The sequence below is a fragment of the Spea bombifrons genome, chromosome 2 (assembly GCF_027358695.1).
Source record: "Spea bombifrons isolate aSpeBom1 chromosome 2, aSpeBom1.2.pri, whole genome shotgun sequence".
Classification (NCBI taxonomy): domain Eukaryota; kingdom Metazoa; phylum Chordata; class Amphibia; order Anura; family Pelobatidae; genus Spea; species Spea bombifrons.
This window is the reverse complement of record NC_071088.1, coordinates 27,784,716-28,065,958: the sequence shown is the minus strand read 5'-3', so window position 1 is coordinate 28,065,958 and position 281,243 is coordinate 27,784,716. Positions and strand designations below refer to the sequence as shown.

At 38.9% G+C, this 281,243-nt stretch overlaps 3 protein-coding genes and 1 long non-coding RNA gene across 5 annotated transcripts in view; 2 read left to right on the top strand and 2 right to left on the bottom strand.

Annotated features, from left to right (window-relative positions):
• The first annotated feature begins 89,780 nt into the window (after positions 1–89,780).
• Positions 89,781–242,058, top strand: LOC128474878 (uncharacterized). Its single transcript, XR_008346408.1, has 2 exons — positions 89,781–89,903; positions 241,707–242,058. It is a non-coding gene; the product is annotated as an uncharacterized LOC128474878 (long non-coding RNA).
• CNKSR2 (connector enhancer of kinase suppressor of Ras 2) lies at positions 125,011–241,535 on the top strand. Its single transcript, XM_053457286.1, has 24 exons — positions 125,011–125,328; positions 144,668–144,831; positions 146,148–146,350; positions 147,431–147,499; positions 150,899–150,986; positions 157,865–157,906; positions 160,050–160,169; positions 162,109–162,168; positions 162,916–162,984; positions 180,671–180,817; positions 181,296–181,340; positions 191,409–191,542; positions 192,163–192,374; positions 193,252–193,341; positions 194,463–194,680; positions 206,017–206,071; positions 207,661–207,833; positions 212,525–212,598; positions 212,917–212,988; positions 217,819–217,895; positions 220,023–220,123; positions 220,457–220,985; positions 238,376–238,569; positions 241,130–241,535. The coding sequence occupies exons 1-24, from the start codon at positions 125,265–125,267 to the stop codon at positions 241,343–241,345; spliced, it is 3,216 nt and encodes a 1,071-aa protein (XP_053313261.1). The 5' UTR covers positions 125,011–125,264; the 3' UTR covers positions 241,346–241,535.
• An 8,230-nt stretch (positions 242,059–250,288) lies between the features above and the next one.
• On the bottom strand, positions 250,289–252,337 carry KLHL34 (kelch like family member 34). The gene has a single exon (XM_053457307.1). It carries the CDS (start codon positions 252,077–252,079, stop codon positions 250,289–250,291), a length of 1,791 nt encoding a protein of 596 aa, XP_053313282.1. The 5' UTR covers positions 252,080–252,337.
• A 9,293-nt stretch (positions 252,338–261,630) lies between these two features.
• SMPX (small muscle protein X-linked) overlaps positions 261,631–281,243 on the bottom strand; it is a 24,954-nt gene continuing 5,341 nt past the window's right edge. For both annotated transcript variants that reach the window (XM_053457282.1, XM_053457283.1), the window contains exons 2-5: positions 272,352–272,412; positions 270,007–270,111; positions 264,501–264,654; positions 261,631–261,969 (exon numbers count right to left, since the gene is read on the bottom strand). In XM_053457282.1, the coding sequence (XP_053313257.1) occupies positions 264,514–264,654; positions 270,007–270,111; positions 272,352–272,390 (285 nt within the window). In that variant the 5' untranslated portion in view covers positions 272,391–272,412 and the 3' untranslated portion in view covers positions 261,631–261,969; positions 264,501–264,513. The remainder of the gene's footprint in view (positions 261,970–264,500; positions 264,655–270,006; positions 270,112–272,351; positions 272,413–281,243) is intronic.

Below are 281,243 nucleotides of genomic sequence, written 5' to 3'. Positions count from 1 at the left end.
ATGGATCTGCCTACGCTCCTGTTCTACCAGACCTGGATCCTGCAGGTACTGAATAGCTTAATTTATTTTTGTCTTTGAACTAAAAGCTTACTACTGTTTACCCCTCTGCATTCTGGACTCCTCTCAACAGCTCAGATCCCAACAGGTATGGCTAATACAATTATAGTTACTACTGGAAAAAAAGCTAGTCATTTTAGATTTTTGTATAAAATAGTATGTTTAATCACACACACCTCCGGCGCTAATATATGCAGGAGGGCACATTCACAACATAAAGGTTATGACAAACCAATTTACACATATTCGATCAATGTCCTGTTACAAATTACATCCTAGGAAAGCCAGATTATGTTATTGAATGTTTAATTTCTAATATATGTTATACCGCCAGTAGTTTCCTTTAATCGGTTATTTATGCATTTGTATTATATATATATATATATATATATATATAAGCATATATTTGTAAGCATTTCTTAAACTAAAACTAAACCTTAAACCTTGTGATTAATTCGCATGTAGCATTCCAGGTGTCTCTCTTTAGGAGAGTCAGCCACTCTTTGTAATCCAAACTCCACTGTCCTTTACTTGGCGCCCGGAATGTTAACTTTATTAACAACAGAAAATGTGTTTGTAAATTTAATTGTGTTAAAAAACATTACGCGTCTTCTAAATGCCTTACTCATTCATACAAGTAGTTTTCTGAAGTCACAAAAAAGTTTTGTTTAAGTCATTAAAAATGTGAATATTGTGAGGTGTGTAGACATCAATTAGTATAACAGAAACCCACAAAAAAGGTCTTCTCGCCTCCTACATGGAAAAATGTTAAAATGTATTTAATCAAAATTAATAAAGCGTTTACAGCAAATGGCAGGAGGTAAAAACTAGTGAGCAACCCTATGGATTTCAAGTGCGTATATATGCGTAGATACACATAAATTTACATGAACAAGCTGGAATCTCTAAGCAAATCCATTTATATCTGACTACCTGAATTAATATACATGTGATGGCTACTATAAATAGCACAGCATATTATATGTCTTTTAATTCAAGTTTCTGATTAGGAGGCATGTTTTCCATACTGATCTCTGTTTCACCTGATGTTATAAACAGCTTATCTATTCATATTTATGCCACGTTTGAAAAGTTTAAATATATTACCATTTTTGAGTCATTGAAGACTGATCGTAGTTCTTTTAGGCTTTGAAACCATGGAGACAAAGAACAATCCTGATTTACCTACAGAATGACCAAAAAATGCATCTATTTATGAGTCAAACTTACATTTTTTTAAAAGGGTAATTCCACAATAGTGTTTTTCATTTTATTTACAACTAGATTGTATTTAGACATTTCTGTACTGCCATAATTATATTTTATTTTTCTTGTTTCAGCTTAGAATTTCATTTACTTTTTTATATGACATACACTGGATATCTTAAAAACAGACAATAAAATAAAATGAACATACAGCTGTTTTCCTTTTGTTGATTAATGTAGTTTTGGGAAAGGCCCATTTGATAAAGTTGAAGTAGTTAGGGTAACCCTTTGGAGGCCTCCCATCCTGGTCCAGGTATGAGTGAAGCAGATAGCTGAGGTATGTTAAAATATACTAGCACTCCATTCCCAGCTTTCCCCTTCCTAAAAAAGGGCATGTGCTGTGGTAGCCAGGGAGCCTGATAACCAAGGCGCGAAGTGGGGTCACATAATGTCTCTAAAATGGTGGTAATTGAAGACAGAGCTCCACACAAAGTGGAAGATAGAAGGAGGAACGGAGAGGGCAAAGTTGTAGAGCTGTGTTGATAACAGGAAAGAGAGTAATTGTGTGTATGTATGGGTAAGTGGGTAGAGTGGGTGTGTTAGTGTATGATGTTAGTATAGGTGAGCGTATGGTGTTAGCATTTGTGTGTGAGTGTATGATGTTAGCATGTGTGAGTATATGTGTGTGTTAGTGCCGGAGCTGCCTCGTCATCGCCAGTCTGGCCCTGGTATTTAGCATGTGTGCGTTATTGTACTTTGTTAGTGTGAGTGTGTGTCAGTATATAATTTTAGAGTGTCAGGGGTAAACCCAGGGTCAGGGAAGGCGAAGGAGATAGTGTGTGTGTACATGTGTGAGTGTATGGTTGTTACAGCAAATTTGTGTGTTAGGATATATGTGTGTTTTAGTTATGGGGAAAGGCGGGCCAAAGAAATACTTCACCCAGGTGCCACTAATCCTAGGCTAACCCCTGGCCCTGGAAATTCAACTTGGCCTAGGCTTCCAAACTCTAAGGGCAGCCCTGGAAGTAGCAATAGTACTGATACAGTAATAGATGGCTTTGAGATAAGGATGTCACAGTGCAGAACCCACAAGTACTCAGATGGTCAAAACAAGGGCTTGACGTGTGAAATCAGCTTAAAGTGGACATGTCACTGGTTAAACACATTTAAAAATCATCCCACAATGCAGAATGCAGCATAGTGTTTCTTTTTCTAGAAAACAAGGAAATACTACATTTACCTGATGAATGCATCAAGAACTGGTGCCACATGACACGTCAATCCTCTCAGTGAACTGTCCCCGTTCATAGAGCTTGTGCTCTGAGCATGCAGAGGACTATCATCTGTTCAAGTCAACATCATCTGGAGACAACTTTAGTGTATGCCTGGTCTGTCAGCACTTCTGTCTGCAGCATAGCACCTGATACAGGATTGCTTTTTTGGACATTAGGTAGGCTTTTTAATTTATGTTGCATTAGCATTTGTGAAGATGGGGATATTGGCTACACATGTTTTCTCTTTCAATGTACTTAAAGTATTATAATGTACCGTATTTGCTCAATTATAAGACAACCCCAATTATAAGACGACCCCCCAAAATTGTAATATTAATTTAGAAAAAAAAGAAAGCCTGAATATAAGACTTCCCGATAAGAAAAAAAAGTTTTACCAGTAAATATTAATTGACGTGAACTATTTTTTCATATTTATTAAAAACTATGGTTGAGAAAAATCCTTTTTTGTTTTTATTTCCTTTTATTTGCCAACCTGCGCCCAGTTATGCACATCTGCCCCATGGCTTGCTACTCTGCCCCATGGCTTGCTACTCTGCCCCACTGATATGCCTTATACCCCCTATATGCCACTTTGCCTCCCCACTGAAATGCCTTATACCTCCTATATGTCACTCTGCCCCCCGATTTGTCTTATTCCCCTTGATTTGCCAATCTGTCCCCCTAATATGCCTTATACCCCCTACATGCCCCCCCAAACTTACCAATGCATCCACACACTTGTCCCCCATGCGCCAGACTCCATTGTGTCAAGTGGGGGCAGCCGGTGAACGTCTGCGCGATGCGCGTAGACAACCTCTGTTGTTACTCGGGACCTAGGGCAAAAGTGCCGGCAGCAGAGGAGGTTGGATCAACAGCAAGAAATAAACAGATATAGGAAAGGCTGAACTTGATGGACGCATGTCTTTTATCAGCCTATGTAACTATGTAACTATGTCCACCGGCTGCCAGAGAGGAGGATCCAGGTCCCCTGCAGTGCTGCGGTGGGATCTGGATCTTAGTCTGTAGTCAGACCTCTATTTGAGGTCTGATTAAAAGATGACCTCAACTATACGACCAGGGGTATTTTTCAGAGCATTTGCTCTGAAAAAAACCTTGTCTTATAATCGAGCAAATAGGGTATTTAACAATTATACAGGCTAAATTATTGCAATCATGTTTACCTATTAAAATAAGCAATGTACATGTAATAAAAACACATTTTATATGTTTGACAAGGAACTCGTAACATCTGGAGATTCCCACAGATTATTTTAAATTAAAATGTAAATTTTCTTTGTTTTTATTCTTGTTTATTTTTATACTGTTTATTTTTGTATCAACCACTGTGAACATTTTTTGTCAGATTAAAGATAAATGAATGAGTTCTGTCTTTGTGGTCTGATTTAGAATCATAACGACATAGAACGTTTTTCTAATTTTTCTAATTAGTTTTACCTTTTTTTTAAATTTTTTTTTACCAAATTTGGTTTTCATAGGCTTTGAGCAGTTCAGGGGGTTACCAAAGCCTTCTTAGGTATTTTTTCAGACCTTAAATAGAACTTGGTGTACATGTGGGGTTGTGAGGTAAACAGGTTTTAGGTTAAGGTGTAGTTGCTGTTGGACCTGCGGGGAGAGGCGAGTGAGCCTGCAGTCTGGGTTTTGTCATTAACCCTTTAATACCCACATTACTCCTTAACGTCATGGTGAGAGCCGGCAAGGCAGCAGGTAGTGGTTGCTGCTTCTGCCAGAGAGGAAACCCCTTAAATCAAGTACAAGCTATGACTAGCTTCAATACTATAAAGTTCTGAAAATGGCAGTTTCTCTTTAAAACAAATTTGTGACAGATAACATACAAGATCAAAAAAAGGGTTAAAAGATGCTATGTCACATCAGACCAAAGTAATGTTTCCAATAAAACGGTGACAAAAAAGACATCACGAAAAATTAGACATTGATTCATAACATACCATGTCAAAAAGATACATATTTGATTGAAAGAATCGGTTCACAGATCATTTATTTTGTCAACAGCAGTGTGTGCCAAGCCTTTTATTATAAAAAGTATGCCTCGGCAGACAATAGACGCAATGTCAATCAGTGGCGGATCCAGAGCCTGATCTCGGGAGGGGCACTCAAACTAATACGTATACTAACACTTAATGTACATACAAAGACACTCACACACACCCAGAAACTTACACTAACACATCCATTCACATTAAAACATCAGGACGCTCACACAAACACACACACACATACCCAGACACATGCACTGACGCACCCACTCACACTAACATAAACTAACAAACACACACTCAACCAGACACTCACACTAACACACATACCCAGTGTCAATAAGCCTAGGGGCCATGTAAGGGAATGTTACGTAACCCATCTCCTTCCTGAGGAACATAAAGTGGTAAATCCAGGACTCAAGATTTACCTCTTTATTCCAGGACTGTCCAGATTATTGGGGGAGGGCAATTGCCCTGTTTCCCCCGATCTCCCCATGATATCAATAAAAAGGTTTAGGACACTGCATACCAGTATTAGCCATCATTATGAGTATCATAATGACTATCATTAGCAAGTGTGTGACAAAGACAGTTAACATTGTAAGAAGCAGTATGGAGAAAATGCTAGTACTGGAATATTGAATAGTTTTTTCCTAACATGAAACAGCATGTCTACCTGACATTAAATACACAACCGTTAAGTTTTATACTGTTCCATATTGATGAACAGGATGACTCACATGGCTTGGGAAAAGCTTACTTTGTAGTTCTTTATACAAACTAAAGGGCAAGCACAAACCTTATGTTGAAGTGTGTCCAATGACTCACTTTTTCTGTAAATGAAAATTCTATGCCATAAAACAATATTTTATGTGATTTCATAGACTGCTTGCTTTTAATCTCTCATTTCTAGGTGACAGACCTACAGATAACATTTTTTTTAAATCCAGGGATAAAGTCCACATGAAAAGGTTGGTTTTTTAAAAAAAAAATAGTTTTCACAATGTGTCTAGACTTCCTGACAGTAACCTTTGATTAAAAAACGATTTTGTCTACCCTATAAAGAAATGTCAATCAATGACACAGCTTGGTATAACATGAGTCACTGTCATAAACATTAAGAGATTACATTTGGATAATGGTTTTATTTTCATTTTAAGTGTCTGTTTTGCACTAATTTTCAAGGATTCTTTCCACTCAAATTTCAGTTTCAGAACTATTGGTTTCTACGTTGTCATTGCAATGGCTCTCTTCTGTGCATTGTAGCAGGTATGGAACTGAAATACTTCAAGGCCAGAATGGAGAACCAGTAGGAAAAATGGAGGTTTATCCTACCACACACACTGCTGAGTATAGTTCTATGAAGTTGATGACTTCTTTTTTTTAGAAACAGGGTAGCAGTTGGAGAATGCCATTATCTGTGCTCTGCGCCTTGCTTATCAATGCATGGGATGACAGTAACTTCACGTACCCATACCTGCATGGTGCCAGTCTTTAGTGAAACCTAAATCCCTCTGTCCCTCTTTCCTTACAAATCATTCTTTTATGGGGGTTCGCACCGACTGCTCATACCTCTTAAACAAAATAATTTTTTTCACATTATTCTCTCTGCTCCCTGAAGTTCATAGCAAAATATATGCAACTAAATAAATAACGGAAGGATTGCATTTTGTGTTACAGGCACTTTAATCTAATCCATTCGCCACTCTATGGACATAGAGATACATCTGTAAAAGGTGAGGCAAGATGCCCCTTAGAACATACGGTACATGACATACAGGTATGTCCTAAGGGGCATCTTGCCTCATCAGGTATTCCGCAGCAGCGAGGACTCCTCACTGCCTCTATTGACAGCCTGGACTCCCCTCTGTGTTGGCTTTCTGCCAACAGATTGAGCGCAATGAGCACTGGTACAGTGTTATACAACTTTAAGTGTCTATACTGACACCCTCCAGAAGGTTACTTGAGAAGAAGAGAAAAAAATAATAATAATTATATATTATATATTAAAAAAACATTACTACCCCAAAAACCCTAAAGCTAGTAGTATTAAAAATAGTACACTATAGGCATGTAAGGGATGGATGTGGTCCTCTAAAAAACTATGCATGTGGGGTATTTCTGTAATCAGAAAGAGTAGATGCCCAGCATAAATTCGGTTACTGTTTAGCACTAGCACTGCCTAAAAGAAATCCTAAGCGTCTGTTTTAGTATAATTTACATATTAGCACTCATCATAATTATTATGTTTTAAGTATTCCTATGGTTTCAAAAGAAAGCCCTGTTTGTCCTCAAGAAAAAGGGATTTGTGTGGCTAAATCAAACACAAAAAAGGGAAAACTTGGTTAAACTAGCATATGGCATTGGTACTGAAGAGGTTAAATCACAAAACATGGTTCTAACTTTATTAGAAAAATTCTTAAATTGAATTAGTTGATATAATTCCCAGTGATACATATTTTCTGTCCATGTTTTTTTAAAAAACGTTTTTTTTAGCTATGCCTATTAAGATAAATTGTACTATTGCTACTAAGGTCAAGAAGTTTTATTTGTCTTGGAAAGAATTGGACATTTTTCTTCAGATCCTGACAAAGTTCTCATATAATGATTTTATTATTATAATTTTCTGCTGCTTGGTCTTAAGATGACTTCAATTTGGAAACATTTGGAATGCAGATAAATGTTGATCTAGATTAATTATTGTGACAAACAGAAGCTATGAAACACACAATCTATTTACAACATAATAGTCAAAGCCTTGCCTGCATAACAGATAAAACGTTAAACATGCTTTTTTTATCAATACCTATAGGTACTTGAAGTTTCTTGTTAAAATTCATACTTCTCTTCATTATTGTAATATTCAAGTCCATAAACAATCAATGGGTATCTATGGACCATAGAGGTTTGAGTAAAAAAAAACATTTTTCCCCGTGATCTAGAATTATTGAGAAAACAACGTAATATATATTTTTGTTAATTATAATCTCTAACCTGTTTTTCTGGGGGGTTTTTTGTTTATGGGGCCAAGAGGCAGTATGCTATTCATGTATTTCTTGTAGTCTCCCTTGACGTTGTTAAGGGTTAACTATATATTTTTCACTTTGTGGGAATATTTAAAACCTCCACATTCCACAACAAAAGTCTCAAATTTGTTTTTGTGGAAGTTGAGGTAGGATTAGTTTGTGGTAGTTACGTTGAGTTCATTAAATGCACCCTAAGGGAAGTATTTACTAACATAAGTATAATTGCTTTGTGGTTAACTGTCCCAGGGAGCAGGCTCTAACATTATCAATAACTTGTTCTTTTCTCAAGAATAGTCCAGACATGCGTGTCTTTACTAAAATGTCTCCTCCAATTTTGGAGAGGGGAGTTAAAGGAACAGAAAAAAAAATGTCAGACAAGAAACAAAGAAGTTTGATAATCTGTTGTATTTGATGGAGACCACAAATATCTAAAACTGGTTGGCAAGTTAATTTCTTTTATTTGTAGCTTCACATGTCCCCTGGGCCAGAAGGTGCCAGCTCTCCACTGAGTAGGGAGCTCTTGGGATATCTCTGGGATATGTAGCATGACACATTCTATTTAATAATTTTATTAGCAATATTACAATCTCAAATGTAAGATGTGTCTTCGCCAATGATACAAAGGTCTGCAACAGGGTAGATATTCCTGGTGGATTAAGCAAAATGGATTATGATTTAAATAAATGAGAAGAACGGCCAAGTGGCAACTGTAGTTCCGTTCAAAAATGGATATAAAATCCCTAAGGGAAATTATTGTAATTATTTTTAAAAATGTATGTTTATATAAAGTAATATAATGTGAAAAAGGTTGACAGAAAATGTAACAAAGCAGTCCAAAATGCAAACAGGCTGCTGGGTTACATAGCTTTAGGTATTAGGTATTATTGTATAGTTATGGAGACTGCCTCTGCTGAAGGATATATAAATATATGTATCTGGAGAGAGTTCACCAAAGGGATTTTTTAGAGGTGAATGCTTTGCAGGGTAAAAGTATCAGGAAAGTAATGATCTTAAAATGTATAAGGGCCGGGGGTAGAAAGATGGGATATGACTAAAATATCTAAATACATAACGCAATTCACAAAATGCAAGAGTGACATATTTCAAAGAAGGAGAAATATTCCAAAAAAAGGTCATAGCCTAAAACTAGAGGACCAGGGGCTTATATATAATGTAAGGACGTTTTACTGGTAGATAAGTGGAAAAACCTTAGAGGGAGGGCGGAAACGAGGAAATAGAAATTCCCATTGAAAAAAATATTTTTTTCCCAGAGAATAAAGCACGTGTAATGTAGGTTAGCATTGAGAAAATGCTGATTTTAGCTCTTTTTGTTCCAATAGACTTTTTTTTTTTGTTATCACAGATCTGGAGGCTGCCATTGTTGTCAGTTATGTCGTATTTGCGTCACTTTACCTGATCAATCACCACAGTGAGTTGATGTCAATGCTATTGAAGTGATTTCACTTTCCTGACAGTGATTGGCTGATTCATGCAAACAAAAGCGACATCAAAATTGCGGCTCTTTTTCTTCTCCTTCTTCTTCTTCTTCTTTTTTGACATCTAATGAATACATAGTACCACATAATACTCCGATATGTATTCTCCATTGGTGAGGTTGCACAGGGTCACGGGAGTGGCTCTTTAAGTATGAAAATTTGAAATGTCTCTGTCATGAAAGGTAAACCTGACAATAATCAACACAGCATAAAAACCACCTACATGTTGTTAATATTTAACAAACCATATGGCAGTTTGAAGAACCTTGTCATATTTGTCAGGAAATTATGTAAAACTTGTTCAAGTGAAACTAAGTTAGACCAACACACACACTGTTTTCTAATTTCTACTTATTAATGGCAAATTTATATTAGGTGACAGAGTAATTTTAAATATTAAATACCCGAAAATCATTAGCTGCAATAAATATCAAAGTCATTGCAAAGTGTCTTCTCCGCGGTAGTAGTATAGCATCTAGGTATATGAGAGCTTTTTATAGTATTTTGTTTTGGCCACTTTCTAGCTTTCCCGCCTAGCAGCCTCACTGTCCCGTTTTTGCAGGGGACAGTGGGGGAGACACTCTGATCGATGCATTTATAAACTAAGTTGTGCAGCTGCAATACATTATTCTTCTGTATTTATTTAAAATAGATGAAAAGTGAAGCCAGTACAGAAAAAGACATAGAGCTGCATACGCTTTCAGGACTTCGGAAGTCTTTTCAGATTGCATTTAAAAAACTGTTCTCTGAAGTACCAAAACCTTACATGATTACATTATTTCTTTGTTGGCCCAATCAAAAGGTATTCTAAGTGAAGCCTGTGCCTGCCAACCTTCTTGGGGTGCACACACTTGACAACTGTAGCCCTGACACTGTTAGCCGTTAATTAACTATTGATTAATAATTCTACTCCTGCATCGTAAATGTCTTAACAGACTATGGTGACTATTATATCAGTAATTCTACACAATACGACTTGGATATTAAACTAGGACTCTCCAACCCACACGTTCGTCTTTGCAAAATGCTTTAATTAATACTTTACATAAATTAAGTACAGAATAGCGTATTAAAGAAACCCTGGAGTGATTGGCGTAAGGGGAACAGGAAAGGGTTAACCCAGCAAGGGTCAGGACGAGGAAGGAAGTCATGGGGAACGTGACTGTAGGGGGAGTTGATTGTTTTGGTTAGAGGTTAGAGTTAATGCCCTCCCCGTGCAGGATTAAGCAAAAATTTAAGGTGGAGCTCCCCCTATCCAAACCCGCGGTCGTTTGGACGATTGCTGGTATCCGGCGTAAGGCGTAGTGTGCCATTGTCTGTGTTTAGGATGGGAACCCTCAGTTGATTGTACACAGATGTACAGAAGACTGTATAGTATTTTTAAAGTTATTATTAAAGTGTTTTAAAATAATTTATAAGATGTTAAATAAATGTCGAGACATTTGCTAAATAAATGTCTCGCCCTTTTCTAAATCCAATCCTGCTGGTGTCTGACTTTTATTTCGGGTTTGGGAAATGGGGAACCTCCTGGGTGTGGGCAGTGCAAGGGTCATGGCAGGTACTTCCCTTAGTTTTGCATTAGATTCAAACTGCATTTCTCAAAATATAAGCACAAGAGTTATAGATCACAGTCGTGTCTCCAACGTCTAGACTAGTAGTGGCTCCCTGTGTGCCTCTGACATGTGCCAGAATATGACACCCAGTAAGAGGAGGAGACCCTATTTAAGGAAGGTCCTAGGGTGTATGTCAATGGGTCAGGCTTGGGCAGGAACTCCCATAATCACACCACTGCTTGAATTATAGTGATTGTTTATTTAAGATCAAATATCTTTTACCCCTTTAAGATCAGGGCTATTTTACGCTACAGGACCAGAGCATATTTCATGTTTTTGCTGTATTTCTTCAACTGTTATTTATTATCTCTGTCTGATTTAGTGTATTTTTGGGGGAGGCAAGTAGGGCTTTTTGAGCCATGTTGATATATATGTAAGACATTTTTATAAATAAAATGTCAAAAAAGTATATAGATGATACACAGCTAGTATAAATGGGAAAAGGATAAAAAAATACTTATATCATTTTCATTTATTATGAAGTATAATATCAATAGTATCAAGTTATTACGTTTTCTTGGGACTCAGGAAATCACTGTTTCTACCTCTTTGTTGTCTCTCTCCAGGTCAGAATGAAAACGAGAAGGAGAGAGGCAGAGAACAGAGACAAAGGAAGTGCATTTGTCATCTGACTTTATCTGTATAAACAATCATATGCATGGAATCTTCTCCAGTCATGGAGTGGTCACCAACAGTGGTGACCCCAAGATCACTGCAATTGCGGTGAAGTGGGACTGTTTAGGGACATCTGTATCTGGCAGGCTAGAGCTGGCCCCATTGACCTGTTGCCCGCCCCCCTCAACATATGCACTGGCACACATGTACACACTCATGCTTACACACACAGACTAACTCATACTCACTAATACTCACACAATCAAGCTAACACATGCTTCCTCTCACACCACTCACACATTCATGCTCCCACACTTACACATCCATACTAACACACAAACACTTACACATAAACAACCAAGTTAACACACACACTTGGTCACATGTCATGGTCACACACAAATGCTTACACATATACATTCATTTACACATACATTTTAATTATTAGATACCTATATTCATACATATTCCCTCCTTTACCCTCTCACTCACCCCTCCTTACTCACTGGCAGCTTTCTCTCTGGCTACTCACACACTGTACAGTCTCACTTTCGCCACAGGGTCACATAACCCTAACGTTATGTGACTCTGCTGCGTTCCTGCCTTCCTGTGCTGGTCCAAAATTGTTCACCTTGGGCCAGTCCGACCAGCTCAGTACAAGTCAGACCAGTCCTTCTGAACAATTTAGGACCACTTTGTGGGCATGTGACCCCCGGACCAGCCTGTCCCTGGTATTAGGTAGGTCATTAGTCACAAAAAAGTTAAAATATAAACACTCTAGTGCTCTAATGTGACATTACATTATACTTCAATTAACTTTAAAATACCCTTCACCAGTGTTAGAGGCATCCTGGCATTACAACTTGACCCCAACAAATGTGTGGGGGAGTTTCCCACTAATTAAAAAAGTATTACAGCCTAGAAGAGAGTCTGCACCTGACCTTGTATTGCAAACATTAAATAAAGATGGATGGTTTTTATCTTTTAAGAGCCTTATCTTTTTAAGAGTTCACTCAACATGGAGAACTTGTCTACAGCTTCTTAATAATGCAAATGAAAAAAGAACCTTAGCTGCCACAGATGTCTGCTTGAAATATCCTCTGCGTTATCAGGACTCGATTATTAATAGGCTGTCTTTACTGCTGTTGAGTCATTCTCTTGCTAAGTAATGCCGAGGGAAAAGAAAAAAAAAACAACAAAAAAAAACAATGACTTACTTACTATAAAAATAGATAAATATACTTTAAGCTGTAGAGATGTCTTTGAAATATCCTCTATTTTTAAGACCTACTTATAATCATGGTTTATCTGGAAAAAGACAAGCCGTATTGCATGAGCATATTTATGTCCAATCAATGTGCATTATATCTCTGTTTGGAGAGCAATCTTATCACTCTTGTTCAGTGCTCTAAGAATATCTATTATGAAGCTCTTAACTTTCCATTTATGAATAAACTTGAACTTGAATTTGCTCTCACTGATCCTTTTATAAAGGTAAATTCGGAGATCTTTTAGAAAAGAAGTCAAGTAAAAACAGTGACTGGCAATTTTTTGCAGTCGCAAAGTATTTCTAAAATGCAAAATAGGTTAGGCATTGTACGGACCCATCACCCCTTGCCAACTGCTGCTGTTCGCTGTAATCACACAGTTATATTTAGATTCTTCAATGTTCTTATCATCCATTTGCAAATGGGTCATCTGAGGCACCAGAGGATAAAGTGATTTGCCAAAGATCGTAGCATCTGCAAAGTAACTCTGTAAAATAATTTAAGAGGAAAAAGAGATTTTGCATTCTGTTTAAAGTACGTCAGTGGTGTCAATTCCATTTAATTGCTGGTGTCAGTACTTCTCTCATTGTTCCTAGGATAAAATACTTCGTTTCCATGCCAACCCCGATGACTCATCCATGTTTACATGTGAGTTGAAATCTGTCACAATATTAATAGTTATTATAAAAAATTATTAATATTCATTATATATTAATAATGTCCAAATGTTTATTAGGCTGACATGGGCAAGGTTATGCAAATCTTATTGTGATGACTATCAATGTTTTTGCAGAAAACCTAAGACATTTTTTTTAATTTGCATGGCCAACCAATTTTAAGAATATGCGCAACCAAAGTAAACACTAAGTATTTAGAGAATAACAATCTATATAAATAAGTATTTATATATGTACTATAAGCAGAGTCAAAGGCAAATATATAAAATATGGTTTAATTGTAGCTTATGCTAATGACATTTACACAGATTTTGGGAACATTCCCAGAACAGTAGTGGCAGTGTGTGATTGCAATCTGTGCCTGGATTCTATACTGATTGTTCATTGAAATATTCCCCATGTGTTTTTATTACATCTAAGGTGAAGTAGTTCTATTTCAGTCCATAGCTGTGGTGTAGACTTGTGCACAAGATCCAAAATAATTTCCGACAATTTTGTGGAATGTGGAACAACCTCCCAGTAGAAGTAACTTGAGGTCACCAGAACCCCTTGGATCTTTTTTTTATTTTCCTCATATTTGCCCCTCTCCGATATCAGTTGTTTTTTGGTAGAGATTTTTAAAGATATTATTAAAAGTTTAGAGTGATCTGATATAGGATTTTTTCATTATAGATATATCTGGCATTGCAATGGTTAACTATAGCCTTTTTTTCTTTTGCTGTAAGTAACCTTTTGCACTTTGCCCTTGATTGCTTCCTGTGGAGTTTGCATATACTAATACTTTATAATACATTTATTGGGCTCTGAATGCTTAACACATGTACCCACTTTGAACCTTAATTACATTTTCTAGGAATGTTGCAAAAAATGCTAATCATAGCTTGTTTAAGCCTATAAGATCAAAGATACAGCAACATTTTGTAAGTACTGGCAACTGTCACAGAAGATGTGTTAGAGGGGGAGATAACTCATCTATAGCAGGCAAACAAATTAACAAATGTAACAAAATTTCAGTGGTTTTGCAATTCGTTTTCATTAGTTTTGTTGGGGAATCCTCCTTGTGTTTTGGAAATTTGTATGAATGTATGAGAAAGTACATTTTTGTTAAAAAAACAAAACAAAAAAAACAAGTTTGGAGAAATCCAAATGCACAAGTCTTATTCATTAACCAGTTCAGACTGGGTGTGATGGATCACAAGAGAGGTGATCAGTAGTATCCCTAAGTAGCTGCTTTATAAGTGTATGTGGCAACCATGCCCATGTTGAAATAATTTTTCACTGAATTGTCAGAATAGCATCCTTGGTAATGTGTGGGCAATAAAGAGTGGTCTTCAGCAAAATTCCTTCCCCTCTTCTATTCACAATACTGATACTAAGTGAACAACCAGTAGCTTTTATTTTGAAGAACCATACTACTTGTGTACATCTGGATCAAAGTTCTAGTGAACCAGAGTTTTCCAAAAGCTGCGCTGGTGGTAGAACCTTAATGATGAAGGGGATTTTCAGTACTACGGCTTAATAAACTCTACAAGTGAAAACGTAGTGGTTAATCAGTAAATTAAGTATGTACATGTTTACTAAATAAAAATAGTGCCCCACAAGCATAAAAAAACTCAGAGTATTCCTCTTCTACAGAATTCACTGAAGACCACCAAAAATCCATAACGATGAAGATGACAGGCACGGTATTTACAAGGCAGGATTGTAAGATTGCCTGGACATTTCAGTTATCAACTTACATAGAGACCCATGGAAGAGGCTCCAAGAATACAGTTCTGATAAAGTCGTCAAAGAAAGTACATATATTTTATATTATATTTTATATGTGTGTGCACATATTTTTAAAATGTTCATTGGTTTACAGTAATGGCAAAGAAAGCGTTTTCTTCCTTTATAAAATGATCTTTCATGTCATGGGGTCTTCTATTTAATATGAAGGTACGACAGAAAGATTTTAAGGAAATGTGTGTGTAGTATTGATGCAATTTATATTACAGAAGGAGGGGTAGGATTCTGGAACAGCATAATGAGAAAAAGACTTGAGGATGGCAGGAGGTGGAAAACGCTATGAACAGGACAGGAGGTGGGCAGATGTCTGGTGCTCAGTCACAAGAAGGAAACACCAGCCCACACACTCCACATACTCCATTACCGTTTGACATTTTATTTTGATCACCTAAGTGATGACACATAGATAGTAATGAGAGGAAATAACTAATTGGATCATCTAGTCTACCCCTTTTCAACCACTTTTACTTATTACCACTTTTGAAAAGTTTTATACACATCCCAATATTTCTTTACTGAAATGTTGAGAAACCAAGGCAAAAGAAATGGAGATTTTCACCAGTCTAGAACATACTGTGAGTTCTATAGACTAATACTGTATGGAGCCCAGAGAGGTTTCTCTCAGTAAGACAATTTTGTAATTTATAACACATTGGTGCCGATTATTATGTTTCTTGCCTTCATATATCTGCCCTGTGCATTCTACACCTTAATATACCAACTTTTGTTGTGTCACATTTAAATGCACAATTCAGGTAACTAAAGTGTTAATACTATTTTTTGACTCACCATATATGTATAAAAGGAAGTAGAATATTTAATTTGAGAGAACACTGAATGAAAAGCAATTTTGCAAATTACTGAGAATTAGATACAACGCTCAGATCTCCATTCCAAACATTTAATCAAACAGACTTCAGCTCTTTGACATTCAGCAATGAATCAACCTGGAAAAAATGACGTCAAAGGACAGAGAAAACCTTTCAGCCAAATAAAAATAGTAGTGGCTTTGCAGCCAGTTTCTCTGAAATTAAGCATGAAAAGCATGGCATTACACAAAGAAAAGAATAAGCATAACTAAAAGTCATTACCCAAAAGACACTCGCCTGTTTGTACTTTTATGAATGAATTTGTTGCTTTTTTGTTACTTGCTACACTGCATTTCCCTAGTCATTAATCCAGTGCAGGCTGATGACCAGATGCAAGGATGGATCACAGTGCAGACAAAGTAAGCATCGCACCCCTTGACAATTATATTTTACAACTCATCTTTCTTCCCCCTAACTGGACGACTATGACACCTCTACACCTTAACAGTCCTGCTTTGATCTCTTGATCATATACTTGTTAAAGATAATAGATTTGGAAAAAGTCAGACATTATTAGAGTAAATAAAAATTAGGTTTGATAAATGTACTACTGTTGAGTTAGGTATTTGAAAATATTGAGAAATTCTTTGACGTTCAGTGGTTTAAATGGACTTGTATGCTAGAGCAGAAAGTGTTAATGAGAACTGGGCTGCCACATCAGCTACTTAATACCTGCTGATTATAAACATCTAATACCATGGGGCTGAATAGGAAAAATATCTGCCCAGCAGAGTGTTTCATTCATAGGGGTCGGATTTATGGGAATTTGTTAATTAATTATAGAAGGTATCCTAGCTACATATTGTTGGGCAGAATGTTTCTCATGCCTGGCACACAGCATGTGCTGTTCATAAGTGGCTCAGATTAAATAGCCAAAGTGACATTCCTAATCATAATCTTGCAAATTAAATTGGAGTTTCTTAAGGTAAACTCTAAAAATTCACATTGCCAAGACACAATCTCATTAATCATAACTCTGACCCAGGTTTGCGGCTTATAAGAGATATATAATTTAACTCCTGCTTAAGTGTAAACACCTTATCTGAGGTCCGAAAAGTCATTTTTCTTTGGTATTAAAGCATATTCCTCTAGGGCAAAGAGGCTCAGGAACAGCAACTGTGATTTTATTCATAAAAGAAAACAAAGCAAATACCACCCCCAGACAACATACTGTACACTATATGGACAAAAGTATTGGGACACCTGACCATTACACCAACAGGGACTTTTATGACATTGCATTCTAAATACATAGACATTAATATGTTGTTGGTCCCCCCCCCTTTGCAGCTATAAACGCTTCCACTCTTCTGGGAAGCCTTTGCACAAGATGTTGGAGTGTTTCTGTGTTATTGTTTTGCCCAATCATCCGGTAGAGTATTTTTAAGATCAGGCACTGATGTTGTACAAGAAGGCCAGGCATGCAATCTCCGTTCCAGTTCATCCCAAAGGTGTTCGATGGGGTTGAGGTCAGGGCTCTGTGCGGCCGGTCAAGTTCCACCAAGCTCATCCAACCACATCTTTATGGACCTTGCTTTGTGCGCTGGGGCACAGTCATGCTGAAACACATTCACTGAGCTCTTCAGAATGACCCATTTTGGTCACAAATGTTTGTAAATGCAGACTGCATGGCTAGGATCTGATTGAAACACTTTAATTCAATAATTAAGAAGTGTGTCCCAATACTTTTGTACTTTTGTGTACATAAATCCAGGCAGATAATGGCTTACATGGCTCATGGATCTTCTCTTTAGAGCACTTCCTTGCCCTGGAAACACAAGGGAACTTCCTCTCCCCTCCATATGCTCCCAAGTGCTATGGTGTAAGGGACTTTAAATGTTCATCCTTTGCACATGTTGCATTCTTCATCTAGTCTTGGGCTGCACCTCCAACCTGGCATGGACTTCCACTCTGTTAAAAGTAATGGAGTATTGGCCTGGCCTGCCCTCTAACTGCTGAACCCAAGGGTCCTATATAGGGCCCCACTGATTCAGCTCTTCGGTAAGCAATATAGCCATGTAAAATTAGAAAGGACTCATCATAATAGGAGTACTTTGCAGTAGGGATGGGCTAAGCAATATATAGGTATATAGTGTGACAGAATAATTTCCATCAGGGGACTAGCTAGTTCCTGAATATCCAGCATTGTGAATCATCATAAGGTATGCATTTAGTGGGATATTTATGGTATTAATTAGATTTTTTATGCCTTTGAGTGTTTTAGACACTGGTGTTTGATAATTGTGACCTCTGTCTACTCTCTGTCTGGCTGCATTGTGTCTAGTTAAATTAGGTATCCCTTCAAGTGACATTTTCTGTGCACAGATTATCTTCTCCTTGTAAAAAGCTTATCCTACTACAGCATGGAACAGTTTCAAATGACTGAGCCAACGGGCATTGACAAGACCATTAAGGCATGACAGTATCCAAAAAAACCCTACAAATTCTGTTTTTTGCAAAGTGCTTCTAAAACCGTATCTATTAATTGAGCAGAATTTTAATAAAAACCGTATTTATTAACTTCTGTTCTAAGAGAGCAAGGCACTGGTGTATGTTGTTTGCTTGAGCTGAGGTAAATGGTGTCCACCAGTCCTCAAGGGCTGCATGTTTCCACAACGATAAATAACATATCAAAGTTAAAGGTTATGATTTCAACGCTGATCTCAATCTGTTGAAACATATAACCCAAAATGATGAATGTTTGAATTGTTTAGGAAGAACATGCAGAACTACGTATGGCGTAAAATGGGCACCACATACCAACATGAAAACATCATCCCAGTGGTGAAGTACAGTGGAGGGAGCATGATGACTTGGGGCTGCTTTGCTGGACAGCTTGCCATTGTCAAGGGGAAAATGAATTCCCACGCTTATCAAAGTACTTACAGTAGATGTAGATCACATCACATTTTATGAACAATGAATGCAGAAATCCAGGTAATTACAAAGGGTTCATTTACTTTTACTTGCCACTGTGCATCACAAAGTACAGTTTCAGTCTTGTTATTGTGCAGCCTCGATTACTGTAAAAGAGCACACACTTTTTCAACTATATGGGTGGAAATAGAGCTACAATTTACTGTGCTGAAAGCTGGTAATTCAGTGCTAGATAGCATGGTTTCTATTGTATGATGGTTTACTGATAAAGTTTACTCTGGTGCTGGCAATAGAAATTAGTCCATATTTAAGTACCAAGTATGGATATATTTATTCCACAGCAACTATGTTCCAACTAGAAATGCAAATCCCCAGTTTCCTAGAAATCCTGTCTACAAGATCCTCAGGTAAAATCAGTAAAACTGATGTAAAAAGCTGATCTGGCATTATGTTCAAGTTTTAAATTAACCAGTTGTTTATTTGGAATCCCTCTTCTTCATCTTCAAATGAAAGAGAAAGCAGACCAAAACAAGGATTTGGGTAAGTAGTAAGTTGGCAGGGTATTTTTGCAAATGAATCCAGAAAGGGACATGTTGATGGCTGAGTTATGGCAAAGCTGAAATCCCTGAAAGCCCGAAAATCATCTTCAATACAGAAAGCCTATTGGACAGTTAGAAAGTTTAACAATTTTTGAGTTATGGAATGAGGTAAAAACAAGTTGTAAGAGTGAGATTAGCATTATTGTTCACAGACGAGAACATGTGATTACTAGTGCCCCCCCTACTGTATACAAGTAGAAAATATCAAGCTGGTACTGGCATGTGTAAGTGCCCTATGTGCCCCATGATTAAACTATCCATGGATAAAATATAAAATACTAATGTAATAATTGTACTTTATGTCTAAAAAGCCCCCAACCCTGAAAAAGCCTAGCACAGAGTAATTTGGAATTACGAGGAGATTTAATATAATGTAAGATCATTTCATATATTTTTGGCAATCTATTCAATTTTGCAATAAAGCTTCTTAATGATATTGAAGCTCAAGGCCTATCTAGTAAATTGGACCCAGTGCTATCTTAAAAAAACAACATTAACAAGATGCATGAGCACTATGTGCAGTTTAACAGCCATGTGGGGGACGCCGCTGAGCCCCTGACGTGCACAGGCTGGTCCCTCATAGGACATTAGACATTTTCCACATCTGTGCCTTGGGTCACCTTTCAGAATTAAATATAAAGAAGGTTTCCCTTTCTTGCTTTTTTATGCTAAGTAGGCTCATCCTAATGAACTTCACACCATCTCAGCTCTTAAATAGGATTTTTCTTAAATATGAGGCTGGCACATTGATACAGAAGTGTTACTGTATAGATTGGTGGCAGAGTTCATTTGTTTGTGGGGACAGGAAGTGTGTGGATCGGCAACAGGAAGCAGCAACGTGTATGGCTAGCAGGTGACATTTAGGGTGGGTGCTGGACAGGAATAGGAGGGGAAAATGATTCTCAGAAAAATCAAATGCTGTCTTCCTGCCGCCTGTAGATTGTCCAACTGCAAAGGCAAGACCTGTCAAACCCTCCAAGAGATACCCAGAAATCACTCCAAGATAAACATCAAATAGCAACAAAATATAATAATTTTTATCTATAGCATTGAATATGGTCAGTGAATATGGTCAATCTCTAGAGGAGACGCAACTTATGTGAATGACTACAATGTGATAGGAGAACAGTCTGATGGACCAGCCATACCTTTGTCCTATAAAGTTCAGGTTCTATTAACCAGGGAAAACTTTGTAGGCTCATTGAAAAATTAAAATTAACACAAAGAACACACCAGTACCAGTGAAAATAAACATCAAAGTAATTTGTATATAATAATATACTGCACAATAAAATTCCCTAAAGCACAGCCGTGACTCAGAAGAAGCATTCTCCAATGCATTTTTTCTCCTGAAGAAGCCAATGTTAGGCGAAACCCATCAAGGACATTTAAGGACACTGTTTGCCGTTTTACACACTGTTTATTAATTTGCTAATGTACTTTATGGAAGTACCCTATCAAAATGTCTTGCAGTTTATTGTAGAACTTCAGAGTGGACTTTTACATGGTATTATTTGCACATATCATTCTTTTGAAATTACTTTTGCAAGTGTTTTGGATATTTATCTATAATGTATTTGTGAAGACATTTGACCATTGGTGTTCCATTCTATTTTTAGATATTTTGGAAGTAAATGCTTTTTACAGAAATTTTTTTTGCACAAGTCCATTTGAATGCATTACAGCACACATGCATTTTTTGACATTTCACATTCATGTTTTCTTCTTCTTTTTTCCATTTGCAACACCTCAATTTTTGTGAATAATAGGACATGTATGGTTTTCTATTTTAATTAATGGGATGGAGTTTTGGTAACAAATCTTTCAGTTTAGCCATAATTAAAAGTTTTTGCGTAAAAGTGTAAAATATAATTCAACAAAACTGAAAATGTATGTTTTATCCAAAGCAATCGCATATTGTCTGTAAGACAATATAACTGCTGAAATACTCCACCTTGGGCCAATGCCCATTGGGCTGGTGACAAAATATAACAGATAATTGGCAGTTCCCAATCTCAGATGCATACTTCCCATGCAGAGCTGGAAGAGAGCCATTCCTCATATCACAGAAGAGCTCAGCCACTTGCCTAGACCCTCAAAATGATCTTATAGGAGCTAGTTTACATGTACTGATCAATGATACCAATGGTAGCACAAAATAGGAGTCAGATTCTATTGCAGGAATGTTGGCAAGATCTTTTGTTGAGCTGACTCATGATAAATGGACTGTTAGATGACTTTTGTCTTCTAGAATATGAAGAAGACTCAGAACCGCGGCTGGATTAATACGCAGATGCTTGTTTTATTTGTGCACTCCTTGGCAGGGTTACATAAGCAAAATAAACAACTAAACAAAAAACAAATTGTACCTCTTCTCAGCACTAACTAAACACTGTAGTGTTGCTTACTAGCCTTGGGGAGTTTGTCTGCTTACCAATGTAAATAAATGCAATTGTCTATAAAGCCAGTCTGGCTGCATCTTCCCCTTGCTCTGTTCACAAATGACTCCTCCTGGCATTAGGCGTAGTCTCCTCTTTATAGCCCTTAATAGGCCAGGGTGGCCCCAATCAATTTACCAGGTACCAGGGTCACAGTCCTCTGTGTGAGATGGAGAACTGACACACCTTGCTCTTCTGGATACTCCACCCCAGGGACCCAAAATACACAGAAGAAAACATAGCAAATACTATATTCTCCCTGGAGCTGTACTTTCCCACTATACAGGGCTGGAACTGTAACACTATCACTTTGAGGACTTTGCTCAATGACTTTGAGGACTTTGGAGATTATTCAACTATAACAGTTGCAGAGGCAGTTGTTTTAGGCTACATTACAGTGGTGGGAATCATTTTTATACTTAGGTATGCTTTGAGGGCTTCATAAAGCTTGTTCTAGTTTTCCCGCTTAAGTCATATTGTGTGTTAATAGGACATTAGGAGTATAATTTGTTAGAGCAGTAGGAAAATGTGGGTTATAACTAGACTTATAGGGTGTGATGTACCCAACTACTCTCAGGTCTAGAACAGAATGTAAAACTCTCATTAACATTGTCATGTATTATTATTTATTGTATTACATATTGCCATCATATCCTGAGGAGGGCCCTGCTCAAACAAGCTTATAACCTAATGTATTTAAATTATTTAAAGTTTTTTAACCTAAACTCTTAAAACCTATCACTTTGTTTTTCATCCAACAAAATGAGTATTACCAGTATATTTCTGATATTTTATCGCCTTCATTATTATATATCACTAACAGGGTTTTGTTTGAAATTTTTCTACAGAGAATGGCATTGTCGGCTGCCTGCCAAGCAGCTGCAGAACAAAAAAACTGAAAATCCTGCCTCCCTGTAGACAATCTTGTCATAATTTGTCACCCGCAGTCATTAACTGCCATATAAAATTTCTTCTTTTTCCAAAAAAATAGTTTTGACACAACATTTAATGATTATTAAACTCACATAAGAAGGTTTTAAAACGTATTCCTCAAAAGTCAAATAACAGACTCGTAATGCAGATGAACAAAAACTGAAACATTATTATTTTTTGTTTCCTTTTTTCCATCAAATGGCATTTTCTTCGAAAATGAATTGTATTATAACAGACTGTTTAGCAGCTCCATGCCAAGAATATCATAACACAATTCTCCATTCCCCTGCTGTTGTACAAATGTATTTAGTGCAGTGAACATTTGTAACTGTGAAGCAGCTTGACTGCTATGATCTGGCGTGAGGATTAAGGAACTGATGTCCAAGAATCCCAAAGCACCAGAAATGTTTTGAAAAAGAAAAACATTTCTATGAAATACCAGTCACAACAAGAGTCACAAAGCTTCGTTTAAATCAACTATGAAAAAAAGTGGTAAATAACCCATAATCCAACAGAAAAAAAGAACTATATATATAAAAGAATAATATATGAATAGGACTTGTGAAGGTTCAGTCATTCCCTAACAGGGGTGATATAAAAGGCTTTATTAGATGTCCTGTGGATCAGCGCAAGAGGATGAACATGTTTATTTATATAAAAAAACATTGCTATTTCAGCATATTAAAGATAATGCTACACCCTACGCTGAATTTGGAAAGAGTACTTTGATGCAATTTGCCACAAGCATTCTTCACTATTACTTTTGTTAGAAAACCTATATCTCGCTTCTTCTACTCCTTTTGGCTGCCTCTACAGAAAGGGAGAGCACTTCATTTAAAGTCAGTGGGATGTGCCATTTAGGTAAACTTAATACTTTCAGAAGAGGCAGCCTGGAGCAGGAAAAGGAAAATTAGTAATTTTATAGGTTTCTGCCTTCAGATTTATACACATTTCAATGAGGTTTGCTTAAATTTATCAATTTGTACGAAAACAAGGAGTTCCAAATTTTCCTTTGCATTTTCAACCTCACTCACTTTCTCACACCCTCTCTTATTACTCACTCACTTGCTCTCACACATTCTCTGTCATTGTCTTCCTATATTTTAAGTGTCTCTGCTTCTCCTTCTCTTTGCTTTTTCTTCTCTGTTTCTTATTCCCTCTGTCTTCTTTGGTGGTTCTCTTGTCCTGGCACTGTCCTGGCACTAGTCCCACGACAAGGCATAGCCTTGCTAAACATCGTCTCTCCCAATTGCAGGAATGGGGGAATACACCAGACCAGAATAATGCAGACAGACCCACAGAAAAAGAGAAGCTTTTCCGCACTTCTCTTTGTCCGCAGATCTGTCTGCATGATTCTGGCCTTGTGTAATAGTTCCTCAACAGGACATCCCTCCCCTTTCCTTTAATCAGCGGAAGGTGTGTGTGCTGAGGCTCCGCCCTGTTGTGGAAGTACACAAAGGAGGAAAGGATAATGCAGGTGAGAGCTAGGAACAGCGTAGCCAGGAAAAGAAGACAGAGAAGAACAAAAAGCAGTAAAGAACAAAAAAAGAGGAGCTGCAGAGAAGAAGAGGAGATGCAGAGAAGGTGATGGAGAAGCAGAAACATGGAAGCAGTTATCAGAGAAAATAAATGGCATTGAGAGAGAGAAAGAGAGAGAGAGAGAGTAAAAAGTCAGTGAATGAGAGCGAGAGAGAGAGAGAACTTCCAAATTTCATCCAAACAGAATGGATCAAAAAAAAAAAAGAGTCTGAATCATTTTTGGTCCATTTGCACAAGTTTGTACTTTTCTAACTATACTAACGAAAAATACATGTATCTCTTTGTTTATCGTAAAACCCACTGGAGTTCATGCAAAATCTACAATATGTGTCAAAACATTAAAAATATACTGGCACTGGTTCTTTAAGCAATATCCAAAGCCACCCTTTGAAACCTCCTTACCAACACATATTGCGATGACGTACAGTCATGTAAATTTCTAAGCTGAATACACTAGTTTACGCTAGGGCACTAGTGTAAACATTTGTGATAATTTGTGACTCAAACCAAGCAAACTGTGAGATGTAAATCTCCATAGCATTTTCTCTTTTCTTCCTGGCTCGTGTCAATACTGTCATTGTGCTTTATAGCTTGCATTATTTAATTTTCATAGAAGTATAATTTTACATCCTGGCTACCATTCATCTTAAGTTCTCTTTAGGATTGTTCGCCTGTATGTCTTTATCTTTTGTCTGTGACAAAATTCGGAACACTTGTTAGTATTAGTAAGCAAAGTGTAATCTGTCAGCTGTTCACATCTATTACTTGATGTGGATGAAGTCATCCAATGCTTCGGGGAATTGCTCATCTAATAGGAAACATATTAACTGTGCTGTGTGGGCCCATGTCTTCTGCAAATCAGCACTTAGTCACCTCAATAAATATTTGATCAGTGAACAGGATGGAAGTTGAACACTTTCAATTATGTTCTCAATATACTAAAAATAAATAGTCGCCAGGCTGTGCTCCAGATAAGGATACATTAGACTAAACAATTAGTAAACATGGACTTTACTTGTAAAATCCTCAGGCTCTTTAATCTGTCTGTAGAATACTAATTTTAAGGCGCATGCAGAAAAGTAGATAGGAGGAACTATGCAGAAATAGGGTATTTATGGCCCAATCCGGGGAGATTAGTACATTTTTGAAAGTTGTTATATCTTTATTTTCAGCGTGAGCTCTTGATTCTAGATTTTTAGTGTCTCGGATACGTACTATTCATAAAACGCATTTACATCAAGAATTTATAAAAAAAATCCATGTTCATTAGATAATACATGCCATGTCCTCATGAGTGGGATCATTCTGAGATGCTGTGACTTTTTTCCCCCTCTGTAATTGCACATGTCAGCAAAAATAAATGTACACTATCCCCACATGGGAGTTTACCACAAGCTATTAGGCTTTGTAAATTTTCAGTCCAGGCTAATTTTAATTGGCATTTTTAAGGCTCTAGAGGCTGTTCTTAATAGTACAAAGTATTCCAGACATGAGGCCGCTAGCTTATTCGAGGAATTGGTCTGATAAATCCTTCTTCTGGCACAAATCTGCAAATATTTGAGATGATTCTGAGTGCACTCTTACTACAGGGCAGGTTATTAGTTAGCAGCTGCTGTCGGTGTACTCCTTACACAGACGGAAAAGTCACAGTCGCAGTTGGTTAATGTGGTTGTAATTGTGTGCCATAATCTTGTTTGTTTTTGTGAAAAACCCTTTGGTTATAAATTAATCTGTTCCAAACCTAAATGGTTACCCATTGTTTAATCATCCCCCTATTGTACTGGTGTTTACAAAAGACCTGGTTTGTCCCTAATAAAGGTGTGCCCGTTCCTATATATCTCCCTAGCGTGTTTTACTACGCGGTGCCAGCAATTCCCTGCTGGATTGCTACCTTGGACCTGAGCGACTACCCCTGTAGCTGGCAAACAGAGAGAGAAACCAATTGGGTCGCCTTGTTTCCGTTACAGTCGTTAATATTGAAGCTGTGATTGCATGATATCAAAATACTAGACTTGTGCATTTGCATTCAGGCAAACATGAAAACGAACACGAAGGGTGCAAACATGGCGGCGGCAAAACGTATACGAAGATGAAGACACACAACACGAAGAATCTCATTGCAGGGGTTAAAGGGCCGTGCAAGCGACTCTATTGCAGGGGCCTCCTCTGGCATCAACCAATTGACCCTTTAACTCCTGACGGCGAACCTATGGATTTCTGCTCCCGTTAACCCCTGCAATGCTGCATATCCAGTTGTGTGTCTTTGTCTTCACATACATTTTGCCGCCGCCATGTTCGTATGTTCGGTATTCGGGCGGAACAACCATAACGCACTCTTTGTGTTCGTTTTCATGTTCGCCCAAATACGAATGCACAAGTCTAGTATGTATATATATATCTATATTAACAATAATAAATAATACAATTTCAAATTAATGTGCCACATTTTTTGTAGCAGTTCTGACAAATAATTAGGGTGAGATTTACTTACCCCTACTCAAGCGGTGGCATCCTACAGTGATTCCTAAATGCAGAAATATAATGTTCTGCCTTTTTCATTCTTTGAAAATTCATATTTACAACAGCTAAGTTACATTTATGAATAAATGACACCGACTCATTTTAGCTATTGATAAAGAAATCCCTAATTAAGTTGACATCCCATCAATCATGTTAATAATTGTGCCATGCGGTTAAGAACACACTCACCATATAAACAGAATCAGAAAAAAATAATAGAGAAATAGCACAACTAGAGCAATACTAACTCTTGTCATAATGGTTGTATTTCAATGGCAGGATAAATTAGATTTGGTGCATATGTATAATTTAATGATTTATCTAATGAATGCGTGGGCAGCATAGTAGATTGCCTAGGGTATTACGTTGTCATAACCCATTCAAAACCATCCATGCGTATGACGTTTACAGCATGGGTCATAGAAGCCATGGCTATGCAGAAGAAAGAAGAATTGCAGGTCACCATGACTAATCATTTGAGATTCATCTCAGCAAAAAAGCGAAGCCCAGAAGCTGATACATTACTCACAGCATCCTGTAGGCACAGATAAGATGTGAAGTGCAACAATCATTCTTATCTAGCATATGTCATACTGTGCTTAGTCGATCTTAATTTAAAGCTTACCTAGCAACCAAAAGCCATCAGGCTTGCATGATCTGGCAATTAACTATTCCAAGAAAATCCTGTAAACAAATCTTCCAATAAATAAGGAGATGATTTCCTGTTGTGTATAATAAGGTATTGTGCTGAATTTGATTATAACGAGCTGTAATGTGAAAACTGATATTAAGACACAGTAATGCTTACAAGGAAACAGACTGTAAGGAAAACATATAAAATGTAACGTTTACCATCTATTTCCATTTTTTAAGCAATGACCGGCGTTGTATATCTAACTATATTTCATGTTTTGATGGCTAGCCAATTTGCATAGTTGCCAACATTTGAAAGGAAATTCCAGGGGCACTTTGCAGCATAACTATCAGTTATTTACTCTGCCAAACCCACATAGTTGGCATAATTTTGCTCCACCTGGTTATTACGGTGCAGATTATATCACCAAATTTACAAACGGATTTGGCATTGCACCCGTAGGACTTGCCACTGCGCCCCTAGGACTTGCCAATGCACAGGACAATTTAGTTTTAGGGGAGTAGCTAGCAAGTGTAGGTTCTAGGATTAAACCCTGCAGGCACTTGTACATGCTCAGCAGTCTAATGTGCCACAAAGATGAAGGTTCAGGCAAATAAAGACTCTTTTTAACCATAGCGCTATGTTACAATAACCAACTAAATAACTTAAAAGCCAGATCTAGAGTCAGATTTCTTGCTTTAACAACACATTATATAAATATACACACACCTAATACCTACAGTATCTCTCAAAAGTGGCAACCTGTGACGCTCTGGTGAACTCCATGCCCAAGAAGGTTAAGGCAGTGCTGGAAAATATTGGTGGCCACACAAAATAGTGACACTTTGGGCCCAATTTGGAAATTTCCACTTAGGGGTGTACTCACTTTTGTTGCCAATGTTTAGACAACACTGGCTGTGTGTTGAGTTATTTTTAAGGGAACAGCAAATTTACACTGTTATACAGGCTGTACGCTCACTTTACATTGTAGCAGAGCGTCATTTCTTCAGTGTTGTCACATGAAAAGATATAATAAAATAGTTACAAAAATGTCAGGAGTGTACTCACTTTTGTGAGATACTGAATATTAACAAATTGACAATAAATGAGTCATTTCAAATTAGTTGGCATGAAGGGCAGATCCAAATAATAACCTAGAATAACCTGGAAATGAATCAGGAGCATTACCAGAGCATTAAATCCCAGCATTTTACTAGTTAATATAATGCATTAAATAGTACAAAAAATTCAAAGCTAAATAGATCCCCCGGGTTAAATGGGTTACAGGGAATCGTTCTATATAAACTCCCAAGTCCCGGGAAAATGGGAACAGTTGGGGAGGAAACCACCTGTGTGAATCAAACATACTGAGAGTCAGTGAAGGTATAACAATTGTGTCAAGGAACTTGCGATGCTCTGATTGCTCTGGTCTTTGTTTAATTGCTTAAGTTTTTCCAAGTGCTCAAGCTTACTTCATATTCATTTGGCTGGGTTTAATTAGAAATGCTTCGGTGCTTCCCCAGGTCCTGACCATAGCTTAGCAGTTGTCTGTTATTGTTTTGTAAAATGTTTTTGAACCAAAGATAGCTTTTGCGCTTTTCCTATCTCAAATAGGGGAACGGGGAACATCATACCTAGGGGCATTTCATGTGCTCTATGTAGCAATGGCTAGTGTTAATGTGTTCCAGTAGTATAGTGGGGTGGTCCATTGGCATCTATGCCAAAGGGCAGCTTTCCTTTACTTCCCTGTCAGAAGTATCGTATGCCTAAGTGTACATCCAAAGCATCCATTAAAGAGATCGCCTCTACTGAAACAGAAAGTGTAAGTAGGAAGCATCCTCCACATGCTTTGTTGCACTCCTGCTCTAATTCGTAGGAGGAAAAGAGGAAAACTCTATGGTCCCAAACCTCTTTTCCTACGTCGAGCAATAACAGTCTTTTTATCACTAAAGACTTCATTCTCCTGGGCCAGTATTCTACATCCATTTTACTTTTGCACAAGACACACAAAAAGTTTACACGGTAGAATTGTTAATGAACCCTGTACATGTTGGTCAAAAATGAGAGCTTCTGTTGTTAAAGAGTTATGGAGCCAACATCTTGAGTCTCACCTTAAATGACCGTCAAAAAGCAGGTGATCAAAAATTCTCTGACAGTCCTGTTTGACTACTAGGGAGGGAGACCTTTGAGACCCCCACTCCCCATATTGTAAGGTATATGGGACAGCAAACAACAAAAGCTAAAGTATTTAGAGCATGAGGCCACCAGATCCAGCTGTAGCTCTATCTACCATATCTTGAGTAATCCATAGCTATATATATAGATATTTGCCTGTAGCATACAATTATATTAAGGTTAATTACACCGTCACTCCTCTTTATAACGGCTAATAGACAAATGATTTGTAAAATGCTACTCAATAAAGGAAAATGGAGGTACTTTTAACCTCGCTGACATTCTGAACACAATATCCTATTATGCCAGACACATGCAATGATTAATGCATGAAGGAGATTGGTTATTCTTACTGCAGCTTCTATGGTATCCTCAAGCAGTGAAGAAAGTGCATGACAGATTGAGATTAAAACATATTTTGTCAGCAATAGCCATATCTCAATTGGCGCCTAAGCCTGTGTAATGAAATGCTTTAGAAAAATGATTGCATATTTATTATGCGACAATCACTCACTGAATCATCCTTCTTTCCCACTGTTTGGTTCGGCTCTAATTTATACATACTTTTAAAAAGAAGGAGTTAAGTTTTCAAAATTAACAATGCTTGGCAACAAGGAACGCAACCCACTACAATGCAAATCTAGTCCCTAAATTCAATAGATTTATAGTCAGATATATATATATATATATATATATATATATATGTGAAACAATTTTAGGCAGGTGTGAAAAAATGCTGTAAAGTATGAATGCTTACAAAAATAGATATGTTAATAGTGTATTTGTATCATTTAACAAAATTCAAATCAGATCAAATCATCCAATCGAAAAAAACTTGGAGTGGGCAGGCATTTTATTTTAAAATCACAAACAATGTACCACCGATGCTTATAAAAAATAGGGTTTCCTTGAAAGTAACATATGTTGGTTCTTGGAAAATATATGTTTTTCTTTACATAAACCTCTCTCTTCTCTTTATTATTAAAATATGTAAGGTTCAATTTGCGGGAGATGTTTGATGGAAGAGTAATGCATAGCCTACATAAGCAAGAAAAGCAAAAAAAACTATTCTTCAAACATATAGCAAGACCCAAAATGGCTTAAGACCCAATTTTTCTTTTGCATTGTAAGGCTTAGCCAAGCCTTTTTATAAGTACTCATATTTCCCAGAAGGGAAAATATGAAAGTGATCCTTTGGCAGAATCCAAGCAAAATGGAATGCAGAATTATTTGGAAATATAAAAGACAAATTTGGAAAGTGAGCAGACTCTTTGACCAAGCTAATGTATTGTTGCAAGATTTCTTAGTTTGGACACCTATTATACCATAGGCTTGGATTTCTCAGAAAACGTTTGAAATACTGGACAGTTCACTTCAAAGCAATATTTAAAATGAATTCTGAATTCAAATTACGGTAAATTAGTTCTACAGGATACATAAGAACGGAACGAGAGTTACAAAGTGCAGTCTAAGATAAAAAAGAAGGCTTTTCAGAATGTTGTTACAATGAAGCCGAGCTAAATATGAGTACAGAATTTTATAAATATGCATACAGGGAAAGGAATTAAAAAACAATAGAAAAAAATTAGTTTCTCTATAATATTATATTTTAATGAATATTTTAGATTGGTATAATAAATTTTAAATAAACTTTGGGATATTTTTCAATTAAATGCAATTTTAAGCGGTATCATACTCAATAAAGTGTTTAGAGGAGTTACTAATATTATTATTATTTATTGTTTTATATAGCATAATTATATTCTATAGCACTGTACAATGGCTAGACAAGTAGTATATGCCTCCGTCTCCCCCTTTTTACTTTTGTTATATGTCTATGTTATATATGTTATGTCTCATCTACGAGATCCCAGTTCACAAACAACAAAATATTATCACTAACCACTGAAATGTACCTATACATTAAGCGAGTATGTCTCATAATCACAGCCTAGGGTGCACTGGAAGTTCAGCACCTAAATAATGTTAGGACAGCAGAAGCTTAATTACGATTTACGAATGGTGAATCCTGTAACTTTTATGTTTGCCGATGTTTGTTTTGATGTCAGTTTTTTCTTTCTTTGATTTTGAGCTAAAGATGTATATCAGCAGAGGACTTAGGGCAAATGTCTATATCACTTAATGGTAAGAATGAGAATTACATCCTATGGGACCTTAGAGAAAAAATAGTGGATAACGTGCTCTGTGTATTTTTGCTACCACTTGGTGAAAAAGCCCACGTTGGAAACAACATGAACAACTGTGAAAAAGAAGGGCATGGAATAGTGACAGCAGTGTGAAAAGACCGGAAAGCACCTTGTGAGATTGGTTACTGGATGCTCTGCTTTATGCTATCATAGAATGCGATTGTTACAGGCCTGACCAGCAAACCCTTGACCTTCAGTCTCTGAAAACTGCTCAACAGGATCAGCAACAACAGGATGGAGATGGGAAGGACATTTACCAGGGTTTTTGACCCCGGCAGCAAGAAACCTTGTATGCCCTGTCACAAATGATTTTCATCTTAACAGTATCTTCACAGGTTGCCACATTTAACATTTTTTTTAAACTAACCAGCACCTGTTGTGTCAAAAAACGTTCGTCTCTGGGCTCTCAGAATATGTATTCATCATTGATATTCTTCTGTCATAAAATAGTGAGGAGTAAATAAAACACTAATTTATGTTGCACAATTCATTGTGATCTCCTTGCCCATCTGTCAATTCTGCTTGCCAGGCTATCCTTATAAAGGGTAACACATCTGCAACAAACACTACCTGCTTTAACACCTCATGAGTAGAATAAATCAACTTCAAAATAAATGTTAAATAACAATATTTTATACATGTTAAATTTCCTCATTTGCGTTATTAGTTTTTCAATTAATAATTTACGGTTGTACTGTACATGCCCCATTTTAATGCTTAATGACTTGTGTATTGTGCATAACAGATGCGTTAACCTCTTTGTAAAATACTTTTTTGCAAACTGCAGGCCCCAGTTAGTAAAATTGTATTTACATTTTAAATGGTTGACTATAAAGTTAGTTTTCTAAGTGTCCAGATATCAGAATAGGGGTTACATGAAAGTGGAAGGATTCCAGACATGTCAACAATGTTTTCATTGAGAAATGTATTTATTTAGCAAATATGCCTGACTCTTCTCAGTTTGTTGCTAAACGGCAAAGCAGAGAAGACCTTTTTACCTTTCACTGTTAAAGCAAAAAACATACATAGCGTAAGAAAAAAGGAATACAGGTTAAAATTACGGTATGAGAAGGTAGTAGAAGTATTATTAAACACTCATCTACACACACCAGACAAGCCAGAAGGCTTGCTTTTCCCTCAGAAATCTCATGGTGCTTTCACAACCACAAGGGATTCTGGGTAGGCGCATGCAAAGAAGGTTAACAATTATCACCTTTGCCTCTATAAGCACATACTAAGACGCACGTAAATTCATATTCTGGGGGACCGCTGAAATATATGTACATACATCAAAGCAAGAAATCAGCGCGCACCCAAATACTATTTAACACCTTAACGACCAATTACTTGCCAGGACATGATGGCATCACGCAGTTGCTGCAGATCTGTCAGCTTTACATCCATGATGCGAATCTTCCGTTCCACCACATTCCAAAAGTACTCTATTGGATTGAGATCTGGTGACTGCGGAGACCATTGGCGTACAGTGAAGTCATTGTCATGTCCAAAAAAACCAGTTTGAGATGATGTGAGCTTTGTGACATGGTGCATTATCCTGCTGGACGTAGCCATCAGCAGACAGGTACACTGGGGTCATAAAGGGATGGACATGGTCAGCAACAATACTCAGGTAGACTGTCATGTTTAAACAATGCTCAATTGGTACTAAGGGGCCCAAAGTGTGCCAAGAAACTGTTTGAATCAATTCCATCAGTATCTGACCCTGACATATATCCTACTGACTACTGTCCTGGAGGACCAAATGCAATAAAACCATAGCTACAGCTCTATGAACCTATACATTCTTCCAGTGTCCAAGGGTCCTCTTTGAAATACAAAAACTGACTTCTAGCTCGATGCTCCTGAGTTAAAATAAGTCATAATGCATCTTCAGAAACATTGCTCCCACTGTGAAGTTTTCTTCACACCGATTTAAACTTTAATTCTTAACTAGGCACTTTCCCAACTCCTTCTACAGTGAGGCCACAAAGGTCTTTATATTTATTACTGTTTATTATTTGAAGCTTAACACGTACTTGCTTGAAGAAGCAATTAACTGTCTCTATGCATAACCTTTTGAACATTATGACAACTTTATATTCCATTTGTACTTTGTAAAGAAAACCCAGTGGGATCCCAGTGGTTAGATGAGCTGTATCACACAATACATTTTAAAAATAGGTATCTTTTACGAGAAACTAATGGTTGCTGGTGGATACCATAGAGACGTTACTCCAATCCCCATGGAAATCAGGAGTCATAAGTGGCTTCCCTACACGGATGCAGCTGCTTACTCTTACATTCTTCCCCATGCAAGATCAATATACTTAACAATATATAAGGATCAGTTTCACTTTATCTATAAAATAACCCAAAAAATAAAATACATCAATTAAGAGAATTCTGTTTCATCAGAAAAAAGAACAACATACAGTATTTTTTATGGTAATAATGCAGTTGCTCCTTAAACAAGGACCAAGCTGGCCAATTCCAACATTTAATGCGGTGAATAAACACCGTTGTATCAATAGAAATCAATACATAACAAAAACCTGGTTTTGAAACATAGAAATGTAGAATTTGAAGGCAGATAACATCCATTCTGTACATCTAGTCTGCCTGTTTTTCCTGATGTAAGGACCTCAATCAGTCCTTGGTCTTGTCGTAGATTTAGGATACCTTTCTGTTTAAGAGTAAGTATGCTACCATCTACTGGAAGATTTTTAGAATATGTTTTTTTTTAATATTTAGGTTTTTTTAAAGGCTTGCTACTCTTGTAGATAAATGTCCTAAAAATGGCACCCTGCATTCAAAATGCAAGCTGGTGAATTTGTTTTTCTTTTTAAATTAGTTTTATTTTTTCCACGTACACAGAAATAACTGAAAGAAAAAGGAAGGGACATCATTCTTATACTTTTGTTTTAAAGATCAGCATTTGACATTAATTTATGCTTACACTTAAAGATTTATTATATTTTGTTTGAACCTGGTAGTGCCCCTTTTAGTGTTATTTATTGGCTTTTAATATTTTTTATTTCCAGGGTTGAACTATAGACATACTGGTTAGTTGGTAGAACGAGCTTTTTCACCAACATTACCCATGTTGGGGAGCAAAATGATAAACCTAAAATGGTGACAACAGTCCCAAGATACCAATATTTCAATATATGAAGTAAGAGAACATACATCAATTAATATCAAGAGTAAAAAGGCAGATCAAAGCCAATTCAACGATGAGCTGGCGCTTAACACTATTACCAAAAGGAATAATATTATTCTATATTATATTGTATATAATATATAAAATTAATCCATATAAATATAAATTTGTTCGTAAAATATTTGGTCAGATGTGTAAGTAAAAAAATAATCAGAAGAAAAATAAATTGAATCATACAAATCTTATCTATTTATTTATTTATTTTTCCTCTGATTATTTTTTCTTGGAATTTTTATTTGATTTAATTTATTTTTCTTCTGAATATTTATTTATCTTTTTTTTTACTTGTTGATTTATGAATTTATTGAATTCACTATCTCCGTTCCAGTTCATCCCAAGGGTGTTCGATGGAGTTGAGGTCAGGGCTCTGTTCGGCCAGTCAAGTTCTTCTACACCAAACTCATCCAACCATTGCTTTACAGAACTTGTTTGTTCGCTGGGGCACAGTCATGCTGGAATAGAAAAAGGAATTCCCCAAACTGTCCCCACAAAGTTGGAAGCGTAGCATTGTCCAAAATGGGTCAGTATGCTAAAGTATTAACATTTAATTTCATTGAAAGTAAGGGCCCTAACCCAACCCCTAAAAAACAGCCCCATACCATTATCCCTCCTCCACCAAACAGGTTGGCACAGTGCAGTCAGGCAGGTAATGTTGTCCTGCCATCTGCCAAACCCAGACTCACCCCTCAGACTGCCAAACAGAGAAGTGTGATCCATAACTCCACAGAAAATGTTTTCGCTGCTCCAGAGTCCAGTGGTAGTCCGACGCTTGGTAATGCAAGGCTTGCATGCAGCTGCTCTGCCATGAAAACCCATTTAATGAAGCTCCCACCTTACAGTTTTTGTGCTGATATTAATGCCAGTGGAAGTTTGGATCTCTTCAGCTATGGAATCAGCAGAGCGTTGGCGACTTTTAAGTACCATGCTCCTCAGCTGTCGGTGACACCGCTCTGTGACCTTATGTGGTCTTCCATTTTGTGGCTGAGTTGCCGCTCTTCCTAAATGCTTCCACTTTTCTTATAAGTCCACTTACAGTAGAATATCTAGCAGGGATGAAGTTTCATGAACTGACTTATTGCAAAGGTGGCATCCATGCGTGAATTCACTGAGCTATATTTTAGTGTGCAACTCACCCACAAAAATATCTTAAAGCTTATGATTCCTTTATGACAGCAGGTCTTTTTTTTTCATTGTATTTTTTTAATCCTTGACCATAGATTTAAATTTGTTCACTCATGGGTCATTAAGAACAAAAGGCTTTCTGTATCATGCTGCACAATTCATTAGGTGATGGACAATGTTAACTACTTTCAGCAGAAAAATAATTGGTCTTGGCTAAAAAGCAGTAAAGTTTGAAGTTAAAGCAAGGCCCGAAAGAATATATTTATTGTTGGTTTTTATGGTTTATGTGTACTATGGAGTTGTCTGTAATCCCTTTGTTCATGTAGATTTGCACGCTAAAAATGGTAATATTCATAGATTTGTATGTTAAAAAATGTCTGCGATACTCCACTAGATGGAGACATTTGATCAACAAAATAATAAAGGTAAAATTAAAATATTTCCGGTACTCTACTTCATAACAGATTAAATGAAAATCAAAGAATCATGCAAAAACATTTATTCTGTAAAATATATTTATTAAGGACAAATGCCATGCATTTCCTGTATTAGCAAAGCATTGATGTGCCCCAATCCTGTACGAGGTTTAAATATAAGGATCTTTAAATCATTTTCTTATTACAACTACAAGCAAGTAACAGCTCAACATACTGATATGTATCTTGTGTTTAAATTAGTGATTTAAACATTTTAGTTATAATTAGAGACAATACTGCACTGCAGACTCTGCCTTGTGCCTTATTGTACCTTTAAATACCTCAGAATCGTTTACTCCTCTTCTCCAAGCTCACATCAGGTCTCTTCACTATTCCTCTGACGCTGCCATGTCATATAAATGAAATAATCATGTGTCAGATAAGTGTCCCGAGTAAGATTACCCCTAATCTGTCATCCATTTCCTTCCATATGTAATGGTCCAGGCTTTGCCTCCTCCTAAATGCGGTGTGATGATATATTTTCAATAGTTTCATTAGGAGGTCAAAATGTGCATTTACATTCACATTCTCTTTGCTTCACATGCACTTACCTTGTTACCTCTTCACAACTAATCCTCTAACACAACAGTCTGTGAAATCGTGCATCTGCATTTTACTGAACATATATATTTTTTTTTCACTTACTATCTGTACAAACTTCTTATTGTTTCAAATGCAAGATTTCTCTTTGGTTATACACATAGCTCTTAAACTATCATTTGGGCAGACTGGATGGACGAAAATAATATAACAGTCGCACACAGAAACTAAAATGCAAGTAGAGTGATAAATGAATGTGTAAAGACAGTAAAATACAAGGATATGGAAAGTAAAAAGAAACAACTATACACACGGGAAAAGAAACAGATCTGGAAACGTCATAGTTCCATGATTGTGTGGCACATGTTTGTGAGGTCCTAGCCCCATACATTTTTTTTATGCTTAGCACTCCTCAATAAGTATTAGACTTGGGCGCCCGCCAACTTTTCGTGTTGTCTTCGTGGGGGGAAAAAATCTTCGTATTCCGCGAATATTTGCCTTTCCTGTGTTTGGTTCGGGCGGATATTCGTGTATATTCTTCGAGTTCGTTTTTTTTTCTTCTTTTTTTGTAGAAGGGGTTAATACGGGGTTAACGCAGTACTGACTACGCAGCAGCTTTGGCGCCAGGATTTTAAATGTCCGTACGAGCAACTCTATTGGTCGCCTGCAGGGGCCTCCTCTGCCATCAACCAATGAAGTACACCTGTACTTCATTGGTTGATGGCAGACGAGCCCCCTGCTGGTGACCAATAGAGTCACTCGTACAGACTTTTAAAATCCTGGACCAGCAACTTGGCCGGCAGTGACCACTGGTCTCCCTGCTCCAACAGTTAAAGGTCCGTACAAGCGACTTTATTGGTCGTTCGTGCGGACTTTTAACTGTTGGTGCTGGGAGACCAGTGGTCACTGCCAGCCAAGTTGCATCAAGTTAACCCCTGACGGCGAACCTACAGATTTCTGCTCCCGTTATCTACGCAGCATCGCAGGGGTTAACGGGAGCAGAAATCCGTAGGTTCGCGGTCAGTAGTTAAAAAGGCTGTGTGAGTGAGCCTATTGGTCGCGTGCAGGGTCCTCCTCTGGCATTATCCAATTGGTTGATGCCAGACGAGCCCCTGCTGGAGTCATGCTTGGTTCCACACCCTTTTGACTTTAACTTTACTTCCAGGGCTGGACTGGGAGAGAAAAGCAGGCCTGGCCAGTGTCCACCAAATGTTGTTCATGAAGCTGCATATGCATGACTGCACTTTATGCCTGTCTTATTCAGGTGGCACTGCCGCATGCTGTTGCACCTGATCTGTTGCAGTAAATGTAAGTGTGTGACTTAATTGGCCACCAGCCCCCCAGGCATTTCCTGGTTTGCCAGTTGGCCAGTCAACACCTGCATACCTCCAGGGTAGTCCTCCAGTAAAACATACCTATTTAATTTCCTGTATATGATAAAAAGATAACTTCAGTGTTTATTTCTGGGGACAATTTCATCCTCTGGGAGCAAATCTTCTCCGCATACAATGACAATCAAATTAAACTGAAAATGTTGGATTTGGCCTTTAGTTGATCTGTTACTAAATATCGTGTACACAAAATGAATGTCTGAGAAAAATATTTAGTGATACTTTTAAGATAACAAAATTAGAAAGTTGTTATGTAATTGAGTCAATTGGGAAACCTGCACGGAAGTCTTAAGGTGTTTAATCACAAATAAGGAGAACGGGAAGACTTGATCATTATGTATAATTAAATACATTATTCCTGACAGCTGCACACATTTTGAAACCCACGGCAAGTATGATGAAAATAGAAACAGTTTCAAAGGCGACAGGAAGGTCCTTCTGTTTTGGCAGGTAAAAATGTACGATAATATTATAACATTTGGACTACAAAAAAACAAACTAATTCAATTGCATAATGGTTAAAAAATATATTTTATATCTACTTTTCGGGGAACAGCATTCCAGCCTACATTTTTACCGGATAAAGGAAGGACACTTTTGTTTTGGAGGCTGTTGTACGAGGTAGAGTTCACTTAAAGATTTTATGTAATCTATTTCTGTTTTTGTATTTAATAATATTATAAACATATTTTCCTGCTGTTGAGTTATCATGTCTTACACTGTGGTACACTGTGATACACTCGTACCCAGCAATCTTTATGATCTCCTGTAAATGAAGGACATCATGTAAGAAATGAAGGACAAATGGACTGCCCCTTCTAAAGATGGACACTTGGGACATATGTACACTGCTGACCCCTCCCCCAGCCCCTTCCACCTCCATAGCTGGCATCTCTGATACAATAAAGAGAGTTTTACACCTTTTAAGTGTATGAAGGTTGCGCTGAGCTGGCACATCTTCGATCTCCCCAACTGGGCAATTTACGCTGGAGTGGGGGACACCCCAGTTACCATGTACTTCAAGGAAGGCTAAATTACCCACATATAATGCATGAGTAAATTAAATTTTTTGGTTTAATGAATTCCTGGTACTAACTAACCATGGTATTGGGGTCCTTAACTTGGAAGTGTAGATGAACATATTACTTAAATGTCAAATACCAAAATGAATTGATTAATTGATAAAGCCTGCACCTTTAGGGCAGGCTGACATGGGGTTGTGGGGGCAAGTAGAGGTCAAGTTGTAAAGGGAAAAGATAGGCAGAGGGGTCATTGAGAGGTCAGCAGGTAGAGTTAAAAAAAATGTGTTGGTTATATAAATTGTTTTCATCTGCGCTTGCGCTAGCGCCTTGCTGCGCTTTTAGAGTGTCTCGCGCTGGGTTTTGGGTTTTATCAGGGTACGTTTGCTCTATATCATGGGGTGAACTTTAAGGTCTAAGTTATGCCTTCTGGCTTTTAGTCGGTATGCTCTGGGGCCTGGGCCAAGAGCTGGTATATATGGTTTAGTTATATATTTATTTGTTATGAATATTACTGTTGATGGTTATTGTCTGAATGGTAAACTAAATAAAGCACCACGGCCTGTTTCATCCAAATTATGTCTGGTGTTTTTATTTATTTAAGTATTTAGATGGTTATTTGGTTACATAGTTTTAAAAAAAAAGGTTGGTTATGTCCCTTACAACCTCATGTTGTACTGTGGTGTTTTTGCACGTCCTTCAATAGGTAGATCGCCTGATGTTAAGGTTACAACCAATACAATTTACCCTGTAACCTTCTAGAACTGACTAGCACCCCCACCACTGCTTTGAAATTCAAGTCTGTAAATAGATTTATCCAGGAAACAAACAGGATAAGAATAATAAATGCTACAACCTGTTGACAGTGTTTCCAAGGATACAGAAGTGAAAAACAGACAGATCCAATTAGATAATTAAAAGTATAAAATGCCACTTGCATTCTTATTAGCATAGGTAGGTATAATAATATAACTGAATGTTTCACTTTGAAAGCTGAACTATTTATATCATCTTAGGAAAACAACTTTTTTTCTTTTTTACTGATTAAGAGCTATATGTATCACATGTAGAATATGTCTTTCTGCTACATGAAATGCAATCATATAAAGAAACAGGTTGCTGCACAAGGTACCAGCTTGTTGGCTGACGCTGGCTATTTCACAGCTCAATAAGGCTGCTGGGAAACGGACCTCCCCAGGGACTAAGTGCTTAGTCCACTCAAATTGTCTCGACATCTTGGGCAGAGGCAGCTGAAGTTTCTGTGGGCCAGATTTGCAGAGAAGCAGTATCAGAATGTGCACAAATTTGTTAAACATTACAATTTAGAGGTTTCTATGACTAGGGATGCCAAGTTCAGCAGAAGAGTTTTGCTAGCAGTGGTTTGGGATACACCGACCTCCCCCCCTTTAACCCCTTAAGGACAATGGACGATCTCTAAACCCATTGAAAACAATGCATTTTGAGCCCGTACATGTACTGGCTTTGTCATTAAGGGGTTAAGCTTTGTTATATCTCCTCTACATATGCTATTGGGAATCATGGATATGTAAATTCTTTACTGAGAATTTCCTTTCCATGTCATTTCCTAGTAGCACTTTTTTTTTCCCTCCACCCTAATAATATTAGCACATATATGCTAATGGCAATGGGAATATGCTAAGGGATATTCAGCAGGGAAATGCAAGGTTTATAGCATTGCAGTGGTTGTACTTGGCAATCATTAATATTTATCCCTATAATTCATGTAGAGATTTATGTGTCCTAAGAATACATTAGACCTTACTAGACATTAGACCTTACTAGAAGTAGAGATCATAGGTAATGGAGGAAAATTGACATGAAATGCCCTGATTACACCTATTGTGGAAGCAGATATTATATTAAAGCCAGAAAAACACAAATATGACAATGTGTATATGTGTATATTGTAATAATATGGTCTTTAGTGCGAGCATCAGTTATGGTTTGATCGCAGATGTAACAGTCCTCCTTTATGTCTGTAGCTTGTGTGCATCTAAAAACTATCTAACGTTAACAAAATAAAGGACCCTATTAAGTTTTAAGACGCTCATATGAAGATTTTGGCTCTTAGCAATTTTGCTGATGTTATATACCTCATGTTATAAAACATAGGGGCAAAGATTGAGCTGTAGTCTACAGGGGAGTCTGATTGCCTTGGTAATGTAGATAGAGGAGTGTCACTGCCCGCAACTGCTGTCTAAGACCAAATCAATCATGTATTATCTGTCTCTGAATGTAAAGTTGAACTTTCTGAGTTGAGGGACAGTGTCACCGCTCACTGGCAACTGGAAGGGAACTCGGATGTTTTAGGGTACCCAGAGTTACTGCTTTTGCTAAACAGCATTGTTCGGTTTTCAGCAGGGGTAGGCATCAACATTACTCATGGTGGACATTTACTGGTGTCTGTGGTGGAGAATTTGATCATGTTCTATGGACCTTTACAGATCTTATCATGGACACTGGTGTCGTTGTACATCCCTGGTTTTCAGCTAGCTAAATTGGCTTACACTACAGTGACAACTTTAGAAGAGTTACCCAGATTGTCAACAAATTAACACAGAACAAAATGTTCTGTGTAAAAGCAAACACAGGTAAATTATGCACATTAACTCCAAAGCAGGACAACTGGCTCCAATGTTGATCAATTTTTAGGGATTTGGGGAGAAAAGCAGAACCCTTTATTCTTCTTACAATTTCACAAATAGCCTCTATCGCATGACTGTTAAGTATTTTAATTGGCACTATCATGACTATCCTTGAACTAAGTGAACAGATACTGCAATGGATAGATATCTATTATGGAATCAATTGGCTAGATTATGTCGCCTGCAGGATTACACTTTACTATGTTAATGCACCCCTTATCTCTGCTGTCTCGGTCAGCAACATTTTTTTCCTTAATGTAAATCCAACTTTTCCATGCGTCTGCAACTTCTGAAAGGGCTCCAAATATGAGTTAATGTTCCTATAAATATTGCTATAAAGTTTCAGCATTTCAGTTTCAGTTCTTAACATAAAGCAACATAGTTATGCATTTTTATGCATTTCATCTTAAAAGTTCTTCTAAAATGCATAGCTTTATGTTCGTTGCTATGTTACGCTTTATAAAACCTGGCTTAGACACAAAATTATACATATAAGTACTGCTAAAATGAAAACCTATCATTATTTAGTAAGAAACGATCTCATTATAATTATAAGATGCATCACTGAACTATCAGATTAACATTGCTATGTAATAATCAAGTTTTAAATATTGGTAGGTAAATATACTTGTCAGCGTATAACCTTGGAAATCGAACATACACTACATGGTGTGGAAGCATGTGGAAATGGACTGTTTCAATGGCATACAGTCTGCATATGATATTCCGTGTTGATGCCACCTCTGTGATGAGGCTATTATTTCAGAGGAACGCTGACACCTTCTGGCCTTGGGGGCATGTAAAGCCAAGCAGCCCCCTTCCTCTCATGACTAACATCATTTTCCTGCTCTAATTTCAGTAGAAACTCACATAAAATGCTGAAATTTACATTTACGCTTACCATGTTGCAAAATGTTTTATATTACAGTCAATCCAATAACCTAAATATGTAACCTCTGACTGTACTGCGTCCAGTGGGACTTTTCACCTAAATCCCACAATCTCCAAGAATTATTGAATGCTAAAGCTCTGCGCAAGTACGTAATTCATCATTCAGTACATGCAAGGGAGTTTTTTTTACAGCCCCCTGCATGGTTGGCTTGCAAAGCAATCTCCCCTTCCAAAACCATAAACTCTGCAAAGAGAAGAGGTTTATTCTGCGTAGTACCATCAAATTATCACAACTTCCACAGTTGTAAATAATGGCAACGCAGTTCGTTGGGCTGATTATACCAGGCCATGCAGAGGTTTGTTGTATGTCAGCCAACAAACATGGAATCATTGGAGTTTGCAGAGCACGTACCAATAGATTCATGTAATAGGAATCAAAGTTGATAGCTATTAATCTGGTTGCTGCAGTATGTACCTGCTGCAGGGAACAAAGTTATTAAGTCATCAATTGTGGGAAACTGCGGTAGTCAAGATAGGTTGTTGGTGGTTTCAACTCCATTACAAACATACTGAGAAAATACAAAAAGCATATACAGTATATTCAGATTTGGCGGTGCTGTTGAAATCACCAATAAGTACATACAGCAAAGCAGGGAATCAGCACAAATACTATTTAAAAGCACCTCCGTGGGTTAAAAGGCAGTTGATACGCAATACAGCAGCTTATGATTATACAGGACTTGGGGTACTTTCATGCAGTGGCGGACTAAGCAATATATGGCCATATAGTGTGACAAAATCTCCAATATTTATGCCTCAGATAGGTGCCTTGAAATAGTATTTGCAGGATGTGCACTGATTTCTTGCTTTGCTGTGTATATACCGTATTGGCTCGGATATAGGCCGCCCCCGTATATAGGCATAGATGTCTTCCGCCGGCCCTGCAAGACACCCGGGAGTCTGCTCTGGTAAGTCGGGGGGGGGATGTAAAATGCATCATGCGGACGTTCACCGGCAGCGGCGCATCGCCGCTGCCGGTGAACGTCCACGAGATGCGCTTAGACAACCTCCCGTGCCGGTACTCCCCCCGTGGGAAGTGCTGGCAGGGGAGGCTGTCTGAGCGTATCAGACAGTAGGATTCAGGTCCCCTGCACCGCTGCGGGGGATCTGTATCCTGACCCCGGTGCTAGACCCCGAATATAGGCCGCACCCCCACTTTAAAGACTTAAAGTGGGGTAAAAAAGTGCGGCCTATATTCGGGCCAATACGGTATATATATTTAGGAAAGCACAAGCACTCATGGGACTTTTATAAAAATAATTATTTTATTCCAATGATATATATATAATCCTGTCTTCCGTACTTTTCTCTCCATTATTTTAATCACCACTTTCAGATTATTATGCTGTTTCCTTCCAGAGAATGCCAGTTATTTTATTCCAATTTTCTTTTCCCAATAGTTTTTTTTGCCCTATCACCATTTTTACTCTCAAGAATACATAATCCTAAGGTACCTTTGCATTGGAACCTTTCTTTTCACAAGAAAAGACTTCATCTTCTATGTAGTGATAGAGCATGATATGCACACAGACCTTCTCTACAGTCCTAATTTTCGGCAGGTTTATGGCACTAAAATCCCACAGGGGGCATAATTGAGTATTCAGGACAGAAGACAGAACAAGCAGGAAAAGTTATTAGGTGCATAGGAAAGTGCTTCCATTGAAGTCAATCGGAGTGCTTTCTGTGCTTAGTTATTTACATTAGACTAGAAATCTCATGTGATGGTGGCGAATGGCAGCAGAAGAGCACTACTGCAAGCGAAATACCTGGGGGACGGGGAATGAGACCAAATACATGGAAATGCATTCTAAAGAACCATGCCATGAATTTACGGTGACGCTCAGTAAACATATGCATTAAATTGCATATGATGGTTGGAGGGTGACTTTAATTTAAAAAAGTTTGAACACCCACACATCTACTGCCTCATAAAGAAGCAACCTGTACTTACTGACGCCAGGGTGTGAATGAACCTACAAATGAATGTATATGGCCACTAGATGGCACACATGCACCCAGATGAAAAAATAATAGAAATCCAGATATAAGAATAGACTTTAATGTGGCCATTTTAGCTCATAAATTTATATGGAGACATCCACCAGTTCCTTTCTCTACTACACTCAAGGGCAAAACACAGGCCCCTGGCGCCCCTGGCGCCCCTGGCGCCCCTGGCATGTGTTTAACCTCTTTAGTGCTGGGTGCAAAACGTCTAAGGCTCATAAATTACTCTTTGGCAGTATCTATCCAACTTTTACTACATAACAGACTGCAATTTAGCAGCTGCTGTCAAAATAGTTGAAGCTCCCATGGCCTGGATCTACTTCTGATATATGTCTACTCTGAAAAGGGTAAGAGCGCATGTGTTCAGTTAAGAGTTATATGTGTGACTATGAGTGGTTGTCACAGTGCTTGGGTTTGGATCAACTTGACTGAGCACGTGCCTTTACATCAGTGAGGAAAAGCATGGTCAGTATTAGTGAGCATCATATTAACCTGTTTGGTTAGATGGGAGTTGATACTAACAGAAGCTTTTATGCTCCAAATAACTTGAAATGCTCCTCATACAGAAATAAAAGATGATGCTTTAATGTATCCTGGACCACATGAACATACCTGGGAACCAGGCTCCAGCTACCTGGAGCTCTCCCATTTTGGAATGTGGGTGGGTCTAATGACATCAGTTGGTGGTCCCGCTGATGTCAGTGGATGGTCCGCATGCTGAAGAATTTAAAGTGGTAGGAGGGAAGTGGGCAGGAAGTTGGGTGTTTTTCAACACCGCTCCCACAAACCGGAGGTTCTCTGACCTGGACAAGCAGTGTTTCACCTGGAGTCTCCACGCAAAACTTATAGAGCTCCCAGGAATGCACATGAAGAGAAATCTCATTTTTAGTTAAAACAAAAGCACTTTTTTAAACTTGTTTTTGCCACGCAAATCAATACTTGGCATTTAACATTTTTTTTATTGAAGTAAATAATCTTGCTGTGTGGGGCACCCCTAAACAAGTAATATACAAGATGGTGTTTCATGGCATAAAGCCTTAAGACAAGGGTTAAAGTTTTCTAAAGTAATATTCCGCTACACTTAAAGACAGAAAGGGTATTTCTAAGACTTTTTGGCTAGTGGTCAGCTAGAGCAGCTGAATGATTCCATTCTACAGTAGAGAGTTCCAGGACTCAGCCCATTAAGTGCCATGGAAACATACAATACATTGCAATTCTATTTATCAGCTCTACGACACTCATAAAGTCAAATAAATGATGCATGTTTCCAGTATATATGGCTCCCTTTGATGAATAGTTATGGCGATTAAGAATCTGAATATGAATTTGAACAACACATCATTCTCTCTAAAAACATAAAGGTTTTTCTCAAGGCACAAAAGGACACCCCAATGTAACATCAGTTTATCAGTTCTCATTATTTATATATACTGACTGTGTGTTATATTATTATTATTTATTATTTTATTCCATAGCGATGTAGAATGGGTTATATATTTACTATGTAATCCTTAATACTTTTATTTAAGTGAATTAAGCGATTTAGTGAGAATGCAGAGTGAATGAAAACTGGGCATTCTGTTTTATTTCTAACATTGGGTCTTAACAAACACTCTATGGATAGTTATTTTTCAGCTGTTGTAAACAAATGTACAAATCTTTTTGAGGTGGGGTTTGCTCAAGTTAGCTAAAATATCCATCGTTGACTGCATTCACTATATTTTGAAAGAATTACCTGAATCAACCCAAACCGCTTCACCTGGTAGTTGATAATATTTCAAGGTATGGATTTATTGGCCTAGATTCAATGTCCCTGTCTAGAGTTAGTAGTAAAACAAAAATTCTGTAGACAGGATATGAGTTCCTGACTAAAAGCTAGAATGAGCGCTCTCAGCTGAAATGCACGTAAACAACAGTATCGCCTATTAACAACACAACTTGTGCCCTCAAAACGGCAAGGCTACGTAAGCACTCAAAGGAGACACATGTTTCTAATTAAGGTTGGCTAAGTTCCAAGAATTCTGCCAATGGAGAGTTCTCCAGTATTCTGGTATCTCAATTAGAAATGTGTCTCATTTATGTCGATTGAAGTCTACTATTCAAATAACTTGAAACAGTTATGCGTTTTAATGTTGATTTAAAACATATTTATTCAGTTTAGTGATAAACAGTGCACTTATGGGGCAAACTGACTACAAATACTGAAAAATGGATACGTGGGGGTGTAACCAAACAGGAGGGGCTTAACCTGGAAGAGGTATGGTCCTGATGTGGTTAAGGGAGGTGCATAACCACTGGGGCCCAAGACTTTTTGTTGCCCAGGGCCCTGGATGGTCTCAGTCTGCCCCTGACTGTCTCCCACCTTCAAATAACACATTATACACCTTTGCGCTTATCAGATACACTGGATCAATTCTTCTTTTAACATATTACACCTTTCAAACATTTATTAGAACTGGGCTTGTAAGTCCAGGTTTAAGTAATGTGTAAGTAGTGCTGTAGTAGTGGTGTGGTTGAAAACTTATGGTACATAATGTGTCACCAATGAATGGGTTTAAATGCCTTTTTAAGGTTTATTTTTGCACAACCACCCATGTCCAGTGTGATTGATTGGTTCTTGTACCGTGTCTACATTTAGTTTAGTCAGGTATAGTAGATGTAAGACAAAGGAGTTCATGGCCTAAAATATACGGGCAAAACTTTATTCATTTTAGGTGGAAACTGTGCACCTCATTAAATCACCTTCAGGTTTTCTATGGTTGCAATGTAGCATTTTCTGTGTGGTTGTACCCTCAAATGAGGTTCATTTAAAGAGGTTTAATCAGGTCATTGAATTGCTAATGCTTACTGTGTCCCCCCCCCACACTATTGTTGCCACTTAAGGTTTAGTCAGGCCATTGAATTGGCCCCATTATATCCTGGCTCAATAGCTTTAAGCTAATAGACTCCCACTCTATTCAAAATGATAAGTGGAAATCTTTTTTACTGCTTAGATTCTTGGCACATAACACCCTTTACCTGGGGAGCAGGTAGGAAATTGGTATTTTATTTGATTATGATTCTATAAATCACTCAACCATCTACATCTCACAACAAAGGGAATAGAGGGTACAGGAGAATAATCAATGGGCTCCATTCCTTTCCAAAGGGTTGACTTTACTTACCCACCCATCCCACCGAGCACAATATACGGGACAAATTGGGAGGTATCTATGGGCCATGTGCCTCCCACAGGCTCTTCCTTGTTTAATAAGGACCATCATTTCAAATTTAAAATAGGCTTTATTGTATTACTTTTTTCTTAACATACATTTTGTGAGTTGCAGGCAAATACATAGACATTGCCATACAACTTGTGTAGCCTCACCTGCAATTTTAAAGCCACACATACTTGTGTCTACTTGCAAACAGCTCGACATTGAACAGCACTTTTGATTAGCAGCAGCTACTTAGCATCTTAATTCCTAAGGAAGCAGTAACTGTGTTTTTTACACATGGCTTCTCCATTTTGACTCTATTTTTGTTGAATAAATAATGACACAGTGTAATATGTCATGTATTGTTGTTCATCTGAGGTTCCCCTGTGGTCAAGACAATTTTCGTAGTTTTGCTATAGTTATAGATAGATAGTTTTAGATATGTGACTGCAGCCGTACAGCTTATGCTTTATCTATAGAAACATATATATGTTTTTTCAGTCAAGCTAGGAATTCATAGAACATATAACAGCTGAAAAAAAAACTCAAAACATAATTTTCCTATAAATCCCAAACCAAATAGTAAAAGTAGCAAAAAAATAATTTTCTTAAATGCTCATATTGCCCCTTGGTAAACGTATCCAATAAATGTAATTGTACATACATATGCATAAGCACACACATGCCACGTAGGTGACGTTACATAGTATAATGCAGGGTACGCACAAAAGTGAGCATATTCATCTTCTTTGAATTGTATTGCCAATGAATTCTGGCATAAATCTCCACTAGTGATTTGAAAATCACAGCCAGAGCAATGATTGGATATATGTTACAGAGACCCTAGAACCTTCATTTTATAATGAGCCCGTCACTTTGTATTTAACTTGCCACAGTCACAAAAGCATTCGAATGTAAACTCCCTTAGGCTGGGAATTACTGCATTGTGCTTGGATTGGTGTATATTTAGAACTCCAGAATAGTCGTGCATGATAGAAAGTAACTAGAAACCAAGACCTTCTAAGGCACTGAAAAATAAAGTTTGGAAATAAAATCATATTTAAGTTGGTATGACAGGTAACATTCATATTAAATAACCATCGATTTTAAATATGCTAACATGATTAAAACAGCATTTTAATATGTGCCTCGGAGTACAGGCTTGATGTGCATTGTGTCATTAGGATTTCATTCCTCTGTCTTGTCACACTCTTGTATTAGTTGATTTTTTTAATGAGCTCTGGGGGGATAATAAACCCAATGATCTTGTTGTGAAGCACAAAAAGAGATCAAGAGTATAGGAAGTAGGGTTGGATAAAAATTATGATTTTTTTAAATAATGTTAAATTTCAAAATTTTCCATATGAAGCATCCATTCCCCCTTTTATTACCTCCCCTCCTCCTTAACAATGATGCCATGGTTTCCTAATCATAGGTTTTGGATTTGATCCGTGACTGGGGAAGGTGACATTTGATGTAATGTAATGCTTCAACATTTATTGCTTCAACATATATTTTTAATTGCTAGGGTTTTAGTGACTGCAAATCAGTTTACAGTTTTCTTTTTTTTAATTGAAAAGCATTAATGCCTCGTTATCATACCTGAGAACTCTCTGGGTTTTACCTGGAGACTTGGGGTAAAGCATTGCTCCTCCAGGTCTTCGGGTCACTAAGGGGAAACTCCAGGTTGCGGGAACGCCGTTGCGCCATTCCCTGCCAACTTCCCTATTAAAAATTGTGTTCTGTGACTTCGCAAGGAAGTTCCCAAGTATGCTTATTATAGATACAAAACTCCTCTTGTACTAAATGGAAACACCTCTCCCAATGGTTTTTTAGAGTGCATGATGCTCATGACTATGGCATTAGTTTAGAATTCACCCCACTTACTAGTTTCAACTGATATCACAATATCTGCATTTTGCGCTGAAGCCTTTCCCACTGGCAGTTGGTATTTCCATGCATAGATACAAATAGGATAATAATAATGGAGCTTTGTGTTGTTGTGACCTTTCCCTTTATTTCAGCCTGCCACATTTATTATAAAGTAGAATTCTATTGTACATTAATTGCATACGTGTGTAAAATATATGTAAATGAGATTTACAAGTTATTATTATTTTTCATCATATTATTTGTTCTGCATTCTGAATGATAAAACAGTTCCAGGGTAAAAGGGTACACAATGAAACTCGGGTAAGATAACTAGCATCTTAAGTACTGTATCTCACATAGTCTCTCATAGCCTCTTATTCTTTGATGATAATCAAAGGATAAAAGGCAATGAGTCCACATCCATCCTAAACCCATCTGATCAGTGATTGCCCTTGGGTCCCAGAGATGCATTCTGGTCGTTTTGAGTAGTGTTGATTCCAGGGGTGGATCCAGAGCTTGACCTCGAGAGGGTCATGTACATTAACATACACCCAGACAGACACTTGTGCTAACACACACAAACACTCAAGGCTAACAATCACACCCAGACACTCACACTAACACAACTATACATTCAACATTAACACACACCCGGGCACTTATACTTACATACCCAGACACTCACACTAACACATCCAGACACATCCAGACACACTTACACTCATACACACAACACTATCACTTATGCACACAACACTATCACTCATGCACACACCCAGACATTCACACAAATATACCCAATCAAACTAACACAACCAGACATTCCATATGCCACTCCACATACCAAAAAAACACCTGTCTAAGTCATAAATATTGGTGATTCCATCACACTATATGGCCATATATTGCTTAGTCTGCCACACATTAATATACCCAAACAAAGACACTAACATATCCAGACATACACACATACTTACATACCCAAAGGCACTAAAACACACCCCAGAAAACCACAACAACATACCCAGACACACACACATACAAACACACACAATTGACCTACCCCGCAATCACCTCTTTAATGCAGGTTTCCCATGAGCATAGTCCCTTTACATTTTTGCAGAATCCCTCCAAATGCATTTGCCCCTTTCCTCACCCCCCCCTCCAGCTAATTCACCCCCCCCTGCATTCGGCTGAATCTCCCTGCACGTGATGTACTCCAGCCAACTCTAGTGCTGGCTCTGAACACTGCACTGTATCTGCACATGTGTAAAGCACACGCTTAAGCAGCCAATCAGTCACAATACATTTCAAATTCTATGTCAAGTGTTTTATTATTATTATTTTTCCTTTTGGAAGAATGCATATTAAAGTACATTAGATTATAATCAGACATTGCATGAAACACACAGTGGTGCCTTCTGGCCCAGGCCAACTAGGTTTGTGGTGGTTGGTGCAATGTTTTGGGTCAAGCCTGGGTGCTAATGAAACATATCATTAAAAACACCACAAATTACTTATTCTCTCTCTTTCTTTACAATTTGAAACTGAACAATTTTATACATAGATTTATTTATTTTTATAAATTTTAACATAGAACCAGTGCCCATTTGACAGTTAATTTATGCAATACAGTACCTTCATTTTTTTAAGGAAAGTAGAAGGAAAATTGAAATGTCAATGTCACCTTTGGCAGCAAATCTTGAAGAAGTATGATATGGATGAGCCATGGTCAAATTGAGAGTTTGCCTCGGGATATTCAATGTGACCTTTTCAGAGTGCCGCTATTATAATTGCAGGACCATTAACTAACTTCATTAAAAATGTTCTTTTGCTTGCATGCATTTATTGTTTAATATTCATATACTATTAATTGTCATAAAAATACCATACATTAGAAAAGGCAAAATATTACTGGATGGACATGTCTATACTGAAATTATGTAACATAACAGAGCTTAAATAATTACAATAATAATGTGTGTATCTTGTTATATCTATGAATATTGGCTCTGTGAAGCTAATTACGCATGGGAGTATTAAATGGGTGCTTAAAGATTTTTAAATAGAGTGATTATAATTATGTGGGATACTTATGTCAATGTGTCACATAAGTGAAACCTAATGAATACTTCTCTGGAGAAATGATGGTGTTGAATGACATTTTCAGCTAAATCAAATTTCAGAATAATGTATTTGTCTTCGTGACACCATCGCATCTCATGAAACTATCTTTAGGGATGGCATACATCAGGGTAGAAATTGCCTCCATGAACAAATATGTCAAAGTTCACCAACATATATCTTCAATAGATAGAGGGTAACTATTAGGTATGTACTTCTTGTGTAATGCTGCAGTGGTATATAACTCATAAAGTACTCAAGAGAATAAGTGATATGTTTTAAATACAGATTCACGAAGCTAGAGCTATAGGAGGTGATTAAACCGTGATATGAAAACTTTATTTTTTGTTGTAATTAAAGGCATGTAAAGGCATGTGCGTGCAATAATCACACAAGAGAATAAATGTCCCAAAAAATGTGTTAACCCCAGCTATGTGGGAAGAGGGAATGAAATTTCAAGCACTAGGAACATAAAAGCCTCGTGATGTAGGTGTTTTAAAATGATTTCAAAGAATTATAAGTGTTCTATGGAAAAGAAGACAGCACATTTAAAAGTGAGTTAGTTAGGAAAACGTACCTTAAAAGTTCTGAAATAAAACTGTCAATGCAAAATACAGTATAAATATTCTTGAGTGCTCTAGTTCAGAATTAGCTATGAGATAACCTTCCTAATTTTGTGGAATTACAACTCTTTCAATCCTCAGATGGGTATCAGCTAAAGAATTTACAGTTGGCTACAATAAAATGAAAAATTAAATGTAAAGTTTTTCTTATGGTTCTTCATTAACACATCATGATGCTGGTTAGACCATTTCAATGAGTAGGTTGTAATGCCAGAATACAAGGGGTCATATGGTGTAGTATTCATTTAATACAGATATTCATGTATTATTTAACTAAATAGTAGATTTGGGCGCTGGCCAAGTCTTTGTGTTCATCTTCGTGAAAAAACCCCTTTGTATTCCGTGAATATTCGTGTACGTTCTTCATGCTAAAACTCAGATAACCACTCTGAGCAACTTGGGTCGGGAGGAACAGGGATTTCAGTCTCCGTGGCGAAGGGCAGGGCAAGGTACACAACAGAGCAGCTTGGCCTGGAGAAACCATTGGTCTCCTGGCTCCAGAATTTAAGGGTGGCTCTATTGGTCGCTGCACAGGGGCCTTCTCTGGCATCAACCAATGAAGGGCAGCTGTCCCTCATTGGTTCATGTCAGAGGAGCTCAGTGCCAGCAGTCAATAGAGTTGCTCATACGGACCTTTAAGTCCTGGCGCCGAAACTTGGCCTGAGGAGGTTCCAGGACTTAAAGGTCCATACAGGCGATTCTATTGCTCACTGGCAGGGGCCTCCTCTGGCAGCAATCAATGAAGGGCAGCAAGGTAGGCTAGATGCAGTGACTTGTATGGAGGGAAGGGACCAGGGAGATTAGCTAGGAGATATTAACGAAGACGAACAGGAAGACTGTTTGTGTTTTGCTTCTTCGTCTTAGTGTACGTTTTACTGCCGCCATATCAGTTTATTTGGTATTCGGTTTAAACAATGAAAACGCACTATTCGTGTTTGTTTTCATGTTCTCCCAAATACTACTAAATAGCAGTACAATACTACTAAATGGCATGATTTGCAAACCAAAAAAAAAGGAAAACAAAAAACAACAGATTTAAGTATAACGTGATGTTTTAGAAAACATTTTTTCCAATGAAGAATTCCTGTCCAGTGACTGTATTGCTAGGTGCTATGAATGCCTCCTTAGGAATGAAAATAGCACTAAAAAAAAGATTAATATAGAAACTGGGACAGCTATTCACCTTTCAGTTTTCCTCTCTCAATGTGCCCCAATTTCTTAAATGTATATTTTTATATATACGCTAAAAATAGCATTTTATGTAAAAAAGCTTATCATGTGGCTCTGAATGAGATGCTTATCCTAGTTTTCAGTACTTGCCTTAAATGAAGAATGTGGTCCCATACCCCGAGTCTGTTTTTAAAACTATATTACCACTTATCACTTTAAACATAAAACTTACATGACATCATAAGCAATTGTATGAAAAACTTTGCAACTGTTAAGTAATGAAGAGTACCGTATTTGCTCGATTATAAGACGAGTTTTTTTCCAGAGCAAATGCTCTGAAAAATAACCCTCGTCTTATAATCAGGGTCGTCTTATAATCAGACCTCAAATAGGTCTGATTATGAGACTAAGATCCAGATCCCCCGCAGCGATGCAGAGGACCTGGATCCTCCTGTGTTAACCCCCCCAACTTACCGGTGCTTCTGAGTCCCCGGTGCTTAGTCCGGGCTGCGTGCAGAGCTCTACGCGATAGAGCTTTTAACCCCTTTAATGCCACTCTGCCTCCTGAAATGCCTTAAACCTCCCTATATGCCACTCTTCCCCATAATATGCCTTTTAACCCTCTAAGTGCCAGAGTGGCATATAGGGTTAAAAGGCATATCATGGGGCACAGTGGCATATAGGGTTAAAAGGCATATCATGGGGCACAGTGGCATTTAGAGGGTTAAAAGGCATATCATGGGGCACAGTGGCATATAGGGGGTATAAGGCACTTCTGGGGCAGATGTGCATAACTGGGGGGCAGGTTGGAAAATAGAAGGAAATAAAACCAAAATATTTTTCTCAAGCATAGCTTTTATTAAAAAAATTGTTTAAATGAATTAACATTTACTGGTAAAACTTTTTTCCTATAGGGTCGTCTTATATTCAGGCTTTTTCTTTTTTTCCTAAATTAATATTAAGATTTGGGGGTCGTCTTATAATCAGGGTCGTCTTATAATCGAGCAAATACGGTAATTAAAAAAACTTTTGTTCAGCAGTACCTTACAGTGATATTGCCTCTAAGTGTGTTAAATACATAGTTTTAAAACATTGCAGCTAATAAGTACATTATTGTAGGACACTGATGGTGTTGGAGGTGAAAACCTGGTTGCTAAGAGATTGAATTGATGAAGTTCACAAACCAATAAAGAATACAATGATATATAAAACATCTATTGGTATATTAAGTACAGAAGAATTACCAATATATCCCAAAGGTTAACTTGTTGGTTTATTTTACAGATATATACAGTATACAGTAAATATACTATATACAGTAAATTAAGTATAGTATATCACTACTTCTAATAACAAACATTTAATTTTAGGCACGGTGACATTGCTGCCTGGGCCCAGGGGTGAAATGCGGCCCTCAGCACCAAATTCACGCCCACATCCATTTTGTTATATCACGATTAATGAATTCACACTCTCATCCTCTCTCACACTCTCACTTCTGCTCTCTCACACTCTCATTCATGCTCTCAAATTCTAACAACCTTCTCTGCCGTCAGCTTTTGTGTCTTTGTCTCCATTCCCGCAACTCCTCTTTTCTTGCCTTTTTCTGTTCTTTTGCCGTATTTCTTTTTCTGCTTCTTCATGTGTCTTCTTTGTGAACCTAGCCTCCTGAATCATATATTTTAATACCCCCTTGCCCCTCCCAGTAACTCACATACACAGTGGCACACATTTTTACTTACATACACATTTAACACTACACAGGGTATGTGTATAAAATCCAGTGCTCTGCAACCGTAACTAGTATAAAGACATTTAAAATGAAATGTACTTGATTTGTAATTCCTTGTGAAAAAAATAATAATATATTTTATACTGTTCTACAAATACCAAATCAGACAAAAAATAGTCAAATAGAGTCTACAAAGACTCTTAAAGATAATAAAATAATTCCTCAAGATGCCTTTATAATAAGCAGTTTTCAGATTTTGTAGCATTGCGAAGCATTTCATGTTCAAATTTTTTTATTATACTACTTTGCATTAAAACTGCAAATCAAATATTGATTTTTACAATATCGTAAAAGTTTCAGCTGAAGCTCATTTATATTTCAAACACTGTAGAGAAGGTTCCAAATTAGCATTATAATCAAATGGAAAAAAAGTAGTAGAAGGAGATACATTTTGATAAGGAAGAAAATGTTTAAACAAATATAAGCTACACAAATGCATATGTCTATAGTCACAGTTGCTTTTATTTCACGCCAAAAGCAGGTCCTATGAAAATGGTAGATCTCAGATGCATTTCAGTGTCATAACATTATTTGAGGTATATTTCATACCCGTATGATCTTGTGGCTGTATGTTGACTCACAGAACATGTTGGCTTTGTTTAACGTCAAGCATGCCTCCCAACATTCCTGGATTTTGTGAAACAGTCAGTTTCAGGCATGGTCCAGCTGTCCAAGGTAGCTACCCCACTTTTGTAGACCGTGGTGAGCATGGCCTAGTTGAGGAGATCCTCTGATCTCCCTTGACAGGCCCAGGGAGATGAAAAAGCAAATGAGGTATATGCTGTTGCAAGAAAACTGGGTTTTTTAAAGGTGTTGTTCCACCAAGGGTACCTCAAAAATATGACTAGCTAAGTGATGCATCATTTAGACTGAAGGAAATAAGCAGAAATTGTTTTTTTTCTTCACAATCCCTGCCCCATAAAAACAGCATTAGATGGTAAATTAATTTACCAGCGTTGCTTAGCAGCTGAGCCCTGCCGTTTGTGTTACATTGCTTGAAAGAGCTTTGCTGAAAACAAGCGCAAGCACTCTTCAGAAATGGCGGGCTAAGCAGAGCTGATTGATTTCATTGCGAATTTAAGAGTCCCCACAGGAAATGATTTGCACAGCAAATCAAAGAAAAACAGCAGTGATATTTAAAACATGGGTAAGCTCGTTTAGCGCATACAAGAGGGGAATACAATCAGGGCCGGACTGGCAATGGCCAGGTGGCAATGGTACAGGTGGTGGCCGCCTGATGACCTCAGTGCGGAGCACAGCTAGATATGCGCAGCAGCACGTGCCACTGGCCACACGCCGCAGCACTCAATCCGGTTGAGTATGTGAGTATATCGGCTAGGGGCCACGGGACATTTGCCGTGTGTGCCAGATGGCCAGTCTGAAGCTTCATACAATCCTTTTTCAAAAATTAGTAATGTTTGAAAAAAGGGGTAGGTAGAACAGCACTTTTTTTAAAAAAAATGTTTAGAAAATGGATATCCTCTGTATCCTAGGAATGCTTTACAGCGTCCTTTAGTTGAACATATAATAAACCACGTTCTACTGAAGCCTAGCTGTATGTTAGTAGAGTTAACGTATAATACCATTTAATTGAAGACAATAAAGAATTGCTTTTTACTTGTGATAAAAACACTTCCATTAGTGAAGTATAATTGCAGTGTAAGAACTATATTAAATAACAAGTAACAATGTATACTTTGATAATGTGGTTACGAGGGGCCGCAGGAAACTTTCCATTCACCCACTGAATTGGCAGCAATATTCTATTCTGGCTCTTGCTAAGCACAATTCTAAGAAACAGCGCTTTCACTAATCTTAATAGGCGAGATAGACATTTAGATGCAAAAACATTGAAATTGAAGCAAGTTAAAGTGCAAACTGTACTTGTATATTGAAAAATGTATAATGTTAGCCATGAGCTTAAAGTATATGAAAATACAGCTAATATTTGAAAAATATAAAAAAATCAAAAATTACAGATCTAAGTTTGTACCTAAAACATTTGTTTTCATTTAAAAAGTGTGTGGCACATAAATATTTCATTGTATATTAATTTTTATCAGTAAAAACATATTTTACTATAATTTTTTACACTTTTTGTATGTTCGTGCTGTATTCTGCAGTGTACATCAAAAAGTTAAGACTTCATCACAAATCAAGGCTTTTAGGATTTACCTATAGCGACATTTGGAGCCCTGTAAACATGAAAAAAATATATTTAAAAAAATCACAATGTAAAATGTCAACAATTTAAGATTATACCAGTTTCCAATCCATGGTTTAAATAGACAATTTGTATTGGTCTTTTCCTGAAGAATTATGTAAGACTTCAGAAAAAACCCATATGGTGTCATTTTAATATACATAATATTTTGAACCGCTTTTACAGTTTGCATTCACGATTTTACTATAATAATCAAGAACGTGTTTTGGCAGTATCATCTACCTTCTGGAGTGCATCGCTCTTACATCACATGGGTCTTGGCTGTTAAAAAAAAGGAACAAATGTTAAATATGGAGCATTAAGTGATTCTTAAGTTTACATTCACTAATGCTTTTTTGTAAACTTTAATAAACCGCTGCATTAAATAAGAGTGAATGTATTTAACCAATCATAAAATGTTAAAGAAACTATTTGTTGAGATGTATATTCATTACTAAATAACTGATAACTCATTCCCATAAAAATGTGCAACGGGCACATTTCCTTGGTATATTATGTTCTAGGCATCACAGAAATTCTTAGAGGCAAATAATATGCATATCCAATTGCTTTTGAGAACTGTAATTCTCTAGTTAACCTGTTCAGTGCTAGAGAACACCTAAATTGTTAATTGTGTCCAATATTAATGGTTCAGTTTCCACAGGTGTAGAGAAGATATAGTGTTTCCCTAACCAGTGTTTGCAACGATCTTTACAATATATGCTGCGCGATGGCAAGCTGTTGCTTGTGTCTCATTAAAAATTGAATACAAAGCTTGGGCAGCCATGCACAACCTTCCCCTTTTTGTGCCACAGTGGGTTCTGATTTCCTCTGACATTGAGAAAGCAATATGAAACTCAGGAACAGCGGTTCCTGCCGCTGCTTAATTGACTGCAAAAAAATGCAGGTGGCAGGAAAAAAGTAGCCGTAAGATAGGACTCACAGGGAGTCAATCAGGTAAAATGATGGATTTTCATATGAATAATCTTTCAGAGTTTTCTATATACTGTATATTATAGCTTTCAAATTATATCAACACTTAAAAAAGATAAGGAAGAACAGTCCACAGTCCTTCTTTCTTCCTAGATGTCCCTAATTTTAGAAGCTTTGGTAAGTATGAAATTATGACAGTGTTCTGCAGCCCTAAAACTCTCAATAATAGATAACAAAGCAGAAAATGTGGTCATAAAGTAAGTAAATAAAATATTCATCTTCTCTTACCTTGTATATGCTGCTAAGGGTTGGCTGAGGGGGAATGAGACACAAAGGGAGGGAACGTTCACAGTTTAGTGAATAAGACCTTATGCATATGGTTGTAAGAATGAGAACTGGACATAACCTTGATTGTTACAGTTAAAATAAAAATGGTTCACTTGATATACATATACTTCTTTTGGTTATTCAGCCATGTTACTTCAATGTATTTAATATCTCTAAACTTTACATTTCTTATATTTATTTGTCCGTTTTTCTACCTGCTTTAACAATGTCTAATTTTAGCTTGGTTATTTTACTTCGTATTCAGTACGAGCGAATAGGAAATGCTGTCTTGGTCAATTACATTAATCTGAACAAGCGGGCTAGAAGACTGTTGACATTAAGGATGCATAAAGGTTACAAAATACGCATTAAGCATCTTTGAAACACAAAAATAAAACTGCAAAATCACTTACAAACCCCAACAAAGAAAGTGCTTAAGTTAACTTATGTTACCGGCATTTTTATAGTACAAAAATACTAGTTGATAGTTCCTGAACAAGCGTTTTTCTAACAATAACACCACAGCAGGGGGATCAGAGAAGTCAAACCAACCAAAGAATTGGGGGATCAGAGAAGTCAACAAAAACATTTCTGCTAGAGGTCGTCTACCAACCAGACTGGTTTTTCTCATCACTTTATTCAAATTTCGGTGTGGATATGATAGGATTTCAAAAGAACTGTAGGTTCGGGGGTCTAATGTGATTGGTTTTCTGAAGACAGTCCAACCTGCCTTCAAAATTGGGTTCCAGGAGCTGTGGTGATGAGGGCAGCCCCCCCATATGATTTTAAGTAACTTGATTCCCACCTCAGCATGGTTTCGTAAGCTTACTTTTTCAAGGTGACACATAGTTGTGAGTATTCTCTCTGATGTCCTCACTGTCTGCACATGTACAGGGCTCCCCCAGATCCACCTTCTATTTAGATACGCAAGAAGGTAAGTTTTTATACAAGGATAATTGATTAAATAAATTAAGATTAGACTGGCTGCATTAGAGTCATTGTGACAGAAGTACTTGAACAGTATGAACCAAGCCCATTTATAAATTCCTGAAATAATCCATGGAGGTAAATGGGATATTTGTTCCCATAGATTCAAAGCTAGCTATAAATGTTTTATAATATTCAAAGCATAATGTTACAATGGCACTCTCATCAAAATGCTTACATTTTTAGGGTCAAGGCCTAAGGGGAGGGCATTATGTCACAATAAGAGAGCCACCGGGGAGGATATGTTACCTAAACCACAAAATTCTGATGGTAGTTAAAATTGCTAAGCCACAGATCCAAGAAGTCTGACACGCTTGGGAATCCATACGTAGAATTGTGGCAAATCTGGACCAATGGATTAAACAAAAAAACACCGTACTTTGTTCAACAGGTCTAAATATTCCTGATCTGCAGAGTTGCAGCATGGTATGCAATGCAATATAATTTGGAAGACAAAATACTTGATATGTATAACTTTATGAATCACCATCTAATTCACAATTGTACCTTTCTTATTTTGTTAGTTAACTGTACTGTAAATGTAGTGTTTTAGGTAAGGAATAAGATCCTGTTTGGATATATATACTGTTTTGTCCCTATTATAGGCCAGTAGACCAGAATAATGCAGACAGATTCGCGGAGAATGAGAGTTGCAGAAATGCTTCTCTTTTGAGAAGATGCAAGAGAAGCAGCAGACCTGGTGGAAAAGAGACAGGGACACCAAATCAGTCAGCGGAGAAAGCAGGGAAACATTGAAAGGAGCGTGAGAGAGAGAGAGCATGTCAGACTAATAGTAGTGGAAGCGTGAAAGGGTGAGTGAGAGTGTGAGAGAACATAAGAGCTTTTGCTCTTATGTTCTTATGTGTCTGTAGGTGTCTGTAGGATCCAGTCCTGGATTCATTTGAAGCCTGCATCAGGTAAAGGAGCTGGGCAGTAAAATCCCCTGGATCTGTCTTGACCAGCAAAGTATAGCCAGAGAGGGCTCCAATCGGGAGCTAGGATTTTCTTTTATGATTTTGTTTGGGGTGTTTGATTTGTGCACTTTGCTGCAAATTGGTATTCTTGTGCTTATTGCCCTAGAGGGCCATGCTTAGGATCCTTAAAAGTGGCCCCCAGCCAACGGGGTTTGTCACATGTGGTGGAGAATGTGGAATTGGACATGCTATGGTCTGTGGACAGAGGGCAGGAATCAAGTCCTGAATGGATGCTGGTGAAAGTGTCACGATATACAAAACATATTTAAATACATTGGTCTGCATTATACAATTGCCTGGCCATATTTACAATATCTTTTTTTGCATCAGAGATCTCGTTAATGTGTATGAATTTTCTCTTGTTAAAGTCAATCATTTTTCTATTTCAATTTTAAAATGTAATTTTATGGTTGTGACTTTTCAAATTATGTTGTTTATATTCCTCTAAGTTTTAAAAGCCAAAGTGGGCTTTAGGAAATGCTCTATTGCCGTTTACATGCATGAAGGTAATTACTATCCTTACAAATATCTTATTCCATAGCAGTATGAAACAGATAAATATTTCACACCTCCACAACCTCCTGGACCCCCTATAAACCAACAGGAGCCAACAATCACTTATATTCCCCCGCCTTATTTGCAGTTGATCAGGGGGTAATCAAATAAATCCTTAGGTATAGCCTGTTGAAGGCACAGACCCTATCCTGGACAGATAGGAGATTAAAATCAGTTAAAAAAGTTTAAAAAAACACACATAGCATTGTTTGTTGTCTTCAACTGACCAAAAAAACGCATAGAAGTGAATGGGGTTTATCGACTTGAATGGGGTCCATCAAAATCAATAGAGATTAGAATAAATGTGCATTTTATTGGACCCCCGAATAGAAAAGGCATGCTGTTTTCACAGTTTTGTTTTCACTTGCATGCCCTCGCCTGAAAACTGCAAAACATAAAGTAGCATGCACCCACAAACAAACTACATATTAGTGAATGTGCACGTTATTTTGCAAGTGTTAGCAAGCAAGGGCATGCAACCTCAGTAGAGTCTTGCTAGTCTCGTTACGCCAAATGTTCCAGGAAACCTAATTTTAATATCACTCTATGTTATGGAAGTAAGGACAATGGAATATTTGTAGTAGGGACAGTAATATCCTCATATATTATCTCTCTTATTTATACGCCGCTATTTGAGTAGTAGTGTTATACAGTATATTGTGTCTTGTTTGTGCCCTATGTTAAAGGTGCTGTTCTACCTACTCTGTTGAACTTAATGGTGGATTTAACACAACTTTAAAAACATGATTTCTAGCACTCCTGAATGTCCAAACCTGTTGTACAAATAATTATTTAATAATTTAAACTTTGTCCTCATTTTTGTAAGGAACACTTAATACTCATGACACACAGGTAGTCATTGAGGTTGTTCCCACAGAAAAAAATGTGTAGTTATTATTTGCTTAATCTTAAGAGGAAATATTTAATACGTTATCTGATGAGGTTTACCTACTTAATGTGCTAGCGATTGCCATTAATGTTTTCTCTCAGTGAACATCACATTTTTTAATACAGCCCTGTTACAAATTAGAATTAAAAGTGAACCATTCCCTGTTTCCAAACTTAACAAAGGTGGTTGTTCTTAAAAGAAACATGATCACGTTTCTCACCTTACGATAGGATAGGATGGAATAATGAATCCAATAGCATTTGCCCTTTCAGCAAGTCTTTTGGTACAAACGTCCATAAACCAAGTTTCTTCTCTTTGTTATTGAAAATACAACAAGGCTGATTTAAAAAACAGAGAAGGAAATAATAGACAATGAAGCCAAGTTAAATTACAGAGCTCTGTCTCTCCATACTTGTTGTGCCGTAACATCTATAAATGCTCTTTGATACTCAAACTCATGCATTCTTCCTTATAGGAGTTGAAGCTTGTTCCAGCTAACTCAGCATTTCTCACTGCAGCATTCAATGCTATTCCTGTATCTTGCTGTGCCTGCAATTTTTTAAACACTACATATTTTAGGAAAATGTCCTTATTTTGCCAGGTTAACATAGGCATTTTAGCAATATTTTTTTGTAATTATAATTTTTTCTTGTTGTCATGGTAAGATACAGTCCACCATCCTGCATCAGCAGTGAATTATACATAAATATTTGTTTTACAAACGCAGTCATCTTGAAGATATATTAAAGCTCCATTTTAAGAAAAAAAATATTTCTCTCTTATTCTCGTCGCTTAATGGGATATTCACAGTCTACTATACTTCAGATTTAAAGATGGAGGTTCTATATTAATCTACTATGTAGAAAGTGTTGAAAGGCAGTGCTAGATATGTTGTGTGGGTCTCTGTAGTTGTGCTCTACCAGGTAATGTCAAAAACAACAAAAAATGATCCATTTTCAACTGCAGAGCCCAACATCTGTTGGAATTTCATACATCTTCTTCTTCCAGAGTGCCTTCCAAAAGGAAGTGAAAAATGACAGCATCATGTGTATTGCAATTGGGACAATTGCTAGATGTAGGTAACATTAATTTCTCCAGCACCACTAAAATTTGATTGCAGCTAAGGCATCCCCATGACCACTTGGTCAACTTTCACAATGTGCCTGGTTACTTTATAGGTACATGAAATGGGGACTACTCTACCATTGGTATGAACAATGTTTAATATACTGTCATGAGGATTATATTATCAGGATTTATTTAGACAGGGTGTGGCAGGAATCACAGGGATTTGAACCTGCAACCTTGTGGAATCTAGGTGAACCACCTTTCTACTACTCCACCGGGTGGATCTTGGATTGCAGTTTCCTTTTGCTTCTCCTTGGACCATGCTGTTCCCTAATGCTCTTGAAACACCTGCCCCTCGTTTGGTCAATTAAGGCTCTATATAAACCAGGCATCAGCCTAGCCTCATTGCTAGAGCATTGTGTTCCTGGCCCTGTATACTGACCTACCGCGTTTCTGCATCTGATCTGTTTTCCGTGTATGAATCTTGGCTACTTCAACGATCCCGATTCGTGTACCAGACGCTGGCATGTCCCAGACGTACCTACCTGTCCGGCTGCTTCCTAGCCGTCTGCCCTGCCAGTGGGCTTCCTGTTTCCTGCCTGTTTTTATCCTGCTCTCTCTGAACACCTAAAGATGGCACCCAAGAGAAAATCTAAAGCTAAAGTAGAGCACAACCCTGAACTGGACACATCAGCCTGCCTACAGCCATGTTCTGAACCTGAACCTGCCCCTGCATTGAGACTCCTACCTGATCCGCCACCGAGTGCCCTGACAGGGTGATGCTATACTCAATGTTCATGTAAAACCTAACCTTTATTAACTTCAACTAAGAGACTAAAATATTAATAATGCACAATAATGGAGGTGCAACAATATCAAACTAATGTGAATAATTTACAATTTCAAGATAGCATGTGCTGTTGTACTATTTTAACAACCCTGTCCCAAAAAACAGCTTCCCATTGCCAACCTTGTGCCCTAACAGATTCTAACTACTAACTTTGTCCCAAAAAAACAATGCCAACCTTTGGAAGACTGGCAGAAGACTTCAGGAGACTGAGCCTCCACACAAACTGTCATCTTGGTGGTTTTGCTGCTCTCCCTGCCACGTGGGCTTTGCTGCAAAGATTATTGAGTCAAGCTAGAGGCCCTCACAAAAATTGAGTTGGCGGGTGCAATACTTTTTCAGGCGGACATAAACTTTACGTCTGTCTGAAAATGAATTGAACCAGTCCACTCAATAAGTTTCAAGGTTAAGTGCCACCTGAAGATACTGCTGAGAGCTCTCATTCAGGGACAATGCATTGTCCTGGATTGATGCTGCCCGGGACCTGTGGTCACCCTACCTCAAACTCCCAACTGTACTCATGTTACTCGGTAATCTAGTGCAACATGGCATGATATGATTGGGTAAGGGATAGCATGATGCCCAGATTTAATCTCCCAATGTGGATGGTGATGTCGTAATTATCCACTACACTGCTGCATTCCATTTTGATAAGACTAGATCGACGGCAAATGTGAATTATGTTCACTTCAGACTGTAATTAACTTTTTCTATTCACTGCACTGCTGGAAAAGAAATGGAAATGTGAATCTTAAAAATCACAACATTTTCAGATAAAAAAAACCCCCATAATAAACTATCTGCTTTATGTGATATTACACATAGGAGAACCAGACAGATCCAGACTGAGCCATTTCATAGAGTAGTCTTTCTTTTGTAAAACATATTCACTGTGCATACTATATCTCACTAGCAATGTTTTATTCTTATAATTGTATGATAGTTGCATTACTTAGATGAAATATGTGACTCAGGGGGACTGTGGTCTTCTTAATCACATCATTAAAGTGATAATGTGTCAGACTATGGATTTAGCAAAATCGTAAGGAGTCCATTAATGGTGAAAAAACACCATTACCTCATCCGTGTCACTGCAGCTTAGCTGAAAAACATGAAAAACTAAATTTTCTCTGTGTAACTTAATTTGCATCTTTTAAAAATGTCCCCTTTCAAATGGATACTTATTAATTATTAAATATGTTTATCACAATCATGATTCATATTCATTTTGAAAGAGAACTATCCTGAAAAATATTAACTAATTTTATACAAAGAACAACTAATGATTTAAGCTTGTTTAATTAACACATTTTGTCTAGAAGCTACACCCCATTTGTTTACCACTTTATATAAAAAGGGGTGCACAAATCTCAAATCTCACAAATGGCCAGGAATTCTTTGCTTGCCTTTGTATTTTAATACATTTTTTAATTGAGATACTTGTGCTCAAGCTGGAATATCCAAAGCTTAGAAAGGACAGAATACCCAAATGGAACAGAAACGCTTTGTCCCTATAAGGAACCGGACTGTTAGTCTGTTATAATCATGCTAAATGTTAGACGTGTGCATTTGGATCCATACTAATTGTATTTTTAACATTTACCAATTTCATGAATTCGTACAAATGTCGGAAACTCCCTTAGGCTCTCTCACACGCACACAGACAAACACAGTCACATACGCACGTATATCACACATACAGTGGGCTTCTTACCTGGTGCTGGCTGCACTTTACACTGAGCTTCGTGTGGAGGGACTCAGCCAACCAGGAGAGTTGAGAAGTCTCTCCTGATGGTCTGAGACCTTATTCACCTTAGTGAGGGCTCCTCCTCCAACCCCCTCTAATTAGTGGTCCTGTGCAGAGCTTTAAAGAAACAGGGGAGACTTGTCCTGACCGGACCATTTACAACTGTAATGGTGGCACACCCCAGATGAGTGGTGCCCCCCTCGTCCCCCACCTAGGTACCCCACTGGGCACAGATCTCCACCTTCACAAGATTGAAAACAAGCCATGTGAGGGGAGGCACAGAATGAGATTGTCCTAGGTTAGGTCTTCCCTAAACGAGAAGGAGTATTTGGTATAAGACATATGTACACTGAGGGCAAAACACAAATCTGGGCTTACTTGTTTGGGAACAGTTTAAGTGTTTACTACATTTTCAACTTATAGGGTGTATACAATAGAATAAAATGGAGGCATTTCTGTTCATGGAATACATGTCCACCAACATGTTTTTTTGATTATTTTTGCTATAGATATTGCCATATATAGAGGTTACTGAAAAAAATACATATAGTGTTAAGAATATATCGAGTAAAACAACCTTTCTTTTCTGTGTATGCGTGAAGGTTGGCACGAAATGTAATTAAAATGAAAAGCTGACATCTTCTGTGACAGAACCTGAGTAGGCAGGCTGCATTTATCACCTCCTGTTCCCTTGCTTTCCTTTTTTTTTTTTTCAAATTAGCAAGATTTATCTTGAACGCCCACTCACCTGGCTTGCTATCCGCAAGTGCATACAAAAATACAGGCCTCAAAAATAATTCCCAGAACATTCCTTTAGCCTACAGAGTGCTCTGGGTTCCTCACTTAATGGGAAGGGAAGCTGGAAAGACAGCTAAAACACTGACATAGTTCTTCTCACTGCTTTCTTTAATATGCTGAAAAAACGACTTGATAATTAAATATTCATGTTCAAGGGTAATTTGAAATTATTAGAGCATTTAGATTATCAAAACAATATGTTGCAGATCAATTAGCTGCAAGAATAAGTTTTATTATGTACTGCTTTGGGTCACATTGTTTAAAAAAGACAATTCAGAAATTGCAGACTTCTCTAGTGTTAAAGGGCTTATGAGTATTAAGAGGTTAATCAGTGTTTTAATCTTACAAAATGGGTCACTCATCAATAACTAAAAATATTTAGTTAATAGTGAATAATAGATGATGCCTAAATAATAAATAAATCCAAGACCTTTTAATAAAACTAAGAATCTTTTTTATTTGTGCATATAAAATGTATAGTCTTATTATAACAGTAATACCATTTTTTACTTTTAGCGGTTTCATAGACTTGTTTACATAATTCTTTTTTTTAAAGTGATTATTTAGCTTCTTAGGTTTCACCCTAATACCGTATTTGCTCAATTATAAGACAAGGTTTTTTCCAGAGCAAATTCTCTGAAAAATACCCCTTATATAATCGGGGTCGTCTTATAATCAGACCTCAGATAGATCTGACTATGAGACTAAGATCCAGATCCCCCGCAGCGATGCAGGGGACCTGGATCCTCCTGTGTTATGCCCCCCCCCAATTTACCGGTGCATCTGAATCCCCGGTGCTTAGTCCGGGCAGTGTGTAGAGCTCTACCCGATTCGTGTAGACAACTTTCGCTGCAGTGGAACTTGTCTACGTGAATCGTGTAGAGCTCTACACGCTGCCCGGACTAAGCACCAGGGACTCAGATACAGGGGACCTGGATGTTTCCCCCAATTTACCGGTGCTTACCGGTTCTCAGAAGCACCGGTAAGTTTGGAGGAGGGAGGGGGGGGAGTGTTAAACGGGGGGCATAAGGCAATTCTGGAGGCAGAGTGGCACATATGGGGTCAAAAGGCATATCATGGGGCACAGTGGCATATAGAGGGTTAAAAAGCGTATCATGGGGCACAGTGGCATTTAGAGTGTTAAAAGGCATATCATGGGGCACATTGGCATATAGGGGTGTAAGGCGTTTCTGGGGCAGAGTGGCAAGCGTGGGGGCAGATGTGCATAACTTTAGGGGCAGGTTGTAAAAAGGAAATAAAAACAAAATATTTTTCTCAATCATAGCTTTTATTAACAAACAATTGTTCACAGAGTTTACATGAATTAACATTTACTGGTAAAACTTTTTTCCTATAGGGTCGTCTAATATTCAGGCTTTTTCTTTTTTTCCTAAATTAATATTCAGATTTTGGGGGGTCGTATTATAATCCGGGTCGTTTTATAATCGAGCAAATACGGTATTCTTTTGCAAAACTCAGCTTTACCAGATTGTTTGAACCCATGTAAATTTCAGTGGTGCGCAAAACACAAACTAAAATTAATGAGGTCGTTATTGGAGCTAAGGAACGAATGGATTTACAATAACTCCAAGAACATTTCAGCACCTCTACTTGTTTTCTGCATCTCACTTACTTTAAATGATTGTTGTAGGTGAATGAGGAGTGATCTCACACAGTTATTACATAAACATTGTACAAAAATGAAACCACTTCTACCAAATACAGATCCCAGTGGAAATTTGACTTAATCTGGTGCTCTGAAAACACACATCTGCTCACTTACTGTATACTGATTAGAGAACAGTCCTTTCAAGATGACCAAAGAGACCAAATGATATATTACCTCAGGGCTCGACAAATTTGCTGTGAATCTAGGCGCCAGCTAAAAAAGTTAGGAGCCAGGATTTTTTTTTTTAAACAGTTGGTCAGGAGTGATCTGATCATCATCATCCCACTTACTAAACTCACAGCGTTTGACCTGGAAGCACCCTGGACTTTCAAGTCAGTGCTGTTTTTTTTTTTTTAATTATTTTTTTGATAAATAAATATATATATATATATATATACATATACATACATATATATATATATATATATGTGTGTGTATATATGTATGTAACACTTTCAATACTGATGTTCCATTGGAGCACAGCATTGACTGATATTTAGTCCCCACAAGGGGGACAAATGTTAACCCCTGCAATGCCACGAATGTGTTATACACAATTGTGGAATTGAAGGGGTTAACGCTGCACTATCGCTCTCATGGAGCGATCAGGGAGCAGAGGGGTGTTGACATGAGTGTGAAGACCAAAGAACCCTCTCCCCCTGTCCCTGAAGCTGCCTCTGGCAGCTGGGAAGCAATTGCTGGTCTATAGACCAGCCATTGCAGGGGGGAGACTCTGATGACTGCTGTAGGCTTCCATGCCTACAGGAATTATCAAAGGACTTGTGGGGGCTCGTTTTTGCTGTTGGTGGTCTGCCTGGGCTTCCAGGCAGACCACAAGCAGCAGAGCCCCTTACAAAACGGGAATTAACCCCTAAATGCCGCGATCGCGGCATTGAAGGGGTTAACGCTGCACTGTCGCTCTCATGGAGCGATCAGGCAGCAGGGGAGGGTTGGGGCTGGTCTCCACTCTCATGGGGAGACCAAAGAACCCTCTCCCCCTGTCCCTGAAGCTGCCTCTGGCAGCTGGGACGCGACTGCTGGTCTATAGACCAGCCACTGCAGGGGGGAGTCTCTCTGATGACTGCTGTAGGCTTCCATGCCTACAGGAGTCATCAAAGGGCTTGTGGGGGGGGCTCGTTTTTGCTGTTGCTGGCCTGCCTGGGCTTCCAGGCAGACCACCAGCAGCAGAGCCCCGTACAAAACGGGAATTAACCCCTAAATGCCGCGATCGCGGCATTGAAGGGGTTAACACTGCCCTGTCGCTCTCATGGAGCGATCAGGCAGCAGGGGGATGTTGTGTCAGGTCCCCACACTTGTGTGGGGACCGAATCAACACTCAACCCCCTTTCCTGAAGCTGCCTGTGGCAGCTGAAAACGCTATTGCAGGTTTTCCTGCAATTGCGGTTTCAGCCTACCAGATCACTCTGTGGGAGTGATCTCAGGCTTGGGGGCGGGCTCTGAGTGGCTGTTTTGTCTGCCCAGACTTCTGGGCAGACAGCAGCTGCAGCGCCCCCGCGTGGTGACGCGGGGGCATTTTTTTGTGGACGTAAGAGGCTGACAAACTCCTAGGCGCCAGGACGAAATTCTGAGTCGCCATGGCTACCTGGCGCCTGGGATTTGTCGAGCCCTGTATTACCTTCATCTAAAGATATACACCCCACCTACATTTTATATACAATTGTAAATTTATCGCACCACGGTAAATAAAAGTCTGCACTCAATCTCAACTATCCATAATCTGTCTGATACAAAAAATTGGGATGGCTGGCAAATTTATTTTGGGGGAACTAACATCTGTAATAGCTACAGGCAGGGATCTTCTAGGTTCCAATGCTAATTTATACGTATTCATATGTACCTCTCCCCCTCCCTCTTTCCTTGCCTTGTGGGCATGTGTGCCTGAAAAGGGGTAAAGAGGGGGAACTTGCCCCCCCCACCCTGGAATGTCAAAGAGTCAGCCAGGTAGTACACGGAAACCTTTATTTAATTCTGTACACCTCTCTGCTGTCAGAGTTGTTTGGTCTGTTTTCTTCTTCTCCCTCATGCCTTTGGGAATGAGAAATTAGAGTGTAGTGTATCTAAGGCCTATACCACCAAAGTTTACTTCTTCCAGTTCCACTGTACACAGTGTAAGGGAAGCAGAGGGATGATTACAAACCCCCCCTCAATTAATAGGGAAGTCCTAACAACTACTAATGGTGGCATAACTACAGGGGTCGCAGAGGTCGCAACATCACATGACCCCACGGTAAACCTGAGGTTGCTTGCAAAGTGTGTGAGCAGCGGATGGAAAGCTGCAGGAGAGGTTAGGAGGTACGGGAGGGAGGGTGTATGTATGTTTGTATACGACCATAAATGTCTATGTATAAGTGTGTGTGATCATGCGTGTATATGTGTATCTGATCATGCATGTCTATGTATATGTCTGTGATCATGCGTGTCTATGTATAAGTGTGTGTGAGCATGGATGTGGCTATGTAAGTGTGTGTGAGTGTAGATGTGTATGTGTGTGAGCATATATGTGTAAGTGATGTGAGATGGAGTGTGTGTTAGCATGCGTGGTGTGAGAGAAGTGTGGCTTAGAAGTGTGTAAGTGTGTGTGTTAGTGAGTATGAGTAACTGTGTGCATGTGTAAATTAGCGAGTGTTTACGTATGTGTGCCATAGTGTATGTTGGAGAGGGCAATGATGGCGCAAACAAGCTGTTTAGTGGCAAAGATTGGGGCAAAGCTGTTTGGGGCAAAGGTGGTACTGTGGAACATGTTGCTTGGTGGAGTTAGGGGGTCCTGGTCCCAATCTGTTTATTTGTTTGCACATTTTCATTCAACATGCACTCACAAACAACTTATATGTTGTCATTTGACCTCACCAAGTCCAGTCCATTAATTTAACCTTTAAGTAGACTGGCTACTAAACTTCGTATTGAACAGAGCTAAATGTTGTTGCAGATTATTTCCGCATCCTGTTATTATGGACCAATAAAAAATAATTGCTTGTACAAAACTAAGATAGCAACTCATGTCTGAATGACTAGCACAACTGCACAATGCAAAAAGGACTTTTTCTGTTAAAGAAAAAAATGAGTTTTCTATAGAACTGCAACGCTGAGTATTTCATTGAGCCGCTAACAGTGTAGTGTAACGCACTCATGCTGGGTCGCTCATATACTTGCTGTATTGTGTTAACACCTGCTCTAGTTCTCTGCATTCTCTTTTCTTAGTAAGGTGTGATTTCTGCGTTGGTGTATTGTGGTTGTCTGATATAGCTTTTGCTTTCTAATAGTTTTTTATTTGTGAAAGCTAAAGAAAATAATGATAAATATATAATAACATCTTTATGTTGTTAACCTTACTATAACACCACAGTCCCTGCTTTTTTAAAAAAACTTTTACAACAACTTTGTTGCCCACCAAGTAGTTCTACATTGTATGTTTTCTTATTTGCTGGATCTCAGGGCTGGCACAGATTTTCCAAATTAGACCTACATGTAGAAGATAAGTGAATAAAATTTAGTTACATGTATAATTTCACTGTTTTCATTTTTATTAGAAGCTTTTGCTAAGTTTGCTAATTGTCTAGAGGTCCTGTGTCCCCTCAATAAAAAAGAAATTGAGTTTATAAAATCCACAATAAATATTATAAGTTTTAGATTTAAGAGATATTATTTACTATTTTTCCACTAAATTAATATTGGACCGTGGCACGTGTTATGTTATTCGACTCTAAGGATTCCTGCTCCATTTCTGAACCTTTTAATGATAGGGTGACCCAACACACATGGGAACTTAATAAATTACTATGGGAAAATGAAATATTAATCATTTATTTATTCACTATAAAAATTCTGGATTATGTCACCAGAATTCAAGACTCACAAGACATATTGTGTCATGATTTACTCGACAAAATTAAAGCCAAAATGGAGAAGCCATTTGTGAAACAGCTAAGTACACTTTATGGTTCAATAGCTTGTAGAACTACCTTTAGCAGCAATAGCTTGAAGTAATCGTTTTCTGTATGACTTTATCAGTCTCCCACATCATTGTGGAGGATTATTGGTCCACTCTTCGTTACAACTTTGCTTCGATAAATTGTGGTTTGCGGGCATTTGTTTAAGGTCCCATCACAGCATTTCATTTGAGTTGAGGCCTGGACTTTGGTCCATTGCAACATATTGATTCCTTTCTTTATCATCCATTCTGTTTTAGATTTGCTGGTGTGCTTGGGATCATTGTCTTGTTGCACAACCCAATTTCAGCCAAGCTTTACCTGTCAGACAGATTGCCTTACATTTGACTCTAGAATACTTTGGTATACAGAGAAGTTTATGGTCGACTCAATGGCTGCAAGATCCCCAGGTCCTGTGGCTGTAAAACAAGCCCAAATCATCACCCCGCACCGCAGTGCTTGACCGTTGGTATGAGGTTATTGTTTCAGAAGTCTTGTGGTTTGTTCAGATGCAACTTTGCAAACCTAAGGTATGCTGCCATGTGCTTTTTAGAGATAAGAGACTTTCTCCTGGCAACCATTCCAAACAAACCATATGTTTTCTAATTGTTAAAAGAAAATATCATAATCCAAATTCTAGATAAAATTAATATATGAGGACTGTGTTCCAGCTGCACATGGGGGAGTATTCCACTTCAATCTTCCCCTGTCCTTGACTACATGAGAACATGGTTTGGGGTTTTGTCAAGAAACCGTTTTCCATATACCATATTGGCCCGAATATAGGCCGCACTTTCCCCCCCCACTTTAAGTCTTTAAAGTGGGGGTGCGGCCTATATTCGGGGTCTAGCGCCCGACGCCCGGGACATGCAGGGCGACAGGTCCTGATGAAAGTCTGAAAATAAAAGACTGAAACGTTGACTTGTAATACAGAGCTTTGAGAGATTTATTGAAACCAAGTCCCAGGAGTGCCGGCAACTATTTTTGGAATCTATATATATATATATATATATATATTTTTTTATTATTATTATTTGTAAAGGCTTATAATATATGACATTTTAATTGTATATGTAGCTTCCACCAATCATTTAACTTGTGTATATTTATATATACAATACAGTATACCATATATTTATTCTTCAGTAACAGTTTTTCCTAACAGCACATATTACATGAATTTAGGGCTGCAACTAACGATTATTTTAATAATCGATTAATCGGCCGATTATTTTTTCGATTAATCGATTAATCGGATAAAAAAAACAATATGCAAATTTTTCGTTTATTTAAAAGAATTTAATGAACTGGATGTTAAAAAACAACTTAAAATTTACATTAACATTCTTATTTTGTTATGATGTAATAAAAAACAATATTTTCAAAGTACAAGAACCCAAACACAATATTTATGAAACAAAATAACCCCAAACATTCTGAAAAGAGGTGGACTATTACTGTTCAAGAAACTTTGCCCCAGCACTTTGCACTTTGCACCCAGCACTTTGCACCCAGCACTTTGCACCCAGCCCTGGCACTTTGCACCCAGCACTTTGCACCCAGCACTTTGCCCCAGCCCTGGCACTTTGCATCCAGCACTTTGCACCCAGCATTCAGCACTTTGCACCAGCACTTTGCACTTTGCACCCAGCCCTGGCACTTTGCACCCAGCACTTTGCACCCAGCCCTGGCACTTTGCACCCAGCACTTTGCACTGTGCCCCTGCACCCAGTCTCTAACTCTGCCCTGCACCCAGCCCTGCCCCCACATTCTGCCCTGCCCCCACACTCACACTCTGCCCTGCACCCACTCTGCCCTGCACCCACACTCACACCCTGCCCTGCATCCCCACCCCCACTCTGCCCTGCACCCAGTCTCCCACTCTGCTCTGCACCCACACTCACACCCTGCATCCCCACCCCCACTCTGCCCTGCACCCAGTCTCCTGCCCTGCACCCCCCACCCCCACTCTGCCCTGCACCCCCACCCCCACTCTGCCCTGCACCCCCACCCCCACTCTGCCCTGCACCCACACTCACGAACCGCTCTGTGCGAATGGAGCCACTCGCACAGAGCGAACCGCTCTGTGCGAATGGAGCCACTCGCACAGAGCGAACCGCTCTGTGCGAATGGAGCCACTCGCACAGAGCGAACCGCTCTGTGCGAATGGAGCCACTCGCACAGAGCGAACCGCTCTGTGCGAATGGAGCCACTCGCACAGAGCGAACCGCTCTGTGCGAATGGAGCCACTCGCACAGAGCGAACCGCTCTGTGCGAATGGAGCCACTCGCACAGAGCGAACCGCTCTGTGCGAATGGAGCCACTCGCACAGAGCGAACCGCTCTGTGCGAGTGGCTCCATTCGCACAGAGCGATTCGCTCTGTGCGAGTGGCTCTGTGCGATCCGTGCACATAGACAGAAGAATACTTACCTCCGGAACGCGTCACATCCGTCACGTAGCTTGAAGAAGGCGGAGACTGCAGAGCGTGTAGCAGAAGCGGGGAACGCTCGCGGAGGTAAGTAAAAGGAGCCGAGTGCTCCAACAACGAATTGATCACTCGATTAATCGATAACGGAAATCGTTATCGATGATTTCCGTTATCGATTATTATCGATTTTATCGATTCGTTGTTTCAGCTCTACATGAATTACTGCCACAATTGCTTCCTCAGAAGAATTCCAAATATAGAACAGTCCTACTGACATACACATCACTTGAAACCTTTTAGCTTTCTATATTTACATGAAATAAAACACGCTGGAACTGCAGAAAGATACGTGTCCTTAGAATTCTGCATAGAATAAAAAATATGATAAATCGTTATATATAATTCAATACAGGGATAAATCTACCAGAATAAATTGAAGTTTTTGTCCTGCACAATGTAGTGAGAAAACAGGGACACATTTTTTATCAGTTGATAATTTTGGACCAGTTTAATCTATCGAATGCGCCATTGCAATCTATGGAAGGATTCTGCAACATTGAATTCAGCCTTATACGTGCAGGCCCTGTCTGATGCACTCAGCGGAGTCGTGAGGTGAGTTGAGTGGTGAGTTGAATTAAGGGTTAACTCAACTGATCACATTTACGTCACATGCCCTTGCATGCTAATACTCACAAAACAACTTGCAGGTTTGCTAATTCGTGGGTTGTTTGTGAAGATATCCCCACCCTGCATAAACTAAGATTGCCTCCCATCTTCGCCCCAACCTATCCGAGCAGGAATCGATTGGGGTAAGTGTATATTTGAGTAATGTACCTCCGTGGTTTAGTTAATTACCCACCTGCCAGCATCCCCTTGGTAAATTCGAGATCTTTTTTGTTTATTTGCGTTTTGCAGGGAAGGTCACAACTTGGTCCTGATATGTGTTTGCAGCTTACAGGAAATTTATTTCCAAGTTACCCGTTTCTGCATGCAACTTTTTTTTTCTTTTGATTGTGGGATAATTGTATGAGGTGATACTTTCATCTCCTACCCTGGAATCGATTAACATTGCCATCAAGGATTACTTTAAATAGCAGACTCAGTCCACATTCAGTGGTAAGGGCAAGAGCCAAATACTAGTGTGTAGCATAGCAAAACTCAAAGGTGCTAACCTAGTAAATACCCAAGACCCAGTCTTTCCAGGAGCTAAGAGCGTATTGCTACATTTGACCATCATTTCTGCTTTAACACTCTTGCCAAGCAGCCTTGGCAATCTGTCCAGTGAGGCAGAAGCTGAATTTTAAGAAGGTTCATACGAATTTGGAATTATTTCTAACATTTTTCTTTGTTTGCAAAGATTATCATTTAATAAATAATGCTTCCTGTTGGACAAAATGTTCAGCTTGTAAGAAGAACATTTTGTTTCTCTATTGTGAAATTGTACAGCGCATATCAGCTTCTGAGCAAGCCGTAACATTTAATTATAAGTAGTTAATCTCTGTCTTTGAGAAAATACAGTTGAAATAATTCCTAAGTGTTCTTCAAAAAAGTATAATTGTTTGTGTTATAATTACACAATTATGATATTGCAGTCATCTTATAAAAATTTATATCGTACCAATATCTTCAAAGAGGCACAATATATCTTGTTCATGGTGTTCATTAACACGTTGGTGAAGCTCATCTATTATCTTTCCAGTGGTCCTTTACTTCAATGTCCAGTGTTGGGCATGTGTTGTGCAAAGCTGGATTTATGTAATAGTTGAACTGAAGCTGTGCGATTTAATACAGGGAGGGCATTTAAACATGCATGAGATAGGCATATGGCGATCCTGCATCTAAAACAAGACCAAGGACTGATGAAGGTTTAAGTCTTTGCAGCGACTACTTTACATGAAGTATCTAACTCACTCTCCTACTGTATATTGTAAAAAGTGAGGCTACTTAGGATTGGTAATTACTAGACTTCGGCGCCAGCCAACTCTTCGTGTGCATCTTCATGTTCATCTTCGTGGGAGGAAAAAATTAAAATTAGTAAACAACCATGGTAACAAGAACATAGACCTTTTCTCTATTTTTTTTTTTTTAAATTATCAACATTTCCATTATATGTTAGTCCACACTTTCAGTTTTCCAGAGAAACCTGGATGACTCAGACAATTTCTCATACAGCTAACAAAGATACCGGCCAAATGACTGTTTTCAGAAATAATCTTTTTTTCTGTGTTATTTCCTAGCTGGATTGCAAACATTTAAGGTGAATTCACATATCGCTGCTGTTATTGTACAAAGATCCAAGCTAACATAAAAGCTTGGTGGTTCAAGACTATTGTATTATTTAATAAGATTCTGTAATAATGCAAATGTAACTTTGTATCACAGATTGTATTTGGCTTGCTCATCCTCTTTAAATGGAAAAAACGTCCCCCCAAATTGAACTTTCAACATGAGTCAATCACATCAGTACTCATGACAAACATGAATGCTTTTTAGAACTATTATAAGTGAGTTTCCTAAGCAGATTACTCATTACAGGTCAAGGTCTGTCAGAACATTCATCTGTTATATTATTAACACTAAATATACATATTTTTACTTTCCGTTATATGGATTTTTACATTTTGCTCTAAGGTGAACTTCCACCCAAATCGTGATACTTTCCCTGACATTGCCTCCCCTGATTCTGGATCTAGAGAGAGGATGTCAGGGAAAGCAATGGAAGTGCTGCGATTTTGCCTTAAGGTATATTTCCACCAAAATCGTGGCACTTTCCATGATGTTCTCTACCTCAATTGGAGAATAGAGGGAGAGGACATCTTTGGAAGTACCTAGATTTTGGTGGAAGTTGTGTTCATAGAGATGTGGAAGAGGAAAGAAGAGAGAAGATGAAAGAGAGAATATAGAAGAGAGAAAATGAAAAACAAGAAGACACAGAAGTAGAAGTGGTCGGCAGAAGTGGACGTAGGGAAACATTTAAAGAGCGTGAGAGTGAAGCAGAATGGGAGAGTGAGAGCAAAATGGGACGCTAATTTGGGATGAAAATTCTGAGTTTTGGCTTCATTTTCATCCTTTTTCTTGGGGCGAGGGAGAGTCTGACCTTGTTTTCGTGGCTTCACACGAATTTCCGAAGTTTAATGATTATATGTCTTTAAATAATATAAGAAACTAGTATAATTATTTATTTACTTGGGAAAACATCACACTTTTTCTATATGCTTTTTTCAATGACACTCTAATTCACAAGAGTCTATTCACTAAGAAGCCAACTGGCCTGTCATGTTAAAATGCTTGCACTTATACCCCTTAAGGACATTCTTGCCCACTGAGGTGCCCAGGTTATACATACCTTTAAAAGTGCTTTTAGAGGGGAACAGATCTTATCTCTTGTACTGCCACTTCCCAATAAGTCCAAAGAGGTACATAAAAGTATGTTATATATACAGTATACATATATAGATATATATATGTATATATATTATACATAAATATCTATGTACATATTAATGTATTCAACCTAACAAATGATCATGCTTTTGTTTGCTTTTTTAAAATGTGTATGGTTTTTTCATAAAGCTGTTTTATGTAGCTCCATTTGCAAAAAATAAACATACTCTCAAAGACAGTTGTGAATACCCTGAAGAAATATGTATCTCATAAATGAACACAGTATCTATCTCAGAAAGATACACATTTCTGTTATTAACAAATCGCAAAAAAAAAGATTGATTATGTTTTCATTCTTTTCTGAAGAATAAAAATAACATTATATGAAACTCATGTTTTATTAGAATATAGGACATTAATGAAAAACTCTGGTGAGGGGGAGTTGCCTCTTGGGCTGATTTGATTTAAAGATTTTGGGCAACTGCCAGAAGCTTTTTCTGTGTAATTTTTTTTTGTAGTTCCACATATAATCACTAGGGTATCGAGCTTAACAAGGTCTTTAAGTAGCATTGGCACCATGACTGTATCCTTTCTGCGCTCCTTTTCATGCAGACTATTTAGGCTGATATATACTGTATGGAAGCAAATTATCGGCATTGAGCCTTGTTGCCGTTGTTAGCCAAATGATTTGGGATACTATATTACTAGGTCTCTAGCTTTTGCTAGCACCTGGGTTCAATGATGTCAGCCCTACCTTGAAAATGTACCACTCACATGACATCTTGGAACATATCTGAATGTAGGAGGTGGCTGTTCAAGTGAGTGCAGTGTCTGGAAGGGATGAGGTGGGACACTGAGAATACTGCCAGGGGTAACATAAGAGATGAGGAGAAGGCAAAAGTAGGGTGGAGGTTTACCTCGACCTATGAAGGAACCTAAGATTAGAGCCAACATTGGTCCCAAGGCCATGAGGTAGACCATTATCCACATGCTCCTCCCCAACATGCCAGCAACGTCTGGAATCAATTTGAAATCAAACATTTACATTAGTCCTTAAAATATCATTAGAAATAGTACAGTGAATTAGGTAACTGAATACTGTAACCACGTATATTGGTTGACTAAGCAAGTTCGTGCCTCAAACTCTTCAAAGATGTGAAATTGGATTGTCATGCTGCTAGTGATCGCAAACAAAGGTCCTATGTTTTAGTGAACTAGGGTAGAGCTTTGAATATAGGGATTGCTAACGAACGTAAAAGATACGTTTGTACAAATTTCGAAGGCAAAAAAGGAACTGGTGGCCCTTCACCTTCAGTAAATATACACAGTAAGTAGCCCTTTTGTGCTCTCTTCTTTTCTTGCAACATACATTTCCTAGAATGAAACAGAACACAGATTTTGCTGTCTTCTTTAGGATTTCAAAACAGATGACAAACCATAAAAAAAAGATTTGTTTTGCTGAATCAGATTGGTGTTATGTGAGTTTATGTCATCACAGATGGCACAAGATGGCCTTTTGAAGAAAAATGAACAAGCTAAATTCTGTGTCTCATTATAGGAAATCACTCTGCTGTCCCTTTCAGGAGTGAATCTTCGTATGTTTGAAGGAAAAGCCCCTTATGCTCAAAATTTTAGCATTAAAAATACTTTGTTTTTTTATCTTACAGAATATATAGCATGTTATGCGGTTTAATATTACTGTGTCACACCTAATGTGGCAGAATGTTCTAGGATTCTATTTTAATGCAGGGTTCACCTCCCTCCTCTCCCTCCCACCACTGAACCTAGGCTCACCCCTGACACTAACACTAAACATTGACACACAAACTCAACACAAACTCATACTCACGATAACACCATACACTGACACACACACACTCCATAACACACTGTACCACCATACACTTACACATGCAAATACCATACAGTCACGCCAAACACTCACATACTTTACAATAACAGACGCTCTAAACACTTGCATCAACACCATATACTCACACGCTCATTTTAACACTATACAATTATACATACATACACACCCACTCTAACACCATACACTTACACATACATACGTACATGCATATGAACACGCACTCAAACATAACACATCTACACATGTACCTGTATAAATACGCACACTCACAGGCGCTGGGTACCTCAGAGCACCATGCTGGGGTCCCTTACTCGCTGTCCCTGCAACAGGAGCCCTGTAGCAGCCAAACACCCAGGAATTGGCTGTAGCCAATTATAGCTATACTATGTGTACTATGCTAAATACCTTGGAGAGCTTACTTGTATCTCTCCTTTCTTATCTCATTAGAAGACTATATATAATCAATTTAAATTTAATAAAAGTATATTTTATTAAATGTTGACACTATTCTTGAATACAAAAAATATTTCCGATTATTATCTTGATTACCTATCCCAAGTGATGTATATTTCTACTATCTGTGTTCTATTTACACATTTTCCAGTGGGTGAAAAATCTAGTATATTATACACTACTGCTCAAAACTTTGGGGTCACTAAAAAAATCTCCTTCTTTTTGAGAGAGAAGAACATTTTGAAAAAAACATCGACCCCAATCTTTACAAAAGTACTGTACAATAGTTTTAGGCAGGTGTGGAAAGAATGCTTTAAATGAATACTTTCAAAATCACACACTTAAAACATTTATGTTTATCATTTAACAACATCTAAATCAAATCAATATTTGATGTGACCACCCATTGCCTTTAAAACAGCACCAATTCTTTTAGGTACACCTGCATACAGAAACTCACTAGTAGTTGTTCCAAACATCTCTGAGAACTAACCACAGTACGTCTGTGGATTTAGAAAGCCTCATTTGCTTCTCTCTCTTTATGTTGCCTGCAAACACTTATACTTGTACCACTCCTTAGCCCTTAGGCGAACAAACTACCTTCTTCCACAACCAAATATTTACATCTTTGACTCATAGGTCCAGAGCACCTGCTGCCATTTTCCTGTACCCCAGTTACTGTGTTTTCATGAATAGTTGACTCGCTTGGCCTTGTTTTCATGTCAGAGGTATGACTTTGTGGCCACAAGTCTTCCATGAAAGCACTGCCTGGGACAACCTGTGCTAAGTTTCTACGGTGTATGATTTCAGCAACCTCACCTGTTAGTAAGTTTGGCTTTTCCTCGCCCGGTTTTATTCCTCCTACACAGCTGTTTCTGTTTCAGTTAATGATTCTGTTTGGACCTAAATAGTAGACTTGTGCATTCGTCTTCGGGCGAACATGGAAACGAACACGAAGAGTGCGTTTTCGTGTTCGTTACGAAGACACGCCGAAGACAAGACGGCGGAGGTAAAACGTAGGCGAAGACGAAGACACACACCACGAAGATCTTCGTGATTGTCTTCGTCTTCGTCTACCATTCTTCCCCCCTCTTCTAACTTACCTTGTCTTCGTGGCTTCACGGCTTCGCGGCATCGCGGCAGTTCACGGAAGTTCGCCGTCACGGGTTACAGGGCAGTGCGAATGAGCCTATTGGTCGCCTACAGGGACCTCCTCTGGCATCAACCAATTGGTTGATGCCAGAGGAAGACCCTGCAGGTGACCAATAGGCTCACTCGCACGGTCTTTGTAACCCCTGACAGCGAACCTATGGATTTCCACTCCCGTTAACCCCTTCGATGCTGCGTTAACCCCCGAAGGGGTTAACGGGAGCGGAAATCCATAGGTTAAAGAGCCGTGCAAGCGACCAATAGGCTCACTTGCACGGACCCTTAACCCTTTAAAAAACCCCTAACTAATTGAACAGGGAGGGAGACCAGTGGGATCTGCCGGGTAAGTTGCAGCATTGAGGTTTTAAAACCCCAATGCTGCAACTTACCCTACCGATGCCACTGATCTCCCTCCCTGTTCAATTAGTTAAATGTCCGTACGAGCGACTTTATTGGTCGCTCGTACGGACATTTAACCCGGCACATACTAACTAATTGAACAGGGAGGGAGACCAGTGGGATGTGCCGGGTAAGTTTCAGCATTGGGGTTTTAAAAGTCTGCACGAGCGACCAACAGAGTCGCTCGTGCAGACTTTTAAAACCCCAATGCTGCAACTTACCCGGCACATCCCACTGGTCTCCCTGTTCTATCAGTTAAATGTCCGTATGAACGACTTTATTGGTCTCTCGTACGGACATTTAACTGATAGAACAGGGAGACCAGTGGGATGTGCCGGGTAAGTTACAGCACCAGGAGCCTAAAAGTCTGTACGAGCGACCAACAGAGTCGCTTGTACAGACTTTTAAAATCCCAATGCTGCAACTTACCCGGCAGATCCCACTGGTCTCCCTGTTCTATCAGTTAATAAATTACGGCACCAGGAGTTTAACAGTCTGTACGAGCGACCCTATTGGTCGCCAGCAGGGGGCTCGTCTGCCATCAACCAATGGCAGATGAGCCCCCTGCTGACGACCAATAGAGTTGCTCATACGGACATTTAAACTCCTGGCGCCAGAGCGGCTTTAACCCCGTTTTAACCCCTTAACCGGGGAAAACGAAGAAAACCCGAACACGAAGAATGTCCGCGAATATTCGCCCGAAGAGAAGACAGGACCAGGCGAATATTCGCGGAATACGAAGTTTTTTTTTTTGCCGAAGACGAGCACAAAGACGAACACGAAGAGCCCCCTGGTGCCCAAGTCTACTAAATAGTAAATTGATGATCATTAGCATATGTTTGGTATAATTGTTTAATCATACACCTAATCATACACCTACTAGTGCAAGTTCTTAGAAGAATTGATGCTGTTTTAAAGCCAAAACGGTGGTCACACCGAATATTGCTTTGATTTGGATTTTTCTTCTATTTACGCACTTAACATTTTGCTAAATGGTAAAAATAAATATTAACATGTTTATTTTTGAAAGCGTTCCTACTTTACAGCATTTTTTTCACACCTGCCTAAGACTATTAAATAGTACATCATTTCAATCAGTAACGTTTTAGAATGCTTCTAAAGACTTCTACTAACATGCAGATGTAAATGTTGGTCATTGCGGATCCCGTATAGTTTCGTGTTAAAGGTATGGTTCTTATTGTAATCACTCACAAAGGGGTGTTTCATTTATTTCTAGCATCATAGAAAACACTAACCATTCAGCATCCCTTTTTTTTGTAGAAGAAGCAGCGGAAATGTTAACCACTTTGAATAGACAGATTTGCACAACAAAAGCATATTGTAAAAAAAGAGGGAGAGATATTGTGTTTTCAAAGAATACATTAGCGGTTAGTATGAGTCACCCGATTTGTTCCATATTCCATAATATTTTGGAGATTTTGTATGGAAATTCAGAATGGCGATGACAATATCTTTAATATTATATATATATGCAGTCACTTATTTAGTGTTAGGCATAGATAATTTCCTTAGAACATTTGTGAAGATCAAAGTTGAAAGGTGTTCCTAAAGAATAGTCACGTTAAATGGAGAAAATATATATATATTTGTGCAAACAAGTACTATTGTATAATTTTAAATGTAAGAGCCATACACTAAAGTAAAAAGACAAACAATTATTGTTTCATTTTATCCAAAATTAATGAAGGAAAAAGAAGGGTACAAAACCAAGTACTTTAAGTACAGCTTTAGTACTTTATTTTGTTCAAAGCTTGAAAACTCACCTGTAAACGCAACCAGCATAAAAACAACAGTATTATTAAACTGGTAAAAAAGGCTAGATACTGAGTCCAAGTGAATATTCGTAATAAAAACAAGGCATACAGTTTTCTTACTTTTGATCAAGTTAGCCGTTTATATTGGTTAATATACATTTAAAAAAAACCAAACTTTTATCAATGAAGAAATAATTATGTTGGTCGCGGCTACAATCTCTCCCTGTCTTTTAATATTTCCCTGTGCATTTAATAAATAACTGGAATAATGATCACTGAATTATCCCTTCATTAGCAAGTGATTTAACTAAAGAAACACAGGTAAGTATTTCCTAATATTTTCGTACTGAATCTTCAGATTATTATGCTAATCAGGGAGGGAGGATGTTCCAAAAAATGCGCCAGGAGGCCTGATTCACAGACACAAAGAAAACAGAAGACTGAAGAACAAGAAGATGCAAGATCAGGAGCAGAGCTGCAGGAAAGGAGACAGGGACACCCAAAGTGGTCCACAGGGAAGGAAAGGAGATATTGACAGAGAGCATGAGTGAGTGCGTGGGTAACAATGTTATAACAAAACAATGTTGAATTAAACAACTTTATTCTAGGACCAGCTGTACCACTATATGTATGTATATATATGTATATATATATATATATTATGATAAATTTATAAATTTATTAAAGGGGGTCTGGACTATTCAAAAAAATTATTTCATTTTGCAAATATAAGGAAATAATGTTTAGGACCACCCTCCTAAATATTGCGTTTGGGTGTTTCATTGCTAATCGGTGTATAAAATCAATTACACTTTACTAACTGGAAGTCTGATGGATGAATTTGGGTTTGGTGGATGCCAGGAGTTGCACAGTGCATACTGTAAAGTTTGGTTGGGATGGATAATGGTCTGGGGCTGTTATTGGTGATTTGGGTTAGGCCCCTTAGTTCCAGGGAAGGGTAATGGTAATGCTACAGCATACAAAGACATTTCTTATGTGATTTTTATGGTTTAGTTGAAGTTGATACTTCTGTGGTCCTAAAAGTATATGTATCTTTACCATGCCTGGGTACTCTGATGTACAATCCATAGATTTCATTAGAAGACATCATATCTGGGCACTCCGTGACTTAAAGGCACAGCTTGCCTTTTAACGCAAGGAAAAGACTGACCATGGGGGGAGGCTGAGGCTTTCAATATTATCTCTTGGAGTAATATGACTTTTTCCATTTTTCTAATCAACGCACTTGAAGGACTCCAGGGAAAAAACATGCAGATGTTATCAAATTACTGTATTGGCCCGAATATAAGCCACACCCCCCCACTTTAAGTCGTTAAAGTGGGGGTGCGGCCTATATTCGGGGTCTAGCGCCCGACGCCCAGGAGATGCAGTTCCGGGAGCCGGGCAGGCAGCGGGGTTAGGATACAGATCCTGCGCAGCGGTGCAGGGGACCTGCATCCTACCCTCCGATGCGCTCTGACAGCCTCACCTGTCGGCACTTTCCATGGGGGGGGGCGGCACGGGAGATTGTCTAGGTGCATCGTGCAGACGTTCACCAGCAGCGGCGATGAGCGTGAACGACCTCCGCTGCCGGCATGTCTGCTCGATGTGCTTTAACAATCTCCCTTGCCGGGAATTCCCACGAGGGGAATGCCGGCAGCGGAGGTCGTTTACGCGCATCGCCGCAGCCGGTGTCAACGTCTGCACGATGCGCTTAGACAATCTCCCGTGCCGGTGGAAGTGCCAGCACCAGAAGTTGTCTACGCGTATTGCGTAGGTGTCCCCTGGCGGCCCCGCAAGACACACGGGAGTCTGCTTTGGTAAGTTGTTGGGGGGGGCACATCTTGGGGGCAGAGTGGCAGCGTATCTCAGGGGGGGCACAGTGGCAGTATATATCGGGTGGAGGGCAGAGTGGCAGTATATATCGGGTGGAGGGCAGAGTGGCTGTATATATCGGGTGGAGGGTAGAGTGGCAGCATATCTCGGGGGGGGCAGAGTGGCAGCATATCTATTCTACGTTTTTTTTTAACTAAGAAATTTTTTTCCTTAAAAAAGCACCTAACTTTAAGGGTGCGGCCTATATTCGGGTGCGGCCTATATCCGAGCCAATACGGTATTACTCGTTACATATCTAACCATGTTTCCATTCCACACACAAAAAACAATAGGAGGAATAAAGCATCATGGTAAGTCTCCTGCAAATTTAAATATGCTGTAGCACAGTGTCTTTCTATAATTGTTATAATTATGATTGATTAGAGAGAGAGGTTTTACTGAACTTATTCCTAAAATAAATTGATTTCAGTCTTTAATGTTGTCTTAGTTACAATGTGGAAGTGTGCTGAAAAAGATTACTAAGCCTTACTGTCTATGAATCATCACAGAATATAAAAACACACTGGAGAACTAATTAATTCCCATCTATGATATAAATTTGGTGTAATTACTATAACTACTTGCTTGGCAGGCACAAGTATAAAAGTTCTATCAGGAGATCATTCGTAACATTGAGTTCTAAATCATGTGGATTTAATGTAGGTATAAGAGTACTAATCAATTGTTGTAATGTATGATGAGTGAATTAATTGGGTTATCTCAGCTACGAATTATTTTTTATCAATGTGCAGAAATCTATGACCGAGCGCTAAAACAAGTCTGGCCTAAATCAACTGTGGTAATCTCTGTAAGCATATCATAGCCTCATACACATGGTCAAGTCGTAACATTTTTGGTTGAAGATGGCAGCGATAGCACATTGGTCAAAAAAAAGTTAGGTGGCAGCAGGATTGAAAGGCAGGTTGACAATTCAGTTGTTTTTAGGTATTTTACAGAGCATGGGAAATCAGTGAGCAAGTAGGCGACTTATGTCAACGCATCTATGAGTAAAAACTAGACTTTGGTGCTGGCCAAGCCTTTGTGAAAAAAACTTCTTCGTATTCCGCTAATATTTGCCTGTTCCCGTGTTCTTTTCGGGCGAATATTGGTGTACGTTCTTCGTGTTCGTTTTCCTCTTTGTTTTCTGACAGTTTTCTAGCAGGGGTTAATCCGTGGTTAACGCGTTAACAGTACACTCCAGGTACTATACGTAAGAGCCACTCTATTGGTTGCTGGCAGGGGCCTCCTCTACTAACTATTCATACCTGGAAATGTCCTTATCCTGCGTGGAAGGAAAGGCAGAGATATGAATTCGAAATTTGGCCTAAGATAAAGACCATTTGCATAAACAAGGCTGATCTATTTGTTCTATAGTAAAACGTAAAATTATTTTATTTCTGTGGCCTTTTATTATGTTTAAGGCAGTTTTCTATCTGTCACATGCATATCACTTTCTGGAAGCCGATTCCACTTGCACTAGGCCGCTAGTGAATTGAAACTTCCTTCATGATCTACTGTGGTGTATTCTGGCCAGCAGGTCTGGGGAAGCAGCAGTCTCTGTTCCTCTGCTCAATGGGCAGGTTACGAGAGAGATCTCTCATCTCCCCAACAGGCTCAATTACACTACGGAACCTTTAGAGCATGCTGGACTCTAGCGCCCTTCAAGCAGATATAATCAAGTTGGGGAGTTGAAATCTGTAAACCCACCTGCCAACTCCCTTTTTAGTGAATAATCCCCCCTATGCTGAAGTTACGATAACTACAATGAAATAGTACATTGGTTTGTATAAAATACCAAATGTATTTAAAACAGACAAAAAAACTATAGACAAGAAAATAAAAGATCAGTCTACTCAGGGACTATTTATTTTGGGGGGAGGGGTTATTAGGGTTATTATCTATCAACATTTTTCAAATTTTCTTAACTATTAGCATAAGTAAATAAATACAGAAATTACTTTTTAATGCTGGTAAAGGTAACCAAAGTGCAATATTAAACTGCACTCTTATGTTCCCCACCATATAATTTCAACTGAAACCCCTCCCCAAAACAACACATTAAAATGAATGTAAAATTGAAATATTTTTTCTGATGTGCAAATGACTCGTCTTTCTCTTGAAAAATAACCACAACCTGTTTTTGGCTCAAAGCCCAGACACCTGTTACATAATTAAGAGGAATATATTTTTTTTCTATGACATTTTACTGGTTCGAGGCAAATCACATTCCATTTAAATTAGACAAATTTTATGTTTTATTGCATTTTTACACAAATAGCTCTGTATTAAAAGACACCTGTGTGCATCTTTATTGTTCTCATGTTTATCGTTTGATTGAAATACTTCAAGTGATAAGCATACTAAATAAAAAAAAACACTTAAGAGAAAACACTGTCAACAGTTAAAAAAGAGGGATTGGAGCAGCAGTATTGAAGTCCACGCAGAGGGGGTATTGGCAGAGATTGGGCTATAGTTGGCCTTGACTGGCATACAGACTAAGGATAGGCTATTGGCGGGAATTAGAGATTTAGGGGAGCAGTTTAAGTGGTAGGTTATTTAAAGTGATGGTTTCCCGAGCTTGGGAGGCATTTTTAGAAAGCATACCTAGGTTACGTGTCCCTTGTGTCCCTCCCTACCTCCCCTTAAATGGCCATTCTGGGAGTTGTTGAGTTTGTCACAGTCTTAGAGCCTCATCTTACTATGTATCTAGGGGGGTTAATGAGGTGGTATGATCAGTGTTGGTAACAACAGGTGGGAGGCTCCTTGCTGGTTGGTGCTTGGAACCTCAGGTCCGGGTGGGTGCATCTAGGCAGTAGCGTACCTAGCGGGGGGTATACGCCCCGGGTGCTGCTCATCAGGGGGGTGCCACCACGCCGGAGACACTAATGTCCGCCGCTAGAGGAGCAGGCTTGGTCTGAGAGATCAAGGATCTCCCTCTAACCGGCCTAAAGTCAATCCAGGGAGTGGGAGGTCTGTTAATGCAGACCTCCGATCCTGCTCCCTCACGATGCGCACGGAAACTGTTAGCAATCACACTCCTATCATGCTAAGTCAGCCAGTACATGGTGGAATCTGGGTATGCCTGGGCATGATCGGATTGTGATTGCTGTTAATATATTTTTATTTTTTTAAAATATTGTTACTGATTTTTTTGGTCTAATTTTGGTGTGTTACTTACCGTATTTGCTCGATTATAAGACGACCCCCCCCAAAATCTGAATATTAATTTAGGAAAAAAGAAAAAGCCTGAATATAAGACGACCCTATAGGAAAAAAGTTTTACCAGTAAATGTTAATTCATGTAAACTATGTAAACTATTTTTTTTAATAAAAGCTATGATTGAGAAAAATGTTTTGTTTTTATTTCCTTTTATTTTCCAACCTGCCCCCCCAGTTATGCACATCTGCCCCAGAAATGCCTTATACCCACTAAATGCCATTGTGCCCCATGATATGCCTTTTAACCCTCTATATGGCACTCTGCCTCCTGAAATGCCTTATATCTCCCTATATGCCACTCTGCCCCATAATATGCCCTTTAACCCCCTAAATGCCAGAGTGGCATATAGGGGTATAAGGCATTTCTGGAGGCAGAGTGGCACATAGGGGGTCAAAAGGCATATCATGGGGTACAGTGGCATATAGAGGGTTAAAAGGCATATCATGGGGCACAGTGACCTACAGAAATGCCTTATGCCCCCCATTTAACCCCTCCCCAACTTACCGGTGCTTGTGACTCCCCGGTGTGTAGCCGGAGCAGCGTGTAGTCACAAGCGGGGGACTACACCGGGGAGTCACAAGCACCGGAAAGTTGGGGGGGGTATAAAATGGGGGCATAAGACAGGAGGATCCAGGTCCCCTGCAGCGCTGTGGGGGATCTGGATCTTAGTCTCATAGTCAGACCTATTTGAGGTCTGATTATAAGACGACCCCGATTATAAGAGGAGGGGTATTTTTCAGAGCATTTGCTCTGAAAAAAACTTGTCTTATAATCGAGCAAATACGGTACTTTTAACCCCTATGGGCTTTGTCATGAAGGGGGTTAATAAAAGTGTGGGGTCTTTTTTAAAAGGTTTGGCCCAGCGTGAGCCAACTTTGTCCCCAAACAGCCCAGCTCACAAATAATTAAAGCAAATCATCCACACATTAATTCATTATTTCACTCATTCACACAATTCATCCATGCATGGATTAATTAATTATCCTACTCATTCACACATATCCCCTCCGTCCCCCCCGGTTCCTACGCCCATGCTTAGACACACCAGGCTACCACTAGTTGGCTGTCAAGGAAAGAAAGGAATGCTGCCCACGGAAGGAAGGAAGGAAGGACCAAAAAAGTACAGGAAGTTTCTCTTCAGTGCTACTGATGAAAACTATACACAACTGCACTGTGCTGTTGTGTGCAGTCTACCAAAGTGCTCAAGTTATTTATCAATTGTTTAACAAAAGCCACTAAATGGTGTTATTAACTCAAGGTTAACTATTATAATACACTAACTGCTAGTAAAACTACTAGCAATATTTTTTATTTTAAATTTACACAAGAGCAAGATTGATCTATCATTCTCTTTATTCTACTACCAGGCTAAAGCTTTTTTCAGGCTATACCATATTTTCTTCCTATTCTAAGTCTACCCCTAGGCAAGGACAGACGCTTTCAAGCCCACTAAGCTAAAGTGAGATTATCTATATATAATCTGCCCCCCAGATATGCCTTATATGCCATTCTGCCTCCCTGATATGTCACTCTGCCCCAGAAATGCCTTATACCCCTCTATATGCCACTCTGTCCCCAGATATGCCTTATACCCCTATATGCCACTCTTCCTCCCTTGTATGCCACTCTGCCTCCCTGATATGCCTTTTAACCCCTTTTATGCCAGTCTGCCTACAGAAATGCCTTTTAACCCCTATATGCCTCTCTGCCTACAGATATGCATTTTAACCCCCTATATGCCACTCTGCCTACAGAAATGCCTCTTTACCCCTATATGCCACTCTGCCTATAGTAATGCCTTTTAACCCCCCTATATGCCACTCTGTGCCCCCCGACTTACCAATGCTTCCCCAGACGGTGGACGTCTGCGTGCTGCATGTAGACAACCTCTGCTGTCATTTAGTTCCACTAGGAACGCCGGTGCTCCATCATAGAAGCCCGGTGGAAGTGCTGGCAGCAGCAAAGGCTGTCATCGGCACAACGGCACTTCCGCTGGGGCTTCTATGATTCAAAATAAAAAAGCAGAGGCTCAGCACTTAAATGGTAACGTGAGTTTATTTCACACAGGCAATGTTTCGACACACTGGTCTTTCTCAATCTGACAGACAGAAAACACCATGACGGCAAGTTCTCATTAAGACCCCGAGGAGTCAGTGTGTCCAAGGTAAGTATCCAATATGATTCTCTTTGAATCAAAACTTGTGTTCTATTGCCTCCACTTCTCAATGGTGGTATGTGATCAATTGGAATAAACCCAAGTGAAGTCAAAGGATGTTGTACCAAAAAAAGCTTCTAATCAATTTAGACTTGCAAATATATGCATGTTCACCTGGACACATAACCTTATACACCACGTGATCAGTTGTACATGTTATTCTATATTTGATCTTATTTTGTTTCTGTTTATAAGGATGTGAACAGTGGGAGCCACAAATCATGTGTCCACAGGTAACACATCCTGTACAACCAAATGAACCTCCTGTGGTTTTATAGCTTATTGGTGTGTATGACTTACCACTAAAGTCATTTTTCATTATAGAGCACCATTGAAGTGGCCTAAACTGATGCTAATAATACAGATGTTGTTATTTAATAAATTGAGACACAACCCCATTAAATTAAAGACACAAACAAGTTATTCAGAAGAGATTACATGGCATTTATTCTAGCTGTATATGGTCATTAGGTCAACAGTAATTAGGCAGACACTCCAGCTAACCAGTGATGGATTTAATGCCATTTTATTGTTATTGTTTATGCTCTTAGTGTCTCAGTATGTATCCCAACAAGAAAGTCAACATCATCAAAGGTGCACATATTCACACTCATGTTGCCAATCCTGAAGTACTGTAAACCTACTAATGTTTTTTCTAACCTTGCCCAAAGCCACACACTGACATGGTAATCAAAACAGATTTTCTCGTTTGACTATTGGTGAATATATAAACTGACAGGCCATCTTCAAGAAAAGACAGACATTTCTGGATGAAGTCGCCTTTTATCAAAATTGACATAATCCCCATCTTGAAATAAACAAAAATACTGATCCTTGAACAGTACAGAGGAATGTTTCTACAAACCTAAGTAAACTGCTGGAATGAACGTTATATATATATATATATATATACCGTATTTGCTTGATTATAATTTGGCCCTGATTATAAAACAACCCCCCAAAATTTGAATACTCATTTAGGGAAAAAAAAGCCTGAATTTTAGACTACCCTATAGGAAAAAAGTTTTACTAGTAAATATTACCGTATTTATCGGCGTATAACACGCACTGGTGTATAACACGCACCCCCATTTTTGAACAAAAAAACTGAACAAAAAAAACTTCATCAGAATCACTGCTATCTGGGAAACCACACACACACAGTAAGACACACACAGTAAGACACACACACAGTAAGACACACACAAACTCAGACACACACACAGTAAGACACACTCACACTCAGACACACACAGTAAGACACACACACACACTAAGACATACACACACACTAAGACATACACACACACTAAGACACAGACACAAACAGACTCAGAGACACACACAGACTCAGAGACACACACAAACACACTCAGACACACACACTCAGACACACACACTCAGACACACACACCCTAACCCCCCTTCTCAGGATCTCCCCTCTCTCTCCCTAACCTCACCCCGGTCACTTACCTTCAACTCCTGTGTTGGAAGCGTGAGGCGTTTTTCTCGGGTGCCGGCGCTTCACTGCTGAGCGCCGGCACCCGAGACAAACGCCTCACGCTTCCAACACAGGAGTTGAAGCGCTGAGGCAGGCGGCTGAGGCTGAGGCAGGCGGCGGCGGCTGAGGCTGGCGGCTGAGGCAGGCGGCTGAGGCAGGTGGCGGCCGCCAGCAGAGGAGTCCTGGATTTCTGTCAGTCAGGGGGGCCCGAGAGTTGCCGAGCGGTCGTCTTCAGCAACCGCTCGGCACCCCTTGGGCCCCCCCTGACTGGCAGAACTCCAGGGCCCGGTCGCAGTTGCGACCCCGGTAGTTCCGCCACTGGCTCTAGGATTTATCGGCGTATAACACGCAGGTAGGGTTTCAGCTTCATATTTTAGTTAAAAAAGTGCGTGTTATACGCCGATAAATACGGTACTTCATGAAAACTATTTTTTCATATTTAATAAAAACTATGATTAAGAAAAATGCATTTGTTGTTTTTATTTTCTTTTATTTGCCAATCTGCCCCCAGTTATGCACATCTGCCCCAAGCTTGCTACTCTGCCCCCCAGATATGCCTTATAACCCCTTATATGCCACTCTGCCCCCTCCCAGAAATGCCTTATACCCCCTATAAGGGGGCCAAGGTTCACCTCTCTCTGATTGCCCAGCTCTGGTCAGATGACACCACCCACCAATCAGGAGGCTAGGGCTGAGGTGCAGCTGCTGATTGGCTGACTCCAACAACCAATTAGCAGACGGCCCAAGTCCCCCTCTCTCTGATTGGTCAGCCCTGGTCAGGTGACACCACCCACCAATCAGGAGGCTAGGGCTGAGGGACAGCCGCTGATTGGCTGAGCCTAGTCAGCTGACTCCAGTAACCAATCAGCAGCCGGCCCAGGTTCCCCTCTCTCTGATTGATCAGCCCTGGTCAGGTGACACCACCCACCAATCAGGAGGGTAGGGCTGAGGGACAGCCGCTGATTGGCTGAGCCTAGTCAGCTGACTCCAGCAACCAATCAGCAGCAGGCCCAGGTTCCCCTCTCTCTGATTGGTCAGCCCTGGTCAGGTGACACCACCCACCAATCAGGAGGCTAGGGCTGAGGGACATCCCCTGATTGGCTGAGCCTAGTCAGCTGACTCCAGCAACCAATCAGCAGCAGGCCCAAGTTCACCTCTCTCTCATTGGTCAGCCCTGGTCAGGTGACATTACCCACCAACCAGGAGGCTAGGGCTGAGGGGCAGCTGCTGATTGGCTGACTCCACCAACCAATCAGCAGCCGGCCAAGGTTCACTTCTCTCTAATTGATCAGCCCTGGTCAGGTGACACCACCCACCAATCAGGAGGCTAGGGCTGAGGGGCAGCTGCTGATTGACTAGTATAAGCCTGTCTTGGTTCATCGGGCGTGAGAAAGTCTTCAACAGTCATTTGGAGAGCATTCCGTAGAAGGCGGGTTGACAGGATGGTCCAAATTTACCTGAAGGGTGGTGCTGCTCCTGTATACTGCATAATTAAAAGTTCAGGGATTTTCCAGCGACATCTCATTGACTTAGCTATGCATTATACAGGACCAGCCAATAAATAGCCCCTTATAATGTATAGCAAAGTCAAGGCGTTTAAATCAGGTCTCTGTCACAGACTTGCTTCTAATATTGAGGTGGTCTGTTATAGTAACAATTCACATATCCTGCCCAGAGCTGCAAATTCACTCAAATGAAACCCCTTTGTTTGCTTTTGCGCAACAGTCCACGAATCCTCACACTGGAGGAGGGAAAGCAGAAGGCTTCAACAACCAGGTTCACTAACCAAATGAACATTTTCTATAGCCTCCCTCTAAAGGTGCAGGCGCTAGCCCTTCCTACAATCTGCAGGGAAAACTACAAACCAAAGGAATATTTAAAAAAAAAAATACATACACTTAAATAATTCATTTTATTTCCATAAAAGATAAAAAATGTGAGAAGTTCCTTAATGTGCCACGTCAGTGTGCTGTTAATGTGACAAAATAGACAAGGCAATTCATGGACACACCGCTTGTCATATTGTCATATCCCACAGGTATGTGCTGTTAGCTGAACCCTCGGACCGTAAATCACGTGGGAGTGTTTTGTGGCCATCAACTTGGAGCAGAAAAACACCACTTTACTACCAACAACAAGAACGGGCACTGCCTCTATCTCCTCCTTCCAACCATGTCACTATCCCTGCTCCCTGAAAATCAAATCCAGCATTTTAGCTTTTGTAACATTTTTACTCATGGCACGTAGAGCATGGAGGAGCAACTTATAACATGCTTTTCTGACAAGCATAATGTGGCTCATAGATTCTTTTCTCATCCAGCTCCTCATCAATCTGTGAGTTGCCAAAGGATTTCAAGCAGGTTCTCCAGGGCACAACAGTTGTTCCAAATCGACGTAGCAGCTCATCCTGCATTGACCTCAAAAGAGGAAAAAGAAATAAAGGTTAGCACGAAAGGGAAGCCACATTCCAGTAAGATTTGAATACCCCAACCACCCTGAAGGCCCGATTCCAAGTTATGAGGGGTGCATGGTTTCATTGGCTGATGCTGGCAGAGTGACATAAATCCCTTTAAAATGGATTCCAAAGAGGCGGCTTTATCCATGGTGAATGGTTTGCAGGAAACAATTTACTACAAAGACTAAATACGTGTACCTTATAGGAGAGAGAAGGTGTGATAGAAAAATTGAAATACTTCAAAGGATTTAACAAAGTACGGGATGGATGGTTTTTTGTTTTTTTTCCAAAAGAGGAGAAATGTGTGAACAAGAGGTCATAATCAAAAAGAAAGGAGTTGGAGGTTTAGATGTTATAGAAGACAGTCTATTTTAAACAGTGGATGGAAACCCGGCCAGCAAAAGTGGCAGAGGCTAAAACAGTGGGGGAGCTTAAACATGCACAGGGCAGGCACAAAGCCATCCCCACTCTAAGACGAGATCAAGGACTTGATTAAGGTCAGAGTCTTTACATCAGGAAAAATAGGCAGACTAGATGGGCCGAATGGATCTTATGGAATCCAAGTTTTTAACAAGAAGGGTAACAGACCTGACAATTTTAGGCTGGTAGTGCATTTAGCTGTAACATGGCCACTGAGATCTGAGATCAGACGGTTAAGGGAAGAAAGAATGGATAGAGGGGAAATATGTTAGTAAATTGGCAATGCTATGTTAAATAAAGAGGGGAGAATGGGCAAGGGGCAGTCAGTATGGGTTGTTAAAAGCAATTCTTGGCGAAACAAGTGGCAAAGGGGAGTATCTTCCTTATAACTTCCAGGGGGGGAAGGTATTGGAGGACTGAACAAGATTGGGGGGGGGGTCGCAAAATGGAAATAAGCAGAGAGAGAAGCATACAAAATGGGAATGAAACGGGGAGGCAAAGAAGCAGTTGTAGCAAGGGAAAAAGAGGAAGAGGAGGGACTATGAGCAGCAGAACTGTTTGATGGGAGGAAGTGTCCCTTCCTCCCAGGGTGACATGGAGAGAGAGCTGCACAGACGGCATTGGTACTTAATCAATAATAAAAAAAAACCTACATGTTCATACTCACTGGTTGAAAGGATCACTCAAAGGCTGGTTCCACACTCTGTAGCCACACACAATGGCGCTTTTGCAAATGCTTGCACAACTACAGACCATCTTGCCTATGATCGCAAGTTCATGTTTGTCTTACCAGCTGAAAGGGATCACGGCATGTCCTAGAATGTCAGGTCTTCTCATCACTGTCAGGGTCTCTGCCACATCTATGTGGAATCAACAGAGTACACCACTGTCGCTTGTAAAGCAGAAAAAGAAAACAAGTTAATCAGGAACCTTAAAAGGCCGCGCACACTAATTGAGGCAAGCAATTTGCCTTACCATCTAGCCCTCTTTTACCCAATAGTGCACTGGCCCAGACAATAGCCCGATGCTTAGATGACCATGCAGGAGCATCAAAAACCTTAATGGCACTCTCTCTTGCTTTTTTACTTGGTAAACACAAAAGCAATAGAACCATTTTCAAAATGCTAGAGAGGTAAAATTTGCACAAATTATTTTTTATCTAACATTTCCACCTGAGTTATTGGTACCCATCGATTTAAAGATAGGGGTATTGTGCTAAATAAGACGTAAGAAAGGCGTCTGGTTGTGCGCGTCACCTGAATTTTATATTTTCATGTAATTATTGCATTTACAGTTCAAAAACTGAAAGCATGGAGGCATTTTGGGGATAACTTTAGAAAGAAGAAACACTAAAGGAGAAGCTTTACTATTTTGGTCTTTTCCTGTTCCAATGAAACTGTAGGGTGTTTGACAGCTTGACATATTAGCCAAACATATCTCTCTTGTCTATGAGATCTCCACCAAATCTAGTCTTAGACAATGACACTAAATGCTTATCTTACAACCTTGTGATAAGCAGGTCCTCATCACCAAAAGGCACCTTGGGACTAATGAGTATATCTAGGGGAAAGGATTTTATTACAATTGCCACCAAAAGCAATCAGCTCAGGGTGGCGTCTGTGGGGGAAGGCCATTAGAATACAAATATTGTAAAACAACACCCACTTTTCTTTACACACAGAGGGGAAGATGTATGCGTTCTCAATGTCTTTTATTTTAAGGTCTTACCTTCAGGGCCGGCCCTATAATGGGGCAGACTGGGGCAATTGCCCCAGGCGGCATTTTAGAAGGGGCGGCACTTTGCCGCCCCAAGCACCTTTTTTTTTTAAATTTATTTATTTTTTTTGAAGCGGAGGAGAGAGAGAGAGAGGGGCGCCGAGTGGTTTTCGCTTACCCGATCGGCACCCCTCTCTCTCTCTCCTCTGCGGCGAGTCTCCCTGTTCGGTCCCGGTGCCGGCTTGTAATGCAGAGCGCCGGAAGTGACGTCAATTTCCGGCGCTCAGCATTACAAGCCGGCACCGACTCGCCGCAGGACTGTTTAAAGGTAAGTACCGGGGGGGGGGGATCGTAGATTATGGCGTCGGCGAAGTTTAAAATGCCCCCCACCGGCGTCGGCGGCGTTAAGTCTTCGGCCGGCCCTGCTTACCTTTAATGGAGGGCTAAGTCTTCTCTTTAGCCAGAGTTCACGGAAGGGCTGCAATCATTTCCTGCTCTATTTCAAGAAAGTATGACAGTGTTAAAGACTTTGCTTTAATTAAGGTGCCAATATTCTTAAGAGATATTGTGGTACACACTCCCCTGACACTCACATATTTATCAGATGGAGAGGATGAGCAAGTGTATAAACCATACAATGGTTCAAACTTGATCTAACATGGCACTTACGGGCATTTTGGATTTTCTTATGTTTCAAATCTGTACTTTGATTACATTGCCTATGCTATACTGAACAAAACATTATATAATTTATGTGACATGTTTCATTATCTGGAATATGTACAATGAATATTAACTCATGCTGATGCAACAAGATTCTAACAACAACAACAACAACAACAACAAAACCTCAACAACAAAAAGTTATAAGCCATAAAAGGGTAAAACGTGAATTGCAAACCAGACAATAGAGAGTAATAGGAGGAAAACAATGAGAGAGGATAGGCTAGAAGAGTAAGAGATACCAGCCTTGGGAAAAGGGATGAAGACAATGGCACAAGAACTTTTTTTTTTTTTTTTTTTTTTTATAAAGTGAAACGCTGAAACCACAATTCAAACCCAATAAACTATATGTATCTATACATGTAAAGAAGCAACACAATTCTCTGAGGAGTACTAGATGAGTTACAATGAGAGGAAATGTTCAACTTACCATTGTAGATACGAATAATGCAGGCTCAGGATCAGGAAAGGATCTCGATATGTATAAGCTTGGAGAAAATACTTGAAATCCTTAAAGGCATTTAACAAATCACAGGAGGGATGTTTGTTTCAAAAGAGGGAAAAATGGTTAAACAAGGTCATAATCTGAAACTAGTGAGTTAGAGGCTTAGATGTAATGTAAAGAAGTTTTACTCTGGTTTAGAAAAGGAACAGCCTCCCAGCAGAGGCGGTAGAGACAGAGACTAATAAAGTGAGGGAATGTAAACATGCATGGTATAGGCATAAAAACCAACATGAGGCCTTGGACCGATTGATGCCTGACGTTACAAAGAGAACATTTTGGTGAGCTGTTGTGCAGGAAGAATTTGGCACAAGCCCATTGACTTTTGTGTTATACTCTGCCAGCTCAGCTGCCTCCTGGAGAAAGCGGCCTATGTTAGCCCTGGCTAACACTGACAAAGTAAGGTATTTGAAATGGAAACCCTTCTGCAAACTCTTGCCTTAGTGAATAAACCCGACTGTTTGTAGTGTAGCACCTGCCTTCTAATGGGCCTAGTATTTACACATCAAGCCAGTTAGCTTCAAAGACACAACACAACAGAAAGGGATTGAACAGGACACGTTAAAGCTACGGAAAGAAGAACTACTTACGATAAGTGAAGGAAAAGACATTAGTATTATTGGAGACGATTGGGTCTGAGACACCTTGTGCCTTCAGTAACAGCAAAGGTGGAGGCAGGAAGAAAAAAACTAAAACACAAAAGAATAAGGCCAATGGCAATACGGAGACAGGGAAAATACTGTACAAAGATAAGCCCTGGCCTGGACACATCCCACTGCAACCACAGCACCTGGATTTCTCAAAGAAAACGAACATCAAAAGAACCAATCGCTGCAAGTGAAGCTTAAAACCCCTCTGGGTCTCAAGCCCAATGCCTGGTTGGCTGGTGGAGTCACGTGACCAGGTTCAGCCAATCAGAAGGCAGGAGTAAGGACCAGAAAAGGGATTAAACAGGACATGTTAAAGCTATGGAAAGAAGAAGAACTATTCATAAAAAGTGAAGGAAAAGACATTATTAGTATTATTAGAGACAACAGGGTGTAAGACACCTTGTGCCTTCAGTAACAGCAAAGGTGGAGGCAGGAAAAAAACTAAAACACAAAAGAATAGGGCCAATGGCAATATAAAAACAGAGACAGGGGAAATACTGTACAAAGATAAGCCCTGGCCTGGACACATCCCACTGCAACCACAGCACCTGGATTTCTCAAACAAAATGGATGAGGACAATACACAACGGTGTGGGGGGCAATGGGGCATTCATTTGCATGGAGGGCTGGCTGAGGGTCGTCACATAAATCAATACACCATGTTGGGCTGTCTGGTGGGATAAATACACAATGTGGGGATGTATGATGGGATAAATATACAACACATGGGTAATTTTTAAGTTGATAATTTTGTATGGTCTGTGAATGATGATATAAATATCCAAATGTGGGGCAAATGGCTAATGCTGACAGAGTGACCCAATCCCTTTGACTAAATCATTCAATTTAAATGCATGAACTGGGTGGCTTGTGTTTTGGTCTACCTGGTTGCTAACAATAGCTTTTTTTCTCCCTCACCAAACAGCAACAAAAAAAAAATCACAACGTAGAAGAGAGCAGAGAGAACGTGCAAGGTGGAACACACGGGAATTGAACCCAGGACCTTATGGATGCTAGTTTAACTTGTTAACCATTACTCTACATAGCCATATGCAAGTGGCACCTACCTTATCTGGTTGCTAACAATAGCTTTTTTTCTCCCTCACCAAACAACAACAAAAAAAAAAAAACCCACAACATGGAAGAGAGCAAGTTCAAGATGGAGCACACGGGAATTGAACTCAGAACCTTATGGATGCTAGCTTAACTCCTTAACCATTACTCTATACAGCCATACAGAAATGGCACCTAGCTTGTGTCCCACACAAACACAATGAATAAACTAAAGAAGGGTAGCGGCAGAGACTGGACGACTTATGTTTTGGTCTACCTGCTTGTTGACAATCACCAAACGAAAAAAACACAAAACAGAGACAAGATACAGTTCAAAGGGAAGCACTCAGGATCTCAATTGCCCTAGTCCAACACCTTACGCATTACACTACAGACATTAGCAAATCTGCCTCCTGCAAACTATCCATTGTTTTTTTACCTCAATGCAATCTTGTAGCTTGCCTTCCTCCCAAACAAACACACCAAATAAATCAATTAGAGTGTTTTGACCCCAGAACCTCAAAAACTAAATCCAATATTTCAACCATTGCACCACAGAGAACAGGTATAAGGCCCTACAGAACCAATCCTTTAGTTTTTACAGTGCTTTAGCTAGCCTGACTAATAAACTAAAGAAGGGTGGCTTGTAAGGGCAAAGCCAAGATGGCTTATGTTTTGGTCTATGTGCTTACTTAAAAACAAAACAAACAAGCACAGTTGAAGACTTGGGGAATTGAACTGAGAACCTCAAGAAACCAAGCACGACACCTTAGCCGTTACACTACAGAGCCTGCACATAAGAGCTCAGACAAACAATCCTTTTGTTTTTACCCCAATACAGTCCTTTAGCTGGCCTGACTTCCAAACAAACACACTAAATAAACTAAAGAATGGTGGCTTGTAGGGGCAGAGACAAGATGGCTTAAGTTTTGGTCAACGTCATGATCCCCGTAAAAAATAAGCCTTAGGGAATTGAACCGAGAACCACAAGAATCACCTAAACCTAAACTAAAAACACACTAACACCGAAACCAATACACTACAGAGACAACAACCACCCATTATCTCTGGCATGGAGTTGTGGTTAAGGTGTTGAACTCTCCATGTCGAAAGTGGTGGTAATTGTGAACCAATTACCTTGGTTCCCAGAAAATCAAGCAGCATCAAATTTCTCATTATTAATGATTCATTTAACAATTTAATAATTATAATTAATAAATAATAATAAAGTGCCATGCAATATGATACCTCTCTCTGTGACAGTCAGGAGGCTAGGGCTGAAGGGCAGCCGCTGATTGGCTGAACCTAGTCAGGTGACTCCAGCAACCAATCAGCAGCCGGCCCAGGTTCACCTCTCTCTGATTGGTCAGCCCTGGTCAGGTGACACCACCCACCAATCAGGAGGCTAGGGCTGAGGGGCATCCGCTGGTTGGCTGAGCCTAGTCAGCTGACTCCAGCAACCAATCAGCAGCCGGCCCAAGTTCACCTCTCTCTGATTGGTGGGTGATGTCACCTGACCAGGGCTGACCAATCAGGAGGCTAGGGCTGAGGGACAGCCCCTGATTGGCTGAGCCTAGTCAGCTGACTCCAGCAACCAATCAGCAGCCGGCCCAGGTTCCCCTCTCTCTGATTGGTCAGCCCTGGTCAGGTGATACCACCCACCAATCAGGAGGCTAGGGCTGAGGGACAGTCCCTGATTGGCTGAGCCTAGTCAGCTGACCCCAGCAACCAATCAGCAGCCGGCCCAGGTTCCCCTCTCTCTGATTGGTCAGCCCTGGTCAGATGACACCACCCACCAATCAGGAGACTAGGGCTGAGGGACAGCCCCTGATTGGCTGAGTCTAGTCAGCTGACCCCAGCAACCAATCAGCAGCCGGCCCAGGTTCCCCTCTCTCTGATTGGTCAGCCCTGGTCAGGTGACACCACCCACCAATCAGGAGGCTAGGGCTGAGGGACAGCCCCTGATTGGCTGAGCCTAGTCAGCTGACTCCAGCAACCAATCAGCAGCCGGCCCAGGCTCCCCTCTCTCTGATTGGTCAGCCCTGGTCAGGTGATACCACCCACCAATCAGGAGGCTAGGGCTGAGGGACAGTCCCTGATTGGCTGAGTCTAGTCAGCTGACCCCAGCAACCAATCAGCAGCCGGCCCAGGTTCCCCTCTCTCTGATTGGTCAGCCCTGGTCAGGTGACACCACCCACCAATCAGGAGGCTAGGGCTGAGGGACAGCCCCTGATTGGCTGAGCCTAGTCAGCTGACTCCAGCAACCAATCAGCAGCCGGCCCAGGTTCCCCTCTCTCTGATTGGTCAGCCCTGGTCAGGTGATACCACCCACCAATCAGGAGGCTAGGGCTGAGGGACAGCCCCTGATTGGCTGAGCCTAGTCAGCTGACTCCAGCAACCAATCAGCAGCCGGCCCAGGTTCCCCTCTCTCTGATTGGTCAGCCCTGGTCAGGTGACACCACCCACCAATCAGGAGGCTAGGGCTGAGGGGCAGCTGCTGATTGGCTGAGCCTAGTCAGCTGACTCCAGCAACCAATCAGCAGCCGGCCCAAGTTCACCTTTCTCTGATTGGTCAACCCTGGTCAGGTGATACCACCCACCAATCAGGAGGCTAGGGCTGAGGGACAGCCCCTGATTGGCTGAGCCTAGTCAGCTGACTCCAGCAACCAATCAGCAGCCGGCCCAGGTTCCCCTCTCTCTGATTGGTCAGCCCTGGTCAGGTGACACCACCCACCAATCAGGAGGCTAGGGCTGAGGGGCAGCTGCTGATTGGCTGAGCCTAGTCAGCTGACTCCAGCAACCAATCAGCAGCCGGCCCAAGTTCACCTTTCTCTGATTGGTCAACCCTGGTCAGGTGACACCACCCACCAATCAGGAGGCTAGGGCTGAGGGACAGTCCCTGATTGGCTGAGCCTAGTCAGCTGACTCCAGCAACCAATCAGCATCCGGCCCAGGTTCCCCTCTTGGTCGGCCAGAAACAGGGACTTTGTGCACAATGCGAGCCGGGTACGAGCAACTTGTCCTGCCAGAAACGGGGACGTTGTGCACAACGCGAGCCGGTGGCCCGGAGGTGGGTTTGCTCGTCAGTGCCACACCTGGGTGAGCGGCAGATCCGGGCGAGTGGCCAAGGTCGACGGAGCCCGGGGCGGCGTCCGCGGCAGATCCAACCTCATTGACTTCCTGAAACGGGGACTTTGTGCAGAAGGCTGTGCCGGCCCCGGGCAACTTGACGCGGATGCCGGCGGAAGAACCTACATCATTGACTTCCGGGGTTTTACAAGCAACTTGTCCTGCTAGAAATGGGGACTGCGAGGCGCCTACTGTTGGGAACCATACAACCGAAGCAGGCCTACATAGGCAGCGGAAAAAACATGAAATACGGTCGCGTGAAATATATCATAGTATATATATTTATATATCATACTATATATCTATCTATCTATAGCTATATATACATACCATTATTATAATTTTTTTTTTATTTGTGTGTGTGCGTGAGGCTAAGTTCAGGGTGCCCTGTTGCGGCGGTGAGAGGCCTACCTTAGCTCCACAGTCTGCAGCGGTGAAGAGGTGAACAGCTGAACTGCCCTGTTTGCAAACAGCTCTGAATCTTGTACCGAGTGGACCTGCAACAAAACAAATTAAAAAGAACTAAGTAAGCAGGCAAGTGACCGAGCGAGCGAGCAAATGAATAAAGGGAAACCAAAATACGCCCCCACACGCCCCGCTGCCGCACACCTGCCGGCCTTAAGCCCCCTGCCTGCCGCCAGCCTAAAGCCGCCACCCTTAAGCCCCCTGCTGCCAGCCAGCCTTAAGCCCCATGCCGCCTTAAGCCCCAGTGCTGCAGGGGATCTGGATCTTAGTCTTATAGTCAGACCTCTATTTGAGGTCCAGTTATGACGACCTCAAATATAAGTATTTTTTAGAGTATTTGCTCAAAAAAAACCTTGTCTTCTATTCGAGCAAATACAGTACAGCCTGTGCTAAACAATCTAAAACTGCTTCTCCCCTTATTGGTTTGGTCCTCGCATATATCTAGCTGATGGGGTGATGGGAGTCTTGTTTGCCTTGACTCGCCGTTCATCAAGTCAAACCCTTGGTCTAGTTTGATCCTGACATGGCTTATGCTAAGACATATCATGCATCTCTTCTATAGTTGTCTGAAAAGACACAGGCTTGCAAGTGACAGCAGGAGTAAAAAGGTTAATGAAAGGCTTTGTATTGATCTCAACATGTAGTGGTTACTAATTCCCTTTATGTATTATAGTAAAGATCACTCTGAAAAGCCACTGAAAATGTTAATATGTTTGTGCAAAAAGCAGTAGCATTTCTTCCTGCTGTAAACTCCTACACCAGTGGTTCTCTAACATTTTGTGTATCCACATGTATCCATGTGGCTGCAAACCTGTGATCTTCGTGTTGTCTTTTACGTGCCAGGACCCACTTTATGTCTCAGTCCAATCCGGAATATATATATATATATATATATATTATCATCATCTTTTTTTTTTTTCCTCTTGGAATGCCTCCCTACCTTCTCTGCTGACCGATTTTCAGGGTCCGCAGAACAGACCCCGCCGCAGCAACTCACCTGAATACCAGCTTCTCGCGGGTACCGTATCCAGCGGGGCGTCCGGTCCTCTCTTCTTCCATGGCTGCAGCTAGAGGGCACGCGTGCGCCTTTCACGCAACTTTATTGTTCCCGCTCAGTGCTCAGTTATTGTGCCTAGTATTACTTCATTCATTGTGTCTCCTATTTTGATTCCTGTGTACCAGACCTGGCTTATCCTGACTACCTCCTCTCCTGTACCTGACCTTGGCATCTAAACGGCTTCTCTGACTCCTCTGTGTACCTGACCTCTCGGCTAGCTTTTGGACTTCGTCTCCCTCCTGTGTACCGAACCTTGGCTTTCTCTTCGACACTGATTTTTGGGTCTTATCTACTAAACGCTGCGCTCCGGTTCCTGTTCCTGCATTCTGGACTCCGCTATTATCCTCTTCTCCCCAACTATCCTGACACTAATCTCATGTTCCTGTCTCTATGTCATGGATGCTAAAGAGTACGAAAGAGAGAGTGAATGAAAGAGCATGAGAGAGTGAATGACGGAAAATGACAACAAATTTATTTTCTGAATGCAAAAAGCCCTCAGTTTTTGTCGTAATTGAATGAGCAGTAAATGGAGTTCGTTGTCAAAAAATTAATGGACCAAAAACGAAACAAAAAATAAAATTCTACCCCTTAACACATTTATACTGCATATCACTGGTAACAAACTTCTTTGTATTATATCAAGCCTTTATGTATTTTACAGGCAAGGGTTACACTGACACATATTCATGTTGATTCAACTAACTCATTGGAATTAAGTAATAAACACATTTTAAATTGGGTGTGGAAAGGGCAGGACAAATGTATTCCTTTTAGTAGCACATGATAGCTGATTAATTACTTAATTACAAATAAACTGTATGAACAACCTGTAATGGTTTTGCTAATGGTTAAGGAATGTTGTTAAAATGCTTATAAATGTAAATTTACTATTTAATAATGATCTAATTCAACTTTAACACATTTCGCTTTAACAACAAACATTCACTACAGTGTACAGCAGGGTTCTCCTCAACTGTTGTTTCTGTAAATCAAATTATGTTATATACTACTTGTTATGCCCTGTCTGTCCATTGTACAGCACTATGGAATATGGTGGTACTATATAAAACAATACATAATAATACAGATTTCAAATAAAAACTTTTCAGTGATAATTAATACAGACCAGTCAGATGATTTGCCCATAGTTACACTGGGAGTTCTGCTATTATTTTTTGTTAATTAAAAAACAACAACTCTGCTTTAGAGTTTCCAACATACCAAAGCCCAACTAGATTGTTGCCTTTTTTCATGTTGACTTCACTTGCCTTAAATCAACAGCCCCGACTTGTTGTCAGGTTACATAGGTCAAGTTAACCCTTTAAACTAACCAACTACTTAATTTTACTTACTTACAAAAATCATTAACTTCCCAGGCTAGGCCACCCAAAGCTCTCCTTCTTCTGGGTCAGTGTCTTTGTGTAGAGGTGGGACTAGCAAGGCTAACCCCAGACAATTTGTCATCATTCTCACGGACCAGGAGACACATACAAACCAAACAATTCCCAGATATACCTAATCATGAAATCAAAAAGGTATGATAAATTGTTAGTCCTCAAATCTGATACTCTGATTTTGGCTAGCTATTATTTGCTTTTATGTATGCTAAAATACAGTATTATATATAGAAAAATGCTACATAGGATACATTTTCTATAACTACTGGTTCTAGATGTATTTTCTGTCTTGGAAACCTAACCTTAACATAGTTTGGGCACCGTCTTCCACTTAAGACAAAGATTATCTTGTAAAACATCAATTCGAAATTGATTCGTTCTCCTTGCCATATTTCCATATCCTCCTGAGACTTGCCTCGTGTCAGTAAATCTATTGGTGAGCTAAAAAAAGAAAGGAAGAATTATGAGAAAAGCGTACTAGAACTGCACAGTTTAGGTAGTGGTAGTTGTGCTGTAAGTTATGTAAATTGAAAGTTATTCTTCTTCCTGAGTGTGTTCCCGTTGTTCCATAATTTTGATGTAGTTGAGTTTCCTAGCTTATGTTACAGCAATGTATATGACATTTATCTAGTGGTTATAAGTAATTGTATTGATACTCCTAATGATATACTCATAATAATATTTTTCTTTAAACCCACTTCCACACCTGGTCAAGGAAATACCACACTTCCGCGGCAAAAACTGTTGACGGGATTTGCCATTTCATATGTACATAATATACACATTAAAATGTTTTTTTCTTAAGTTATTTTTTCTTATAAGTTACAGTCTATATCATATTTGGCCGTGGAATGTGTTTGAGAATTAATTATATGGTGTACCAAAACCCTATGCCGGAAACAATAAAAATACTAATTATGCAATAGCCACACCCAATAGAGACTTTATTTCATTGTTTTATTATCATTTGTAAAATGAATCAAATAATCAGTTTAATGAGGTATATAATTAGGAAGCATCTTATTGAGCTTCAGATGTATACCAAATATTGGTTTACATGGAACTAAAATGAACTGTACCAACTTAGACTGTTGATAGATATGAAAGGAAAAACATTTTATGAAATTTGTTTTAGATGATGACCGGATTGAAGATTTGAAGATTAATGCTTTTCTGGCCTTAGAGTGGTCTCTGCCTTTAACCATAAAGATGTGAAAAGGATGTGTATAAGGACCTAATTTTCACGTGAACAAGTGAATAATAATGAATATAAATGTAAATATAAATATAAATATGAAGTACTTTCCAAATGACTGCAGCTACCGTAAAACACTCTTTGTCAGGGTGTAAAAAATTTAAATCACCAAACCATTGGAGCGCATGTACATAAGAGAAAAAATAAAAAACAATAGTAGTGCAATATGTTGAAACCAAATGTGTAATGTGTGGTATGAAATTCACTCACAAACAAACTTGGTGAATTGGACCCATCAGAGAATTCAGATAAAATTTCTGTTTTCGAAGATTCTGACACCGTGACTGCATTCGTTCTGAGCACCGGACTGAAACTTAAATTAATGATAATGTAAATGAATCTACAGAACTGCGCATCTTTTTTCTGCCTTATAACCCTAAATGCCTCTTCAGGGGCGGATTGACCTTGTGTAAGGAAGCCCTCTTTTCCCGCACTGGTTCCTGCTTCCCCTGGGTGGGAAAAGAGTTTCCTCAGACAGTGTACGATCGCCACAGCGGTAAGCTGCAGGCCCGCATCAGGTGGCTGTTGGGGTGCATAGGCATCAGTGTGGCCCCATTGCTCCTAGGCCAGCCCCTAGAACAGATCAATCGCCAGGTTACGTAAGGGAGTCTGGGGCGGTGAACGAAGGAGTGGGTGAGTGAGCTTGTGAGTAAATGAGTGAGTGAAAGAATGAATACATACATGTTTGGGGGCAGTGGTGGCACAGGCAGGCTGTTTATGTTACGGAGATGGCAGAGACAGGCTGTTTAAGGGGCAGCAGTGGCACATGCAGGCTGGTTAAAGGGAAAGGGGTGGCACCAGCAGGCTGTTTAAAGACTAGAAATGGCACAGACAGGCTGTTTAGGTAGGCTATTTAAGGGCAGAGTTAGCACATCCAGGCTGTTTAGGAGACATCAATGGTACAGGCAGGCTGTTTGGGGACACAGACTAGCTGTTTGGGGACAAAGATGGCACAAACATATTTGGGGGAACAGATGGCATATATGATGGCTATATAAAACAATAAATACTAATTTCCAGTAATGTCCAATGATATATTTGGTAATGCCCGGCATTTCTTCTTGAATTCATACACTTCTTATTGTGCAAAACAGAATATTTACAAGCTCTGGAGTGTACTCACAAAGCCACAGACAGTGGCTCCCATCTTCTGGGGGTTATGACAATTTCAGTCCCCATCAATTTCAAGGGAGGCTTAACTCACAGGTTCAATCAGTAAGAAATTGACATTCCCCTAGGTCTAAGCTAGTAGGAGGAAAACAGTGTCTAGGGTGTATTGAAAGTTAAACTAATTCTTCATGACAATTGAATTTCCATTTTATAGACATGTTCCAATGTATGCAACATCTCATAAATAAAGGTTAAAATAATAATCATACCCTACGAGACTTTAAAAAATATTTTTGCAAGAAAGCACAGAAATTACCTGACTACTGAAATCAGGAAACTGAAGATTAGATTATCCAACAAAACAAAGCAGTGTTATTGGAAGAATAATGAAAAATTAATGTTTACCTTGTCCTGGCTTACGCATATATGGAACTAAATTTAATAACGGTGATTTCCAGAAATCTGCAGTAGCATGTACAGAATTTGAGATTATACATCATTACTACTGTATGTGCCCAACATTAAAATCATTTGTGTTTTTCACTCTTCCTTTTCTATTCACCCCAGCTTCCCCCCCTTTTTTTTCTCCTCTCCCCCTTCCTTCTTACTCCCTCTGTCTCTTTCTACTCTCCCACACTCTCTTTGCTTCTTCACTCTCTCTGTCTTTTCTCTCATGACAACAACACAATCTAGAAAGCCTTTTGCCCCTGCTTCCCTCCCTGCACCCAACAAAATCTGGCAGGCCCTCCATCCTTGCATACAACGCAATCCGGCAGGTTTTCCCTTCCACTAGCCGAGCCTTGATGTGAATTATTGGTCACCTAATTAAGGGCAAGTGTATACAGTGAAGGTCTAATCATAGTGCACTTTGCTTTAAACTCCATGAGGGACACTGCACTTGCTGTTTCTTATTCTAAATAATGTTTGTAGTATAATCATCCTACAGCCTATTTTAACCCTGCACATTCCCTGGACCATACCCTTTCATGGAGATTTGCTCCAGCAGTGTTTTGTTTAGTCTTCTGGTTTTTTTTACCTTGTTTTTTTCTCTGGGAGCCTGTACATTTTGCTCTTTGACATCCAGACCCAGCTTGTCGTGACCTGGTTTACCTTGCCCTGCTATGGTGGTTGGTGGTTGGTGCCTGTTTGGTTGTCAGCCAACTGGCTCAGGGGCTCTGTTCCTAAAAGTAGTGGTTTAACACTATGGTCTTGTACTATAAAATGACCCTGGTCCAGGGGCGTAACTAGAAGCCTCAGGGCCCCGGTGCGAGAATCTGTTTCTACCTCCTCTGCTAACTGCCTCCATGTGCCCCCTCTCCTTTTCCACAGCTCCCCTTCGTCTCTAGACTCTTCTTGTTCTTCTGTCTTTGTTCTTTGTCCGCTTCTCTCACCTTCTATCACCTCCGCTATGCAGGCCTCCAGGATCACTTCCAGAAAAGGATGGAGCCTCTGTGTAAACCATCTCCCCCAATTAGGGTAATGGGAGAGAGGCTGCCCCTTGGTGCGTGCCATGGCTCCTCCGTTTTGCAGAAGAACTTCAAGAAACCAGAATATCGCAGATGGATTCGGGCAGAAAGAGAAGCCTTTCTGCACCTCCCTGTTTTTGGACATTCATATGAATAAACAAGATTAAGAAATTTCCCTAAAATTTGTATGAATCAGAATGCACAAGTTTAATATTTTGTATCCATTAAACCATTTACCATTCTAGTAGACCTCCTGTGAACTCTCTTTAGAATGTATTCAATACTCTGTAGGTCAAATGACTAAATGGGTAAATTGTTACAACGTTTCCTTATATGCTGTATACTGTTCAGGTGCAGTCTCTTAAACTAATCTAAGTTAGTATATTGCACCGTTTAGCAAAAAAAAAAACATTGTTATTTATTTATTTCACTGCAGGCATGTATTGACTCGCTGGAAATAGAAAAGAAGTATCTCTGGAGTATTGTGTGTTCTCACATCCAATGACGCCTAATGCTGTGTAAACTCATTAACAGGAGATCACCAATACAGTTTGCCTGACCTGTTACAGTAGAAATTGAATGCAGGTAAAAGGGAACAAAAATAATAATAAAAAAAACAAAGCTATTTATATCACCAAGGGGTGTAGGCGTATATAACCAAAACCCCATTATGAATTAATGTTTTTTCCCCCACAGCTCCACATGACTGCAGATACAAGATGAATGACACCTAATGTATGTGGGCCTTTAATAGGGGTAATGACTAGTTTAGAACTGCATAGAACAAGGCTTGTTCACCAGCCAAGTAATAGGCTAGAGAGAGACTGAAGGTACAATATATTTATATGTCATCGTAAAGTATATTATATCCTCACTCCCTATAAATGATATTAAAGCATACATTAAGGAGACTATTCACTAAGGCCTGCATGAGATACAGTATTTTTCTTATTTACATTTGTAGGGCAAACTACTTGAAGATGTGATAGACAAGAGAACAGAACATAGAACAGAACAAATTATTAAAATATATTGTATAGGATATAATGAGAAGATTTTACTTTTTTTGGCTAACTGAACTATACTAGATTGAAGGCTTTTGACACTACTTAGGTCTCTTCACAAGATTCTTCTACCAGAGAAGCCGAAGGTATTATAAAAAAAAAAACTAATAATAATAACAATAATAAAAAAAATATAGTTTATATATATATACAAGGGCCAAATTGTGATGGCTAGATGACTGGGTCAGAGCATCTCCAAAAATGCAGCTCTTATGGGGTGTTCCCGGTTTGCAGTGGTCAGCACCTTTATAGGTCTAGTGGAGTCCATGCCTCGATGGGTCAGGGCTGATTTGGTAGGAAAAGGGTGTATATATATATATATATATATATATATATATACACCCTTTTCCTACCAAATCAGCCCTGACCCATCGAGGCATGGACTCCACTAGACCTATACAATTTGGCCCTTGTAAAATCAGATCCTTACGCTTGTCCATTTTTCCTGCTTCTAACACATCAACATTGAAGAAGAAATGTTCACTTCCTGCCTAATACTCCACCCACTGACAGGTGCCATGATAACAAGATTATCAGTGTTATTCACTTCACCTGTCAGAGGTCATAATGTTGTGGCTGATCGGTGTGTATATGTGAATTCTTCAGCTGTTACTACTGTTTGGCCACTTTCTCCTCCATATAGTCCTGTATATGGAAAGTCTCCAGTTTTGACATTGCTTCTCGAGGTCTTTAGGTCAGTTCTCTCTAGCCGCTGGCAGGGCGAGCAGTGTTTCTGCATGCCTGCTGCTCACCTACTTTCCCTACTACTCAGTATTGCCCGAAGTTAACTTTGCTCTACACAGCGCCACCTAGCCCGCTCCTCGGAATGTTTTGGTAAATTGCGCAATATACTGTACTAACTTTTCTAAGGCAAAATAGATTAAGAGACAGTATGCAGACTTTAAGGAAGTATTTTTTTAACATTATGCCTTCCTATAATGTGTTTCTATAAGAAGCACCAGGCAAAAGTACCCTAGTCTGAGTGATTCTCATCCATATCATATTTTTTTGATCATCTCCTAAAGAGGTAGCTGCTAAAATTACTTGATGCAGCTAATCTAAGCTAGTAGGCAACAGCATGATTGTAATATAATATGTAATGATTATAAATATTTTGTACAAAAAAATAATGTAATATAAACTGTGATTATTTAGAGTGTTTGGTTATCTGCAGGCAGAAAGATACCAAAGAGCAGAAGAACATAATGTCTGTTAGAAAGGGCATGATGCAGTATGTGTGTGGCTGAAGGCTTTAATAATGATGTGCATGGACAGCCAAATACAACAGGAAGGCAAGCTTAACAGAGCACCACTTATTTGCAAGTCATAGGCACAAAAAAGGGTACAACATTGGTTGGGGTAGGTGGAATAACCACTAACCTATATCCAATTGGTACCACGGTAAGTTGATGGTCATTCCACCAACCCCTACCAAAACAGCATAATTTTGTCCCTAACACACAAAGCTCCTTCCACGTCATTCTGTAGAGACTTTATTTACATTTTTTGTTGGGGCTTTGAGGCACCTAGTTACGTCGTTGCATTTGGAAAGTCTAGGACGTTAAGTGCAATTTCTTTAAAATGATGATCCTTTTACACAATATAGGTTCTTTCAGCTTGATGTTTAGCTGACATGATTTTATTATTATTATTATCCACACGCTGCATTCTAGAAATGCTCTATATGTATGACAGGACTCATCTAAAAATATCGCTAGTACGTGATATGTAATAGATTTTTTTTTACATTATGTTTCACCAGAATATCACAGTATAACCTACCTACTACATAGTTTGATCTTTTCTTCTCCTGTGGGCTAGCCCTGCAGCAAAATTACTATAAACTACACCCAAGGCAATAAACAGAACTTCCCTCTGTTACTAATATAACATATTAACTGTGGTCTGCACAGGGCTCTCCACATGCCATGAAGTTATACACACGTAAGTCTTAAATAACACCATTATTTATGTCCCTATTGTACGTTTTTGACCTATATTACTGTATATCAGGCTTGCCTCAGTAAAGCTGCAGGATATGGCCAAAGACATAATATACCAGTGCTATTTCCTTCGATGTCAAGGTTTTTTATGAGTACCTGGGTAAGACATCACCATAGAATGTGGACAGAGAACATGAGGCGCCCAGATACCACCGTAAGCCATTGAAAAAGAACTAGGGACAACAACCTTATCTTCAAAAAAAATGAATCATACCAAAAAACCAACTCAAGTCAATGCGGAATAATGAAGCTATCGCTAAAAACAGTGGCACATACCGCACTGGAGCACCTTACTTCATTAACTGGGAATGTTCCTAAACTAAGTGTGATCTTGTAAAATGTGCTAAGTGGTAGAAAATTCTAGTAGTCTGTTAAGACAGAGAGGCTGGATGAAATGAAATACATGTTTCTGTTGACACACACACAGTTAACACTAGGCGAATGTGTGCTTTACATCTCAGAATTAAGTATGGTGACTCCAATCCACACCTAAGAACTTCTAGGTTCCAGCTGCCCAAGGATCTTTGGCCAGCCCCTTGACATCGGTGGGCTGATTTCATCATCGCGCGAGCTGATGATGTTCGAAGGTGAGGCCGGCAGCCTGGCAGACAGAGTTGATTTGTTATATATTAGTATGGGCGGTGAAGGTAAATCTGCCTGTGACCCAGAGATGTCTGGCCGTGGTGCAACACTTCACCTGGGGTCTTTGGGTGAAACCCGGAGAGTTCCATGGTATGCTCTAACCTGCAGAGTGCAAGTTCCATATTTGGTACGTAGCTGGCAGAAAAAACAATGGCATAGGTACCCTCCCTATGTCAACCTTCCCTAAATGTAATTAGAGCAATTACATTTAGGAAAATTGGCCAGGTCCATGACAATGGAAAATGTAAAACCTCCGACACTCAAGTGTTTTTTTTTTTTTTTTAACAAGGCGTTCAAATAGGTCATCAACTCACAGGGGTTGGAGCTTCATAATGTATAGTAAAGTTGATAAATTGGAACTTTAACACTCCTGAAAACTCTTACCAACTTCCACTTTCCAGTGAATATAGTGAATATAACCCCCAGAGCATTGTATTTTAGGAGCATATGTCTGTAAATATTTTAGTACTGTACTACTTTTCTGTATCCTCTATTATCTAATTTTAGCAATGGGTGGTTGTTTACTTTTTAAATGCAATCCCCACTGCATACCTTCTGGTTAAAATAAAATTAAAAAACCCTAAACAAGAAAACTATCATTCTTTAAAAAAGCAATACATACTCTACAAAACATAATTTATTATTATTTATTTGCACTGGAAATTTGAAACTAGCCACAGATGATGTGTTTTCATCTTTCATTTATTTCTAACTACTCCTGAGTGGATGTGTAGTTCCTTACAATTTGAGCAATTCTCTGGTATGAAAAGCAATTTCTTTGGCTGTCCATAAGGAATAGACTGCAGCTAGTGCAGTACTTTTAATTTAATGACTAATCTTAATAAACCTGCAAAGTGAAGTGTCATGTTTCCACAATGAATTTAGTTATATTTTTAATTTAATTATCTGACTTTACTTAGTAGTAAGGTGCTATTATAGGTGTATTTGATATTTATATTAGATATGTGCAAATGGGCCATTGAACTTCAGGGAACAAATTATGTTCCCTACCCATTCGGTTCAGACAAAAATTTTTAATTTGGGAACAAAATACGTTGCCCAGTCCCTATATTCACTCTCATTCATTCTCTTACTCACTCTTTACACTCTCATTCTCGTTCACTCTCTCAAGCTCTAAATGTTTCCTTACCTTCTTTGCCAACCACTTCTACTTCTTCTTTCACTTCTTGTTCTTCAGCTTCTCTCTATTTTCTCTCTATCATTCTTCATCTCTCTTTCTATTAGAGGATCGGGGTGAAGAAGTCACTGGAAACCCGCCATTTTGGCAGACGTTAGCACTAGGGTATGTCCGTGGAGATGAAGACTAAGATAGAAGAGAGAAGATGAAAGAGAGATATCAGTATTTTTTATAGCTGAAGATTATTATTTCCTAGATTTGACATGTACTGTAAGCGAAATAGAAAGTATACACTAAAATCCACTTGTTTTTTTAATCATGAATATATATAGCATGAAGGATTGATTGACGCCTAAGGAGGCCCCTGCAGGTGACCCATAGAGTCACTTGCACGACCCTTTAACTTGGCCTGTCTCTCCTCTCCAAGGGTTAACGGGAGCAGAAATCCGTAGGTTCGCCATCAGGAGTTCCGTTCTCGTTAACCCCTGCGATGCTACATTGGGAAGGGACCAGGGAGGTTAGTAAACGAAGACGTGTCTTCGCCTTCGTATATGTTTTGCTGCCACCATGTTCGTATGTTCGGTATTCGGGCTGAACAACGAAAACGCACCCTTCGTGTTCGTTTTCATGTTCCACCGAATACGAATGCACAAGTCTAGACTTAATTAAATTAGATGAATGGTCAAGAGTGTGGCAGCCAAGTTTAATGTTGATAAAATAATCCACTTGGGACATAAAAATTGTTATGGTTGATGGGGTCTTTAGTTTTAATTTAGGGGCAGTTATGGTTGATGGGGTCTTTAGGGTCCCATAAACACCCCTTCTGCTCCACGGGAGGTTTCTGTCCTCCCTGAGCTTGCCTTAGGACACCTGCATTACGGTTTGACAGGTGTACTGCTCAAACACCCTGCTTGTGCCATCTTTGCCTTTCTCAAACCTTTCTATGAAATACACACTTATACAGTCACAAATCATTCAAACAATTCATCCACACATTAATTAATCCATTCACATAATTTATCCACACATTAATTCATATTCACTCATTCACACAATCCATCCATATGTTAATTAATTAATTCTCTCACTAATTCACACAATTCATCCACACATTAATTCATTCTCTCACTCATTCACACAAGTCATTAGAACACATTGCTCATTCTTACTCTTTATTGTGATATTTTTACTACCCCCCTTTCTACCTCTCCACTCTTTTCACTATCTATCCCCTCCTTTCTCACTACCCCCCCCCCTCTCCCCCTTCTCACTATCTCCCACCTTTTTAAATTCACTTAACCTGCTGAAGTCCTGTGATGGGAGTGTGAGACCTCTGTCTCAATGCTCTGCTGCGGTAGGCTTCACTGCTGAGCGCCGGGATATATTCCAGCGCTCAGCATGCAGTGCTGGCACCAAGACAGAGGCCTCACGCTCCCACCACTGCAGTCACGGCAGCTCCGAGGCGGGTGGTGGCACGGTGCAGAGGACACAAAGGGGCCCTGAGCGGTTGCTGAAAACGTTTTCATGAGCCCCTCTCCTCCTTCATGCATACAATGAATCTCAATGAAATATAATGAAAAAAACAAACCTTAAAAATGTATGAAATTAAATACCGGTAATTTGACATTCTTGAAAATAAATCATCATTTTTAGTACTCATGCAATTACAAGCATTGTTCTTCTAATGGACACAAAAGGCTTCTTGCGTCATACCCACATATAATCTGTTAAGTGTATGGTAATGTACTTCAAAAATGTTCTTTTATTCAGTACTTAATTGCTGTTTCCAAGTTCAATTAACAACAAAGTGGTTTAGTTCACTACTCATTAAGCTAGTATTTGGTGTGTTAAAAATAGATAGTCAAAGGTGGAAAAAACACAAACACATATGTAAATTCGTAGTCTCTCTCGCTTCCTTTACATCAAAGAAACTCATTACTTGGTCCTGCCATTTTGCTTATCCTAAAGGGACACCCTAGTGTCCAATGCAGCTTCACCAACAAAAAGTGCATTGTAAAATACTGTGCACGTATTTTCAGATGCATTCTTAAGCAGGTTAAAAATCAAATAATGGTACTTTCCTTTACGAAAAGCTGCAGTGCACTTCCCCTAAGTGCTCCAACTGAAGTCAGAGGAAGCAGAGCCGGCCTTAGGTGTTCTGGCGCCCTGTGCGGACTACTCGTCTGGCGCCCCCCCATCCCACAAAAAAGAAAGGAATCAAAACTTGTAACAAAACCCCAATCACTATATACTACGCCAAACATTGATGTGGTGTAGGCCTACCACTTCATTGTCTGGCTTAGTAGTAGGGATGCACCGAAACGAATTCTGGACTGAAACCAAAAGTGCAGCATTTACCTGGCCGAAACCGAATATGACCCCCCCCACACACCATAACACATAACAAAACAATTAAATAACAATATATATACCGTATTGGCTCGGATATAGGCCGCCCCCGTATATAGGCCGCACCCTAAAAGTTTGGTGCTTTTTTAAAGAAAAAGTTTTTTTTCTTTAAAAAAGCACCAAAAAAAACATGCTGCCACTGTCCTCCCCCCCGAGATATGCTGCCACTGTCCTCCCCCCCGAGATATGCTGCCACTGTCCTCCCTCCCCGCGATACGCTGCCACTGTCCTCCCTCCCCGCGATACGCTGCCGCTGTCCTCCCTCCCCGCGATCCGCTGCCCTCCCTCCCCGAGATCCGCTGCCCTCCCTCCCCGAGATCCGCTGCCCTCCCTCCCCGAGATCCGCTGCCCTCCCTCCCCGAGATCCGCTGTCCTCCCTCCCCGCGATACGCTGCCGCTGTCCTCCTCTGCCCCCCTCCTCGACTTACCGGAGCAGACTCCCGGGTGTCTTCAGGGCCGGCGAGGGACATCTACGCAATACGCGTATGCAACTTCCGGTACCGTTACCAGAAGTTGCATTTGCGTATTGCGTAAATGTCTCCCGCCGGCCCCGCAAGACACCCGGGAGTCTGCTCCGGTAAGTCGGGGGTGGACAGAGGTAAAACGCTTAGATAACCTCCCGTGCCGGCACCCCCCCCCGTGGGAAGTGCTGGCAGGGGAGGCTGTCTGAGCGTATCGGGGAGAAGGATGCAGGTCCCCTGCACCGCTGCGGGGGATCTGTATCTTAACCCCGCTGCCTGCCCGGCGCCCGGGACTGCATGTCCCGGGCGTCGGGCGCTAGACCCCGAATATAGGCCGCACCCCCACTTTAAAAACTTAAAGTGGGGGAAAAAAGTGCGGCCTATATTCGAGCCAATACGGTATATATATATATATATATATATGATTAACAGCAATCACATTCTTATCATGCCCGCAGATTCCAGGATGTACTCGTAGACTACTTGGCATGATAGGAGTATGATTGCCCTATGTACCCCGTCTCACTCCATTCTCCCTATCTACCCCCTCCTAACTATCTACCCTCTCCCTCTTTGAAGTTCACTTACCTTTCAGAAGTCCTGCGGTGAGGGTGCAAGGCCTCTGCCTCCCAGCTCTGCCACTGTATGGAACAGTATAGAGTGATGGGAGTTATGATGTACTTTAGAGCATAATTATATAATGAAAAATACATTGGAAATGGTACAGCATAACACCCATCACTCTCACACCCTTACCAATCCACACACATACACCAATCCACACATATACACCAATCCACACATACACCAATCCACACATATACATCAAACCACACATATATACTAATCCACACATATACCAAACCACACATATATAACAAACCACACATATATACCAAACCACACATATATACTAATCCACACATATACACCAATCCACTCTCACTATCACTCTATGCTTTCCTACCTTTCCTCTTTCAGTTTCTTTGCCTCCTCTTCGCTCTTCTTCTTAGTTCTTCTGTCTTCTCTTCTTCCGGGTCAGAGGGCACGGAGACCGGTGGGCGCGGCTTCAGTGCTGTGCGCCGGGATCTGACAGCAAACCCCGGCGCACAGCAGCTGTTGCCGCGGGGATCACAAGGGAGCGGTATCGGAGGTCTGTTAAAGACCTCCGATACTGCTCCCTTGCGAGCCTGCTCCTCCAGCGGCGGACATTACTGTCCGTCTCTGGAGGGGTGCCGGGTGCCCCCATACTGGCGGCAGCGGCAGTGGCGTCGGACCGCGCTGCGGCGGCGGCGGACCCCGCGGCGGCGCCCCCTGGAGTGTGGCGCCCTGTGCGGTCGCACAGGTCGCACACCCCAAAGGCCGGCCCTGAGAGGAAGCGCTCTCTCTTCATGCATATGGGTGGGTCACATTACACACTTCCCCCAGAGCTCTCATTGAGCCAGTCGTGGAGCTGATTGGCAGTGAGTATACTTTGTGGGCACAGACTGAACACGTCTCCTCCATATAAGTGTCTGGAGGGATTCTCTCTTTCCCTGTCCCCCCAGCTATTATGCAAAATATGCTAAATATGCATTAAATTGAAGATGGCTGGAATGTCCGTTTGAAGATGTTATTCTGTATAGACATTAAATATATTCTACACAGATAGAACTAAGTAAATCAGGCATTTCATTATTTTCTCTTAAGGTTTACGCTCATAAACCCTTTATTGTCATGTTTTTTTCTCTCTTAAGACAATAAAGGGTTCATAGCAACAAAAAAATATATAAATGAGGCAAACCTTTAATTAATTAACGAACATTTTCTGGGACATTGGATAGTGCTATAAATGATGTTTCTAATTCTATGCGTAGTTACAAAAAAGTGTTACATTAAACAATGTAGGTAGAACATCATCTTTTACCCCTTAACATCCAATGATGTTCCAGGCATGTCATGGAAAAAACTGTCAGTTAACGACCAATCACGTGCCTGACAAGTCATGGAATTAAATAAGCGTAGAAAGTGATCTAAGATAGCTTCACTTAAACAGTGTAGCCTTGATGTCGAGGCATTCGGCAACACCAAGAACTTTAGAAAGGGCCCCATGTGGCCCCTCCCCGGGGCGTCAATGTACACCATACATAATATGACAGTGGACATCTGATTTAAAGGCATTCAGTGCCACCGAAAACCCACCCCAGGACGCACTGTGACCGCTCCAGACAGAGGTCACAAGTCCCATTGTGAGAGACTTTGCATCTCACAAGATGGCGGCGTCCATTAAAAAATAAACAAGTTTCCAAGAGGGTCTCTTGACATGGAAAGAGTTAAAATACTAGCATTTAAAAAACCCATGAAGTGTCTAGTTTAAAAAAAATTATGATCTGATGGGATAAATTAAATTGACGGGGTTCAAAGATGTCCCAAATAGGCCATGGGACCAGATGTCAAAATGAAAAGAAAAAATGTGCACTTCTGAAATGGGTGGTTTCCCTGTACTCAGGAGATGTTGCTGAACACATATTGGGTGTTTGACAGTGACATATAACAGGAGCTATAAATTCATACCCAAAGCCCAATGTGTGTGAAAAAAACACAATATTTGACAAAGGCTGGTGGTAGAATTAGAGCATAGAAAGAGTTAAAATACCACCATTTGAAATACTCTGGGGTGTCTAGTTTTCAGAAATATATGGTTTGATCGAGGTAAATTGAATTAGCTAGCTTGAAATAGACATGGGGCAGAATGACCAGTTGTCAAAGTTGAAAAATGCGCACTTTCCAAATGTGTGTTTTACCTCCCAAATATCCCAGTATTACAAATGCATCATTTGAAAAAAAACAATACATAAGTTATTGAAAAAATACATCCAATATAGTCATATGCTTAGTTTTTGCTGCATGCATAAACTTCTTTGATCAAAATAGCATTATAAAGCGGTGCCTCTACTAATTCCACCTTTGACCCTTGTTTCAAAGGATAGACACCCAGTTCCAATGTATTGAAGAAGCTGCTGTTATAATAGATTACTTTCAGTAAAACTGAAAACTGTGTGGTCCAATGAATTTCTTTCAGGGACAAGGTCCAAGTAGAAAAGGTTGGTGCACTGTGTTAATCTGGCGAAAAAGTATTCTGAGAGATATCTTAATTGGCATGAGGACTTCTGTGTTTATTTGAAGCAGTGTTCTGCATAGCAGATCTAAAGATGAAGAATTTTGCTGTCTAATGAGGGTATTACTGTTTGATCTTCTGTATATATATCTATAAATATTTAAGAACCCTGAAAACACAAAAGAAAAGCAGGTGTACAAACCACAATATTCCTTTGATCTTGCTTATTTGTTTGATACTAATAATCTTGAAATATCTGATCTTTTCATACAATGAGTAAATATAATTAGATCTTATTTTGGCCATTTTGATCACACAGTTATGTTTTTGGATGGGATTACTAAATTCACTAACTCTGCTGATTGTTTATACATCATAAAATTAGAAGAAACTGTTAGAATTGATAATTTAGAATTAAATTTGAATATAATTGCCTTTTTTTGCATGTTCCCCAAAAAGATAAACATTACAAATAACAACACTTACCGATACTTACCAAAGATTATTTTATATTTTACATACATCATGAATTTTAAAGAACTGTTTTGTCAATAGTATCACATTAATAAAATGTCTACAACTCATACACTACTAGGCATCCCACTCACTGTGTGTCAAGAACCGTACATCTCACATGTCATTTCAGTTTGTTATAACACAATGTTAGAGATAGAATATCCCCCAAAGCTAAAGTATATGAGCAAGTCGGATACAGAACTAGGATAATTCCCACCTAAGGGCTAGATTGATGTTGGGGGCTTCTTGGCTAAGGTCACTTTACTAACTTTGTGGAATGAAGGTCTTATTCTGGTCTTATTATGGAGAGGCTGTAGCAGATATTACAGAATGTAACCCAGTCCTGTTAAAAGAGATTGTGGAGATGGTTTATCTGGCGCATCTGGTGGTGTTGCCCAAAAATACCTATTTTTAGAAGAAGTATTCCCTCTAATACAAAAAGTTTTTGAGGTTCCACTTCTTTGAGAATTACAAATAGCCCCTTTTGGTAATGTTGCTCCCATGATTCCCTCACCTATATAATACAAATTATTGGGTTATACACCGATCAGCCATAACATTACAGGTGAAGTGAATAGCACTGAATAGAAGTCTAGGTGTATACATATGTACCAACGGTCACCATGGCATTGTTTTTGTGTATGTCTTTAGTGGTCTAAAGGGGTTAACGTCCCACAAAAGCATCCCCAAAGAAGATCCCTGCCTTCTCTGTGGTCTGCTAATTCTCTCCATTTATTGGCTGAAATCAATGGGAGCCCTTTCCATTTATGCTCATTAGGGGGGTGGGGAAAGCAAACATTAATTTGCATAAAGTAATTAATTTGTATTAATTACAACCTACCTGCAAATCACAGTTTAGGTGAAAGTGGCTTTTGTTTTGTACATTCAAGTCAAGTATTTCTGAAAAATTAGTACAGAGTTGCCACCTTAACTATTTAATGAAACTGTTGAATTCTACAGTCCGCAGCCTGAGAAGCACCAGTCAGCAGTATGTAGAATTCATATAATGCGTTCAATGTGTACAAAGGGTATGGGTTTTACATACTGCTGGGCTGCATTTGTCAGATTGACCTGCACCGTGTAGAATTAATAGTCATCACTCAGCCGCTGGTTGACAGCTCCATGCTATGAGAGGGGGCGTTGATATTAGTAATGAGATTTTCTCTTATCTTAGATTGGTATCATTTTAGGATTTAGTGTTAGGTATTCTCCCATCACTGGTGATGTTTTAACATTATTCTTTCATATGGTCTTGATTTTAGTGTTTTTTCTTTGGGTTTGATAGCTCCCAGGGTTGGTGCAAGGATTTTTCCCACCCTAAGCAAAACATAATTTTGCCGCCCCCTGGCTCCACCCTCACTTGCCCCTCCCCTTTTGCAGGCACCTACTTTGCCCTTAGGTGGCGCCGGCCCTGCCCATAGTGACCACAAGTCGCCTCCAATAAAAGTGACCGCGAGCCGCGCTTCTAATGAATGACCGCGGCCGGCGGTTCGCAGCTGCAGGCGCCCCATCCAAGTAGGGGGCGGCAGCAGCCGGCCCTGATAGCTCCATAGACAGAATGGATGCTGCAGTGTGACACCACTGTCTGGATATGCCCAGCAGCGCATATCCAGATGGCGGCTGCACTTATGTCATCAAGAGGCCACTGGCCAAGGTAGCAACACCACCTAAACATTATACACTAGTGAATATATTTTACAGCATTTTTGTAACAATTACTTTGTTTAATTAGATTTTTTTTTCAATTCCAGGTCATCGCTGTCTTTCTCTTATACAATAGTTAGTAACTGTAGATGTCTCGCCCATAAATTCCAGTTTTTATTACCACGAGGCTACAGACTAAGTCTACACAAGAAAGCGGTGGTCCACCTGCAGACATCATGATATCACTGTGTAGTCTAAGGGTGATGTGAGTCAACAGGTGCAAATATCCATGATTCACAGGCCCAAATGGAGAGCTCCAATACTGTGATTATTTTACTCGTTTGCTTTTAAGTTATTATTCAATCAATAATTGTAATTGAAAAGGCTTTATTCTGCTTAAATGGAATGCCAAGCCACATAGCAAAACCTTTGAGGACAGTGCGGCAACTATCAAAACAAGTGTAACATAAGCTAGAACATACTCACACTTTATTCACACTTTAGTGAATAGATTGATGTGCTGCCAGCACCTGTTAGGCCGCTGGCTATCGGTGCCCCCAAACTCACCTGGCTGCACTCCACTTAAGTGTAAAAATGTAGCATGCTGACAAGCATATCCAGCCATCGGCTGCACCTACATCATCAGGGGGCCACTGGACTTAAAGTGCCAGGGCCGCCTCGTGGTCCCTAGTCCGGCCATGGCCGCCAGACAGCATGTAAAATTCAGACGCTAGTTCGCTTTGTGTCACTGCATCCCACATAATGTAGAATCCACTTCTCAAATTCACATTCTCAGGTGTTAAATTCTAATCTCTATTTGCCAATTTTATCCACAGACTTTAATAAAGTCGCTGAAGCCCCAAAGTGCTTCTGATATTATTATATATCTGCAAAGATGGACACGACTTAGCGCCCCTACTGTTCTTGGGGTCCTCACTTCGGCTGCATCCCACCTGAGGATCAGAGATATTCTTGTATAGTTTGGACACAGCTTTGAATTTTGAAGCATGCTAAGTAGTTCGATTTCAAAGTACCAGCACTCACACAGCTCCAGATATAACACTGGCGGACTACAAGCTGTTTAAGAAACAAATCATTACATTCTATGGCTAGATGCACACTGCATACTTATATGCTATCGCCCCCACCCTTTACTGGCTCTTTAAACAATTCAGACAGACTGGTAATTTATCATGCTATTCATCATAGATCACACAAAATCTATTGGCTACTTATGCAGATTCTTCTATCATACACAGAAAAAAAAGAGCAAGATTTTATTTTCTCCCTTCTTTTAATCTTTGGTGTTCCTACACTCAGGGAGGAGGGATGATGTCATGGTGGGAGGGAATGATAGGTGGAGGGGGGGGAGAGCACTGGTTGGTTTGAGTGACTGGTGAGAAGCAGCATTGTGTGCTGTGTAAGGAGGTGTGCTCTGTCCAGCAGTCTGATGCTGGTTATGGAAGCATGTACTGAGAAGAAGCACTGGACAGAGACATCGCAGCATTGCTGAGGTCTACAGCTGCTTTCCACTTGGGCTGTCTGCTGAAACAAAGCTTGTTCTTGTCTTACAACCACTAACTGCTGCTGGCACATTCACTAGCCAGGGAGGCAGAACTCAGAAGACAAGGCTTGGCTATAAATCTTCATTTCTAAGACACTCACATCTGCTAAAGTTTGAAATGGCCCTAATTATGGAACCAGTGAGTAAGTGGTCTCCAAGTCAAGTAGTGGACTGGATGAAAGGTAATAAGGATAACTGAATAATCTATTTTTTTCTGGTTTTCTTTTAACCTCTTCTGATTATGAAGCCAATGAATAATATCTTCAGTGATGAAAAAGCAGTATGTTGTGGTTTAGTTTGTTAAGGAGGTAGCTGGCATGTTCCAGTTGGTAAAGGATTTAGCATTCCTTCTGTCATTCCTCAGCAGCTGTCAAACAGGTGCCAAGATCAGGGCACTCATGCTTGTGTGTATTATAATGTCCATCAAACGCAGTTTTCATAACTGTGTTTGTGGTTGTAAACTTATTAATATGTGAATCTATTAAAGCAAAACCTTACCATCTTTTGCAAGTGCTCAGGGTTTCACTACATGCATTGAATCCATATGTGAAGTTGCTACTGAATACTGTAAGCCAGTGATCTGTCTCTGGATATTTGATCTTGGCGTAGATGCTGTAAGGATCTATGATCACCTGTTTATTTTTTATCTTATAACCACTTGGGTTGATTTGTTTTTATTTTGTCTTGGGAGTCTCAATCATTTGTGACAATGTGCATTAATCAATCTAATGCTGTTCCTGGTGCTTTGTGAAAAATAGGTCAGTGTATCAATTAAATGTCATTATGTTCCCTATGTGGGTGAAAGGGTTAATGTAACTAATTAAGATTAACGTAAAATAAGTGCCTCCTCCTTGCTCTTAATATCAGATTGATTTATGAGAGACTTGAAGCAAGGAATACTATTAATCAGCTTGACTGTCAGTTTGATCATATTAAATTAATTATTTATTATTAGTAGCTATAATATTATTTTAATAAAATTGTTCTTTTTGATGGATTATGTAGTGCTTAGGTGGCAGGAGACATGGATACATAGCCCTAACCTTATGTTGTGGGAGATTGAGTGCTAGAGGGAGTGTTGATTATTGAATGCATTGCTCTAAGTGAAGGGTTAATTATTCAAACATGAATTTCCTACCAAATGTGCGTGCTAATTTCAGTGTTAAGCAGGTACTCAAATGCAATGTGTGATATCGATGATTAATGAATGGAAAACCAGTTTTCTTGGTTGGATTCAACAATGCCTTGTGCAAGACAGGCTTGTGCCACATCTACTAATCATTGCTTATATAGGATTGCATCCAGGTGCTCCTTTACTGGGATGTATTTGTTGATTATCAGAACACATTCAAAGGGGTTAAATCCAGCTTTTGGGATGGTATTTCACTTATGTTAAATTGTGAGCTTTATTCTAAACAGCGTAGGGGCATAATAAGAAATTACATATATATATATATATATATATATATATATATATATATATATATATATATTGAATAAAATGTTTTTTGTAGAGTGAGGAATGCTCTGTTTTTAGTTGTGTGTGCAATGCACAGTAAATTAACAGACTACACTTAACGCTTGCCCACTAAATTGGAGTTAAATCCAAATTGTGTTGAAGACTAAACAGAATACACTTAGCATCATTTTCGCAGTATCTGATTATTCCCATCTGATTCTTAGAAGGGCACTGACCTGGCAACCAAATGGTTAAACCACGCTGTCCAGATAATATATTTAATTTCTAGGTGGACTAAAAACCTGTCTGTCCATCTCCTTTTAACTTTCAATTAAGGAGTGAGAGCGCGGTTAAACTCCTTATCTAATGTAGAAATCATCCAGCTTTACTCCCTTGACAGAATAAATAGCATATCTCTTTTATACCAATGGATTGCTTACCACACAGCAATTTTTCATGCGCTGTCACATTCCTAAAGTACTGTGTGGCTTCCCTATGACTGGAGTGTTTAAGTTGTGGTTCAGTACCTCATTTATATACCAACAACATTTCTGCATTTAGAGGGTTGCGATTTCTCCATATGATAGATGGCACTGGTGAGAATAGGACATTCTGCATACTTCCTACATTTATACTGTCCAGACACAATTGATTGCAAATCACAGTGAGGTGCTGTCTTTTTTTGTCCCCCATAAGAACAGTAATCGCTGAGTATAGTCATTTATTTGAGTGTGAATAATTTTCTTAGCTGATTTGATCTTTCTCCACACTTATGCATAAATGTTGTAGATGTGGTACCCGTAGGTGCAATTGGCTTACTTAATATACTAAGCTTTTTTGTGACCTGATTGATATCACAAGGCTTTCAGTCTAAACAAGGCACCATCCCTACTGAACCATGTCCTTTTATCTGGGGTCTCCTTGAGTGTTGAGGTTGGGTGCTGGACACTGGGTTGACTCAATATTACTGAGTATGTTTGTCAATAGCAGTCCGAATGGAGGTGCTTCTCTTGCACCATGTTTTGTGTTCACAACCCAGAGGCTCAGCTGCAAGGAATCTTCCAAAGCATTACTGTAGTTGCATGACAGCTGGACATATACTTGTTGGGTATTGTGTTCAATAGTCTTTTAGGAATAAAGAAATAAGCTTTTGATAAGGTTACATTTTACAGTCTTCTGCTACTCTTCTATGTGAAGTATACCATTAACCTTTTTTCAAATTAACAAAACCCATAAAAAGAAACCCAGATGATTAAACGCACATCACGTGTTGCATAACATAAGATACTCCAAGTCATGTTACCTTCAGTATTAAGAAAACATTTTAACCCAACAATAATTCTAGTAATTACTTAGTCTTGATGAAATGACGATAGAGGGAATGAGGGACAGATCTGCTAATTATTTTAGGAACCAGTGACTTACACATTTTTTTCTTAATTAATGCAGTCTTCCCATTAAAAGAATGGCATATCCCTCAGGTGTGCTACATCCTGACTTTTGTTATGTGGCAGGTAACTGAAACTCTCAGTGGGGTCCCATAACATGTATTATCCTGTGGTAGCAGTAAGGAGGCCTTGGTGGACCCCTATCACCAGTTCCACCAGCGTATAAGTGTAACTGCGTATGTATACATGTGTGTAAGGATGTAAGTATATGTAAGGATGTTAGTGTGTGTGTGTAAGTATGCTATAGTGTGTGTGTGTGTTCATGTGTTTTAGTATGTGTAATATTAGCTTATATTAGTGTGTGTTTGTGAGCATATGATGTTAGCTTGTGTGTCTGTTACTGTATGTGTGAGTGTGTAACGGTATGCTAATGCATGGTGTTAGCATGAGTGTATATGTGTGTTAGTATGTAGTGTTAGCATGTATGAATGTGGGGGGGTGATGGCGTATGGCGTTGGAGTGTCATGGGTAAGCCTAGAGTTACTGTGATCGGCGAGAAGAGGAGCAGAACGAATGTTTGTTAGTGTACAGTGGTAGAGTAAGTGGGGGTTAGAGCGAGTTTGCGTCAGTATGTAGCCGTAAAGCTTGTACTGGCCTCCAAGATTTCTGATGGTTGGTGATTTAATTAAATTAATCTAATATATGTGTACAATAAAAAGGAGTCCATCAAAACTGTATCATTCTGAGAAAATAATCCCTCATAATAATGTTTGCCTCATTGGACTACTCTATTCTCAACAATGTAGTTAATCAAAATGTATTGGTTCCTTTTGAGCATCCTTTTTGGAATGCTTTGTGGTACAATAGGAATTAAACTTTAATGTTTTTTTTTTTTACACATAACTGGAAGAGTTCTGTCACGTTTATATAAAATGTGTTAATTTGTTGTCCAAGCTAGCAGTCTCTTCTTTACCTTAAGATGTTTTTTTTTCCTTCTCTGACATTTGATCCTCTCCCCTCTGTCAATGCCTATGTAAGAAGGTAATACGATTATCACTGTTTAGTGATATTACAGACTGCAACTGTAGGGATTTTGAAGACATCCACTTGAAAAATCTTTTTTTGCAGTAACATTATTGACAAATGACATATTTAGCAAGTTGACATCACGTTATTTTTCATGTCTAAATACTATTAAATGAATACGGTATAATGAAATAGGTTATTAAGTGGGCTAGGTTCAATGAAATACCAATCATTGTCCAGTTAAAGGAACATACAAGCCATCCTATAAGCTTTTAATGTATGTGATAACTGGAAGGTGGTGTCCCTTTTGCATATGCCGAACACATCTGCTATCACGTGTTATAACTACCATCAGTCAGCTCCTGCTCGGCAAATGCTACAAGGGGTCTGACGGGACCCCTGTGCGCATGCGTGGAAAGCACTCTAATTTCAGTAGGAGTGCTTTCCTGCAACTAATTGGCTACTACAGGTGGTGAAAAATAGAGCACGTAGGGAGTGTTCTGCTGTTTTTGTGCAGGTCAAATAAATATAAAAGTACATTAATATGTAATTATTCCTTTAAATTATGGCTCATTTTCAAGTTATGTATTGATCAAAATAAACTTTACACAATGTTTTAAATCACCATGGTTAAAATTATGATAGCTTCCACACTCAGATGTCACATTTTAGAAGACTGTGGCTGCAGTGCTTTCCAATGATTACAAAAAGCTGGGTGTGGAAGGTCATGATGAAACGCTCATTTTCGTGAAAAAGTAATGATGTGGATGAAGAATTGCCTTCCCATCATCTGTGTTGATGGTGATTTTGCTATTTTTATCCATTTTTTTCCAGAGCTTTATAACATTATGATCATATCCACCTACATCCACCAGACATTCTGAGCTTCTAGAAAAAAGGGACAGGGAAGAAGAGCGAGATTTCAGCCCCAGAAGAGGGACACTTGGGAGGATTGTAGTTGTTCAGTTGCTGCCACAGCTTCTTCCTCTATCAATCAATTTGCCCCGCAGGCTTAAACGGTTTTCCTCCAAAATACATATTAGCTCTGAAGTAGATGAGATTTTGGCCAGACTGCACAAACAAAGCTGCTTTTTGAGTTCTTAAGGCTTTTCATAAGATTTGGCTACATGTAGAAATGGGCAAAGAATTATTTAAATTGCCTGAAAGGCAGCTTTGATTAATCTGTATTGCACATTCTCACAGCTGTTTCAGGGCATTATAGACCATTTCATACTCATAGGGACAATGTTCTCAGGCATTAGTGTAAGCCAGCGAGATCGCGGAGTAGTATTCTAGATTTCATTATTGTTTGCAGAGTACTTATGTTCCTTTTTTTTTTAAACTCCACGCTGACTCCACTCCAAAGTAATTGAACTTTATGTACATTTCTTGTTCTGTGGCTACTTTCAAAAATATATATATATAACGAAAACACAAGTTTCTGCCACACAAGTCCCCATTTAGTGCATAGTACATATATATCTACTAAAGGGAGTGGTCCAGCACTAGCCAAGCTAGAACCCAGGCTTGGCTCATACAACTATGTGTGAGTCGAGGCAGACGTTGTAAGAAAAGCCTTCTCATTTCAGGACCATACTGAGGTTCTGGACTTTCAACAGACTTGCACTAATTATAATACACGGATACATACACACACATATACATATATACACACACATACACGCATCCTTTACATTGTTGTTTTCATCTATCAGATACCATGGTATCGCTCCAGGAGTGAACGCAGCTGCTTACTTAGGGTTTTATAAACTGACTTATGTGGTTTACTACAGGAGATCTTGGATGCATTATTTATTGAAACCGAGGGATTTATGCCCTAAATGAAGGACATTGTGGGAAATGAAGTTATTCAGTGTGAGTGTTCAGTTTCTTAGGCAAAATATGTTTGTTGCCTTTAGCATTTTAAAATAACCTTTTAGCACAAGTTAAATAGATATGCCTATCTAGGGAGTTTAAAGTAGGCCCGCAACAGAAAAGGGGCATCTCTGTATATTGCAAATTAGATAACAGTGATGTAAAATGTATTGAATGAAAAACTACTGAGTTTGTAACATTAACAAATACTGATGTAATATGTCAGTGCATTCATGACGCTGCCAAAATCATTCTATTGTGGAACTTGAATGGCTGCTGAATATCAGGGTAATTCATGGGCTAGATAAATCATTTGTGACTTTAAACTTTGGCTGTTGTGTGTGTGTGTGTGTCTGTGTATATATATATATATGAGAACCTTGCTTAAAATACAGCCTGTATCTAAGCATAGCCAGCAGCTCTAATTATTGTAGTGAATATTTCATTTTCTTCCATTGAAACATAAAATCTGACAGGAAATGTTACCCATGTGGCCTGCAGAGCCTGCCAATTTTACCAAAATAATATAAATGCATGGAGATTACTTAAAATGTACTTTCTTTCTCTCGTGTACCTCTGATTTGTTTACTTAAAACTAGAATAATACATTTTATCGGTTGCTTCTCCCATTAAAATGTATTTAATCAAGGCCTTTTTTTCTTTTGTTTATATAACCATGGACACAATAGACTTTATATTTCAATGAATAATACATGTGTGTGTCTAAAATGCAAACTATAAAACTAGAATATAAAAAATTGGTACACTTGCCAGGACTTTGGACTTGGAGAGATCAGGGATAACCATTTAGGAAAAACAGAGCTCTACCATAGTTGTGAGTGGTGGCCGGTTGAATTATGATGTCAAGTGATGCGATATCAAATTGAGCCCTTGCACGTTACTATTTCAGTGAGCTGCATGTCTCCCTCATAGCTGCTTGAATTTGACTGCTATGAAGTAATTTGCATACCATTAACATTCTCATTCTGACTTGCTTTACTTGAGTCCACTTTCATTAATGTTTAGAGCGTTTCTTAATCCAAAAAACCATCGCTATGTACCAGGTCAAAATAGGAAACCAAAGCTACCCCTTAAAATCATACCTCTTGATTTGCTTAGTACAGTCTCAGTTTTTGGGCATTCTCACTCTGTCCCACTGAGTTGTTTCACTGTAGGTATCCAGAGTAGGATAGCTTCGTTAGGGTGAGGGATATTGATAGAGGTGAGACCTGGAGCAGGACCATCTACCTAACTTACCTGTCCATCCTCCACACTATTGAAGCAAGAAAACTGAATATGATATTGTCATATTGTCGCACCTCATCATCATTTGGGTGAGAGTCCTGGAAGTTGTACTCCACAAGGATTCATGCCCACATTTTTTCTTCAAGTGTGGTTATGTCGGATTTTATTTATTTATTTAAGGGGGTGGAGGGAACTTTGAAAGGCGACACCTGTTACATAACTATATCTGATCCCTGCATCTTTGCAGGTTTTGGGCAGTTGTTCCTGCATTCAGACAAGCTGACCTAACAATGGATCGGCTTTTTACCTTGCAGGCGCTTTATTTCATTATTTCCTCCAAATTGTCACAATGGATAACTAGCATCTACACTAAGCTGTCAGTTACATAGGTTTATTCCTGCACTTAGGCAGGGATCTGACTTTTTGGCTGTAGTATACACTACTGCTTGGCCACTGATCTGATCAGCAGTGTCTTCCATTCTCTGACAGTCCCTTGTTCAATCTTAAATATGATGGCTCCATGTACAGCAGCTTGATCTCATAATGCCTAGAGAAGTTGATGAGTTGATATCCTATGCTTAGCTGAAAATTATATTTAGTGAACGGACAACAGCCGTTCATATATTGCCTCATGTGCTGCATTTACTGGACCTGTATATCTCACAAGTGTTTGTTTTTAGATTTCAAATGTCTGTGGTATACTAGTTTCATATATTAACCATTTTTTTTTCTTTTTATTATGACAGCCAGATTTCTTAACCTCAGGGTTCTAAGATTTTATCAACTGTTTCTAAGCATACGAATATACATCATTCAATTACACACTGCCTAGTAATCGGATCCCTGGGCAGGCAGACCGCAGATAAACCTTATTCTCATTTCCTAATGTCACGCCGCAATAGCTTAAATCATAAATGATGGGTTGTCGCACACAATGTGACTGCTTTCTATTAAGGATACTGGAGTTTTGGTTTAGCGCTTGGCTTTCAAGGTGACTAAGCACAGGCCAGCTGCTATTGAAAACTGTCCATACGCGATGTTCATTTATCACAATATGGCAGACTAAGAAATTTTGTGTGCTACCAATTTAGTTTATATGTCATTCAAAATAAAAAGACCTATTTTGATCCTGCTGTATAGATACCTCCAGACCTCCCAAGTATCGCTGTGTAGGAGTGACAGTCCCTCTTTGGGATCCAAAGCAATATGTCACTCCTACCTCATCTGATGTGAGTGTATCATAGTTTTCTACAGACCTGAAAATGCATTTATTATGCAGTCATTAACTCAGGGCAGGACTCTGCACAACTGTTCCTAAGTACCCAAATAAAGAAAGAAAGCGCTTAAAAAAAAAAAAAATTGCTGACATAAATAGCCACAGCCTTGGCCATTGCAGGGGATCTTCATATACTATGCTTACATTTGATCTTAAAATGGAGGTCTAAGTAACTATTTAAAAAAACCCGCTCAGCCCTTGAGCTGTGTCCCCATAATAAGGAGTACTTGAAATGTCGATCATCATCCTTCGCTTGCTCATGCTTTTCAAGAGGCAATCAAAAATTTTACACTAGCTAAAAAATGTTGCTTACATTCTGTTGGACTTGTCCGAGGGCCACCTTACCTGACCAACCAGTCTAGCTTGGCTAAGCATTAGTCATCTTGACCAGTCTTCTGATAATGCTACAGTTCTGCTGCTAGAAACTTGTGCACCTTATTTTGTGTTGATGGGTCACATTTGCAAAGTCAGAGTCTTCCTGCATTAAAACATGTAAACTAATTAAATTGTCCTTTTAGCATCAGTGCTTACAGATTTTATGCCACTTCTAATGTGTATGAAACATCTGTTTAAATCTGCTTTACAATATGTTTTCTTAAGCAGTTACCACTGTTGTGTGCTGCTAGCAAAGGACTGCGGTGTGGTGCTAAACCTTTTCCGCTCTACTGCGAACAGTAAAACAAAGGTGGAATTCCATTTATTCAGAGTATTCAACAATACTATGCATTCTTCTTTACTGTGGCTATCAGGGAATTAATTTGCATTTCAGTAGTGCCTTTAGTGCAGAAAGGAGAAATTTTGCAGATGAGGATACTAGGATTTCAGTGAACAGGGGCATGACTAGAAACTGCAGGGCCCCAGTGTGCAAATGGCAACATGTGACACCTTTGCCCCACACAGCTTCTCAGTGCCATCCTAACCCTCAAACAGCTTATCTGTGCCATAATTGCCCACTTACACATGCTAACACAGACTCTGTCCCACACCACTTACACATTTATTCTCACAAGTACACATACACATTCATGCTATCACACACACTTCCATGACCCCTTACTCTTTTACATAAACATTCATGCTTACAAACATACATACCCCCTTCCGCCCGAACCTCCTTACCCCTCCTCCAGCTTTAGCCCACAGTGTGAGCAACCTGGATTTCCTTGCAAGGTCACACAACGTAACATGACCACACTGTGTTCCTGTCTCCCATTCCCGGTTCAAAATTGTTTAAAAAGGGCCCTTCTAACATGGACTGAGCCAGAACAGAAGGGCCCTTTTTGAACAATTTAGAAACTCATGAGCAGGCAGGAACAAGTGGTTGCGGGGGTCACCTGGGCCCTATAGAGGCACGGGCCCTGTAGCTACACCATTGTGACTGAGTATTTTGAAGAATTATTGGGCAATTTTTTTTTTTTAATTCTATATTTGCTATACTAATCTCACAAATAAGCCCATCTGCTGTTGGATACTGATACCTAGATAGTGAGATGAACGTTTGACAGTAAAGTAATAGACTATAATTATTATTCTCCGTAGCGATCAGGAAGTTAAAGTAGTACGTAATGATCTTATGATGATTTGAAATGAAAGGTGGAACATGAGTTATTCACATCGATCTGATCTAGGCTCTGTGAAATGGAAGGTAGAAAAACCTAATTTTCGAGCAGACTAGAGCTAATTCACATTCACCCGGTTTCAAGATGAAAGCTTATTTGTTCTTGAAATTGAAGCTAGAGGATTATTACTTCACAAAGTCTATCCTGCTGTGTTTTAAGTGATGGTCAGAACCCTGATGTACAGCTAATAACACATTACAAAATTATAAATGGCAAATATTTCAAGAATTAGTCTAAGGAAATGATTTAGTTATACTGCAGGAACAGAAGTTTGACAGTTAAACGGGTGCCTTTCTTTCATATCTAGATGCGTCTTCCCCACTCACTTCTGTCTGGTTGTGCATCTAATATGCTTGTATATATAATCCCACATTTCAAGACTTTAGTCACAAAAGCCACAGTTTGACCTGTGGTTAATGTGTGTGAAACATTATGAGGAGCAAATGCAGGAGTGTTCAGAGAATTTGTCATATCAGGCAGCTTCTGCAAGTGGCTGTGAGTTCAGTCTTTATTAGCATCAGTAGGGCCAAGCAAACCCATTGCCTATTGAAAATGTTATTCATGACATGACATTAACGTTATGACCACTGACCGGTGAAGTGAACAACACTGATAATCTTGTTATCATGGCACCTGTCAGTAGGTGGGATATATAAGTCAGCAAGTGAACATTTTGTCCTTGAAGTTGATGCATCAGAAGAAAAATGGGCAAGCCTGAGAATTTGAGCGACTTTGACAAGGGAAAAGTTGTGATGTTTAAACAACTGGGTCAGATCATCTCCAAAACTGCAGCTCTTGTGGGGTGTTCCCGGTCTGCAGTGGTCAGTTTGTGCAGTGATCAAAAGTGCTTCAAGGAAGGAAAAGCGATGAACCAGTGACAGGGTCATGGGCAGCCAAGGCTCATTGATGCATGTTGAAGGCAAAGTCTGGCTGGTCAAATCCAACAGATGAGCTACTGTAGCTCAAATTGCTGAAAAAGTCTGGTTCTGAACACGGTGGTTCTGTCAACACGCAGAGCATCACAGTTTGTTGCGTATGGGGCTGCCTTGTCGCAAACCAGTCATGGTGCCCATGATGACCCCTGTCCACTGCCGAAAGCACCTACAATGAGCATGTGAGCATAAGAACTGGATCACAGAGCAATGGGAGAACGTGGTCTGGTTTGATGAATCACGTTTTATTTTACATCACGTGGATGGCCAGGTGTGGGTGCATCGCTTTCCTGGAGAACACATGGCACCAGGATGCATCCACCGAGTCCCCACCTCACAGCTTACAGGACTTAAAGGATCTCCTGCTAATGTCCTGGTTCCAGATACGACAGCACACCTTCAGAGGTCTGGTGTAGTCCATGCCTCGACAGGGGCTGTTTTGGTGGCAAAAGGGGGACCTACACAATATTAGGCATGTCGCTGTATATAATAGTACATTTACACACACATACATAGGAACACGATCGGCTACCTAAATCAAAGGTGTTTTGTGATGGATAGAAACCATTTTGAATTAATTTGGTTTTATCCAGGTAAAGTATTCAGTTTTTTATTTTATATCAGGAACATTGTACATGCATATGTGTGGCAGGTTGGTCAATGTCTCTCTTTCAATTATGTGGGGCATCGTTCTCAAGATAAGATAATCAAGTCGTGTTTCTACGGACATGTAGTATAGGGCAGCAGTGGAGTCACCCCTAAAGTTGAATATTTGACGACAGAGGTCATCTTTGGAAGTCAATCTGCGTTCTAGTGCTTAGAATCCATTAATAGGTGATCCATTTGCGGACTGTAATTGTTCACATCTCTAGCTAAAACATGCAGTTTTTTTTATATGTTAAATTAGAATTACCACCTCCTCCATGATACCAATAACAAGGATAAGTGCATTCGTAATCGTACATGCATCTTTCTTAAGTGGGTGGCATTTTTGTCAAATGACGTAGCTATTCTGCGTAAAATGCAAATGTAAACATGCCATGATTGGTTACTGTGTCATTCTAAAATATACACACAAAACTAATATGATGTCATTGTTGCTAGGTAACAAGCATCTTATCCATTAGTGATGCTCTGCAGTTGAAGTAGCATGTGCCATGAGACATGAACCTCAATAAAATAATACATCATTAAGTATCCCTGAAGGACACAAGTGAATTATTAAAACATAGCATTTAAATCTTTATCTGCTATGTGAAAAATGCAAAAAAAAAACCCAAACCGTAAGAGGTGCCGGAGTGAAAAAATATACAATTGGAATGGCAAGAGATGTTCTTTAGGAGGGCCTTTGTTGAGGTACATAGCTTTGTATATCTTACTGTGCAGTACTATAGAATTTATAACAACCTCTTTAATAGGCTATTACATGGATTTCTACCTCTAACTTATGTTTTTAAAAAGCCTTTTTTGGTTTGTGTTTCTTATATGATTAACCTTCTGTGGAAAAAAAAAAAAAAAAGATGGACCTCCTTATGTTTACATGCTAGTAAGCTCCATTAATATTTTGTCTAAGTAGAACTACACCTTAAACCCAGTGTATGCGCCAGCACAGTTTATTAACATCTGCAGGCCTTGGCATGTTGCTTTGACAGGTATAATTCTGTGGACTAATTTAAGATAGGTCTTTATGCATGTGTCAGCATGCTGGTGACATGTCTGTAAAGCCTAATTAAAAGCGACTTCACATAGTATAGGTCTGTGGCCGACTCCATCCTTGAGGGCGCTGAAATATAACGGGTCTTCAGGAAATGATGCACGTTGTTTCAATACATGTCGTGGTATGGAAATATATATTCTCGGACATGGTTGGATTCCATATTATACTGTATTTAGCCTCATCAAATCTTTTTCAAGTGTAATTTAATACACATTATTTTTTAAACAGATTGTAAAGCTTTTTTTTGGTTAATGTTTTCCGGCCTATCTTCTTGTAGATTCTATGCAGCAAGTCAGCTTGGATGTAGTTGACTTAAATTCTCAACATTCTTCACAACATTTCAATACTGTTAATAAAAAAACTTACAGCTTAGAGACTTCTTGCCATTAGCATCTGTGACTTCATATAAGGTCACAAACAAATAGCTGTGATGCAACAGTTTGTTATAACATAATGTGAGAAATCTAACTGTATACATTAACCTGTTCAGAGACAAAAACATCCCATACAACTATTCAAATGCATTCCAAGGTAACTCGGCAGTGGCAAAGCTCATTCCTGGTTAGGATATAAATGCTTACTGACATTTTACATAAAATATGACCTGTCCTTTAGCCGTGTGTGTTTTTTATTTTAAATGCTGTACATACATCTTATGTTTTAAATATTTATCTTCCTACTTCTTGTATTTTGTGAAATACCTATAAAATCACTTTTTTTAATAAAATTAATTGAAATTTGTTTTTCACAGTCCTTAAGCGTGAACCATAGCCGTTTTTGCTTCTCATTTTGTAGAAACAGTCCATCAATATAATATATATATTGTATATAAAGTTAAGTTGAAGAAAAAGGTGTCTAGTTTTTCTTGTTTAAGACTTCGAATACAGCTCGTTGTATTTTGCCATAGGGTGCATTAATAATGTACCTGTGGGATTTGCTAGCCAGGTTTCTACAGCCAAAGTATGGTCGCTGGTGCAGATCATGTAATCTAAAGGGTCAGAAGCTTAGATGTAATGTAAGGAAGTTTTACTACTTAGAGGGTTGTAGACACATGGATGAGGTAGAGGTTCACGCAGTGATGGAGTTTAAATATGCATAAGACAGGCATGAGTCTATCCTAAACACGAGACAAGACCAAGAACGGAATAAGATTTCAGGGTTTTTACAGCTGGAGAAAATGGGCAGACTAGGCCATCAATTTCCATCTTTCAACTGTGATGTCCACCCTGTGTGACCATACTACAAATCACCTGTCTGTTCAGCGTACCTGGGAACTTTATAGCTCTGGCTATCTGGAGTCCCCTCCTTGTTGGATGCGGATAGGAGGTCTAGCTGGTCCAGCTGATGCCGCGGGGCAGTCCCACTGATGGTGCGGTACACACGCTATTGTGGGCGGGGAGTCGGGCGTGGCTAAAGGCTCTTACGACTCGTTTCCCCGTAGTGACCTGGAGAACCGGCACTTCACCAGGAGTCTCTGGGCTAAACCCAGAGAGTTCCCAGGTATGCTGTTAAGTATTCAGAGGGGAACTTATGTTTCACATAAACCAAACAAAAAAAAAAAAGAGCAAAAACAGCACCACCCGTATTGTCTTAATAAAGCAATAAATAAAAGAATGTCTAAAGGGCTTTCTTATTAGTGTTAATGTTTTTAAGGATTATTTAATGTTCTGTCCCTAGAAATGTGCTGTATAAGGTTATGTTGTTTTCCCCCGCTAGGGAAATAAATGGTGAGTTTCCCAGGGTCACTGTTTATTCTTGATGAAGCAGTGACCTGGGAAACGTGATTGACTGTACATGAGGAAGAATGTCATTGCGAGGGGCCGCTCTGTTGTCGTTTCCAGTTTAGGCATTCCACAACTGCTTTGTGGGCTCCAGGGTGAATGTTCGGGTATTCTTGGCTCCTCTACAGTGGTCTAGCGGCTACCATATTCCCCTTGTACCTTGTACGGATATTAGTTTTTTGGATATAATTACCAGCCTGGGCACAGGGACTGTTTTAACAAATACTACACTATGTATGCACCCTATTGTTGCACTTTTGTATATTGGTATGATTACATGTATTGTTTGCAAGCATCTACTTGGAGTAGGCCCAGTGTTTTACATTTTTTGTAAATTAATAATTGGTAATTTGTCCGCTTTATCTGTCCAGGCAGCTTTTGAAAGTTCTACATTCATTTTAATCAACATATACTGCCATCTGATATTGTGTGAGGAACACATTAACTTTCAATCATTTTTTTCTTTGTAATATAATTACATTTTACAACAGAGTTGTTTATCAAAGCTCATACTTGAGACTCTTACATATTTACTTTTTGGTGGCTACATGCAGTATATATCAATGTAGGAATAAGCAGGTTCCCACAATTAAAAGTAACCTCCAAAGCAAAATGAAAATTAAATTATTTTTTTTTCATGCATATTTCTATACTCGATACTTTGCAGCAGCAGCCATAGTGTGAAGCATATAACCAACGCAATATCCATCAGTGTTAAATTTATTTTTTAATACTTAATATATCTGAGAAAGATAAGAAGCCTTTGGTTTTGCACATTTATTGAAGGGTAGTTTGTTTGCTGTTTATAACCTGAAGTAACTCATAATTTCCTGGCATCTTCTAGGTTTTGAACTGAATTTTAATGAAGTTGCATTTCTGAAATATCCCAATTAAGCAGCTGAAATAACAATAGGATTTCAGCGTGATTCATAAACCCAGTAGAATGTGCTGTATCTCAGTATAAATTAAGCATGCGGTATTTAGAAGCTGGGTTTGTTTTCACTGCTTACGGATTAACTGTTGAGTTTATTTTGTTTTTAAATTATTTATTTTAACATAGTATTAATTGTCAATCATCTTTTAACGTGTCTAGTAGTTGTACTGTATTTGAGCAAAGCTTAATGAGATATTTTTCAAATATTTAGTATAAACAACATTTTTTGTTTAAAATTGAAATAAAATAAACATGTAATTGCTTTTGGACTGGGACCCAGCCAAGTCAAATGTGCATAATTCACTACTAGATAAAAACTGAAAATTGTTTTGCTCCAAAGAGGCCTTGATCATGGGATTGTTTTAATTATTAAAAGAGGCACCATACAATGTATCAAAAACTGCTAATAAAATGTCTGAACCAACTGTACTGCTAGCTACCACACTTCATAGGAAACTGGGTTGCAGGTGAGGGCTGGCACCTTCTTGCCTGGAGAGCAGGTAAAGCCAGCTGGTCCCATCCACCACCACCCAGTCACTCACATACGCGCTGGCACACGTTTTCACATGCTAACACACATACACACTTACAAACACAGTTACATCAACACACATTTACAAGTACTTACGTGCACACATACACATCCATGCTTACACATACTCCCTCCAACACACACTTACACATTCATGTCAACACACATACACTCTTACTCTAGCATACATGCATGCATACATAAAAACACCCTCCCTCACTTACCCTGTTACTCGCTCTCCTCCTCTCTCACCCATTACCTCACCTCCAGCCTCGCTTTTACCGTGGGGTTACATAATATCGTATTATGTGACCCTCTGGACTGGGGGGCAGGTGGGGAATTGCCCCCGGGCCAGTCCAAGGTTCTTCACAAAGGGCTGGTCTGACATTGTGAAGACATTGCCCCCCTGCCCCCTGAGCAAGCCCGTCCCTGCTGGGTGGCATAATTTAGCTTACACATTCACTGTGGGCTACACAAAACTACATCGGGCCCTCATATATAGTGGACTTTTTTTGCAAAAGATAGTTCATATTCCCATAAGTCTTTTAGAGTTGCTCAAATGGAGAATGGTAGTCTTTTGGCAATAGAGGTGTGTGTATATGTGTGTGTGTATATGCTTAATGTACTTATCATAGGTGACGTGTTTAATGAGATCGTTCCAGTGCAGATACAAGCGATTCAAATCAGAAGTTTAGTCATAGATTTGTCAGGGAACTAAAAGTACTTTCAGCATGTGTGCGTTTCTAGTATCACGAATACTCCTACAAGGGGGGAAAAAATTGCCATCTGCGTTCCCACACAAGGCTGTTATCATGCCAACTCACAATTAAATATAGCTACATTGATACAAACCACTTAACACAGAAATCCAATTGAAATGTTTTTTCTTCTTCTTCATCAACCCCCTCACTGTTTTTGCTGCACAGACAGTATTCTCAGTATGGCCAACTTTTTATGTATGGTTGTTGAGGTTGGAATGTAACTAAAAAAAGGGTTCTTAAACCAAAATAGAAGATGGAAATGTAATGCAATATATTTTTATATTTCTGTTTCTGCCTCTTCGCAGCAGTTCTAAAGATAAGAGAATTTGCTCGTTTTGTGGGTTTTGTTTTCTGCATATACACACACACATTATGAAAATAATACATTTATAGTTACAGCAGAGGCATCTACATCTATCAGAAGACTTGCCTTTCCCCCAGAAATCTTGCAGTGCTACCACCACTGCAGGGGATTCTGGGGAGGCATATGCAAACAATGCCCCAAATTAGCTTTGGCAGTTATAGTATATCCTAAGATACCTGGGAGATTTCTGGCTGTGGCTACCCTGAGCCCCCCATTGCAGAATGCCAGTTCCCACTGGCACAGTGGGTGGTCCCATTGACTGGTCCCACACAGTATTTTTAATGAGGAAGTGGGTGGGGAGTGACTAAAGATTCCCTTTAGTGACCCGTAGACCTGGGCAAGCGGCATTTCATCTGGAGTCTCTGGACGAAACTGGGAGCGTTCTCAGCTATGAATGGAGGTGAATCTTCAAACTCCTGTTCTTTTCCGGTGGTGTCACTTAAAAGTTAATGGAATACTGTTTTGTGTTCACTTATAAAGTTGTTGTAAAGGCCTGGCTCGCAATCTCCGTTCCAGTTCATCCCAAAGGTGTTCGATGGGGTTGAGGTCAGGGCTGTATGCAGGCCAGTCTAGTTCTTCCACACTAAACTCATCCAACCATGTCTTTATGGACCTGGGGCACAGTCATGCTGCAGTAGAAATGGGCCTTCACCAGACTGTTCCCACATAGTTGGAAGCATAGCATTGCCCATTAACATTTCCCTTAACTGGAAGTAAGGGGTCTAGTCAAACCCTTAAAAAACAGTCCACAGCATATCCCTCCTCCACTAAAATTTACAGTTGGCACAGCGCAGCCAGGCAGGTAACCTTCTCCTGGCATCCACCAAACCCAGACTTGACCATCAGACTGCCAAACAGAGAAGCGTGATCCATAACTCCACATAACCAGTTTCCGCTGCTCCAGAGTCCAGTGGCAGCTTGGTTTAAACCACTTACAAACATAGAAAGTGACGGCGGATAAGAACCCTTAGGCCCATCCAGTCTGCCCAACCTCTGAGTACTTTCTTTAGTACCTGGCCTTATCATATATCTAGCTTGGCCTTATGCCTTTCCCATGCTTGCTTAAATGTCTTTACTGAATTAACATCTACCACTTCTGCTGGAAGGCTATTCCACGCGTCCACTACCCTTTCCGTAAAGTAATATTTCCTGATGTTACCTTTAAACCTTTGCCCCTCTAGCTTAAGACTATGTCCTCTTGTTGTGGTGGCATTTCTCCTTTTAAATAAACTCTCTTCCTTTAAGTATTTAAATGTTTCTATCATATCCCCCTGTCACGTCTTTCTTCCAGGCTATATATATTAAGATCCTTTAACCTGTCCTGGTAAGGTTTATCCTGTAATCCATGAACCATTTTAGTAGCCTTTCTCTGAACTTTCTCCAAAGTATCTATATCCTTCTGGTCTCCAGTACTGCACACAATACTCCAAGTGAGGTCTTACCAGTGATCTGTACAACTGCATGAGCACTTCCCTCTTTCGGCTGCTAATACCTCTCCCTATACAACCAAGCATTCTGCTAGCATTACCTGCTGCTCTACTGCATTGTCTACCTACCTTTAAATCCTCAGAAATAATTACCCCTAAATCCCTTTCCTCGCATGTTGAGGTTAGGACAGTATCAAATATTCTATACTCTGCCCTTGGGTTTTTATGCTGTAGATGCATTACTTTGCTTTTATCCACATTAATCCAACACTTTGTGATATGAGGCTTGCATGCAGCTGCTCGGCCATGGAAACCCATTCTATGAGGCTCCCGTCGCACAGTTTTTCTACTGATTATTAATGCCAGTGGAAGTTTGCATCTCTTCAGCTATGTTTACACACCATGCACCCCAGCTGTCGGTGACACTGCTCTGTGACTTTACGGGGTCTTCCACTTTGGGGTTGAGCTGCTGCTGTTCCCAAACGCTTCCACTTTCCAATAATACCACTTACAGTTGACGGTGGAATAACTAGCAGGGATGAAATTTCACGAACTGACTTATGGCAGAGGTGGCATCCTATCACAGTACAACGCTTGAATTCACTGAGCTCCTCAGAATGACACTTTTTTTCACAAATGTTTGTAAATGCAGGTATACAGCTGTGGCAATGGGTCTGATTGAAACACCTGAATTAAATAATTAAAAGGTGTCCCAATACTTTTGTCCATGTAAGTGTATGTCTTTTTCTAAAGTCAAAATGAGAAGTCCACTGAGAACCACTTCACATGTTATTCTTTAGCAGATCTATTGTTTATCAGTACCCATGTTGATTATATCCTACATTTGTTTGTTTAAGTGGTCATGGGTGAATATTCAATAGAACTAAAATGTGTTTGTTGTTATATGTGTTGTAATTTCAATTGCAACACATTATTTTTGGTTAGAAGGAAGCAAATGGTTGTTCTTACATGTAATGTGTAGGTGTGTGCGTATGTATGGATAGAAATTGATTGTATATTTTTAGAAGTGTATTTGCAATGTGGATTTGTTAATCATAGTTATATAGTGATCTTGAGAGTAATTTATATTATCCCGAACACGCATAATGAAGAAAATCACTTCTTATTAGAATATTATACAGAAATTGTTTCTAACTTGGTATTGCTTCTTTGTTCCCTTTATAGGTTTGGATGACTGCCTGCAACAGTATATAAAAAATTTTGAACGGGAGAAGATTGCGGGTGACCAATTGCTCCGTATTACTCATCAAGAGCTAGAAGAGCTGGGAGTCACTAGGATTGGACACCAAGAACTTATTCTTGAAGCTGTTGACCTGTTATGTGCACTGGTAAGTACCTTTTTAGAAGTCATGTTTTTAGTCATGGGACTGTTCAAGATGCTGGTGTGTGTGTGTGTGTATGTATGTATATGTGTGTGAAATAAATATATATATGTGTGTGTGTATGATATACACATATATATATATATATATATATAGCAGTTAACTACAGTGTCCCCGTTAAGATCACAACTCGACATTGAATCACTGAGGCCCAACACCCCTGTAACATTTTGCCCCTCTTCATTATTGCATAAAATGAGGCAGCAGTGTGATTTCTGTCTTCAATGAAACACCTCTCTTTTCACATGCTTCCTAAATGGTTTTCTTTGTTATAGTGTGATGTACCTGCTGCAATCATAAAAACTAATTTCCTTCTCCATGCCCTATACTTCACCATCAGAAGAGGTCTAGAAATAAGAAAGTGAGAGTAATTTGACTATTCTCCATAACTGCATTTGTTTTCACTTTTCTATTATTCAGTGTCTATATTTTTAGCCATCATACTTGTTTGTAATCATAAAATGTATTTTGCTATTCTATGTTATATTAATAAGGTAAAAGTGATTAGTATTTTGTAGACTTGTGCATTCGTATTCGGGATTTGTATATATTCTTCGTGTTTGTATATATACTAGGCTATCGTATTAAGACAAAATCCCTAAATATCTCCTAGGTAATCTCCGTGGTCCCTTTCCCCCATACAAGTCACTGCCTCTAACCTATCTTAAGACTTCTGTAGTATAGCAGGGGTTAATACAAGAACCTTTAGGATCGTGCCAGGATTTAAAGGTCCATAAGAGTGACTCTATTGGCCGCCGGCAGGGGTGTTTTTTTTGTTTATTATCAATCAATGAAGGGCAATCAATGGTTGATGCCAGACAAGCCCCCTACCAGCAGCAGAATCGCTCTTACGGACCTTAAATTCCTGGTGCCAAAGCCATTGGTCTCCCCAGGACAAATTGCTCCGTGGTGTACCTTTCCCTGCCCTTTGCCAAGGAGGACTAAAATCCCCGTTCCTCCCAGGCCAAGTTGCTCAGAGTGACAGCTCTTCATTGGTTGATGCAGGTGTGCCCCCTGCCAGTCACTAGAAAACCGTCAGAAAACTAAGAGAAAAACCAATACAAAGAACGTATATCAATATTTGCCAGAAACGAACACGGAAAGGGGCGAATATTCATAGAACAGGAAGATGTCCCCTCCCCCCCAGGAGGCAAACACGAAGACTTCGCTGGCACCCAAGTCTAGTATTTTGTATGTTCTGTTGATGTGACTTTTCGGTTTTTGCTATCGTAACGATTTCAATTTTTATTCTTTCATAACAGAATTATGGTTTAGAAACTGAAAACCTGAAGACACTTTCCCACAAATTAAATTCTTCTGCCAAAAATCTACAGAATTTTATAACTGGAAGGAGGAGAAGCGGCCATTATGATGGCAAAAGTAGCAGAAAGTTACCAAACGACTTTCTGACTTCTGTTGTGGATCTTATTGGGTCAGCCAAAAGCCTACTAGCTTGGTTGGACAGGTAAGACTTATGCCAGTGCATTGGCGTTTATATTTTGGAATGTGTGAATGTACATACCTGAAGATTGTGGAGGAGGCTTCATTATGATGGCTCACTACTGGACTTGTTTCTCTCAGAATGGAGGATCTAGCCTTTATCTCTTCTAAAGCCTTGGCCGGTTATGCCTCCAATGACCAGCCTGTTTTTGGTCTTAATGCTTCCTTGTCTTTTGTTATGCCCTATCTCCCGTTTGTCATTGTAGGAAAGTAAGGACCACAATGCAAGAGTGAAATACAGTTTTTGTGTGTACGTGGGCATTAGATTAATATTTGCTTGATTTACACTTTCTCTGAGAGCTTTTCTCTGCACTCCATCTGAATCATGCCTGTTTGTAATGAATCTGTTTTTCTGAAGATATGAAACATACTGTAGGCTTTATGTGAATGTATACAATATGATAGGACATTGGGAAAATCCAGGATCACCATCTTTCCGTTGTCCAAATCTAATGTAATTTAGCTCCCGTATTATATTACTCAATGAATATATAAAGTATTCTCCAGAATACAGAGTCAACTGTAAAAGACCAAAAAAGGACTGCAGTGACATTGTCCACCTTAGCCTCATTCATATTTTTTTCTTCAAGGAATGTTTTTGTCGCATGACACAGACAGGCACTGATACTCTACTGCCAAAGAAATGTTTTTTTTAGAAATCTGCTAAAGCGTATTTGCTTTACATGTGCTCAAATTAAGTTTTGTCTAAGTGGAACAGCACCTTTAAAATGTATTATAGAATAAAGATAAAATATATATCATACATACATACATACATGCATACATACACACACGCACTTGAGGTCTACTGTGAGGAGTTTTTGACCTCCCACGCAATGAATCACTCTGTGTGGTGATTATCTTCCCGGAATGAAGCTAACTTTGTATGCTCCTAATACTGTTTTTGATGAATTTTGTTTGCTGGATACTTTGTATTATTGTAAATATTTGTTTGCATCTACCTAAAAAAAATAATGTTAAAATGTTTTATCCATTTGTTTTTTGAAAGCTTTCTCGTATGTTTGAAGTCCTTCTCTTGCCATAGGTATTGCCACGCTGATCAGGATGACATTGATAACCTTAAAAAAAGATGGATAGGGCATAAACTGGATAAGTAAGTGTCACGAAAAAATTTGATTAATATTTCCTTTTATAAAGTGATAAGTGATATACTTTAGTTCCGCTTATAAAGATGTAAGATTTATTACCACATCATACTGCTGAGTTAAACTGCATCTTATTTAAATGCTTTTTTACATTTTATTTTCCAATAAATCTGCATGTAATGTGAACAAAAATATTTTGATGTGTTTAGTGTTATATATTTTATCATTTTTTTCCCCCACATCCTTTCATTTGTGATTTTATTGATACTGTATTTACGTAATGCCATTCATAAGCATCATCATGCTGTTAAAGTCCTTGCAAATAGTTGCCTTTGACTTTTTAAGATAATGGATATTCCTAAGATATATATTTAGGAACCTCCATTAGTGGTTTCAGAGATCCTCACCAGGGCTGTGATTGTAGTCTAAACTATAAGCAGTCCATCTAAAAGAAGGTGAAAGGGTTACCCCCGCCCAAAAAATTAACAGAATGGTAGATAAAATTAAAACGTGTGTATTTTTTTATTATTTTTTTACCATCCACTTCTAAAATCTATTTTCATAGACATCATAAATAAAAGGAATGTAAAGTAAAATCTGTCAATTGGACCTTTTTCAAGCTTTGTAGCAGTATCTTTTGTGTCTAGACTAGTTCAGTGAAATACAAAAAACAAAAACTGTCTGCGCTTCTTACCCTAATAAAGTTGGCAACAAATATATAAACATAATATAAATGAGAGGTTTTGGTTATATGAATTGGCCAAAGCATAATTAAGCTCACCCGCCACGTCAAGGCACACTCTCAATAGGGTGAGAACCTACTCTCACCTCCTACATAGTGGACACACAAAGCAGTTTATACTGCTACCAAAACCTTATTAATGTGTTGGGGGAGGTGCAATTAAACCTCCTCCCCATTAACCCCTGGACAGCAAGCTGCAACCAGACTGATGAGGAGCCAACAACCTGAAATATGTGCAAATAGGGAAAAGAAAAAATGTCGGTGCGCTAAGCTAGTCTCAGGCTCAAATAATACAAATTATTTGTATTATTTGAGCCTGAGACTAGCTTAGCGCACCAACATTTTTTCTTTTCCCTAGTTCAGTGAAATGTTTGTTGTATTTTAATGCTCTTCACCAGCCCAGAGTTCCACTATTTTCAAAGATGAATATTTCTGTCATAGAAATATAACTGTATTAATTTCTCCTTCTGAGCTCTGGGACAGGACATCATATTTTGGCTCTCAGACTTTTTTTTTTTTTTTTCTTTTTTTTTTACATTTTATTTAAGGCGGAGGGGCACTAGGCCGTAATAAATTATGGAGGCTGTTTGCTATTTAGTCCTCCATAGTGTTATTTGGCTGGTGTAGTGGCATTGCAGGGAGTGATTGGCTCCATATTTTGCAGTCAAGTGGCTGCTGCCACACTAGGCCAAGGCCAGAATACGCCATTAATCAGTTGTGTACATTGAAACTTTGAATCCAGTCAGTAAGTATGGAATTGAAATTGCTGCAGACCTTCAAACCCTTGCATTTGTCTTGAATTGTACAACCGCTTACCTATTATGGTTTGTGCAAGCAATACTTTAATAGCGGCCCAAGACTCAAGGATTATGTCTCTCCTTCTTACAGAAATAATTGAGAGAAAATTAAGTCTTTTTAGTAGAAACTGATACCAGTTTATTAGTGGGCCAACACAGAAGATGGTCATTCCATCCGAACTTTACAACTTTTCAGATTATCCCTTGCTCGGACTTCAGATAGCAACTACTGAATGGCAATAGTCGAGGAATTAGAATGCTTTCAGTAAAGCTACCACTTTTAGGAAGGCAGAGTGAGAAATGCAGATAGTAGTGTGGTAGAATCCCTATAGCCACAACATATGCACTTTTAATCTTTGTGCCATTATACAATGGTTCCATCCCTCTATTCCTTATAGAGGGCTCACTAATTATATGTAATATTACAACATTATTTTTCCATTTTGTTTTCTCGGAAGCTATTATGGTGGTTAAATAATGTTTTATATTTTAACTCTTATAGTCATTCTTATATTTCTGGGGAATTTATGCCTACACACATTTTTCTAAAACACTAACGAAAAACGAAATTCTTTAGTAAGCAATCAAGTAATTAAAATTATAATTACAATGTGTTGTAAAAGAAGCAAGGCCTGACATTTTCAAATTATCTGATAAACAACCCTCTTGTGATTGTATGTTTCTTTAGTTATACTTATAAGTGTTCAGCAATAATAAAATAGACAAAGTCATCTGGAAAGATTTAACTTTAATAGTATTTTTGCATAATAGAAAGTTGAAAACCATTTTATACTTTGGAAAGTATTTTAAGAAATCTACTTTCAAATTATGACCATTAAGGAAAAAATATCTCATCAAACTTTAGTCTAGAGAAGTATGTGATTTTATCAGCCAACATATTAATAGAATAAGCTGTAAAGTTACATAGTTTCAAAAACTAAAGATGTCTTAAAAGGACAAATGATTCACTGAGGTCATAAAATGTTATGACTTTGTGAATAGGTTAACCCGCTAAAATATATTGATGTTTTTACAGTTGCTCTAGGGTGTTAAGCCCCTAACGATATACTGAATGGACCCATCTTTAACATTTAAAGGTGCTGTTCCACCTACTTTGCTACATTTGACACTTGCTGCAACAGAATTTTTAATTTAAAATGACCTTTCCAGCTGAAAGTGCAAACCCTTTCCAGAAATTTCATACATGCTAGGGGATAGTAGAAGTATTATTAAACACTCATCTACAGACACCAGACAAGCCAGAAGGCTTGTTTTTTCCCTCAGAAATCTCATGGTGCTGCCACAACCACAAGGGATTCTGGGTAGGCGCATGCAAATAAGGTCAACAATGTCATGTAACCCAAACCGAACTTGTTGCCCATAAAAAAAAAAAAAGCCATCGGCGAGGGCTTTCTTTTAAACGAAGACTAGAGCGTTTTTAGCATTTTCATGATTTCTCATTCAGAAGCAAACTATATATTGTTTTAATGTTGGACAAGTACAGCAAAAAGTGAAACAAAATCCATTTTACACATTATAGATTGTATACAGATACTGTAAATGTAAAAAAAAAAAAAATCTGAAATATTTATCTTTTTTTGGAAGCCCCTTAAAATGCCTGAAATTTTCACCCATCCTTGTCAAATCAAGTATATGTGGAGGACTGTAAGCTTAATATCACTCGCAGTCATAAATATATATATTGTACATTTTGAGATACATTTTTAATTCACTTGTTAACCTTCAGAGTTCTACAACAGCAAAGACTACTTCTGGTTATATACATTTTGATTGCAAAATTTTGTACATTTCATAGACTTTGTAAAGGTGAGTGTGCGGAATATTCTAAAATATGTCTATTTTTGCAGATCCCCTTTTGCTGCTGTTACAGATTACTCTGTTACAAGAAATAACGTTATTCAGCTCTGCCTGGAGTTAACAACAATTGTTCAACAGGTTTGTATAAATTATATATATTTCTTATGGAGAATGGTCTACATGTTTTATTATTTTCAGTGTAGAGTTTGACATTGTAATGTTACAAATTATTTAATTTTTCCACCCTATAATTTCCCTTAATAAATGTCAGTGGCTTCCATTCTTGTTGCTTTTATTTACTTGTATAAGACGTGTTTCAAATGGATGTAAAGGTCAGGTACGTATTATTTGCAATGTTCATCCATTAAATTCTTGGACCCCAGTAGGTAGGATTTCAATCTTGGATACTGGCAAATCGAGAGATATTTCCTAGAACATTGCAATGCGTATTATTATATGCTGATCCTGCTGTTTTGTGTCTATTTTTAAGATTTTCCTAAAATGACCACTTATCACAGAAAACACATGTAGTAATGTAATGCATGTTTAAACTGAACTATGACATACAGTGTATAACTGAAATATACAGTTTCATAGTGGAGACAGCTATGATGTCATCACTAGAGAGCCATAATTGTATGTTATTGTGAGTTCACAATTAGAATGTTCATCGTGTCTTTCTTTTGAGCTGAAGAAAGGTAGTCGAAATGCATATTCCTATAAATTGCTGCTTAGTTTAGCTCTGATGACTGATTGGTCTTCCCTCTTCATCAGGTAAACAGATCTGCTTTTAGGAACTTAACCCCGAACAAAGATTAAACTGATGCAGATTGCTTTAGATTAGCATAAAGGCATTAAAACACAGAAGCTCCTGCTGTAACAAATTGAGCCAGAATAAATGTATTACACAAGACCCATCCCTGAAGGGGTGATGCCCTGTATGTGATTTTTATATGTATGCAACTCCTGTAATGCTTGTTTGTCTATGACATGAGCAAGTAGAATTAAAATATATATATATATATATATATATATATATATATATATATATATATATATAATTTTTTTTTTTTTTTTTTTTTTGGAGTAGATATTTTACATGGATGACATTTGGTGAAACATAATTTTTCAGCTGTTTGATTACATTCGGCAAATAAAAGACTGACAGTTATTATAGCACAATGGATAAAATGACAGAGAAAAATCTATTGCAAGTAATTGAACAAACGGAGGATTTCTATTCAATCACTTGTGATAGATTTCTCTCCACCATTGAACAAAGCCCATTGATTTCTACAAAAAAAAAAAGCAAATTATACTCCAGGAAATAAATTGTAAAATATGTATTGCATTAAAACAACAAAACTGGTTACAAATGATATTCATATGCCTGTACTTACTAAAGGAGCATTCTTTTTAGTCGCAACTGTGTCACGCGGAATAAACAGACTGAATATTAGGTATTTTGTTACAATTAGCAAATTGTACTATAGGAGCTATCCAGTCATGCCCAAAACACATTTTCCAAAAAGTAAACATATTGTAACAAACCCTAAATGGAGCAAGGGAAGGGTCCGGTCTGGGTGTAAATGCTGCCATTTATATCCAATTTCAAGTAAAACCACCAAGAGGCAAATAAAATCTCCTGATCATCGCCCATAGTTTTCAAATCAAAGTTTTTCTTCAACTGTATATTCTTAAATCCCTTCTACCAACACACCTAGTGGTCCATGAAGGACATTTAACAGTCTTGTTAGACCTTTTGAAGGCATCACATTCACCCTTTTTTATCTTTGCACATTTTTTTCTTGGTATTTGCCAGACTTGGGCGCCTGCTTAAAGTTCATGTTTGTTTTCGGGGGGGGACTTTTTTCATCTATTACTGTCTTCTTGTTTGTCTTCCAACGTTTTTGTTTTCGGAAATCCTGTTCATTTGTCATGGTTGCCATGGATACAAGAAAATGCGTAGAAGAAGTTAAATAGGGAATATGAGACCAATGGATGGAAGAAAGAGGGTCAACATTAGCTTAGAGTTACGGAGCTAAGGATAGTAGTGGACTGGTTAAATGGTCTTAATCAAATTAAAAATTTAGAGGGTCTTAGACAGTGAGAAATGGCAGGCTGAGGCCCACCAAGCACAGCAGTGTCACATAATGCAGTCACAGTGAAATAAACGGATCCCCTGCCTGCTCCACTCTTTTATATAGACTCTCTTCGTTATTAGTCTGCAGCACAGCCATTGGACAAGCCCTCATGTCAAGCATCGTGTGACAGGAGTAAGCTGATTGGACATTGTGCAGGCAAAATGGCGAGATTCTCCTCTTAGTGTAGTTAAAATTGTGGCCGCAGCGAGGGAACGAATGAACAAATATTTTCATTCTGTGCACGTTAGTTTTTCGTTTCTTTCGTCCAATGTTGCATTCGGGGGTTAATTTAGTCGAATTGACAAAACGGTAACAAAACGCATTCATACAAAAACGAATGCACAAGTCTAGTATTTACTTTTTTTATATGAATGAAAGCACTGAAAATTGTGTAGCGATATTTATAGGGATATTTCAAAGTAGTCGTCATGATATGTGGCAGTTAACTACTACAAGAATTGTAACCAGAGCTGATTTGGCTGCTGGATGTCATATCTTTGTGCCCTTCCCTTTAGCAACGTAGTGAGTGAATTTTCTGATGCTGCGGTCCTGCTCGGTAATTGTGCTTTAGAAACAGAGATGCTGTGCTTTCTCCCAGCGGCACTTACCGCGCACACATGTCTCCAATACATAACATTGTTCCAAAGGGCGAGATTCACACTTGGTGGCATACTTGAATTCAAACAGTTGTTTGCATGGACAGTTGCAGCAACATAGTTGTTTGCTGTGACTTCGAAAAATGGAAGATCGTTACTTTTATAGCTTTAAGATAAGGTTTACTTATTTAAATGTTTCTTTTAAAGGATTCTTCTTTATTTATGTGATCATTCTTGTACATCTGCCTATATCAATATTTGGTGTGACCACCCTTTGCCTTTAAAACAGCATCAATTCTGGCTAATGATAATGAATTTAATATGTAGGTTGAAACACAATCATTAACTGAAACAAAAACAAATGTGTAGGAAGAATAAAACTGGGAGAGGAACAGCCAAACTCACTAACAAGGTGAGGTTACTGAAGACAGTGTAATGTCAAAAGTCAGACACCATGGCAAGACTGAGCACAGCAACAAGACACAAGGTAGCCACACTGTGTCAGCAAGTTCTCCCCAGGCAGAAATATCAGGCAGACACAGGTTTCCAGATGTTCTGTCCAAGCTTTTTCAAAGAAGCAGAAATAAAAGGGCAATGTGGTCACCCTGGGAACCCGTGCTGCAGATGTAAGAGACGTCATGCTAACTTTTTTGTATTTTTACTGCGGTTATGCACAGTGTGATGACATTCTGACAGTTTACCTGGGTAAGTGTAGCATGTTATACAGATGTGTTTGACTAAAGCAATTTGCGGAATTTCATTATTTGACTGCCTACGCTTCTTGATGAAGTCAAACTCCTTCATATTTCCAAAATATAACAGATGTTTAGATTAAAAGTGATCAATTTCCCTTTCATTTCTCGGTGGTGGAAATGGGGAACCTGCAGCATTACTTGAATAGCATGTTGCCAAAATAATGGCAAAGCATCCAACTTACAAATACTAATATAATATAATATAAGAAAATACTATTTTTCTTGTGTATTAAACTGCAGTTTTTGGTGTTGATCTGCATTATTTTTAGATGCCTTGTTAACTCCTGGCTGTGGTTCCATTCCAAAAATATCTGGAGGTCCAGGCTGGGGTAGCCTGCCCTAGTTTATTAATCAGTTTCAGAAAAGGTCCTATCCTCTCAGTATAGAAACATAGTATTTCATAGCAATAGTATTGTGAGTAAAATCAACAGATAAACCCTACTGGCTATGCTGTGTCTGGAGAAGCAGAACTTTGTTCTACCCAAACAAAGGAAGAAACCGTTTGGAGTGGATAAGCACTTCAACTTCACTATGCCAAAGTGAAAACATGGGTTCTCCCTCTTTAAAAAATATATAAAAAATGAAAATATTTTAAAAATAATAAAAACTTTACCAGCTAGTTCCAAAAAAAAAGACGCTTTAAAGACCTCAGAGGGAATTCTAGTAAAAATTAACTAATATAAAATATGGGGAAAAAAAATGGGTGCCCAAACAGCTTGTGTTCCTCCAACTAGAAATATACACTTAATATACATACATTAGAGAGAGACCCATTTGGCCTTAAAAAAAACAATATATAATTTGTGTGGGTGTACTGGACATTGAACAGGGTAATGGTTCAACCAAAATATGCTAAAAGTGGCAAAAAAAACTGTTAATTTGGAGAGTTAACGCCCATCTGTTGTAAAGGGGTTAAAATAAACAGGACATTAAACTCATACAGTAGTAAATTGAAAAAGAGAAAAAAGTATTCCTAAACACACAGTGAGGGTTATTTGAGAAGAAAATGTATTTCCCCTGAAATAATGTTTTTATCGCATGAAGAAATGTATAGCGCACTGGCATATTTATTATAGCTGATATTGAAATTGTCCTGAGTAAAGCACAATGGTTTATTGACTAGGCATCCATATCCTATATCTGAACATTTTAAAGACATTCACCTCTAATGTACAAAGCAGTAGTAATCCAGCTTTGATGTACTTATTGATGCAAGTTGAAGCTTTTTTGCTTCTTTTAACTATGATTGCTATTGTAGCATCATTTTCTGACATGATGGAAATTGATGTGATATTAATTTGGCTTAGATGTCAGGAAATCTGTATAACCCAAAGGAGGGCAACTCCTTTCTACAGAGTTGTTTCATGTTGGTTTTTTTTTACATTACTATATACTATATAGAGAATTATATTTATGTATGTATGTGAGGCAGTTGCTAATATTTTTTTATTTTTTTAATTTAATTTTACTAGAGCCTGTGCTATGCATGCAAATGCAGTTTCTGTATCAATGTTTTTTTATTTGTTAAATTTGTCAAATTAAGATTAGCAGGCGTCTTCTAGAGAACGGCTGGCATTGGGCAAAAAGGGCCACTACCAGAACTGATTTTATGTTTGTTGTACTTGCAATTCTCCATGCAGCCACTAGAGTGTCTAGCACAACATGGGCTTAATCTGAGTAGGGCCATTCTGAGTAAAAAAATAAATAAATAAATAAACAAGTTCTTTGAAAACGGAGGTCTAAAAACTTGGACAGGAATTAATATAGTGCCCACTAGACAGCTTGGTCAATGTTGACTACCTCTGGATTTTAGTTCTCAACGCAAAAAAGTCACTTGCTTCGGACAGCATAGCTCAAAGCAGCTTGTGATACCTTTTAGTGGACCTCTGTTTATAGCATAAGTGTTAGAGTCACACAAGCATTAAAGATCTTGAATGTAAAGATTGTGTGACTAGAACGGGTGCACAGCTCCAGTTGTTGAGAGCCGTAAACATGCTGTGTATCCCTACCAGAAATCAAGTTGTTTTAATTCATTTTAATAGAGATACCTGTGCTGAAGCTGGGATATGTGGAAATTGTGGCCGGTTTCTGGGCCTTGAGGATTGGAGCTTTGCAGCACTAGTCTAAAACATTTTGATTACTACCTTATTTGCTTGATTATAAGACGACCCTGATTATAAGACGACCCCCCCCAATCTGAATATTAATTTTAGGAAAAAAAGAAAAAGCCTGAATATAAGCCTTTGCTCTAAAAAAAAAACCTTGTCTTATAATCGAGCAAATACGGTATTACTAATCTGAATTTCAGTTGCTTGAAGGCATGCCTCCTCATCCTCCTTTTCACATCCCTGCTTTGTGAGGAAGGACCTGATATGGTATTGAATTATCCTTTTAATTATTCATACAATTTCTTATCCCTATGTAAATGTTAAGCTTAAAAGATTAGATTCAGTTTGCAAAAACTCTGAACAATTTGCAAATTAGTTTTTTTGGGACAATGGGCTTTGTTTTGTTTGCAGTCGGATAGTTTTAGGATAGGGTTTTATTTACGTGCAGGTGTTTTATAGTTTTTTACATTTGCTAGATGAATATTTCATCATTTTTCTATTGTACTTTTATTTTAAAAATTGTCAACTGGGATTCCAATAAGAGGTATGAACATTTATGGTTTCTGCAGTTCTCTTTTGTAATATGCTTCCGTTTGCAATGCGGTGTTGGACCAGCCTGATCAAATTGTGTCCCCTACCTGGTCATGGCAACTACCATTACTGCAGTCCTTATCTTTTGTATTGTACAGTGTAACAAAAGCTGTTGGGATGCAGGTGGTATTTTCACTGAAGCAGGGGAAAAGAGAATATTACTGTGGTTATTCCCATAGGGGCTTTTTTGCCCGCCGGATCTAGTCTTGGTTACCAGTCATCACCACCAGTAAACGGTCACCTAGACTTGTGTGGTTACAATGCTTAAAACAGCCATTATACATGTAGCGGGGAAAAGGGAGATGACTTCATAAGAGGAACTCAACATGCTAGTTATGCCATCTTTTACCACATATCTCCATTCAGAAGGTAAAACAGCTTTTAAATCAATATCTCCAAAGCAATTGCTGGCAAACCAAAGACACAAGCTGTACGTAGCTGTAATCTTTTCACTAAAGAGTGAGTTTTACGTGAGCTTTAGAAAATTGGGACATTTTATAGCCTTACATTGTGTGCATGTTGAAGGGCCAACCATGGTGAAACTTTTCCAAAAGTAATGTGTTGAGATGAAATGTTCTTGTTCACATGTAACTCTCTCTTTAGCTAATAAACTCCTTCTTTTTAAACATTGTGTTGATGAGAATGTTCACTTTGTACATTGCTGTTCTAGCTCTGTTAGAGTGTAAGCTCTGATTAGATCAGGTCTCTGCACTGTTTCAGATATAGATTATAAATCGAAATATCTTCTCCATTGAACAGCACTGCAGGAGTATTGCTTACTTTACAAAGTTTATTAATGTACTTGTAATATTTTTATTTTAGGAATGCACAGTATATGAAACCGAAAACAAAATTCTTCATGTGGTGAGTTACCTATTCTATCGTAATCGGTTTTTAAAAAACGTTAGTGTTTATTGCTATTTCAACGTGTGAAAGAAAACCATTGTGGATGAAATATTTTGGTAGGAATGGAAGTGAACTTTAGTGTACAGTGTTTGAGCATAAGTGCTCACTGACCTGTTACATGTTGAGGACATGTGTAAAACAGCAGACATCATGGAAATGATGGCTGCTAATGATTTAGAAATGATTGCTTGCGTCATTCAACAAACAACAAAACTATGCTATACTATACCATGGGCGATGGCAATCATTAGCCAGTTGAAGAGATGCTCTGATCTCCAATGATCAGCAAATGGAGCTGTACAATCTACAGAAGGCTGTGATGTTGTCCCACAGGTCTCCACTGCAGCTCCCTTGTATTCACCTTGCAACGTACTCCAGTTGAGCACTTTGTGGTGGCTCTTTGGGTAAGATGGGTGGGTGACCATTCCTCTGACCTCCCTCGGGTAACACACCCAAACAGGGGTGTCACGATTTGGAAACCTGAAATGTTGAGGATATATGGTATCTCCTATTATATATACATGATACATGTAATGTAACCAGCAGTGACTCTGGCAGAAATGTATTCTCTAGAGCACTTTGCAGGTGAGTTGAGCAAGTCGGTGCCAACCCTGTTAAGTGATTTTGGCAATTAATGTTAGGAGATTTCTTGAAAATTGTCTCGCCAAGCTACACTCAGTGGCATCAAAGTGCTCCCATTTAAATCAGTGAGAGGACATTCCATTTATGAGCATGGAGATCTGCATGCAGTGTTCACCTAAGCTAGCAGTGGAGCTGACTCAAGGTGAGGAGGTCACCTGGCGGGCGATGTGTTCAGCTGAACATATTTCCTGCAGGGCATTTGGGAGATTGTGCAGAAAATTTGAAGGGACCACACGGCTATCATACACATTAAGGTGCATATGATGGCTGGAGTGTCCCTTCAAAAGCACCTTAGCCACCAAAGACGATCAGCAATTATACAGTCAGATATGGATCTCGCATCCACGTGAGCTATCCTAAAAACATTCACTGATGACTGAAGGCCTAAAATGTTGTGAATGAAATACAAATGCTTTAATCATTGAGATCAATGGGTGCTTTTGGTCTTTGTTTTGCAAAGGGGAAAGTAAAGCTTCTAATACATAATCTGTTTACCCTTATCGCCATTCAAAGAATAATGCTTTGTGAAACGAAATTCTGGGACCAAACAGTTTTTTTGGATTTTTTGGAGAATGCAGCTTTAGCTAACTAACGTTCGCTCAGTTCAATAGATGAACGTGTCATGTAAAAACACCTTTATTTTTCAGAGCATACATTGCCATGTTTACATGTAGTTAAGATTACTCGACAATATCATCTCAACTTGGTTGGAGTTCTTAAAGCTAGTGGTGGAAGGAAACAGAGCTACACATTGTTTCTCTGGGGAGTGAGTTCTGAAGTGGCTGCAGTTGTAGGTCTGTTGTATTAATGGACCTTTCTAGACTTGAAACATAAGAGGCATGATTTAGTTTGAGTGTAGTATAAGTACATTTTGACTAGGTGAAACTGGAGAGAGACTTGGAAGAAATGGGTAGGAATATGAGCAGAGGTTAAAAAAAGTGGGACCGAGTTATTATGAACATGCCCTTTCAACAGAAATAGTTTTAAAACTCTTTGGATCCTGTATAATTCTTATGTGACTTTTGATTTACCATTCTTTTTATTACCCTTTTGTTAAACACTTGGATGCTTGCATGTGAACATGGTAATCTTTCCTTCTGTTAAATATAAACTTTAACATTAAAGCTCATTCTGTGCCAGAGGCATTCATTAGGCAGATTTCCAGAGTACAAAGCAAGGGGAATTTAAAACAAAAAGTCCTTATTATTAATCCATTATGTCCAATTATCTTTGAATGTGAAATGTATCCTCTTGCTGCTGAGGTGCTAATCACCCTTCATCACTGCTTTCATCAAATATACCCCATTTGTGTGGCTTAAAACCCCTAAAAAAACCTTCAATTGCAATCAACATTCGTCAGACCGGCACCACCTCCTCCTCCTAAACATAGATGTCCGTAGAATTTGGATATGGATTCCTCTAGTGTGGCTTTGTAATATATTTGCTTTTCTGCTTTCAGTGTAAAACCCTCTCGGGGGTTTGTGATCATATCATTTCTCTATCATCGGATCCACTGGTTTCTCAGTCTGCTCATCTGGAAGTGATTCAGCTATCCAACATCAAACCAAGCGAAGGGCTGGTAAGAAGTACGCAATTGCAGAGACAATGATCGACGGCAATAACATTACACACAGGTCCTCATTGTTGTATGTTTCCCAGAAAATAGAATTATTTAAGAGCGATGGAAACAAAAAAGCGGTATTCTTGCTGAGGCCTTATTTGACTTTGTCATGTTAAATTTTCAATTATTATAAGGGTGTATGCTTTTGCTCACTGACTCAATTGGTTTACAAGTGATTCTGAAATATGATGTGCATATATAAAAATAATGGGCAGACTAGGTGTTTTTTATCTGCTGTGAAGTTCTACGTTTCTATGTTTAACATGCTTCCAAATTCACTGAAAGTAGTGTTTTACGATGGACCTTTACAACGTTATTATCGGTTGATAATTTCTACGGTAATTCTGAAAAAAATTAATAAAACACTGTAGGTATAATTTATTTCTGTCATATAGATTCTCCTTTTAGTATGGGTAATGTGCTGTTTTTGTTCCTGGACTGTGATGTTGAATGTTGGGTTTTTAAGTAAAGTAGAAACTTTGATCTTCGTGCTTCTGGAGTCTTCTGCTCCATCCTATATCAGCAGGGCCAGATACCTAAATGACGGACTCTGTGCTTGTTTAGAGTTATTCATGGGTCTGGCATAATGGTTACTGCACATTATCTGGCATTCTCCGTTGACTTTTTGTGGGTAAATAACAATAGTTTCTCCAGGTTTGGGGGAGCATCTTGGGGTTTTGTTCCTGTGTCTATATAGAATGGTAATGCATACTGCTCCATGCCTATATTCATAATCTGCCCATAACTGGTAAACGTAAACTGATAGGAAGATCCATATCATACACTTGGGAATTCCAGAGCGTCAAATAAAACACTATAGATAATAGTTTGATTGATTTTATCTTATGTCTCAATGTTTTTATTGCTTTTAATGATTCTTCTGCCTTCCATATTGAGTTACTAGTTACAAATTGTGCCTGATCTCATATAAGCCTTATTTTTATACTTCATCTTAGTCCTGGAAAGTCATTGCTCAATTTCAGGCGCTATAGGCAATCTTTCAATTCACCGTTTTCTGACAATGGTTTTATTTATAGAAAATTTATATTGCTGGTCTGTTCACTGAGAAAAAACATGGATAGCAAGGTGGGAAGGTCATCTCAAACGATCACAAAAAATCAGGAATCTGCTGTGCAAATAATATATAATTCCTTTAAGAAAAAAAGGGAACTGCTAACTGCGTAGAAAGTGCCCCAGGTAATAGACAAAATGTGAAGTTTAAACTTGTGGTGAGAAAATAAAAGATCTCTTTCCTCTGTTTGATGTAATTTACAGTCCTCTTTTTTGATATTTTGATAACTCTCTGGAGATCACACATTATTGGCTGTTCAAACTTTTTTGTAGTTTAATAGAAAAACATTAGGAGTAGGAGAATTAGGAGGTACCATCTTGACCTTCATCACCGTGATGATCTATTCATATTTAAAGACCCTAGCGTCATGACCAAATGCGTCCTCTTAATGTTCTTAAGATTTCTCTGAGCAGCATAATAGATTCCCCTATGAACATCAGGCAAGTGCCATTATGTAATTGTGTTCAGAGCATTTCAATTTATTTTATATGACAAAATCCCAAAGTGCATGTTGTCCTACCATTATACCGCTGGGTGACTATTAAAAGCTAATTGACATGTCGTTATCAAATAATAAGTCCGTCATTTCCTCAACTGTATTAAAGTGAAAATAACAAGACATTTACAAAGCTGGGAAATGTTTCATAATAAAAACTCCGGTGCTCCTCAGATGAAATCTTATTCAAACAGATCAGCACCAAAAAAAACACAGTATTTTTTTTTTAAGTAACTTGAAATTATTTTTTCTCTATATTTCCATATAGGTGCCACACCTTCATTAGCCTGGCTAACCCATCTTAATGTTTTTTTTCTTCTTTCTATCAGGGTATGTACATTAAATCCACGTATGATGGACTTCATGTGATCACTGGAACAACAGAAAATGTAAGTAAGGAATAAAAAATCCAAATCCCGAGTGGCATAACTAGGTCACCTTTATGTATTCTCAATACATGAAAAATATATATAGGGCCTAGGTTAGGCATACACAGGCAATGTTAGATTCTTACTCTACTTCGCATCTTGGTGGCTTAGTATGAAAGTGGACCGGTTAATCTTTTAAGGTGGCCTGTAAGGGGTGGTTGGAACTATATCCCCCATCCCACTCCCATACTAAGATACTGCCATACCTGGGAGCTCTCAGGGTTTGACCCGGAGATTGCCGGGTGAGCGCTGCTCCTCCAGTTCTCCGGATCAAGACCGGAATCCACCGGGTCGCGCGGGAGCGGGGTCTCGACACACCTCGGTCCCCGCCCATTTTTTGCCTTTAAATGGGGATGTTTCCCGCTGCCGTCAGCGGGAAATCCCATTTACATCAGCGGGACCTCCCAGCAATGTCATGGGAACGCCCGCCGATGTCAGTGTGCAGTGCTGGACGCGTCTCGCAAGCAAGGCTCCGGGTAGCCGGAGCCCAGAAGTATGGATACTGCCCCAGAGGCAAGTCAATATGCCGTTCAGCAATGAAACCACTTTTCACTCTGAAATCATTTGATCGTTCCAAGAGAATTTGGAACTGCAGAATCTACAAATGTTTATATTTTCATATCAAGCATTGTTGAGAAATACTTGTTTGCATGTAATCATTTGTACAATTGTAAGCTGATGTAAGAGTCATAATTGCTTATTTTGTAGTCTCCTGCTGATCGATGTAAGAAGATCCATGCAGGGGATGAAGTGATCCAAGTGAACCATCAAACTGTGGTATGTATGCGGCATTTCAACCATTGGCATCTGGATATTTAAAGCATGCATTAAAAGCTTTGCAAGATATGCACCGTTATACAAGCCCATCTGTAGAGCATCGCCCCGCTGTGTGTGTACTGGCTCATTATTGCTGATGGAACGATAAATATTTAATAAGGTGATGCAATGTTTGTGAATCAGTTGTGTGACATTCATTGCATGAAATGAAACTCTTTGCTGGGCTAAAAAGGAGAGGTTTTGGGCTGATTCAGTATATGGATATACAGTATCTTCACTAGGATCCCCTCATGTTGCTTTTCATACTTTCTGTGCTGTCCAAAGAAAGATGAAATGTCTCCTCGTTTTGCTTAATCGTGATCTCAGTACAATCTACAGCCTGAGATCACATGTAATCGAGAGGTTAGCTTGATTAAAAAACACATGTCGTCCTCAGCATTGTTCAGATGCTGATGATTCAAGAAAAGTCTGAACACTTGAACTTACACCGAACATGTTTCAGCTATACAGTAAGTAAATACACAAATCGTCTCTACAGGCTGATTAGCACTTCTTTGTCATATAAGTGCTGTGTAGTAGAAGTTATGGTAGTCACTGATGACCTACAAGACTTATTTTCTTTTCTTAATGCACAGCTGGAGTATTGTGAAAGTAAACTTAGTGTAGTATGAAAGCACAAGGCCGCTTGTTATACCTGGTATAGGGTTGGCTCAGCTACTGTGTATGGGAGTTTCATATATAACATATTATTCATAGTGAAAATACATTGTAAGCACCCAAGAGCAGGACCCGCATCTCTTCTCGTACCATTATGCCTGTTTGTTAATGTTATCGCTAATTTTAATGTTATTTTTTATTTAGTATTTTCCATTCATAGTGCTACAGAAGCTGCTAGCGCTCTATAAATAAAATGTAATAATAAGATGGGTAAGACGGGTCACGCTAACCCTGTGTACGTTACTGCTGTGTTAGGAAGAAGGAAACAGCAAGAAAATTACCTTGCTACCATTTTTATCATATCCCGAACATCTGCTACACCAAACCTCCTCAACTGCCTTCATCTAAAAAACTAAATAAGGCAGACCTACAACTGTTCCACTTAGACAAAACCCCTTTAATGGTTTAATCACATAAAACATTAAATTGAGATAATAAAATTTTACAGTGCTGAGAACTATTTATTATCCCATTAAAGGTGAAATTATTAGTTTAATAAAATGAAATAGAATAAGTTTAAACCATAGCATAGGATCGAATGAATTAGTCATTAGTCTCCTAAATTGTGATTTAGCTAAATCTTCATATGTAGAGGAGAATCTCCATATGCGAAAAATGGGGGGGGGGCAGCACAAGTTTTGTAGAAGTTTTTTTTGGGGGTCTGTGGCAACAATCTGCCGGTGCTGTTTTTTTTTTCACATGATCGGGCCCGGAGCTCTCCTCTTTTGGACGTGTAGGACTAGCCATGCATGGGGGGCTAGTCACAGACAGACTTTAGTGGAAGAGGGGTGGGAGGGAAGTTGACGGGTAGTGGTAGTGTCCAAATACCCCTCCCTTGCCCAGATTAAAAAAACTGACCAGGGGAAGCAGGCTTTACCCTGATACTCTGGGTCAAACCTGGAGTGTTCCCAGGTACATGACAGGTGCCTAGCAAACATTCCAAAAAAGTTTCTAATCCTGAATAAAGCTGAATTTAGTAGAGTAGGTGGAACATCACCTTTAATAACCAGAGTGACGCTGACATATGAATAATGTAAAGTTTCTTTTAAAATGCTCAAAAAGTATTCATCTCTTGCCCCTCCTTGTGTCTGTACTAAGTGATTATACTAAGCAGAGATACCCATTTGATATGGCCGTGCCATAGATAAGTATATATCAGTGAGAGATGTGACTCTGGTTGCTAGATCTAACAGACTGCTTTGTAGGTGGTTATGTTTCAAGTACATGACTCAGTCCTTTTGAGTCTCAGCAGTAAGGTTTCTCCTTTATCGTCTGACGCAGTTTGTAACATTGCCACCCTCTCTGTGTTGTTAGCCCAGTCGCTCATCCGCATGACTTCTTCCAAAGGATTAATTATGTTGAGTTTCGTGATTAGTAAAATGGTCTCTGTTTCGTTAGTGTTCTTTAAGGTTCTGTCGGTTCCCCTGTCAGATAGTGGATGATGAGAGACTTCTATAATTTACAACCATTAGCTGGCTAAAACGGAAATGAGTCTTTCGTGTCTGCTTGAAGTAAATTGTAGAACGCTGTGGGCGTGCAAACTTCTTGAATACACAGCTCTAAGTTTAGCATCTATAAAACAAGGGTCCGTGTTGCTATATTGTGTTAATCTCGGGCAGACTCGGTTAGATATAAAATGAATATTGTGGCATTTTGGTGCTTCTTCTGTATCTGTTAGGTAAGCTGATTACCTGTACTTGTGTCAGGTCTACATATCATTACTTTAATGTAGCTTTAATGCTTTTTGAATAGGTAAAGTTATTAAAGGTCACTCCAGCCATCATGTGTACTTTAAAGTGTGTGATAGCTGAGAGGTCCCTTTTAAATCTACATGGTGTCCCTTTTGGGAAAGGCTGTCAGGGACATTAAACTGTCTCTTTAAGTCGATCCCTCTATTGTTATTTTTATAAATGTGTATATGTGTAATAAAATGCACCTGTAAAAATGTTTTATTATTACAAGACTATAATATGCTTGATTGAGTCATTCACCAAGTAATTACTGGATTTGGTTTCTCCTGTTAACTGCAGCTATATGGGCAGAACCCTTAAAACCTTCTTTATCAGCTTTTGTCACATTAATAATAATAATTAGTAATAATGTGCTTTACTGCTTTGTTTACTTCTCTGTCCCCACAAGGCTTCTTGAAAAATAAGTCTTTTTGTACCATGAATTTGTAACATTAAAATTGTTAAATTGATTACGTGCACTGATCTGTAACACATTATGGTTATTGAAGTAGCATTGAAGATAATGCAATTTTGCAATTCTATTTCTTTAACTTTTAATATTTCAACTAATTTACATATTTTGTAGGGGGACATAGCTAGTGTTTGCCCATATGTCATTGTTGGTACTTAAAATTAATAATACGCTTGGGTGAATTGTTTAGTTTCTACTTTTCTTTCCCCCCCCAACTATTTTATAATATGGTAAATGTGTTTTTTTAATTTTCTTTAATTGAGTATCTTGTGAATGTCTTTTACGTCAGTTTACCTTCAGACAATTTATCCTCTCAACTGTATCTACCGACAGCTAGTAATATAACTTTATAATGTATGTAGTAGTGCATTATTTGAGTGTATATGAGGGCTTCTATGGTGGAGCACCGGAAGGTTATGTCTCCACTCTCTGCTGGAGAGTAGGATCTAGGTCCCCAACAGCGCTGTGGGGATCTGGATCCTAACCCTGCTGCTTGCCCGCAGCAGGGCTAAATGGGAAAAAAAACACCCACCCGGCACCTGGAGCTGCATGTCTCGGGCGATATGAATTGCGCATCCCTGCGATAAACCCGGATTGTAGGCCACGCCCCCATTTTAAAGACTTGGGGGGAGGTGCGGCCTATATTCGGACAAATACGGTATCTTATTAAATGAGCTACTCTAATGAAATAATATGATTTATAATTTCATCTTTTAGTGTCAAGTCGGTTAAAATTACCTTTGTTCCTGTGTGTGAATTTGAGCATAATACTGACTGTTTGCTTAATGGAACTAAACCATGTAAACATAGAAACATAGAATTTGACAGCAGAAGAACCATTTGGTACAGCTAGTCAATTTAGTCAAATTAGTTAATTTCCTCTGTGGCAAATCGGTTATTACTTTCCCTTTAAACAGGCATGTGGGTCTGGGACGGGGTTGTCTGTGTCTTGTCAACTATGATCAAAAATATCCATGTACACAGCCTCCTGAATCTTAATTTACTATCGATATATTTTATGTTGCTTTTTTTTATTTAAAGAATTTACAAATCTGGTGAGCAATTCCCTTACAGTAATATTTTGATTCAGCCTGCGATGACTGAATGAATGATGATCATTTGGATGCAAGGAAAAAGGGAATTGAGTACAATGTGTATTTCACCTTAAGGAAACTATAAATGCATCTGTAAATAAGGGTTAGTGGGTTTTAAAGTTTGCATTACTATGTTAACTTTGGAAGTGTGTTCTGCATGTGTAATAATAGATTAAGCAGTTGCTCAAATTTTACTTGAGCTACATTTTGTTGAATGATGGCAATTTTAATCATCCTGATTAGCAAGGGACATTAGCTCAACCTTCCTGCAAACGGATTTTCACAAGCAGTATAGAGGATTGATGCTTAGAATAACTTTGTCTGCATTATGGTGTGAACACTAAACAGACTAGACAAAAACCACAAAAGACTTTGCCCGTTTGGCTGTACACTTTCCCTTTGGCAGGATGCTTGTGTCTTTTGAAGTGTGTCATACACAAAACAAGGATAATCCCAGTTGACTTTACTTAGTTATGCTTGTTGGACATCAAAGAAGGATGATTTCTGAATGGAGAAAGTAGCTCAGACAATGCAGTATGTAGTACAGTGTTACTGGACATTAATGATTTCATCATACCTAGGAGCGTTATAAATGAGCTGACAGCCCTTTCCGCATTGTAATGACTTTTTAATGATGACAACCAAGAGGTTCTAGTGATGTCCCTTAAAAAAGTAAAGATGTTCTGAATTGGATCACCATGTAGCTCTATAAACTTGTACACACCATGTAGAAGAGCACAGTTTAGATGCCTCAACAGGAACGTCTTTTTCGGGCACAGTACATGCTTAACACCTGGACCCTCTTGCCCCTCCCATGGCTCCACCCATCACTCCACCTTAAGATCCCCCTTTTGTCCTACCTTTTGTCTCACCCATCACTCTGCCTTCACCTTGTGTGAACAGGGACAAGTATAGGCTTAGTGGCAGCTGTGTGCAGTATTTAATGAAGCCCGACTCGCAAACATATACTGACACACAAACTCTCATTAACATCGTACGCTAACACTCCCACACACATGCTAACACACATACATTCATGCTAACACCAAACACTTACACACTCTAACACCATACTGTAATGCACACATGCTAACATCATACACAGACATGCTTACCCCATACACTAATACACGCTCTAACACTACAAGTGGATATACACCCTCATGGTGATGCCATACAGTATCACACACAACATCATACGCACGCACAGGCTAAGACCACACTCTTATATACAAGCACAGACTATCCAATAATATACACTAACACACACTCACTGACTCTTAACACTATACATTATATATATACACACACACACACACATATATACCACTGCCTCCCTACTCAATGGGGTAACAACAAATGTCAGAGTCCTGTAAAATACACATACACACACTAACATACAACCAGACTTACACATACTAACATACTTGAACACAAAAACTAACATATGTATTTAGCAGAATTAAAAATATAAATCTAGATTTTTTTAATGAGTTTATAAAACTTTTGAACTGTTTGAAAAATTCTAAATGACATTTTCTGTATCGACAACATACTTTTTTTTTCTTCTTCTTCTTCAACCATGCACTAGAATTTTGAAGTATACTTTCCAGATCAAAGATTTTTGACAAACCTTTGATATAAGAATAAGCTTCAGAGCCTGGAATTGCCTGGATGCACACTTAAACAAATTAGAATTGCATGAGCCATTCATGTTTTGCTATTGCATAGGTTCTATTAGGTTTTGTTTCATGTATATATTAGTCTGCCGGTGCCACCTTTTCATAATGATAAATCCTCTCTTTTGAGTTGTTACAGAAGCACGTGCTTTTAGGTTATTGTTCTTTTTCGGTTTACACCATATGTGCTTGAAGGAATAAGCTGGTCACATAATGACAACAGTTACATAGTAAGGGCTATACCTGGGTCTCCTGCCAGTGTTTTTAGTTAAATGGCAACTAAAGCTTATGAGATAAAATAATGACTGAATCAAATTGTTCGTGTTCTTTTTTTTTTTTGTTTCATGCTCTATTTTATTTAAATGTTTTGCTTGGTGCGTTGCAAATACAAAGGTGTAGGTAAAACATTTTTATTCTCCTTTATGTCCCATGATCCTTGAATTCCACCAGTGTCAATTGGTCAAGCAACAAGTTGCTGTAAGCTGCCTGGGTTTTAACACGAGCCTCTAGCACTACTACTGTTACATATTTTTGTGAATTAAAAAAATATTAATTTTATTATTAATCATTCAATACAGAAATTTATAGCTATTTAACGTTTTAAAAAAATAACAGCTACAAGTGCTTCTCTATCTTTGGGGCTTTAAGTCTACGGAGCGCACTCACAGGCTTACTCACTTCTAATTGAAAAGAAAATGATTAAATACCATACGTTTTAGTGTTAGTTATACTGTCCTATAAAGTTTATTTTCATGAGAGCAGGTAGAGATGTAGTCCTAATGAAGCCTACTGAGACCTTGTGGTGTTACAACAAAAAAGATTGAAGTTGGAAAGTATTTTTTGCGGATACCTTGTTGACGGCCAAGTCGAGTCTTTTTGTTCTCATGAGTTTCTCTGGCTCTTGTTTGTTCAGTATAATATTTTCCTATTAAGAATATTTTAAGAAGGGTTTGCCCAAATATTTGGAAGATGGAGTGCTCGCTAGACGATGTAATTTTGAATTATGCGCATGCATTATGCATAGACCACGTAGCCCCTGTCTGTAGGGAAATAACACAGGGAAACAGAAAGGTAAGGCACATTTGGTTTATGATTACAGATGCAGTGAGGTTATTTCTTTTCAGCTCAGTTTGTGCATGTGTTAGCTCATTTTCAGCAGATTAACATCTAAGCATAGTTGCTAGAATGCCACAGAGGAGGCCTCTCTTATTTTCCCAGCATCTATGAACCGGCACAGTCTGTACGGAGCACTTTCTGAAGGTACATTTTAGAAGAGAGGCAACGTTTGGGTACACAACTTGGACAGATGAGATTTGTTATGCAATGGATCTTGAAGGCCATGATGGCATATTCAGTCGCAACATAGTTTATACAGCGTACTACACTTAGGTAAGATGTAGGGTCACGCTGTGTTCAAGCCTAATGTTTGCCTTTGCTATGTGATTGGTGGAATCTGCTTGATGCCTTTTTTTTGGTTTAAATCTCTGAATATATTCTAAAATAGGTTAATGCAGTCTCATTATATAATATGTTATATATTGTGGTGTTTTTTTGATTGAATCATATTTATTATTTTTTTTCATAACATATAACATAAAAGCAACATAAGCATACATAATAAATCTTGGCTTCTTGACAAAATTATATCATTCATCATCACATACCATTTCAGTTCTCTGTATGGTCATATATATTGTGTTTTAATATGAGAAGGGACGTGTTACAAACATGGCTATTTAAGTTTAACACAAATCATGCTGAAATTGTCAAAAAATTGATCATGCGATACACATTTACTGTCCAAGCTGCAGATGTCTGAAAAGCTCAATGGAGAGCAGACATTGCTTGATAGCTTGCCATCAGTGGTGCAAGCTTGCATTGTCTCCTATAGAACATTCATCCTCATGAGTAAAATAGTGATCCTATTAAGATAAACCATAGGACTCGTAGAAACCCAATCGGTAAAAAACTTTCTTATATTAGGCAAACCGTACTTATATTAAAAGTAAGATTAACACAACCATTGTCTTAAGGGAGAGAATAAAAAAGCCAACTAAGTTATCTTCGGACAATGAGGATCTCGCAACAAGAATGGCTCTGCCCTACAGGACAGAGAATGATTGCTTTAGGAAGTGAACATCACAAGGTAAGTTAGTTGGCTTTTTTAATATAAACACTTAAGATTACTATTGTACAAACCTATAACAAAAGTTTGCTTTACATGTGTTTTAAGACTGTTTTAAGATTCTGCAGAATACCCCTAAATGTATTTGCCCCCCCCCCAGCTAAATGGCTAGCGGGAGATGTGTTTGGTCGAACACTTCTCCTTGCACGTGATATACTTTCCTCCAGTGTTGGCGCTGGGAACTCCACGTGCCGGGGTCTAAACCCTGTGCACATGTGTGGAAAGTGCTCCCATTGATTTGCTGCTTCATGCGGCCAATCAGTGCCAAGAATAGCTGGACCATGGTGGATTAGGGCGGCTGCATCTTCTGTGTCCGGTAAGTGCCTGAAATTATTTTTGTTTTGGAAGAATACTATAATAAGCATTCTTCTGTATTGGGGGGGTGTCAGGGATATTAAACTAACAAAATATATTTTGCTTGTACAATGATGGTCCTCATGGCATAGCATTTTCACATGAGGTTATCTTTGCTTATATGTTCCTTTTCTTCATTATCTGCCTTATCGGAAAGCAGTGTTTTGTTTGGCTAAATTAAAAAAAAAATATCTAAATTAGTTCTGGATGTAAAAGCAAAAGGTACTGGCATAACAGAAAGTTTGTGGCGATTGAATGGTTATATATAGATAACAGCGCGAGGGCTTAATGATCTGGACAGTAACATCACAACTGTTCTTTAATAGCGACTAATAAGATCATGATGTAGCTACATGTTCTATTATAGTTGGTTTAAAAAGCTCTAGAAGTGACACTTAGGAACATGCTACATCATACATTGTAGATTATTAAATCTTTTTGCAACGTTGTCACAACATATTATCCATAATATATATTTTTACAATGTCCATGTGTATGATGATGTCACTCAATAATCAGGAAGCTAAACTGATTTTCCTGTATTGGGTCCTCTCCAAACTTTTATAGATCATTAAGTAATATAATAAATAACTTGTCTGCATTATAGTGATTTTTTTTTTTTAAGTACTTTTTATTCCTGTTTAGTCATACAAATTTAGTTTCCTTGGCAGGGATTACCTAGAGCATGCTTGGCTGATTTTGTAAAATCTCGGGCAACTATGTTTAAACTTCTACTCTTCTCAGCATTTGGAACGAGTAAGCCAGTAATTATTGCAGCTCATCCATTATATGACATTGTTTTCCGTCCTGCTTCCCACCTAAGTTAGAGGCATTTTTTTCTGGCCATTTATTTCCTAACATTAAATGTAGCTGTCAGATTTACAGATCATGTACAAGCAGTCCAAGAACCTTTACCTAAGGTGTTGCCAAATGTTAATCCTCCCCCATAGTTCTGCCAAATGCTCGAATACCTTTAAAATCTCTCTAACCCCATGACAAATCACACCTTTGTGTTCCTTTTTGCTTGAAATAACAGAACAGCACCTGCATGATGTTGCTTTTCTCTTTAACGCGTGTTCTTCCGATGGACTTGGGGAAAGCTTTACAAATTATATGTCTAGAGAGAATTATATATTGTATAATGCATTGGTCTGTCTGTGAGTTCTTGTAACTTTTTTCTTTCTATGGCACATTGGAGTGTACCCAATGGAATAATACCGTCTTTGTGAAAGGTTTCATAATTCCCTGTTGAATAATATATTCTACTGAATAATAGAATCTCTATGTGAAAATTTTCATCATTCCCAATTATCTGACCTCCTGAAAATTGCTGGATTATAACCTTGGCCAGCCTGGCTTCGGTCTAGCCATTTTCCACGTACATTTTTTGTATGTGTGTATATAGCGTTGTAGGATGTAGTTCTACTGTTGTAGAGAGGGCTGCCATTAAGTAAGATGGCAGCACTGTTGCCTCATTAAAACCTATTAACCTACAGTTAGTAGACGTATGGAACAAGAGAGATATACTCTCTCCCATGAAGCTATTTCTAACCCAATTAGACAATCCTCTTTTAATCTGGTTCCCAAAACTGTGATGCATATTCATGAGCGGTATTAAAGATTTACACAAACCCACCGTCTTACCACTTGTGTTGAATATTTAAAAACACGGTCAAACTAATACGGCAGAATAAATTGTTTTGGCTTTTTATTCTGCGGTCATAAAATATCAAGTCCCCTATTTAGCTAAAATAAAACCTGAAATATAACTAAGACGAGGCAAAGTTATTCTGTCTGAGATGTGAGCGTGCATTTTACGTTTACAATGGTATGCATGGCTTTAACCTGTGCTTATCCAGGGAATATTTGTAGTAAAGCAGGTATAATAGATGTTCATCCTACAAAGTGCTGGTAGATTAGGTCGGATGGCCTCCATTTTACAGGCACAGGATAATATTATTATTATTATTATTGACATTCTTTCTAACATAAGGTAATTCATGTTCAACATCATAAATTAAGCATCCAGAGTGTTCATCTGCGTTTTTAATGTTCAAGGACATTAGTGATTATAACCTTTTGTGTAAAACAAGTTTAAGGTACTTGCCACACCAGCGTGATTGCTGAGGATAACGTCCATGTAATGAAGTTGGTCGGTATGTCCTTTCAGAACACGGAAGAGACTGCTAATTATGATGTGCAGAATGTTTATTTACTACATCGTCAATGCATTGTCCACATTGGGAAAATAACAAAAAAACTATTCTGTACCGATTCCTTTTAAATGTGTTACTAACCACAGATATAAGATGATTTACTTATGATTGGCGTTCCCATGGACTGTAACGTTTATAAGGATTCACAGTAATTGGGGTAGTTCTATCTGGCATGTTACACCAGTGGATGTATCATGAACCTTACCTAAAGTATGGAAACAATCTTTTTTTATGGATACACAGCTTGCGAACCTCGCAAAAATGATCATAGAAACGTTCACGTTGGTTGGCATCGGCAATCCTATTTCATACTCGCATCTAAGCACACCTTCCAAGTGTTCTGGATCAGTGTTCTGGATCAGTGCCTGACACTGTTTGAAGTCCTTATTTCATACGCATTTTATACGATCCTCTTTGGGATTCAAGTCCTTTTAATCCTGTAACTTTGTCAACGTTAAGGGTATTATAGCTGATAACTACTGCTACTGTACATTTGCAATGCGCTGTTGTTTAATCATTGGGCTGGCATTCCTGCATGTCCACCTAGCTTCAAATGTTCTGCTGGCTAAACCTGTCTTATATTTCCTGGCCTTATAATCCTTAATGTTGATAGGTATGGAAACCCTTGTCTCTTTGCCCATCATAGTTAAGCTATACGCTGCAACTATGGGTTTTAGTAATCCGACTACATCATGTATATTAAATACCATACATGTCTCTTCTATAGAAAATATACCAATCAATCATTATGATTTTTTTATTGGTCAGAATAATTTCTGTAACAATTTATAGTATGGGTACAAATCATTCCCAAACAAGACACCGTGTATCCCTGGTACTAAAGAGAGAAATACCATTGTTTTCTGTGGACGTCTTTAGTGTTGTTTAACAGTTTCCACAGCATGAGCATCTGTTGTAAAACCACTAGAGATAATCATTATTAATTACTTGGCTGATTGAAAAAAATTGCCATATTGGAGCATTTGATGAAGGATTTTCTATGCAGATGCCGGTGCGCACATGATTGCCATACAATCGTTCATTTGTTGGTAGCAGGGGGTACTGTGGCCGGACATGCTGATGGAAAGTGAAAATTTGTATTCTCCGCAGGAGTAATTTCTTCAAGTGATAGGCGAGAGAAGCAAAAACGAGACTTACTCAGGTACTGAATGAGACATTGGTATTCACCGGTTCTCTTCTCGCAGTGAAGCATGACATTGTTTTAACATCGTGAGCCGTAAGCGATACAGCAAGAAAACAAAAATGTGAGATGTTTTGTTGTTTTATGTGCGCATATAAAGTTAAGATAGGCTTGGATATGAAGATGTTTCCGATGCACTCATAGCCACTGGGACATAAAGACCCAGTTAACATGCATCGTGTAGCAGAGATGGGTATCGTGTATCTCTATAAATATCCCTGTGAATAGTAAAGGATGTCTGTGCCGGGGAGGAGATGCTAAAGTTCCTTTTACATGTTCTGGGTGTGTAGGACTTTACAACCTGTTGAATTAGCAGTTATCAAGTTACTCTTCCTGTCATTGTCGGTAGGGGAGAGAGATACAGCGTCCAAATCACTCCTTGAAAGACCTCCTGTTCAGCTTAATGCTTTTTTCCTCTTTTCCTTTTCTCTTTCTAATGAGTTATATTTAATTCTTGTCTAATCCAGAATTTCTACTCATTTTTCTTGTTTTTTTTGTCCCTTATTTCATATTTTTAATTATGTTGATGTCGACCTGTTAATGATAATATCATCTGCCATTAACAAAGACCTCCTCCTTTAAGACATAGTTGGGGCATTATTTTTTTGTTGTTGCAATTACCACCTTATCGCTTGGCCTTCTAATACTGAGGCTTTGATTAGGTTATGATTAATAGTTCGGCTGTTTGCAGTCTCAGTAAAGCATTTTAAAAGAAAATTGTGGAAAATCTGAAATATGAATTTATATATATATATATATATATTATATATATTATATATAAAGAAAATATTTTTTAAAGGGACAATACTGTTTATTGGTAAATGGCATGGGATTGTTGAATAAATAATGTTTGAAATAAACCAGAGAGACAGGACGGATTTGGCAGGAGGGTAATGCAAAGGAAAATTAATATTAGATATGAAAGAACTAGGTCAAATGAGCATGTGAAAAAAACAAATATCAGTCTGGAAGTTTAGCTGCACCTATGATTGGGATTGTGATAATAATTCTTGTGTTATTGCATTAACCATAACCATGATATGTATTGAGGCATTTAGAGCTATTAGAAAGTGCCACGTGCTGCCAGACTAGGAATTCTAGCTGTTGATGAGAAATTTTATAAGAAAAGGATTTGATGATTTACCTGTCCTCGCCTCCTTTCCCTTACTGGTATTTAACTTTCCTGAACTGTTCATTTTTCATTGAAGCTCATTTGGTGAAGGGCGGTTTTGCAGTTGACTTTGCAGGAGATCCGTAGTTTCAGCTTGGTTATTTCATTGTGCGTGATTAAGGATAATGGGTTGGTTCTGCATAGTTCAGTGGGTGAGGAGAGTAATCTCCCCATGTTAACTATGCATTAGTGCAAAGCTGCCCAGTATGTATTGTTGGCGTACCTTTTAGGAATGTGTGGTTGGCTTTTGAAGACGTCGTCTGTTTTGGGTAATTACTTGTTCTATATTCTTCACTGCCCAACTACATTATACCATTATAACATATTACCCTTATTAGAGTGAAAATGTGAAATGTTACTCTTCATTTCCTCCTTTATTCTCCAGCTTGGAATACAAAGAGACGTTTTGACTTATTCATCTGCGGAAAAAGAACTGAATCTCGATTATATGTTGCAGATTATCTCCTGGTGTGGAATTGTGATTTTGAGTAGTCTTGAGTGGCACTGAGAATGTGGAGACTGTATAATGAATACGTTATTCTCACAATGGGTGAGACATGAGCTGAGTCAAAGTCATGCCAAAACCAATCCAGGTTCTTACACAGGTCCAGAAAGATTCTGCAAGGTCCTGTGAAGGGCAAGCAAGCACTTAAGTCTGGTTGACCTCCATACCATTCACGCAATTTCAGATTACTCTCAAATAGTTTTAAGAAGGTTTACATTTTTGGGGTATTTTTTTTTTTGCACAAGCGATGTTGTCTAGATGTTGACAGAGGTGTAGGATGTAGTAAGTTGCATGGTAGAGAACAAATGGGAGGTTTGGATATACGGATCATGGAAAAGTTGGGATAGCAGAGAACGCATTCCTTTCGCTTGTTTTTTACGTGTATAAGTGAACGCGCAGCTAAAGAGAAGCTTTTAGAAACATTAAATTCTTAAGGCACTTTATGATCAGATTTGTACTTTAGCAATAGCTGTAAGAAGATTGCATTTACAGCAATTAGAGAGCTCTTAAGGAATGTTATTTAGATCTGCATTTATGCTTTCCTCACCTTACAGTTTATAGAATTATACAGGCCTGTTTTATTTATCCGAAAGCATATGCAAATGAACACAGTTTGATACATTGCTAGGGTCAGAAATGAACAGAAATTGTCTAGTGTAATACGGTCGTCTAATTGTAATTATTACGGTCAAATGCATGTTTACCATAGCGTTTTGCTAATGACTCAAACTGTTTGATCTTGGATACTGCTTGATAAAATAAACATGGAGGTCGACAAGCCTTTGATTTTTATACGTGTTCACTTTCTTGGCTGTATTTTTGGTGTAGCGAATAGCATGTGAAGAAAAAAGACAGTACATTGTTGAAAAGTGTACTGTGATGAGTAGGGCTGCAACTAACGATTATTTTAATAATCGATTAATCGGCCGATTATTTTTTCGATTAATCGATTAATCGGATAAAAAAAAACAATATGCAAATTTTTCGTTTATTTAAAAGAATTTAATGAACTGGATGTTAAAAAACAACTTAAAATTTACATTAACATTCTTATTTTGTTATGATGTAATAAAAAACAATATTTTCAAAGTACAAGAACCCAAACACAATATTTATGAAACAAAATAACCCCAAACATTCTGAAAAGAGGTGGACTATTACTGTTCAAGAAACTTTGCCCCAGCACTTTGCACTTTGCACCCAGCACTTTGCACCCAGCACTTTGCACCCAGCCCTGGCACTTTGCACCCAGCCCTGGCACTTTGCACCCAGCACTTTGCACCCAGCACTTTGCCCCAGCCCTGGCACTTTGCATCCAGCACTTTGCACCCAGCATTCAGCACTTTGCACCAGCACTTTGCACTTTGCACCCAGCCCTGGCACTTTGCACCCAGCACTTTGCACCCAGCCCTGGCACTTTGCACCCAGCACTGGCACTTTGCACCCAGCACTTTGCACTGTGCCCCTGCACCCAGTCTCTAACTCTGCCCTGCACCCAGCCCTGCCCCCACATTCTGCCCTGCCCCCACACTCACACTCTGCCCTGCACCCACTCTGCCCTGCACCCACACTCACACCCTGCCCTGCATCCCCACCCCCACTCTGCCCTGCACCCAGTCTCCCACTCTGCTCTGCACCCACACTCACACCCTGCATCCCCACCCCCAATCTGCCCTGCACCCAGTCTCCTGCCCTGCACCCCCCACCCCCACTCTGCCCTGCACCCAGTCTCCTGCCCTGCACCCCCCACCCCCACTCTGCCCTGCACCCCCACCCCCACTCTGCCCTGCACCCCCACCCCCACTCTGCCCTGCACCCACACTCACGAACCGCTCTGTGCGAATGGAGCCACTCGCACAGAGCGAACCGCTCTGTGCGAATGGAGCCACTCGCACAGAGCGAACCGCTCTGTGCGAATGGAGCCACTCGCACAGAGCGAACCGCTCTGTGCGAATGGAGCCACTCGCACAGAGCGAACCGCTCTGTGCGAATGGAGCCACTCGCACAGAGCGAACCGCTCTGTGCGAATGGAGCCACTCGCACAGAGCGAACCGCTCTGTGCGAATGGAGCCACTCGCACAGAGCGAACCGCTCTGTGCGAATGGAGCCACTCGCACAGAGCGAACCGCTCTGTGCGAGTGGAGCCACTCGCACAGAGCGAACCGCTCTGTGCGAGTGGCTCCATTCGCACAGAGCGATTCGCTCTGTGCGAGTGGCTCTGTGCGATCCGTGCACATAGACATGAAGAATACTTACCTCCGGAACGCGTCACATCCGTCACGTAGCTAAAAGAAGGCGGAGACTGCAGAGCGTGTAGCAGAAGCGGGGAACGCTCGCGGAGGTAAGTAAAAGGAGCCGAGTGCTCCAACAACGAATTGATCACTCGATTAATCGATAACGGAAATCGTTATCGATGATTTCCGTTATCGATTATTATCGATTTTATCGATTCGTTGTTTCAGCTCTAGTGATGAGTACTTTGATGGTGTGACGTAAGGATCTGTCTCTACAGTCCCAGTATCAGAGTAATGTACTGAATAACTTCCCATTTTTTCACTGTTGAGTGCATACAATGTTAGGGGCATAGGACAGTTTAAAAGCACGGGGATCTTGACATATGTTTCTTCCATGTCTGCGTATGTTCTGTCAGTTTAAGGCCACTCTCAACCCCCTTTAATCAACCTTCAAACTTTTAAAAATTGGGTCCCAATAGGTTTTGTAGCGAGGCGGCTCAAATGTAAAACAGGTAGTAAGTGACGCCGCGTTACTATTGATATTCGATTGGTGCCAGGGTAGGTTATCCAGAGCTCGACACAGATTTAAGGTCTGTGTTAATATAACAATCTCCCATGTTTAGATTTAATATTGTTTAAAACAAAGATTCATAAATATATGAAAGTGTGTATGTATATAATATATATATGTGTATATATATGTATGTATGTGTGTGTGTATATATATATATATATATATATATATATATATGACATTAAACATGGAAATAGGTGTGAGTATGTTTTAATTTAGTTTTTTTATTTGCACTGGTCTGAATTTTTGAACTTATTTTGAAAGCATGAAAAATATTGCAACATGCTTTGAATGTTCAACATGGCATGAGATGCATGCTTGACCATCACAGTTTCTTGCTTAAATGCTACATGCTATTTTCATTTTGTATACAAAATTACTGTATTATGAAAACGGTATTACTCTACATTGCTTCATGTGCTCACGTAACACACGGCTGGGTGCACAATAAATTGCTTGAAATTGTGTGCACTGTAGCTTTAAAGGCCATAACGTGTTGACATGAAATGGCTTTTACACCATGTTGTGTATTTTTAGAGAGATGTAATGTTACATAATGTTATAAATGTTCTCCCTATAACATAGTAGGATTGTGTAAAATACAATTTAATTGAGATTGCTAGCATGTTTGCTATGTTTTGCATCAAACACGTAACAAATTGTGCAAATGTAACTTATTTCTAACTTAAATATACATTTTAAAAATTGAAATCCCAAGGGCTTCTCAAATTTTCTTTAAATGAATTTAAATTTTATTGTGGTTTAAAAGTATGTCAAGTAATCTACTCTAGAAAGCAATGTTAGCCGTATCTGCATACCTGAGAACTCTCTGGGTTTGACCCGGAGTCTCTGGGTGAAGTGCTGCTTCCCCGGGTCTCAGGTCCGTCTTATATTAAAGATGAAATTTGCAAAAATATACTGAATGTTGAATTCCTTATTGCTGATCTTCTTTTCAGCTTTATTTTGCATAAAATTGAGTTAGTATTGTTACCTAGTTGGTGTCAAAAATGAAAATGACCCGGTTTGCTTTTCACAAGTCACTCCACCTGCATCCCAGCCACTCTCCCAATACCTATTACATTTCTGGTATCCAATTAAGATATTTTTCTGTGGCTAATGTTACATAAAAGGGGGGCCAAGGCAATAATAACAGAATAAAATAAAGAATACCCTTTTGCCAACTATCTCGGGTTCCCTGATGTAAAGTAGTTCTAAACTTGCAAGCCAAATGTCTCTAAATCACTGATTGCCAAACATAAATGAACAAGCTAAAAACATAAAGACGATAGATCTCCATTAAATAGCCCCCTCCCAACACTTTTTTTTTATGTTTCAGTTCTCATATTCAAACCGAAATTTTGTAATGATCATGCAATCATAGAACATATCAATGGAGGACATTTGCATTTCCTGAATCTGCCTACACCTGCCAATTATAGATACAGCGATCATCCATATCACCTCTTTTATTCCCCCTTTCTTTATCAAAGGGGGGATCATTACTTTATGACTACAATGCCTCAATTTTATTGTAATAATTTTGCTGGTTACCAGGTGGGGTGGCAGTTGAAAAATTTGGTGAATGCACTACGAGAGGACCCGAGTGGTGTTATCTTAACTTTGAAAAAGCGACCTCAGAGCATGCTAACCTCAGCTCCAGCTTTACTGAAAAATATGAGATGGAAGCCTCTTGCTCTGCAGGTAATAAAAGCTTAACCATAAGTCATACGCCATCATTTTAGCCATAGGTGGTCTCTGCAATGCTTAAAATGTGCCTCATCTCAGCAGCATACAGTCTAAATGTGACTTTCAAGGTCACTTGTATGGCAAACTGGGCAGCCGTGCCACACTCGGACAACTTGTGTAGTATTTAGCTGATTTCCTAAATTGGATAGCCAGAGATACTATACCTTCGAATAAATAGGAAATAAGCATGCATTTAATTACTGGATTACTAGATAATTATATATATAAAAAAATACTAATATAATAAATCTACATGTTCTACAAACGAATTGTGGCAAAAATCTGAAGTGCTGCTGCATGAGAGGTCCACATTAATAAACAGAATAGCAAGTATGACATTTTCAATAGATTTTAATTATACATTTATTCTAGTAGTTTGCATATTTCGCCAAACTATAATTGAATCATAATGAGTGTCCTCTTATTTTTTTAGTGGTATGATGATGAAATGAAAACTTATTCCTGGACACGTTTATCAGTAAGCATCTCAAGTTACTAGCTTTTTAGTGAAGCATGAAAGCGATTTTGAATTGTTTCTTTTACTTTTTAATGTTAACCTTGCTTTTTTGTTGGTTGAAAAACTGCACTGTGGTAGCAATTTTAGTCCTGGCCAGAATTAATAATGGCCATACTTGAGTTCAGGTGATAGAACTGTTCGTCCTTAAGAACGTTTTTCTTTAGTCTTGTTTATTGCTGACCCATAGACGTTTGAAAGCTATCTTCTACGTTCATTCTGCTTTTCCATCTCTTGTATGAAAACAATACATATTTAGCAGTTTGGTTTTGTATTTGATTGATTGCTAAATAATGAAGTGTCAGTGTAAACCTTAATTTCAAAACTGACTTTGTACTTAGTTATTGATTATAATTGCAAGCAGTACTAGGTACCCCCCAGGAATAATAGGTAAGTGGCACTCAAGTTCGCTCCCATCAAATATTTTGTAAACGTGTAATTTTAAAGCTTATGATGAAGCACCTAGCGCAAAGCGGTTTATGCTTTTCTCAATCCATAACAGCAAAGTTTACAGAATGTATTAGATGGCAGTGAACTTGAGTGCCGCTTACCTATATTCCTGGTGTGTACTTGCTTGGAGGGTCTGGATCTGGCCCCTGGAGAGCTGCAGAGCACCAACTTTCTTTCTTTGAGGAGTAAGAGACTTATTGCGAGTAAAGACGCATGGCTTTTGAAAGTTTAAGCAGTACCGGGTACTAGACGTTGCCTTTTAATTGAAAAATCTGTCTTGGTATTTGCTCCACTGGAAATTTCATATGAGCAAGAGGGAAAAATGAATTGAACATAAACCTCAGACGTAGCTTTGTTGATCCGTCATATACTCTGGCTAAAGTTAAAAAAAAAAAAAAAAAAAAAAAAAAAAAAAAATATATATATATGTGTGTGTTGCTTTTCCTACTAGGATGTCAGTAGGAGATATGGTGATGATGTCATGTCCCACATAATGCTGCACTGTAGACATTTTTGCATTGAAAAGTGCTCGGTGTAGAGTCCCGGCTGAAACAGCAGGTCATTAGCCTCTACTGTTGTGTAAAAAAACATTTGCCTAATGTCTGGATTTTTCTGCATTTTTGCCTATTTTTACATTCGTTTTGTAGTAACGTACAGAAAAAGTATGAACGATAAAACAGAACTGATTTAGACTAGTGCTTCCCGATATATATTTGACTGCCTATGGTCCTTGCTATCAGATTGAAGCTAACAGAATGCAAGGATTCAGAGACTGCAGTTGTTTAGAAAGGGTTAAACTTGCATTTATAAGGCACTGGTTTCCACTAAACCTTTTGTCAGAGCCACAAGGAGAGGTCAAGCTTTCCAGGAGGGGGTGTTCTGCCAAACTCTGTTTAAGAACTCCAGAACATACATTTGCTTTGTCTAGAGTTTGCCTAAAAGCCCATAGATGCAACTCAAGAGTTCTGAAGAGTCAAAGTGGAAGCTTTTGGGTAACATGGGTTATATCTAGTGAAAAAACAAATACAGCATTCCACATTATGAACCAGGACAAGCACAGTGATGTCAGAGACTTTGGTGCACCAGACCCTGAACATTGTCATTATTGATAGAATCATTGTTTTTATTTTGTAATAGAGAATTCTTCAGGAGAATATCTGGCCATAAACTGAGGAGCAATTGGGTCTTGCAGCATGACTTGAAAAACACATAGGCAAGTTTTTATAAGAATGGTCAATGGACAAGAAATTTAAGGTTCAGGAATCAAAATCCAGATCTGAACGTCACTGAGGAGTGAAAACAAGTATTTCATGCTTAAAAATGTCACAAAGCAGAAAATCATACCACAACTGTAATGTCTGTTGTTTGGTATGTCCTGACCATATTTTAAAAATTAGCAACTTTTGTGTTCCGAAGCCTGAAAATGTTACATCCTGAGTAAAGTCATTTTTCTGTGTTAAATCTATTTCTTCCGAGGGTACCTTTTCTTTGAAAATCATTAATAGGACGTTTAAAAATTCGACATGTAAAGTACCGGTATTATGTGATATAACCCCATTGTATAGAGATGCCTGAAAAAAATAATAATAATAAAAAAATATAAATATATATATATATATATATATATAAAATTCATTTCCCTCTAAATGAAATCATCTTGCTTAGTGGTGTTAACATACCACATTGTGTTTAGGGTAACTTTGAAATGGCTCTGTTCGTTAAACCCCATGAGTGGCAAACTTATGTTGCTGGGGTTGAAACCTGTTTTTGCAGAAAAGTTGTCTTGAAGTTTATTTTACCACAATATTCCTTTCCTATCAGCACATCAATAAATGTGAAGGTATTTAGTGTCCCAAGCATAGTCGATATGTAATCTCTGTTCTTGACCCTCCAGCTAACATACAGGTTAATAATGGAGTTTTTTTTATTTAATAAATATTACATTTAAAATGTTAATTGTTGGCTTTTATTGCCAATGGCTGATTAAAATAACCCATAGCTATCAGAGTGAATTCATCTTATAAGATTTATGTACCTGAACTTGCTTAGTCTGTATGTATTATTGATCACGTTGCTGATTGCTGCTGACCAGAAGTGCAGTAAATAGAAGACACTTGTCTTTATGGTGGATTAATTAACCCACCGGGACTTAGCTTTTCATTGTAAAACCAACACCCTTCCCCACTAATTTTATTATATTAGCAAGTCTGCTGACAATAAATGGGTAATGTTCTAAGTCATGCCAAGTATGGTGCCTTGCCTGGTCTAACCTTTGTCATTTAAGAGCGCACTCGAAAGGGAAAAATTAGAAAATACGAAAAAAAAACCAGATCACTGTTGTAAGATGGGAAACTATTGACTTCACGGATTTTAACTTGACTAAATTCAAAATAGATTGGAGTTATAATATTTGTTTAAAAATTAGGAACAATTTCAACTATTTCCTGTACCAAAAGTCACTTATTTTGTCTAACTGGCCCTGTCGGCATATATATGTCTCTCCCGGTCTATTCCGGAGACTCCAGGTGAAGCGCATCTTCTCTGGCTCTCCAGGTCACTAAATCTCCAGCAAACCTCTATTCATTGCACGATATGAGGTTTGTAAATATGTGTAAATTGCCCAGTCCTGTGACTCGGTAATTGCTTGCGTATGTTTGCATTGACTGCTTTTGCCGATGATGCTATCAGGATGTGCTGCATTGCAGTACATTGCATGCTTTGTGTATACTGCAATAAACTTAACTCAAAAAACAAACAAACAAACCAACAAGCCTTAAAAAAGTAGTTCTATTAGCGTGGCAGCTTGCCGAAGCAATTGTTCGTTTCCTGCTTCCATGCCAGAATCAGACACTGTGACATGACAGGTGCTACTCATCATTACATTTAGTAAAAACAGTCAATAAGCCCTTGTGGGACCACCACCTTCAGCCAGAAAGATAGTGATTGGAGCCGCAACCCAAACAAGTGAGTGCATTAAAGGTACAGAAAAGGTATTGTGTGTATTTTCGACCTACATTGGGTTTCTTTTGTATAATTATAGCAAATCACCCCTCTAATCTCATGTATGCCAGTTTGTGATATGCTTTACTGTTACCCATATGGACTTTGTGTGCAATATGCATATATGCTCAACTGCATAGATTAAATGGATTTATTATGGTGGAGTCAGAAAAATATTTACTTAGTTTATTCAGTACTTTACACAAAGATTTATTCGCTGATGCGGGAGTTAACTATGTGCTTTCAACTTACTTTACTATACATTATGAGGAGCCAACTCCACCGAGCTTCCTGCTGCAGGAAGAGCTTGGCGTTAGAAGTAAATGAGTGAGATTTCTTTAATTGAAATATACATTATACAGGACCAGCTCAGCCCTTTTGACTTGAGAGACTTGATAGTAGTGGCTCTTCATGATGTATAGTGAGGTGTGGAAGTTGAAGGTCAATCTTGAAGGCAGATTCTCATGGCAACTGTCCTTTTAGCAAAAAAAACCTTGAGTTGTGCCTCCCTTTTCTCTCATACATGAATGCCTTTGCAAGTTCTACAGGGACAAGGATGTAAAGTAAGTGTAAAAGGAATCATGCTCATACCTGGGATCCCTTTTTGGGCTGCGGGTAGGCAGTCCTCTGACAATGGCAGGTGGTCCACTAATGTCAGCGGGGGACCCACTGAAAGCTGCTCTTTTTTTAGGAGAAGCGCGCCGGGAGTGGTGGTCTGCTGCAATGACGCTTCCACAACATGGAGTTTCTCTGTGGTGAACCGCAGAAGCATGTTTCACCCCGAGTCTCCGGGCGATACTCTTAGAGAGGTCCCCGGTATGAGTATGCGTATAATCAAAAGTACTACCATTAGTTATACCTCTCCCCTGGGTATGCACAGTAGCGCAAAACAGAAATACATTTACTGAGATTGTATATAATTATATAACGCTATATACACACATTTCAAGAGGCTCTGATTACCTTTTTATTAGGAAGCAAGGAACTTGCTTGGGATACAGTCCTACTACACATTGCGTTCTCCATACTATGCAATAATTCATGCAAAGATTTAAAAAAAAAAAATGTAAGGGCAATTTTTAAGGCACAAACTAAATAACAGAATAAGGATATTTTCTACAAGCACTGAAGTTCATGGGCTTGAAACACCATCAGGTAGTCTTTCATAAAAATATTGTTTTGTACACCATCTTAAAAGATAATATACGTCTTCTGTATTCATGGTTTTTAAAGCAACACCCAAAGATAATGAACAATTGTTTGATTTTTTTTCTTCATATTTTAAGCAAAGTTCAAATTCTTCAATTACGTATATTTTATGGACATTACAATTGGGTGGTCTTCCGATGACTTCATGCTGGCTGGAGCTTGTGCATTTTTAACATTTTCCTTTTTGAATTGGACACTGTGGTCTTTTATCCAAAAACAAAGTTCCCTTTAGATGAAAACCCTGTTCTTTGATACAAAAATGCATAGTGTGATTGTAAAATATGTGCAGATAGATTTATTGTGGATGTGTGGATGTATTGTACATGTGTACACGTGTGTTTGTTTAAGGAAATCATTTCTTATTTTGGTAATTAGTGTATTTGTGTATGCGATAGGATGGCATATAAGTCTGTGGTTCACCTCTGCAGACTTATTTATCTATATTAAGGATTTTTTGGTTATTATAAATGTACATAGGGCTGGATTTTTCATAAGACAGACTAGGCTGTTGTGTTTTTCTTCTCTGCTGAGCTTCGGTAGTCTCTAAGGACACAGAATGATTAGGGAGGAGGAATGTTCAATATCACCATGTGTAGGTGATCAACCTGGAGCTCAGATCCATTTAAATGTCTGGGCTCCTGCTACATTATATTTGTCATACAAGAACATTTTGCCCCAGGTGTCAGTAAGCGGCATACTTTACTTTATAGTGTCTCTAAGGAACCCAAAATTCTCTACCCCTCTTTCCGTCCCAGTGTTGTCTTTTCGAGAAGCCCAGAATGGCTGTTGGGTATGAGTGTATCACAGTGTTCTCACTCTCCAGCACTTTACATCGCAAACAGCTTAAATAAAAACACATTCTTCTACTGCATGGGTTTGACTTTGAGAGCTTTAGCAAGCCTTGGAAATCTGGATGCCGTCTGAACGAGTGAGATCTCTTTTGCATTCCTACAGGTTTTCCCTTATGTTTCCCTCTAGACTAAATTAAAACAAATGCAGCGCAGGCAATAGTCTATAATTCTTTTATCTGCGTCCTTCCCGTTAAACTGCTGCTAGTGGCTTTCTGATGTGCATTTTAAAAAAGAAATTCCTACATGATTATGCTTTTCAGAGAGATATAGACTTAATTTTACATTAAATGAAGTGGAAAGGATATGTTAGTGCATAATTTATCAAACTGCAGACAGAGAATGATGGTAAATCTTCTTTAGATGTTGTGTTTACAAATGTTACTGTCTTTTAAGCCATTTACTGCTCATTTTCAGATTTTTCTTTTTTGTAACATACCCTAGTCCTAACATGGAGTTACAGCCCCACCACCACCACCTGTTTACTGCTATAACAGCCTCCACTCTTCTTGTGGGAGGTTTTGTGCCCATTCAACCAAAACAGCACTGCAGGCAGTGATGTTGGACGAGAAGGCCTGGCTTGCAGTCAGCATTCAAGTTCATTCCAAAGGTGTAGGATGGGGTTGAGGTCAGGGCTCCGTGAGGCCACTCAAGTTCCTCCATAGCAAACTCCTCAAGCCATGTCTTTACGGAGCTTTATGCTGGAACAGGAAAGTGCCTTCCTAAAAAATGGTGCCACCCAGTTGGAAGCATTACCCTTCCCTGGAACTAAGAGACCCAAACCCTGAAAAACATCCCCAGACAATAATGGGTAGCATTCTCCTGGCATCCGCCAAACCCAGATTCGTCCATCAGACTTCCAGATAGTGAAGTGTGATTAGTCACTCCAGAGAATAGTTTCCACTCGACACTTGCCATTGTGGAAGGTAATCTTTGATTTGAGAGCAGCTTCTCAGCCATGGACACTTAATGCTTTATGTTGCTTCCAGAGGCAGTTTGGAACTCTGCGGTGAGCGAACAGGGTTTTTTTGCCACACGCTCTAGGGCATGGCAGCCTTGCCCTGTGAGTGTGCGTGGTCTTGGGCTTTGTGACTGAGCTGTTGTTGCTCATAGACAATTTCCTTTAACAGTAATAGCACTTACAGTGGATCAGGGCAGATCTAGCAGGGTAGAAATTGCACAAACGGACTTGGTAAACAGGGCATCCTATAACAGTGCCATGATAAAAAGTCCCTGAGCTCTTCAGTACGACCCATTCTATGGAGACAGCTGTCGATGTTTTTGATTTTATACACCTGTTAGCAATGACTTAAAAATATCAACTTAATGATTAGGAGAGAAGACCACACGCTTTTGGTCATATGGTCTATGTGTATGTGTGTGGGTGCATCTTCAAAGTCCATATACGAGTCAAAATACATGTCCATTTACAAAAAGGTAAAAGCGCACACTAATGTTTTTTGCTGAGTTTCAAGAAAGTTTAACCTCTAGTGGGTATCATAACACAAACCCAATGTTTCATCCCCTGTCTGGGGCTCTTTGATCATAAATCCGTACACCTAGGCTAAGCAAAGGAGAGGTGGATGTGTGCAGAGGTTTGTTGGTAAATAAAATTGGGTGTGACATTGTATATTTGCTTCAGATTATACACTAAATGGTACCTAGCATATCCGTTATTCTTTCTCCATTGGAAGATTAGCGACAGTAGGCATGTGCCTTGGTGCCCAGAGCACTAATGGCCAATCTGCCGATGCTCTGCCACCGGCTAAATATCAGTAGCTGTACTGTGCCGGCTACGGTAGCCAGAATGCTACCCTGTAGAGTAGCAGCTCTCACCGGGTGGGAACAGAAGAGGAGCCACAAGGTTAAGGAGGTTTGTGTGTGCCCATTGGCCCCAAAGGGTCTCAGTCTCTTCCACAGTTGACCGCAATATATAAGTGTTTGTTGCCAGTACATAGTAAAGATGAATATGTAGTTAGGCAGCCACCTGCACAGCCCGTTATTTAATTATATGGATGCCTAGCTAGGGATAGCATGGTCCACTTAAATTTCAGAAATAAAAAGGTTTTGTTCTATGGCACTGTGGGTTGCGTAACATACAGACTTAGCATGTGGCGAGAACAAATAGGTAGTACAGTTTTCTTCAGATAGAGCTGTTCAGGACAAAGAAATACCGTATTGGCTCGGATATAGGCCGCCCCCGTATATAGGCCGCACCCTAAAAGTTTGGTGCTTTTTTTAAAGAAAAAGTTTTTTTTCTTTAAAAAAGCACCAAAAAAAACATGCTGCCACTCTGTCCCCCCCCCGAGATATGCTGCCACTGTCCTCCCTCCCCGAGATACGCTGCCGCTGTCCTCCCTCCCCGCGATACGCTGCCGCTGTCCTCCCTCCCCGAGATCCGCTGCCGCTGTCCTCCCTCCCCGAGATCCGCCGCCGCTGTCCTCCCTCCCCGAGATCCGCTGCCGCTGTCCTCCCTCCCCGCGATACGCTGCCGCTGTCCTCCCTCCCCGCGATACGCTGCCGCTGTCGCTGTCCTCCTCTGCCCCCCCCCTCCTCGACTTACCGGAGCAGACTCCCGGGTGTCTTGCGGGGCCGGCGAGGGACATCTACGCAATACGCGTATGCAACTTCCGGTACCGGAAGTTGCATGCGCGTATTGCGTAAATGTCTCCCGCCGGCCCCGCAAGACACCCGGGAGTCTGCTCCGGTAAGTCGGGGGTGGGCAGAGGTAAGTGCTGGCAGGGGAGGCTGTCTGAGCGTATCGGGGAGAAGGATGCAGGTCCCCTGCACCGCTGCGGGGGATCTGTATCTTAACCCCGCTGCCTGCCCGGCGCCCGGGACTGCATGTCCCGGGCGTCGGGCGCTAGAGCCCGAATATAGGCCGCACCCCCACTTTAAAAACTTAAAGTGGGGGAAAAAAGTGCGGCCTATATTCGAGCCAATACGGTAAGTACAACGTCTCAGCAGTTGACCTAACGAAGGTCAGATGTGACAGGAGTTAATTATTTGTTCAGTGTCAAGCCGTTGTGTTAATTGTTACAACAGGAGTTTGAAATGTGTTCTTGCGTTTCTTGCAACTCCAGTTGACTGACAGTATTCACAGCTCAGTGTTCCATTTTTGCCATCCTGTTCATTGTGCTCAGAAACCTCAGGTAATTAGTCAACAGCTGCCACGTCCTCAGAAATAGGAAATTATTCTGCTTGCGCCTTTGCCCAAGTGATGGCAAAATTGGGAACAAAGGGCTGTGTTTGCCAAAAAGCTTTATTAAGCTTATAGCACTGAGAGGTCCTTGGGTGCTAAATTGTCAATTACTAAATTATCTGATTCAGAAAATATGTAAATTGGTTGATATTGCTCTACTGTTACTTTTGAAATGGTAATAGTAATACCAGAACTGAACTGGCCATCTGGCACACTGGGCAGACGGGTGATAGCGTCTCCCTAGTTCCAACCCTGTGTCTATATATTGTGTACTATTACTAACGTGGGTTGCTTGTGCAATCTGCTTGTTTGGAGAACTACATCTGTTGGAGAAAATTGGGGGGCTTTCAAGAATTTTCTTTAGATTGTATTACTTATTGACCAGGCATTCACTAAGGCATAAATATTAGGCATTCTGTCACACTGTTTGGTCAAATGTTGCTTAGCCTGCCACTACATCAAAGCACCCCAAGTTTGGCGAGTCTATATAATTTTTCATTGCTAGATTATTTAGCAAGGAGCTGAATCAGTGGGGCTGCACTATATTTAACCTAAATGAGACTCAAGTAATTTAAGGCCTTCCCTGGACACTATTAATGAGGCACCTGCATGGTAGATGGGGTGCTTAACCCTATGCTTTGGTCAGAACCTGCAAATATGCATAACAAAAGATATATACAAAATAGGAGTGCGCACAATTTTTAATATGCATTCCTCAAAATGAATACATGTCCTAGAAGTTGCAGCTGCCCTCCTTAACTTTGGTCCAACATTTCCAGCTGCTGATTACACTCCCGTTAAAATCAATAGAAGCGCTTGCTACGCATGTCCCTTTAAACTAGTGTGCCTTTAAACTAGATATCTGTGAATAACTTATCTTGCAGTAAAATAACTATTTATATTATAAGTGTAAGTTGTTTATAGGGTTTTCTCAGAACAGTTTGCCCAGCCTCCCAAAGGAAAAGTATGTACTGACTACGGGCACTCAAAGGGTTAAAAAAAAAAAAAACCCAGCTGTGGCCACCAACACCCTTGACATAAATGGGTGCTACAGGAAACCAACCCTGAGTAGCTCCCAGGTATGGTTCCCAGGAGTCGTGTAGGCACTGAAGATATGTACCGATGGGGATGTCCTTTCCTGGCTCTTAGAAAGAAAAATGTGTGACTCCAAAATATCCTATAAAATTTCCTAAGCTGATCATTGTAGCTTGGGTAAGATCTTACTGTGTTCTGCAATGGAGAATACACCAAGCGAGGTGTATTTCAATGACATGATGGGTGGAATTCTTTGTATAATGCTGCTTTACGTATTCTATCTCGTAGCCCCTTATTCCGAGAAGTCCCACAAGCAGCGTTGCTACACCTTCGAGCACAATCAGCACACCTACTAAAAGAGACAGCTCCGCTCTGCAGGACCTCTTCATACCCCCACCCCCTGCTGAGCCCTACACACCCAGGTACGGCTGAATTCAAAACTATTAACATTGCTCCAATCTCATGTGTATATACATTAATGTAAATGTACCGTGTTTTTACAGCGCTTTGATTTTTTTTTTTAATTATGGAAAGCATCTTTTAAAGAATTCTACATATGGCGTTATAGTATTAGTGTGAGCTTACTGTATTTCAGTTTAGAGTCGCCTCTCATGGGGCGCCTTGGTATGCCGGGTACGCTTTGGCCAAGACACGAGATCTAAGGCTTTATGTTTAAAGTATGCATTTGTAGGTTTGGATCCGAGTCCTAATCATTTGTCTATGAAAATGTCTTGTTTCCAGGTACATGAACATCCTAATCTAGGTACATACCTTTTTAAAATGAACAGTTAATTCATAAGATTATGTTGGAAGGTCATCAATCATAAAGAAGCATCAGGAAAACATGCGAAAATGATGTCATCTAATTTTTTGCTAAATTTGCAATGTATATGAATTATTCAGTGACTTTCGCACATTTGCAGAAATAGCAAATTAAATGCTTTGCAAATATTTTATTATTAGCTGCGTTGACTGACACAATGGCTGTCGGTTATTGTTACCTCTATTTTAATATTCTGTTTTGTATGCTTGTTTGCTCAAGGGACGAGAAGGGAAACTTGCCTTGTGATGATGTAAGCCGGCATGTTGTGGGAAAACCAGTCTCTAAGGGGTCAGAGTCGCCAAACTCATTTCTGGACCAAGAATATAGAAAACACTTCAACGTAGTAGAAGAGGATGCAGTCCTTTACTGCTATGAATACGACAAAGGAAGGAGCAGCATACAAGGTCGGAGAGAAAGCACACCGTCATACGGTATTCTCTTTTCTTAAATGGCTTGGGCCTAGGCACGCGTGTGCGTATTTTACAAACTACATGTACAGGAAAATCAACTGATGGAATTCTTAGGTATTTACATGTCCCGAGTCTTCTACCGAAATTTTCTGGCCGGTTTCATGCCATCAACCCAAATCCCACTCCTAGCCTATGCACATTGGAAAGGAGGCGTTTTAATAAAAACAATACTTTTAATAATTTACTAAGAATGTTAAAATACAGCCATGCTAAACCCACCCTGGTTTTTCGGTTAATGCAGTCAGGGTAATAGTTTATCGGGACTTCTCTTTCTGTCCTGTGTCTAATTGATGCCTAGGCAGCTGTTTATCTAGATAAGATAAGCACATGCTCTTACAATAGACATACCTTTCCACGTTTAAAATAAGGAGGGACAATATCATACATTAGTATTCTACAACACCGAGATACGCTCATACCTAACAAACCTAGAAAACCTGCCAAAAATCATGTTTTTATTTTGGCTTACTTTTACATTTATGGTATTCTTAATTTAAAAATTGGAACTTTTTTCGAAAGAACACAGTCTTTAATTAATTTAAATTGGTGTTGTTCTGTCTCATTTTGTGATATCTTTTAAATTAACCACCAAAACCGCAATTAACACCTCCATGTTCTAAAAGAATATCACCCAGACGTTTTGGCAGCATGGGTGTTTCAGAGACTGGCACGGTTCTCATTTGCCAGTGACAAAGTGATTTTTAGAAAATGTTTCCTGGAAATTGTTCATTTTAATGTGGGCATATTATCCCCAAAAGATTGTTTGTCAGAACCTTATGTGATCTATTATAATAATCCCTGCAAAATGTCTTATTTATTTGAATTTTTCTAACCCTAGGTAAACTGCGCCCAATCTCGATGCCTGTCGAGTATAACTGGGTCGGGGACTATGAAGATCCCAACAAAATGAAGAGGGACAGTCGAAGAGGTTGGTGAAGAATCTGACGAATTGAGGGAAATACGCGTACTGTTAAATATACAAACTTATTCTGTTGCTATAGTGAAAATAATGCATTTATTAGCTTGTTTACTCTGACGCTAGGTTTCCTTATGTTAAGAGTGAACCTAGCGTCAGAGTAAACAAGCTAATAAAGACATTGCCTTTGTAAATACCTGCACTGTTACTTTTTAGACTTTTCAGCAAATCTGTTTCGTTATGAATTAGCCAAAAACATAAGCATTTCGCTGATTTCAAAAAATCCAGAATGAAACAGGTTATAAAAACATTAACAAGAAACTATTTCTATTTTGTTTTCGTGTGTGCGGTCTGCATATTATGCTGTGTTTAGTAATTGCAGTAGTCCAAAAGTAGCTGATCAGGCTTTCTGAAGATCTTTTCTTGCTCAATCAGAATTTCTTTCACTTACCTAGTCTATATACATTATACAATACTGGAACAAACATTTTTATAAAGATGTATTTGGACTGCAGTATTGTTAAATGTATTAGAAGTTGATTTATTTATTCTCAGGATCTATTAGAAGGGCTTCTGTTTCTGTGAGTGCTTTTTAGAGAAGGGTTCTCTCCTTGGTTCTGCAACGAGGAACCCTCACTTTCACCCAGTCTTGAGGAGACCATACTGATCACAGGCATGGTATATTTTGGTGACATGCTGTTTGCTGTGAAGGGCAGATATCTATGATTTTTGCGCAATGTGCTTAGACAATCCCCCGTGCCGGCACTCCCCCCATGGGAAGTGCTGGCAGGGGAGGCTGTCTGAGCGAATCGGAGAGTAGGATGCAGGTCCCCTGCAGTGCTGCAGGGGAGGCTGTATCCTTGCCCGGCGCCTGGGCGATACGAATTGTGCATTCCTGTGCTAAACCCCGAATATAGGCCCCACCCCCACTTTAAAGTGGGGGAAAAAAAGTGCGGCCTATATTCGGGCAAATACGGTATTAAAGATATGTTCTTTGTCCTGGAGTTGGACCAAAATTTAATTCCTTTCCACAACAGTACAAATCATAATAGACCCATTAACAGATTTTTTTATTTGGTTATATCAAAGTCATGTGATGTATTGCCCTTTCTTTTTTTTTCTACTTTGCTCAGAAAGTTCACTGCTCCGATACATGAGCAATGACAAAATTATCCAAGAGGAATATATGTTACAACAGAGAAGTACTAAAAAGGAAACTGGGAAAAAATCAAAAAAGAAAGGGGACAAGAACACCAGTCCCAGCCATTACGCTCTGCTTCCTGGAGCTCAGATGGATTCACTGCGTCAGGAAGCGATCAGTCCGTCGGTGTCAGACGCGGCCTCTTACCATGTGAGTAAAAAAGTGAGAATTGGCTCTTGAGGGTCAACAAATCTGTTGAGTGACACACACACTGTCCAGGCTCTTGTGCCATATCTTATTATCAAAATTACATTATTATTACTAATTTTATAAAATAAATAATATTAATGCCTAAGATTCAAGGGCACACCAGCATTTAAAACTATATTGGGATATTATTTAGTTAGAAAGTTAATTGTTTGCCTTATAAATATTAAAACTATTACTGCCCTCAAGGGCAGAGCTATACATCTCCAAGAGTGTTCTCTGTCCTGAAATGTTTGTTCACAAACGGCGCACTCTTTAATGTAATGCTCAGGGACCTGTGCAGTGTTTACAACTAATATGGAAATGCAAGGATGTTCAGCATGAATATCGTCAACTAGTTTAAGCGATAAATATTGAGAAGTGTTCACAGCTAAAAAAAATAAGTAACTGCAAGATGATGATTTGTGGATCTTAAGAAATGTGAAACGTAATTAGCATTCTGACTTTAAGATTGTGATTTACAGAGTGCTTTGAGACATCATTTCTTAATTTGTTGACATAGCAGTAGGTGTTTCAAGCTGTTGGAATTATTTACAACTTTTTTTTTGTTTAGCATATTGCGGGGAATATAAAATAGAGACCTGATTATTATGTTTTATTTTGCTTATCTATGCCCACCAGACCTGGACTGGCTATTTAGCATACCGAGCAAATGCCTGGTGGGCCTATAGCAGATACTTACCCAGTCCCAGCAGAAGATCAGGTGCTGTTGTGTGGGACCACCATATGAATATGCCCGGCTGCCCAGGGCCGGCCCAAGACTTAATGCCGCCTGGGGCGAAGTTTAAACTTCGCCGACGCCATTATCTACCCTAACCCCCACCCCCCCACCCCGGTACTTACCTTTAAACAGTCCTGCGGCGAGTCTCCCTGCTCTGCCACGGTGCCGGCTTGTAATGCTGAGCGCCGTAAATTGACGTCACTTCCGGCGCTCAGCATTACAAGCCGGCACCGTGGCAGAGCACGGAGACTCGCCGCAAAGGAGAGAGGGGCACCGAGCGGGTAAGCGAAAACCACTCGGCGCCCCTCTCTCTCCTCCGCTTAAAAAAAAAAGTGCTTGGGGCGGCAAAGTGCCGCCCCTTCAAAAGTGCCGTCTGGGGCAATTGCCCCAGTCGGCTCCATTGTAGGGCCGGCCCTGCGGCTGACCACTACGTGATACTAAAATTGTAATGTGTGGCCAGGCTTATCCACCTGGCGGCTGATGGCCTTAAAGTTTCACGGCCGCAAAGCCATCCCGTGGGCCAGTGGCCCTGATTCCCACAATATTCACAATTTGTTAGACCATATCATTAACGTTTCACTCCATTTAGTAGTATTTAACCTATGAGCACAGCATATAAATTTGATGGTGCTGTCCGTATGCATTGTGTTAAATTATAAGGTGCTCGTTGTGATTTAAAATGAGAAGACTCTTTATAAATATTGGGCCTACACGATGCATACGTCAAAAAGAATAGTTCCACGTTTAAACGTGAACTAGATGCATTGTGGGTACACATACATATGTGCCTACAGCCTACTTGCCAAGCATGGATCCAAAAGATAAAAAGAAATGTCTTTTTGTATCCATTATATTTTCTAGCAATTTGACTGTGACAAAAACGCATTAAAGAAATGTTCTTAATGTAGAGCTGAGATTTCACCTTGAGTGTTCATGTGAATGAACAATTAATGGCATACCATTATTCTTGATTTATATAATTCATACACTTTATCTTTTCACTTTTCCTGCTTTGTGCTTTCTTTTTGGGTATGCTATAAGGTTTGCATAACACAATACATGCTGTGAAATAAGTTTGTTATTAAAGGGAAGTTTTCAGCTTTACAGAGACATAATTATGAAGTCATCGTTATCCAACAGCTTTATTAGAGAATAGATCCTTACCTTTTTAAAGGACAATGTCACCAACCCTTTTGTGTGGCTTTATTTATGTTCTAGTTCATCCCTGCAGTCTACACTTGACTGCTAACTTTGACGGCTGTTAGCCCGCTTAGCATCACACCCTCAAGCGCAGGATACTTGATAGGGGCAGGCAACCAGTGATTTGGGAAATTGTTAGATGCTGCTTCCTCTGTCATGTGATGCATTGTTGATATACATATCTAGAATGATATATATATATATATATATATATATATATATATATATATATATATATATATATACACACGAACATTCTCACGGTATATATGAGCATTGATATATAAAGAATAAAAGTCCTTGATGTTTGGCTTTTAAGAGAGGCCTTGCAGATTCCGAGGTGCCCACATTTCATAGCACAGTATGTACTCAGTAATAGAATTCTGAAAGGTATATGTGCTGACAGGGGGGTCAGGGGTTAACTGGCCAGGGAATCATAAAGAATCACACCGGAGAGGTGCTGTTATGAAATAAATAAAGCATTTTTATTACTTTACTGAAATGGCACATAGAGCTATGTTTTGTTTTAAGGGAAAATTGTTTAATGTGCAGCAGAATCATTTTTTTTTTAAATTGCATAAACTAAATGAAAATTTATATGCTACATTTGAATTATTGTCTGAATAAAAATAAATTTTTATAAACTGCCCCATACAAATGCCTAAAACATGATGTATTTCTGATGATCAATCGTTTGGATTTATTGCACAAGAAACTGGATGTTCTACATTTTCTTCAGAGTTCATGATGCTTGTTGGACAAGCTAACCTTTCTAGCTGCAAAAATCCCTTCATTATTAATATAATGTATGTATAATATATGTGTAATATATATCGGTAAGATAAAATTAAAAATCCCCCCAAACGTGGGTCCTCTTTGCAGTATTTTTGAGAGAAGTTTCACAAAAGTTGCAATCCCAAGACAATTTGTTGTCTTACTATGGAGAAAAAAAAGATTAAAAGATGAGTTTCAGCTTTCTTGCCCAGCTTTGTAAAGAACAATGAGATGTTTGTCCATTCATATTTCTGTCCATAGTCCCTTTTAGCTTGTTTTTCCATGTGGAATAATACAGCTGTGTGTGTAGCGCTATGTGGGCGACGCAGTGGTCTGTAATTTTACTTCATTCATGTTCCTCTGGGTATCTCATTCGTGGTATATATGAAATCTTTGAAATATTAATATTCATGTCTAGGCTCGCTTACATATTCTCTACTTCATTTAACTCCCACTTACAACGGACAATGAAAAAAGGCGAGTCTGCCAAACGGGTTTAATGTTATCTCCAAACCTTCATTTTCTTTACTTCAGCAAGAGAACGACAGGTTATATTATCCTCAAACACCCTTTAATATATATGTAAAGGAAAGATGTACGACGAAAACAGGAGTCAGACAGAAAATGTTAGAAAATGTGTCTAAATAAAGCCATCGGCTTTCGCCTCAGATGTGAAAGGAAATCTTACATGATCTTCCATACAAGCCAGATAGAACTTCAGTATAGAGGTAACGTAAAACTGCTGAGACATAAACCTGTAAGTTGGGTCTAGCAAATTTGGGGCAGCTATTGTGTGCAATGACTTCTCCAGGCAAATTGCCCCCTTGGGCCATCATTCCTCTCAGTGTCCAGCTGCTCAATGGGACAGTTATAGGGAATATCTTTGATCTTCCCAACAGACCATGCACACTATAAAGGCTACACCAACCCAACTGTAGAGTTCTTAGATGCCAATAATGTTTAGTGGTATGCAGCTTATTAATGACATTATTGAACCATTTTCCTGCCCATTCTATCAGAAATAGGGAGCTCTGAAGTCCTGAAAGGTTATTTGACTCTACGTTGGCCCAAAAAACAATATCGTCTTCAAATAAATCTTCTATCCCAAGTGCCCCTATTTAGTGGAGACATATATTCCTGTTTGCAAGGAGTCCAGAATTTTTGCCAAGTGTGAGTATTTATAAATGAAATCATGTAAATGGTATGTGTAGTATTATTCTTTTAAATGTCTTACTCATTACTCATGGTCAAAAAAGACTTGCTCTGAATCCTAGCCATACCTACAACCACACCACATAAAACAAAAGTCTCCATCTAACGCCATTTTCAATGTTGGAAGGTGTGTGTTGGTTCCATTTACAGCAGATATGTCGCTGTTTTGTTTTCTTATGGGACATTACACAGCAATAATAGAGAAGAGGACTACTAAACCTTATGGAGTTCATTAAATCATAGATGGGCACAACATTATCCAACAACCTCATTGTGAGCAAATGATGCTGCCAGCACTTTGGACTTTAGCATGTCATTTTTGGGCCCTTCTGGCTCCTTAGAAAATGTGTTGTTGGAGCTCTGGTCATGGGAGCCGCTATATATAATATATTGTATATATAATGTGTGTGTATTTTAGTGTATGAAAGGCCTGGTTTAGGTGTACAAGGACTTTGCAGTAAATGTGTACCTGAGTGTTGCGGTTAGAATTCCATTCAAGCCTGGTGCTGCAGAATCACAAAAGTAATAAAGCAACGAGGACACCAAAAAAACAAGTATGTAATTATAAATAACTTTTTCCCAATGCAAAACAAACCTATACAGTGGCAGCAATTTCCCTGTATTATATTGTTGAACTGCGAAATTCAATTACCGCTGTATATGCATCTACAGTAAGGCATAGGAATGAAGCCATTCACTGTAACAGTTTTGCTTGAGAGAAGCCATTGTACTATAATTAAAGCGTATTGTGTTCACTCTGAAATACACCAGAGTTGGACACATTCTCTCTGCGATGTTCATGTTTTTTGGGTGAAACTTATTAAGGGCATTTTAGTGTTTCATGCAGCCTCTCCAAGAAGTACTTTAATATGTACTTTTCAACCTGTTCAAAATAAAAATAACTTAAGGAGAAGCTGCTCCAGAGCGGCAGCACTTTTTATTCACGTGTACCGTTAAACACCCATAAACCTATCTCTGAACCAGTGCTGGAGCTGGCTGGTGGTAAGTACTCAACATGTCCTGCAAGCTAAAGAGCTAGGGTGCAGGAAAACCGAATCCTTGCACAGGGACCACTTAGCTATGAATTAGTGTGTATGATGGCTTTCACTTTCACAGGAATTGGGTTCCAGTAATTTTGGCCATTATGCTTGCAGGAACGGTCAAGTTCCACCTATTTCAGCTTCATAGCAAGTTTTCCTGTCTAGCTTGCATTTGGCAAAGACCGGTCCCAGCGGGGATCAATCTTGAGCTCTGCTGCTGTGTATTGGGAGTTGGGAAAGCATAGCAGCTGCAAGTAAATTGAATGAGTGATGTTTCTAAGCGGAGCTCACTTGTTTCCCTGAAAGAATGTCATCGAGGAGGTTAACACTGCTTCGCTGTAGAAGGCAATAAAAATATTACTGCCCCTTTAGGCACAAAAGGGAGTAGTAACGCATAACAGAGATCTAGAATATCTTTTATTTATATAGCACTTCTTTACAGTACGTACATTTAAGGGTATAACAGAACAAACCAATACATTGGGGAAAATAGGGCAAGCTAGTTTACCCTTTATACAAAAATCATTTTGTCAAGGGAAAACATTTTTATCAGGGGAAAGATTATGAAATCGATCAGTTACGTTAAATGGAAAATGTATTTTAGAAATCCTAAGGTGGCACCAGAAATGTACAAAAAGAGATTCAATGTTTAAAATAGAATTTTTACAGACTTCGTGGGTTAAGTTCTAATTTTTAAGCAATCACCATAGAAACTAATGGAATAATTGTACGTTTTTAGAACTCCAGTTACTACAAATGTCTACAATAGATGAAAAGTATGACGAGAGCTCTGAGGGTATACTAGATGCTGCAGAAATGTTGGTTATTCAAATCCATAATAGAAAAATCTAAACTATCAGTGTGGACGTTTTGATTAAACGTATGTTAGGAGGGAAAAGTAATTTGTAAACAAAACCAGATTTTGAGTGGGTGTTAAAAGTATCGAAAACGATGACATCAATGCAGATGGCTCGATGAGCTTATAGAACGTTTACTAGGTGATGTAATAAGGATGGGTACAGCTACTGACACAACATGTTGGTGAGTTTTATTTTGTCCCCAGCTCTCTTAAATTGTGTACCGTTGGCTGTAAGCACCCGTGGTACCGATTTATATTTATACTTTTGCTATTTGAACTTCGAGCTATTTATACAAAGCAGCTGGTACCTCCACGATCTCTGTCACTGTGATGAGAAAAGGATCTAATTTTTTCGCCTGAAAAAAAAAAATGTGAGAACTCGGAGGGAGGCGTGGGAGTAAAGCATTCTTCAGACCAGAGGAAATAACAGTGTGGGAGGACTGCTGCATTCTAAATCCAGCAAACCTTCTGTATACCTTCTTTTTCCAGAACACACAACTCCAAATCTATTTCACATTTTTACCTCGATAGGCTGTAGCAGTTGGGCTCCTTATTTATTTAAAGTAACAGGGCAGAAGTTGATAAATTATTGTGAAAGCATAACAACTGATATTATTTTAAAATAAATACAACTCATAACAAAAACATAGCGTGCTTTTTTTGCAATGCTCCTGTGAAATGTACCCACGTGAAAATCCTTGCCTTCCCAAATTCCTTAAAAGCAACCAGCTACTCGGCGTTTCTCAAAATTATCAAACTATTGATTTCTAGAACACCATATGGATCCAAATCCTACCCCTGGTGAATCGGGATGGCTTAATATAAGTAAGTAGTTGATGGCTGATGTGTACCTGGAATAGTTATGCTTTACTGTAGCTTACATGGCTTATTTATTTATTTTCTGGGTATCTCCATCATCAATTATAGTCTTTTGCAGATTCAAAGAAATTGGATTTTCTATGCGACTTTTAATTATAGTTAAATTATTACGGCCATCGAGCCGATGTTAATGTTAATTGGGTAAATTAATTTTCTCATTTATTCAGGCGAATCGTACTCTCAAGGCATCTTTCCATGTGGGTCAAAAACTAGAGCTTTGTGGCATTTCTGTATGTCATTCCGCCATCAAGTGAAAAGTTCAAACTGCCACAAATCTCACACTTGGCCGTTAACGGAACAAATGTGCAGAAAAAGAGAAAATTCAAAGTCTTTAGGAGTAATGATGTGCATTCATTTGTAGGAGATGAAGGTTAAACAACTTCTGGTAGGAGTATGATTTAACCCTTTAATGGACAAGGTATTCCCCTCTCTACTTTCATAGACAAGTAAAAATAAGATATCACATGAAGTGTTCTCATTTGATCATGTTTAATATTCATTAAATACAGTGTCATGCACCATGTGAAGCTGGAGTTGTAATGTGCAGACATTTAAAAGAGATTCTCCCCTTCACACATAATATGAAATCACCTTGCTGGGAAAACCATTTTTATTATAGGAGACAGTTCTGTCTATGTACTGTGATGTCACAGTATGCCCATCTGATATCACAATACTATATAATCTGCTGTTGGGTGATCCAGCTTAGACACTATTCAAATAAAGTTATGGGGTGGCACATTTTTCATAGTATAACATTGCAAATATTAAGATGTAATCATATGACTATGATGGAGACATCTTTGGTGGGATTTATTTCCTTTGTATGTATTGTAGAATAATTGCTAGAACATAGTAGTTGATCAGACATAGTAGCTAATCAGACCTTTTAAGTACTGGTACCAAATAAAAATAAGCACACCGTTCTAAATTAGGCATCTCTTTAACATGATTAATTTCCTTACCTTTCATCAATGACATTTATTTGTTGAGCATTTATTTGTTGCCTTTTGGGTTTTGTGTGGCTCTCACTTTTTGGTTGTGGCTAGGACAATTCCCAAAATTTTTGTTTGTTTGTTTTTGACTTTTTGCCACTGAGCATTACTATAAAGCGGGGGTGGGGGACAGTCAACATAAGGTTTTGCAAGGAAATGAGAAAATAGATCTGTTGGGCCAAATGGCCATCTTACCATGTGCAGCGGGATCTGGACATCACTTATTGTACTCTTGATATGCCATCTGTCATTTTATTTTTAAGCATTTCACTGCTCAGTCTAAATAAACCTGAAAGGAGATTAAAAATCCATTTCAAACTGTATCACCCACAGGCTGGTAAAACGTGGAAATAAAATGCAGTCTATTTTATTGTTAAGTAATGGTGTTCTTTTCTTCTGGGACCTCGTTAAACTGTTTTACATGTTGGGAATGGCCAGTTGCTCGCATTCTAATAACAGTTAAGCAGTTGCAGTCAGTTGAGGAAAAACAGTTTATACAGTTATGTTAAAAGATATTCAACGGTCACTGGGCTTTATTCATTAAAGGGAGAGTTGCTGATAGTTGGCTTTCCAACTCCCTCGTTCACTGTTCGTTATAATGGGCCAACACTGGCTGGTTTCTCAAAAAAAAAAGCCTGAGCTGGTCCTGCATAATGGATAAGTTAAAGGGTGAAGAAATCCCACTTGCTTAACTACACATTATACAGACCCAGCCAAGCTTATCCTATAGTAGAAGCTCACTTTATAATGAATAGTGATGTCAAAGAGCTGAAACACAACTCTCCTGGCTACTCTCGCCTTAGTGTCCAGACCCAATTGTGTTGTGTTCCATTATTTAAGAAAATGGCAAATTATTATTTTTTTTTTTTTTTATTTTGGCAAACAAGTTATTGAACTTTACTACTTATGGAAACTTTATACCTTGCTCACAAAACACAACTGATTTTCGCAAAACGATGTCCATGTGGGGTTTTTAAATTTCTTGTGTTCTTGCCAGCGCAGTAGCACTCGGTGTATCCAGGTTTTTAACTTTTCATCTCTGTAGGTACATTTTGTTACCAAGGTAAGGTCTAGACAGAAATATCTAAACAAGCTTAACCAGAGACAGATCACAATTTAAATAACAATGTGATTTTGTATCTTAAAGGTAAAGAAGGTTGCTAATATGTATGAATCGTGAAATGTTCACCACTGAATTAATTTAGTTTTTAGTTGAGAATGAAAAGATTCTTCAAGTGATGAAACTACGTATGTGATGTTACCAGCACAATGAACCTGCTGCCAACTAGCTGTAATAAAAAAAAATAAAAAATAAAAAATAAATGTCATCTATTTCTTATGGCTTCTTAGCTTTTGTAGGGTACAAGTGTACTTGATCTGTAGGTTATTGTTTTTCAGTTTATTACATAAATGGTTAAACTACACGAACAAAAAAAATACTGGATATCCAGTCGTGCTAGTTTTGTTCCCCAGTCTTTCTCTTTTGAGCTAGTTTTGTTGCAACAAATGCTTGTAGTGTTGGCTAGTTTGAGACCACCATCCAAAAACGTCAGGTAGCCTTGAATAAAGCCTATAGTCTACACACCTTACCTGCACCAGTTACAATACATTGTAAGGAACTTAATAAAACCCTAACATGTCCTCAGCTTTTCATCTCATGTATTTATGATTTAAAATTGAGCAGTTTTGTTTCTTAACTCCAATTTTCTCGAAGAAATGAACTAAAAATGGAGCTTTCATAAGCCCCATACTCAGGAAGAAATGAACTAAAAAAGGCAAGATAATTATGATTGTACTCTCTCTTTAAGAATTACAACAGCTCCTATTACAAGCATACATTTCTTTCTTAGATAGTTGAAAGAATCTGTTTCCATGGAGACTGAACATTGGTATAAAATTAAGTTGCCTTTTTCTGAGAAAGATGTTTTGTGGTGATATTTTTTCAGCATAAAATTAAATATTAGTTAAATTTAAAACCCCATTCAGAATTGTATTGTTTCATCATTAATACCATAGAGCAGATATTACGGAACTATTTGTTTTCATCAAATCTAATGAAATAACATTCTTACAGTTGCATAATTAAGCCAGTGTTTTTCATGGGTCCGTCTTGTTCCAATATTACTTCGTATATTATACACAGCACAGATCCCCAAAGGGACGCTAAGGCGGGTGCACTGCACCCACGCGCTTGCCCTGCACCCACCCCAAAGGGACCCACTTTAATGAGGAAGAGCAAATGCTTGATCCGATGTCACATCCAACGCCTCTGATAAGCCTACAAACAACTCCTACACCAGACCACAAGGGAATGGAGCCCACTCAGGAAAACAGGAGGCAAGCTGGGTGGGGGGGATTATAGGTGCTGTTGGGGACAAAAAAGGCAGGGGCTGGGCGTGAACATGGCAGGGGCTGGGGATAATATGCAATAATATCGAGGTTGTATAGGTCAGGTCTGCACATTGGATCAGTGTGTGGTGCTCTTGCCATCAGACCACCTGGTATTTGCTCGATGTACCAGATGGCCTGTCTGGGCCTGTATGTCTTTATAGAAGAACTTAAGCAAAAGAGTGGAGCTTCAGAGCTTCTTCTCTGTCCGGAGGAGAAGGTGTGCCCAGAGGCTCCGCTCTTTTGCCAAAGTGCACTGGGAAGTCAGTCTAATGAAGACTGAGAAAGATGAGCAAATATTTCTGCATTATTCTGGCCTCTCAGTGCACTTCCACAAAAAGCCAGAGGAACAGGTAAATTACCTCCTGGCATTGGAGATGTACTGCAAGCGAGATGGCGAAACACTGGGGATTTGGGTCTTAAACAAGGACTGCAGTTCCTGAACAGGGACATATGAGCGGTATAAGTTTCACAATATGTTATGATAAATTATTCTGTTTATACGTTTGGAAGTACTATAGTTGTACTTTCATAAGGTATACCAAACTCTGTAATTGTTAGTAAAGCATATTAAATGTTCAGTGCTCGTGTATAATACTTGGACTAATAAAGGGTAGAAATCCTTCACACAAATCATATGGTTTTTGAGGGGCACGTGTTTTAGTGTGGGTATGGTTTTAAATGGGTATCCATACCTTGGGAACTGGCATTCACCCTCCTAAAGCCAGAATTCTTCCACAATCACACAAGACTTCAATTATGAATGGATGCCTCACGTTCACAATGAATGTGATGCTCTAATCATCCATTATATTCATGCTGCTGATCAATAAGCAGCATCAGAAAAGTAAAATAAAAATGGGAAAATGGGCAGCAGCAGGCTGGATCGCTGCAATGCAGTCCTTGGAGCCGCCATTCATGTTCCCCCACATCAGAAGTCTTGCGTGATGATGTGATTGCACTAGACTTCCTTTATGAATGGACGCTTCACATTCACAGTGAACGTGATGCCCGTTTATCTGTTATGATTGCTGCTGATTTAAAAAAACTATGAAAGTTAAAATACAAAATAAGCATGCCTATAGTTGGATCAGCTGGCTGGCACACTGGAAAACCTGTCTGATCCAGGTCATTTGAGCAGCGCCCCTCCTCACCTGTTGTTTCTGTAAGTCTGCTGCAGCTAATATATTTTTTTTATTTTATATTTTCAGACTTTCCAGCAATCGCAATCATCTTTACAACATAAATCTAAGAAGAGGAACAAAGGTAAATAAATAAAAGCAACGAGGAACATTTTTTATAGCTGGTAGACTTTGTATGGCAGGTTTGTGAGCTGATTAACAGCTTGGAGTGCTAATATTTTTAATACCATCACATTTCATGCTGGAAGTGTTATTAAATGCTACGCAGTTACCTCCCTGCATACTCTGCGCATCACTAATCCACCTCCCCAGACATAGTATTTTAATCAAGGAGATTACATTATTTTCAAACAATCGTTAACACCTTGATGACCAAGAAGCGGTTTTGCATCTACTCATGCTCGCTCAACATTCTCAGCTTGTTTTGTGTGCCGTTGTGAATACAGTGCATGTTTGGTAATGTTTCATCCTCAGGTCTCATTACAATATTTGAACACATATCTTATCTGGTTGTTTGACTTCAGTCAGCAGCCTATCATTAATTTAATGAATGTTCCCTTGACTCATAGCTGGTCCTGAATGTACTCATAGTCTTTCTCAAGTGAAATAAGTGTTATGTAAGATAAATAGAGCTGTGCATACATGCACACATTAAAAAATGTTGGTAAATATGGTCACATGACACAAAGAGGCATTTGGGCACCAGATCTTGTAACAGTTTTTGCTAGAGAAGGGTAACAACCTTCTGCTGTATAAAATAGTGTGTACCAATAATACCTTACGCTTACACACATACATCCACACCTACTTCACTACCATGCGCACACACACTCGCTCCAACACAATGCATACTCATCTCTCTAACTTACCTTGCGCAAAGTCCTATCTACGGTCCAGCTCTGTGCTGTGCTCCCACCTTAGTGACCCCCTGATGAAATCAGGCACTTGCATCAGATGTCTGCTGTGGCAAACTGCAGCATTGCCTTGGAAATTGTAGGATGTTCAGTAGCAGGGTGGCATTATTAGAATGCGCCAGCTCCATTTATCCCTCAGTTTTTCCAAGAACTTTATCAAGGTCGCTGCCAGTAATAAACTATACAAAAAAAAATAATCCAAGTCGCATGTGACTAGACTCTTGAGGTTTAAAGCCTTCTACCCGTAACCCCTGCACAGTGAAGTGATTAATACTCCAGTCTGACTACTGAAGTTGGCCAACCCCCGGTGAAAAATGTAGACATGTTTTGTTCTATTTACACATAGCCAGGGGACACCACACTATTTTTTTTGTGTGGATTTTATTGGGGCTTTTTGGAAAATATGGGTAAATGAAGGAGCCATTGAAAAAATAAATGATGTAGATTTTTAGTGGCAATTTGTGTTTCATCTTGATGTACAAATGGACACACAAATCTCCAGTCAAGCACAAAATACCGATAATAATGATTTTTTCATATAGTAAATACATTTTTCCAGAAAAGCACTAAATGCTGTATATTCACATTTTTTTCTCTCTCCAATGTGATGACTATGTGGCTGTGCCACCGATACATTTGTGTGAATGTAGCTGTCTGGATGTCTGCATGGTGTATATCTATGGTCTCTTGAGTTCTGCAGCACATTTTTATAAGTCTCGCATGTTTAATGCTAGATTATTGGATGAGGCATACCTACTTAAAATGAATAATACACTCCACTGTTTTCTGCTTCCCCAAGGACCTGTTCCTGGCAAGAGCAAAAGGCGCATATCATGCAAGGACTTGGGTCGTGGTGATTGTGAGGGATGGCTTTGGAAAAAGAAAGATGCAAAGAGCTACTTCTCTCAAAAGTGGAAAAAATATTGGTTTGTTCTGAAGGACACATCTCTCTATTGGTATACAAATGAGGAGGTAAGAATTGGCTATACAGTATAAAGTGTGTGGAAAATTTACTTTTAGACTGTCCCTTTTACTAAAGTCAATTTCCCTGACAACCCTGCTATTGACAAATGCATATTTACACTACTCTGTATGTTCTTTAATAAAGATTGTTCCAAAGCAATTATCTGACACAAGGGTTACAACCATGCTTCAAAAACTTTTTTTCAAGAGTAAATGGTGCCTCTGCCTATCACGGGTTTCTTTTATCCTTTAACCAGAAACGTTTAGCTTGTTTGCACCCCATGTTATTGAAGACTAAAACTGTTCTGTCTGTTTGCCATTATTTTGTTTTTGCCATTTCATTATCAAGTTTAGGGGATAGATGGCCATACTATGCCGAGGTTCCAAGCTTTTAAACGTATTAGTGTTTCTAGCGTCCTTAAAAGCTGTGTTTTTGAAGTGCAGCAATGTAATCTAAAAAAACAATATTACATATGTAACAACAAGTGATTAGATGATGTTGGCCTATATGTCCTAAGTCAAGTCTGCATTGGTTTCTAGAGAGCTCAGGTTGGAATACACAACTTTAGTTTGCATGTGGCTTGCTGGTATCGGAGAGACCTCAACTTGTTTCCAATGGGAGATGGTGACCCTTGAGCTCACTGGTGAATATTATGAGGTCAATATAATCATACAGACTCTTCTTGGGTCAATGCAGCCCTTAGTAAATTTCCACCAGTGTGTAGATAGGGATGGTAAAAAAAACTGAGAGCAGTGGAGCTGTTAACTATACTATTCTATTCTCATTATTCCCTACCAGATGCTGTATTAAACAGTTTGGGAGCTACTCCATTCAGGTTCTTCCAAGACAACACCACAACATTTTTTTTTATTTTGTATCTAATAATTTATTTTTATAAAGAAACATATATCATAATATACCGTATTTGCTCGATTATAAGATGACCCCCCAAAATCTGAATATTAATTTAGGGAAAAAAGAAAAAGCCTGAGTATAAGACTATGCTATAGGAAAAAAGTTTTACTAGTAAATATTCATGTAAACAATTTTTTTCATATGTAATAAATGCTATGATTGAGAAAAATATTTTTTTTTATTATTTCCTTTTATTTGCCAACCTGCCCCCCAGTTATGCACATCTGCCCCTGGCTTGCCACTCTGCCCCCAGAAATGCCTTATACCCCCCTATCTGCCACTCTGCCTCCAGAAACACCTTATACCGCTATGTCACTCTGGCATATAGGGGGTTAAAAGGCATATTGTTTCGGTAGAGTGGCATATAGGGGGTATAAGGAATTTCTGGAGGCAGAGTGGCATATAGGGGGTTAAAAGGCATATCATGAGGCAGAAAAGCCTTATGCCACCCTATATAACACTCCCCCCCGCCCCGACTTACCAGTGGTTCTGACTCCCTGGTGTCTAGTGGGGGAAGCGGGTGGAAGCCAGCGTTAGTTCCGGCGGGGCTTCTATGACTGAGCACCGGAAGGTCAAGGACTCCGATGCTCAGTCATAGAAGCCTTGGCGGAAGTGCCAGCAGCAGCGGGGGTTTTCTGCGTCCATCGTGCCGACGTTCGCCGGCTGCCAGAGAGGAGAATTCCCTGCAGCGCTGTGGGGAATTCTCCTCTCTGGCAGACGGGGGAGGTCTGCGCAGTGGACGCAGAAAACCCCCGCTGCTGCCGGCACTCGGTGATAGAAGCCCTGGTGGAAGCGCCGGCAGCAGCGGAGGTTACCAGACAGTAGGATCCAGGTCCCCTGCAGCGCTGCGGGGGTTCTGGATCTTAGTCTTGTAGTCAGACCTCTATTTGAGGTCTGATTAAAAGACTACCTCGATTTATAAAAAATCCTTGTCTTATAATTAAGCAAATACGGTAATTACATTTAGAACATGGTACTACTGGACATTACAGTCTTATGAACATATATTTGTGAATATAACCATATAATTTACTGTGTGTCTCTGCAGAGTTTGACAACACACATTTGCTTGCAATTTAGTAACAAGATGGGAGAGTTAAATGATCCAAAAAGCAAATTTGTCAGAAGCACAATGAAAACAGTACTAGCTATAGGCTAATTATTTGATTGGATTGGTATCTATGATTGGCATACCTTTTGGCGTTTGACCTTAGTTTGGTATAGTACTCCTCCAGTTACCCAACCTGTATAATTTAATGATACAAGATTGACATGTTAATGGTAGATAACTATAGGTTTTTGTGCTTCATCTTTTAAACCCACTTAAAAATCATTGTTCTAGAAAGCGATGATTAATGAGTTGAAATTATGTAAGACTTTGTAATCCATTACGCACACGAGAAGAATGCTTCCATGTGTATATAGATCTTTTTTGCATGTTATACTTTTTTAGTTGGCTGCAAGGTTAAATGGGAAGTCTGAATGTTTTAAGTCAAGGTTGTATCATATAGATTACATAACCAAGCAGACTATCCTATCTTTGGGAGGCTAGCCCACCCAACCGAATAGCCCATTATTGGGAGATAGTGGCCCAGCATACGTGTCTGTAGACTTGTGGTGCTAGACACCTAGTGGCTGCCAAATAAAACCACACCAACAATACCTTCTTGCAGGTTCTAAGAATCTTCAAATGAGAGCAGTCCAGGTAACCTCTCACTTACCAAATACCCTCAACTCCCAATGTAGTCGTTGACACAGTATTTTAATTTGTATTTTTACTGTTTGTTGTCATTGCATTATGATAAAACGTGGAACACGGACTTCATAAAATCTAATCCTCCTGCAGTTTTAATGGTCTCAATGGTCCAGAAATAAAATACCTCATAGTAATACTGATTCATCAAACTTAATTTCAAATGTAAGCTTTGCGGTTTAGAGCAATACTGTTTATTAAAATGAGATATTCAAATGAGACAAGCTCAGCAGATTAAGTACAGAATGTATTAAGACACACTTCAGTGACGTGTAAAGCTGGACAGCGAAGGAGGAAGAGAGGACAGAGGATTGGGAGGCAAGAGGACTATGTTTTAAACTTTTACACAAAGGAACATATAAAGACTATAAAGGATGAAGGGAAAGCAGCTAGATAGATACAAGCAGATTTCCGATAAAATATTGGTGGCGTGTTCCAAGAAATCTTGTGCAGTTGATGATAAAAAGTAGATCATCGTCACAGATCACGTGGTGGTGTGACTTTTAAGTTTACAAGGTATTAACATACTCTGGGAAATGCTCCACATTCTACTTCTTAAGGGAGGCAGAAGGTGGTGGATCTGGGTTGGGGAATTAACTAAATCATGTAAAACGTTCCATCTTCCTTGAACTTGTCTTCGTCTCGTGGTTTAGTGTATACGTTTTTTTTATGTAGATTTGTATGAACTACGCTTTCATGTCCAGTAAACATCACAGAACAGCATGATGTTTGCTTTGATTACATGTACCACAGCATGTACATGTAATTTTTTTTTATAGGTGCACCTTTTCAGACCTGTTCTGAAATTCATTTTGATTTTTACATATTTCCGAAAATTACCATCCTAGGCAAAGTGCTGTCATCCAATGTTTTGGTTTTTGTTTACATAAAGAGTGCTTAAAAAGATAATCACTGTCTACAAGAGTACTTTGGTAAATTAGCAAGTATTGGATGTTTCTTTATATAATTACACTTAAGCAAATTTTATGAGTAGCCTGCAAACAATTGTTTTGTTCTTATGGAATATACCATTGATTCTCAAACTGTGGTCTGCAACCCCCTAGTGGTTGCATTTCAGATTGGAATAAAGCAGGAGTGCGAGGATATTTCGTTTAGGCTGTGCCCATAAAAAGTCACATTTTGGCAACCGTGTGTTGGTGGCAACAGATTGTGGAACCTGTCGTTTGGGATTCCGACACACATTTCTTTTAAGAGACAAGTAGTGAGAAGCTTTCTGTCCGGTGACAAACCAAGAGACAAAAACTGAGAAAGGATTGGAAAGAGATATGAATAAATCCAATATAGACATACAGAAAGATGTAGAAACAGACACACAAACAAGTGTACTTACTAAAGGGCTAGTGAGTTTGGAGTCACGGCAAGTTTGCAGTAACAAAGCCACCAAAATTAGACTTACTACTACCTCCTTGCAGTTACACTCAACTGGCAGTGACCTAAATCTACATCAATTTGATGGTACACTTGAGTTAAACATAAAAAATAAAATCAGACCAACTTTAACCAAGGAGACCAGCAAGTGTCCCTCTCTTCTGCCACGTGTGTACAGCAGGCCTGGACTAGTAATTTTGCTCTGGGTGATGCATGACACCTACCTCATGCCTCAACCCTTGGAGTCGCATGGAGAGCTTTAATCCATTTACAGCAATCTAACAATAATTCTTATTGTCTTGGTGTCTTCATCTTTGACTCATGAAAAGCGCATCTATCCTGCCCCACTGTAATACGGTAAAAATATCTAGTGCCTTAAAGCAAATATAAATTAGGATAAATCCCTCATGAACACAGGTGGATTTTAGTTATTTTGATTGATTTACTCCATTTCCGAGCATTGGGGGTTTTGTGTGAGCAGTGAAATAACGATTAGCCTTCAAAATATAAATCCATTGCTGAACTATATTTCTATAGTACATTGTTGCAAAATATGATGTTATATGAATCGGTAAATAATAATTATAGATTATTTTCGGTAAAATATGCTCACAGAGAACTGTTACTTTTTTTTTCTTGCAGGAAGAAAAGGCAGAAGGGTTTATTAGTCTACCTGAATTTAAAATTGATCGAGCCAGCGAATGCCGCAAGAAATTGTGAGTAATCAATTTGTTTATGTTTTGTATGTAAAGTTGCATTAGGGAGGTATAATCTCAAAATGTGAGTTTTATTTAACCATTTCATGCACGCTTGGCCAACACTTTGAAAGCCTTTTGCCATCATAGAACATTGTGCCGTTTTATCATCAACAATGTTACTTACCACGTTGAAAAAACATGAAACTAAATAAAATACGCTTGATCCTTGTTAGATACCATTTGTAAGATAATTTATTTTATAATAATTCCAGTATTCTTTTTGAAGGTTGTTTTAATGCACTTATATTTTCCATCTCCCTTGTTTTCTTTTACTAGTGCATTTAAAGCTTGCCATCCGAAGATCAAAAGCTTTTATTTTGCTGCTGACAATTTAGATGATATGAACAGGTAAAAAAAAATGTCTGCTTTGTTTCTTGGGGTTTTTTTGGTTTTTTTTTTGCACTTTTATATAATTAGCTTAATGTAATATACCTCCTATTAAAAGTTGTTCCATTATTCCATTTTATTTTCAAATACATTTCTGCAAAACACAATTGATAAGGAACGATTGTGTTGTATTGGAATATAGGCAGCAGTAATGTTTGTTCATTAGCTGGAAAGCTTTCCCAATTCTTTGTCTAGAGACTAAAACATTGACTCAGAAACCTAGCAATCAACGGTGATACCTGAAACCTCTGGGGCAAAAATAGACTGTAACCCAGGTATGTTGTTGCAGCATACAGTCTAACCAATGGGGGATAGTTTAATTATGACATATATAGGAAAAATAAGAGATTTTGATCCTGTCTATAACCAAATTTGGATATTTATTAAATGCTGGCTTTTGTAGAACATAAATCATGGGAAATATATTCACCGTGAGACACCACGTGGGTTGAGAATTATGATGCAGACAAAGGGCTCCTAATAGGAATCTTGATTTTGCTCTAAGTGAATACGCTAAGAAGAAAGTTAAAGCAGAAGAAAAACTTCTTTATCTGAATGTAACATTAAATGTCACATAGCCTGTCATGTACATTACGATTGACACTTTTATTTAACGTGTTGCAAACAGGGCTCTTTTTTATACGGTTATGGCCTAACAAAGCTGATTTATGTGTAATGCATTCCATATTTGTTCTCTTTTGCAATTGAATTGAAACTTTGCGAATAATGCTGAAAAAGGCATATGGTAATTCCTATGAAAATAGTATAGTGTAGCTGTGTGAAGTCTTTTCACCAAATGGAGAGTTGAGTTTCAGCTCTTTAACTTTACAATACATTATGAAGACCCATAAAGAGCCTTGCATGAAGCGTTTGTGTGGCCTATACCTAATTAAGTACGTTTTCTTCAAAGCCGCCTTACACGTTGAATTATACATTATGCAGGGCCAGCTCAGTCCAACAGGCTGGTGAAACGTGCCATTGTCAGTCCTTGATAATGTACCCCTCCCCATTCCCTGCTTAAACAGTGTTGAAAATAGTGTCCTTGGCATTATATACTCCTATGTACCAGTAGCCCCAAGCGGTTGAATGTCTCATTGCATCCTCTATTGACTTAAATTGGCCCAGCAGGGGGATGCAGGGTGAAATATGCAAGCTTCTACTCGCAAGCGATGCAACTTAACGCATGATTTCGACTCTTCTGCACTCAATATATGCAAGTATGCAAAAGGCAGTTGGCTTAACTCAAGGTTGTAACGTATACAGTGAATTTTGAAGTTGGGAAATTAGTCTATAAAACAGCCAATTTTAGTTTTCTAAGTACTGCTTAATGAAGTCTAAAATGACTTTTTCACAATTGAGGTGTCACCATATGACAGATGTGTAGTAGCTGTGTAAACATCTGTCTTCTGCTTTCTGCAAAAGCCTTGCGCTAGTATTAAGGAAGCTTAGGAGATGTTGAGATGGGCAATTGTCCATTTCTGATTCAGAAGCCAACTTTTAGTTCTGCTATCAGGCTTAACTGATTTGTTGCTTAAAAGCAAATTTCCCTTGCTGCTGTTAAAATATATATGCAATGATCCATATTACACGTATAACTATTTGTCTACTGAGGACTTAATCATTTTGCTATCCAGTCGCGCAATAGTAAAGGATGAGGACTATAAATATCTGGATAACTTGTGTTAGCTGTATTGATTATGTTTAAATATTGACATTTCATGTATAATAGGTATGCATAATTAAACTCGGATTGTTCTGGTAATTATTCACAAATATATAAAATGTTAAAACCCCCAGAGGAGCATTAGCAAAACTGGAAAACGTAATATTTGCTCTTGCAGTAAAATGCTTCATTAATTCCTCAAAGGTATGCCTTGAGACTCTCTGCCGTTATGAAACTGCGAGTTAAATAAAATAACTATGCACACTCCAATTATACAAAAAAATGAAGTGTATTTTCTATACCAATGTCCCAACCATGGATGGTGTTCATCAGGGCCAAAACAAAATTCTAAGCACCTTTCCCTCATGGCATGAGATTGGTCCTGACGAAGACCATTTGTGGTTGAAACATTGGTATATAATGTGTGTGTTGTATTAATTGGAGTTTACGTGGTTTTCTATTCTCCAGTGGTTTTCATACGACGTGATATTCTATGTTTTTCGTCTCAGGATTTTGAATGTATCACGCTGTTGATAATAAGTTTCTTGGTGCAAAGCTAGATTGAATTTGGTAAAGAATAATTTTGGTTTCTTTAAAATAGCTCAATTTAGAGGAGCTCAAATATTAATGCAAACTGACTTTTTATATTTTTATTGATATGAGGTCTACATTTTACAGAAGATGTAAAGCTGTCATTACTGTATTCCCATGTTTCCATTTTTCTGGTCATTAACTTTGAATCGAATTTTAGCAGGATTTTGATTGGCTTAAAACACCAAGCAATCAGAATGTAGATGGGAAACCTTAATGGATCTTATTAGAAAACATCCATTAAGGCTCGTTTTACCTTCAAGATGTATATAGTGTTAAAAATGTAACATCTTTCTTAGTCACTAGTGGGTACAGAAATAAAACCATGATGTAACATAACATATAACATTACATGATATATCCTCAGTTATTCCGGGTCTTCGTGTTCCCGTTGGTATCCTACCTTACCTTTATGATTTTGGTGTTAAGATACCATCTTTAAAAAGGTTTCAATAATCAGTTTTTTTTATTCGCTCATTAAATAAAGTGTTGGATACGGTAATGTTAGTATAGCACTGAAGGAAACCCAATAAACCTCCTTTATCTACAGTAAATATTATCTACAGTAGATATTTTGGGTTTTTTTTAGCAAAAGAGAATAGGAAGGGATGTAATTGGTGAAAAGGACAGGATTAGTTATAAATATAACCTAAATAACCATGTTACCGGGAGGCTGCCATTGTTGACAGTCATGTGATATTTTGGATACAAATGGCTAATATGTATCTAATATGTAGCTGCCGGGAAACAAAACTAGAACTATTTTAAAACAATACAGTATTATTGAGAACACATTTCATACTAAAATGGTGGGAGTTTTCTTTTAAAAGCACCCAAAATAAAGATTTCTCTTTTTAATAACAAAAAGGTAGTTGGACTAAGACAGTATTGCAGCTAATGTTAACTTTTTGCAAGTGCGCATCACTTGCACAAGTTACTTGCCTATACTAATTTGTTGATAGCCTACGGTATACAGTGTAAAGCCTATTAGATACATAAAGAAAGCCGAGCAGTGTGTTAGCAAGTTGTACTTTGAACGTCACTCTAAAGCTAAAAAGCTGAATGTGATGCAAAGAGACGCTTTGCAATGCAACGACTAATTTTAGTTTTAATACTTGATCTTTTTTAAGCGGTACATAGAGTTTATCGTCTGGATATAATCTGTAATGTTATCCGGCTAGCAGCTTCAGAGAGCGGCCAGAGGCAGTCCTGTGACAGGGGACATCCCTGCCAAAACATGTGAACAGTCGAAGTTTAGCTTGTTCAAATAGTTGATCATGACTTGCAAATTCATGGAGTGGATCGGGTAAATAGTAAGCTAACCAGTTAAAATGTATCTATTTATGTGTACGCTCCTGATTATTTTTAATTGCTTGAACACAGTCTCAGCCTGGTACATTCCCTGTGTGATAATAGAGCGGACAGCTGTATCAAAGACGCCCAAGGTTAACTTTATTTTATAAAACATGCAATATGTAAAAAAAGCAAAACATTCAGCATCCAGCCTGACAGTCTGACTGATGAAAGTCTGTGGAGGAACGGACTTCATTAGCTTTGCCATAAAGAATCCACTCAGTGTGGTGTTTGAGCAGAGAAAGTCACATGACTGACGGGAGTAACAGGCTTCAGATCTTCAGATAAAGGGCATTTATTGGAACTAAATAAGTGAAAACCTTTTTTTTCTTAACCTCCATTACTGTATACAGCACTACATTTTATGCTCATGGGACTTTCCCTTTAAATCTTTTTTGAAATGTAATCCCATGCTCTTTAGGATCTTTTTTTTTTGGTTGGTCTTGTGAATGGGAAAAGAGCATGGCTTTGTTCTGTTAAGATCTGTAGCCTGGCTGTTGGCCGTGTTCCACCAAAACCTCTAGGATGTTCACGCTGATTAAAGTGTGCTCCGTGCTATACCAGGAGAATCAGCGTGCTGGAACAGCGGGTGTCTTATAGCAGTCAGCGGGGGCCCTGTTGTTTTATCTTCTCTTTCTGACAAACCTTTTTTGTGGATGTGCCAGTTCTTGTTGTTTGTTTCCTTTTAACAAAACAAAATAGAAAATAAAACACATTTTGGCTAAGTGATACTAACAGCAGCTGTTTAATATGTACCTGTAACTTAAAACACTAAATTCGAATACAGAATTAAAAGGTTTTGTTTGTTTTTTGTTTAATAAGTCACGCGCCTAAAGACACTTGATACATATCTTTAAGCATAGATAAGTGTCACGCCTTGTCTTATTAAAAAATCATTTAAAGGTAAGGGAATAAACATGAGCTTTCCCTTATCGCCGTATATCCAACCTGACATAACTGGCAGTGACATAACTGGCAAAAAGAAGAAAGGAAACCTGGGGAAGCGTTTCTAGTTAGGTTAAGCTTGAAAACAAAACTCAATGAGTTGGAAGTGACAGTAGTGGTGTAACGCCGTAGATAAATTAGACTCCTGAATGAAAAGGGTTTAGGATATATGACAAGCAACCGGAACAATTTTGAGTCCTATTATGGTGAAAAATAACGATTTTACATTTTTTTCTTAGGTGGCTTAACAGAGTTAACTTGGCTGCTTCTGGCTACGCGGAGCAGGAAAGGGCTAAACAGGACCAAGGTAGTTTAAGTAAGTACTCAATTTGTCAACCCAACTTGCTGCCTAATGACAAGGGGCTCAATTCAATGACTGATCTTAACTTTGCTTTTAACAGTGCTTAAAAATGCATGGATTCCGTTTCAGCTCCCTGACTGGACCCCAAATAGTGATTGCAGTATGTTATTGCATTTATAAGAATAGCGAGGGTGCGCATATATACCGTATTGGCTCGGATATAGGCCGCCCCGTATATAGGCCGCACCCTAAAAGTTTGGTGCTTTTTTAAAGAAAAAGTTTTTTTCTTTAAAAAAGCACCAAAAAAAACATGCTGCCACTCTGTCCCCCCCCCCCCGAGATATGCTGCCACTGTCCTCCCTCCCCGAGACATGCTACCACTGTCCTCCTCCCCCCCGAGATATGCTGCCACTGTCCTCCCCCCCCTCGAGATACGCTACCACTGTCCTCCCTCCCCGAGATATACTACCACTGTCCTCCTCCTCCTCCCCCCCCCGAGATATGCTGCCACTGTCCTCCTCTGCCCCCCCCCCCCTCCTCGACTTACCGGAGCAGACTCCCGGGTGTCTTGCAGGGCCGGCGGGGGACATCTACGCAATACGCGTATGCAACTTCCGGTGCCGGTACCGGAAGTTGCATACGCGTATTGCGTAGATGTCCCCCGCCGGCCCCGCAAGACACCCGGGAGTCTGCTCCGGTAAGTCGGGGGTGGGCAGAGGTAAAACGCATCGTGCGGACGGTCCGCACGATGCGCTTAGACAACCTCCCGTGCCGGCACCCCCCCCCCCCGTGGGAAGTGCTGGCAGGGGAGGCTGTCTGAGCATATCGGGGAGTAGGATGCAGGTCCCCTGCACCGCTGCGGGGGATCTGTATCCTAACCCCGCTGCCTGCCCGGCGCCTAGACCCCGAATATAGGCCGCACCCCCACTTTAAAGACTTTAAGTGGGGGAAAAAGTGCGGCCTATATTCGAGCCAATACGGTATATATATATTATAATGGATATACTTATCTTTTAATAACAGAGGGAGATTGGCGGTATATGTTCTCATATGAAAAAATACGTATCAGTGTATATCCCTCTTGTCTTAAGTGCTTAATCAGTCCACCTGAGGAGTTCTGACAAAGTAATCACTTGGTTCTCCTTCTTCACATAACAAACTTCTGCCCATTTTGCATTTTCGCTTATCTTCTTCAATGGATGTATGGTTTGTGATCACGACCACTGAAAGTGGCTACATTGAAACCAATAAAAAGCAAGTTATTCTATGTCATCTGAAGGGGTACACAGTTTTAAAATTATTTGAGTTGATAACATTCTTGCCCATACATTCCATAAAATAGAAAATGCACAAGACAAATCTAAACAAATTAAACCCAACATAGAGAGCTGAAATAAACACCCAACGCATATAGAAAAGAAATGTAAAAAATAAACCGCTAGTTGTACGATAAATTATATGCCACTGAAGTAGGAGTTACATAGATTAATTTATTGCAACAATTATAGTAACTTCTCTATGGATGGTTCTTATCCAATCATATTTTCTTCCACTTTCATTTCAGTGTTTGCCATCTAAATGTAATTCTAATTTAAAAAAAAAACATAATTCTATTAATTGAGATATAATATATGAACAAGCAAAAAAAATGATGTAACACAGATGCAAACACCAGAAAACATTAGTAGTTATATCACTGACTGTACTACATTGACAGTGATGAGCTTCAGCTGTGGCAACAACCCGGACTAACATCAGTTAGGGGTTATCATTTGATTCTATGTGAAGTGCAGGGCTTGCATGTGGAATATGTGCATGTTGGGCTTCCTAATTCTGGTGACTGGGCTTTGATTATGAGACACACTTGCTAAATGTGTATGTGCATTTGAGCATTCTTTATATTTTTGCCATGGAAGTTGAATTGTGTACTTAATCGTATGGATTTTCTTGTACTTGAATCTTATAGAATTGCGACAGGTCATTGAATTGAGTCTAATGTTTTTGAAAGCATGGAAAGAGATTGCTTTACCTGTTACTCTTACATTCCTTTAATGAAACCCATTTGTCCATGCTCAAGACTGTGCCATTTTTGAAGCAAGGATCAGTTGCCATATTGCAAATATTGTGCATCTCCCCTTACAGATTATTGGAGTGAGAGTGATCAGGAAGAGGTGGACACACCATCAACACCAAAACAAGATAGTCCTCCGCCTCCGTATGACACGTACCCAAGGCCGGCCTCGGTAAGCACGGCTTATCATTTTTTAAATGTTTCAATTACTTTGAGGATTGATTTCAATTACTTTGTCTCAGGCACACCACATCTTGTCTCTTCTCCTCAAGAGTAGTAAAGGAAAATTAAATATCAGTACACATTTACATCTGTATAATAAGAATTTGAATAGAATTCTTCTCAAAAGAACAAACATTTTTTCTGATTTGCAAGTTCCTTTGGTTTGAGATTCATAAATGCATTTCATTTTAGCTATTCTAGTTCTATGAATAAAAAGTTCTTGTTCTTACACTGTTGGAAGCAACGGTCATCATGGCTTGTAACCACAATTTTCTCTCCATAGATGAGTTGTGCCAGCCCTTTTGTGGAACCCAAGCACAACAGGCTGTCTTCTACAGAAACATCTCAATCCCAGTCATCTCATGAGGAATATCGGCAAGAAGCTGCAGGAAGCACTACAGATTCTCCTCTACGAAAAACTGCCAGTCAGCGACGTTCCTGGCAGGATTTGATTGAGACTCCATTAACCAGCTCAGGACTTCATTACCTCCAAACGCTTCCTCTTGAGGACTCTGTGTTCTCTGATCCAACTGTTGCCTCTCCAGATCACAGACGACAGTCTACGCTTCCAGCTCAAAAGTGCCACCTACAAGATCATTATGGGGACTTACCTTTGAATGAGGGAAATAGATTACAGGTAGCCAGTGGCCGTGGAGCAAAACCACGCAGTTTTACACTACCACGAGATGCTGGCTTAAGTCATTGTGCGCCGCTGTCTCCTGTCAACATTCTGGAACCAACTGAGTCCTCTCCAAAGCAGGAAACACGACTGGAACAAGCTGCCAAGGAACCAGCAAAAGCAGAGGATGCAAGTAGGTATCACATTGTCTGCATGTTGTCTGCACTTTCTATAGGTGCCACAGTGTAAAAGGATATTGTTTATATTTGCAAATGTTGCTTAAGCAATAAAATACAATGGGAGTTACTGTATGTCACAAACCCGTAATAGGGTTGGCAAAAACTCACAAGTCACTGCAAAGACAAATGGAAGCAGCACTCACTGTACCAAATTAGTTGTGCCAGTAGCTAACGCTTTTTGCATTGACTCCATTGTATTTTAGTCCAAGCAAATTGGTGCGTGTATTCTTTACTTATTGGAGTTATATAAGTTTGTTTTCCTGCATGTGGCTGGATGCCTCTATTAAAACTAGGAAGTAATGCTCCATACACATGCTCAGTAGCATTCCTGTTGACATGGGAGCATGCCTACAACTGACTGCCACAATGTCCATTGGTTCTTAGTGGGTGTGCTACTGAGCATGTGAAGCAAGTAAGTATTCTACTAACACAAAGGAATGAGAAAAAATTGTTGGATCCATGCAAAATGGGCTCCGATGTGCTTAAAAATGACTAAAAAAAGATTGTGGACTACGTTCTTTTTTTTATTGTATGTATTTAATGTGTCTTGTTTTTCTGTCCTGTCTGGTGGCTTTGAGCCACTTTCATGTAGTCTCTGCTGTCCTATCGATGCCCACGCAAGGAAGGTTTTATGGGGAAACGTTTGCATTGTTCTGTGCATGCCGCTTCTAAAACACCATGGTTCCTTACTCAGTGCAATGTATTAAGTCAATGCCTTGTGTTATTTGAAATGTGTGTTTGTAGTGCTTTAAACGTGTAGTGGTGATGCTTTTTATAACACCACAGCATTAGCTTGTGTACATTTAAGGTCAAGCATTTTAAAATGGACTGTGTGTTAATTCTACAAAAAAAACTGTAAGGAACTGGCAGTGCTTTAGAATCCAGAAAATGGCTCAATCTGGGTTTATGTCATAGAACATTTGTTAGTAAGAGAGAGATACCCGCACTGCACTGGTAAGAGCACTGTATTCTCCAGTGGACCATTTCTGCCCGTTATTTTCCCTCACTAGCCTTTTGGCTGGCAGGCAGGTGGTAACTTATTATAATGCCAACCACTGCCTGGCATTGTAGTGTAACTTTTTAAAACATATTGATATACTTTGTTGTGCACTTTTTCTCTTTTTTGATGGAAGATCCATACTGAGTTTTTGCATCCAATGGAAATGAAACAGAAAAGCGTGGTCCCTTGGCTTTTGGTTGGGGAAGTTGTTGGGCTGGTCTTTTTGCCTCCTTCCGTAGTTCCCAATTTCAGAGGGGGCCAACAAGAGCTGGCCCTTCCATTTGCTTTCTAGCAAGAGAGGGAAGGTGTTGCATATCTGTTTGGCTAGTGTTATTCTAGAAGAAGAAGACTTGGTAGTACATTGTGGCCTTACAGTGACACAAGAGTTCACCCTCACATGTTCACTGGATAGCGAAATATTTCACCTATGGATTTTTTTTAAGAATGGGGAAAAACTTGCAGTCCTAAGGTTTTGTAACTAGCATGAATGAAAGGTGCTCTATGCCAAAGTTTGGCAAACCCAACGTTAAATGTGATCCTATGCCGCATGTTGGCGTTAGTGTCTTGCTTTTAGGTATGTGCAGCTGGCGTTTTTTATCGTGTGACATACAGATGCATTCATTGAGATGTACCTTCCACTTAATGCAGATATTCTGAAAATTAGAAATAGTGTTTCCCTGATGTTCATACTTACTAAAACAAAGAAGACTTTTTTTTTGTTTATTCCTCTACATATCCAAAATTAAAGTTACTTGGCCATTTAAAATAAAGGCTAGCAGGGCCTTCCTTTATATAGCGCAAAACACTGCATCCACCCCGGGTTCCATGCTCCTGCCTGTCCAGAACCCGTGACGACCTACTTGAAAACGCTGGCGCAGTCAGCTGGGGACAGTCCTGGAGGCTGCTTACTATTGAATACTTATTTATACACAATACAAGTCTGGTGTGCTTTTTCTAAATGTAGAAAATGGTCCCCCAAAGTTCTCTCAGACATATGAATCAGACCAACTTCTCACTTAATTGCAAAAAATGAGGTATCTTTACAGCATCACAGCAAAGAATGAAGCCCTGTAATGATGCGCCCAGTGGTGTTGAGAATATGAGTTAAAAACTGAATTTGTCACAAACACATTTCCCAGGTCCCGATGAACCCTTATACAATGCTGCATAATATGGTGCCACCGTATAAATCCAGTCTGGGGGAACTTATTTCTTTTTTGTGTGCAGCTTTAAGATTATTTTTTTTCCCCAAGTGTTAAAAAAGGCATTGGATATAACAGACATACGTACAAATACCTAGGCTTATTTTTACATACTGTGGTTGCGTAAATCTCTACAATGCCCTAATGCAGGGCCTGCTTTCTAAAAGCCTTTATTACACACAAAAGAAACAAACGGTTGTGCGCGTTTTTGCATACATCAGTTAAGTACGCTGTTTGCGTCACTCTCCTTTTCTCTCTCCAACCCCAGTTGCTTGGTTACAGCTGGCTCGCGATGTTGCATGTTCACTGAGCGGGTCCTGTCAGTCATGTGCGTGATGGCTTCCCTAGTACATGTGCTGTCATATACTGGGGTCTCTGCATCCATTACAAGGTCACGGAAGCTGGCAATGTGGTCTTGTTTTGTGACAAGTCCACTTTAACACTAGGGCATCTAACGATGTCCTTACCCATATCAGGGTCCACTTCTGCACACCAGCTCTGCGATAGGCATTTTGCTAGTTGGTATTTGTTGGTTAGGCATGCCCAAGCAGATAACAAGGATTAGTGAGATTTTGTGCACATTGGTGGTGTTTGTCATCATTTATATAAAGATAGGAAAGCTTTGTGTCATTGAAGGTAAGACGTGTTTCATTGGTTATAGGATTTTGTGCATTAAGGGTAAAGGTTATTGGCCCTGTATTGGCCCTGTATTGGCCATGTTAAAATGTAGCCTAACTCTGAGCTGTGACACCCTCTAGCCCAATCTACAAGTCTGATGGCACCCTAGCCTTGTTCAAATAGCTAGACTCTTGGATAATTTGTTGGACGCCGCAAATAGTGAAGCGCTGGGTGAATTCACCAGTTTCAAGCACCTCTCACACCCTGCTAAATTTTGTGAGTTTGGCTCCCGTTTATTTCAAGCCACTTCATTTGTGGCTTCTAAGTTTTCCCCTTAGTGCAAAAACACTCTGACCCTATACAAAGTCCTTCAAAACTGCATGTTGGAGATGAATGAGTGTTACATGCCTAATTATTCATCCTCATTGTCCATCTTTCTTTTACCTCTTTACCTCTAGTTATAATTGGCAGACTTGTGAGCAGAGGCATTATTGGCAGTGGCTAGGGGTCTGAGAGATTAGATATGGGGGGAGTATATACGATAGTGATGAAAGCTAACAATGGGTGTACATTATACATATGAGTGTGTGAATACCTTACACCTTGTGATTCTTGGAAATCTACACTTATTATAATGTGATTGTGGTGGCATAATTTATTACAAAATCATAGATAATTCCATCTGTCCATTGGAAAAGAACAAGTAAATTATGTATTAAAAACCTGAGGCTATGCACCGCTTTTATAATTCACTGTGACACAAAGGTATTGAAGCCATACCCTTCCTGAAGGCATCGCGTAGCGTGGTTTATAACCTACGACAAGATTTTGATAAAAGCTGCTTGACATATTATAGCATGGATTGATTGAACAAAGCTGTACATTTTGTATCTGTGTAAAACACCAGAGGCATAAGTGGGTTTCGCTTAGGCTTGGATTTTATTCTAATTCTATTTACCATACATTTTATTTTAATAAGAACATGTATGAAAGCATGGGAATTCAGTTGTTTTTCCGAATGTGCTCAAAATTAGGAGCAACATATGTTTCTTAGCATAACATAATTTAGAGAGATTTAACTGTCACCCATGTGGCTTTTAGCATGATCACATATGTATTTCAAAATACCATATACAGTATACTGCTCATTAGAAGCAAAAACCTTTAGAGATTAGGAGTCTAAGCTGGCACGGCGTCTTACTTCTTCTGTTCTCAAGCTGGAGCCTAGCCAGATGATGGGCTCAGGTGAAGGCCATCTCACCTGTCTGTCTGTCTTCACTGCCCTGCAATATTCTTCATCTTCCCATCCTTCTCTTAGGGCTGTCAGGACCAGTTACATTCCATAAAAATGCAATTGTGTCTGAGGTAAGCTCGGCCAGGAACAGACAAACCCTTATAGCTTGCCTAGTGATCAATTCCCATCTGGAAGCCACTCATTTATATTTAGCTCCCTTGCACTGTTGCAAAGCACTGATAACACACATACGGGTGGTTCATACCCAAATGTGAGGGAAACCTCCTCTACAGATGACTACCAGAAAGCCTCTTCAAGCTCTCAAAACTGGGAGCAGGAAAGAAAGACCCTCAACATACACGGAGGTCTGCCTGCTTTCAGCCTCACTGTCTTGGTAAGGGATACAGCTTTATGAGATCCTCCGATTCATTGGGTTGTGTCGCAGATTACAAAGATGAAACGCGTCAGGCACTTGATAGCTTACTGCTTTTTAGTTCAGACTGTGGTTGCTTGAATCATGTGTGCAATTAAAGTGGGTGAAGATTATATCCACCAGTATGTGCCAATAGCGAGGAGATTTTGTTTGATGTCTAATGGCGGTGAAAGGAAACCACTTCATTTCAGTAAAAGCACATTATTCAGGACATTCTTGGCGAGTGTTTTGAGAGCATGAGATTAAGCACACACCTCAAACTCTGTTATTTACAGAGCCGGCGCATACAGTTAATAGCGGTGATATGCTTATATTAGTCAATTGGTTACCATGTGCACAATAACTGTGCTTCCGCCTACTCCATCCTATTCTGCCTGGTGGGCATATGATAGCATTTACTGACACATCTGTCGCATTCTCTGTTGTGAGCGGTTACTTAAATTCAGATATATGAAGCATTCATAGAATATAAATCATGTATATTTGTCTAGATCTCGTGTTCCTTTTAGCAGAAGGTATTTATTTTGAGAAATAAACCTTCCATGAATGTAGTGTGATAGTTGAGGGTATAAATATGAATTAAGGGGCTCAGTTCAGTGACCCATCTACACCGTAATTGGCGTTAATGCTGGTTGAAAATACATGATTTTGGATTCAGCTACCAGACTAAACTCTAGCTAGACTGTGAAACCACAAAAAATGAATAAGGAAACTTTACTAAAGGCGATGGGGTATTATGGCAAGTCAATTGGATTCATTTACACATGTACATTTTAGACTATAAAAAAACTTTTTTCTAGAAATATTCAGGCACATCTACAGACATTAAATGTATCATGGAAAGCCCAAATCACCACCCTGCACATGCGCAGAGAGAAAAGTAAACCACATTGTACCAATGGTAAGTTAACCTTATAAATGTGATTTTCCACTGCTGTTTAACTCATCGACTATAGCATAAGAAGCCACTATGCTGCTTCTACAAAAAAAAAATATACACCATGCATTTAGGAGTTTATTAGACTTATTTTGTAACACCACATCCACACTCACTCCCATGGGGTTGGCTTCTTATACAGAAATGTATGGATAGAGATATATAACATAGGCAAGCATCAGAGCACTCACACTGCTGGATGTAATGAGCTTCAGCTGTGGCAGTAACATGCACTAACATCACACATTTCCCTTTGATCCTATTGGGCACTCTATCATTTGACATGGAATATTTGAAGGTTGAGTTGTGTTAATGAGGTATACATGTTTAAATGTGTACATGTACTCAAGCAGATATGAATAGTTTTTGGATTAGTGCCCTTGAAGCTGAATTACTTACTAGTGAGTCTGATTTTAGTGTGAGATCTGTTTTTATGTAGACACAGCTCACTGAGGTAAGGTCTATTGATGCTACCCTTCACTGTTCTGTCAGACTAGAATGTTTTGTCCTTTTAAATTAGTTTGCACTTTTTAGTACCAATTTAAAAGACAAAGTTAAATATAATGTTTTGGTTGTAATTTTTATAGCACCAAATAAATACCGTTGGCTTGTGTTGACATTTATTTTCTATCAACCCTCAAGCAGGCTGTGATATAAAGTGCAGAATTCCTTGGGTTTAGCTCTTTTCATTTCATGGCATAGTGACTTGTTCCCCAATACCTGTGCATGCGCATGTGGAAGACCTGAGGGCTGTGCCTTCCAAGGACGTTCTTTACACAAGAAAAGGGCGCATTTTGGTTAATTGAAAGAATCAGTTGGTTATTTAGTATTTGTTTTATTCCAGGGTTCCACCTTTTATTATTCCGCAATGGATTTGTTAGAATCAGCTGTGAGAATGAGCCAGTGGATTGGAAAAACACAAGGGACAGTGGTGTGAGTGACCCACAACAATTGTCGACTCGTTTGGAGAGCAAATAAAACAAGTTGCACGTTGTTTTATGGCCCGTAGTGGGCTTTTAATAATTTGCAATCTACCTAGTTTTCATTTGCATGGTAATCATAAAGTACACTAATAAACAAGGGGATCCGTAAAAGTGCTTTGCTTTGAGGCCCATTAAAGAATCATCCGGGCCATTAGCGGGGCTTGCTTTTTGTGATTTTGGATTATTTGTGAACTGTTACAAGCTTAATCATAACTGGAATGGGATAGACTGATCGAGTGGGGCGCTTGGCAGCCTGTGCTGTTTCATTATCCTTGGAGTAATTATGATAATTGGAGTAAAACCGCAGCACGGTGTAAGTTAAGGAGTTCGACAGAACCTGTGCTGCTAAAAAGACGCCCATTGTGCTTTTCATTGGATAATACCCATCATAAACCTCCCTTTCATGGCGGTGCTGTTTGCTGCGACACCAAAATATTTTGTTTAAATGTGCATTCCAGACAGCAAAGGACAGCGCACCATAATGCTCTCATATACATTTTCAGTTTTATTAACTTAATTGGAAATTGCCTGATTACCACTGTGATCAGATTTCTCCTAAATTAGTGAAACAACTTCCCAGGGTAGAGTAACCATACTGCTCGAGGCGGCAGGACTAGCAGTGCATGGGGTGTCTTCAGAGGGTGGGGCATAGGAGATGGAGTGGGTGTGGCAAAACAGTGCCCTATTGCATGGGTTAAAGTGTCCTGGAGACTCAGCAATGCAGGGCTTCACTAGGAGACTCCAAGTGAAGTCCCTGTTTTGGGACCCAAATGCTTCTATCCTTTTTTTTTCTCCCCTGATACTGCACTTTTTTTTACTCATTGGAACTCAGAATGTCTGCTGTGTATGAGATAAAAATCACTCTACTGTATATAGTAATAATGTGTATATAAACAACAGAAAACTGATTTATGAAGTAAATTGTGTAAATAAAATGCCAAAAAAATAAAATTAATTTTCCCAGCGGCTCAATAAATTTCATAAATAGGTTCATCCTATAACAAATAGCTCTCTCTACTGGCCATCACAAACGGTAGGCAATATGTATGGAAACTCATGTTTCATACTTAAGGTTAATTTTCTGTAGGACCATCAAGTATATGTGTCACTAAACTATATTGAAAATAAGCTCATAAAATCCGTTATTAAGCCATTAAATTATTGTATAGATTTTTTTAATATGTAACAAGCCTGCCATCCTAGATTTACCACGGTATCGTGGTGTTGGATACGGTGCATGCATTGTTTTGTCCTTTATCCCTAAAGATTAAATGCCCTGCTGTATTTTTCCTGTCTTTCCGGCTTAACTCCGGCCCCTGTGAATAAGATTAGTATTAGCATAGCATGCTTTCCTGCGAGGGGCTATTGAGGTTCATTGATGTATGTGTTTCTCACTGCGCTCCGGTGGACTGCTGTAATTCAACATGACAGGTCAGCTGTCATATCGAGGGAAGGATGCTCTCATGATTGTGTTTTTTAGGGGCACCTAGTGTGACAGAGGAAGCCCTTCTTTTCTCACAACGTGTGTTTGTGTTGTCTCCAAAATTCCGTTGCGATGCTTTTCGTAACCCGTTCAGTACTTTATTCCTTTTGAAGTTTGATACCATGGAGTCGATATACAATACAATTTTGACAAACCGGTTTCACAGCACTTTGGTAATTGGTTCCACCAGTTGTTCTGCTGACAGTAGTTTCTTGCACTTATTAAAAGTGAATTGTATCTACAGTTTTTACTATTGCTATTATCTGTTGACAGTGGGCCCGACACACAACATGTGAATAAATTTAAATAAAGCCTATGCTTCTTCAGTCCAATTAATTATTACTCTCATGCAGAGTGTGCTGCAGTATTGCCATAACTAAAATGTGTGTGTGCGCGCGTGCTAATCGGCTCCGACACGAGTATTGTTCTGCGGCTTTATTATGTCTTTATGGTTTCTGGAGGGGGTCTCCATTTCTATCATAATGAACTTTTTTTTTTTTTTTTTTTTTCTTAAGACAAATGTAGCATATGGAGAAATTCAAAATGTATTAGATTTAACTTTACCAAATACTGCTTAATTCACGTACCTCTGTTAAGCTGACACATTATATCAGCAGCCAACAAGTGGAAAGGGTTACATTAACAGGGTTGAAAATGTGCTCTTAATGTGGTTTAGCTGGATGACATGAGTCAGTTTAGATTTGTTGACCAGTCCAATTTCACAGCTATTATTACCTATGCTAAAGCGTATCATGGCATTATAAGGGGTTTATTTGCTGCAGGATGAGCTCAGCACCTACTGCAGGAGGACCTTGCTTTGGTTGGCCCTCTATAATGCACGGTAACCTAAGTGAATAATGTCCTTTCTGGCAAAATAGTGGTCAACATTAATTGTGTGTTTCCTTTTTTATATTTCTTGTAGCTCAATTTAAAGAACTCCTCTCTGGTTGTATTGATAAAACAATGTATCATCCTTGAAGTTCTGTCCATGAAACTTCATCATATGTCTTAGCGGATTGGGTTCTCAAGTGCAAGTGTCTTAGAATTGAATCCTTTGGATTCCTCTGATGATCTTAGTACTGGACTTTGAAATGTAACATGTTAGCACTCAGAATACAAATTCCCTTCAAGAAAAAGTAAAAAGTTTTCTGGCACTGGTACGGCAGACAGTGTTAGCCTCAAGATGCCCTCCTCTCGGGAAAATGAGCAACTTGTTATTTAGAAACGCCACATGTGTCAATTTTATCACTCTGTCCATCTTTTAAACAACAGAAAACGTATACAGATAGCGCCATTATGGCTTAATAAAATGTGGGCGCTGCTACAAAGTATCATCCACCAGAGCTCTCAACACACAATGTATTGGACTTCTGAAATGAAATGACACAATTAACCCCTTAAGGACAATGGGCGGTCCCTAAACCCATTAAAAACAATGCATTTTGACGAACTTTGTCATTAAGGGGTTAAATATAGCCCATGAATATATATTTCCTCAATGCTTCAATTGTTTCGGTGCTTTTGCATTACTTTTGTGTGATTATTATGAGAGACTGGCACATTAAGTGTTTCACAGAACCGACTCCAAGTATCATAGCAACCAAGTCATTGTGATTGGGGGTAATTCCGCTTTTCTCTAATTCCCTTTCAGATGATCTTTCATTATCAACATTTATCATTCAACAGCTGTATATTGTCCTCTGATGAATGGATAACCATCATTTTCTCCACTGGCTTTTCCTAATTTTTTTAAATTGGAAATATAATGTTGCCAATCTATCAATTCACACAATTCTGTGTCCATCTACTCTGTTTATTATATAGTAATTTTGATAAACCACTCAGACTGATCACTATATTATATTAACATACTGTTTGTTAAATGCCTAATTAAAAATAACTAGTGTTACCAAAAAATGATCTCTGGAGACGCAAGTGTCTGACCTGCAAAGCTAAGAATCACACACAAATTTGAAAGGGATAGCTATAGGGCTGCAACTAACGATTATTTTAATAATCGATTAGTTGGCCGATTATTTTGTCGATTAATCGATTAATCGGATAAAAAAATACATTATTTTAAATTGAAGAAAAATTGCAATAAAAAACGTACAATTTACACTTTCATCTCTTTATTGCAATGGCCTCTCTCTATTCACCTTCTTATTTTACTGACATAATAATAAAAGCTACAAGAACCCAAACACAGTGCTTCTCAAACTAGGTTTTAATACAAAGTTATTAGTAAATATTAATTCATATGTTAACTATTTTTCATATTTAGTAAAAACTGAGAAAAAAGCCTTGTTTAAATTTTTTTATTTACCAAACTGCCCCCAGTTATGCACATCTGACCCCCAGCTTGCCACTCTGCCCCCATATATGCCTTATACCTCTTATATGCCAGATTCCACTGTGCCCCCTGATATGCCACTGTGCCCCTGATATGCCTTATACTCCTTATATGCCAGTGATATGCAACTGAGCCCCGATATACCTTTTAGCCCCAGATTTGTTTTATGCCCCCCTGATACCCCCTATATGCCACTTAGCCCCCTGATATACCTTTTACCCCCAGATATGTTTATGCCCCCCTGATATGCCTAATATCCATATGCCTTATACCCCCTATATGCCCTAAAAATTCATAATACCCCCCATACACCACTATAACTCACCCATACACCACTCTGGCTCCTCCCCCTCCCATACACCACTCTGGCTCCTCCCCCTCCCATACACCACTCTGGTTCCTCCCCTCCCATACACCACTCTGGCTCCTCCCCCTCCCATACACCACTCTGGCTCCTCCCCCTCCCATACACCACTCTGGCTCCTCCCCCCTCTCATACTCCACTCTGCCTCCTCCCCCCTCCCATACACCACTCTGCCTCCTCCCCCGCCCATACATCACTTTGGCTCCTCCCCTCCCATACATCACTTTGCCTCCTCCCCCTCCCATATACCACTCTGCCTCCTCCCCTCCCATACATCACTTTGGCTCCTCCCCCTCCCATACTCCACTCTGCCTCCTCCCATACACCACTCTGGCTCCTCCCCTCCCATACATCACGTTGGCTCCTCCCCCTCCCATACATCACTTTGCCTCCTCCCCCCTCCCATACTCCACTCTGCCTCCTGTGAACCTCCGTTTCTGACAAGACACCAGGGAGCCGGGTAGAGAGGCAGAGTGGCGTATGAGAGGGGGAGGAGCCCGAGTGGTGTATTGGAGGGTGGCTCCCATACACCCCTCTGACTCCTCCCCCCTCCCATACACCGCTCTGCCTCTCTACCCGGCTCCGTTACTGAAGGCACTTTCATTGCAGCTTCATAGAAGCCACAGTGTAAGTGAAGGGCAGTAACGGAGTCTGTCTGTGCGATGCAGACCCTCACCGGCTATCAGAGAGGATGATTCTCTGTCAGCCGGTGGGGGTCTGCATCGCACAGACAGACTCCGTTACTGCCCTTCACTTACACTGAGGCTTCTATGAAGCTACAGGGAAAGTGCATGTCAGTAACGGTGCCGGGTAGAGAGGCAGAGCGGTGTATGGGAGGGGGGAGGAGGCAGATGGGAGGGGGAGAGAGACGGAAGTGAGAGACCGGCCGACAGTGAGAGGAATCCAGGTCCCCTGCAGTGTAGCGGGGGATCTGGATTCCGGTGTTATAATCCGATCTCTGTTTGAGATCGGATTATATAAGGAGAGGAGTTTTTCAGAGCATTTGCTCTGAAAAAACCTCTTTTTATAATCAATAAAAATCGATCCGATTAATCGATGATGAAATTCGTTGACAACGATTTTCATTATCGATTATTATCGATTTTATCGATTAGTTGTTTCAGCCCTAGATAGCTATCATATGTATGATGCCAGGAGTCTGCCTCTAAATATTCAGTTTCTATCAGTTTCATAGAATTTGGCCAAATTATTATCTGTGTTTGTCTTTATAATTTTTATGATTTTGGATACTAAATAGTCAGGGGTGTCTAGTTACAAAAAATATACAAGTTCCAGGTCTTATCGGATGATTAATTTTGTCTTCATGTATTTTTTTTGAGGATAATCAAACTAATAGGCAGCTTCTTCCATCATAAGGCAATTTTATATTTTACATCCCTTTTGACATGTGTCTCTCTCATGAAATGTCTGTTTTCTCCTGGGATTTAAGACAATGCTGCAGACAATAACGTCATGGTCATGTACCATAGGTTGCTGTAGCAGGAACCAATCCTGGTTCCATCACCCATAGTTTAGAAGGACCAAGGGTTTCTGCATATCACACATGCTAAATGTTAACCTATTCAGTGCTAATGGAAGCTAAATCTTGTAACATATAAATTAAACCATGCATGTTCAAAAATGTATTGGTCATTTACATAACGAACTTTCTTCTCTTGAGAACCAAACAGTAGTACTTAGCAAGTTTCCCAGGAAAGTTCAGTCTTGGTCAGTGTCTGGAGAATTTTATGGAATGTTGCTTACAAAATGATTCCATGTAAGAAATTGTGATCTCATACTGTTATTTTCATACAAATATACTTTGTACTAAAGCAAAATGAGAGCTCTCATTTGAAATTACTAAAACCTGTAATGGTTCTAGATTGGAATGATGTCAAGTTACACCTCACGGGCCAATATTCTGCCAAAGTGTTACATTATAGTCTTATTACAGAGTTATTAGAAAAATATAAAAATATTAGTATTATTATACACCGCTGAGTCTTGGTTCTCTGGCAAAGCAGTGGACAAACCTGCCAAAAACTTTTTTTTAGATTTAAGCTGTATTCTGCAACATTTCTAAAAACCCACACACACCCCCGCAAACAAATCTCGTTGATGTACTTGTCAAATATATTTTATTGAAGATGAAAAATATACATGAGCTAGGAAAAGACACACATCCCTTAGGTACTTGCTGCTACAGCAAGCAGTAATTCATTGTCCACCTACCAAAATGCTAATTCCTTCTTATCCTTTGCAGACTAAAATCCAAAAATCTGGTTTCCCGCAGATTTCAGTTTTCTATAACCCCCAGCATTTCAGGGGGGTACATGCAAGGTTTTACATTTATAGGTCCCTGGGCCGGTCGGGGGGATCAAATGATTTCTGTGACTAGCCCATGACCCCCTAACAAAGTAGTTTTTAGTAGGATGCCTTCTGAAACTGGATGTTTCCTGACACAAAAATTGACCCCTTTGTGATATTGCCTGTCATAATTGCTCATTACATCCGCTTAAAAAGGGTATTACAATGTTCCAGCATTCATTTCTAAACATCTCGAGCACATCATGTCTGCGTTCTTTGCTTTTCTATAAAACTATTGTGCTTTAATAACAAGTATGATGTACATTTATTTTTACTTTGACAGTTGCTACGGAAACACTGGTGTCTTAGAAACATCAGATCCTGGTCTTTCATTTCAGCTTAACTGCTGTGTTTTGCTTTAGTTTGCATAGAATTCCTTCACTAAAATTCATGGTGTTTTTCTTTTACCATCACCAAGGAAATCTGTTTTAGCTCTTCATGCATCATCAGTGACTAATACCCGTGTGACATATACATGCTTGACCTTAGTTATGAAGTAATGAGTTGTCTTACTGAGGTGTTCTCCATAGTAATTTAGGTAGTAGAAGCATCAAACCCGAACCCGAACAACAAAAGACAAAATTAGGAATATTTTTTTCAATTGGGCCATATCCTACTTGCAAACAAATCTCCTCAGCTTCTGTTTCCTGCATCATAGAAAGCAAAACCACGTGAAGCATGGCCTCTCAAACAAATACAAAAAGAAAGAGAGAAAAACATGATTGTTCCAATGAGATGATATGTGTTGATTTCAGTTAAGTGGGATCATCAGTGCACCTTAATGCATACCTGGGAACTTCTGAGCTCCAGCTTCCGGGAGCCTTCCCTTGCGAGACACAGCGAGGACTGCCCACGGACGTCGGTGGGCGATCCCTCTGATGGCGCTAAATGGGAAACACCCACATTTAAGGGGAAAATGGGCGGGGAGCGACCCGGCGGATTCGGGTCTTGACCTGGAGAGTTCCCAGGTATGTGCATATGATATCCGAGGGGTCTCTTACATTTTACGTGATGTAGCCCTTGCAAATGCATGGGGGGGGACTCTGCACAATCTACTGGCATGTAATGTGCTTATCACCAGTCAGCTACATCACTGGCTTGGAAAATCTAACAATTTCAACTTTCCTGCTACTGATTTATTAATTGTTGAGAGGTTAAAAGGAAGGGGTCGTTCCAGCTTTTAAAGATTGCAAATCTTTACAGATTTGCCGGGATTAAATGTTGTCATAATTGCCAGAGCTGAATATGATCTAGCTAAGTGATAGATGTTACTCACATTGTTGCCAACATTCTGTCTGTCTCTGTCAGGCTCCAAAGTACACAAATTAAAATGGCATATTGGCAGACCCCTGTCTGCTTCCTGGAAAATGGTAGGACGAGGGCCTAATATGGCAGGCACGCATGTATGGGGGATTAGACATCTTTTGTTTTTGCTTCAAATGTATACAATTTTTAAAAGCATTTTGTCATTAACCTTTAAATACAATCAAAATGGCCATGGTGTGAGATTGTATGCCCTTGCTATGATCTGCTACTAAAATATCAAGTACACAATGATCGAAATTGGTCCTTAGGGTTTAAGTGGTGAGTAATACAGCTATGTCTGGCTATGGACACCATTTGACATTTAACATGTAAGCGCCTCTTAGCTGAGAATCGCATGACGTAATGCAGTACCATGCAGATCCAGCTGGCTTTGCATAGACTAAAGGTCATGTCCCATCCATTAAATGACTCTCAAGGCCAGTTCTAAGGTTTGCTGCCACAGTTATAAGTAATGGGCTATACCCAAGGCATCCAGAGTGATTACGTTTTTAGGTTTTCCCAACTGCCAAGAGGCAGCATCTGTAATGTAGACATGTAGAAAACATGTGCAGGTGAAATTCATTAAATATTACCCGGCTTGGTTGTTCTAAAATAGGTTATTGGGCTAAAATTGAGAATAATTATTTAACAAAATCATTTGCTAATGAAAAGTTGATGCTGGAAATAACCTTGGGCATTAACATTGTTAAAGGATTTCATAATACTATGGGATTGTGATGTCATAGAATGTGGAATTTATTGAAAGGTGGCTTTTTTTCTTAAGGCGTGATTTCTAATGATAAATTAGGCTCGTATAAAAGCAACATGTTGATTTGAGGACTAAATTGTCAGTTAACTGCCTGTGCACCTTGGATAACCAAAGCTATGTAGTTCTGTGTGCAGGGTATGGGCCTTTCCCCCCTTCAACTGATTCAGAGATCTGAAGAACCCAATACATACATCTCTCATTGATTAAAGCAGAAGGGAAAAGCTTTTAGATTAAGGCTACATTATCTAAACAACAACTGTTTTGTTTTAGTCTTCATGCTGTCTTTGTGTATTTTGTCAAAAGAATTGCATGCTCTGTCTGTCTGCTGTACAGGGCTGAGGAAATGGAAACAAAAATAATAATAATTAAGAAAAGTTTATATCTTTAGGGTATGGAGCATTTAGAGGTTAAACCCTATTGCACTCTTAGTCACCAGTATATAAAATGTTACATAGGATTAGGCTTCTGACAGTTTCCATTAATGAAACCCCAACTGTGCACTTGTGACTTTGACAATCTCATTTGTGTGGTTTTGTTCAGTATTGGCGGGCATGACATGTATATGTGGCAATAGTCCCAGCGTGTTGTACACTAAGGTCCGTGTTATGGTATTAAACATGTCAGAGAACTGTGGAGCGGAGTGGGTCCTCATAAAACGGATATACTGTGAATTGGTTACCACAAAACTCTTGTACTAACCAATTATGAATCTGTTGGTTTATTTAAAATCTATGATCCATTATTCAGTTGTTTATCTTTCAGATTTAAAGACATTTACGTACAGTGGCAAGAAAAAGTAAACGAACCCTTTGGAATTACCTGGTTTTCTGCATTACTTGTTCATAAAATGTAAAAGCAAAGGTTTAAGGACATATATAGCCTGGAAGAAAGGCGTGACTACAACAAGAGGACATAGTCTTCAGCTGGAGGGGTGGTAGGCGTTAATACAGTGGAGGTGGGATAGGCATAAGGCTTATCTAAATATACGATAAGGCCATAGACTAAAGGTCGGGCAGACTTGAATCACAAGCATAGACAAACACAATGTTCTTAAGCTAACAATACAGAAACAATGATTATCTTTCATTTCTTTATTGAACACACCCATTAAACATTCACAGTGCTGGTGGAACAAAGTGAACCCTTGGATTTAATAACTGGTCTAACCTCCTTTGGCAGCAATAACTTCACACAAGTACTTACGGTAGCTACGCATCAGACCTGCACAACATTCAGGAGGAATTTTACAGAACTGCATCAGCTCAGCCATATTCTTGGGATGTCCGGTGTGAACAACTGTCTAGAGGTCATTCCACAGCATCCCTAATGGGTTAACTTTACTTCAAACCTCCTATGCTTTTTCGTTGATTGGATTCTAGATTGCCAACTCCTGACTCCTATTAGCTTTTGTTGAAGTGATTAGCCTTTTTTGCATACTTTTTTTACAACCCACACTGTGAATGTTTGATGTATTGAATATAGACATGAACAATACAATAATTTGCGTGTCATTAGCTAAAACAGATTGTTTTTGTTCATTATTGTAACTTAGATCATATCATATTTTAAAATCTTTACATAAATGTTGTTACTTCCAAAGGGTTCACTTACTTTATCTAGCCGTTGTATTCTCTTACTGGGTTGCTTAATCTTCATAGTCATCATTCCTTTCTTAAATTTAAAGATCTCTTTTGTACTGCACAAATGTATACATTTGTGTGTTTATTATTATTATTACTCATTATTTTATATAAAAGAAATATTTCACAATGGATTCATCTTGAAGGTCGCTTGCTAATCAGCATGTAGTAAATAACTTTAAATTCTATTTCTTACTTGGGTGATTTCAATAGACATTACTTGTGCAACCAATGAGATTGCATTAATAGGCAGAAAATATACCTGACATGGCTTAAACAACACTAAATCATGAATTTACTGATATAATTGTCATAGAGGACATGTCTGCTTCTTCATTTAAAAGGCCAACTGTTTCTTTTGTTAGAAGAGGAGAGCTAGCCCTGTGCACTGCACAGTTAAATTATTGAGATGACTAAGAAATCCTACAGATTTAATTATGTATTATACAGTGTCAGCTCTGCTCTTCTGGCAAGAGAAACACCTTGTGGTTTGCCCTACTATAGTTGGTGAGTCAACTCACCTGGGACTCAGTTTAGTGACTAAGCCCCTGAGAATTCAATTAACACACCAGCAAATACAAATGGAACAGAAAAGTGGCCTGTATTTACTCACCATTTAATTTTTTGCTCCATTCCTTCTGTTTTCGTGATGGCAGACATTGTAAACGAGAAGCAAGCAGACTCATTACAAGATCTCTACAGGGCCCTGGAGCAGGCAAGTTTGTCCCCACTTGGAGATCGACGACTTTCAACCAAAGTGGAGTACAAGAAGTCATTTATAAAAAGATGTAGTGATCCGGTAGTCAATGAAAAACTTCACAGACTGCGAATTTTGAAAAGCACTTTAAAGGTAGGATTTTAGAAGAGAAAACTGACGATGCCTAAAATTTCAACCCCAAATATTACTCTAGTATTTTATTTATGAGACAATTAGATACCCAACATTTCAAATGGCCAGAGAAAGGCACTTTTGGTTCAGTTGCTGTGGTTAAAGGCATGAGTAGGAGGAAGCGCTTTACCCAAATGTTTTGAAGACTTTCTGAGAAAAGGGATACATCAGGAAAGAAAGAGGGCTGGGGGATTTGGTTCCCAAACATGGGACACTTGAGAGGTATGGTGTCTATTAAGGGTAACTGCTACTAGTACTATAATTAAGCTGAAGAAGTCCGTGTGAATAAACACTATTGGGGTTTGGCACGCACAACGTTATTTTCTCTTGTATGTTGCAACCCTTAGTTGCCTAGCAATAAGATCCTATGAGAAATGCTCTCTACTATATAGATCTCTTTCACATTTTATCTTTCACATTTTCTTTTTGTCGAGTGACAGATGGGACCCAGATATAACATCAGTCCACTCCCCGATTCATGGTTTATAGCAGGGATGTCTAATTTTAGGGTCAATTCTGCTATAGGTACCAAAATACTGGTGCAGGTCAAAGGTGTTTTTTGAAAACAAGGCCTTGTAGGTCACTAATGTGCAATCTGACACTGCTACTTATGCCTTAATATTTTATGTAATTATAGCTTTAAATAATGTGTAAGATTATTTTCCTAAGCATGTAACATGATTACAAGTATCTTATCTAAGCTTCTGTTCCCAGAAAAAAACACTTCCTACTCAGAATTTTAGCACATTGTCATTTCATTGAAAATGGTCATTTTTTTTTAAATGGTAGCTTCTAAGTATACGTTAATTTTTTCATCTGTATTTAAATACTGAGTTGTTCTTGTGCATTAATATAATATCTCGACGATCTTCAAAATTGATCATGTACCGTATTTGCTTGATTATAAGACAAGGTTTTTTTCAGAGCAAATTCTCTGGAAAATACCCCTTGTTTTATAATCCGGGTCATCTTATAATCAGACCTCAAATAGAGACTAAGATCCAGATCCCCCGCAGCGCTGCTGGGGACGTGGATCATCCTGTCTTATGCCCTCCATTTAACACCCCCCCACACACCCAAACTTACTGGTGCTTCTGACTCCCTCGGGGCAGCAAGTAGACGGCTACGCGATTCGCTGAAGCTGGAAGGAGGTGTGGTTAGCAACGGGGGTTCTTTCTCCAAGCAGGAGAGTGTTGTTTGGCTAAAAGCTCTTCACAAACCCTACCCTATAACGTTCCCACAAATGTCTATTAACTGTTAATAAAGTAAATGACATACAACTAAACATTTGGATTAGCCAACGAGGGACACTTTTGTTTTTGAGAGTGTTGATAGAGATGTGGCTGGCAAGTAGACCTTTACCGAGTGACCTATCGTTTCATTTTTATGTCATTTAATATATTTTATTTCCACAATTTAATTAACGCATTGCCTGCTGTTTCATTATGCATTATTGTGACTTAGGGTTGTAGCACTCTGTGAAATGACTCATACTCAGAATACATTCTAGAAAAAAGAAAAGAGATAGGGATTTGACTTCCCTTTCAAGGAGGAACACCTGAGAGATTTACAGTGGGATGAAATGCTTCATTTACCTGCAAATCCATGGTGCAGTGAATAAGGCTTAAATCTTTTTGAGAATGCAGAGTAATTATTGGCAGCACTGGTATCACAACACAGTTCATAGAATAGATCTGGGCTTTGTGAGTATGCAAGAAATAGCTTGTTGGGAGCAAATCATGTTAAATGGTATATCTTATTGCACTCCTAGATCATCAGAGTTTTCTTTAAGTCTAGATAAATGCATAAAAATGCATTGCTTGGGATGTCAACATTATTTTTTTTTAGCTCGGTACGCATATTTACTTCTAATCTGTGTCACCAAACAAAGCAACAATGTGATAGCAAAAAAAAATTGGCACCATATCACCAGTGTGGTCAGTTTCAGCTTTTGACTTGCAGATTTTATTATTTCTTCTAAAGGCTTAATCACACAAAAAAAAACACAAAAAAGTTTAAAGCTTTTTCAGTATCTATGATGACAACCTATCAGTGTCTGTTATTGTGACAGATGAACGGGACTTTTATATGATTAAATTGATCATGTCTGGAGATGTTCAGGCATTCAACTGTACTAAGAATGAGTTTTCTAATGTTTCTATTCACTTTTACTTATTATTATTATATTATTGTTGTTTTTTTTTTAGTTCATTTAACCTGAAGTGATATGTTCCCTGAGATATTCATTTGAATATTTGTATTAACAGGTTTGTCTAATGTGTTATCTAATGAGACATTTTGATTTGTCAGTAGAGTAGCTCGTGATGAAAATTATGATAATTTATGTTCTTCAAACATTGCTGTTCATCTAACTTAGATGCTGATTTTTAAATTGGAATGTTGAAAACAGTGGGATATTTATGATGCACAGTGAATTGAATTTTTATTTCTTTATTATATTTTGATGAATTTTAATTATGTACCAGTAAGTAAAATAAAATAAATGTTTTGTGTTTTTCAGGCCAAAGAAGGAGAGGTAGCTATTATTGATAAGGTTCTGGAGAATCCAGATTTGACATCTAAGGACTTTCAAGAATGGAAGCAACTTTACCTGGACCTTTTTTCAGACATCTGTCAAAAAAGTAACACGAAGGACTGTGAAAGTGTCTCCTCCGAAGTAGACGCCCTTATTCAGTCTCTAGCACACACGCATTCATATATTGAAACGCATGTATAATTGTCTTTATCCCTGGAAAAATTTGAAGTTTTCTATTAATATATGGAAAGTCTGCTAAAAATCTATTTTAATGTTGCTGATCTAAGTGGAGTAAATCTTAAATGGTATTGCCAGTATCTCTTATTGGCATTTGTATATTTTCTATGCTATTAGTGCTCAGTTTTGTGTTAATCTTGTGGTTAAAAAGAAACTAATAAATAAAATATCTAAATTGTTGACAGAGCTATACATAGGAAGCAGTTTTTTTTAGGGCTTCATATATGTACTTAATTTTATAATTATATATAGATCCAAGGTGATCCTGCTAAACAGTCATATTATATTCTTGATAAAGGCATCACTTTGACAAAAGGCATAACAGGCATATTTATAATGTTGCATAAAGGCCACTAAAAATAATTTTAAAAAATACAGGTATATTTTTGAGGATTTAATGTAGAATAAAATATTAAAAAGTAGCACGGGGCAAGATTGGAGAAATTGATTATTTTATAATACAAGTAGTAGATCTTAATATGTATTAGCCATACAATAGTTTCACCCTTGTACACTCTGGGATATCCAAAGACATTTAATAATAATAATCCTAATACTTTATGTATTATTCCATTTTTGTAGTGCAATTATATTTGAAAGTGTCCCACAAACTACCTCCAAAAAAGATTTCAGTTTCACCAAAGTATGGTATAAAAAAAATCGAATAGAGCAAAGAACTCAATATAAATAAATCTGATAAGCTACTGTATTGTTTTTTACACATTCATATACCCTTCTAATTTAAGAGTGGCAAGAAAGGGTAAATTAAGCCTTTGGAATTTACCTGTTTTGGGTGTTGCATTAATTGTTCATAAAATGTGATCTGATCTAAGTCACAATTATAGACTAACACAATGTGTTTAAGCTAATAACATTAGAATGTCATTAAACATTCACACTACTGGTGAAAAAAGTAAGTGAACCCTTGGATTTCATAACTGGTCGGACCTCCTGTGGCGGCAATAACCTCAAACAAGCTGTTCCGGTAGCTGCAGATCGAGCCTGCATTATGCTCAGAAGCAATTGTAGACTATTCTTCCTTACAGAACCACTTGAGCTCAGCCATATTCTTAGGATGTCTGGTATGAACGTCTCTCTTGAGGTCATTTCACAGCATCTCTAATAAAGGTTTGAGTTCTCACTGGGCCACTGCGAAAGCAGATTCTCTTTTTTTTTTTAACACCAGTTTGTGGTAGATTTACATTGATGTTTAGGGTCATTGTCCTGCTGCATTATACAACTTCTACTGAGCTTAAGCTGGCAGACAGCCACCCTGACATTATCCTGTATGATACCTTGATAAATTTAGGAATTCATTGTCCCCTCAATGAGGGCAAGTTGCCCAGGCCCTGAGGCAGCTAAGCATGATGCTCCTTCCTGCGCATTGAAAATGTTAATCAGTTCCAATGATTCCTTCAAGCCTTTAGTTTTTACTCTAGGGTTCTTTCACCTCATTGGTCTTTTTGCTTTGTGCCCTTGGAGTCATTTCATTTCTAGGGAGAGTAGCTACAGTACTGTGGACTGGTGAATATGAACTATTTTAGATTACTTTAACCCTTTCCAGTTTTATACAAATCTACAATTTTTGATTGTAGGTCTTCTGAGATTTCTTTTTCCGGGGCATGATTAACATCAGCAGGTGCTTCTTGAGAATAGCAAACTCAAAATGTGTTCATGCCAAAGTAGCTCTAAAACCCACCCCAATACTGGTTCATTGATTGGACTCCAGGTTCGCTAACTCCTGATTCCAATTAGCTTTTGTTGAAGTGATTAGCCTAGGGGTTTACATACTTTTTCCAACCCAGGCTGTGAATGTTTGAATCGTGTATTCAATATGGACAAGAACAATACAGGGATTTGTGTGTTTATTAGTAATAAACAGAATGCATTTGTTCATTATTGTAAGATCACGAATCATAAGATGATCACATCATATTTTGAGACAAATTTATTCATAAATGCCGGTAATTCCAAAGGTTTCATTTACTTTTTCTCGCCACTGTGTTTGTGTATGTTCAAAATGTGTGTGTGTGTGTAATATATAATATATATACATATATATATGTGTGTGTGTGTGAAACAGGGTCATGAAACCCCCAAATCTGTTTTTTTGTGTATGAGAAGAAAGGGTGTGCTCAAGGCATTATTTGTTAACTTAAACATTCCAAGACTAGTTGTGCCATGAGCAATATGCCAGGTGCATGTTACATTACATTTCTTTTATGAAATGTTAGCAGGTTTTTGAAGAAGAGAGGGCTTTACACAAGGTAAGAGTGAGGGGAGGACAGGGAGGGTGAACAATGTGAGGTGCATGGATTATAGATAATGAAAGTGTGTATGTATATGTAAGGGTATGTTGTTAAAGTGAGTGTGTGTCAGTGTATGAGGTTGCAGAATGCAGAGTGTATGTAAGTACATGTTAGTAGAGTGTGTTCCGCTGTAAGTTTAAGCATGGGTGTGTTATATGGTGTGTGTGCTATTATCTGGTGTTAGCATATATGAGTGTCAGCCATTAGTGTGTGTGTTAATGTACAGTGTAAGCATGTGTGCATGGGTGGGTGATAACGTGTATGTTTTAAAGTATGGCTTTAGCCTAGGGTTAGTAGTGCAAGGGAGAGCAGGGAGGTTGTGTGTGTGTGTATATATATATTGAAGTGCGTGGTGCTAGTGTGGTTGGGTGTTTTTGTGTGTTAGTATGTGTATGTGTTCTTGTTACAGGGCAATGCCAAAAAAATATCGCACCAAGGCACCACTAACCCTAGGGTCACACCTGCTTACAATCTATTAGGATTGTAGTTCAGGAAACATCTGGATTTGTCTCTCTTGACATAAATCTTTCGCTCTGTTTACTTTACCAGAATAGTGCTAGACTATTGACAGTTTTATTTTAGTGGTTTTAACAATTTTAATATGAGTGTACAAGTCAATGAAGCACATTTTTTAGAAAGAAAAGGGTATTATGCACACAAATCACCTATTCTGATACAGCAGCCGGGTAACTGACTGGGAGCATTTGTAGGTAAAGCCATAGGTTTATTTTCCTGTAATCAACAGAGTACTATATAACACAATCCCTTCAAACAGCAGAGGTAAATACAAGCAGTCTCTGATTTAGGCACCCGCATATGTATTGATATGTCCATTATAGATCATTACCACCCATGTCCTTAAAACCCTCACAACTAATAGCTAAACTAATTTCTCAAAATGTGATATAGCTTATGTTTTGTGTTTTTCAGTTTAAAATAATTGCATTGCATACATTTATTTGGTGTATTAAACGATGAAACCGGAAAAGGGAAATATCCACTTTAAAAACAAGCAGTTTTCCATGCATGGCAATATAATAGAGACCCCGGGCCTTTAAGGAAAATCCTACTTACCATTATGAACCTAATGTCACAATATTTTGTTCACAGCCATATTGATGTTCCCTTTTTTAATAAAAACAAGGCATAAAAGTGTTTTTTGCTTCAGTGTGAAGATCTCCTTTCCGATGCACTGGGGATCAAGTCTGTATTTTTCGCTCTGCACAGAAGCCTGCATCATTGACCCCGAGTCCAAAGCAACAGTGCTTGCTTTAAGCACTGATACACTTACAACATTTTTAAGCATCATTGTATTAAATAAACAGAGTTTCACAATCTTCCAATAAAAATGAAAAAAAAAAACAATACGTGGTTAACGCCTGGGCCCTGATGTCTCTCCCATAAGCCCACCCCATGTCCATCCCAGTATCCCACCCATTGCTCAACCTATTACTCCTAGGGGCACCCCCTGACACTCCAACACTATACCCTGACACACAAACTCACAATAATGTTATAGTCTGACACACACATGCTAACATCAAATGCTCACAAACATTAACACCTTACGTTAACACATATATACACACACATGCAAACACCATACACTCATGCACAGACATACTAACCCCTAGGCAAGGATACATACACACTGTAACACTACATGCGGATATACACACGCATACTCGTGCCATACAGTAACGCACACGTTAACACTATATGTATACAATGTGTATGTATAGTGTTAGTGTGTATTTTATATATAATTGTACACAATGACTCTTAACATAACAGTAAAGTACACACACATACATATATACATACATACATACATACATACACACACACTGCCGCCACTCTGCTCATTGGCGTAACAAAAAAATGCCGGGACCTCCTGCGAGACATACGGTTGGGACCCCCAAGCTGCTCCTAGACACACACCATAAAACGTTTTATACACCCCTAGTAATCTCCCTCAATAAAGGAATATTATAAAAAAGGTGCCCTAACACTTTATACCCCTGTCGCTAAAATATAACGTTTAAGTGAAAAAAAAACTTTGCTGCCCCTAAGTCCAAAGAAATTAAAGAAATCAACTCTATTTTAAAAGTTTCTTGTGTACGGAAGCATTTGGCCCCTCCATAGTGTAAACTGTGGGTATGGGGTATTTCTGTATAACAGGGGATGTTATCATTTGCTATAATAAAAAATAATACTTCAAATATCTCTAAAGCAATCGCAATAATTGAAAAACAGGAAAACACAAACTTTAAAAAGCTTGATTTATTATTTTGTGGCCCTTCAATGGGGACACTTTAAAAAAACATTTCTGTACGGCTTAATTTCAAAATATTGGTGCTGTGCAAGAATGTATATTTTAAAGTGTTCTTACCTAAAAAAAAGATATAATCAAAGTACTCATCTTCCTGGAAATGTAGGCTGTTATACAAGGAAGGTGTGTAGGTTATATGTTACAATACAAAGTCTTGCTCATGTACATGTTAAGTAATTGCGAGGCAAACCTGTATTTGAAGTACATACTACATTTTCTATATCTGTTCGTTACTCATAAGTGTCCTTTTATAGGTGAGCACAGAATGAACGCAGAAATCTCATTGTCAAAGACTGATCAATAGAAAGCCCGGTGAATAGTCCTTTTATTTATTTATTGGTTCTATAGAACGCAGAATTCCCATTGTACACGTTGTACCAAATCGAGACCTTCTGGAGCCCCTAAGTGCGGCAGTGCTCGTATTTCAGGGTCAAATGACAAGACAAGCCCCCCCAAATCCGGCTTTAGTAGCCTGCGTAATGCAGCGTAATGCAGCCACTGTGTATTCATATACTGTACTGTGAGGTTTCACGATTAAAGCCATACTTTATTTGGCAAAATAGATTTTTTTGCCCACCTTTAGAACTTCTTTCTATGTTGGTTAATTTACATGAACCTGCTTCTAGATATTTCAGTATTTTCATTATAAACTAGAAACTTGCATGATGCCAGGATGTGAGTATTCATATACAATCATTCCGTTTGGAACTGGGAAAATCGTTTTTTTTTTTGATGACTGCAAAGTTGAATTTAAGGACGGCATCATGCACCTATTGCCAGAGACCATTCTAGTGCATATAGCAGAACTTAATGTATTATATCTTTAGCGTCTTTATAAAACCGCTTGTGCGGCTCGTTGAATGTACTTAAACTTTTGAGTTGAGAAATGTGCCAGTAGTTATTTGTCATAGAAACTTATATAATGGATTTTTTTTTTCCGTATTGGTTTTATTGCCATTGGATTATTAATGTTTTATAAACATTGCATACTTGCACAGGAGATGAGTGGCCTTTCTTGTGTATAGCTTAATCACAATATAAATTTGCCATGCATAAATATTTAATTTTCATTGGAAAAAATGAGTTCCAGGGCTCTACTATTTGAATAGTTTTATGGGGAAAAGCATTTACTTTTATGCATGATTACATGCCGGTACAATAAATATTGTTAATTTGGTTTTGTATCATTTTCCTAGCAGAAACAAACTTTATGGGATTTATGGGAATAACTCATGCTCATGTAATATGTGTGTTGAAACTTGTTTTTGAGATCAAAGAAACAATGTCAAATAATGGTTTATTTATTATATGATCGCAATTGCAAAAATACTGTTCTACGATTCTTTTGGAATAATAAAAAAAACTACATTTGCTCGTGTCAGAAGAAGCTTTTTCGCAGCGTATGTACCATAATATACTATACTGTACAGGCACAATTTTGCCATCATTAAAACGCAGCCGATTAACACAATATATTATCAAACGATGTACAAAGGTATCTTTCTGAAAACATGGTGGAAGACCTGGACCCCTATGAGTAGATGCGTTCATGTAAGCATCCGCCTATTCATACCATGCAACATATCTGTGCCATGTGTCACGATAATATGTGAACATCAACAAAAACTGTATGATTTGCCAATATAACAGGAAGATGGTATGTATTCTTGTGTATTCATACAGAATAAAATACCCTTGTAGAAGCAGCTGATATCATAGGTTAGGTTAGTGCGTAGTTTAAATGTTCTGATACACATCAGTGCGGATTTACGTCTACAGACTTCATTAAATATGTGGAATATAAGGAAATCATCTATAATAACACAAGCTTTGTTTAAGAAGATTAGCCTTGGATCCTCTAGAGCAGGGGTCCTCAAACTGTGGCCCTCCAGCTGCTGCAGGACTACATCTCCCATAATGCTCCTTCAGCTTAGGGGCTGGCTGAGGAGTATGGGAGATGTAGTCCTGCAGCAGCTGGAGGGCCGCAGTTTGAGGACCCCTGCTCTAGAGTATAAGTTTATGGATCGGTTTCACATGCAGAAGAGACCCAAATATTATTTGCTAAAGAACCTGTCTCTGTGCTAGATACCACGCGTAATTAGATCAGAGAGATATTTTCTTTTAACTTGCGTTTAAAGGCCAAGAGGTTCCTAGACTTGTCATCAAGTGGCACAAAGAAGAAGGATACAGTAGGCTTGCTTTAAAACAGAGGACGTGTGGCTTAAGGACAAAGTAATACACTTCTGTGCCGTGTAGGATTTCTGTGTTTGGAACATTTTGTTCTAGGCTCATCTCTCAGAGGTGTAGTGCTTTATTATCATATTCTTTTACCGAAGAGCTGTTTGTTTGCTAGCAGTACTGACCTTTAAGTAAAACAAGAGGTTTCAGGAATCAATTTGTGCCACGTTATCCATATCTGTGCATGGCGAGAGAGCACGAAGAGTATAGAAAATAAACATTGTATTACAGCATTATAAGCATCACATCATTTCATATTATTACTGGCAATCACATATGATTACGCCTAATCTCATCTCAAACAGCTGGCTCTGGTGTGATCAGAAAACACAATTACAATGTTAATGGTGGGATTCCGGGCTTCAGATTTACCTGTACTACTGCTTAGGGGGAAACTGTGACAATTCAGATTTTTCCAAGTTAAATTCTTTATACATAAGTCATGTTTTGTTTCCTTTTCATTTGAGTAATAATGCCTCTTATGTTATGATGTATATACCATTTAACTTCTGCACCATTGTGTAAACCGCTGTCTCATCCAAAGATGCGTGATAAAGGCTGTGAGAACGTATGGCCCCAGGACTTGCCTTTTGGACAGGGTCCTCTTACTCGCACAGAGCAGTGGTTGTTTTATCCTGACACTCTGCCTCAGAAGGTCCCATAGTGTGGGGAAAGAGCTACTGTGAAGAGTAAATGGTCAAGTTACAACATTTATGTGGCCCGCTTAGGAAGCACTATGCAAAAACCTATTGGATTCCACACAGACACACACATATACACCTTGGCAACCTGGCAGTACATCTAGGAAGCACTCGGTAGCCTTGTGGAATTTTAATCAGCTATCACTAGAGCCTGTTAGAAAATAGCTATTACTGTCCATTTGACTAAATATGAAGAAGGCGACCCTTTTTCAGTACAGGTGCGATGTGACATATTTGTGCATTAAACTGTATTACAAAACCAGTTGCACTCTTTAAAATGCTAAATGCTGTTTTACGTGAAACTTTATCATTGTCTATTTTTAATGTATTAACCTATACAAATGTGAAGCACATTAATGAATTTAAGCTGCTTGAACATTTCACCTATACATTAATTTCAGAACCCACTTGTTAGTACTAGTTATCCGTAATTTGTAACACATATCACAAAAATAATACATGAGCCATAACCCTTATTAAAATAGCACTTTTCCATTTTTCACTTAAGTACTTTACAAACCTTCATGTAATTGCGTTTACAGATTAAAATAATCAACGCATCTACTATAATCCCACTTTGTTGTGTTTACCACAGGAGCACCCATCCTAACCTGGAATATGCATTAGTTATTCCTCCTCATGAAGTCATTGTTTCTCATTTTTCTTAAATGACTGCTCTCCTCTGCAGGAAGATGATTTATTTGTAAGGGTGTGGGGGAAAATACATTCATATTCTAGTTTTGCCATCTTTTGCCACATACCTCAGTCTTTTTCTTTTAAACCAAACAAACGCTTAACAGTTACACAGAATGCAAAAAAGTAGAAGCAATGGCTCACGGTAATAAATTAGTTATGCAAAAAGCTATGAGGTTGACAGATTGCAATCCATCCAAATATACTTGGAATGTAAAGGTTTGTTGGGCTTGATGTGCATACAGAGAAATGCGCTAGCCAAACCATTTATATCCGTTAGCAGAATCCACACTCACTGTGTCCCAAAAAACAAACGATTACAATGTTTTCTAAAGCAAAATGCGGGATGCGATGCATATAATTACTTTAAGTTGTTGGTTCGTAAGAGTTGCACTAATACCTATTTTACAAAAAGCACATTCAGTGATCATACTAAAGATGATGAATAAGACGATTGGGTTTTGGTGGTTACCTCTTGGGCCCTTTGGAAAGGATAATCTTTTTAATATATATAGGAGACCTAATTTGTTGTGATAAGGCATGTACATGTTGTAACCATGTTGTTCTATAGATTGTGTTACGTGCCATTATCACATTGTCCAGGTCTATATGATTCATAATTGGTCTTGCGTTTTTAATTTTTATTAGTCATCGGAGGATACAATTTCTTTTCTTGGTCGTTTAATGCTACTTCTGATTCTGATAGCTGAAGTATTGCACATTTTAAACCAGAAAATGGAAAGGCCAAACTACATATTTCTTCCCAGTAGTCATTTTCTGCATCATAACCTACGATATTTTGAGTGGCTACCTCTTGACCTTCTTGCCACTTCTTACCCCCAAGAAGCAACACCGTTTGTTCCACTACTGCTAACCCATAGCAAAACCGGTCAAACGTCATTGGTCGCAAACGGCTCCACTGGTTGTGCAGCGGATCGTATTTTTCAATATCAGAAAATGGTTCATAAATACCTAGAAATGTGAATAAGGTATCATTTACAGTTGCCATATGATGTCCAAACCGTGCAATAGACATAGGAGCTTGTTTTTTCCATTGGCCCTCTAACTTATTAAAAGAATACATATCCTTACTACTATTTACCTGACCAGCACACTTACCACCCGATATATAAATTACATTTTTGTACACTGTGCTGGCATGCCCATGGGTTTTACAAGGCAGCTCTTTGGATTTTGTCCAGATGTTCCTACTGACGTTATAGACTTCCACAGACGAAACAATGGCCTCATTTTCTCCTCTGCCCCCTATGGCATAGATGTCATTCTCTACAACACAACAGGAGAACTGTGCTCTTTTATCTAACATGCTAGCAACCTCCATCCACTGGTTAAACCTTGGGTCATAGCGGTAAACAACATTGGTAACAGTCAACGAAGTGGTGCCCTCTGTGCCATGTTTTGGAGTTTCTCCCCCAAGAACATAGAGGAAGTTACCAATAACACAAATGCTGTGAAGTTGTACTTTCATTTGCAAATTTGTTACCATCCGCCACTTGTGAGTATACACATCAAATCCAAGCACATTTTCAACAAGGTCTCCGTTAGCGTCTCCCCCGACTAGGAGAATCCATCCTTTGTGATTACGCAGGGTGCTATACTTGTCTTGCAAAACTGGCTGTTTTGTGGGAATCGAATGGTAGTTTATTGCTTTGATGATGAGGTTTTTGATGGAAGCAGTCAAAGGAACATCGGTCTGAGTATAAAGTTTACGTAGAGCATCCAGTGGCAACAACGCATATCGAATGTTTTCAAATAGAACCATGACATATAAGTGCCTGGTCCTATCATACTGAAGCCATTTTAGAATTAAAGTCAACAAACCTTTCTCTTGCACCTTTGGGATATCATTTGATTTTATCAGGTTTATCATTGACTTTATGTTTAATTCAAGGAGCTCTGTTTTCTCTATATCCTCTTGTAAAAGCACCCAGAGATTATTAATAATGTACTTCTCCATCTCTGCCAATGCATCTGAAAGATAGAATTTTGATGCTATGTTGGCAGCAAAACAGCAATTTCCCAAGTCACAGTTACTGATGAGATACTGACTACACAGTGGTACAGCATCCGTGACTTGTAGGTAGCATGCAGCTTCCAAAGTGTCTTCCAAGGTGTTCATGGAAAGAGAAAGCCACGATGTGTAAATAAAATCCAAAATGATTTGTAATCCTGTTGCTGAGATAACATTAAGATGGATGATAGAGGCCTTAGATTCCTTGGTGTATTCCTTAAACATTGCTCTAAAATAGTCACTTGAACAAGCCAAAAAAGACTTGTGTGCGTGGAATTCGTGTCCATCCACTACTAAACAAACATCACACAAATGTCCTTGAGCTCTTAGCATCTGGTACTGTGTGAACACCAGCCCGCGATGGGACTTGCAGAAGGCCAAAAAGTAACTCATGATGCATAATGATCAGGATAATGTGATGTCTTCTCGTTCAAAGTTTTGTTTTAGAAGCACCAGTTTCACATCAGCAAAACAGCAAAAAAACTGAGAATATTTTTTTAGTCTGGTTAGATACATTATTTCTCACCTCAAATAGCCATTTGGGTAAGTTGGTGACCATGTATGTAAAGTGAAAGCTTTGCCCCTTCTTGTTTGAAACTCCTTCAAAGAATTTTTCTCTGTATTGTCCAGAACATGAAGGTTCCTCCTGCTTTTTCTCAAGACACTGTCGTCGTCGTAGTCCAAAGGATAAAGTGGCATCTAACACCCAACCCTCTGCTTCGGTCTTTTCTGGATGACCCTTTGTTTCTCTAATTGTAAGCATTTGTTTAAAGATCAAATCAACAGCCGAGGATTAGATGCGGACACGCCGAATTTAGAAGCAAATAGTACATATCCTGATTAGTCACTGCTATAGTTTGACATGTGTATCTCTGCTCCTGTGTGAATGATCTCATCACAACTCCCAGTTACAGGAATAGAATGCAAACACAAGACAACACCGCATAGCTTTCTAAGATCAGAGCTGGCTGTGGGATTGAAAGAGGTGTTGGGTCACAACAAACTGTGAGACGCATGTGTGCGGCCCAACTAGTGACTTGTTTACATAACCCTAACTATAATAGACATACTTCAAAGTGCATTGTTTTAGTGTACCTGCAATGCTATATATATATATACATATATATATATATATATATATATATATATATATATTTCACATATCTACACACATATCTTAGTTGAACAGGAAAAAGGAAGATATTATCCTAGAAAGATATTTATTAGAATTAGAGGTGAACATCAGGGGAATAAAAAAATAATTGGAGATATTCATATTTTGTATACCACATGTGTCTAAATTGAGGAGGAATATAGAAGTGGTCTATCTTAAATATGTCATTGAAAAGCCACTTATATTAATTAGCCTAAATGAGTAGGAATAGGAAATAAGAAGGAGGATGTCTGCACATGTTTCCGACCACCTGCTGAATCAGAGCACAGGGTATGTTATCACTGCAAATAAAATATGCATGATTGAATTTTATACTATTATGTGCCCTACATTATGTTGTTTGCCAATTATCTTGATATGAAGGTGACCGTCTTGACCAGCAGGTGTGTCACTTGCCAACAGTCCTGTCTAATGTCAGTCCATTTGCTGCACAGACGCGGTGCCTACTTTACAAGGAACATGGTTTGCACATGTTCAGCATCCAGGCCTTAGATTAGATGGGACATAATGTGATGCCAACGTGTAATATGAACAGGGTGTGATAGCATGAAGCAATGTAGAGGAATCTGCAATAAACTTTGTTTTATATTACATTATGTTCTAGTGATCAAGGGCCCCAAGCTCCTTAATCTGGCCTTGGGCCTTCCACATCACCCAACACAGCAAGTACTGTAAATTATACTGTAGCATTTGTGGGCCTCTTGCCATTGGGGGTCCTGGGGAAAATATCCAGTGTTTAATCCACCCCTGGGGAGGAAAAAATCTCTCTTCAGATACAGTCTCCTGCACATTAGCTCCCCTTGGCAGTTCACAGAGACCACAAGGGTGTAATTACATGGCGAGTTCTTCAGCTTTTTGGGGATGGTCAGGAAAATAAGTGTGGTGTGGAATTTTAAACGGTTCAGTATATAAAAAATAGAGAGACAGGCCACTGCTCCAAAAATAATTAATTCAATATGATCTTTTTATCATTAGGATAAATAAAAAAAACTCCTGATGTTTCTCCCGCTCCAGCATGCCATCCCATCAGCTGTCTAGAATTTGCTCCAGCATTGCCTGGCTGGGAAGTACTCCAGTTGGAATCAATGAGAGTGGTTTCAGCGCATGAACATTTTAGCCAAATGCATCTCCTTCAAGGTAAGGAGCTAGGGAATAGGATAAACACCAGATACATAGGGGAGATTCTGATGAATCCCTCTCTTCATTTGGATGCATAAAGCTAATGTCACACATCTATTATATGGTTTAAAGTGTATAAAATGACAAGTGTAGCTTTAATAATAATACAAATCTCACAAATGATCTAATATCTGAAATATCTGAATATCTAAAATTCCTTGGAAGCGCAAGCTGCCTAAGCGGCGCACTTATTGTCCATTGCTGGACATTAGTTATATAACAGGGGTCATTAAAAGGTCAGGAAAGTTAGGGCATTATGTTTTGGCGGGCTAGGCTAGCTAAATCTAGTTCTAGGTTGCCGGGCAGGTAGTTTAGTTAGCACAGCTGATTGGTTAATCAGCTGTGCTGCAGCACGAGCGTTTGCGCAAGCGTTCTGTGTGGCGGGAAAATAAGCACAGCTGATTGGTGCAATCAGCTGTGCTCGGGGTGCAAGACAATTTTAAAATAAATAAGCTGCGTGCAGAGATTAAATTTACTTCAAGCGAAATCTTCAAGAAGCTGTTGCTGAGCGAGTGCCCCCCCCTTTTGTGTTTAAATGTATGTTATATTGTCGTAGTTTTATAGGGGTAAAGGTCGCCTCTATGTTGAGGTGGACAGAGGCTTGGTGTTACACAATCTGGCTGAGAAAGGGGTGGATTGTATTTGATGTGTTATATATAAGAATTTATTTGGTTGTTATTAAATTAAAAAAGAAACGGCCAATTTTATCCAATTTACAATACTGTGTCTGTGGTTTTTATTGATTTGTTATGGGTTAATATGTACATGCAATGGACATAGGTCTGACCCTCTTCATTCATCCATTCATATTTCCTCTGGGTTTTAAGAAGTCTCTGCCACCAGTATGTTTTTTTTTTGTACAAATGTATTTAATTTGTACATGCTTAATACACAAAGGAGAAATAACTCATAGTCGATATATTTTGTATTCGTTCAAAGTAACAAAATAGGGCAAGAAAGGTAACATTTACTAAAATGTTTGTAAGCAGAACCTAACAATTGAAGATAAGAACAAAAACATATGTTATATCTCAGTAGTGCTCTGAGTGTTCTTTGTCAAATGAACTACAGGGGTATGACTTCTGACTTAAGATGCTGAGCGCTAACATTAGCTCATGGCTGAAAGGAATTGTTTGAAGGTGGGAGTGCAAATCCAACCTGTTATTATATATTGTTACTAAACAGTGAATCACATCTATAATAATAGTACCCGCATCTCTTTCATCAATTTCTAACTAAGTAAAATGTACTTCTTCTAAATCAGAACATTGTGGTGTAGGGGCATTTATAAAAACCTAAGGGTAGGCAGTAATTGCGTTTAAAAGTGGAAACAAATAGACTTTGTATTGGCTTCTGTGCAGTAGTTATCATACAGTGAAGATACAAAGATGTTTTTAAGGCTTTAACTAAAACCATTTATTTTGTACATATTTCGCTAAAGTAACAACACGTGGGGAATAGGTGACCGTGGAGCTCGTGTTTTGAAATGGAATTGTACACAGTTTTTCATTATTTAGAGCTGAATATATATAGTTTAACATAATAGATGTAGCAGCCCTTAAAGGACTCATTTACCAAAATGAAAGATGTTCCGAGGGCACTCCAAATGAAACACAACAACCACAGTGAGAAGTGTAGAATGTCAGGAAAGGTGCTGGATTTAGATTATTTGGGACTTACTCGCTAAATGTTTAATTGGAGTTGAGGGGAGAGTTATCTCACCAACTGCATTGTGAAGTAGCAAACCTGGTGAGCATACCTGGAAACTCTCCATGTGAATCCTTGCTTCCCCCTGTCTACATGCTAGTTTCTTCTTTCTCTGAGCAGGGGTTTCGTGTGTCGCTATGCCCTCTCTCTGTCCATGTTAGGTCTACTCCATGATCATGTTCTGTCTACTCCCTGACCATGTTCTGTCTACTCCCTGATCATGTTCTGTCCACTCCCTGACCAATGGCATAACTACAGGGGTCACAGCTAGAGGGCTCAGTGTGACCGCATGTTCCTGTCTCCTCATACCAAATAGTTTAGAAAGGGCCCTTCCAACGTGGACTGCACTGGTCCAGGTTAGAAGGGCCCTTTCTAAACTATTTTGAACCGGCTCAGTGTGCAAGCAGCTGGACTGCAAGCTGCTGGATCGATGAGAGGTAAGCCAAGGCGGGCAGTATGTATGTATGTTTGTTTCTATTTCTTTATGTATGTGAGCATGGATGTGTAATTGTGTGTGTGAGCATGGATGTGTAAGTGGTGTGAGATGGAGTGTGTGTTAGTGAGTATAAGTGTGTGAATTTCTTAATTCCACCTTAACTCACCTACAAAGTCCAAAATGTACTATGGAGTCATTTATACAGTAGAAAAAGTCCCCAAAACTCTTCCATTCCGAGTTGCTAAACTAAAAAAACATTGAGTCAGAACATCATCTTTTTTTTACTAATAGTCACATACAGCTTTGAAAAATAAAGTTTGTAACTTACATTACTTGATTTTAAACATGAATTGTGATGGTTATAGGTGTCTACTCTGAGAATACAAGAACAGGCGCTGAAGACAAAATCGTGCTTCATGATAATGTTCAGCAATCATCAGCTGGTCATGGGGATTAGGTGAGGCTAAGAACGATTGCTGCAGTATGTGACCTTGACATGCACTGGGACATAGTTGTAAAATGTGAAAACTGAACCTTTACATGCTGTTCAACATGAGATTTATTTGCCAGACAATTTGTACCAGTGTAATGCTACTTGAAATCTTAATTATCCCATAATATGTATAATCTGATAATGACAGATAGCCGCTTCAGTATGCTTATGGTAGTCATACTGACATAAAGCGTATATTTAATCTGTTCACTCTCTTTTGTTCACATTTATTTGGTACTGTGTTAAAAGTTGTATTAGTTAGTGTGTATTTCCTTGTTTCCATGTAAACAGGGTTGTTTTCACTGACAAGACATCCTGATGATTTGCACAGCCTTCGTACAGTGGCATAAAGATGCAGGGTTGACAATTGCTCCTAAGAAAGTCTTTGGTTTGAGAAACCACATCGTGTTACACATGGTCATATTTCATACTAGATGTTTGTAATCATCTTTATTTTCTTGTACAACCAATAAATTCGAACCTTTTTACCAGGCAGATGGCAATTACAGAGGCAAGAAGGTTAAAATGCCCCATTTCCTCCATTGTTAATCCACCCCTGCTGGAGTGTTTGGTATAACTAAGGAACTTGTACAATTTATTTTAATATTTTTTGTATTATTTAATGTACCATTATGGTGTTATTTCTAAACATTTCAAGTCGAAAGATAACATGGCATTGTTCCGTAAAGAAAAATCTTTCTCTATACAAAGGAATAAAAATGTTATGTATGTTATGTTTATTTTAAAAAAAAAAGGAAACCAAGCTAAAAGCCTACAATGTGCTCTTTAAAATATAAAGCGAGCTAAATCAGGATGCTGTCTCAACATAGGCTTTTTAGATTCTGAGTCACCACTGTATAATTTTGGACCGCTGGCCGACTGCAGAATGTCCAGGTCATATGAATATTGAGAAGCATGTGGCACTTCGCAGATATGATAAACCTAATGTAATACAGTCTGACAGGTCAAATGAACGATACATCATTATGTCGAGGACATGCTTCCACAGCAGCTACATCTAGAAGACAACTTCTAGATTGCTGTGGTTTTTATACAAAAACATGTTTAAAAAATTGCTTGTTTGTGGGAGTGCTAGATGGTTTTCTATTGTGATATACAATTAATCCAATTGCTACATTTAATCCATCCAGAAAAATCTATTGGATGTGAAAACCAGGAGGTGAATTCATTTATAGTTTGTGTCCAGTATCTGTGTTTTTTATTTTGTTGATTATGCATTATATACATATAACCCTTTTTTATTCAGATAATTATGTGGTAACCTGCAGCCAATGTGAGTTTGCTATGGAATAGAGTAAAGAAATTAGAGCGATGGCAGTGTCTCCACCAAAGTTCTAATCAGGGCCGGCCCTGCTGCGGACAGAGTGGGGCAATCGCCCCAGGCGGCACTTTTGAAGAGGCGGCACTTTGCTGCACCAAAAAATCCTTCGGATGCGCACCCCTCCAGAGACGCACTATAATGTCCGCTTCTAGATAAGCAGGCTCGGTTGGGAAGATCAAAGATCTCCCTCTAACCGGCTTAAAATCAGTCAAGGGAGTGGGAGGTCTGTTAATGCAGACCTCCAATCCTGCTCCCTTGCGATGCGTGCGGCAAGTGCTGCTGTGCATCGGGATTTGATATAATGATAGCAGTTATGCTGTACCACCATCAATGTCTGGCTCAGTGTATAGTGATAGTAGTTATGCTGTTCCACTGTGATGTCTGCCTCAGTATATAATTGTTTTAAGTGTGTTGTGTGTGTGGGGGTTCCACATACAGGATCCGCCCCAGGTGCCAAATATTCTAGGTACCCCCGGGTCTGCAGACCTTATGCACGCTGCGCTGCGCAGAGCATCTTCTCCATGATTGGAGGTCAGCTCTCGCGTGGCAGCATGGGCGTGAGTTTCCTGGCCAGCCAGGTGATGTCAGCGCTTACTGAAAGTGAATCCTGAAGCTGACACCAATTACAGCGGCAGCCAGCAGTGACAGATATTTGATCCGTGATCTCCGTGGATGAGCTCTCACTCTTATATTTTACTATTATACTATTTCTATACATTTTATTGAGTTGGGTTAATTTCACGCTGAGCCTGGGCATAATATAGTTTAATTTCACCTTTGTTTTCACCCTGTATTGGTATTTCATGTAATTTTGCATATAGACAAGGTGCTGTTGCATGTAATTTCTCACTTTTTCCCAGGGGGCAGCATTTCACACTTCGCCCCAGGCAGCACAATGCAGTCAGCACAAGCTGGGCCTGGTTCTAGTTTAACTAGATAACGTCCCACCCGGAATGACAATGACATTCAAAAGAACAATGATATTGAAGAAACAAGAGGTATGTTAACGGCTGCAACGATTTAATATACATAACTAGATGCTGCGTATAACAGATACACCCTTTAGTCCTCCTTCCTGTTCCTCATTCATAGGAACACTATATCCAGTTTTCAGAATGTAGTTCTCTTAGAATGCATGCTGCATATCTCCATTACATACCTATCACTTGTTAATAGTGACAGGGATTAATCAGGTGCCAAGTTACAGCAGACAGAGAGTGTATATAAAGAAAAATATATTATTTTGAGGCCTGTTTAAAAAAAAAGACCAATGCAAGGTCCATTAAGTAGTAGGCTTGTGCATTTGTTTTTGTACAAACTTTATTTTAACAAAAATGTTTTGTGCGTTCATATGAATCAACGAATTGCGACCTCCAACACTAATGAGAACCAAGTGCAAAAGGGACGAAAATTTGTTTGGAATCGTTAGATTTGTTGACATCTGTAGCTGCCATTACAAGCTGTTTTTGAGCCATCATGAGCAGTTTTGGCACTCCTTGATGAGGTAAAGTGGGAGGGTACAAATCTATGACTGACAGAAGTAGCCAAAAAATGAGGGTGGTCTCATTGATTGTTCTGGCTGTGATCGATGGGTCCAACAACCTATGGGAGTTGTTCCTTACTTTTTTCACGCCGGGCAATCAGCATTTACAGGGGGAAGGAACAAGCATTAGATATATAAATGTGCTGATGCCATTGTAACTTTTTACCGTGTTTCCCCGAAAGTAAGACAGTGTCTTACTTTCTTTTTATCCCTAAAAGCCCCACTATGTCTTACTTTCGGGGTATGTCTTATATTGGGAAAAAATTGAGAGTGATGGGAGTTATGATGTACTTTTAGAGCATAATTAGATCATGAAAAAGACATTGGAAATGGTACAGCATAACACCCATCACTCTCACACACTTACCAATCAACACACCTACCAATCCACACGTATACCAATCCACACACATATACACAAATCCACACACGTATACACAAATCCACACACATATACACTAATCCACACACATATACCAATCCACACACATATACACCAATCCACACACATATACACCAATCCACACACACATACACCAATCCACACACACATATACACCAATCCACACACATATACACCAATCCACACACACATACACCAATCCACACACATATACACCAATCCACTCTCACTTAATTCTTTCCTACCTTTCCTTTCTTCTTTCAGCTTCTTTTCCTCCTCTTCGCTCCTCTTCTTCAGTTCTGTCTTCTTCCTGGTTCAGAGGGCACGGACAGCGGTGGGCGCGGCTTCAGTGTTGTGCGCCGGGATCTGACAAGAAACCCCGGCGCACAACAGCTGTTGCCGCGCAGATCACAAGGGAGCGGTATCGGAGGTCATTAACAGACCTCCGGCTCCCTTGAGTGATTTTAAGCCGGGTTGAACCCGGCTTAAAATCACTCAAGGGAGCCGGAGGTCTGTTAAAGACCTCCGATACCGCTCCCTTGCGAGCCTGCTCCTCCAGCGGCGGACATTACTGTCCGTCTCTGGAGGGGTGCCGGGTGCCGCAGGTTGGCACCCCCTGGAGTGTGGCGCCCTGTGCGGTCGCACACCCCAAAGGTCGGCCCTGCTCTAAGGGGCCGGCCTTAGGGGTCTGCGGCCGCACAGGGTTTAAATAAAAACATCGGGGGGTTTTTTTCAACTTTATTTAACATCCTCCATGTTAAATAAAGTTAAAAAAACTTTATTTAACATGGAGGATGTTAAATAAAGTTAAAAAAAAACCCCGATGTTTTAATTTAAATCCTGTGCGGCCGCAGACACGTAAGGCCGGCCTTGGTGGGGACTTCCCGGCCCCTTAGAGTGGCGGACCCGGCAAATTCCCCGTGTTTCCCCGAAAGTAAGACATATGTCTTACTTTCGGGGTACGGCTTATATTAGCCGACCCCTCTGAAACCCCCGATACGTCTTACTATCGGGGGTGTCTTACTATCGGGGAAACACGGTAGTAGCAGCAGTTACACAGTAATGGGAGTTGGACTGTGAGACAGTGATTATTAGCTTAGCAGAGGCTGAGATTGATGCTCATTACTCACCTATCATACTGCAAGTTGATTAATAGTTTTTTTAGTGCAGAAAATGTTTTGCTGTAGGGTGGATTGGAAAAGTTGCAGTGTATTACAGGGAATGCAGCAGACATTTTTTCGTGGAGTTTAGTTGATTAAGACAGTTGCCCATTTATGGTACTCGCCAAACCTGTAACTTGTGGACAGGTCAATTAATTATCTTTCTATGATATAATCTATTATTCTTCGTTGATAAATAAATATTGGTGACAAGACCTGACATTATAATATTTAAAATATTGGGGAAATTCAGTCCTGCTCCAAGGGGCTGCATGTGCTTTTATCTGCCAGTGTCTGCCTGGCCAGGACCAGCGCTCTACTACTACTGCTGGTGCTGCTGCACCTCTTTGACTGTCCTTACTCTGGACCATCAATTAGAACATTTCACGTGGTAATTTTTTTACACATAATCCCTAATGGATTCAAACATTAAATAGACTGAATTGTTGTAACCACCTTTTTTATGTATATCATAAGGGTTATATAGTGCATCCATTCTTACAACTACTCTGTGAGACAGGATATGTTTATTAAATCTTTACAATAAATACATTTTCAGTTTTCAAATATGAGAGATCATTTTTGGAAAATATTTTATTTTTAAGTTGAACTTCTGATTTCTAACATTCGTAAACTAATTTCATAATAGAGAATACAATCCGGATTATTTATGTTCTCTGTGTTAAGAAATCTTGTCTATGAACAATGAATACAAATGTACAAATAATTTATTTGCTGTACTGTGGCGGTGTGCAGCGTTGAAGGATTTTTAACAAATATAAAAAAATATTTCCACTGCTTTCCATCCTTTAGATCACAATTTTCGCCCGCACCTTCTTGCCAGACCTGTAATACATAAAAATAAATATTTAGATCACGTGACAAACATATTCTGTATTCGTTCAACCTCTCTCACCCCAATACAATTTATTTGTAGTCGTATATGTAGTATGCAATACAGATTTAGACTAGATTTAAAGGTGCTGTTCCACCTACTCTGCTGAATGTAACACTTTTGTATCTAAATGTAACATTAGAAACAAAATTCCTAGTACTTGAAATGCCCATGACTGTCCTGGAAATAATTATTTACACATGTAATTATTACGGGGGGAAAAGGTGGCACTGCCTATTGCCATTGAAACTCAACAAGCTTCTTTAAAGATATTTTAATATGAATAAACCTTCAGTGGAAATAATACATTTATTGATCTGCTAAGGTTTATTTATTTAACGGGTTAGGAAGCTCAATTATTGTTATTCATTTGTGATTTTTGATGTACCAGGTACATCTTTAAAAAATGATGCTACAGGACCTGTGACCTATTTGGTACATTATCAGTTAAAATCACTCATATATATATATATATATCTATATATATATATATATATCTATATATATATATATAGATATATATATATATAATCTATACAATCGCAGCAGCACCAAAGTGGCTGACCGCTCCTTGACCCAGGCTACAGATGAACTCCAAGATTACCAGGCATGTGATCACTTCTACAGAGAATCACATGCACCATTGATGGATGGATTGATTGCCTTTGCCTCTGTCCTCTGCCTCTCTCGTTTTCCCTGTGATTGTGGGCTGAGAGCGACAGAGAACAGTAAAAACCCCAAATAACTTAAAATAAATTAAAATCATATAGAATTATTAGAGGGTGGTTTCCAAATGAGGGCAACTTAACCCCTTAATGACAAAGCCCGTACATGTACGGGCTCAAAATGCATTGTTTTCAATGGGTTTAGGCACCGCCCATTGTCCTTAAGGGGTTAATATATATTTTTGGTATTTCTTCCCATTTGCACTAGACGTTTATAATTTATATACCTGTAAAACTATTTTTTTTATCCAACTTTGTTTTTCTTTTATTCATAAAAAAATAATCTTACATATATGGATATGGTTTCAAAAGAAGCAATATATCATTTGTGTGGGAAACCGTAATTGAGAATTGCCCTGGTCCTGTAGTGTAAAATAGCCCTGGAGAGGTTAAGGTACTCAACACCTTCAGAAATGCATATGGTTCATTATTATTGCTAAACAGAGATGACCCCTAGTTTCGAAGGTTGTTCTTTTTTAAGATAGCAAACAATGGCATGTAACATATTGAGATTAGCCTCAAAGGAAATTATGTATGGTATGGAGGCAACGTCACTCAGATGCTTCTAGCTTCGAGCACTTTTCCTTCCCACTATATTTATTATGAAAAATGCTCTTTGTTTAAATATATTGTATGTTACTTTATATATATTACATTATATATGTAATATGGGACTTATATATATATATATATATATATATATATACATAAATACAAATAGTAGTTGCCACAAAAGTCAGCAATGGTGACCAAAGAGATTTGCCCATATTATTATGTGTGGACACCATGCTACTATAAACACATACATATGGCTGCATAGAAGATTAATAATAATAATAGCTGGAGACCTGTTTGCAAGCTTTTTAATAGGGGTGCTTTTCGGCTGATATACAGTTTCCAAATGATGATGATAAAGTCCTTTGGCAGGGTGACAAACATATTCCCGGAAGTTTGGGTGAAACGGTAGATATGCATTGCTTTCTAGATAACATCTACAGACAGAAGTCCTGGAAGGAAGCAGCTCACCCGCAGAGCATAACCTCCCCAGTTCATTCTCCTCCTTCTGACAGAACTGTTGCCTGCATAATATTTAGTTACAGTTCCGCTTTAGATATCATGGATGTCTCTCCAAATACAAAGCATCTACAAGCAAGAACTAAATGAACTATCACAGTTATGAAAGATCAAACAGCAGCTGTAAAGCTGACACGTGGTGAGACTCAGTAAGACACCTGACGCCAGTTGTCAAAAATCATGGCTGGCATTGGAGAAGGAGAGTGTCTGCCAGCTACTTGCCATCGCATAGATAACAGGGCTATCTTCTTGTCACGCTATACACACACCTGTTCTTTGTCCTTGAATCTCTTCTATGTTGAACTTTTTCCTTAAATTTGAACAGCTATGAAAAGGTCTAGCTTTAATAATGTCTTCCTTGATTATAATTATAATTTTACTTACCCCTTAGAATCATTTATAACATACAAGTGAACTCTGGGCTTTATTCATTAAAAATGGAATTGGCAGGAAAACGGGTTTCAACACCCTGATTTCCTTGTGAATTATAAAGGACAATCCCTGGAAAATGTACTTTTTTGTTAAACACTTCAAATGATGATAACAATGAAAGTCAAATAGCTTATTTACCATGTCCTTCATAATACATTGGGAAGTTTGGTGCTGGTTTGGTGACCATATCCCCGAGCAAGCTTCAATATGTACCCGACCTACACCGTAGATTGTACGATAAATGATCTCACCTTTTCCTGATGACTATTGTTCCTCTGCCCTTGGTACAAACTTAAGTCCACTTTTTTTGTTTTGGATTTCAGAGAGGTTGAATGCTGGTCCAGGAAGTTTTACTGCCCCAGGAAGCTGTTTCTTCTCTTCATTTGGTGATTCTTGTTCAACTGTCTAAAAAAGCAAACAAATACTGTGGTTAAAGGTGCTGTTCCACCTATGCTGCTGAATGTAGCACTTTTCAGTAACTAAATGTAGCATTAGAAATATCATTTTTAGTACTGCTGAAAACCCAAAACATTCCTAGAAAACTACTGTCAAATGTTGTCTCATTCATCATTCTGTCATGTGACACAAAGCCAGACACTGATAGGATGTTGCCATAAAAACAGAAAAATCTTCTAAAATGTTTCTGTGTTTTCATGTGATTAAACCTTCAGAGGAAAAAATAAAGTTATAGATCTGTTAATTTGCTTAACATAGAAGTGTTTTATTGTCTTTTGTATACTTTCTTCTTTACATTAAACCAGAAAGGTGTGAAATATTTGATAAATAGTATATTTCGATAATAGTTTTTATGGAAATTTGTGAATAAAATGTATAATAAATGCAAGTGCCTGAATTCAGCCATGCTTTGAAATAATGTTATAATGTAACACTACAAAGGTGAAACCTATTCACCTTTAACGTTTTAAGCAAAAAACTAAAAGTTTTATGAAAATATATTTTCCTTGTTTTTTTTGTTCTGGAGTTGGTTTAAAAGTAAGAAATTCACCTTAAATGTTAGAAGATCATGAGATCATTAGAAGTTAATATGGCTATCTCCATAGTATACACATAAAATAGGATTCTAATATATACACTACTTATTTGAATCCGTAACTGCCGTTACATTGGTTTGGAACGTGTGCTGAATTATGAAATGTAATATTTGAGAAAGTGACAGATCCACTTCTTGATGGGGACTTTCAGTAAACAAGCTGTCTTTTACTTTTGAGATCCAGTATGTAGCGTTTGTCAAGTTTCAAGGGCATTCTCAGCCGAAAAATAGATCTGACAACGTTAAAAACATATTTGGCACCATTATATTGCTTCTGAGATTTCATGTTCGACTGACAGCAACTAAGATATAACAATCAGAAATACATCGTCTGCCAATGGCTAAATCCCGAAAGATACCTAAGGGGCTCAACTACTCAAGAGGGAGTTTTATTGGGAATTGCAGCTTGAACTCGCTGACTTCATTGTGCATCGGTAAGGGCCAACAATGACAGGGCTGAGCCAACCCTGCTTAATGCAAAATCCAAACTCTGAGCTAATTTTCATTGAAAATGTATTAACTCTCTAATATACTGAGCAACTCGTGCTCTTCTTGCAGAAGTATCTAGAAATGTTTATGTTTTTCAAGTGATCAATTAGATGTAAACTTGGATTAGCGAGCACAACGTGCCACTGGAACACATGGTTTGATGGAAGTGATTAAGGGCCTCTGTATTCCTAAGAAGATACTCCATTAAAAATTCCAGCTACAATAGTCATTTACAACATTAACAATGTCTGTACTGTATTTCTGATCCATTTCATGTTATTTTAATGGACAAGGACATTTCTGTGACCCAAAACCTGAAACTTCAAACTTTTTTTTTTTAACAAATAAATCCCCCCAGTACTATAGTTTATGTTTTTAAATATTTTTGTAGAGTGAAATATCTACACTACTTGACTCAAAGTACAGTTTCAGCATACAAGAAAACCTGTTGGTGTATGTACATCACCTTTACCCACCATAACTTATGTAATTGTATGTACATCTTAGCACACAATTATTTCAATTGTTTATCTATTACAAAGCTTTGCTAATTCTCTGGATATACACATATATAACTACATGGGGGAGAGAGGGAGATGTTACAAGACCAGCCATTTTATTACTGTGTATATACAGTGTTCCCCTTTTCTGATACATGCACCCTAGACATTTTCACAGGTTACCATGGCAACAACACTGAGCTAACCTACTAACTAACCTACTAACACTATGATCAGGACGAGCACGGGGACAGTAAAGCAAGTTATCATTACTACCATTTTAAAGGAATTCTCAGGTAACTAAAATAAAATCTACAACATTATTGAATAATACTGATGAGTTCAACACATGCAGTCCTTGATACAGGAAACACTTTTTTTCCTTTATAAACATGATACATCAGAGTGAATAGCTAGTATAAATTGGTAAGGAATCCCAATCAATAAAAAAGTTAGGATTACCAAACCATTTCAGATGTGCTGGTCATATATTACGCAATACTGACACACTGTGGTAGAAAAATATACCGGTACAATATTTATAGTAGCTTATTCTTTGTTAATGATTGTGCTGTGAATTAATTCATTTGTAAGTTTAACAATCCTCCAATTTAGTTATCTTATCTTTTTTCTGTTTATTTTTATTATATTACAAAATTAGAGTTGCTTTGCCAGCAAAATCATTATATACCAACTTTTTGGTGTTTTTTGTCAGTAGATACTGCTGGAAAGTTAGGTTTCAACTTCTTGACTTGACTATACGTCATAAAGGTCCAGCCCCCGTTAGCTTCTACATCAGGAACCACTTGGCAGGTCCTGGATAATGTGTAGTTTAAAATCAGAGAAGTTTCTTCCAAGGCGCCTTACATTTAGAATTATACGTTGTGCAGTGCCTGCTCATCCTTTCTTGCTGGAGAAGCTTGCCAGTGTTTTCCCTTCATAATAGTGAAGTGAGGGAGTTGATACTACAACTTTCTTCCAAACATCTTTTAATCAATAGACTGCGTGGGTAAGTTCCTACTCCGACTTACCTTACTATGCTACTAATTTAAAAAAGAAGGTTGGGTTGAGCAGGGTCATGTAAAGTTGCTTTCTGTGACCCAATGGAAGTAGCATGGCAGCTCTCACTGTGTGAGCTGTATTGAAGACAGGCTAAAGACTGGGTAAGCAAGTTGCGTGTGTCTGCCTGGGTTTGTGTGTGCCTGTCTGGGTTTGTGTGCATGTCTGGTGTGTGTGTGTGTCTGGGTATGTGTATGTATGTCTGCAGAGCTGGCCTTAGGTGTTCTGGCGCCCTGTGCGGACTACTCCTCTGGCGCCCCCCCCATCCCAAAAAAAGAAAGGAATAAAAACTTGTAACAAAACCCCAATCACTATATACTACGCCAAACATTGATGTGGTGTAGGCCTACCACTTCATTGTCTGGCTTAGTAGTAGGGATGCACCGAAACAAATTCTGGACTGAAACTGAAAGTGCAGCATTTACCTGGCCAAAACCGAATATGACCCCCCCCACACCATAAAAAAATCTAACACTTTTATTTAAAGTAAGTAACACACCAAAATAGGACAAAACAATTAAATCATATATATATGATTAACAGCAATCACATTCCTATCATGCCCAGGCATACCCAGATTCCAGGATGTACTCGCAGACTTGGCATGATAGGAGTATGATTGCCCTATCTACCGCTTCTCACTCCTTCTCCCTATCTACCCCCTTTCCCCTGTCTCACTCCCTTCTCCCTATTTACCCCCTCCTAACTATCTACCCTTTCCCTCTTTGAAGATCACTTACCTTTCAGGAGTCCTGCGGTGGGGGTGCAAGGCTCTGCCACTGTATGGAACAGTATAGAATGATGGGAGTTATGATGTACTTTTAGAGCATAATTAGATCATGAAAAAGACATTGTAAATGGTACAGCATAACACCCATCACTCTCACACACTTACCAATCCACACATATACCAATCCACACGTATACCAATCCACACGCATACCAATCCACACGCATACCAATCCACACCTATACCAATCCACACATATACACTAATCCACACATATATACCAATCCACACGTATACCAATCCACACGTATACCAATCCACACACATACCAATCCACACGCATACCAATCCACACCTATACCAATCCACACCTATACCAATCCACACGCATACCAATCCACACGCATACCAATCCACACATATACACTAATCCACACATATATACCAATCCACACATATACTAATCCACACATATACCAATCCACACGTATACCAATCCACACGTATACCAATCCACACGTATACCAATCCACACATATACACTAATCCACACATATATACCAATCCACATTTACCAATCCACACATATACACTAATCCACACATATATACCAATCCACACACATACCAATCCACACACATACCAATCCACACACATACCAATCCACACACATACACCAATCCACACACATACCAATCCACACACATATACCAATCCTCACATACACCAATCCACTCTCACTGAATGCTTTCCTACCTTTCCTCTTTTCTCCTTACAGCTCCTTTTCCTTCTCTTCGCTCCTCTTCTTCAGTTCTTCTGTCTTCTTCCGGGTCAGAGGGCACGGACAGCGGTGGGCGCGGCTTCAGTGTTGTGCGCCGGGATCTGACAACAAACCCCGGCGCACAGCAGCTGTTGCCGCGCGGATCACAAGGGAGCGGTATCGGAGGTCTTTAACAGACCTCCGGCTCCCTTGAGTGATTTTAAGCCGGGTTCAAGGGAGATCCTTGAACCGGCTTAAAATCACTCAAGGGAGCCGGAGGTCTGTTAAAGACCTTCGATACCGCTCCCTTGCGAGCCTGCTCCTCCAGTCGCGGACATTACTGTCCGTCTCTGGAGGGGTGCCGGGTGCTCCCCTGATGAGCGGCACCCGGTGCGGACCCCGCGGCGGCGCCCCCTGGAGTGTGGTGCCCTGTGCGGTCGCACAGGTCACACACCCCAAAGGCCGGCCCTGTATGTCTGGTTACATTACTATGCGCATCTGGATATGTGTGTGTTTGGGTGTGTGTGCGTCTGGATATGTTAGTGCATGTCTGGGTAAGTTTGTTTGTCTGGTTATGTTAGTCTTTGTGTGTGCATTTAGGTGTGTCTGGGTAAGTGTGTGTGTCTGAGTATGTTACTGTGTGTGGCTGGGTATGTCAGTGTAGATGTATGTCAGGGTGAGTGTCTGTGTTTGCCCCAGTGGCCTAATGGATAATGGCACTGGCCTCCTCTCCTATCTGGTTGTGTTAGTGTGAATATCTGACGGTATTAGTGTTTGGATGTGTTAGTGTCTGGGCATGTTAGTGTGAGTGTCTGGGTGTGCATGTGTTACTGTGTTTTAGTGTTGAATGTCTAGTTGTGTCTGGATGTGTGTATTAGTGTGAGTGTCTGAGTACACCCTGAGGCCAGAATCTGGATCCACCCCTGCACCTTTGTTTCTGCAACACCTCGTAGCAACTTTACAAGCTTACAAGTGTATTATTAGTAAAGGAAAGCATTCAAAACTCAAGTCTGTAGTTTGTTAAAATGAGCAACGTAAAAAAAGAATATTTATTGATACAACAATTGTAACTGGACTATGACACCAGTATTTAATTTACAGTGTAACATACTTTGGTAGTTGTACATGTTGTATTCCATTTTTAACAATATATTCTACTGATTCTTACCTGCTCTGCTTCAGGTGTAAAGTCTGCTTCAGGTGTAAAGTCCCTTCTCTTGGGTGGCTGGCCAGCTCCTGGCCGAAATGCTCCCATGGGGATGTTTATATTGGCCTGATTAAAAAAATTATATATCTTTATCAATAAATAATAAGTAATATAAATCATATACTACAAGGAACAAATGTTTATTACATAATACAATTTCCCACTTTCTGGAAACAAAAAAGGTGGTCATAAAAAAAGTTAATATACAACGTAAAACCCTTTTTCTTCTATACTGAGATTTTAACTGAACCTATAGCCAAAAGAGTCTTAACAATAATATATATATATATATGGTATACATATATATATTATATATTATATACATGATCTATGATTTGTCTTATGTAAAAAATTATGACATCACCGTACTGTGACATCATAAGGCTGATAAATCTTTCTTACATAATATAATAGGATTTTATATTTCTACTAACAAATTCATAATAGATACTAGTTAAGTAGGAAACACTAACTGTGTAACACTGCAGCAGCTGCCTCAAACATGTAAGCAATTGTGACAATTTGTGAGGCTTTTATTAAGTAGAAGGGACATTGTGACACTCGATATGGGAGAAGGTAGCTGCTCATTCCACACATTCATGAGCTGCTGCTCATTCCACACATTCACGAGACACCAAAGATCAGTGAATCTAAGCTTGCAAGAACAAACCCCTCTCATTCCTCTGTGCCACTGGCTGAACATGTGTTAATATTATTGTTAAATTGCATAGTTTTAAGGTTAATGTTAATGTTCACTGTTCCTTTACAACGATAGCACTACAAAATCTTCTGGCACAAATGTAAAACATCTGTGAGGTCAACAGAATAAAGTGACATCATAAAATAGCTAACAGTTCAAGCATTGCTGTTCTCTGGGCAAATGGTCATTTGTTTGAGGAGAAGTGTAGTGGAATTGAAAAATTGGAGCAATATTTATGGAAAACTGCTGGCACCGAAAAGTAAAAGGTTTTCCTTGTGATGCAATTAGATTTCCGTGATCATTTTCTAGGTTCTGTGGCACACTTCTGGGAAGATGTGTCTTTCTTAAAAAACCTCACGTAGATTTTGCTGTATTCTTGCCAAATGATTAGGAGCAAACTAAACTACGAAAACTGTGAATTAAAGAAGGACTTTTCAGTGTCACTTTTACTTCAGGGGACAGTTTTGGATCATAGTATGGAACAAACATATAACAAGCCCACAAGAGGCTCACAAATAAATAGTGTAAACCGATACATATTGTATCATATGTATAAAGAGTAATTTTTTTTTCCTTAAGAAAATTTGTCATTTTTAATCAGTGACATCATGTAGAAATTGTACTGGAAAAGGTGGCTTTTGCAGTACAGGGATAAAAGCAAGTACATGTTAATGTAATGATTCCTTAGATATTTGCTGCAATTAACTGTAAACGCTGTTGTGTATAAAATCCAGGGCTATTTTTACTTGTCCTTAATTAAAGCAAAGATGAAGTCATTTTTTCCGTTGGTTAGAATGATGGTTACGTAAGATCGGAAGACAGATGGTGCTAATTGGACACAACGAAAGACTGAGTGAACATAATTTATCCATTAAAACTCATTATGTGTTGAGTTCTGTGCTACAATAGGGTTTATTCACTAAAGTGGGCATTTTCAGGAATATAGCAAATTAAAATCTTCAATATATATTTTGAATGGTCAACCCTAGTAAACATCTTAAGCAAGAATGACTCAGATGGACCTGTATATAATACATAATGGAGTCTGTGGGTCAGGACTGCAAAATTCAGGTTTAATGAATAAACCCTGGTAGGTAATACGGTTGGATAACAGTATAACATTCCACATATTGCATGTACTCTAGATAGATAGTATACAAGAATGCAAATTCACCTGACCACAGTACTAGCTACATATCAGATGTACAGAATAATCAGTTTTTCTGATCTGGTTAATGGATGAATGGTTATGTACATTTCTAGTATTTATTTTCTTTAGGGTCACAATCTGATGACTGGTAAAAGAAGTACATTTTCCCTTATTTTCAGCATTTTCCTAATTTTGTTGATATTGTATTACTATAGGAATAATCTTTGGAGTTGACTACTATGACTACTATATAATTCACAACTTGCAAACCTAAACAGAACCTATTATAGGACTATTAGTCACATGCAGCTCATCCATTGAGCATTTCCAATTGGTAATGCAATCCCTTCTGCATTGTTGTCATTCTTTGCACATATGTTCAGAAAACATATAGATTTGTAAATACTGTGTTTAAGGCCATTCCCTTTAAAGTTTGTTTTATCGATCAAAACTTACCTGGATAGATCTGACATGTGATGCTGGCTGTTTAGACATTTTAATTGATTATATCTTCTTCCTGCAAACAAAATAAGAATCTGATTATATGCGTCTGTTTAATGTTCATTCATTTAATCAACCAAGATACTGTTTCATTCTCAGTTTCAAAGTTGCTTGGATACTTCCTCTAATTATGTGGTTAAGCAAGAACACCTGAGCTTCGCTGTTTAATATTTGATGCTCAGAAATTACATCACTTACCTTTGCTACAGAGTCAGAATGGGCAGATCATATGCAAATGAAAAAAATAGCATTCTTGTTATTTTCTTCTTGTAAGAAGGTAAAATGGAGAAAATTTTATAAATAAAATAATAAATGTCACTACTTTCATTTTTTATGAAGTCAATCCAGCCTCCCCGAGTTTCTATACTTTTTTGTTAGTATTACCAGGCTTCAACTCTTCAACACCTTAGAACGCTACATGAGCTGAGGTGTTGTCTGAGACTTCAGTTATCTGTGCCCCCCCTTCTTGGCTATCGCTGAATGTTGTAGGTAACTTATTAGCTTAAGTTATTAAGAACAAGTACATCAATATATCAATACCTGGAGTCCCTAATTCAATGGACAATCTTGTTCTTAGACTTTGGGGAAAAAAGAGCGAGTGCTAAATTGTAGCTTGCCAGCTAGCTATTCAACTCTGAAGTCAAGTAACATACGCTAATTACTCAACCTAATGTACATGTTTAACCTAAACAGAACCTATTTTGTATTAACAACCACCAATTGTCTAAGCATTTCAAAGCAAACCTCTGGGCAGCCTTTTCAGACCAGAGTATTCAAATAATTAGATTAAATTAAACTAAACATGCACTTAAAATGGGTCCGGATCCCCTTGATACAAACTGAAATGCATGCAAGACAAATACAACCTTCACATATTAATTTAAAATCCAACATATTGCCATATTTATCTAACAGCTCACATGTGTGAGAAGTAATTGAATACATGTAAAGTATATCTATATAAAAGGTAATGTAAAATACATTCAATAACTGCTAAAAAAATAAATAAAACAAAAGACTGAATAATTAATGAAAGGGGGCCTGTCTGGACTGGCCATCTGGCACACCTGGCCGACAGCACCACACACACTTGACTGCACGCTTACATGAACTTCAAGATTCTATAGCGGAATCACAATGCTGGTATATGTTCCAAAATTTACACAAACTTCATATCAAAAGAGTTATTTGTAGAGTTTAAATTATTACCTACAAACTAACCCTACATGCAAGGAACACTGAATAAAAAAAAGGGTATAAGTTAAAGAAACTGAGAGAAAATAATAAAATGAAAAAACTCGACCTGCGTTTCACCAAGGCTCGCCTCGGCTTCGTGAAGAGTATGGACTGTAACTGTAGGATCTTTTAATGCAACGGCAAATAGATTTGGTTTCTAGGTAATAATTTCACTCTTCAATGGAGGGATGATAGGTGATGATTTTGTTTGGAGCTACAAATTACCTAGAATGAACGGGATTTCATTATTTGATTAGTAGCTCCTTTGTACTAGAACTACCCTAAATTGGAATTTTGGACGTACCCACCTTTTCTTTTCATTCATTTTTAATGCATAGCTAATGAATGGTATTTCACACATTTCTAGAGCTGCTTTTTCATTGACTAGAAAATCAGACTAAAAGTTACCATTGCAGTCCTAGTCCCCAAAGAATCGTTTAAGTGCACGCTTCTAGATTCCACCTCAGACAATTAGATTTTAAACAGGTCATTGAATATTCACAAATAAGGTGCAGACACATTATTGAACCTGGTCCCTTGGATGCCAGATCTTGAACACTGCATGTAAGATGTCTTGTTTGGAATGATATTTTGCAAAGCACAAAACTCCTTATTAGAAAATTGGAAGTGAGTGCTTTAGATTAAGCACTTACAAAGCCTCCTTCTATGTCAGGCTCATTTTCCTACAAGAATTTAACCTTTTTGTATTCACCAAGGACATGATAATCACTGGACAGACTGAGACTGATTGTGAGCAGACACAACGTCCTAACATATGATGTTTACATAGCTTTGATTCTCACGTAGTCATTATTGCACAAGACACAGTCGAGTGACAGGCCGAAGTGTAAATATAGGCTGCCTTTTCTGCTAGTTTCATTATCCGTTATTTGATTAATCCCTTCAAGACCAGGGATATTTTCCTGTTTTTTGCTGAGTTTTTCGTCATCTTTTATTTCCCTCTTTCTCAATTAGTGAACTCACGTAAATTATGTGTTGTTTTTTATTAGGATAAGTAGAGCTTTCTTTTAAAACCATATTCATACGTAAGACGTCATATTTTTATAACAAAAATATTCAGGTTTTCATTTATATTTCATTTATATTAACTTTTCGTAACTTTTTTTTTCTTTTTAACCCCTTCCTAAGCCTATCCACTCTGTTTATTCCATAGCTGAAGACTTCCAAACTTCCACTGTGATTAATATCAGCACAAAAGTGTGCAGTGGGAGCTTCATGGGTTTCCATGACTGGCCCACACAGAGCCCTGACCTCAACCCCACTGAAAAACTTTGGGAATGAAGATTGCGAGCCAGGTTGCAAATGCTCTACTGGATGAATGGGTAAACATTCCCACAGAAACACTCTGAAATCTTGTGCAAAACCTTCCAAGAAGAGTGGAAGCTGTTATAGCTGCAAAGGGGGAACCAACTACATATTAATGTCTATGTATTTAGAATGTGATGTCATAAAAGCCCCTGTTGGTGTAATGGTCAAGTGTCCCAATACTTTTGTCCATATAGTGTAAGTGGGGATGAGCTTATATTTTGTGGATTAAACTGATACTCTCTAGTAGTGATGCCTATTTGTTATTTTCCATTTCATGCAATTAAATAGCATTTCGTTATTCCCAAACATGTCCCTAATTCCACTAGTTACCATTAGTTGCCATTAGTTTCTGTTAATTTCTAGTTCTATGTAATAAAACTATATTTTTGTGAAATAAACTTTTCCTTTAAATCACATGATGCAACAATTTGGATTTAAAATATTTCAAGGATTTTACTGTTTCATTGAGATGCTAGAATGAATCAGTGAAAGCTTTATTTTCCTAATAGTAGTACTGAGTAATGTAACTCTGGGCTGCTGGAAATTCTTACAAATTCCGATAAAGATCAGCTGAATTTTTAGAACAGTAGGTCTTTATTCTAACTGAGGACATTCAGCTTTATTGCGTGAGGGCATACCTGGAAACTCCTCTGGTTTCAAAATTAAGGGCTGTTCCCTTATTCAGGAGGTATATCAGAGAACAGAAACCTGCGACAGAAGGGTCACAGATGCTAGAGCTTCCCAAATAAAGCACTTCGTATACCTTAGAATTATAATTATTATCATTATTATTTAAAATTTATAGAGCATCACCACTTTCAGTAGAACTGAACAAACAAATGTATGAATAAAAACCCTTAATAAGGAGATGACGACCCTGCTCTCATGAGCTGCCAATCTATTAGATGTTATATTGGTCCTACCCGTTATCATAGGAAATCAGAACATATCTGTAATGTTTAAACTATTGTAAATGGTTTGGAACATTTTACAAAATTTTTAATAGAAAATGTATGGCTATAATCACTTTTAAATGAAAAGGCAAACAAATGAACTCATTCTTTATTTCTGATTTCCTCACAAAATATAAAGAGACATGGAAATATCCTGAGAACAGGTGACAGTTAGCAAGTGTAAAGTTGTTTGTCTTATAGACACCCTACATTCAGCTAAACAAGTGCTGTTTCACGCCGCTCATTTGCTTGCACCTGCTGCCAGCCTCCACATCTGGTATACTTCATATGCACATGTACAGGCTCCTAGTCATTTTTCCAATAACAACAGTGTTGGCATCAATCTGTGCCAATGATAGAGAAGCTCACATACCATGAATGAGTGGAGAAATCTTTAACCAGAACAGTCCCTCTTCGCAGCCCAATGCCTCTCTCCAATTTCCTCCCCTAGTGTCCCTCTTTTCTAGGAACTCGGCATAATTTATAATTAAATGTGATAATAGATGTACAGTATCTCACAAAAGTGAGTACACCCCTCACATTTTTATAAATATTTTATTATATCTTTTCATGTGACTACGCTGAAGAAATGACACTCTGCTACAATGTAAAGTAGTGAGAGTACAGCCTGTATAACAGGGTAAATTTGCTGTCCCCTCAAAATAACTCAACACACAGCCATTAAAGTCTAAACCTTGGCAACAAAAGTGAGTACACCCCTAAGTGGAAATGTCCAAATTGGGCCCAAAAGTGTCACTATTTTGTGTGGCCACCATTATTTTCCAGCACTGCCTTAACCCCCTTGGGCATGGAGTTTACCAGAGCTTCCCAGGTTGCCACTAGAGACAACATCACGGAGCTGGTGGATGTTAGAGACCTTGCAGATGCCCCACTGATGCTCAATAGGGTTTAGGTCTGGAGACATGCATGGCCAGTCCATCACCTTTACCCTCTGCTTCTTGGTTGTTCTTGGTTGAGCATCTCAAATCTGTTTTGTACAACTGAGCTACCACTGTGCCACAGCTCAATGGGAAAGTTACATTGCTGAAGTCCCCAGCCAACGTATTCATACCTTTGGGGACTGTGTCGAACAGTACAGCCTCTATAGTATGTAGTATTCAGAGACATGCACCTTTACAATACACAGCACCTGGACATGGCATTATGGTGCAGCAGTAGGGTTGCCAAGCAGGTAGTATACGACCAGCTTGACTGTTTTTTAAATGGTCAAGCTAGTTGCCGGTTGGATACACTTACCAGCTTATTGAGTCTTTTCTTCTCGCACAAGAAGGCAGAAGGCAGCCTCCCAGCACACTGGATACAACGTTAGCTCTCAGCACAGCTACCTAAGCAGCAGGTGCCTGATCAGTCTGTTTGTGTATAGTTAACCTCTGATGCTGAAGAGCAAAACTTGCATACGTTTGTAGTTAACCTATTCAGTGCAACTTTTATGTGTGTATACAGTAGTTCACCTTCGTAATACTGCAATGCTATACCTTTCAAATGTGAAGGCATAATGTAAACATGACAAATTGATGGATGGCAAGATGGTTGCGATGTTGGGCACTGTTACCTGCTGCGTTGAATGCCAGTTTTTTTCTCTGACTTGCATGAAGGGAGGTCTGTGTGAGTTGCAGTGATGATGGGAGAGAGTGTGTGTATGCATGCGCATGTTGTTAGAGTGAATGAGTGCGTGAAAGAGATAGTGAGAGTGTACATGTGTGTTTGTATGTATGTGTTTCATGTTAGAGTGAGTGTTCTGCAGAACCCCCATGCATTTTCAAGGGAGGCGGGCACCACAAAAACGGCATGGTGCTTATGATGGCTGGAGTGTCCCTTATGTAGATATAAATATAGGGGTTTATTTGACCCTCATTACGATCCCATTTTATCAAATCAACAATAATAATTTAATAATATATACCCGACGCACCATAAATAGTATCCGTAACACTCAGTGTATCAGCTGAATGTCACAGAAGGGTCAGGGTCTAATAATAACTGTACAGAAGGTGCAGAATAGCAGACAGCTGTGTGGGGCTGGTGCATTTAGCTTTTGATGAAAGATGTTGTAACTCATCTTGCGTAAGAAAGAATTTGACTTTTACAGATGACAGCTTAACACAATACATTCTAAAACAGCACAGCGCAATTACGGCTTTGGTTACACAGGGGTGAAAAGTCTGTATATTGTATGTATTGTATGTATTGTATGTATCTTCTGATCTCCTCTGACCAGCCCAGGGAGCAGTAATACCAATGGAGATCTGTGCTGTCGCAGTTGTCGCATGGCCGTTAGATGATTATACGAGTGAGTCATAGAAAGTATGATGGGTGTGCTTAATTCCCTTAAACCAAGTTACACAAACATTAAAACAACAGTTTACTGTCCCTGACAGTCCCACTAAAGAATGCTTATTAAAGTAGTTAACTGAGGTAGAAGCTGCACCCCTGAAGCTGCAGGTACCCTCCTCCGTTTTAGGATTCTCGCCACCGACATAGACCCTCAGCCTCAGTGTTCGTCAGCACTGGAGATTACTTGCAGTATATCACGTGCATGGAGATGTGTTTAGACGAATATATCTCCTGTACAGAAAATTGTTTGAGGACGGGCAAAGGGGCAAGCGGATTCTTGCAATTTCAAGCAGGACGCCACAACAATTTAAAGGGACCACACAGCTATCATATTCATTAACGTGCATGCTGATGCATCCCTTTATCATTCGTACATATATTTTAAGTATGCAGCACTAGAAATGAGGGACGACAAAGACGGACCAAAAAGAAAGCATTGCTTTAAAAGCGGGACATGTGAGATGTATATGTGTATATAGCATTCTAAAAAAATATTTTTATTATTTTCTAAAAAAGTTACTTTTGTATTTAGATAATTCAAATAATGACCCATTGCATGAGATTTGTAGTGATCTGGCCATCAGATGGTTAACATAAATTTCAGGCTTCCTTTATGTGTTTGTTCTTGTAATAGAGATAATAATACATCCAAAGTTAATGTTGTTCCAGTAAACACAACCTCAACTACATACAATACACAAGGTAGTCAATGGCACTGGAGTCTGGAGCAGGTGGCTGTTAAGTGCTGTTATAATGCCTCTCATTCATATAATTTTTGTGGACCTTCCACAAACTCAGAATTTTTCGGTTTTGGCATTAGCTAACCTCTAGATCAGCAGGTACAGTAAATGTGCTAATTATTTATATCTACGAGAACTCTTTACATCAGAGGACATCATATCTGAAGTGTCTCTCTTTAAGAGGCACAGTTCTTCTTTAGCATTCATATTACTCCCCTGGGGTCTCCCTTTTCTAGATCGGAATGTATGGTTAGTAAGAGGGTCTAAATATCAGAATTATGAATAGAAAAGCATTTGAAAATGTGTAATAAGTCACAAAGTCAATGTAAGATCTTGAAAAGGTCCTGCACCCTAGCCACTACTAGCCAGACCACCAAAAAACAAAAGCATCTCTATTCTGCCATTTGAATTGTTGGGAGGAATGTAATATTTCATGGAATTTATGAGACAGACATGTCTCACAAATCACATGAACTTTTTCTTAAAACAATTATAAAGTAACACAAAGTTCCTCTTTAATCTGATGCCAGTTCAATTTCAGAAGTACCTTCATTGTCCACAAATTACAGGTATTACCATTCCTCAGTACAGATTATAAACATACATTTTAATTTAGTCCTAAGAAATAGCAGAAAGTTGGCAGATACGTTTTTGTTTTGTACAAATATAGCTGTTTTTAGTAAAGTGAGCGGTGACCTACTGCCTGCTCTATGTCCTGGCAGCTGATGGCTACTTCATGCCACCTGCCGTATGGCATGTATTTACATGCATTACACAATACGCATATGCACAGTCACTGCTTAGGACAATCATCATTTTAGGATTTGGTAAATTCAAGATCAGAAATTGTTTTAAATCATGCTACAATTCTAAATAAATACCTCTCAAACATGTCTCTTTTTAGCCGGTGAATCTAGTTTTTTGCAAAAAAGGGTCAAGTATTAGTAGACTATTATGATTAATATTAAATGATGGTGAATTGGTAAAATATCTGTGGAATTACTGTATATATACACACATATTGCAATGTGTGGTTCATATAAAATAGATTTATTTTAATAACTCTCTGGTTCTTAAAGCATATTGAAGAAATTATAGTGCTAAAAAGGAGAGCTTCTGCTAATTTTAACAATTGGCCACAATATTGTTCCATTTTTGCAATTAGAAAAATTTTCTTTGGCCAATAAATCCTTGTTTCAGTTTCCAGATGTATTTGGGATACCTGTGTTGGATATTTTTATTTCTTTCTTTGGAGCTTTTGTTGCTTTACTATATTTAGACTTTTGTTAGCAAACATATCTGAGTTTACTTATCTCAATAAATTTCAAAAACCGAAACAGGTAACGTAAGTAAAAATGGTTACACCATGTGCTTAACCCTTCTATTGCTGGAAAGTGCCAATATTGCTCATTAAACTACTTTTTAGGCAAGGATTCAAGGATCATCCTTGGAGTAACTGAAAAAGAACCCCTATATTGTTATATTCTAGGTGGCCCATAGAGATAGAATGGTGGTTGGTATTGATGGAATTAGATGGGGAATGGTTACTCTCACTCCATACTTCTCCCAGTGCCACTAAAAATGGTGCTCTACACAAAGGTCTAGTGATCCTACCTTATTATATTTGTGTTATAAAACGCTACTTTAAAGCCATCTTATGCACTTTTGTTCTGCTGACTACATCTCCTGCCACGTAATATCCTTACCACCAGTCGGGCTGCTGGTTTGGGGGGTCAATTGATTCCCCACTGTGTGTATGCGTGTATGGACACAAAGTGTTCCCATTTATTGAGTAAAACAAAAACTTTAATATGCACACAGTGTCCATGCCGGGTGGGCCACTGGATTACCACGTATGTCTATCCGTCAGCAGCACCTACATCATCAGATGGCCACTGCCTTTAAAGTGCCCGGCCTGCCTAGTGATAACCAGTCAAACCCTGTTTAATGTGCTTCTTTGAACCCCCAGCCTGGGACACTGGAGTGTCCCCTTAACATTGTGATGTCCACAAAATTATGTGACATACTGTAGTACAAAATATTAGGACACCAGAATGAACAAAAACAGTTCCCTAAAATATCAGGTATAGTAATAATAATAACGCTCATTTGCAATTCACATAGTTAATTTAGAACTAACGTTATTTTGCATCTATGTTTAACATGCACAGTGCAATAAAATAGCTTGGAAATTTATAATATGGGAGATTTTACAGTTATTGCTTTAACAAGAA

Bases quoted from the DNA above. Each gene is read 5' to 3' on its own strand.
- KLHL34 (XM_053457307.1), bottom strand. From the start codon at position 252,079: ATGAGTTACTTTTTGGCCTTCTGCAAGTCCCATCGCGGGCTGGTGTTC.
- CNKSR2 (XM_053457286.1), top strand. From the start codon at position 125,265: ATGGCCCTAATTATGGAACCAGTGAGTAAGTGGTCTCCAAGTCAAGTA. The intron at 191,543-192,162 runs GTACGGCTGAAT...TGTTTGCTCAAG, and splicing joins GCTGAGCCCTACACACCCAG to GGACGAGAAGGGAAACTTGC. The intron at 192,375-193,251 runs GTATTCTCTTTT...TTCTAACCCTAG, and splicing joins AGAAAGCACACCGTCATACG to GTAAACTGCGCCCAATCTCG.